The 256,343-nt window shown below is 35.2% G+C and overlaps 1 protein-coding gene across 1 annotated transcript; it reads left to right on the forward strand.

Moving 5' to 3' along the window:
* Positions 1–93,065: 93,065 nt before the first annotated feature.
* Positions 93,066–234,270, forward strand: LOC149786294 (pyrokinin-1 receptor-like). Its single transcript, XM_089978173.1, has 4 exons — positions 93,066–93,756; positions 221,696–222,238; positions 231,872–231,997; positions 233,362–234,270. The coding sequence occupies exons 1-4, from the start codon at positions 93,432–93,434 to the stop codon at positions 233,838–233,840; spliced, it is 1,473 nt and encodes a 490-aa protein (XP_089834299.1). The 5' UTR covers positions 93,066–93,431; the 3' UTR covers positions 233,841–234,270.
* The last annotated feature ends 22,073 nt before the right edge of the window (positions 234,271–256,343 follow it).

The raw sequence follows: 256,343 nt of genomic DNA on the forward strand, positions 1-256,343 counted from the left end.
GGTTATTCGTTCTGTTTCCTCACTCTGATTCAGGAGAGCTTCGATACGATGGATCTCTTGAGTGGTTAATGGTGGACAAGAATGTTCACGCAAGTCTTTATACCACTGATGCAACACGTCTCTGTTCGAGATGAGACTCCAAGCTTCGTCCAGATACTCGTCCAATTTTTCTTCTTGACTTAACATCAGGCATTTATCGTGTTGAATTTGACTGGGATGATCGTTTTGGCATCCATAGCAATTTTTCTTGATCAATTCCGTCATTTTGTCGACCAAGTGTTTGGCAAAACAGGAGACTAAATGGGCTTCTTGTTCTGGCCATCTCGACTTCATCATGACAACTTCTTCGTCTTTGTCTTGGGATTCTTCTCCTTCCACGGTCTCCTCACATTCCATCTCCAAAGTTTCTCCACTACGTAAAGAGGGACAACAGTCTTCCATGACTTCTAATAGTCTAGAATGACTTCTCTCAAACTGTTGATTTCTATGGTATTATCAAATTCTGCATACAGGATGACGTTCACTGTCTTGTCCAGTGGATCTGTAAACTGAAGTTCCACACGAATCTGGCCGGATTTTATAGGGTGGAAATGTCCCTCGTCGCTGCCTTGGTCTGGAGTGAAATCGAAAGCCCACAAAGCATAGCCTCCGTCATAATCGTCGTACGTAATGCCGTGACTGGTGTTGGTTCCTAACTGTCCCGTGGCTTCGTACAGGGACAAGTACGACCTCAAGTAATTCTTCTTGGCAAAGTTGGGTTCAAAAGGTCGGGTACACAAGGTCTTGCCATCACGACTGACTTCGATCTTGGACACATTGTAATGATGAAAGTTGAAAGGATTTTTTTCGAAGTGTCCGTTGAAGGCTTCATTCTCGACCATACCAAGGATCAAACGTTTGGGTAACTGTCCTTGGAACAGATGATCTTCGATCATGGATCGCTGTCCCCTAGGAATGGTGAAGGTTTTCACTTCCACGCGTCGTATGGGATACTTGGCGGTCGTTCTGCTCAACGTCTGACTGATGTCGTTTCCCACTTTGGGTAACACTTCCACGCGTCGTACGTATAGTTTGGCCTCCTCGATTTTGCTTTTGGGATTGCCACCAGTAGTAGCATCCTCGTTAGCCAACAAATGGAAAGCGGCACTGCTCCGATTCAGTCTCAGGCGAACATTCACTCCGTTTAGCAAATATTTCTCTTGCAACCACATGTCCAAATGCAAACTATCCATCAGTTCTAAACTCTGTCCATCTTTGATTCTGTTTCTTCGTTCTACAAATCCCTCATTGGTGGTTGTTTTTGTTTTGGGGTCAGGTTCAAGACCTGTTTGATCAAATTCGCCCGCTTCGTCAGGTTGCCACAGCACACAGGCATTGAGATGAGAATCCTTGGCATCTATTCCGTACGTCAAGAGATTTTCCAGGTAGGCATGGTAAGGGTATGTATCCATGCTGCTGCTAACCAGTTTGTTGTTCAAGTACAAGTCCACTGAGCTGAACAAGGAATGCATGAAATTGTTGACGGGAGCTACTTTCTCTTCGCCGCTTATAATATCTCCTCCCTTATCTAGAACTTTGACTTTCAAGTACAAGTAACTGCTATTCAGATCGATGTAATCTTCGGGCTGTCCTTTGATTTCAAACTCGATGGGAGCGGAATCAGTCAATGAGGAGACCGGGTGAAATTCCACCCACTGGAATTCTTGCATGGTCATCATGGTGGGGGGCATGGCAAACAGATCCAGTTCCGTCTTGGAACAGGCGCAAGACTCTCGGTGCATCATTTTTTTGTTGCTGTGTCTCAATAATCGAAAACGTCTAAGTCTCTAACGGTTCTTCTTTTCTTGGCCTTTCTCGCTTGAAGTCTGGTGAAAGGGTGTTTTCTTCGTCGTCTCTTTCTGCCTTGTCCTTGCTGAATGCCAGACTCGGTAGCGTGCAGGGCATTTATAGGTGTGTCTCGTCGGCCCAAAATGTCTTTGCCCGTTTGCAGCAAGACATTTTTGCCTGCCCTCATGAAGGCTTCTTTAGGGTTTTGTTTGTCGATGATGCCATTTTGGAGAAATTCTTTGCCTTGCGTCAGTGCCGCATCTTTCAAGGCGTGCAATCCGCGTGTCACCATCGGTTTCAACACCGGGGCCACCGAACGAAAGGCCGATTTTAACATATCTCCTAAACCGTGTCCTCGCTGTCGTGCAACCCCTCGGTACACTGGATACATGACTTGCTTACGAGTCGTGAGAGAACCGTTTTCGAAAATGGAGTTTCACCGTGACTTTTCCTTTGGTGAATGGAATATTTTGTCCCAGATCTCCTTTTATAGTAATGTTGACCGTGTCCAAATACGACTTGCTGACCGGCAAATAGTGTGGATGGACAAATTCGCGGTGGACGTGGTAAGTGTTTCCACCTTCCTCGTCAGCGTTTGCGGCAGAATCCACTTTGAAAGGAATGACACGCAGTAACGGCACGGAGGTGTGTCCCACCACGTTGTATTCCACCACATCGGAATACACAAACATCAAATTCAGTCCTTGGTTCAGTTCTACCGGGGTATTAAAATACTGGCCAAAAGACTCGTTGTCGTAAATGATTGATAATTCGGGGGGTTTTTTTTGTTGTTCTACTCTCTTCCTCATCTCCATGTTACCGCCCAACATGTCAAACAATTCATCACAAAAATAGAAACCCATGATTTTATCCTCAGGAAATTTTATCAGGAAGCGACGAGCTGTTTTGTGGTATTCCAGGGTGACAGTTTTGTTCTTGACATTCTTAAAAGCTTCCCCGAACACGCCATTAAACCTGGTGGCTATGGTGTTGACCAAATGTTGACCACTAAAATAATAACCTGGGGGAATGAACAAGTGATAGGTGGTGTAATGTCGATTTTTTGTGCCAGGGGTTTTATGCTTATATTTGCTATGGATATCCATCCACTGTTGCAATGGCTCGTCATAAACTTCCACATCAAATTTATTTTGATTGGCAACGACATTGAGGACTTGGGTCGGGTGAATCATTTCTACTAAAGCCACTTCCCAATGGGCTTCGTGATCTAAGGGGATGGCTTGAGGTAATTTGGCCGTGTAACAGCACAACGTGTTGTGGGGAAACACCTCCATGGAACTGTCACTGGGTAAGGTTAAGTAAAATTGGTTTTGGTGACTCATAATTCCAGAGTTCTGTGGCTGTCCGAGGGGTTATTAATGGACGTCAGAGGTGTGTCTCCGCCCAAAATGGGGTTCTGGTTGTGGTTGTTGTTGGAGTGGTGACTGACACTGGCACTGGACACAACGTTCCCGTTCGAGGAGAATTTCAGGGACGGATTGGGAAGCAGGTAACCGATGCAACTGCTCAATAAAATGGTCCACAATTGTTTGTCTCCTTGTTGCAAACTCAAATTGGCAATGGCTGCCCCGATGACACAATACACCACGAAAATTTGGCAGAAAAAGACGATTTGCGTTTTAGGCACACGTTCTCCACACCACACCCACAAGGGTTGTTTTTGTAAATCTTGCACAGAAGAACTAGGGGAAGAAGGACTGGTCGACGTAGCTGCGTCTGCTGTGTGAAAGGGCATGATGGTCACTTCTTCTTTTTATAGTCGATGACTTGCGAAGCGTCGATCCAAGAATCGAAACTGGGTGGATATCCTTTCCAACGTACTTTGACTTCTTTGACACGTCGTTTGCCCACTTTACGGGTTCTGCGTTCGAGAATGCTTTCGATGTCGTACACGTCGTCTTCTTTTTTGGTGACACGTTGTAACTCGGGCAAATAAAACGTTCCTTTGAGTACTTCTCCGTTCATGTCTTCCAATTTATAGACGGCAGGATGACGGCCATGCACTCGTCCAGTGACGCGAAACAATTCGGTCGTCCAGTTAGGTAAGTAACCTTTGTCGAAAGTGCGTTTGGTTTTGCCAATGTGCACCCAATCTCCTACGGCCAACTCTCCACTTTTCTTGGGGACAGCCCTCGTCGGGGACGTACCGAACAGACGCTCGAACACCAACACTTCGTTGTCGGGAGTCACGTCTTGCGGGGCACGTCCGATGCTTCGATGGTAAGATTGGTTGTACGCTTGCACCAGGTGCGGTAAGATGTCGATGTACTTCAGAGTGTGGTGATGCGTAAAATATTTCCACATGCGTTCTTTCAAAGTGCGTTGAAAACGTTCCACGATGCTGGCTTTGGTTTCGGGATTCTCGGTGGTAAAAAAATGAATGTCACGTTTCTTTAATTCTTTTTGGAAAGCTTGGTTCAGAAATTCGGTGCCTTTGTCCGTTTGCCATCGAAGAGGGTGACGACCGCTTTGTTTCAACACCCGTTGCAGGGCTCGCACTAACTCGCTGCTCGATTTGGAAGTCAAAGGCACGACCCAGGCAAATTTGGAAAAGACGTCGATGACACAAAACAAATATTTGTAACCACGATTGTAGCTGGCCAAATGAGAGACATCGGCTAAATCGGCTTGCCATTGATGATCGATGCCTTCCACTCGGGTGCGACTTCTGGCAAACTTGCGTCGAATGGGTTTGTGTAAAGTGTAGGTAGCTTGTTCTTGTAACCATCGTTGCACTTGAGGTAAACGGAGACTTTTCAGTCGCGTTTTGGCAGCACGATACAATTTTTGAACTCCTGCGTAACCTGCAGGATGAGAGGGATCGTAGTAAATGCTGGCTAAGACTTTTTCCATTTTTGTGTTGGTGTGTTAATAAGTCACCCACTCTTCGGTGATGCTACTTTGGGTGGGTCGAAAGGGTGGTTTGGAAACGGATTTACGTGTCCGATGGGCTACGGGAGTAGAAGTCGAAGGTAGTGGTGGAGGTGGCAATGGAATGGCTTTGGTTTTCTTTTCTTTTTTCGCTTCTGGTTTCCCTTCTTTCTTTTTCATTTCTGTCGAAGGAGGCGTGGACATCATCTTTTTAACCCAAGCTTTCATTTCTTCTCGTTGGGGTGTAGGGGACGGGGTCAATAAGGATGCTGCAATCTTACTCGAAATGGGAGCTGCTGACGGTGTTTGAAACACTTCGCGCGTCTCTTCTTCCTCAGGTCTTTGTGGGGTAGCATCTCTGGTGACGGTTGGGGATGACAGTAGTGGTGGTGGTGGTAATGATGATGATGGTGCTGGACTTTTCATCAAGGTCTTAAAATCTTTCAGAGTGGGTAGAGCTGTTTCGTCTAAAGCTTTCTGGTGAAAGAGTTGCAGTCGTTGCAAGAGTTGACCGTACTTTTGCGATTTTTCTGTTTCGGACAAATCTTGGCGATCCATCAAGGACTGCAATTCGTGTTGTAACTGGGACATCTCGCTCAAATTGGGATTGGGAGGTAAATGCGGGGTGCGTTGTTCTTGCCACCGATGGTATTCCATCCATCGTTTGTAAGGCACTAAAGCTAGTTTTCGTCCTTCCATGGGGTTGTCAGGGGTGAATTCTGAGATCTTGGGACTTCCGAGGGCCTTTTTATCTTGCTCCCACCAGTCCTCCCAACATGGTTCCCAAGACTCCTTTCAGTATGGGGCCTAACAATAGAGGTAAAATACCTCCACGTTGGACCAACATCTTCTTTTTCTGACGAATGGGAACTTTCTTTTGAACCATTTTCCGAAGAACGTGACGATGTTTGCCTAAGCATTGTTTCTGGTGTTTGGACAAAGGGATCGTGCCTTTCAAAACGTTCAAACAACATTCGCATACGGTATCGATGACCTCTTTGGAGGCCGTTTGAATGAGTTTTTTTCGTAGGGGTGGAGAAGCTTTGGACAGGACAGATAACATGTCCCCATGTTTGGCTAAACGTGGTGGCAGTCCTTTCCTTTTCTTTCCTTGGGGTTTTCTGGAGGGTGACATCTTTGAGTCTTTAGGAGCACCAAAAAAACACTGATATCCTACTTGGTCACAGGCCTTTTTTATACTGGAAGGCGTCGCCACTGATTGTCTTTACGTCGTATCAGTTTGAGGACAGGCATGACACGTCGTGCAGGGGTACGTAACGGACTAAATCGAGCCAGTTCTTGCTTGGACAAATCCAGTAAACTTTGTAACATGCCCGATCTTTCATGGACTTTGATTTTGGGAGAAGGTACTTTGTAAGCAGCAGCCACTGCCGCTAAATTGGAAGGTCCTGCCACTGGGGAAGTTCTTTTGGGGGTCATCAACGGAGAAGTTCTTGGTGTGATCAACGTCTCCAAGTACTCTTCAGTTCCTGGTGACATCAACGGAGAAGTGGACAAACGTGAGGCTGTCGGAGACGCTGTGGCAGGTCGTGCTTTGCGAGTGTAAGGCTGCGTCCTGGCCGCAGTGCCTCTCTTGCGACTAGTTTTCTTCTGTGGACTTTTCTTTTTCTGAGGACTTTTTTTCTGTTTCTTTTTCTGGGGGCTTCTTTTCTTTTTTCGGGGTGGTGTCTGGTAAGAGGAGGGTCCCGCCACTGGAGAAGTTCTTCTCTTTGGGGACCTGGTCTTTTTCTTCTTGGGGCTTCGTTGAACTTTTGTCTTAGGGATAACTTTGGGGGCATTAGGATCCCATCTTAAGAGTGAGCGAATGATGACCCCTCCTAGAGTACCGCTCCCTCCAGGTTTCAAAATGATTTGTTTTTTGGTTTGAGTGTCGATGCGGGGATCGGCCAGTTGGACCAAAGCGACTTTGTTTCGATCGAAAAAGCGTTTGGTTTGATGAGGAATCTGAATGATTCCTTGGAGTATTTGACGTGCCGTCACCGTGAACCATCGTAAGACTTCTTTGAGACTAGCTTCTAAGACACGAGCTCGTGTTTGTGGATCTTTTTCTCGACTGATGCCATACAAGGCACGAATCAATTTGACGGGAAGATGCGACTGAAGGGATGTCATGTTCACACTGTGTGAGACAGACGAAAAAGGGTCTGAGGTTTTTATAGATTTTTTTCATGGGGAGTGAAATGAAGTCGAGGACGGAGACGTGTACAGGACAGGCCCTCCGTCTTGGCACCAGTGGTGAAACATGTGGGTACGAAATCGCAAATCCTCGGGAGTGGTAGGTTTCAAATCGACGAGTAAATAGGCGTGTGGCGTTTGAGTGGCATCGTCGTACGCCTGAGTCAGCCAAGGCGTTCCTAACTGTTTGGCTAAGACTTGCACTTGCGATTTATCTCGAGGACTTTTAAACAAGACCACGTAATGCGCATTGAGACTGATGGTACGATGGGCTTTACTTTGTTGAAACAAATTTTGGGTGATGTAAACGACACTGGCATTACGGTGATGCCCTTTGCGCGTAAACCACAATTTAATTTCTTCTTCGTCTTCTCCTAACATGTCGTCGAAAATGACCAAATGGGTTAGACGGGAGTCAGAGACGATGCCGTCGTCTTCTTTAGGAATGCCTTCCACAAACACGATGGAATCGCCTTGACTTTCTCGCAAAAGGCTGTACGCCGATTGCCACTCTTTGTAACACCACACGATCCGTTGAGGGGGCCGATCGATCAAATGATGTTTATGCTCGATCAAACGTTTGACGAATTCGGTTTTGCCTGAACCGCTAGGTCCAGCAATGAGCATGTTAAAGGGATGGCGAAGATACAAAGCCTCCCAACTGGCACGATCTAAGTGTTCGTCGATGACTTTGACAGTAGAGGAAGAGGGAGCAGAGACAGCAGAGGTAGCCATGGTGTGAGAAATGTCACTTGTGACACGAAAAACAAACAAGACAAGAGTTTATATACTTTTTTCAGAACACGTTTATTGAATGTTTCAAATATGAACACGAAAGACAAAAATACATACAACCCAAATAGTGATGTACAGGAATATAAAACAAAGCAAAGCGATCAAAGTGGAATATAAACAAGTGTCTGTACAACATGTTTTGGTTAACCAAGATGTCCTAGGGACAGTGTGTAATGTTCTTACAGTCTCTACATGAGGTATTGTCACACAAGTGTCCTCCCGGAATGACCTTTCAGGAATGTCCATGACAGTCCTGTCCTGAAGCGAGTGGTTGTTCTCGGTGACGGGTTCTTCTGGCACCGTCACTAACACAGGTTGAAAAGTAACTTTTTTCCTTGAACAACTCTTGTGAATACTGGGCCACTTCTTGGGTCCAAACCTCAAAACCCCCCTTTTTCCAGTCACGAACATCTGTCCAATGAGGGTGTAAGTCACAAGCTACACACACATCGTCATACACGTCTTAGGTCGCTAAAAGTTGACGAATCTTTTTTTCCTGTTGAGGTCGAGAAGTATCCAGATGAAACCGCAAGGCTTTGAGCAAAAGGAGTTTTTCGTGACCATTTAAGGCCATGGAGGTGGTAAGTACTGATCGTAAAGAGTCCACAAAGAATCGGCAGGTAAACGAAATCCCAGAAAACAAGTCACTAAGACACACACCACTTGTCGTCCCAAATTGAATGGATAAAGTTCTTGTAATAAACGATGGTAATGATCCACGGTTTGAATATGGTCATTGAGTTCCTTCCACGGAATCTGTTGGATGACATACGACATAAGTCGTGGCATAGCTGCCTGTTTTTATAGTCTCTTTGTTTCGAAAAGAATACACGTACTTTCTAGCCAGTGATGTTCGTTTTCCAGTGGGGAATGCAAATCTTGCATACTGTAACCGAAACGTCAGAGTTCGATTAGAAGTTTCCTCTTCCGCTAAGTAGATTCCACGTAAAATATGTTGGTAATCCTTTACCTCGTCTTCCTCAATGGGTTGCTCTAGGTGAATCTCGAAGTAACCAAAATGATCAACACGTGAATCATTGGGGGCCTGGAAGTATTGAACAAGGTCTGACCACTGAAACAATTTCTGACGAATCAGTTCTCTTATACCCTTCAGGTACCAGTGGTTAAAGATCTGGTGACGTAACGGATGCAATTGTTCTTTACGTTTCACTTGTATTTTGACCAGCTCTCGGTAAATGCGTTCTCTCAACTCCACAGGCAAAGCACGAATGTTCTCTTGTAAAGTATCCATGAATAGGTCATACTAAATCCTCTTTGGTCTGACACAAGAAATGTACTCTTTGCACAAACATGGTTTCACTTCAGTGTCGAATTTAAATCGTTGAGTCACTAATCTACACATTACAATTCGTTCAGAAGTTTCCTCTTTCACTAAGTTGACATTGTGTTCAAGATGTTGGTAATTCGTTAACTCTTCCTCTGGAATTCGATGCAGTACGTTTACAATGATGTAACTACAATCGTCCATACCAAACCAATCCTTTTTAAAACTAGTGGATCGTTGATCAATGTCTGTTCGATGGAACACTTTCAATTGAATCAATCCTTGTATAGCTTTCAGGTACCAGTAGTTCAAACACCGGTGACGTAACGGATGCAATTGTTCTTTACGTTTCACTTGTATTTTGACCAGTTCTCGATAAATGCGTTCTCTCAACTCCACAGGCAAAGCACAAATGTTCTCTTGTAAAGTATCCATGAACAGATTAATATGGTAAGAAGTTACTTCAATGTCTCGGTCCCACTAAGGGTAAGTAATGACAATTCGGTGACCATCGAGCATGTTCTACGTAGGCCGAATCTTGCGGTTCCCAGTGGTGAAGTGACACACCGCAACTGAAGCACTTGACTTTATCTCCTTCGCCCAAGTAGAAAAATCCGGCTCTGGCTAATTCTTCGGGGGTCGGTCCTCCCAGATACTTTGGCCATTTTCCTTTGAACGATTGAAGACGATTTTCAAAGTCGCAGTATTCCGACAAACGCACAGGAAACGAATATTCGTCTTTCACAGGTTCGTTTCGATGAGGGTTGAGTGACATGGGTAGGAGTTTGCTCAGGGCTGGATGACATCCGTAGGGGGGTAGACGTGAAGGTGAACATTCCCCTTTAAAACGAAACCCAGTAAAATGTCCAAGAGGACGAGCAGCATCGCTCTCGCATCCCACAGGTTTGACACGCACAGCATCACTTTCCATGATAGGGGTAGGGGCACTAAAGTTCCCATGATGCTTTACGGCATCGCTCAGGTCACAAGGTACAGCATCGTACCCATCGCAAGGCTCACAATCGCATTCCACTTCCGAAGCCTCACACTTGAATTGTGCCCTTCTAAACAACTTGTTCTGTGTTTCTCTGAAAGTATTCATCTTGTTCGCTCGGTCTTGGTAGTCACAATGAACTATCGATCTTGCCTAGGGTTCCTTTTTTATATACAGACCAATACCGACGTGACCGTACGGTAAGGTGAAATGATTGGGAAGTCGAACTCGCTTCTGGTATACAATTTGATAGACTTTTTCCAAGGGTCGACTGACGATGTGGTGAGTGGGTAAACGTACAATCTTGTTCGGCTGGTAGGTGGTCACTTTAAAGTTTCCATCCTCTCCCGATTGCAAGGCTTCTTTCAATACCCCAAAGTTGACCACTCGACTGGTACGATAATTCAGAGTCAGTCCTTTCACTTTGCACGTCGTGTGCACTTCTCCTTGTTTGTCCCGGTATTCGTAGCCGTAATTTTTGGGACCGCCACTGACGAAACTTAGAATCTTGTCGTCGGGATGCTCGTCTGTCCAGGCTCCTAAACGGTCTCCTTCGATGTCAGGGTGATGTTGAATCGGGTGATGGATGTAAATGCAGCTGTCCGTGTCAAAGTACAGGACGCGTTCCCCTAAAAGTTCTAAAGCTTCGTACAATTTTAAGCGAGCATGGGCTGTCACGTAAGCCGCAATGATGACGTTTCCAAAAGGGTCGTCTTGTACAAAGTCCAGATCTTCTTCGTAATTGACCAAGATCAAATTCTCTCGAACGACGTCCACGTGTTTCATGTATTTGGTTTTGTCGTGAATCATCTGGAAGTAGCGGGAAGGTTCTGTCAAATATTCCGTCTTGGGTAAACACGGGCGTTGTGCCATTTTACCCCACAAGCAATTTAACATCACTTTGGCAAACGATCGCCTGCCTTCGTTTTTCTCGATGTGGTCTAAAGTGATGCCTTCTTGTTCGTAGTATTTCTCTTTGAATTGTATTTGGTCTTCGGGAGTGTGACACCAGGACGGATAGCCGCTGGCTTCTTGCTTTAGTTTCAAAAAGGCATCCACGTAGTCGGCAAAAATGCCTTTCTGACTGGGGTCACCCTTGCGGTATTGTTGTGTCTTGGGAAAGTGGCAAATTTCGTACACTTCTAACAGTTGGTATCCCATGTCCAAAGCTTTGAACAATTCCACGCTGACCCAGGTTCCCGTCAAGGCACGTTCTTCCTGGCTGTGCTGACAAGCTTGGTCTTGGTTGCACGTTTCGGCACAAGTACGGCACAAGGGAAACATCAGTTTGCCTTGACAATGGTGAGGTAAGACGGGATGGTATAGGTTCGTGGGAGGCAAAACTTTGCACTTGATCAAGCCTTCGTACTGTCGAATATTTTTCAGGTCGATGTGTTCCGTCAGCAATTGTGGGTGCCCTACGGGAAAACGACAATATTTGCACACGTAGGGATACAGCGAACACACGTCCAAGTATTTGATTTCTTCTCCTTTCTCTTCGTCGGCTTGGTACAGCAAACAGGTGGCATTGGTCCTTCCTCCGTACAAACTATCCCTCGGGTTCAGCGGGTCCACGAACTGGTAACTTTCCACGAGGCGTTTAAACTCGGGATCGGTTTTCATACGGTGATCGTACTCGTGTTCCCACATTTCCACCACTTGGTATCCTTGCTGTTCCAACTTTAGGCGCCGCTGACAAGTGTCCTGGTACAAGTCTTCCATGGTTCGTTGCAAAAACTGATTTTTAGTGCCACGGTCAGGGTAACAGACGGGACATCCGTGAAATAAGCAACCGTTAAACTCGTACACGATCTTGGGGTTTTCTAAGTCCCAGCCATCGACTGAATACGTTCCGATGGTCTTTTCGCCCCCTCCGTTGCGGGCATGCTGAATCCACTTGTCTTCCTTGTCGCACAAGTAATGTAACCAACGTAGGGCTTTGACCGAGTATTGACGTTTGACAAAGTGGGTCGTTTGAGGACTGATGACAGCCACGGTGTTTTCAGGCATGAATCGTTGTCGATACACTAAGGAACACGCTTTGGCAATGGTGCAAGCTTCTTTCAAAGGATCGACACCTCCGTGTTCCATGAACAGTTCTCGAAATTTTCCACAGCAACGCCGTAAAATGTCCACGTCGGAACGACAATACTTTAGCATTTCTTCCTGAAAGTCGAAAGGGTCCGAGGCGTGAGCCTGGTACCAAGCGTAGAAAGCTTCTCGTTGTTCGGTACGCATGTTGTCGGGGTCGTAATAGTGAGCCTCAGGTAAATGGGGTAGAACGGCATGTTGATTGGCTTCCGTATTGAAAAAGTGTGGAAAGTACCCTTTAGCCATTTCTGTCATTCCAAACGTTTTAGGCATTCGACTCAAAGGCATGGCCAAATAGCTCATCGAATCTTTAAACTGTACTTGTCCCACTTGCATGAAAATGATTTTGGCTCCGTTCAAAGTCACTTTAGGACGTTCGGTGCCTTGTTCCGTATAGTATCTGAGAAGAAACTGTCCATCGTATCCGGAGAAATTGTGAGCCATCACCGTGGCATGACGATGACAATCTCCGTAACGTTCGATGTCCTCTTGGCTCCACGTCTTGTCGACGGGGTCTAAGACCCATTGGGCAAAATCGGCTAACGTGTTCGGTCCCCGAAAGATTTTTTCACGCCCTCCGGGAATCTTGCTGCAGTGAGGGCAATGACTGAAGATAGGTTCTTGAATGCACTTCTCGCACGCTCGATGAGCCACGCAGAAATTAGGGATGTGAATGCCAGTCTCTTGCATGCATTCGAAATCGAAAAAGATGAAATTGCCTTTCTTCTTGTGACCGTCCTCTTTCTCTGGTGGGGGTTGGTATTTTTGCACGTAACATTGATGTTCCAAGTCCACGATGTGGTGACAAATGTGACATTTTTTCTTTCCTCGACATACGTGTGCCTTGGCATTGTTGGTAAGTATGCCTTGTCCACACGTAGAGCACAATCTCAGGAGTTGACAAGCACATTTCTTCTGTGAACCTTGTGTTTTCAAATGTTGTTGGTAACAGGTAGGGCTGACAAACGTGCGCAGACAAGTTGAACAAGGCACTGGTTCTTCGCTCAGACAGGGTGGAGAGGCCAAACATCCTGGGCATTTCGATCCACAATGCTTGTGTTGCTCTCGATTGTTATAACCATAATCACATTTCTCACAATAATAACCGTATCCTAGGAATCCAGTGATACTGGTAATGGTATCGAAATGGCCATCGTTATAATAGACATGAATGTATTTTCCGTCCTTAAATTCTTGGCCTCGAAACAACAGAGACCCGCGCATTTCTTGAGGGTGCACTTTCAAAGTGTAGCGTGGAGCTAGGACATCTTGCAATTTTTGCATTTCAGGAATGCCACAGGGTGTGTCTTTGGACAGTCCGGCTTGTTGTAACAGGAGTTCTGCTTCGTTTCGTTGTTTGGCTCGGTCGGATCGTTGAATAGTTTTCCAGGTTCTTTTCCATTCTACCGTGTCGTTCTTGTTGGCATAGGTTCGTCCCACCACGATGGCACGGGCTAAACACATCTGGTCATGAGAGTTGTTAATTCGGACGAGACTTGTTTTGGTGTTGCGAAGGTCGTCCACCAATAACATCTTTTTGCGTCCTGTCCCTTGAGGAGGAGAGACGTGGGTCATGTCCAGTGTGGCTTTTCCATCGGTGATGTCAAACTGGTCATTAGATTGTTGTACGTGTTGAATCTTGTCCATGACTTTGGAAGCGGTCAATTCTGCCGGGGTGCTAAACTCGATCCAAACAGGGGATTTCAAGCCGTCGTGTTGTATGGAAAGTCTCAAGCGATCGTCTTCTTTGGGTTGACATTGTTTGTTGAGTGCAGTGAGCAAAGAATCCCACACCTCGGTGATGAACACTTCTGCTTTCTCTAACGGCACTTCAGCCTTGAAATCTTTAAACTTCACTGTGTATTTGTAAGCCGTGGTTCTAAATTTTCTAGAGGAGCGCTTTTCCGTCTCTCGAATGGAATAGTACTTTTCAGGGTTGACTAAGGGTGGTGAACTTGGTTTAGAGGGTTCGGATTCTGGTTCACTCATGTCCTCTTCAAAATCACTGGCATGAATTTGTGCCAAGATTTCAGCCCTGGTACGAGGCGATAGATCACGTTTCTGCCTCTTACTTTCTTCTTTCTTCTCGAATGAATTGGATCGTTTCATCTTGAAAGCAAAAAGTCAAATGACTTAAGTTCAAACACCATAAACTACTTTATAGTCATAGCAGACCAGCGTATATAAAAGGGTGTGTGTCTTGTCCTTTCACTATTCATTTCACTCTCAAGCCGAGCACAACGATGGAAGAGACTAACCAGATGGAACGTTTCGTCAGAGCTTTGCGAGGGGTCATTAGAAAATTCTCTTCAGACCAGCCTACGGACTACTCTCCTTCCTTTAGAGATAAAAGTCAAGATACTTGCTATATCTGTCAGAAGAAAGGTCATTGGTCTTCAGAGTGTCCAGACCGTCAAAAAAGAAAAAAAACAGGGACTAAAAAAGACAAAAGTCAAGATACCTGTTATTATTGTAAAGAAAAAGGACATTGGTCTCCAGATTGCCCAAAAAAGAAACAAGAGGAGTCAGAAGAAAAGAGGAATTCTTCAGAAGAAGAGAGGGGTTCTTCAGAGGAAGAGAGGGATTCTTCTGAGGAAGAAAGCAGACAGGTGAAGAAAAAGAAACAGGAGAAGAAAAGAAGAAGGGAAGAAAGTGAGGAGGAAGAAGAGGAAAAGAGTGTGACAGTGAAGAAATTCAAAAAACAAAGAGACTAAACAAGGAGAAAAGAAGAAATCAATGAACTTTTTATTAAAGTGTTGTGTTGTGAATTGTGAATTGGATTGTAAAAAATGGAGAAAAGAATAAATGAATGATATAAGTTAAGAGTCTTTGAGTTTTGATTTTAAAATAAGAAGCTACACTCACGCACTCATACACAGACACGTACTATAAGGGTAAAATGGGTGGGGTTTTTTTTGAGTTATTGGCAAATTGAAATTGTATTTCTTTTCGAGAAATGTGGGTGGCCCTGAAAAGGGCCTTTTTTTCTTTATGGTGCAGGGGTGAGTTTAAGCAATCAATTTTAACTGCCTTAAGCCTTTGCCACGGCCAAGGCCTACTTCTGGACTGCGTAATGATGATAATGATTGGGTTGAAATCACTAAGGGTGGTACGGTAGGCTTAGTCACAGGGTTGACATGTTTGGCTCGGGAAGGTCGTATTCTCTTCGGTCGTGATAAAGAAGTCTGATACATTTGTTTCAGACTTCTTAACTCCGCTAAAATGTCCAACAGTACCGTGACCGTTTGATTTTCACCCTCTTGTTTCTTTGCTGCTACTTCTTCTTGCTGTTGTTTTTTTCTTACCTCTTCTTCTTGTTGCTGTTGCTGTAGGAGAAAAGCCTGTTCCGCTTCCTTTTGTCGTTGTATAAATTTCTCCAATTCTTCTTTCTGTCTCTGTCTAAAATTCTCCACTTGCGGTAATGAAGAAGGTAACGAAGGTTCCGGAACAAATTCTTGCGAGGAGAGAAAATCCACAAAATCCCAATTCACCTCTTCTGAAAGTAAGTCCGGGTTCCCTTGGGCGGTCTCCCCTGCTGGTGCACCCCATTGGATCGTTTTCTGAGTTTCCGTCATGTTGAATCACTATCGCATAGATTGACTGCACACAAGCGTTAGCGAATCTATATTGACTACGTGACGTCACAGACTGCTCTCTTCGGATTGGATGCGGGCTGACTGAATTCTGTAACGCGTGTTCGGATTGGTGAATGAACTCAATCCGTTTCAATCCTTTCTGTCCCTATAAATAAGCGCCGTTCACTACATTGATTCACCTATTCTCGGAGCCTCAACATGTGGACCGACGTTGAATCTTCAACCCTTGTGTCAACAATGATGTTCAGGACGGACATGCTCATGTATGTCCGATCCAAGTGGACCGTTGTCTACAGGACCAACAGCAGTCTGTGGATAAGAAGAGTCTATATAGAGAGACAAGGTTGCCTCAAGAGGACTCTGATGTATGGCCCTGCTGTAAGACGAAGTTTGAGGAAAAGAAGATGTCGCAAATGCCCTCTATGTTAAGGGCATATTAACATAAACCAAAGGCCCTTTTCAGGGCCAGCCATATTTCTCGAAAAGAGATAGTCTTTGAATTGCCTACCCCTTTTTAAAAAAATTTTTTATTTTTTTTTTAAAACAAAAATCCTATGTTCAATTTCCCTTGTCGCTCAACAGTCCCACGATTTTTCTCCATGTTAATTTCCCTTGTCGCCAGATTGTCCCACGATTTTTCTCCATGTTAATTTTCCATTGTCGCCAGATTGTCCCAAGGGGGTCTGTAATGATAATTTCCATTGTCGCTAGGGTATCCCACTTCACTACTCTCGTCCCTGACTAAAAAGAGAATATTCCGGCCCAACTCTTAACCAAATTCATCTTAAGTGTATAGGAATCCTCTACGTCAATGTTCATATCGACGATGAATAGCATCTATTTTCGCAGAGAGAAACTAATGTGTAGATTGAAACAACATTATATATACATGGCCAGGATTTAATAGAACGGTCTGTTTATAAAACCTTTCAGGTTCATGGATATCAACAGGAGCTATGTAAAACATTATGCACAATTTATGATCAACAATGTTCTAATTTTAGCATTTTGAGACTCTCATCAACCTATGGTTTAAAGGCAGGAGATTGTAAACAGTTCAGCGAAGCGTAAAACAATGATATTGACGATACTGCCCTATTTTCTCAAGTACTGACACACGTACTTACTTTTGTCTTCATATTGGCAGACATTATACAAGTTTAATGCAGGATATTAAGAGGTAAAATTTGAAATCTCTTGGAAATTACATAAAAACCAAAACCGTTTGTAAATACCATATATTACGCAGAGCCAGATTTATATATCAGCTTAACCTTTGACCTTTTTAATTATTCTTAACTTATCCATATTCACTCTTAACAGGCACCGTTCAACTTACGGTCATTCAAACCATTACTTCCAACTCAAAAATGGATTCAGCGAAATATTTAACAAAATACTAAGTATCATAAGTTTAGAAAATTGTATTAAATGCTGTATGTTAAGTTCTTTACCAATCCATACCCAAACTATTATGCGTAATATAATTTCCATACAAATCTATGACAAAATGGCCCTATCTCCTTTAAGTGTTCAATGTTTGAATTTTAGAATTAAAATATATTATTTGCTGGGATTTATGGCCTATTCTTAAGGTGGAAAATATAAAAAGTTTTCAAATGGTACTCTTCTATAAAGGACATTTTCTACTTCAAATTGATGGCAAAGTGCTGTTGGAAAAAAATACCAATTATATCAAGGAGTAATTTTTTATTACCTTTAACATATTATGTAAAATATCTTTGATCGCTAATTTTCTTTATGTATGCATCAATTCCATTTCTTCCGGTAGACCGTGGTGTAAGTAAACGATTATCGTTTTCATTACATTGGAAGAATTGTTTTGGTCTATCAGACTACCTGACCATTCTCGCTGGTTTGCGTCTATGCATTGGCATTTCAGCTTTCATGGAAATCCCGCCTCTATATCAAAGAGCACAAAGATGATCAAGTCGACATCAATTAGATTTCAGCATTGTCTTTACGCGTCAGAAAAAAAGGAGAAAAGCCATTGAATGAAATAAGCGTTTAGATGAATTATTGAGCGATCCTCAAGAATATATAAATTTCGAGACTAATACCCATCATATATGCTATCATGGTTTTTATTGATAGTAAGGGTGTATATGGTACAAAAGGTTTACAAATGCGATGTGACCTTGCATGAAAGATCATAAATATTGGATGGACTGTACATATTAAAAAGCGAAGCGTGTGATATCCTCACTATGTTTCTGGTTGCTACCATAGACAACATAACGATAACTTGGGGTAAAGTATTCTAAGGAATTATAAAAGAAGTAGATAAACTATATTACAAGAACAGACGTGTACAACAATATAATCGGAAGACAAAATTCTATATTGATATTCCTTTGGATATAATTTTCAAGAAGTTGAAGTTGAAGAAAAAATTTCTTAAAATAATTCTGTTCTTTACAATGAAATATTTATAATGGGAAGCTTTGATATTGATGCTAACACAAAATAGCTACATAATAGAACTGCACCACGCTACACAGATAAGCAATGCTCCAACACGAGTAACAGTCTATGCTTCTACCCTGATCGACCACATTTATACTACCAACCCTAAACACCTCTACAAGATAAAAGTACTCTATTTCTCTATTAGAGAGTACTTTCTCATATGTATAAAAATGTAAGAAGATGTGCTCAAAGAAAGCAATTTACACTCCTATATGAAATACCAATGCTTTATAAAAATGTTGAAAATCAAATTCCTTCTTCAATATCTCAGAATATTAGCTCATTAAATTTCTCTAATATAGACCCTGATTGTGGGTATATGGAATTAATATTTTCTTACTTTCCTAAATAACTATGGTCCTATGCACATCACAGGAATTAAACGATGTAAACAACCAGAATGTAATGTATTTGAAAATTATATTTTATGACGAAACAAAGTCAAATTACTCATTATCAAATAAGGCATCGTCCGAACTCTGATAACAGAGGATTCCAGAAATAATTGCGAGAACTAACTTCAATTAACCCAGCATGTACAATGATAATTAATGGCATTAGTTATATTGATTGGAACGATATTGCAAACCAACTGAGCCTCGTTTTTCCAAAACGCGTAGCTGGTCTAATTGTACATTGCCTAGCATAGGTAAACTTACTGCCTTCGTGAATGAAACGGTACCCGATCATGTTAGTTTCAATATCCCCCTAGTTGCAATAACTGATAGCATTGATATTATCAATGCAATAGACTTAAACTGATAGTATTGCATATTATCAATACACAAGACATTTACAAATCAACAGGCCTGAATGGAATTCCCCCCCCCCCAATTCGATCTCTAAGTTAATCAAAGAAGTAAGTACCTGACGTTTCACTTCCTTTAAATAATATAGTTATTTACATTAGCAAAGATATTCGAAATTCATATGGGAAATGAAAAGAATGACCCATCCAGCTATTAACCCATACATGTTATATCTGTACTTTCAGAAATAGTCCAAAACATGACAACAAGTATGTTTTCAGATATATTAATAAGTACCAACTCCTCCATACTTCACATTCAGGTTTTCAACAGAAATATTCATGTCCAACTGCATTAACGAAACTTTTAGACCAGTGGCTATAAGCGATCGAATCGTGAAAACTTACTGGTGCAATCTCTTTTGATTTAAAAATAAAAGCATTCGATATGGTTTACTATCCGCTGCTCATTAAACGTATTAACCTGCAAGCGTTCTTCAAGCTCATTCGTTTGGTTCACGTTGTATCTCACTAACATATCCCAATTTGTTTGCACGGGTCAATATACTTCCGAATCGTCATACCTAAGTGGTGTACCTCAAGGATCTATTTAGGGCGTATTCTTTTCTCCCTGTTTTGCAATGACTTAGACTTGTATACAGTGTATACAGTGCACTCTAACACAGATCCTTTCGCTGACGAGTCTACACTGCGTTAATCTGGTAAATTGCTTGGCTGCATTTAATAAAAGCTTCAAATCTACCTAAACCAAAATGTATTAGTTTATGTGCTTTAGTAGTCAAAAGAATAACTATCTTAAAATGCATTCTACTTTCCCAGTCGTTTGAACATTTGTTTTGCTGGACATATACTATCACGGATAGCTCACGGCTGTATTATGTGGGAAAATGCATTCAAAATTGACAACCTCGACAAAATTATCGCCGGAATTATTATGAAACTTTATATGAATACAACCGCAAATGAATTCTTTCCTCGTGAACAATGGTTTCTTATACAAAACCGTATTCTTTATTTTAATGGAAACATGACATGTGAGTCTTTAAACGATATTTTTTTCAGATTGTATCTCTAACCAAACTAAACTAAGATCATCAAATACTGAATGCAATCTCCAATCAACAACACAAAATAGTCGCCAGATACAAACCTTTCTAAAAATTATTTCACTGTATCAGCGTCTACCTTTTAGAATTTATTACCTTTGATGATAAGTAATTTAAATCCCTTACTTTGTTTAATAGGTCATTAAGACATTTTTCTTCACCAGCTTGAATGATTTATTAAAGCATCTCAAAAATTGTTTTATTGTGTCTGGAAATATCACGTTCATATTTTATTCGATATATGTATGTATGACAGTCTATAGTCTATAATTCATATCTCTATATGTTGACTACAATAGTTCCTCATATCAATTTATTTTCAATGATCATGTGTGCGAGATTCTTCAAGTGTTTTAATGTGACATTTTTAGAAACTTTTTTATCATATCACATGCTACAAAAATTGAGGAGCACATGGCAAATTAGTGTTTCATGACCAGGCGTGTTAATGATTATTATTAGTCTCAAACAAGTCTAAGGCTAGAAACACTTTGGTACGATATACATAGATAAAAAAAAACTGTCTTCACATTTTACTTCATGTCAGTGATATATTCAAAGAGTGAATACTATTTATCTATACATTACTGTTTTATGTAATCATGCCTGTGAAATATGAAATCAGAAGTAAGAGTGTTTTCATTATGATCCAAGTATTTACTATTTATAAATTAAAGCATATTTATTTGATCAGAAAATGTATAAAAGGAAGAAAGTCGACGTTACGATGTGATTTTAATTTGAAGTGTGATACACATAATTCGGCTAATTATTCTTCTGTGGGTATTATATAGAGATACGAAGAAAGCTGCAAGCCAGGGTCAGGATCAGTGTGATCGACAGAATTCGTGCCTTTTTGTGTTTTCACCAGGCTTTGTCAAATCGCGCGTAATAACATTGTCTGTCTTATTTGTACCCATGTACATCATGTACATGCGAAGGCAATAATCACCGCACCAACATTTACTATATTGACTTGCTACGATGTCCCAGTATTTCATATGTTTCCTTTACACATGAAAACAAACGTTGTAATTTTAAATCGTAAAAAACTTCAAGATATCAAATTGTTTCCTCTACTGGCATCCCATACTTTTTAAAGGTTGATAAATAGTTTAGGTGGCATTTTCATCTGACTTCAGAGTTTGCTCTGCAGCCAAACTATACATGGCATGAAAAGCATGTCATGACTTCCCATACTAGTTATGACAGTTTTCACTTCCAAAAGTAAATTCTTTATTTTCGTCAAAATATAAGGAAACCATAATATAATAATATTTAAACTAATAAGTTAATTCACAACATTTAATGGATAAGATTATTAAATCGTTTTAATAATCCTCGCGCTATGTCGAATGACGAAAACCTATCTTCAACTATTTGATAAATTTAAATTGCAAAATTGCAAACTTTATAAATGTTTTACTTGAATAGTCGTGAATAGCTGACTACAGCGATCCATGAAGGAATATATAAATAAGAGTTTGATATCATGCCACTGTTGATCTAGGATACAATTTCATAATCCTTGCTGAGATGTAATACATTTGTGGTAATTTCTAGTCAAAAGTATAAATTTAGTCATATAACTGATATTATTTAACTCACTGATCTTATAGTCATAAGGAATTACAGGCAAACTGCAATCTAAGTGCTCCAAATGTTATTTGTTATCTTGTTGCAATTGAGTTTCGATAGTGTAATCATTCCTTTATACATGGATTTAATTGTTATGATGGAAATTATAAGCATAGTATTTTCAAATCAGTGATTTCATGGCACATTATATTGAAAAGTAAAATCGATTGCATTTTTAGATGTGCAAATTGTAACAAAATAATCTAAGTAAATTATACACCGAAAAACGAAAAGAAATATACCTTTGCATTTTTTCTTTGTCTACTTAAAAGTTTGAATTTGAAGTGATTCGTAAGTTTTAAAAAGAACGAATCAAGTAATAAGAGGCAGAATGTAGCACCGTTTATATGTCAAAATCTATATCGCTTTCTTCCGATAAAAAATGACAAATAAAGAAAGCCAATAATATATAATGCTAAATATTACTGATATATAGACTAAGAATTATTATCTTTTAGTCTACCTAAACAATAATATAGACCAAACATTAATTACAGTATAACATATAACAATCTCGTCCAATAGCGCGTTACTTCTTAAGTAATGGAACATACATTACAGTGTTTCTTTGTCAAAATTATAAAAATGAAAAGTACTTTTATGGTAATTTCTGAATTCGTTATATCTATATCTGATGGTATTCAGTCCTTTGCCGATAGATACGACGTGAAGAATTTATACAGCGCTCTTTGTGATGTTTATGGCCCAGTAATATCAGGCACAGCCCCACTATTGAGCTCCGATGGCAGCACTCTCATAACCAAGAAGAAGAAGAAGATAATGGATTGCTGAGAAGAATATTTTGACGGTGTCCTCAACAGACCCTCTTCTATCAACGATGAAGCGATCAACCGTCTACCCCACGTGGAGACCAACGAGAGATTGGCTGACCCTCCAACAGTGCTGGAAACTCATAAGGCCATTGAGTTCCTGTCTAGTGGGAAAGATCCAGGAGCAGACTCCATCCCAGCTGCTATCTACAAGTCTGGTGGGCCTAAGATTGTGGAAAATCTAACAGAGAAGTTATGTGGCATACCCCAGGAATTCAAAGATGCACCCATCGTCCACATTTACAAATGCAAATCAATCACCAATCCTGCGATAACCATAGAGGGATCTCTCTACTCTGCATCGCATGCATGGTCCTGGCCAGGCTACTGATGAACAGACTTACGGAGCACGTTGATCATGGCCTACTGCCAGAAAGTCAGTATGGCTTCAGAAAGCAGAGAGGCACCATCAACATGATCTTTGCTGACAGGCAGATGCAAGAAAAGTGTCTTTAACAAAATGTACAGCTATATCTTGCCTTCGTGAACCTGACAAAGGCATTCGACATTGTCAGCCATGAAGACTTTCAGAAGATCACGGGTAAACAAATTTGGATGTCCAGAAGTCTTTATTGAAATAGTGAGGCATTTTCATGATGTCATGCTTGCCAGAGTCTAGGACCAGGGTAACCTTTTCCGAACCCTTTGCAGTTAGGAGTAGTGTGAAATAAGAATGCGTCTTAGCCCACACTCTCTTCAGCCTCATGTTCTCCACAATGTTGATGGATGCTTTCAAGGACAGTGATGTGGCAGTAGGTCTCCGATTCCGTCTGGGAGGGAAGTTGTTCAACTGAGGAGGCTTCAAGCCAAAACCAAAGTCCAAGTTGAGAACATTCGCGACCTTCTGTTTGCAGATGACTATGCCCTCAACTCCAGCACGGAGGCAGGCATGCAACTGAGCATGCAACTGAGCATGGACCTTTCTGCTCATCGTGCACCAACATCGGACTCACCATCTCTACCAGCAAGACCGAGGTTCTGTATCAGCCAGCTCCTGGAGAAATTACCTGGAACCATCCATTATTGTCAATGGCCAAAAGCTAATAAATGTAGACAGGTTTAAATATCTCGGCAACACCCTCTCACAACCAGTCCCCAAAGAACAATAAGGTCAACACCAAGATTGCCAAAGCCAGCGTAGCATTTGGCCGACTACGCTCAAATGTCTGGGATAGGACAGGCATCAAGCTTGCCACCAAACTCAAAGTCTAAGCAGCGGTTCTTCTCCCTACTCTATGCTGCTTGCGAGACCTGTACTGTGTATAGCCGCCATGTTAAGAAACTGAATCACTTGCATATGAGCTCCCTGAGACAACTGCTGAAAATCAGACGATATGACAATTTACAGAACACGGAGGTGCTCACTCAGGCTAGCATGACAAGCATCTATACTATGCTGTACAAGGCAAAACTCCAGTAGGCTGTCCATGTTTTCCGCATCCCAGTAGAACGCCTACCTAAGAAGGTCTTCTATGGAGAGCTACAGCAAGGCAAGAGATTTCACGGTGGTCAAAAAATAGGTACAATGCCACCATCAAGGCCTGGCTGAAAAATTTAGGCATTGATCATGACAGCTATGAGAGTGTCGCTGCTAATCTATCTACTTGACGCAGTCAAGTCAATGCCGGTGCTGCAGCCTTTAAGCAGAAGAAACTGGTGGACGCAGCTGTGAAACGTGATTTGCGTAAATGAAGGAACGGCAGTTAATTAACTCCCAGTTAGCAACCTGCACATCCATGTCCACACTGCAACAGACTCTTCTGGGCCCTGACCGGACTGACCAGCCATCTCCGAACCCACCCCCAGCGAATCGATGACATTGAATAGTCCTCATCGACACCGATGGACGAACATCATCATCACCCTTGCACATGCTATGTAAATGACCATATTATGTGGATTGCTGACTTATAAAGTATTAAAACATTATTGCAAATCAGACATATTAAATATGAAATCATATTATCATATCTGCGATAGCATTCATATTGATATCTAGCAAAAACTAAGACAAACACAATTTATTACCTGTCGAAATTGTTGACACTTGACACATGAGTGTCATGTGTATTTAATTTGAACTGTTTGTTAGTTAGTTTGTGTAATTTATCTTATTTCATTGTATGCTATTGTTGTGTAACATTGCATGCTCGACTTAAATCCGAATCAAATTAATGTAATTACTTGACCTCAATACAAACCTAAAATATTTTCGATGTGGATGGGTTTAATATCAGGAGCATTACTAATAGAAATAAACATATTTATTTCGGCCTAGGTCTAGGTTTTTGGAATTCCCCTACAATTTACAAGGTGTACCTGACATAGTCCAGATTATATATTATAATTTTAGAAACAAACTTTCTAATGATAATTAAGATTTTGGTTTGTAAACATTTTGGACCTTTAGAAGGTTATTTCCGGTAGGTAAAGTTTATTATTTTTAGAAAATGTTAATTGTGACCTGAGCTCAGGTGGAAGACTATATCAGCTTGTTACTGGAAAGATTGTTCATTTGTGCTTTTAGATCAAGCAGAATCAATTTTATATCATTGTTGTGTCCAGAACTTCATTTGGGCTGGAATATATTGATATTTATTTCTTCAAATTATTTAATTCTGTGAGTAATTTCTCTGGAAATACAGAGTGCTCATACAAAATTATGTTCTTTGACAGAAACGTTCCCTGGGAGTTATAGTGAATTCAAACATGGAATTACATTGCTGTGTTTCAATAAAAGAATGTTGATACGACAACACAATGTAGACTGAGAGAGGCACATTAACACCTCTTAAATATCACTTTTAATCTTATGATAAGTCTTATTAATGCCTAAATGACCAGCTAAAAGAGTTTCATGGGCCAGACTAAGAAGTTCCTGTCTTATGATTTTGGAACTACACTTTGATAGTTCATTTACCACTCGTCACCAGCAGGCACCTCAGGTGATCTCCATTGTTTCATAAGAATTCAATATTTAATGAAATAAAAAAAGGGACTTCTGTAGATACAGTTTCACATATGGTCATCTGAAACAAACAGGGGATCTCAGAATCTTTTTAATGTTCGAGGACAAGTGATTGTTGTGTTTCACTCTGATTAGAATAAAGAGAACTAGTAGTTAAAAGAGGACCACTGTGATCAATGCCCTTTGATTGATCCAAACAAGAAGTAACGGTGACCTCATCAAAAACCTGACCAGTGCATGTGTCAGCTAAAGGACAAATTTCATCATCAACACCAGTCACAAGAACGTTCTTTGCCATAACTGTAGTAACTGCACAAGCTGCGTATAAATCAGAGAATTCGTTTTCAATAGGATCGACCTTCTGATCCAAGCAAGGCTTGTCAGTTAGAAGTGCATTAATCACAACTTTATTTCCAGCTATGTCAATGCCTAGTAATAAATGAACGCCCTCAATTTGTAAAGAATTACACTGTTCCGATTGTCACGGTCCTGACACTAAGTATGATGACAAATGTACACAATGGAGAGGAACATTAACAAAGCCGCACTCTACTCCCTCTCTATAAGAACAAATTCGTTAGAAGGAGACTTCCCAGAAACAGGCAAAGTACCTGATAGTAAAAGACTCTGAGGAGTTCCTATGTCTCTTGAAATTTAATAGGGATAAGAATAGTTGAATCACCCATGAGTAATATAGAGCCCTTCAATATGAATGGTTCATAATTTTCCATAATAAAATCAGACGGGTTTATTATTCCCAACAAATGTATTGTTTTCAATACATGACCGTGATCTTGACCTCTTTGAAGTAAGAGCATTTTGATTAGGTCTTTCTTGATTATGTTGCTTATTTTTCAATTTGTTGAAATCAGAAATAACTTGTCATTTTTCCTTGATGTATGTACATGTAGGAATAGATAAGGACTTCTGAGTAATCTTATCAGAAATTCGATGTCTAAAGGTTGTGTCAGATTGAGACTTGGAAGGGTTTGTATTAGACTGAAATATGTTTTTGCACCAGACAACTACTGAGAGGAAGACTCACTTACAAAAGAAAGGTTATAAGCTAAGGAATAATCGTCATCGGTACGAGCAGCCTATTCTAAAGTTTCGACAATATGCTCATCAAGATAAGGTTTAACGTCACTGTGGACACAGTTCTTGAAGTCTTCAAGTAATACGAGTTATCCTAGATTTGTCTAATATTGATCAACTTCTTGGCTAAGCACCACTTATCAAATGACTACACTATCTCGTAGCCCTTTAAGATATATTCCTTAACCGGATCATAGTCAGCACTTTGCTGTACTGACAGGGAACCAAAAGTGTCTAAGGCCTTGCCGAAAGACGCATTCTGTAACAATGCTCTCTTGGCCATTTCGAATTCTCAGCAACTGTTGTAAAATGAGGAAAATATGTATCTACTTTTTCTCTAAAAATGGGTACTAACCTGGTATTCTTAGTAACATCAAAACTTGAATTTGTATGTAAAGTGGGGGATTGCTTTTCACTTACCGGCTCCAATTCGTTTAATTTAAATTGATATTCCATTTCTTCTTGTTCTCTCTATCTCTGCTTTTTTATTGTTTTTCTCTTTCCTCTTTACACTTGCATTTGTTTTCTTCTTTGTGTAACTGCAACTACATTTTGTCTTCTTTCTGTAACTGCATTTGTCTGTTTCTCCTCTTTCCCCAATATCAATTTTCCTCTCTCTCCTCTTTATCTAATTGCATCTGTTCCTCTTCTTTCTGTTTCTGAAGATCAAGCTTTCTAACCATAATTCCATCTTGTATTGTTATTTTAATTTTAATTCATTTACTTTTATGCAAGAGTCTGATACAAACTTACTAACTAAATTCAAAGCATTTTGATCCAAAACATTCTTTTCCACCAAATATTGGACCAACATACCTTTTTTATTTCTCGCTTCGTTAAAGAAGCTTTTACCTCAGAAAGATTATATTTTCTTGCAAAGTGAAGCAATTTATCTTTTCCAAGGAGTCTAACCGTTCCTGTGTAGGATTTGAAATAAAAATCTCTACTTTAAATGACATCGTAAAAGGCTTGTTGATTGCACTCAAGATTTCTAAAATGCGAAACAATACCTCGGATTTAGAAAAGTCCACAACAAAGTGAATCAAAATCTCAGAAACAAAGTTTCATCAAATATTCGTATCGCAATGACGAACCCTTAATTTTCTGTTACGAGTCTATGCTTTTCAAATAAGTAACAGAAAAAAGTGAAAGACAACAAATTTTGTAAAATTTAACAAATATATTTATTTCCTTATAATACAAAAGTGATATTGAGAAAAAACAACTTACGGTATGGCGAATTAAATCCCCCACCCCCCAAAAATGAAAAAGAATTACAGACAGAAGTCCTCGTAATTTAAAGTCCCGAATAAAATTCAGTAAACGTCCACAAAATATCCCAAAACGGAAGTTGATGACGTGTCTGCGGCAGCTTTTGAAGTGTTGTTGTGTCAAAAGTCTTTTGTTGGAGAAATAATAAATATAATTCCAGGTTTGAATTCAGTATAAATTCCAGTGTAAGTCTTTATCAAAGAATTTTATCAGAGTACTTTGTATTTCCGGAGAAAATCATCACTTGAAGAAAAAGAGATTTCAGTCCAAACCTCCTGGTCACGATATATAACACATCTTAAAAGTGCTAGATATTAAAATACGAATGACCAAACTCTTACAATCTCAGGATTATTCATTTCTCTACTTAACCTCAGATCACAAGCAGCAATTGCTAACACAAACCGTTACTTAATGGAAAATAACCCTGTAGAATGATCCCGATGCTTACAAAATCAAGACCATAGCCTGTAAAATTCACCTCGTAAAGTCCAAAACCCTGACACAAATAAACATATTTACTTCTTTTATTAATAAAGATCCTGATATGAAGCCCATAATTTTCACCATGCCTTCCCATATGTATGATGACACTTCTCACTGAAGCGCTATTGCAAAAGAAAGTCCTGTTTTTAAAAACACAAGTAAGAAAAGCGTAATATTATAATATTTAAATTAATGAATTCACTCAGGACATATGATTGTTAAAGATCTGCTATAATAGAAGTATGTATCAGAATGTTCGTGTTTCGCTACATAACGCAGAAATGAGCTTTATGCATATTTTAACTCACAGAGAAGAAAATGAAGATAATTTGTGCATGTATCGATGTTTTACGGAAAACACTCCGGAAATATATTTATACTTCTGGTGATAAAAGGACTTCGGGAAGTGACATAACGTCCGGAAGTCCCACAAGTTTAGTGTATGTGGTGATGATGGCTGAATCTAGTGATAATTCTAGAGAATTTACGGAAATTTTGCCTTGCCCATTTTCGTCGTGTGAGAAAGGTAAATTCCTAGAAGATGGCGAACGTGATGAATCTTAATAAGATTCTGCTTGCAGAGGTTGGACAGTACTAATATCAGCCCGAACGAGACGAGAACGTGGACGTGGACGAAGACCTTAAAGAGAACATAGGACATAATGAGGCTGAGCAGCGCATGGGCTATTCATTTCGGAAATTACTAATATAATGATTATTATTATTATTATTATTATTATTATTATTATTATTATTATTATTCTTTCGTTAAGGTTAAGTTTAATTCAGTTTCATAATGAAAAGAGAAGGTCACGAATTTAGGTGAAACTTGGATGTCTTCAGAGCAGATCTTCATGTCGGCTTGGTTCATCAGTGACTAGTGGTGTTAAAAGTTAAGCATCTAAGACTCAGACTGTGCGAGGTGTATAAATAAATACTTTATTAACTTTATGACTCGAGTTTGTTCTTTTAAACTGTGATGAAATGCAGACACCGAATGTAGTTTTGGGTGTGATTGTTTACTACCCTGCACAGAGTGTAAAATTGAAGAATTTTATTAAATAGAAAAAGTAATCATAGACCTGGTGTATCCATATGCTTAGCAAGCATATATTTTCTTTGTGGGTCTAGGTGTATAATACTAGTGGCAGAGGAAGTATACAGATTTAGGGGAAAACCAATCTTGAGAATAATACATTGATGATTTAATGTTCATTATTGTGATACAAAAAGTAGAACAAAAGTCTAACCATGCATCATATATACATATATTTCATACTTTAACGTGCAAGAACTTCTCATGCATTTTACCCAAAAGTTTGCTATCTAACATAATAATGAATGAGGGATTGTATTTACCATGTATATTCGTGTACCTTTGGAAATTTCAGCAGTAAAGAAAAGTCGATACGTGTAGATGATGTAAAGAGAAGGTCAAGATAGATTGTATCATTGATCATCAAAGATTTTAGACAATTTCCTTGGATAAATATGTCCCGGTAGCAGCATAATGTGCCTACAGACAGCAACATGGAAATTGCAATGCAATTCTGTCTGAGAACATGAAAATTTGTAGGCTAAATATTCTTACAGTAGCTATGATGCCACTATCAGGGTCAATTTTGGGATAACTGATTGCTTTATACACATGTGAAAATTATGTTTAAAATTCTTTTTCATGAAATCCCTCCTTTATTGACATAATGTACCACTTTACTTGAGCGTGGAATTTGTACCCAAGACTTTCATTTTGATAATAGATCCTGCTAAAATCATTTGTCAATTATCTTGGAAATTCAAATGGAAAAATCTTTAATCTTCTATAATTTCATTTGTGAACAGGTTCTGTACTATGACATTAAAAATATATTGATGTTTGTTCATGTTCACTTTTGATTCATTTTCCATCCTAACTCTGGTTTTTAGTTAAATCTAATTTTGTGCTAAAGATATCGACTCTGAAAAGAAATAAGTAAGAGAAAACCGGGGTACATGATAACACATAACTTTCTTCAAGTTTTAAAATATTTAGCGTGAAATCGGCTCAGAGCGTGCTGCCTTGTGGGACAAAACATCGATGTTCTGTAGTCATTTTTTTCATTATTAATAAGATATTTGACATAATACCTTTATAAATCATATTTAGAAGAATACACTTATCACATAAACGAAAGTTGTGCAAGTACACTAGTTGACATTTAAAAGTGTTAAATCATGTTAATTATCCTCGCTCTTTGACAACCAACAAACTTTAGTTAATGATTACGTTTAAATTGCTAAAGGGTATACTTCATGACTTTTTTTTTAATAGGCGTAAATTGCTGCAATCCATAGTAATAGATAAATAAAGGTTTCAGATTTGCCCACTGTTGATAAGGAATTTTTTTGTATCTAAGATATAATTCTATTATCCTTGCTGAGGTGTAATGCATTTGCGGTAATCACTGGGCAAAAGTATAAAGGTAGTTATATAACCGATAACCTTTAAATCATTAATCTTATAGTCTTTAAGAATTATAAGCAAACTAAAATCCAACTGCTCAAAATTGTATTTGTTGTCTTGTTACAAACTGAGTTTCTACAGTGTATTCATTCCCTTACATGTGGATTTAATTATTTAAATAAGAATTGTGCGCATGATGTTTTCAGATCAGCTTTTCATTCCAAGTAATATTTAATGTAAAATTCAATTCATTTATATGGGCAAACTAAAATAGAATAATCTAAGTAAATTATAAAATGAAAAGCGACACACATGCCATTGCATTATTTTTTCTTGTCTAATTAAAAGTTTGGAGATGAAGTTATTTTTGCTTATTAAAAAAACCGAGTCAAGTAATACGAGGCAGGATGTGGCCCAGTGTATATGACTAAATGTATACCCTTTTGTTTCCATCATATAATGTCAAACAGACAACGAATGTATTGAGTTTAAATAAAGAACGATGAAAATAAATACATACTGCTGAATAGCATTGACTAAACACGAATTCTCTTTTTTGTCCGACTGAACGTATACGAATTCTCTTATATTAGTCTAACAAAGTTATTATAGACAATACAATAATTACAATATAATGGTTGGAACGCATGCACAATAGAGACAGGAAATTCTTACGTGTTTAGGAACATGAAGCCCTCATAATTCCAATGTTATGTCATATGTGGAATTGTCTATAAACAACTACGTGTCCGATTAAGAAAGGTGTCTCGAGTTCTATTTTCATGACGGAAACGCTACCAATTTTCTCATCTAGCAACATATATATGCAGCCTTACATATGTTTATGACATGTTGGTACAATGTGAAAGTACTGTCCAGAGTGAAACCTAGGTTTCGTACTGATTGTGTGAATTTAATGTTGGCGTTGCTGATATTTATTGTTTGAGGAAAAGGATGTGAATGAAAAAGTCTTTGTGTTGTGATCAGAATGGCCTCGGTTTTATCATCATTCATCTGCAGCTTGTTACATATCATCCATGATTTCACATCAGAAATGTACACCTCTACATATTGGATGGTAGTATCAACTTCAGTTGGGTGGCTAGATTTGTACATTTGGGTGTCATCAGCGTACAATTGGTGAGACACTGCATGATGATCTATGACACTTGAGAGCGACTGAGTGTACAGAATGAAGAGAACAGGTCCAAAAACAGACCCCTGTGGAACACCACAACATAGATCAACTGGGCTGGAGTGTATTCCATTTGCAGATACAATTTGTGTCCGGTTGACCAAGTAGGACTTGAACCACAGTAAGGCTGTATCATGAATGCCAAATACATGCTGGAGACGGTAAAGTAATATATCATGGTCTATTGTGTCAAATGCTGCAGACAAATCAAGGAGGCTGAGGACTGTAATCTTTCCGCTATCCAACGCAGAGATAATGTCATTAACTACTTTTAGAAGAGTGGTTTCAGTACTGTGGTAAGGGCGATATGCAGATTATACATTGCTAAAAAGACTGTTTGAATTTAGATGAGATACAAGATGGGATAGAACAACTTTTTCTAAGATTTTTTATAAGAATGGGAAATTAGAAACTGGGCGGTAGTTCTTTAAATCGTTATGGTCTAGTGTTGGTTTCTTCAGCAGAGGCTTTACAATAATCAGTTTTGAAAAATGATGGGAATTCCCCGGATGAGAGAGAAGTATTAATAACATCAGTTAGTGAAGGCAATACTGGATCTAAGCACTCTTGCAGCAGTGATGTTGGAATTGGATTAAGTTCACATGACTTTGGTGCACTCTTCATCAGAATTGTACGTACAAAATCCATAGAGATAGGTTCAAATGCTGCTAATGGCTGCCGCTCAAATACTGTATCCCAACTGTATGGTGACGACGAGTCAATTGAAATTGTGGTGTCAAGCTTATCTCTAATGGATTGTACTTTGTCACGGAAGAAATTTGCAAACATGTCCGAAAGGACGACTGGAGAGAAGGTAGTTGGAAGTGGTGTTGATTTGTTCCTTGACATTAGCTTGTTAGTAATCTCGAAGAGCTCTTTGCAGCTGAAACTTTCCATCATCTTAGTAATGTAGTGGGTTGATTTCGCTGCATGGACTATATCTGTGACATTCTTCTTAGCGACTTCATAGATTTGCTTACGAATAGTGAGTCTGGTGGAAACACAGAGCCTCTCAGCTTTACGGCGATCTCTTTCAGCAGTGCGAAGCTGGTCCCTAACACTGCTATACCATGGAGAACACTTTTGAATTGATACTCTGCACTTGGAAGCTGGGGCATGGTTGTCAAGCAATGAATGCAGACAGTTATCGAGTTGTTATGCGGTAGGAGGTAAGCAAGTTGTTAGGTTAGCTTGGATGTCATGCATTAGTTTGGTTCTATTTATTATACGGAGGTTTCTCTTAGTAGCAGATAAAGGTACAGGGTTAGGGACTGATACGTCAAGATGGCATATAATGCAGAGGTGATCTGATGCAAGGTCATGGGATACCAGGGAGGACCGTAGAATGTTATCATCAGGTCTATGAAGAATCCAGTCTAAAATGTGACCATATTTATGGGTGGGTTGGTTGACTGACTGTTTGAGGTTGAAAACATTAATGGAATCTATGAGTTTTTATGTATTTGAGTTTCCAGGACAGTCAAAGTGAAAGTTGAAATCTCCAAGAATAATCAGGTTGACACCTATCGAATTTCCATAGTCGAGGAGATTCGGAAACTGTTCCAAAAAGAGAGAGTCAGTCAGCTTGTTTTTTCTACTAGGAGGAGGGGGGTATAGGCAGAAAAAATGGACTGACCTTTGCTCCAGTGTGAGTGTGGTTTGGACTAGTTCAAACAATGTGTGGTCGAAATTGAATGTTGTGGTGTAGTTAAGACGTTTTATCATGGGGTTCTTTGTGATGACAGCAATTCCACCTCCGCGAGAATTACGGGGGAACGACTTCATGGAGTAACCAGTGGGTGTTAGATCCGCACGCTTGGGTTCATCGCCTGATATTTTAGCCATGTTTCCGTCAGGAAAAATATGTCAACGTTTTGGTCGTTGATAAAATTAACTATTTGTGTGCGCTTTTCGGTGGTCCTACTGACCGGGCATTGAATAATGCAATGCGTAGAGGTATTTCTTGGATAGTTGACACAAAGGTTGACGAATTAATAGGGATTTGAATTAGGTTATCTAAATTAACGGTCGAATTTGTTTTAAGTTGTTGAGCCGAAATAAGGAAGATAACTGGGATTCTTCTTCCTGTTCTACGGCGGCCAGCTTTGAAACAACGTTTCTTTTTTCGCTTCTGTTTACATTTAGGTAATGATGAATGTAGTCCCAGTTCGTTTAGTCTAGAGCACAATGTAGCGTGGAGAGCCAGGGAGTGATCATTTAAAGCAATTAATGAGGGTCCATCGTAGCATACGCGGGTTGACTGGCGAGTATCACGTGATGGCGGTTTGTTCAAAAACAGTGGAGCAAGACAGCTGAGAAAAAGTCTAGTTGTTCTCGTTTCCAAAACAAGGAGATGAAGAAACACATACGAATTTAACAGCCAATACATAATGAACGCAATAACGAAGATGAAAACACGCAACAAACACAAATAGTCTTAGTGGTGGAGGGATGGAAAGGTATATATAACTTTTAATACCAAGGTTCCGTACCGAGAGTTTAGTTATTTGACAGCAGGCATTAATATTCAAGCTACAGAGAAAAAATAAGAATGTCAGCGGATTTTACTTCCAGCCAATGAATAACTCAGAGAGTGATTTATAAATGAGTTACTGTTTTGTGCAATCATGGCTGTAAAATACAAAATTAAAAGAAAGAGAGCGTATTCTTTATTACCAACTTATATTATTATTTACAACTTAAAAGTTCAGTTGTTTGATAATTAGATAAAACAAAAAAAAGTCGGCGTAACGATGTGATTATATTTTTAAGTGCCAGACACAAAATTGAGCTAATTATCCCGCTGTAAGCGTTAAAAAGAAATACGAATAAACTGCAAGCTAGGTTCAGGATCAGTCTGATAGACAGAATTCGTGCCTATGTGTATTTTCGCCAGGCTTTGTAAAATCGCGCATAATGACGTTGTCGTATTTGTACCCATGTACATGTGAAGGAAATAACCATATCATGCGTATTGCTGAAATATAAAATATGAAAACATCATTGTGTAGCAAGCATAATAACTATCAAAGATTCATATCATTGCTGATACAGCATTTACATTATATTGCTAAACAAGCACAAGCGAAGACAAGCACAATTGTAGACAATTGCTGAAAACAGGCACGATTTCTTTTTTAAATTCAACAATGAACAAATCAAACGTACAAATTTAGGAGATATAATTGCTTGTCTCTTGTATTGCAGCTATTGTCCTGGTATTTCGTCCTATCCATGTAGGGCGTTGGTACTTGATTTACGGAAGAAATAATAGAATCTACCAAGATGGGTGGGCGTTAATGAAACTAACTATTGTGCATGTCGATTGCGACATAATCTAAGTAAAATCAATTATAGTAAATGTTTCAGTCATTCACATGCATCTATTGTCTAAACTGCTTTTAATGTAGAGAGCAATGAAGAAGAAACAATATATCTTTTTTCAAATTTTGTTCACTGTATGAAAAATCTGCTGATAAGTTACGTTGATATTAAATATCTTGCCGTCAAATCTTTGATATAATAAAGAAGTTGCGATATAAATCCCCATGAATTATGGCGTTAAAAAGAAAATAAATTTGATCTTCACATGTGATTATTTATTTTTACGCAATTCTTAATTATCTTAATTTTTCGTTAGCGAATATTAAAACTTTATTCTGATGTATATTTTCCTAAGCAAAACAGTTGCAAATTGGCGTTTGGGGATAAAACTGTCTGGTATCAGTTCTAAATGATTTAAAACGGTTGTAATTTATTCCTTTTTTACCACATATAGACCAGTAAATTAAACTAATCACAGAAGAGACTCACGTCCTTTTAAATATTCCTCTCTAGAAGAATATAGTGACACTCCCTAACGGAAGAGCTAAGCATATTTTAATGTCCAATTATTATTAAATCATCACATTGCTTTCCTTATAAGTCGCAATTTGCTAACACTATATCCTGAAATGACACCTCTACCAAAACTAATGTATTATAATATGGTGTTTGGACAACTATAAAAAGTAGTTTCCTTGAACTTCAGCACAATTCAGTGATGTTGTACACATAAATACAAATTTGTATTGGAACATACAACACTTGCTCAAATAAGAACATGACGAACGGTTTCTTCCCTTCTTAAATTTCGTACCATTTACATTTGCCTAGCTAAAAATTGTCATGTTATCTATAATTCTTTCTCACGTTTTTAAATACTTATAAAATAAAAATATTCATCAAAAATGGTAATTGATGTAACTTTTAAGATGCTATACTATTTAATGTGAAACCATTTTTAGGCATGTTTTCTGTCTGTTATGTTCAAATGCCTCACTAAATAGAGTTAACCAATTGTACAGTAACATGCACTTTTATCTTTCGCTTGCATGCCTTTAAAAACAATTAGGACGATTTTGTGCTTTGTTGCCACTGAGGGAAATATATTTTCCCAGATCACTCGGGAAACCTTAACCTCACCTTGCATTTCCGCTATTAACTTTGCAGGTGGAGCCATACAGTTTTAATTGCTATAGCCCGTCGTATAATTTTTATCTCCCTGTCAAGACTAACGAAATTAAATCTATCAGGACTAACATAAACTTGAAAGGTGTCTAATAAAATTCGTATTTTTAATACAATGCATACAACCAATTGACCATTTGCACACAAACATTTATGTGCGACAGCTGCCTACTTTATTATCACTTCTATTATGACAATTGTCAATCTGGATTTGAAAAGAAAACTTTGCTAATGCTTGATGTGTCACCTTTCTATGAAGAAAAATGTGATTATCCATCCTTATTTAAAATAATTGAAAAACGTCTTTATCTGTTAAAACAGAAGTATCACACTATGCAACGAATAGAGCAGATGATACAAGAAGACAAATACAACCTTGACCATCTATGGCGAGAAAGGTCTTTGTTTGGCTCTTTATTCGATGCACTGGCGATAGAACGTTTAAGATTATTTTGGATTTACTTCACAATATTGTAGTCCCATTAAAATGTTCACTTTTGTTTTCTGTGGAAATACATTATATATGGATTTTTACTAATATGTTGGTTTTGAATTTTTGTTAAAGACCATAGGTTCGTAACAACTGATTATCACAAAAGAGCATAGCTAATGATTATCACAAGATGCATATAACTATGTCTTTACATGTAAGATAGATGAAAGTAACATTACTTGGATTAAACGGATTAAAGCATTAAAAAGAGCTTCAGAATATTCTGATGCACATCCAAGAGCAAGATACTCTGACGCACATCCAAGAACATGATTTAGATCTTAATTGTAACGTTGCCTCCTAGGATATTTTTGTTTATATCGTTGGAGGACGTATAATTTAAAATTTTAATATATATATATATATATATATATATATATATATATATATATATATATATATATATATATATATATATATATATATATGTATATATATATATATATATATATATATATATATATATAATATATATATATATATATATATATATAGCTCCGAGCCCCCAGCCAGCAATGCCGACGGTCTAGGTGGATAATATACAACAAAAAATGTCAGGAGTAACAATTTAATAAGAGATCTAAACAGATCTAAATATTCGAACAACACAAGTAAATTTCCATATTTAATTTGCCAATTTCATCATCTAATGTACAACGTAAGATTGTTTCCACCTATCCTTGCTACTTTACTGATCTGTATTATTTCTTTTTCTTGACTGGTACTCCAGTACCCCATCTGTTCCTCGACTATGTCTTTCACCCTTCCACTTCATCCACTTCCGTTCTGCGGTCTGCCTTCAGACTTCTGCCTCCGTTATTCTATCCAGTCCCGTGACCTCTCTAGCAACTTCTCCCTACTTCGCCACCTTTGGGTGGCACTCGGTCCAACTCGAACAACGCCGAACAGCACCGAAAGCTTCTCTGTAAATAATAAGAGAGGTATAGTCTTGTCTCCCTTTCGACCTAGACAATCTCACATCCACACAGAACCTTTCATGAGCATAAAAGAGATTAAAATCATTAGTTGATGCATACACTCACATCGAAATATTCCATACACGATTGTACAATGAAATAAGGGCAATAATACAACAACGGTATTAACGACTCATGATACTTAGATCAACAACTTTCGTGACATGAGTACATGTTTTTAATTCTCGATATAGTAACTACCAACATCACAACAATCCGACGCATTCCGTACCTTAAAAATCATAAGAGGTACATACGATGTTCAAATACAAATATGCAGATACTTCACATTATGTTGAGAAGGACAACATGCCTAACTCTGTATAGTTTACAATTATGCATTCAAATTCAAAATTAAAATTTAAAAAAAATACGTTCTAGCATAACTCATAAATATATGTAATAATTCAATGCGATGCACACAGCAGCAAATTACACAATTCATTCCCATCACAGGCCAACAATTTACGTAATTCAATCTTGTATACTACTATTTTCTCTACATAAGGCTACAATAGGCAAATAACTCAAATACATAGGTGAGATTAACTTTAGTAAATGTAGATTCTACACACCAACATAATTATAGTAATCAATATCTACATACTACATATAAACTTACAACTCTCAGTGTTCAACAAATTCGGGGGAAGAATTCGTACCTTTAAAATACTTTTCAAGTCTGAATTCCCGCTCTACCTTTTACGAATGTCGGGCATTCGGAGTACGCCTATTATAATTCACTCCCTAACTTACTAGACCTGTGCGTCGGTCAAAGTCCTGGTGAGTGCAGAAGTGATCGTAAAATGACGTGAATCAAGGGTCTGCTTCGGACAGGTGCCCCGCCCATATTTCCCTAACTCAGCCCTTATTTGATAATAGGGTCTCCTTGGACTGTACTCTGCCTAGTTTCTCACGCATAAGTAGAATTTGTTTCTCTCGCGGGTAGGCCACAGCTTGGGTGTGAAAAAACAACCATTTCTGGTTCTACCAGTACTAGGTCTCTTTGAAGATAGCCGCCGCTTTGTTACTTCAGTGTCGATTCGAACATAAATCTTGCGTAACAAAGGACAGTCACCAATTTAACGGGGACATTCTTCACCCCATGGTAAGATGTGTACTTCATGGAGATCTTCACAACGTGACGATAATCTTGAGGTATTTATAATCAAATTCTAAAACATTGCACGTTACTGACAGTCGGTTCTGAACGCCCACATCAACTATATGCTTTTCACTATGGACATTCTCTGTTTTTTTATGGTTTCAAATATTAAGCTGGATTTCACCGGCCTTGCTTTCCCTAGATGAAACCCAGCATACTAGGTTTAAACCTTACCTGCTGAGAACCAAGAGGTGTATGTAACAGCTGAGGATAGCCAAAGTATACTCGCTATAGTTTGCTTGTGCACAAAATCTCATATTTAAGATATATGAATTACATTTCTCTTGCTAACTATATAATTCATCATTGGAAAAATCTGTTTTTAGTATTAGTGATGATAAACCTTTTGTAAATAATACTATTAGACATCAGAGAAAAATCCGTCTCTTAATCGTCTTTAAAAAAATAACAACAGTCTTAACTAGAAAAACAGCTCACTACTGAAATTAATCATTTGAAACAAATTAATAAAACTAACCAGATAACAATCTTAGAAGAATTATTAAAGGAAATATGATACATAAAGAGCAAAATAGAAATAATGGCTATAAAATGATATTATCATTATATGTCTAACCTAATATCTTTATTATGATATGCATCAATAATTCATTTTATAAATTAATTATACTACATTAACGATTGCCATTGATGCATCATCGGGCTTTCATTGTACAGAGTAACAGAAATGTATGGAAATAGTTTCCTATGAATAAAAACTATCAGGAATCTATAAATGTGGTATTATATAAGAGAAAATTTTTGATTTAGCATGCCATTCTCACTTAAAAATAGGACGATGGAAATGTAATGAAATATTGATGGTAATTTAAATATAATCGTAAAGATCATTGTATATTTTATATGATAATATGATTCATACATTAATTTGTACATGAATATATTTAAATGTCTGCGCACAGATTATCTGCTATTGGGAGATACTATGCAATTGGATTTCATAAATAATGCCAGACATCTGTAATTAACTTTGATACAGTTAAATGATGGCTGCAATATTTGGACACAGTGTTTCCAGAAGTTCATTTCACTTGGACAGTGGTTGATCCTGTAGAAAATCAAACCGAGCAAATTTTCAAAGGTGAAAAATGATTGTAAAGATATTACTGGAAAAGTAAATGATTTTTCAATCCAAAGATAATGGAGAAACAATTTTAAATAAGCGAAATTATGATTTATTCTAAACAGCAACTGTATATAATACATACAATAAAAGTGATAATGATAAAATAGCAGTTTTGAAGTAGCCTAAAACGTATTATCCACCAATTAATATTTATTGTACCCTTTTGTGTATGGACATATTTAAAATCAACACCTAACTTTGATATACATGGAGGTATGGCATATTCGGAAATATTCGGAAAGGATTCATCCAACGATAACAAAAAAATGAAGTTTTGAAGAACAAAACATGCATGTTTATTTTAAAGCAGAAGAAAATAAACTATTACAAAATATATAGTAACAGTTTGAATTGCTTGGCATGCGATTAGGCTGAGTTACAAATGTAATCTTGGTTATACAATATTCAAGTACACAATATACACTCTGTGGTGTATAGAGTATTAATGGAGCTGTTGCATATGAATAAAAGCGATTTTGTGAAATTTGCGGAGATAGACTTAAAAAATCTTAGAGGAAGGGGGCAAGTGATGAGAGATGCAAATAATTCTCATCTAATTAAAATATCCTATGTAAAAATATCCTGGCAATCGTATGAAGATAGGATGCTCTGAAGATCTTCCTAATTATGTAAAGCTAAACTTCAAATATTTGAAGTAAACATAAGATATTGAAGATTATAAATTAGTATCTGAAATATGCAACAGTTTTATAGAAGAAAAAACTGTGACGGAACGGGGTGTGGATATACATCTCTTTAAAACAATTATTGTATTTTGCTATTAAATGATCAAAACAATGAACTATCAATTAATTTCTTAGAAAAATGTTCGTGTGTCGGCATGTTCAATATTATATTAATTATTTAGGTGTAAATATAGTTAACATATCAATATGGAAAGAATTGCTTCATTTTTAGTACTTTTAATTTTTATAGTTTTTTTTTTTTTTTTGAGGACTTTACTATTCATTGGCATCTTCAAATCTTTATCGTAATGAGGTAAACGCCAACATATGCATGCATAGAGTATCGATAAGTCTGATGATCGATATATTTATATCACTCTGTCTTTATAATAGAGATGGTTTTCTTAAATAATGGATACAGTAGACGAGAAAAATAAAATAAATTTCAGAATACCCTCAAAAATTATACATTAGTTATAGCTATTAAAAAGGAACTGAAAACATGTACCTTTACTTACCTTTGTATAAACTTGCATGATGCAACATACTTAGAGTAGAGGATAGCAATATAAAACTAAGTGGATTAACCTTAGTTTCACACCTAAGTTCTGTACAAAACGCACACCGTTAAATGCTTGAAAGTCCCGATACAAATACGCGACTTAAACGACACTTGAAAATGTACAAGGCCTATCCATATCGTCCTTCTCACTAGACAAGCTAAAGCAGCTGCAACCAGTGATGTGATTGTAAAACAATTGACACCAACAAGAAATAATATATCATGACTAACAAGCTGTTGACAAAAGTCAAACTAACCTCAACTCGGCTAATAATGCAAAAATAACTTCATCAGGGCCAGTAACTTTAGGAACTTCGCCAGAATCGTACTTAACAATTGAGTGAATATTATTTAACTTACCACGATAAGAACGCAACGGCACATATATGGTATACATCATACATTGTATTATATTTCATTTGTATGTTTTTGATTTATATAAGATTGAATGATAGATGGAAAGAAAATAACATGGGATATTTATTACGTTAAATTTAGTTTTGTGCAGGATTTATTGCGGATGATTTGCTGGAATAAACATGAGCACGACTGACATTGTTCTTACAATTTGGAAGAAATATAAACGATATCGGAATCGTCAGATGCGGAAATATCTCTTTCTAATGACAACGTGATATACTCCAGTCCTAATGATTATATTCATATAAGGGAGGATTTAGACCGATCTCAGTCGGCATGGAACGAACTGAAGCAAGTATGAAGCCATGTATGCTTAAATAACATTGGCAATTTCTTGAGAAAATATTTGTTTCCTATATGTAACTGTATTTCATTCAAACTGTATGTGATATAATCATTTCTAGATAATTAAATTCGATCCATCATATTCCGTCTTTCCGTAAAAGAGCTGCTGTGTTAGGATTGTATAATAGGATCCACTACTTTTAACTTACATTTCCAAATGTGGAACACACCGTTCTTTTGTTCGTTTTTGTAGTTCTTATCTCTAATCATGAAAACAATATTCACCACGCAAACATTGAAGTAAATATATTTGCTACGATGTCGCATTATTATATAAATGTTTATTTATTTTCTTGTTTACATCAAAGAAACACTGAAATTTGAAATCGAACAAAACTTCAAGATGTCCCTCTATGTTTACTCTCCTGGCGTCCCATATATTTGAAACGCTGATAAATAGATTAGGTACCATTTTCATCTGAATTCAGGCTTTGCTCTGCAGCCAAAATAAACATGACACATGAAACATACCATATCTTCCTATATGTGTGATGCCACTTCTCATTGAAGCGATATTCCAAAAGTAAATTCTGTTTTGAAAAAAATAAGAAAACCATAATAAAATAATATTTAAATTAATGAGTTCACTCAAGACATATGATAGATGAAATTGTTAAACCGTTTTAATAATCCTCGCGCTATGACCACGAACGATCTTTAGCTATTGATTAAATTCGAATAGTAAACATGCAGACTTTATTACTGTTTTATTTAGTTGTGAATTCCTACCTGCCACAATCCGTGAAGGAATGAATTAATAAAGGTTTCATATTTCCCACTGTTGATATAGGCAACGTCTTGCATCAAGGATATAATTGTGCAGGGACCAAGAACGGATCTCGACGGATGCTTCTGCAAAATTTGAGGGCCGGGTCATACTTAGTGGTTCTTTTATTATCCAGCGGAACGATTTAGTCCTATTGTGATTGTTTATAATTTAGCGCTGTCTCTGTTTGCGTGAAATGCTAAATGTATTCAGAATCACTATAGTGTGTACATCCTATATATGGATCAAATATTATCCGCATGTGTACGATGTCCATACGTTATTTAAACCCTGGTAAATAATTACTTATTCGTAGTTGTGTATATCCATAATTTGATCACGGGAGGTGGTAGATCAATCATTTATTTTTTTTTTTTTGTTGTAATTTTTATATATTGATCACTCATGGGAATAGATCGTTATAAATCAATAGCATTTGTTTTGTTTCAATTAATTAATTTTCGCCGAGTACTCGTTCAATTTAAACGTTCTTATTCCTTCAAGTTATTATCAATAGATTTTCCGTATATCGGTTGTTCAACTCAGTGCACAACATTTTATTAAAACAATTTTTGGAATTAATATTACAAATTATATTTTAAGTTATATTTCAACATGATTGTTTGTAATCACGTGTTAAGCTGCTTGTCCATCATTCTGTATTTATATTTTAATATGTTCTGAATTTCATCCAATATCCAAATTTTCGGTGTCTAATAAATACAAAAGATTTACTTTTTCAACTGACTAGTGCCAACTCAAAAGTAAACTTTATACGCTTCAATCAAATATAATTTCCCCATACGCTTCAATCAAATATAATTTCCCCAGTAATCAAAGAATGGCGCTAATGAAGCTATGACTGTGGAATCAAATTATTGATGGAACAGATATTCGTAGTTAATTTTTTTCTTTTCCCAACAAAAATTTAAAATCTGACAATGATGAATAAAAATCAATGACAACTTCATTATGCATAGAATGTTCTCTTTCTTACAAGAAACGGTATGCTTACCAAATAACAGTTGTCTCTATAACCTTTAATGCCGGTTTCTTAAACAATGGATCAAGAAACGTGTACAAGAGGGATACATTATATATTACAAAAAGCACCACCTCTCTTTAATGAGTACAAATGATCTGCAAAATAAATTTATAGCAAGAAATTATGACAGTTTTGCACAAAAATGGGTTGTTCTAACTAGACATTATATTGTACAAATGTTCTTTAGTAATTATATATATCAATGTTTACAGACTTGTATTCAGTTGATGTGTGGATGAATCTGACGTGAAGTTATAAAGATGGCATTAGGCAGATGGTCAATGACACTCATCTTTAGGCGGAGTATTTAGGTCTTCCATACTGATATTTAATAAATGATTGACTTTCTAACATTTTCTAAGGTTATTATGGTACGTAAACTATAACGCCATTGACTCGAACAGCATATGTCGCTTTTGTAATCAAGAGTACTTACTCTAATCAATATCATAAGGAGCAATGATTGGTGATTCAATATTGTTGTTTGTGGTGATTGTAGAGGTAAACATGATTATGTTATTATTTGTTGTTTATGAGCTTCAGTTGTTTTGGGGAGACAGTATAAGTCAATGTCACTATGGGGAAAAGTAAGTTATCATTACGTTTGGTGCATTATGAGGAGAGTGCAATACTAGGAAAAGGAAACTGAGCACAACTGTGATACTATAGAGGGAAAAAGAAATGCAATATTAAGATGGCACAATGCGCAGTAAGAGGATTCAGCATGACTAATTTATGGTAGAGATATGACAAGCAAACATTATGGGTCGCTCTGCAGAGTCTAATAAGAATTAAACATGACACAAAACAAAATGAAGAGCAATCTTCTGAAGCCAATTCTGCCAATATTGGTTTTTTTTTCTAGAATACTGAGGCGGTTGTTAGTGGTTGTTAATAAAGCTTATTAGCAGACAATCAAAACCTATTCAATTTACGTCGGCCTGAATGTCAAAAGATCACGAGACTTATTCCAATACTCTGTTCAGCCAGATTTGTTTTGCCACATACATTTTCCAGATAAGTTACTCCGTTTACGTTCTTTCTTTTTTTGTTCATTTTTTCCACTGCCTATATGAGATAGTTGCTGTTAAACATAATCCTCGAGCTGGAGTACAAACTAGATATTCTCATCAAAATGCTGCTTTCTTAAGAATGTGTACTAAGGCTAGCGAAAAACGTTATATTGCCCATTAATATATCGATATTAATTGTGACATGATGTGCCTGAGGTGTTTAACAATACCTCCATCGTGCATTTCTAACAACAATAACGTAATAGACAGTTATTGGGGTATCTAGTTCCTGTCAATAGCTTGCATGACCCTCGACAGTGTTCTGCTGAATCGCCCTGTGCATCACGTCAGGACTTCTGCCGTAGAGCCTGTGTCACTTCAGGGAAGGACGAGGAATCATTGATATATTTCTTGCAACTCGTTGAGTCCAGGTGAATTGCCGGAAACAGAACCCAGCAAGTATATGATTTTCATTGACCTGACAAAAGCCTTTGATACAGTCAGCTGTGTCGACGTATGGAAAGGCACACGAGAATTCGGTTTGCCCAAGATATTCATCTACTGGTTCGGTTGTTCTATAACGGCATGGACAAGTTCATCTATCTCGACAGTATACTCTCCTATGCAATTAACGTTAATGACAAAACCATTGCCCGAATTGTCAAAGCAAGTGTGATTTTGACAGACTATACGCCAATTTGTGCGAGTATAGAGACATCAGTCTTCAAACAAAAGTTAAAATCTACAAAACCATGGTATTGATGACCCCGGTGTATGCAAGCAAATCCTGTACAGTGTAAAGACGCCATGTCAAGAAGCCGAACCATTTTCACATAGGCTGCTAGAGCAAAATGATAAAACGTTCAGTCACCAATAATTACTAGCTCTTGATTTGTATGATTGCTATAGCTATATCATTACTGATATTACATAATACATTATTAAGAATATAATTTAGGGTTGGAGTACTTTACATTAAGAAACAAAATGGCGCTATTGTATTGCTTCTTCTTTCGTAGGTCAGTTCCAAGTAGATTGCCGTTTCATCATCAGTCTTTAAACCAATTGGCTGAGTCATCTACATGTTCCATTGAACACTTCCATTAGACATAGTCTTGCAAATATTTGCAAACTCAACGCTTTCTTCCGTGATTTTTGTTTGCCTTGTTTTACTGTTTTTAGTTGCATTTGACAAAGACTCAATAGACTGGTTGAAACTTGTTTTGTACTGTCTCTTGCTTGTTAAGTCGATTTCTATAGTTTCTTTCTTCATACCCATGAGGATGTTTTGTCGTAGCTTCTTCTTCTTCTGGTTCTGAAATCTCCAACACATATCGTTGTTTCTTTGATTTATACTTTTTTCTTTTCTTCTTCGTTCCTTGTACGTTCTGTTCATTATGAAGACAATTTTAATTACCTGTAAAAGATACAAATGTATTCATTTGCACAAATAAATCAGGTTTCACTCTTCATGGCATGACTGGTTACTGTCATTTAACACTGTAAACATATTGTGACCCAATGTACTTTCTTGACATATGCTCTATACCTCTTCACTTATGCCTCGTGGTTAATTTTTTTAGTCTCTGCATAGATCTTGGTGGACGGTTTGTAAGTTTTAATTACCATACGTTTGATCTTTATTGCTCTTCCACCGTCTACGATTGGAAGTTTGAGCTGAATGGAATAATATTATAACTATATACAGTCAGTGTGCCAGTGTGTATATATGAGAGACAAACGAAATAATAGTTTGTATCACCTTGTCAGCTTCGACACAATGGGCTACATTTATTGCCGGGCCCCGGGGCCCTGGGTGTCCGATTCGTCTAAGGAACTCGCCTTTAAAGTTCATTAACATATCTCATCTCTATCCGTGTGATTTCGCATGACTAAAGTGGGTTTGCGAGAAACCTAACCAGTAAATTGCCGTGGGTCGATGGTTCCTCCTGGGGGTATTCATGGGTTCATTCATATTCTACCAATTATACTGGCCCCATGTAAATCCTTTCATATGCTGAAAAATTACATGAAACCCCACAACACCAGATCAAAACAGTGCTTTCTCACAGTGCGTCTGGGAATGATGGACAGTTCCCATCAAACAGTTTGCATATAACAAGGGACACTAGTTATGTCACACATACAAACAGAGGGGTGAAATTCCGGAACAGATCAAACCAAATCGAGGGAAGGCTAGCAACTTTAGTCCACGAAGCAAATTCAAACGTACAAGTGTAGTCATAGAACCTTCAATAAGAGCTGAGCTAAACTTTCAGTACAAGCTTACATCGCGCACCATCAAAAGAGAACGAAAGGACGACTAATCAAGTTTTCTATATAATCATAAGATATGTTTTTAATTACGAAGAACTGAAGAAAAATAATTATTGCGCACCCAACGTAGAAACACCTAAAAAAAAACGGAGGAAGGCAAGAACATGAACTCTCCCTTGTGACTAGCGTAAGAACAATATTTGAAAGCTAGAACTAGTGCTCAAAGCAGTGAGTATGAACTGATTCAGTGAGAATTACAATGAACATTTATTTTTTTCAAAGACATTCACTTTTCACCTACGCAATATACTAAACTAATTCGCAATTATTATTACAAAATTCTTTTGAGCATCCTACATTTGATGTTGATTATGGCAACTCATGTGACATAGGGTAATGCAATTATACAAAACTATTTTAAAGAGACTTTATTTTGTGAATGGAAACATTTATTTATGCTTCCAAAGTACCCGAGAAACTTGTAAGCAATAACCGGTAAATGAAATAGTTGGATGGTGTTCATCACTGTAATAAACGTAGTTTGTATTAACTAATGCATAGGCATAACATACGCTAGATGCTATGCATTGGAACGACGACAATGTGATCTATTGAAATGAAGGCATCTATTGCATCGATGCGTCGTGTGCTCTTGAGTATTAAAAAATAATATGAAAGAATAGGCATTTAGGATATATGGTTTACGCGCAATGCCTTCATATCTCTAGCTCTTATCCTAAAGTCAGTCAAGTAGCGTCAGAGGCGGTATCGTAAGACGATTACTACAAACCAATTTGCTGACTCTGGTTATCCTAGAACTTGGTTCCACGGGCTTTACGTACAATTGATGCATTGAAACATAAAATATCGTGTTATGCAATGCAGATCGATTCGAAACTATGACAAATATACTTGCCGATTGACTACATTTATTTAGATATCATTTAGTTTTTGACACCCTAATATTCGAATCTATTTGAGTCTTTTATTGTTTTTCAGCATATAAATAAATTAGAATTCTAAAAAATGTGCAGATCAGGTTATTTATTTGAAAATCACTCTTGAGAGATATAATGTATTTGCAAATTTTTCGTTTGTCGGCAAAATGTATTGTTGTACATCCAAGTTATAAGTAAGGGAAGCAAGCAAGAATCTTATGTTATCATCAGACAGTTACAAAAAATGTATGCCTATTTAGTTAATAATATTGGATGTTATAAGACAAAACAAAAATTTATTTTCTCTTCTATTTAAGGATGTTTGTTCTAATTCGTTTCTAGAGGACAAAATATATCTTTACTACGTCGCAGGAATACGAAATAACAAACTTGTTCTATGCAAGTATTCATTTTCAAATTCTTTCTATAGTACGATCCGTCACCATACACATTCACTACACATGACATGCTTGTAATTAATGTATACATACACATTCACTACACATGACATGCTTGTAATTAATGTATACATACACATTCACTACACATGACATGCTTGTAATTAATGTATACATACACATTCACTACACATGACATGCTTGTAATTAATGTATACATACACATTCACTACACATGACATGCTTGTAATTAATGTATACATACACATTCACTACACATGACATGCTTGTAATTAATGTATACATACACATTCACTACACATGACATGCTTGTAATTAATGTATACATACACATTCACTACACATGACATGCTTGTAATTAATGTATACATACACAAGCAGTATGTCGACGTGTTATCAGTAGTAATATAAAATGTTTCCAATTTCATTTGGTTCATGTTTTGTTAAACATTCAATAACAGTTTGATTAATTGGTAACAACATCTCAGGTAATATTTGACCGATAGGTCATTCGCACTGCTTCTGTTGAATTTAATTATTTCCATGCATTCAATACAATTTAGCCTCAAGAGATATAAAAATAATGATAACTTTATCATAATAAATGCCCGAGGTTATCAGCGTCACTCAAATAATACCGTAGCACGCACTACTGACATATTTAAAATGATGTTACACAATTTCATAATTTTGATATACACCGAATATATTTTCCATTAATTACCCCAATAAACAGTCATGCGATATTTGACCTGCAGCTAAAAATGTCAAGAAAAAGCAAGGGTAGAAAAACAAATTTGAATCTTATTTGTATAAATTGTTAAACGCCTAAAACCAAGATTGAAGAAAATCAGTTCTTACTACAATATATTGAAAAGTCGTTACGTGATTTTGTACAGTATGCTGTATTTCAATATTTTTGCATCCGTTAAAATGTTTACACAAATACAAATTTTTCATTTTAAAGTCGCATTTAGTTTTCTGACTATAAATGAAAAGCATACGAACGATATATTCCTGATTTATTCGTATTGTTACATTCTCACTATTAAAGAGCAGTGCACTCCCATATAGAATGCAATGATGGTTAGTGACAAGCAAATGTTTAAGCAATGGACCTACCCAAAATTTTGTTCTGGCCACGCCCTTGTTTTGTTTACAGTAATAAAATCTGAGCATAGTTATGGCACAATGAATGTACATTTACAGGCTTAAAAAAGCAGACAATGACGTAAACAGTACATGTGATCATCATCTAGCAATAGTTACTGAGGTATCTCACTGCAAAGTTAATACGTATTTTCAATATCTTAGTCCGTTTCAAGAAACCAGTTTCCACATCATATGGTTCATGTTTTGGCTATACGTGATAAGATAAAGGGATTCTAAGCAAGAATGATTTTAAAAAGTCTCAATTGCTTTTCACTCAAACACATCGCGTGACGAGATAACGGGATTCTAAGTAAAAATGACTATTAAAAGTCAATTACTTTGACAAATACACAATGCGTAAATTGTGAATATACCCAAATATTTTGCATCGCTTTACTTGCTAGGTTCCAAAACAATTATTTTACAGACTGTATCGTTTGAATCTTGTGTAAACGACAAGTAGCTAATTATTTTCCAGTGGACTGTATAATAATGCGTACAATTAATATATGACAAGTATCTTTGTTTGAAAACCCATTGCATACTGAGCGGCGCCGCTTATCACAACTCTTCCTATTGAAATTCTAGAATGTCAGCGAGAGTGAAGCCCCCTTACCAATATGTACCACCTGACATAAGTTTCATCTCCAAACAATCAATAAAACTTCAGCATTAGAGTCAAAATGGCGCGAACACTATTTATAGTCATTAAGTGTAATGCATATCTAAATCATTTGTAACTCTTGGTACATGATTTTATTTAATATTTTTAATTTCTATTTATGGTTGTAAATGGTAAAGAATATCTTTCGTTACATTTTGACTACGTGACCAGAGTCTGTTTAGACCGTAATATTGCATATAATCCATAAATAGATGCTTACATTAAGTGCCACCGGCTTAAATGTTCAGAGAGGACAAAGCCTGCTACTGTGCGTAACAACAAATGGTGCCACCATTGACTCTTGACTCAGAGGGGACAGCTACATCTGGCTCCCTCTGGACAGTCCACTACGACCAAGCAGATATATTCATTATCCCCGCTGTGAAGCCAGATTACAAGGTCTGTGTGGATACGAACTATCGACACAAGTTCATTTGGAACTGATGTCAATCCAATGCATCCAAACCAATCTCCAAACGTCACGATATTGTTTTGCCACTATATTCAGGCAGGTCTGCTAATGGAGGGTGACTCTGCGCAACATTCCCTAACTTTAATGCATTTCACGTGCAAGTGATGATATTATTCCCTTATTCCATCTACCCACCAGATACATTCAAGTACTGCGGCGATGGGAGAGCAGCAAGGCAACAGGCGTGGATACAATGGTAGGAAGACAAAGGTGACATAACTCTCCATCGATGCCTGAAATGTGCTCAAATTAATGAATTAATGAACAGTATGTCTTCGGAGAGAACCGAAACAAATGTAACTGAAGGAGAACTGTCAAGATTTAAAATACACTTTGCAGCCTTCAGTGAAACCCTCCTAGACGTGGAACGATAACTCACTGAAGGAGACGCCGGTTACACGATCTTTTGGAATGGCCGAAGTAGCGAAGAAAGCAATAAAGTGATGTTGGGTTTTCCATCCGATCACAGTTAATCAACAAGCTCGCAAATCTCCCAAAGGCCGTGAATAACAGACTAATTTATGTGAGACATCCACTGCGTATAAAAAGACGTAACTAACAAACGCGCCCGTGCATCAAAAATGATTAACCCAGATGGCATCAAAGACAAATTTTAAGAATACCTATAGTCTTTAATCGAAGAACTACTGAAGTCAGATAAGCTTATCATCCTGGTTGTCTATAATGCTGGAGTTGACGTAGACAACCAGAAATGGTCAGGTGTCTAAATAAAAAATGATTTTGGTAAATGCAACACAAACGGACTCCTACCGAAGAAATGCGTTGTCAATAGTGTCGTCCGCCTGATTTAAACAAACTTTCGTAGATGTATTCGCGTTCAGAACACAGACATATCATTGACTACATCATCGTCCTGTGAAGAGAGCGGTTTGATGTCTGAGTCACAAAGACCATGAGAAGTGCAAAATACTAGACTGACCAGAGGTTAATTGTCTCCAAGCTCAATATGCAGATTAATTCTAGCAGACTCCCACGGGGCAAAAAAGTGCTCGAAAATTGTTTCCATGTTGAAACACTAGAATCTCTAACAAGCATTTGTCAGAGCACTGGTCGGAAAATATAAACAAACTATTTGAATTGGAGAATGTTGATGAAAACTGTGTATTCTTTGGAGAATATGTACTCAGCTGCATCTCAAACCCTCCAACTACACATATATACCATATACATGTATATACCAAGACTTATTTGATGGGAATGATGCTTCCCAACCGATACTGTTCACCTAGAAACATCAGCTAAAAATGTTAAGAAGGCAGCACTTCATTATCTAAAATGGCAGACTCCAAAAAAGCGTAAAACGGACAGGCCATTGCAAACTCAGACAATTGCAAAACTCATCACTGGGCAACAGGTCAGTTCAGATTCAGTACTATGCAGACATGAATAATTTATAATATGCTTTGAAGAAAATCTATGGGCCACAGTCACCAGGAGCGGCTCCAATACCGATTGCTGACGATTAAAAGGTACTACAAAGATAGACAAAAGGACATCAGCTACAACATCCGCAGTCTACATCGTGTATCGGCGAGGAAACGATGTATAGACTGCCCCAAGTGACACAAAATACATCACTTACTGATTCTCCATAGCCGATTCAAACATTGAGAGCAATTAATCTCCTGCAGCAGATTCTATACCAGAAAAAGTCTATAATCTGGAGGCTCGTAAACTGAATGAACTCTTCCAGTCGATCTGAAATCATGGTACTATACAACCGGAGTACAAGGATGCATCCATTGGCTATTTGTATCATCGAAAAGGCAATAGACAATTATAAGACAACCATCAGGGCATCTCCTTTCTATCAATGGCTGGCAGAATCCTAGCTTATGTTTAATCGCCCTGTGCATCACATGTAACACAGGCTTCTGCCAGAGAGTCGGTGTAGCTTCAGAAAAGAACGAGGCACTACAGACATAATCTTTACAGTTCGTCAAAACTAAAAGGTGTAACAAGAAAAGAACCCCAGTCTGTTCATAACATTCATCGATCTGACAAAAGGCTTTGACACATTCAGTAGTATGGGTCTTTTAAAAATCACGACAAAATTCGGTTGCTCAGACAAATTAATCATAATGATTCGGCAATTTCATGATGGTATGCGGACTTCGGTGAGTCATCTGAACCATTCTCTGTCACAGCCAAGCAAGTCTGTTTGCATACCCCATTCCTCTTCAGAATGATGTTTTCTGCCATACGTATTGATGCCTTCCGTGATTATGACATTCGAACTGACATCAGATACCACACCGATGGCAAGCTCTTAAATCTAAGGAGTCTACGTTTCAGGAAGTGATTGTTCGTGATATCCTCTTTGCTGATGACTGTTCCATGAATGCCAACAGAGCATGAACAATTTTTTATGCATGTGACAAGTTTTGTCTCACCGTCACAGTAAAGGTCAAATTCACCTTGCATTTGACACGTTTACCAATCTCGGCAGTGCACTGTTACGTACAGTTGATATCTACGTTGTAACCAAATTCAGAACAGACTACGCTCAAGTGTGTGGAAGCACAGATGCAACAGTCCACAAACAAAACTAAAGGTCGAAAAAGCTCAAAAGCCCTTGCAGTGCCAACCCTGCTATATACATGCAAAACCTTGAAAGTGTACAGACGCCATGCCAATCTTAGAGCAGTGTGGACCCGAGGACATTGTGAATGATAAATAAAGTCAATGCGGCATAACCTATGCAATATGAAACATATAGGTCAGGCCTGATCAGCCACCCGCGCACTAACAGAAACCAAAATAAATATTGATGGTATGCCCATCTTCGAATTCTAAAGACAAACACCAAAAGATATTAATTCAAAATGTTAAAAATATATGTAAAGCAATCGGTCGCTTTGTGGTGATATCACGTTCTAAACTTTATCAATCTACTCATCTACATGTTTCATCTTTTCTATAAAATGTAATGATGTTTGATGCTTTGTGATTTTATTATATATTGATAATTCTTTAATTACAGTGTTTACAAATATGCACACTGAGAGTGCAGTTTTCATATTCGAAATGTTTGAATATCGATTATTATTTTAAAAGGTTTCGATCACTTGATGCATTATTTTTATAAGAAAACTCTTTTTTGTCAGAAAATATTATTTCTTGACACAATTCTTCATCAGTCGCAAATGAAAAATGACATTTACTTGTGGTGATGAAGATGATCCAAACTATTAGCCGCTTATGGTTTTGGTAATCAATTTCCTTTCTTTGCACACCTATATATTCTCAGCTATCAGAGTCTCTAACGTGGAAAAGTGAGAAAGTTTGCCAATAGCTTGTAGTTGGTCGTTAGTTCTTCCCTGGTTCTTTCTCCACCAAAGATTCTAGCCACCATGTAAAGACTATTATGTGAAGAAAACTAGTGTTAATTCCGGATCACTATGAGACGCGAATTGTTGCTTCAGGATCAGGATTTTCTGATGCTGACAACAAGAATGTGATCTAGCAATCAATATAAAATGTTTATGATAATGATATTTTTGTCATACCTAACAATTGACAGATAAGTTAATAAAATCCCAAAACGAAGCTGAAAATGAATTGCTTAACATTTCAACATCTCTGATATGAACTTCGTCTTAGCTCATAAGCCGAATGCCATTCTTTTGAACAGTTATCTGCCCATGAATATCAGCTTTATGTATGAGGCTTGAGTAACAAAAGTTACTGATTTTCAATGCCATCGCTGTTTACAACACTAGTCGAGTATTCGGACCCATCGGGGCAGCCGATCCAAAAAAGTGACTTACAGCTATTGTGCAATTGTCAAATTTTCTGTCACAGAAAATGTCACGAGCTGAATAATTAGGAAACAGTATATTCGAGACTCGACTGATAGCATTTGAGCTGTTTCTGGCAGATCATTGTGCGAGGCTTCATTGGGGACATGGAATAGAAATTACAGCATTATTTCTACAGTTGTAAACAGAAAGATTGAAAAGATTGTTAAACCTTAATAATACAGATCAGTTAAACGTAATGCTACTCATTTCCAATTATATGTTAAGTGAGATTACAGCAACGTTATTCACGCTTTTCAGTTGCCACTATGAAATTTCGAGGAAAACAATTTAAACCTTGCTTAAGAGTATGGTAATACAGAATCAGAAAACGACAATATGGTTTTCCTAGTTTGGAGATTTGATAAGTCAGGCTTATTCTTGGGCAGCTATATCAACAAAGATGCAGAATAGTGTAGAAAAATCAATAAAAACATAAAACATGGATCTATAACCTATTCTAAATCCCTGTAACGTTTCTAAGATGACTGGTCACACAGCAATGGAAAAATGCTGTAGAAATGAAATTAGTTTGCAAAGAGTATAGGAGAAAAATCATTAGACTCCCTTGGTAAACTCCATTTCCCACTCATTTTGTATTAGAAACATTTGAATACGTCAGTAGATTTGCACTTGTATTAGGATCGGCAGATGACAACTCAGTGTTAGGTGTTTAGGCACTCATAAACCGTGACCAGAAAAAAGTGAAGACAACAAGCTTTGTAAAATTTAACAAATAATTTATTTCCCTATAAAAAACAAGGCAAAAATTAGGAAAAGAACGTACAATTTTTAAGAATCAAATCTAAAAATCATACAAGAACAAAAAATTAGAAGTCCTAGTTAATAAAATGTTCTAATGAATTTAAGTTAGTGTCCCGACGAAAATCCGAAATGGAAGGCGCCCTGAAGTCTCAATAGTTCTTTGATGAACCACAAACAATACAATTCGGGATAAAATAACTAAATGTCTTTGTCCAAGAATTATGTTAGAGCACTTAAATATTCCCAGTGAAAAGAATTAGTAATATTATCCAAAAGAATTCAACTCCTACCGGTCACAACAAAAACAACACAACGACGTCTAAATGTTTAAAAACCCAATGAAATTATTTCTCAAAACATCACTATTAAATCTGGCTAAAGCGCAAAACAGACGTCCGGATAAGGATCAACCCTACTGTAAAACCAGAATTTCGAATTAATTGCTTCATGTTCAAAGTCACGTACTCCAAGTACAGCCTCGATTCCACTCTATAAATCCCACACTAAGAAACAATAAAACAATTAATAAAAGAAGTTGTTTACTTCAACTCTTGCTGATTCTAAATCAAGGTCAGGAACTAGGCCAGCATTTGATACAAAGTTCTAATGTAAGGTTTTCAAACAAATAAACCGAATTTCTGAAAAATATCTCATCCAGTAAAGAAAATTATTACAATAGCATATTGTTGCTGTAGTTGTTGTTGTTGTTGTTGTTTTGGGGTTTAACGCCATTTTTCAGCACACGATAGGCTATACATGGGGGCCAGTATTAATGGTGGAGGAAGAACCCTGCTGAATCCGAGACTCGAACCCACGGAGACAGAGGTAAGATGGCAATGATCCGTAACGGAGAGCGCTTTTGACCACTCGGCCACTCGGGGCCACGAATAAAAAGTAAACAAACACACAAACAATTAAATTAAATCAAATATACATAGCATCAGTGGTTAGTGTACCGGATTTGAGTTAAGAATGCTATCTGTTCAAATCCTAGGCAAGAATCATTCATCTAAAAGACTCGAAATTATGCTATTTTTCATGATGAACCGTTAATTACATTAATAATTTAGTACTGGAGTATGTACAAGCGAAATAAACACAAAGGATTACACGGTAGACAGATTTACCGTCCATAGTAAAGAACACAAAAGTACCTGACTTAAGCCACATTTAGCTTATAAACCAAATTGATATTATGTCGTAATAGCGCCCCTTCACGCAGAATCAAGAATTGAAAGGAAGGTGGCGTGTTTTAAACTATCTTTCTAATAATGATTATATAAAAGACATATAATGAACAATTTTACCAAGCCTTTGCAACACGCACTTCATTGGTTGTGATGGCATAATGCAGCACATAAAACTAGAAGTTAAAATTTCATAATACCAGAAAATTAAGTTGTTGTTGTTGTTGTTGTAGGGCTTAACGCCATTTTTCAGCACTAGATAGGCTATACATGGCGGCCAGTATTAATGGTGGAGGAAGAACCCAGAAAACCCCGGAAAGAACCACCGACCCACGAGAAGCTACTGGCAAGCTTTCTCACATAACCACATTAGCCGAATCCGAGACTCGAACCGACGCAGACAGAGGTGAGATGGCAGTGATCCGTAACGGTCAGCGCTTTAGACCACTCGGCCACTCGGGGCCCCCAGAAAATTAAGTACTTAGTACATTGCATTAATACTCAGTTGACGTGTGCTTTGATTGGTGCTATTTGTAAACAAAAGTTTAGGTACAGTATTCTTATTTATCGTTCTTATGTTACGTGTTTGGGCTCGAATAAACAGTGAAACAAAAAAGAGTGAAACCAACAAGAGTTTAAAAATATAATAATATATTTCCCTGGAAAAATACTGTAAAAATAAAATAAAGAAATGAATATACGGTTTTAAAAATCAAATCCAAAAATACTCCAAGAATAACGCACGAATAAAATTTTATAAGTCCTAATAATGAAATGTTCTAATGATTGCACGTTCGGGTCCCGACGAAGAATCCAGGATGGAAGGTGATGACGTATGATGTAACTTGTACTGTGTTAAAGTCTACAGTTCCTTGTAGAAACACAATAATTAATCCTCCGGTTTTCAAAATCCAAATAAAAATTCTAAGAAACGTCATTGTATGAATACATTAATATTTCTAGAGAAACGAATTAATCTTTTAGAGTCCTAATAATCCGAAGAGAAATTGACATATAACTCAAAAACTCAAGCCAAAAAAAAAAGCAATGGTCTCTCTCTCTCTCTCTCTCTCTCTCTCTAAACATCACTATTAATACTAAGTATTTCGTAATTTTGGAAATGCCTAATTGCGAAATAGAGGATCACGTGATCATGTTTACATATGAAAATCACATGGCTCTTGTATGTCCTTAAAAAGAACCAATCATTTTACTCAGACAAAGAGTTGTTAAATGGACCCTCAATCAAGGTCAGGAACTAAGGAAACAATAGAAACAAGTGTTTCTATTATTAGGCATTTATGAAAAAAAATCAGGTAAAACTGAATTTTTTGGAAAATATCAAATTACTTGCAAACAAATTTACATTATATTGACAGGTAACGAAAATAAAAGATTCCAAAACCCAGAAACAATTAAATCAAATCAAACACAAATTTAATCAACGATAAATTGAATCAAATGTACGTAATAATCATCATCATCATCATCATCTTTATTTCCTTCCATGGAAGATTACATGATATAAGAATAAATCATCTGAATACAATCAATAAATATAAAAAAAAAAAAAAAAAAAAATATTCTATATTGGAATACAAATTCTTACACAATATCAATCAACAAAGTGTTCGTCAACTCATAAGTTGCAAGTTTCAGTACCTTATTTACAGAAGATAGCTGCACACTGCATGACAAAGTATGCTGCATACAGGACGAATAGCTTGGAGTTTTCTTTGTCGATTACTCCTGATGGTAACCTTTTACCTAAAAGATATTGTAGTTGCAGCTCATCTTCTGCATTAAATAACGTAATGTGCAGGCTCAGGGGAAATTTATCAGTAAGGAAATCCCAGAAAGAATTTCGAAAGTTCGACATATAAGGACAACTAACACAACAATGAAGTATCAAGTCTGTATAAACATTCCCACATCTAATACACATATCAAGCTGTGTTTGTGGAACAGCAGCCCATAGTTTAGCTACATATGTAAATACCTTAGTGTGTTGTCTAGTTTTAGCCCACTGCCACACTGAGGCAGGTCGTAAGTATTCGTGTATCGAAGAGAATCTATCAAAATCTGCTTGATTAGACATACGAACTCTCCAGAGGCTATTTTCAAGACCAACAATTTTTGACCTTACAATTTCTTTCCAATTATGTTTATCTGGAATTTCAGAATAATGTAAATAATCAGTTAGATACCCGAGCAAGTCAAACTTCTTTGAGGTATAATATAAATTTGAAATTAACCCGCAGCTTGACATGCATCCGCTCAGAATGAAGTGAAATAACGCAACGTTAAACACACGTTTAGTATGTACATTGTTAGGCATCAAACACAATCTGTGTAAAAACGTCAATTTTCTTCTATCAATTTCGGACTGCGCTGATGTCCATCCTAGCATTCCCAGGGCAATGTCTGATCTTGTATGTATTGGAAAACCTTGTAAATGTTTGGCAAAATACCTCAGAGTTTTATCCAATAAAGCGAGGTCACTTTTTGAAATGTTACACCATAATTCACTTCCATAAAACATTGAAGGGAAAATTACCTTTTTAATTACATTTGCAGCAACCAAAGGATTTAAACCATTCGGTTTAATGCCAATACCAAACAGACCGTGAAAAGATTTTTTCCCTTTCTTGCATGCATCGAGTATTGCGTCATGCGACGTCAGCTTTGAGTTAATCCGGTGACCCAGGTGTGTTGCCGAATCGGTGACCGGCAAACATGACGGGCCAAGATACCATTTCATATTGATAAAATTCTTGTATTGGGGTCCGAAAATGATAATGTATGACTTTGTAACACTAAGCTCGAATCGCCACTTATTACTGTAGTCGTATGCTATATCTAACAGCTTTTGTAGATTGCTAGGATATATAGCCAAAAGTGAAATATCATCAGCTAGGGTTGGATTTCCCACAGCTAAGGATCCAATCTTTGCTCCAAATCCACTATTTTCTAACTGTAGCAGCAAGTCATTTATAAATATTGTGTACATCAAGGTTGACAAAACACCCCCTTGTCTCACTCCTTGGCCAATTGAGAACCAATCTGAAAATTGCCCATTTACAAGAACTTTACTCTGTAAATTTGTATACATGTTAAAAAATATCAAAAGGGATTTACCCGTAATTCCCAACGTGAATAATTTAAAAAGCAGTCCTTCGTGCCACACGGTATCAAATGCCTTTTTTGTATCAAGAAAAGCAGCAAAAACCCGTGAACCCATGTTTACATTATATTGTACTGATTGCAACAGCACAAAACTCGCTGTTGTGCAGCCTAAACCTTTTTGGTAACCATGTTGTTGTGAACTGGGTATACTAGAATTAGTATCTTTGAGCCAAGTTACCAAACGTTCATGAATAATTTTCTCAAAGGTTTTGTAGATAACAGGCAGTAAAGTAACAGGCCTGTAACTTTCGAGGGAGTTCTTTGATTTTCTGTTACCTTTGTACAGTGGTATTACTAACCCTTTTTTGCAATCTACAGGTATGTAAGATTGATCAATCATCCGAGTAAATAAAATTGTCATACACTCGATGAGGTAGTCGCTGCCATAGATCAAATGTTCATTGCAAATTTGATCATGGCCCGATGCTTTTGATTTCTTTAGACCTTTAATGATTTCTCTTACTTCATTTAAACTGATACTGGTCTGTAAGGCCTCGATATGGCTTACTTCGTCCTGTAGACCCCGATTTAATTCTCTCTCTATAAATTCATAAAAGTTTCCGTCAAAACTATGGTTTAAATTCGGCGTGTGAATGTCCTCATAGTATCTAGCAAAGCCATTTGCGATGGAATCATCATCACGGACACAAACTCCATCAGTTGATAGTTCCTGACAAAAATTTGTATTGTTCCCTCTCTTAATGTTGATCATTTTCCAAAAGTGTCTTACATCGCATTCATGTGCTTTTTCAATTTCTTCATACACCTCCCCCATATATTTTTCCACAGCCAGTTTTTGAACGTTTCTAAAGTCTCTCTTCTTATCTTTATATTCTCTGTAAGAATTAAATTGACTACCCCTCGGTCTTCCCTCATTTATCCAAGTATACCTAGCATGTCTTTGAAGTTTATGTGCTTCTTTGAGTTCATTTGACCAATATGGTTTGGCATGATAATTGAATTTAGACTTTGGAAGCGCGATGTCGCTTGACTGCTGTATTGCATTAACAATGTGCTGGTAAAAGCTATCAACATTGTCCGAAATAGTATCTATATCTAAAGTTTTCAGGCGAATGTCCAGCTCAGATTGATAGTTTTTCAAGATATCAGCGTTTAATTTATTCCAGGCTATGTTGTTTCTCTTCATAGACTGTCTGAAGTCTCTCCCACAGGTCACTGTACGAAGGGAAGTAAGGATAGGGAGGTGGTCAGATATCGCGTGCTCTTCGTGATCTGAAACAATGTGCACACTTCGTAATCTACCTATGCATTGATCCGACAGTACAAAATGATCAATCATCGTTCTTGCTGGGGTGAACGTATAGCGGGAACCAGTGCATATTATTAAATGTCCAGCACTCACTAGATTATTATATCGCAAGAACTCATGAAATACTCTATCTTTGTAATCTCTGAAAGTGGCTGGTTCAGCTACTGCATTGAAATCACCAGTAAAATACACGTCCCCCAGCTGTGAGTACTGATCATAGAGATTTTGAATCAACTCGATTTGCGCTTTGTAACAATCTATGCCATATAATAGGGTCGGCATATATACACAAAAAATATATACATTTTGCATATCAGGAAATTTGAATTCTATGCCAACAACTCTGTCACTATTAACTTCATCTATAAAGTTAGCATATCTCATGAGAGAAGTTTTGCAGAAGATTGCAACTCCTCCTTTACCACATTTTATTAACATACAATTAGAGGAAATATCCTCTGCCTTAGCAGTGCATTTATAATCAGAACGAATAGTATCGCAAAATGGAAGTATGTGCTGTAATAGTTTATGTTCAGTTACGCAAGCTACGTCAACATTATATTTATCCAGCATTGCACTAAAGCTAAGAGCAGAGGACATAATTACTCTAACATTCCAGGTCAGTATATTAAGATTCATATTAACTTGCAATATAGGCATATTAATACTTATGCATCGTGAAAGCAGGACTAAAATGACAAAGATGACAAAACACATTAACTTACGACAGAACATAATGGCAAATTTATGAACAATTAACTGTCACCCTAGTCACAGAATATCGCATCCTGCACCTTCATTTGCCTCCTGATCGCGATTGCTAAACCTGTCTCGCCAAGATTGATTCCCATACCACCTTCTTACATAAACACCTTTTGGCCATGTTACATCATTTTCAACAGTGTCGCAGTCTGAATTATATACAGTCAGCTTGGCCGATAGACAATTACGTCTACTGTGGATAAACTTTATGGATAACGGATCTATATCGTATTCTTTCAAGAATTTACCGAGGCCTTCAGCAGTAGATTTGACGCCAATGCCACCCACATAAAAGCGCCTTGTTCTACGTCTAACTATACCTTCAAATACAACATTCTCATTTTTGTCATCAACATCCTCATGTCCAACAATACTCTCTGAACCTATTTCTAAACCTGATTTACCAAATGATCTAGGTCTTTCTACCTGACCCCCAATAACGGTAGGTATCTTGCTAGGAGGGGTTTTCAAGTCTATACCTTTCACATTACTGTTGCTAGTAATCGGGTGCCTAGCGTTCTCTATCCTGGTCGAAGTCGAAGTTAACAGCTTATTTTGATTCTGAATGGGTGTGCGTACAACATTTGTCACATCAGGATGAACACTGGCTTTATAAATCTGTGGGATATTTCCATCGAAGGGGGCGATATGTCTTCTAACGAAAGTCTGTGAAATTATATCCGAACTTTTTGAAACCAGAGTTTGCAGAGCACTGACCCCACTCTTTTCCATAGTTGTTTGGGCCGTTACACCGGTTCGTGACTCCACTGCCGTTGTACCTGGTGTAGAGTCGTCAGCCTCAACCAACACGGGAGACAAACAGTTGGACACTGCAGTTCTGTTCTGAGATTCACTTGATAGGCGGCAGTGTGTATCGCAACCAGTTTTGTTAGAGTCGATCAAGACGGAAGATGAACAGTTAGACACATGAATCTTGTTCTGAGCAGCAACTGATGGAGAGCTATCACCACATCCATTGGGACTACATGATAGGTTACTTACAGCTGGACTATTCGTGCGAACGACATCCGCATAAGACATGGGTTTACTCAAAGATTTCATCAGCTTAACTCTAAGTTGCTCGGTGATGGTGTGGAGAGTTTCATTTTCTTTCATCAACACGCTTTGAGTAGTTTTCAGTGACGTAATCTCATTACGGAGCAGTTCTATTGTTTGAGATTGTGCCTGTACCTTATTGTTTACATCAGCACGGAATGCATTAAGGTCATTCATATTCACCAATGTGATTTGGGTTGCCTTCAGAGATATAATCTCTTCTCTGAGCGAAACGACAGTTTGTTGTAGATGACCGCAATCACTCTTGATTTCCGCTAGCGAGAGTCTTGCTGAATTAATCACTTGTTCTGCTTGCCCTGAGCTATGTTCATCGTCATGTTCACAATGTTCAGCTTGTACATTAGGGTTTGATTTCTTCTTGCTAAAAATAGAATCGATCTCGCAAGGATCCCCTTTTATAAATATAGCTAAAGAATAACAATCCCTTGCATATTTTATTAAACTACTTACACCATTTCTGTTTTTTCTAACAACCAAATATCCAGATGGACAGCCAGGAAAACCTCGTGCTCTACTAAATAAAACTGACCTGTACCAGGTTACAATATCTTCACTGTCATGTGAAACCTCTAGCAATTTCTCAATATACATGTCTCTGGGTAGATTATCTAGTTCCTGATCAAGTCTTCTAATATAGTCCTGATTGGGAACCTGAGATATGACATCTTGATATGTTGGGCTGTTACAACGGTGACTCGAATCTTGGGCATCTCTGTCAAAACATGTATTATCAACATTCTGTGTACTCGTGTACTGAGGTTGCGAGCATAGATCTGCCTTGTTTGCATTGTCAGGCTCATCACTCACCAAATCTGCGTCATAAAAAGCATTTTAACCACAATTCCCATGTACAGTACAATCACCTTCATTTTCTGTTTCCAGTTCAGTATATTTCTTCCTGGAGCGAGTCTCATAAACAGAATTATCCATGATTTGCACATAAGCACTGCAACGTCCATCTGAACAGTCCGCCATCTTCAATTAGTCTGTGTGTTTTCTCAGCGCAATGTTTTGAAAGCAGGAATAACGTCTGTTTTAAACAGTAAACAAGTCAAGCAAAATCAATCCTCTTCTTGGTATTATTTCTTTGCTCTTGTTTTCCTGTTCCTTTATTCTATTTTAATCGGTGATGGTGGTGGCCGCACTCAGTAGAACTTTTAAAATTATACACGAAGCCGGTTTTACACAGTAAACAAATCAAGCAAATTGAGAGATAGTTTTCAAGCTTCCTTGTAGAAACACAATAATTAATCCTCCGGTTTTCAAAATCCAAATAAAAATTCTAAGAAACGTCATTGTATGAATACATTAATATTTCTAGAGAAACGAATTAATCTTTTAGAGTCCTAATAATCCGAAGAGAAATTGACATATAACTCAAAAACTCAAGCCAAAAAAAAAAAGCAATGGTCTCTCTCTCTCTCTCTCTCTCTCTCTCTCTCTCTCTAAACATCACTATTAATACTAAGTATTTCGTAATTTTGGAAATGCCTAATTGCGAAATAGAGGATCACGTGATCATGTTTACATATGAAAATCACATGGCTCTTGTATGTCCTTAAAAAGAACCAATCATTTTACTCAGACAAAGAGTTGTTAAATGGACCCTCAATCAAGGTCAGGAACTAAGGAAACAATAGAAACAAGTGTTTCTATTATTAGGCATTTATGAAAAAAAATCAGGTAAAACTGAATTTTTTGGAAAATATCAAATTACTTGCAAACAAATTTACATTATATTGACAGGTAACGAAAATAAAAGATTCCAAAACCCAGAAACAATTAAATCAAATCAAACACAAATTTAATCAACGATAAATTGAATCAAATGTACGTAATAATCATGAATTCGTTATACTTTAGATAACTGTTTGTAATTATAAACATTGTACAGCATAATGTTACCCTTTTCTATGATCATTCATTTAGAACAGTGGTTCCCTAAGGGGCGGTATCGCTTCCTGATGGACAGTGGGAAAACCGACTAGGGGAGCTAATGCTGAATAATGCGTTTTACGGGATAAGGTGGGTGGGGAGCTCAGGATAACCAAGTGGGCAGGGGCTCATAAAAGTTTGAGAACCACTGATGTAGTGTGTAGTCAATTATCAGCCTTCGTCGCTTTATGAATTCCTGATCAATAGAAAGTTCCATACTTTGATATTAGTTAACTTTTCACTTCATACTAGCTTGCTTGAGAAAATATGGGAAATCAGGATATTAGAGTTACCTAAAATATATATGTCAATATAGGAATTGGGATATGACAATCACCTTAATTAACCATTTCAACATCACATTCCTATATGGATTGCTCTTGCATGATTATTAAAACCAATTAAAGATTTGAGTCGATCTGAGTCGACAGTGGAACATATTTAATCGCTTTAACATATTTTTGCAGCCGCACCGTGATACTCTTCAATAATGTTCATTAAGCAATATCCCAATTGATAGTTGTTGTTAATATCGCGAACATCAGATCCTTCGGTTTTTGACAAATCTAGACAAATAAATAAGCGGACCGGAACGGTATATTAAGGCAAGTAAGCATGCTATTCAAGAAAATATAAATATAATGAATATGATCCGATAGTTCCAAGAAGAATTAACTATTCATAGAGAGGATTTGTTTCATGTTATTGCAGCTTGACATTAGACCTTTGCAGACAGTGGCTTCAATGATGAATTTATTCAAATTAGATATATTCTATTACTTTTCTTTCCATTTATTTCATCTTGTTATTATAGAAGACAGCACGTCGTAGCAATGAGAGTTTATTGATTCCTTTATAATTTGTAATCATAATTTTGACGATTGGATCGTGTCAGAATTGAATGAGTTAGCCAACTAATTACTTGTAGTTACAATTTTCGTCATCTGTTTGATAGATAATCGAAGAAATATTGTAAAACAGTTTCCAATTTTTCAGCACTACATTTCGCAATTCTTTTTCTTCAGTTTTCTTTACTACTAATTCCACAATTATATGCTTTTAACAATTTGCCCTCGCCAGCTCAAATCATGCCCAGAACTTCGTTATACTCTTTGTAGATAACATTGACCAATGAGCAACTAATATATCAGCAAATATTCGATGAGTTTTAATTTGAAGTGGTTTAAATAACTATTGATTACGATTATTCATTGCATCAGGCACAAATCCAGTTAGCTATAGTTGCCATACTAAAGATACATCTTTCCCTGCAACGAACTTTACGAAATTTTAAATCTTAAGTCAAGTATATGATTATGACCCATGTATTCTACGGAATTTCTTTTCTTCTTGGAACCGTTATTTCATTGTCTCTCTCTCTCTCTCTCTCTCTCTCTCTCTCTCTCTCTCTCTATATATATATATATATATATATATATATATATATATATATATATATATATATATATATATATATATATATATATATATATATATACTGCAAAGTCTTAGCACGTCTGATGCTCGCAAGTCAAGAGTTTATTTTGATACTGTATTACTATTATCATCATATCAATCCCCCATCCCCCTCTCTGAATTCCAAAGAAAAAGACATTATGTTTTTCAATCAAACTAAATCTTTAGGAAATTACATACAGGACGTATCTTGTAATTTAAATGTGACATCATTCATTAAAGGTAATTTTGAACTATTGCCAAAGCTAATCTTACAACAATATATTTATAAACGAAGTGACAGACAGAAGTCAAAGCAGCAAGTTTTGTAAAACTTAACACATAATTTTGATCAGCAAAGTTTACATCAAAATGAGAGAGGAACTTGCAGTCTTATGAACTGAATAGAAACTAATCATGACATAGGTCCAAGTGCATCTGCAATTAAATTTTCTTTTCCCTTGATGTGCTGAATGCTGATGGTCCACTTTTAAATAAGGCCATATATTTATCGTACGCCTCCCAAAATATGTCAGACCAATAAAACTTAGTCTTCGTAATTAATAATGTTGTCAGGGGCTCAGCAATTATGGAAATATTTGAACAATAGTGCCCATAAAATCCAGCCACACCCAAATATGGCATCAGTTGCGTTTTACTGGTAGGCTCAGGGAATTCAGAGATAGCTTTACCGTTAGGTTCTACATGTTTAACTTGAAAATGTAGCACAATATGTCCTGAAAATGTCACCCAAGCGCGGGAAAACTCACTTTAAATTGTATTAATTGTTATCTTTGCCTCCAGTTATTTATACCTGATGGAACTATGTTCTTTAATCGCTGAAATGTAGAAGAAAAATATTTCGTACCAAAGGACATTACTTTGTATTAGCAGAGTCCATCTGAAGTTGCAAAGAAAAAGAGTTATTTTGCTCTATTCGTAAGTGAAATAAACCGGTATCTTTTTAACAGGTCCAACTTGGTGACATTTTGGAATTTCCAGTTTCTGTAGTCAATGCACATACGGAAAGAGGTATCTGGTTTAGGGACAAGAAAACATGGCGATCTCCAATTACTTTTACTTGTATCAATAAAGTCATTCTCCCACAACTATTTAAATTCCTTTTTCGAACATTCCTGCTTGAGAATCTTCATCCTGTAAGAGTGATGTTTTGAATAGGCTTGGAATCTACAATTTCAACATCACTTTCGATTTGTTTGTTCGAGTTTGAACATGTGGGGAAAAGTGTTCATATTCAAATATTAGCTGCTTTAACTTACTCTTTTCTTTTGGCTGTATATGTGTACATTCATTGCCCAGATTCTTTAATACTTCAGTATTTTGAAGACTAGTTGAACCAAATGTACTACAATCCGGTTTCAATCGTCAATGTGTGGGACATTAACAATTAAATGTATTGAATGATTTCCTGAGCTATCTCGATCAACATACTCCTTTAACAGATTGATATGGCAGAGTTGTTTCATTTTTTCCTCCAAAGAGTTTCAATGATATGATTTAAGTCACTTGGGTTCTTTTTAACTGTATTTGGGCCATAAAACCTAACATGAAAGGACTTTGAGGTATGAGCAAGAAACCCAAAACTTGATTACCAGGTTGAAAAGATTGTTTTATTTATAGATTTGTGATACCTTATTTTTTTGTAATTAGGTAGACTAAAGATTACTTCTTACCATTTCACAAGCTTGTCATAGTTTGTATTTACAATTATGGTCATAATTAAGTAAATTAATCTCTGATTCTTCTAGTAAAAGTTTTCGGTCAACACCTTTAATGGTCCACGAAAATAGTATCCGAATACAAGCTCAAAGGGACTGAATTCACGGGACTTTCGAACTGACTCGCTAACAGCAAACACTAATAAGTCTCAGTCTTATCTGGTATCAAAGCGGTATGACCTTATCATATTTTTTAAAGTCTGATAAAATCTTTCCAACGCCCCCTGGCTTTCAGCGTGATACGCAGATGACTTGAACTGTTGAATATCTAATTCATACATAACTTGCAATATCTGTGACACAAAATTAGAGCCTTGATCAGATTGGACGCACTTTGCAAGGCGAAAAAAGTGTAAAGAATGTTATTAAAGCTTTTACTATATTTCTAGTCGACATATTCCCTAAAGGAATTGTCTCTGGGAACTTTGTCGACGCACACGTTATGGTCAACAAGTATTGGTTGCCTTACTTGGTTTTAGGTAAGGAACCTACGCAGTCTACCATCATCGTTTCCAATGTATGAACATATCTTCCACCTATGAGAAGCAAAAGCATTTTGTAACTGCGCAGTCTATATTAAGTTGCATATTTGTAACTTAAAGCAATCAGAAATAATGTGCCCTATTTTCTTGCGATAGATGCACATAGGAAAAGCTAAGAATTTCTAATCAGTCTTACCCGACGTTGGATTCTTATTAGTTGTACCAGATTGAAACTTTAAGTACTCACTTGAGACTTATTTGATTTCGTAATATCCATCTGCTGAGCGGAAAACTTATTGACAAATGAAACTCTGTGAGCCAAGGAATATTCGTTAGCTGTACAAGACAAGCAACGTTTCCTAATGTATCTTTCTTGTGTTCATGAAGGTAAATTTTGGCCGCAGTTCTTGACCTTTTCAACCGACTAATGAGTTGTCGAAGTTTGCCATAATCTCTTTATTAATCTTTTTAAATGCTCACCACCTGTCAAATAGTTGTTCTTTTCCCCCAGCAAAGTCGACGTGTGTTTGGATATTTTCATTTTATGCAATTCCGAAACCCCTGTTGATATTCTTCAGGTACCAACTCATAACTCTTCAAGACACATTCCTTGACCAAATCAGAATAACCACTTTTTTCAACTGCCAGAGACGTATAAACTTCAAGAGTTTACCAGTTACAATTCTTTAAATTTCGAGTGCATTTTCAATTCTCTTTCTTCTTTTGTCTTGGAAATTTCAGTTGCATCTCTTTTCATTTCGAAGTGTCTCTCTTTCTTTACTTTGTACTGGTCTCTCTCTTATTTTCCTGCATTTGCATTTTCATTTCTATTTCTTTCTTTTTTCTTATTTGAATATGTCTTTCTCCTTACTTTTCTTCCATTTGTGTCTCTCGATTTCATTTTCTTGCAATTGCTTTTGTAATTTCATCTCCATCTGTTTTTCTTCTTTTGGGAATTTTTTTCTCTCTCTCTCTCTTTCCTCTTTTTCCAGTTCAGGTTTCCTTAACGTCATTTCATTCTCGAATTTTAATTTCAATTCCATAACTTGCAAGTTAGAGCCAGACGGAGACTCTCTAATCAAATCAAAATCACTTGTATCCAAAATATTCTTTTCTACCAAATATTGGATGACAATAGTTTGTTTTGTTATTTTAACATAGATGTATTTGCCTCCGAAAGATTATATTTTCTGGCACGTTGGAGCAATTCATCTTTTTTCAAAAACTCTGACCGTTCTTGAGTAGGATTTAAACTTAAGTTTTCAACTTCAGATGAAATTGTGAATCTTGTTGGATTCACTATATAAAGTCGAAAGAGCATTGATAGAAAAATGTCTGAGAAAAAAAAATTAAATTTCAAAACAATTTCAATTTCTTTGAAATCTTTAACATCGTATCGCGGACGAAACCTAATTTCTGCTAAAACTCTTATGGTCATAAACCAAGTAATATGAAGAAGCAAAACCAACAAGTTTTGTAAAACTTAACGAAAAATTTATATTTCAACGTTATAAATGAAAACGTGTTAGGAACTTACATTATTAGGAAGTGAATCCAAAATAAACCTAACGAAGTTCTATGAAATACAAAAGAACGAAAAGTTCCATATAAATTTAAAAATCGAAATGTACAGTTCCGCGAGGATTCGTGACGTTGTCAAGAGAGCGCGTTCTAAAACTGAATAATTTACAATAGTTCCAAAATAATAGCATAGTCCGAATAATGAGAAATTTCTTTATCCACTGAAGGATCCAATCAAATGTTTTTTCCTCTCGAATAATATCTACGTACAACATAAAATATGTGGTAGACTTACAACAGGAACACAAAAGATGAGAATGACTCCAAAATGAGAATGAACCGCAGACATGTAGCATGATGTCCCACCCAGTCACATTATCCTGACACCAGGCCAACCAGTTCTCAAACTAACCTCTTAATGCTGAGCGCCAAGCCAGGTAGCTGTTAGTACCATTTTTGTAAGACTTTGGTATGACACGGCAGGGGATCGAACCCACGACCTCCCGCATCCCAGGAGGACGCTCTAACCACTAGGCCGCCGAAGAGGTAATTGTCGGATTGTTCATTATCTCCTTATATACACCTTCTATCTCAACTATACTTCATAACATAGCCCATGTGAGATCTTGCTACTCAATTTTGCTCGAAATTTCCTATTCATGTGATCTAGCCCAACGAATGGGAAGTTGCTGAATTATTCTAGCATCAGTCAATGAGAAATATATTCAAGTTCATCACTAAGTCTTATTATTAAGATTATTAATAGTAACTGTCAACATATGTGTGTGTGTGATTTGGATTTGTATCAGTGTTTCAGCCATATCGCTATGATGTCTACAGTGTGACAGTTTATAGTGATGTCTAGCACTGGGGCAGACATGTAGCATGATGTCCCACCCAGTTACATTATCCTGACACCAGGCCAACCAGTTCTCAAACTAACCTCTTAATGCTGAGCGCCAAGCCATGTAGCTGTTAATACCATTTTTGTAAATCTTTGGTATGACACGGCGGGGGATCGAACCCACGACCTCCCGCATCCGAGGAGGACGCTCTAACCACTAGGCCGCCGAAGCGGTAATTGTCAACATTTACAGTTATAAATAAAAAATTTAAAAATTAAATATAAAAACATGTACCGTGAGTTGCAAAAAATATAGTTGTACATAACACTACCAACAGGGTGGATGATTGGTCGAAGAAGTATATACAAAGGAACCGTAATGTTCTTGCTGAATCAAAACCATGTGTTTTAAAGGTGGTATTGATCTAGCAGAGGCATAAACAGAGATACCTTCTTCACGTGTTTGTGATCAAGACCTAATAATATCATAATTCTAACAAGAAATCGAAAAGGCAAATTAATCCCGTAATCCCTTGAAAGCTAAAAAGCTTTTGAGGACACGGATTGGTCTAAACTAAAGGAACAAAGAAGTCCATAGATAACTAATCAATATGCGGAATTAATATGGGATATATTTCGACAAGATTTTTGAAATTACAAGGAATCAAAAGGATATACTTTGATCATGTATCAGTGCAGAAGAGCTGAATATAGGCAGAACCTTTACCGATCGATAAGCCTAAAAACAATAACTTCAACAGAGTCATGTCGGAAGTTAACGTAAAGCATATCATGGTTACGGGATACTTTCTTATAAATTTGAAACTATTGTCCCTTTTTCACTTCAATTAATTGCGTATATATAATTACCATGTTTCTCGATAAAATTCGACTGCATTTCTAAAACATTTTAAAAGTACCATTAGGTGCTAAATTTGCCGTCGTTGAAGAACAAAACAAAACTACACACACGAACACAAACACGACAAACAGCAAATTTCAGCAATTTTTTCTTTTCTCTCTAAGGCAGTTTTAAAATTTGTCTGAACAAAGCTCTACCTTTAAAAGAGATTTAAAAACGACTATATTTCTAACGATATTTAAAAACGACTATATTTTCTCTAAAAATACATACTGTCTAAAAATATTATGAGAAATCATATCTAGCTGAGAAAGGAGGAATCACGTTATCCTCTATCTTTCGACTAGCTAACGTTTCGACAAACTAATATTTCGACTCACAAATATTTCAACTAACTAATCTTTCGACTCGCTGATCTTTCGATATACTAATCTTTTGACTCAAAATCACCTATCGTTTTTAAATATAATGACTCGGGAATCATATCATGTACGTTTGTTATACATTTTTCCAAGGACTTTTCGTACCGCTTAAACATATATTATTGCCATAAATGTTAACATATGGGTCCGGCTGCGAGTTTACAATACTTAGTATAAGCGCTTCTCTACGACCGATAAGACATTTGCATGGAAAGTGGCACTAAATTCGTATAAGTTTAAGTAAACTTACATGATTCAGGGAAAATACGTCTGAGAGAGAACGAGATGAATACATTAATAGCCTTGGCAGAAATTGGATTGAAGTACATGCATCAAAATGAATACAAGTTTCCCTTTGCCATACTTGTTTTCTATAAACGTTTACACACATTAAAGCTTTATTATTATTGAGTGGTGTTATAACATAGATTTATAATACACATCTCAATCACAAGGTTCACCATTTAATAAAGCAGGAAATGGGATATGTTATGCACAAGACAGACGTTAAATAGAGTTCTTTTGTTTATTTCAAATTATTTGAAATATTAAAGCAAGCCCTAAGATAGAGTTGTCTTATCTTTCCTGTATGGATTTAATCAAAGTTTAGCATGTAGTCAAGGCGATTTTCACAAGGTGCAATACATTTTCTGTTCAGCTCTTGTTGTCAAGTTTGCTGTAATAAAGAAAAGACAGGAGTGGAAAGTATATTGTAACCTTAATCAATCAATCAATCCTCTCTGCGCCGTCTGGTGCTTGAGGCGACAGCAAGGAAGCACCATTTTGGTCTGTCGGCTGCTGTTATGGGGGCGGTCTGCAGGGTGAGGCCTCTGGTCTTGACTTCTCGCTCCACGGTTCGGCGCCAGGTGTCTTTGGGTCTGCCACTGTTCCTTTTCCCCTGTGGAGTCCATCTCAGTGCCACCCTTGGTAGTGAGTCAGGGGGCATTCTATAGACGTGGCCGAGCCATCTCCATCGACGAATTGTAATGGTCTCAGCGATGGTGCTTGCGCCCTCTCTGTGCCCGAGTTCCTCGTTCGAGATTATGTTTGGCCAGAAGATCCTCATGATCCGTCGCTGGCACTTTGTCTGGAAGACTTCGAGCTTGCGTTCTATGATAGCAGTGGTCTTCCAACACTCTGACCCGTACAAAAGGACGCTCAGCACGTTGCTCTTGAAGATACGGATCTTCGTGTGGGCGCTGAGGTCTGTTGTTCTCCAGATAGGCTTCAGCACTGCGAAGGCCTGGTTGGCCTTGCTGATTCTTGTGGTGACTTCCTTTGTGCAATCTCCATCCGTGGCGACCTTGCTGCCCAGGTACGTGATTTCGTCAAATTCTTGCAGAGGCTGGTCGTTGATGGTGATTGGGTCGCCCACTCTAGTGTTCTTCCTCAAGACTTGTGTCTTCCCTCTGTTGACTCGAAAACCTATGGTGCTTGCTGTCTGTACCAACTGCTGTGTCTTCTGTTGGATATCCTGGTGTCTGCTTGCCAGAAACCCGATGTCGTCGGCATAATCCAGGTCATCCAGCATTGAGGTCAGCGTCCATTGTATTCCTTGCCTCCTGCCCTCTCTGGTGCGGCGCATGATCCAGTCAATGGCCAGTGAGAAGAGGATCGGCGAGAAAATGCATCCTTGCTTCACTCCGGTTTCCACCTTGAATGGTTCAGTGAGTAGGTTGTTGTGGATGACTCTGCACTCAAAGTTCTCGTACAGGGACCTGATGACGTTGACAAGTTTCTGTGGGATGCCGTAGTGTCGTAGGATCTTCCACAGAGAGGCTCGGTGCAGGCTGTCGAAGGCCTTCTCAAAGTCCACAAAGACCACATAAAGGGATCCATTCCACTCATGGGACTACTCAAGGATCTGTCTCAGAGCGAAGATGTCGTCGATGCAGGATTTGCCCTTCCTTAAGCCTGCCTGTTCCTGGCGTAGGATGCCGTCCACAGCTGTTGTGATGCGTTGGAGAATGATGCGACTGAAAATCTCACTGGAGATGGATAGTAAGGTGATTCCTCCCAGCTGTTGCAGTTCCCCAGATCTCCTTTCTTGGGAAGTTTGACGATTATTCCTGTTTTTTAGTCATTCGGTGCTTCTTCACTATCCCAGATCTATTGGAGACTCTAGCAAAGAAACTGCGGTGCCTTTGTGTCTTCTGCCTTCAGCATCTCGGGACATACTCCATCATTGCCAGGTGCCTTCCCATTCTTCAGCTTGTGGATGGCCTGCTTGACCTCCTCAACAGTGATGCCGTCTCAGTTGATGTCAAGGTCCTCCTCTGCTTCAGGAATGACAGCAAGTACTGGTGGGTCTGGGCGATTCACTATGGACTCAAAGTGTTGCTTCCATCTCTTCAGCTTCTCCTCCTCCACTGTGACATGAGTTTTGTCTTCATCTCTCACTGGAAGGTAGTGGTGCTGGTCGTAGTCGCCTTCAGCTTCTTGGTGTTCTGGTCCACCGTCTTCATGTCTTTCTGCTCTGCTGCTGCTTCCGCCTCCTTTGCCAGTCTCTCTGAGTATTCTCTCCTGTCTCTCCTTGCTGATTTCTTCCCCTCCTTGTCTTTTCCTCTATACTCCTTCGAAATTCTCTCGTTCAGTCTTGGTGACTTGGAGTTCAAAAGTCTCTTCTTAATCTGTCTTCTCTCGTCTATGCGAGTCCACGTCTCTCCTGATATCCACTCTGTCTTCTTACTATTCCTATAACCTAAAACTACTTCTCCTGCTTCCTTCACTGCTCTGTTGAAATTGTCGATGGTCAGCACTGTCTCATCTTCTTGAGCACTAAACCTATTCCTTAGGGCCATCCTAAACTCTTCCTTCACCTTTGGATCTTTCAGCTTGGCCACATCGAAGTGCTGATTCCTGGAGGCCCCTATCCTAACTTTCCTAAGCTTCAAAGTCACCTTGGCCAGGTAACCTATTGCTTCTTAAATCTGCTAGACAGAACGACGCTCTTTCACCATTTACCCGTCTCTTATTTAATATCCTACATTAAGACGTATTTATCTGTGTAGTGAAGCAAGTGTACTAAGCTTTCCAAAGAAAAGAATATCGTAATTTCGATAGTGTAATATAAATGTTATCCAGGTCTTATATATGACATATATAATCGCTGTTAGTGATATCACTGTCTTATATATGACAGCTATAATCGCAGCGTGTGATATCTAGGTATTATATCTGACAATTATAACCAATGTTTGTGATATTCCGACCTGATATCTGACAGCAATAATCCCTGTCTTTAATATTCAGAATCGTTATCGTGCTACATTTCTCAGTAATATCAAATACTGGCCTCTTTATGCTGTATTAATTGCAATGTGCATGATTGACATGGTAGTTCAATAATGCTACTGACTCCAGTGGCTACCGTCACCCTGAGAACATACAAGGCCTTTTCAACGATTACCATCACTTATGGTCTAGCATACATTCCTTACACTGATGTTAGTAATATTAATCGTGATAAAGTGGCTACCGTCACCCTGAGAACATACAAGGCCCTTTCAACGTTTACCATCACTTGTGGTCTAGCATACATTCCTTACACTGATGTTAGTACTATTAATTTTGATAAGATAGTTTAGTGTTCCATGTGTCTGCTTAAAAAGGATTTACCACCTTCAAATAACATCCACATCAACATTAAGAAACTAGTTTCCTCGCAATATATAAAAGCTCTAAGTACATAATATTCAACTGAACGTCATATACATAAGTCCTAAGATTTCTTAATATTAGACTGAAAGTCATGTACACAAGTTCCAAGTATATAACATTAGACTGAAAGTGACGAACTGAAGTCCCACGTATAGAACATTGGACTGAAAGTCATGTACACAAGTCCTAAGGACATACAGTTAGACTGGCAATCATGTATACAAGTCCCAAGTATATAACATTAGACTTAAAGCCATGCACACAAGTCTCACGTATATAACATTAGACTGAAAATTATGTACACAAGTCCCAAGTGTATAACATTAGACTGAAAATCATATACAAACAATATGGCAAATAACTTCATATTTCATCAAATTTGATCAAAAATCACATTTCATTGGACATATGAATTTTAGTTATAGGATTTTGTCTTGGTTACATTTAGAGTTTCATATATATATATATATATATATATATATATATATATATATATATATATATATATATATATATATATATATCCGTAATAAGCAGCAATCCTCGTCTTAGATATTTATACAGAATTTTCTTCATCTTCCATTTAAGTTCATTGCAAGATTGTTAAACTATGATTCTGAGTTATAATAAATCAGACTTCCGTTTGCATTTTGTAATCCCAGTTATTCACATTGTATAGGCATTGAAGTCTTTTGCAACGACATTCTTTCACTATTATTAAGTAGAAATAAAATCAGCATCGTATTGAATTTCATGAAAGCTTTAATTCTTACATTTACATAAGCGAATAGTACTGTAAATTGTTAGTAACTTATACATTTGAAAATAAAGACATTTTTAAAAGAAAAACTAAACTTAAAGCTACGTTCATTTCGCTAATATTTCAAATAAATACATAAACATAGGAATTTTCATCTGTTAATATAGAAAATTTCCCATGCGAATTTCCCTACTGACTTAATGGCAAAAACGTTTCCAGAAACTGCATTTTTATTGCAAAAGAAAAAGGTATACATCCTCACATACACGTTGGTTGATCCACATGAATCAAAGAGTGCATGATAATTTGACGAAATAAACTTTCTTGCGGTCGATGTTATTTCACAGCTGATTGCAAGATCCTTTCAGAAATAAAAACGACATTGCCATGCCAAGCGTTCTGTTTGTCTGATAAAGCTTAGTGTCCTAAGGTGCCTTAAGGAGCACTGAAGGCATAACGGAACCGAATAGCAAAGAATTTTTTTTTTAATTTCTAATTCAAGACATACGAATCAAATCCAAAATAATCATAAAACGTTGTATTACCAGTCCGAAAGAATAAAGTGTTCCAAATGAATTCCAGGTCTCGAATGTGCACATGTACCGGTACCCTTGAATATGCCAAAGTGGCAACAGTGTTGTTATATAGCAATGGTTTTGTTCAAAGATCCTATGAATGAATTAACAATAATCCCAAACGTCACATTAATCCTGAGTCAACGACCGCATTATACTTCACATAATTTAAATATATATTTCCTCTCAAATTAAATCTAATCGCAACATTACATATACCTGCAGACTGATTTTAAAAGAAGTAAATAGGAAATAGGAATGAATTAAATGTTTGCTTCTCCCAGCTTACATACACTCCAGAGCCCTAAGTCGCAACATTTTCTTACTCGATCTGTGTCGCAATACCTCCCATTGCATATTTCACAATTCAGCCCCAACTGAAACCACCTGAATTAGTCATCCTATTGGAAACTGCCTCAAACATGTTAAGGTTCATTAATAAGACTGGAATTAAAACGTGTCACTGACCTAATTATAGCTCAATGCAGTCTGCAGACATGGACCAACGCTAACGACAGGATGGAAATACATACACGATCAAATTTCACACGATTATTGTATGGGATCTTAAATTTGCTTAAGAAAGTAGTCACGATTTGTTAATGAAGCTGATATATAATAGTTACATTATAGAAGCAGCCAGAAAAACAAAGTTAAACAAGTAAATTACAACAACAACATCAAGAAAAAACAAAAACAAAATTGGGATTAAATGTTTACTTAATACTATTTAAACTATGCATACACATCGATTAGACTCATTTAAAAATATTTTGAAGATTAAAAACAATGATAATAATTATGATATTTGAACTATAGCTGGTTGATTTTATTATAAAGAATTTTACACAAAATAGTTTTATAAACCATTTTATCGTTGCAAAATTTAGTTAAGTTCCACTATTATCTTTCTAAAGGACATTTCCCCCTCGGAATCCACTATTTACCAAGATTTATTTAATAAATGAATAGACTCTTGGAAACGCAAGTGTAACCTTATTAATAAAATAAAATCAATCAATGCTTATTTCCTTCATAAGAAGAGTTCATTTACAAATATAAAGAACATAACAGAAAGCGAGAAAGTTATTAATTAAAATGGATGATTTCGGAAACCATTCCAGAAAGTCTATGATACATATTAAACTAATAAAGGTACGAAAGGAAGAAATGGAACATACGTAGTTAGCAAATGCATGCAAACTTACAACACAGACACATTATACACAAATCTGATGGCTTATTGTTTGCTATAAGTGCGTTATGGTGCATCCCAATTTGCCCCACTAACACATATAAAGTCACTTTTGCTCGGCCCTGGCCTTTGCTTCCAATGTTTGGCAGGACTACCCTATCCTGATAAAGTATTGGTATTTTCATGCTTTGTAGAAGCGTGGAATTATAGGAAAAGAAATCGAAATAAACATTGTCGTTTGTTCACCATAATCTAAATACAAATTAATTTCGATAATATTTAAGTAGATGCATGAACAAAGTGTGCGTCGCAAAATAATAAAAGGGACGCAATTAGCAATATTGAATATGAAATGTATAAACTGACGATTAAAAATACAGGCAACCAGGCTAATGTAATAATCTACAATTTAAAGCTGCACACCTATATATATATATATATATATATATATATATATATATATATATATATATATATATATATATATATATATATATATATATATATATATATATATATATATATATATATATAACCTGTATGATAGTATTATGTGTATTAAATATTAATTCTGGCTGCTACTATCAAGCATTCTTCTTCAGTATCCAGGGCTAGCACTATCAGTTCTGTCTGGTGTATATTTATAATTCTCATTAGTTAATCCTAAATGCGTTGATTTCTTTTATAGGAATCCGAAATGACCGTGTAGATAGATGATAAGTAATTACTAGGTCGTCATGTGAGTAGGTCTACTACACACGTGTGCACATAGTAATAATAATAATAATAATAATAATGAGGACTTTGTATAGCGCATAATCTTTAGAGGCTCTAAGCGCTTTACAACATTAGACAACACCTATAAAATAAAAAACATATAATAATATTATTACAAAAACAAACACCATGAAATTAGAAAAACATTAAAAAATACAAAACATGCTGAGAATATTTCAGATAGGTCTTTAAGTTTGTTCTTGCAGTCGAAATAAGTGAGTTTTGAGAGCCCTCTTGAATGTGATCACTGTGTCTTTGTGTCTATGTTCAGTGGGTAATTCATTCCACGTTGCTGGGCCCTGGTATGCAAAAGAACGCTGTCCATATGACTTTGTTTTTTATATAACACCAACTCAGTGGCATCATTTTGGTGGTGTGTTCTTAGTGGTGATGGCATATGGACTGGTGTGTGCAGGCTATGCAATGGGTTGCGTTTACTCGCAGACGAATCTCCGTAGAGAACGGTGAGTATGAATTACAAATTCACTAACCTGTATGATAGTATGATTTGTATTAAATATTAATTTTGCCTACTATTTCCAGGCATTCTCCTATATAATCCAGAGAGAGTACTTTCCATTCTGTCTGGTGTATGTATATGTATATATATATATATATATATATATATATATATATATATATATATATATATATATATATATATATATATATATATATATATATATATATATATATAAACATTGATTGAAAAGCACCGGTCCTAAATCTAGCAAGTTTTATTTTGGGGAAACCAGATTGTACGAGGATGTTAAATCAAGAACCTTCACTCCTTCAAACCACGATGTATAATGCTAGAGATTGAATTAAACTGTGATCTTATTAGACACACTTTGGTAAGAGTTTATGTAAAAGCCGAAAATAAACAGGACAGGCGATTGGGGGACATATTACTTCTAAGTGATGCCGCAGAAATCAAATTGATTAAAGGCTTCATTAATGCAAAGCTGCATTGCAAATTTAATTTCATTCCGACAACCTTGGATAAGTTATGTTGGTAAACTAAGTACCGAGAACTGGCAATCATGACCATAAACAGGCTCTCAATTTGGAGGCGAAATGGTAGAAATCAATCCTCTTACAAAGCATTCTCGCTACAAAGACAGATGCTACATTTTGTTACAGTCCAAGAATCCTTTGTAAAATAATAATGATAAAATGAAATGTTTGGAGGAAAAACAATCATGGGACATCGCTCATCTAAACGAAAGCTGTAAATTAAATACAAAGCTGCATGCCAAATTTGATTGGTAAAGTCGTAATGCAGAAATGAATGTCAAAGATGTGTGAAATCAAGTGCCATACCGCCTGTAGATACTGTCCTGAAAATCTGCAAAATCATACTCATTCATGACCCTTGTCTAATCAATATAGGATTCAGGTTGAATTTATTCAGAGTAATTTTTTAAAACATCCTAGCTTTAATGATGCAGCAGAAAACAAACGGGGAAGGGCAGTCGGGGAAAAGCAGTCGGGGGCCACATACAAATATACTCATACTGTGACTTATGCAGTGGAACGATGACAACCGATCTTGTTCGAGATTTCATAGATATAAAATAAAGGTTTAAATTGCATAAAATGATTGTATGGTCTTATTGGTACAAAACTTCATGGTAAACGTGATTGTTAACAGTAGTCCTCGATAAAGATCAGCTGCGAAATTGAACACTTTTGGGATAGGATATCAGGGATCATATATTCTCTAAATGACCATATTGGCAACGGATAATCTAACACTCTTCCCATCTCGTTAATACACATCCGCATATCAAATTTATTTCAAATGTAAATTGTTGACAGACGGACAATGCGATTAGTATAGTGCTCCGCTACTTCGTTGAGCCTGGCCATCATAATGTAGTCATGCGTATAAGCACAAACTTCATTTTGGTGACTGAACGCCAAATAACGACAAATTGAACTGTAAAAATGTCAACAAAAAGTTAAACCTTTATATACAGTCCAACATAATATTGCTATCCAACACACCACATATACTATCCAGCACCCGCTTTATTGTCAGAATCCAAAATACACACATCTGCAATCCAGCGACTGCTTTTTGATTACTACACATGTACACACCTTACTATCCCGAAACCGCTCATATGATTAAAATGCAAACACACATCCTTGAATCCAGCAACTGCTTTTTGATTAATATCCACACACACACACACACCAATGAAAAGGATAGGAGATTTATTTTAAACACTTGCATCCACACAAACATACAAACATTATATCACACTCAAGAGAAATAAGCATTTATAGACAAACTAACTGAAGTTTGAAACTGTTTTGACATACAAAGACATACACAAATATACACAAAACATATGAAACAATTACTGATATTTCATCAATATCTCTCTTATACAGTGATCAAGATGACCCTAAAATGACATCGTTTCAGCTGCCACTATAATTTGTGGCCGCTGCATCTCCGGGTCTGACTTCACACACTGCACATCTTTTCAGTCACGTTGTCTTAGGATAGACCACAGTCCAAAACTAGGGTAATTGGCGTACTCAGCCAACAAAAGCTCTATGTTTTCACATTCCTTTCCTCCCCATTCTCCTCCAGCATCCGATCTGTATGGCATAACCTTTTAAACTTTACTTCGACTGTCACCTATTTTTATTCAGCCTGTTGAATTCTCTACTTCTCCTTTATTCAGTCTCTCCTTTACCCTCTTCTCCTGCCCCACTCTGCTTTAATTTTCTCCACTTTTCCTTCTGTTACTTCTTTGACGAACTCCTTGGCTATTCTCCAGGAGTTCGACCTTCTATGGGTAGATGTCCAGTTATTGTTCCCGTTCCAGGATGAGGTCCACTTTCACCAGCACCGTGGTTAACTATCTCCTCTTTCTAACTTTACAGTGGTCTTTTACATACTTATCGAAGATGAATGGCACCAGTACTCACTTAGTTCGATTAAAGTCGTGTTCAACCGCTAGGGCATGTGAGACTGTTTAATGCCTGAACGACAGGCTTATAACTTTCATCGTGGGAGAAGGAATCAGTGCCACTACCCCGACGCATTTCTTAACTCAAGGAGTGCTGATGATTTAGCTGGTATGTCGTGGGTCTAATTGTCACATACAACCTTTAATTTATGATTTTTTGAGTGGGAATAGACCAACACGCACTCATGGTTAAGTCCGTATCAACTGCAGTGAGTACATGAGTGGGAATAGACCAAAAACACACTCACGTATGAGACTATGGTCCGTTTGTTTATGAGTTTGTCAGACGTTGATTATTTACGCGTGCACTGCGCGCTGATAATTGTGGTGTCTGTCTGAGGCAAGAGCTGAAGGAGGTCAGTTCGGTGAAAGGTCACAGGATGGTGCCGAAAGATTCCGGGGTTCATGGCCTAAAGCTTGTTGTCTTGAATAAAATAACCTCTGTGCTATTTTTGCGACGGTTAGAGACGACGAGGTGTTTTCCTAGATGACAGCTATGTTATGTTCTTAATCTAAGTTTACCACCATGTATGGCGGACTCTGGCGGTTTTGGACTTAAACCACCTTAAACGTGCCTAAATTTGGGTTCTTAATCTAATTTAAACCTTGAAGTTGGATATTTTAGTTGCCGCTTTGTGCTGCTCTGCCTGATGGTCTCTGGTGTTTAGACCAACTTATATAAGTTAATTTTGGGGCTTATTTCTCAAGAATATTGTTTGTGTCACCTTGCGCAGCGTGGCCTGATGGTCCTGGGTGTTTTGACCATTTTATGTGTTTTTATTTTGGGTCCTTTTTCTGCTGGAATTTTAACCATGCGTCAAGGCTCTTAGTGCATAACGATGCAGTGGTGCGATATGAACATATCCATGCAGAAGTATTTTAACTCATTTGTCAATTTATTGGAATATTTTATTGCATTTTGATAGTTTATCTTTTTCATGTTTTTTCGCTTTCTTAGCCGCTAAGAACCATAATTAAAAAAATAAGAAAATCCAGCGCATAGTCAATAATAACGACATACTTGCTTAACATATAAAAACGTTCCAGAAAGTACCTGGTCTTTGGATCAATTTCATTGCTTCATTATTCACAGTCCGTCGATATTTTCAATACAATTTGATGTCTGATGCGTTATTGCTATCTGATATTCAGTGGATAATTGGATGGGATACTCGAGATTGTTTTTAGAGTCATACATTATCAATATAATGAAGATTTACTATTATGGCAGTACTGCGTATGACGCAGGCTTATGAGACTGATGTTATTGTTGTGATTGTTCTTAAATATGCTAATTGATGCTGATCTTGAAAGTGATTTTTTCAATAAGGAATGAGAAACAGCATATTACCCAAGAGCTTGTAGACAGAAAACATCCGCCACTGGATTCAAATATGTTCTAGACCGCCCATTTTACCCACTCGACCATCGCCAATATATCCTAACGAGACAACCATTGTGTTTCTTTGTTCATTTTGTCTTCACTTAAATAGAAGCTCTATGCGTTATTTGGTTTCAACACAGAATATTGAACTTATGTAACAGTGAATGCCTATAAGTACCCTTTTCCAAGAAAATTAGGCAGAAATTTACACAATATTCTAATGATTGTCAAAATATTAAATACAATTTTGCATAGAATTATAAAATTTACATGCATATAATTATATACTTCATAAATAAAAAAAAGGTTTTACATACCTATAATGCTTATAGAAATTTATAAAAAATGAATTTAATTGTAAAGCCCAACACACAATTTATATTTTGTAAGTAACGAACCTGCAGACTATCCTGATTGTTATTAAAGTAAAGGTCACAATATTGACCGTTTGGCAATATTACATGTCATATACACAGTTCTATCTCTATATCTTTTAAATAGAACGGCATATATGCAAACTGTACATTTTATAGAAACTAGTTCATCTATTGTACGTAAGGATGATTCACCCGTGTATTCTTCATTTATTCCATATATTGCTCTACTTCTTGCATTGAATTTGTATAAGTGGTTTTCATAGCATAAAAATGATGTATAAACTTTGATTTTACCTAAATTTTGGAAACTCACAAGTCCCTACGACCATGCCTTCATCTTTAAAATATATTATTATATGTCTTTGCGTCTTAGTCTTAAGGCCCTTTTGTCTTCTTGTATATATGATGTAGGTATAAAATAAATACAAGTACATACTGAATAATTAGATTAATCGGCTGAACTTTTAATGCCCCCCCCCCACTTTCTGAAAATTGCAATATGTTCTCGTTTGATATATTGCTTAGACGCTGAGTCTAGATTCAGTCTGCTTACAGAGGAAATCTCTACGAATTTTCCTTGCCGATGTAATAAGTATGGGAAGAAACGTTATCGATTTTTTTTAAGAATGTAGCAGATGAAAAAGGAAATTTAAGCCAACGAAGGAAGTTTTCTGACAGTTGAACAAGTGTTTCTTCCATTTTTATGACACTTATAAGAGCCATGAAGTATATATAATTATCCATAAAGTAGAATTGTTTCATTTGTTGCAGACATTCACTGGATTTTATCATGAAAATAACTAAATTTGAATTACTGTATCATTATTAATATTATTATCGCTGTTGTGGCAATGTTTGATCTTTTAGAGGAGTATGTTTTGGGTCAGGATAGATCGGTCAAAGACTCATTCGATTAGACCGTCAAAATACCTTAGATTAGTAAAGACCCATTCGACTAAACCCGTATTGCAAATTTATCCCGTTAAAGACCGAGGACACTGAAGGCACAGACATACACTAGTTTTTTTGCTGGTTAGCTTTCATGTTTCTCCATGCTCTATGAATTATAATTTGCATATTTTTATGTCAACGATACAACTTCTGCCATTAAGAGGAGACAGAGCAATCAAACCCTGATTTAATTAGTTATAGTCAGATCTGAGAACTTAATCTCCACTAGTCCATTCTACTTATCCGCTTCCATTTTATCTCATATTTTTCACGAATATATTAAGCAAATCAAAATATCAAATATATTCATAAAGTTATGTCCTTAAATGATAACTGGTTTGCAGACACGAGTTTCAGTTTCACCTAGACACTCACTGGCAATACAAATCTTCACTATATGAGCATTTACAAATGTGTGGGCTTTTTTTGTCTAATACAATTCGATTGTATTTGTTCTATGTCTCTTTTAGCACTAAAACATGGAACATGAGTAAATTTATTTGTACTTGTTCTCTTTGTATTCAATGGAGCATATTATGCAGAAGAGGTTCAATTTGCTTCTATTACCTCATTGAAAAAAGATGTGTGAAGTGTCAGTGTGTCGAATGTGCTTAACTTCTTTTACCTCATTGAAAAAAGAAGTGTGAAGTGTCATTATGTCGAATGTGCTTAACTTCTATTACCTCAATGAAAAAAGAAGTGTGAAGTGTCATTGTGTCGAATGTGCTTAACTTCTATTACCTCACTGAAAAAAGATGTGTGAAGTGTCAGTGTGTCGAATGTGCTTAACTTCTATTACCTCATTGAAAAAAGATGTGTGAAGTGTCAGTGTGTCGAATATGCTTAACTTCTATTACCTCATTGAAAAAGATGTGTGAAGTGTCAGTGTGTCGATTATGCTTAACTTCTATTATCTCACTGAAAAAAGATGTGTGAAGTGTCAGTGTGTCGAATGTGCTTAACTTCTATTACCTCATTGAAAAAAGATGTGTGAAGTGTCAGTGTGTCGAATATGCTTAACTTCTATTACCTCATTGAAAAAAATGTGTGAAGTGTCAGTGTGTCGATTATGCTTAACTTCTATTATCTCACTGAGAAAAGATGTGTGCAGTGTCAGTGTGTCGAATGTGCTTAACTTCTATTACCTCATTGAAAAAAGAAGTGTGAAGTGTCATTGTGTCGATTATGCTTAACTTCTATTATCTCACTGAGAAAAGATGTGTGCAGTGTCAGTGTGCCGAATGTGCTTAACTTCTATTACCTCATTGAAAAAAATGTGTGAAGTGTCAGTGTGTCGATTATGCTTAACTTCTATTATCTCATTGAATAAAGATGTGTGAAGTGTCAGTGTGTCGAACGTGCTTAACTTCTATTACCTCATTGAAAAAGAAGTGTGAAGTGTCAGTGTGTCGATTATGCTTAACTTCTATTATCTCATTGAAAAAAGATGTGTGAAGTGTCAGTGTGTCGAACGTGCTTAACTTCTATTACCTCATTGAAAAAAATTTGTGAAGTGTCAGTGTGTCGATTATGCTTAACTTCTATTATCTGATTGAAAAAAAGATGTGTGCAGCGTCAGTGTGTCGAATGTGCTTAACTTCTATTATCTCACTCAGAAAAGATGTGTGCAGTGTCAGTGTGTCGAATGTGCTTAACTTCTATTACCTCATTGAAAAAAGAAGTGTGAAGTGTCATTGTGTCGATTATGCTTAACTTCTATTATCTCACTGAGAAAAGATGTGTGCAGTGTCAGTGTGTCGAATTTGCTTAACTTCTATTACTTCATTGAAAAAATGTGTGAAGTGTCAGTGTGTCAATTATGCTTAACTTCTATTATCTCATTGAAAAAAGATGTGTGAAGTGTCAGTGTGTCGATTATGCTTAACTTCTATTATCTCATTGAAAAAAGATGTGTGAAGTGTCAGTGTGTCGAATGTGCTTAACTTCTATTACCTCATTGAAAAAAGATGTGTGAAGTGTCAGTGTGTCAAATTTGCTTAACTTCTATTACCTCGTTGAAAAAATGTATGAAGTGTCAGTGTGTCGATTATGCTTAACTTCTATTACCTCGTTGAAAACAGATGAGAAGTGTCAGGTGTGTCGAATTGGCCTAACTTATATTACCTCACTGAAATAGGAAGCTAATAGTGAATGGCAGGTGTGTTGAAAGAATATTATTATTACTGTTACTATTATTATCATTATTATTATTATTATTATTATTATTAACCATGACGACTTCGTACAGAACCTAACCTTTAAAAGTTATAAGCACTTGACAATATTAGTTAACAAACAAAAACATATGCATGGGCACGATAACATAAATAACCACAGTGTAATTATAAACACCGTGGAATTACGAAAAATGCTAAGAATAACTGAAGAGAGAACATTGTCTTAGGTCTTTTGTCACAGTCTAAATATGTGAGTTTTTTTGGAGCAGTGAGAACGAGGTCACAATATCTCTGTGTCAACAGTCAATTGTTCCAGATAGCTAGGCCCAAGTATGCGAATAAAACGTCCGTATGACTTCATTTTAACAGTTAGAATAATGCTAATACAAGTATCAGAAGAGAGAAATAATTATGTAGATGGGGTGTACGCATGGACCAGGTCAGATATGTATTTTGGACTGGAGGCAGTCAATCAAATGTAGCATAGAGAATATATTTTGTGTCTGATTCTGGAACGAATGTGTATCTAGTGGACTGTATAGAGAAGGAAGGATGGGAGCACTAAGTCTTTGGTAGTCCTGGGACGATCGGAATCAGATAGGAAAAGAATTTAAATAGTCAAATCTAGAAAGTACTAAGGACAAACACGTGTTTAATGGCATCAACAGAAAGAACATTGCGAATGAATATGATGCCTTTCTGACTGAGATATGCAGTATTGCAGATGTTCATGGCATGTAGGTGTAATGAGCGAATGCTGCTGAGATTGACACCGAGGTTATGTACTGATTGTGTGAAGTTAATTTTGGTGTTGTTGATCAGAAATGCTTCAGTTTTATCGTCATTTATCTAGATCTCGCTACATGTGATCCATGACTTTACATCGGAAATGTACTTCTCCACGCCTTGGATTTTAACATTGCTAAATTTGCATATTTAGGTGTCATCAGTGTACATCTGGTGAGACACAGGATGATGATCTATGACACTTGAGAAGGGCTGAGTGTACAGAATGAAAAGAACGGATTTAAAAACAGAACACTGTGGAAAACCAAACCTTGCATAAACTGGACTGTAGTGATTTCCATGTACAGACACAGTATGTGATCTCCACTAAGATGGACTGAAACCATAGTAAGGCTGTATCGCAAATGCCAAATACAAAATGTAGACATTGAAATAATATATCATGACCTTTTATGTAAAATGCTACAAGTAGGTAAAGGACGGTGAGGACTGTAATCATTCCACTATCCAAAGCAAAGATAATGTCCTAACTTATTTCATAAGTGCGTTCTCGGTATTATGGCAAGGATATGCAGATTGTAAATCGCTAATAAGACCATTTAAACTAAAATGAGGTACACGTTTTTATGCAATCTCTTTTTTATATATGTTCGGCACTTGCACATTTTAACATTTTAACAAATTCGTTTTGTGTCTGTATTAACCAAAAGTTCTAATTCAACCTTAATTTATGTTTTTGTAACTAGTAAAAATCATTTGAACTTTTATCACTTTAACAAACGATAAACTAATGAACATAATTAAAATACAATACTATAAGCAGTTTGTTATAAAAGATTCATTTTATTTTGGTTAGCTCATCAGGAATATTGCTATATAATTTAAAGGGATGAAATTATACATATTAAACACGAATAACTTTGACTAGTTTCGAATGTATTTCATGCCGAACGTTCCTACTGGTAACACCTATCCTCAAAATACCCATTACTGATTTGCATTTTTTTGTGTGAGGTATGCGATTTATACTGGAATTCCAATTTAGTCTTTTTTATTCAGCAAAAGTTTGCATTAAAATACACAATAATCAGGAGCAAAAGAGTTTGTAACAAACGTATAACATAAAACAATCAAAAGCTAGTCAGTTTGGGTCATTTTTAAAAACATATTCTTAACCGGAAATGAAACAAGAGTCAACTGTTACGCTTATTTATTCACTATGTACAACTTGCAAAATACCAATCGCTATAATCGATACAATTAGGAAACAGGGAATAAAGCTACAGTGAAAGAATTCTTAAAATAATACAATTGGTCAACTATAAAGGAATTAAATTATCTTCTGCCAGATTATAACTGTGCTATGTACATACTTTCGAAGACGGAAGTTGGGCTTGGATTTATAATGGAAAGGAAGCAGATTATAATCCAATTTATGGAACTTTCGATTAATTAACTGGACTACGTTGTTTCCATTTGCATGTGGCAACACGAGGTTTTGGGCCCTAAAAACAAAACCAATTTATTCAGGATGCAGATACCACTGACTGATAGATGACATCAATAAGGTACTTGTAATTGATTCGGGCAGTGATCACTTTTTCAATCGAAAATGAAAGAAAATAATTCAATTTCTGTGTTTATTCCATTTACCTGTAAAGATAGGTAGTCAAACTCATCTCTACAGCTGATGACCAGTACAGGTATTGCAGATTAATTTCTCTCATTCAAACCCTTCAAAAGCAAGTTTTGTCTTCCGAGTCAAGACATTTAAGCATCATGAATGTTTTGTTGAAAACGTACCCTTTGTAACGAGCTCTCCCATTGGTAAGCTTACCTCCCATGCTATGGTAGTAACTCTGTCATCTGCAAGATGGCACTCCTTTAAAACTTTTTCAGCTAGCTTCAGATCACAATTAAGTTTCCTATATAGTCCCTACATGTCTTTGTCAGTTCTGTACTTTGTACTATATCTAAAAATATAAAGATGAACTATAAGTGAAGTTCCTATCATAGGGTAAAGAACATTTTTTTTGAGAGGCTGGACTCTAAACAAAGTAACGTGCATTGGATGACAGATTTCACTTCCGGACAAGCAACTATGTCTCATTACTCCCTATGCACTGTTGCCAAAATACACATACTAGAATACTATTGTTCTAAAGAATGAACAATTTCCTTTAAATCAGTGCAAAGAATGGCTAAAGTCTAACTCACGTATCACCATCAAAATGAAAGGAACAATGCTCTATAAAAAGAGACAGGGACTAGATTAGTGGTACTGAACCGGAAGTAATAATTGTGACCTGATTACAGCTAGTTCCATATGCTAGAGTTAATGTAGAATATAGTTACTGGATGACTTGGATACCTAAGATGGACAATGGTCTTCCTAAACGACAAGTGGAAGGCCCATTGGTTTCTAGGAGATTAAAGGAAACCGAGGTTTACGTTCTAAATACTGTCTTGCAATATAGTTATACGGGAGTTCTTCTAAGTGTAATACCATTATAAACAAACAATATTTGTTCTGTTTGTAAAATACGTCCAATCACTAAATCTCAATTGATTTCCAAGGAATGTATTCATGTTAAAACTGAAAAAAGTTAGGCTAAATAAAGTAATGTACAATTTTAATTATTGGAGCGATATTATTAAACTGTCCATAACAGAATGTTCATTACAAGACACGATTAATAAACCAAAACTGGCTTGTCTCCAACAACAAAACAATGCCAGAAACTCGATATAATTGACAAAATCTATCTTTGATCAATGATTTACTATTTAACAAAACCACAATTATTAACAAAATAGTTGAACAATTCTGTGGCAAGACGCTAGAAACAATAATACAACATTAAAGCCCTCGAATTACCTGGTCTAATTGAAGTAAAACAGTTCAGTAATTATATTGTGCAAGTAAAATTTTATCGTCAGATATACAGTATCATTTAATATTTATAATTAGTTTCTTCAATCAATAACTCCTTTCACAATGTATCATAAAACATCAACAATTTCTAGCAAGTTGACAATTTCATCCCAATGTGGGAACCAAACTGCCTGATAGAAATGGACAAATGCAAATCTGAAAGATTAAAGAAAGAGCCACAAAATTTACCATCTATGCACGATTAATCACCACCACCCTTAAAATAAAACGCTTTCTTGAAAATCAACAAGTCCTATTTACGTTATATAAATGTAATATACGTGTCAATGTACTGCTGTCGACCTATGCCTATAAAGCTAAAACAAATTCATGGTTCGTTTTAAATAGCACAAACAAATGCGAACCATATTATTTTTGTTCTGATGAATACTGAAGTTCTTTCGTAAATAAATGCATTGTTTAATGACATATATTCAAACATATATGGAATCTGGAATCGATATCCTCTTTCAAGTACAAAAAAATTACCACCACAAACGTTCCGTATATTTACTATTACGCCATATCAATTTAACCGGCGTTATCACTATCTCAGCCATTTCCTGTACATCTTGGTATATGAGATTTTATATCATACATAATCGCTGCTTTCTTTCTGTAATTCGAACTTGCTACTGAAAAGATTACAGCTGCACAGCTATCAACAAGCATGTACGGAACAAAACGGCTAACACACTCTGTCTTAAATTGAATACGCAAAAATCTATGGAAGAAAAATGGAACTTTACGCCAATTTCGACAAATAAACGAAATTAATATATATATATATATATATATATATATATATATATATATATATATATATATATATATATATATATATATATATATATATATATATATATATATATCTGTATATATGTATATATATATATGTATATATATATATATATATATATATATATATATATATATATATATATATATATATATATATATATATATATATATATATATATATATATATATATATATATATATATATACAAAGAGAATTATAAATATACACCAGATAGAATGGAAAGTGCTATCACTGGATTATATAGAATAATGCTTGATAATAGTAGGCAGAATTAATATTTAATACAAATAATACTATCATACAGGTTAGAGAAATTTAATTCGTACTCACCCATCGCCTTGCCTGCACACACCAGTCCATATGTCATCACGACTAAGCACACATCACAGAAAGTATGAAACTGAGTCGGTGTTATATGCACTCGATTGTAGCAGACACACTCGCATGACCACCCAATAGTTAATTCTCATCTATCTATACAGACATTCCGGATTCCTATGAAAGAAATCAAGGTATATATGATTCATTATAGAGAATTATAAATAGACACGAGACAGAACTGAAAGTCCTATCCGTGGATTCTATAGGTGAATGCTTGATAATAGTAGGCAGAATTACTACTTAATACAAATGATACTAGTATACAGGTTAGTGACATTTTAATTCGTACTCAACGGAGATAGATGTGACCTTTCCATACAGCTCAAGTGTTTAACCCTGATAGATCTAGAGCAGATGTATTTACCATGTGACAAATTACAATGATTGCTTCTTTCCAGAGTGCCTCCAGTAAAATAGTATAAACTTACGAAACAGATTCTGAGTTTTGATTTGCTTTCCAAAAAGTTTATTCTGATATACCTGCACCACACAACTCATATATTTAAACAAATCAAAATTAAGCAACAATAATTCATAACGTTTGATAAAATACCGCGCCGTACATCTATTAAAAAGGAGTTTGTCATGTAGCAAAAATATGCCACTTTGGTTATTACGTTCTCCTAATAGATTCCTTCCACGTTGTGGCTTTAGGACTTGGTATATAATTGGAATACTTTGTGAAAATGGACGAATATACAGAACGTGATGGGATAATGATAGTGTCGCATGCATTCCGCCGTGTAGATGGTCCTGTCTCGAGAAGTAACAAGAATACGTGAACAACAAATACAAGCATCCTGCAGAATAGCTGCTAAACAATCAATCAAAGCGGCTACGGGCAATAGATTGGCTACTGACTCGGCTGATGCGCTTCAGTACTGACTCTTTTTTTAATAAGAAAGCACGCACACATATGTATGGCTGTTGATTATAAACGTACCAAACACCTTCGTGCGTTTCAGAGAATAAGAGGTGAAAGTAAATTAAGTAAAAACGTTTCTATAAATATTTAATCTATTTAATCTTTTACATATGAATTTATGTTAGCTGAAACGGGAAAAATATGCCAACGATTCTCTTCTAATCGTATTTTAAGTGTTGCTTTTTGGATTGAAAATAAATTGTCTTGTACCTCACAGAGATAGTTTATTATTTGATGGAACTGGAATGAATTCAGAGTGGAATCATTTACCGGGAAAAATAATCAACACTTGAGACTTTAATGGCTAAAAAATGTTTTCTGGTGTAAATAGATACAGCTATAGAAGGAACAATAAGCAGAAATAGTAAATGGAAGGATACACACTTATAAGCGTCTAATTTACAAGTATATTCACCATCATCACAAAAATGACTTCTTTCATGTATTTTAAAGCGGAGAATCATTCATCTATGGAATATACAGCGAATGAAAATGTATCGGAATCTAGCAACGCAACGAATGAAACGTCTGTGGAAAACGTTGAAGAATACTTACGTAAAATAATGGGACCAAAAAGCAAGGATGTATTTCTTATGGTACTGCTATCTGTAGTTTACGGATTGATATTCCTGTCTGGAATTGTGGGTAATATTTGCACGTGTATTGTGATAGTCAGGAATCATTATATGCAGACGACAACCAATTGCTACCTCTTCAGTCTGTCGATTTCAGACGTTCTGATCCTCGTTATAGGTAAGTGCACTCTACTTCAAAATTAATGGAAATGACACCCAGACTTCACAATGTTTTGTCTAGTAATTTTTCTATGCAGGTCACTCTCCGTGAGATTTGGATTTTTATCATCAGTCTTGTAGAATTACGTAACTTCCTATGTATGTATGTATGTATGTATGTATGTATGTATGTATGTATGTCTTGTAGAATTACGTAACTTCCTATGTATGTATGTATGTATGTATGTATGTATGACTTTAATCTAAAAGTAAGCACGTACAAGAAGTTTGCCTATCTTGAAACACCTAGTTTAGCTTAAGAATATTTTTCAAAACAAATTCATATATGTATACGCACATAATTATCCCTTTCATACCTAATTTGCAAAAAATTTCAATTTTCCGGATGTACATATGCGATTTATGTTTGTATCTGGTGATTCATAAGCAAGCAACATTTCCAGATTATTTGTAATTCTTACGATATGATAATGGCAGCAATTGTAAACAGAGAGTTATTATAATGACTTGCAAGACTAAGTTATAAAGAACATTATCATATATAGAAGTGAAAAGGAAAAGCCTACATGTGTTTTTATGCGCATGATAGTTACATGAACTGATTGTGCTATCGTAGATAACTAAAGGAATGGCTGGTAACACAAGGTAACATTTTTGCCCATAATGTTATCACGTCATTCAGTTTGTGAGATAGTTTACATAATATAAGACGGATTGATGCGTGCTACAAAGTAGCAGTCTTACTACAAAAACAGCAATGTTTAATAGGTTTATTCTGTGTATACAAGAAAAAGCCTTAAATTAAGCTGCGTACAACTTAAGTAGATTACCAAGGGTATATAGCATACAAATTTTAAATTGTACGTCATTTATACAACATCTCTGAAACGATGGTTTATGTAATATGTACACAAAAGACTGATACTGCATTTGTTTTTTAATTATAACTTTTAATCAGAGTTGAAAATTAGCAGTGCGAAAAGGTATATCTATACTTTTAGAGCGTTTTCATTACAAATTGCATGGGCCTTGTCTAAAATGCGACGATGACTCAACTACGCAATTTATTCAAAACGTTCTTCTAATGTAAACAATTTGAAAATTGTCATGAAGTCTGTTTTTAACTTTTCATAGTATATTATGGACTGTCTATTCTTATAAGAGGGAATGATTCAAAAAGTATTATAGTTTTTTTCTTTGTGCACTCTATCGTCGACGGTGTCGCAACGTATGCAGATGGTACTTTGTTCAACTTCCTTACTTCAGAATGTAGGAAGGTCCATAGAAGAAAAACGGAAAATTATTTTTAACAAGTTTGTTTTTATTCGAAATGACGTAGTCAGCGTGAATGTGATATATTTATATAAACGTTTGTACCATCTTCTTCATGTGCAAAAATGTCATTCATTCGTATCTTAACTGCACGTAGTTGTATCCGGTAATTAGCCGTTTGTAATAATTACATTTAGTTGTACCCGGAAAATGACCTCCATTCGTATTAGCTGTACCTGGGAAATTACCTCCATTCGTATCTTAATTTATATTTAGTTGTACCTGAGAAATGAAGTTAATTCATATCTTAATTATATTTAGTTTTACCTGGGAAATGGAAATCATCCATATCTTAATTATATTTAGTTGTACCTGGGAAATGGCCTCCATCCATATCTTGATTATATTTAGTTGTACCTGGGAAATGGCCTTCATCCATATCTTAATTATATTTAATTATACCTGGAAAATGTCCATCATTTCTCTCTTAGTTACATGTAGTTGTCCTTGGGACTTACTTGGGAAGTTGAAGTGAAGTCCGAAATAAGGATGTTTTTGATCTAACAGTATAATGCTAAGAACCTTTATGGTATTTTGTTACCAAGCTTAATAATATGCATAATTTGTAGCCTTAGTCTTTATGGAAATTGTAGGTTTGTCTGATTTATCTTACTGAAAGACTGCACCTGTGTTCTGTTTTACACTGTACAATCTCTGTACTAACCAGTTCCGTTCAAGCAGCAAACAGATGCCTAGCCTCTCTACTGAAGTTACATAACAAAATCAAAGACATAACAATTTTTGTTAAGCTTAATGAAAATTGTATAGATTTCCAATCTCCTACTGGTTTCAAATACACGAAACCGCAGAAACGAGCATGCATTGCGCTGTTACTCAGTGAACTGGTACTTAGAACAATGATGCTAACATTAAAAGTAGACTTGAAATTACACTTTTTAAATTTCAATGTGCCAAAAAAATACAATAGTGTCTAGTTGCTAGCTGGACGCGTGTATCCATCTTTTTAGATAAATGTGATAACTACACTGCTCCAATGGACAAAGCGTGATGTCTGCATTACGCAACATACATTCAGCTTTGACTGAAGTTTATAACCGGTAAATTTGAAGAGAACTTTATCTTTTTGTGCACATACGCTTTCCCTGAATTGGGACCTGTTGCAAAAGTGATTTAGGTATGTATGACCGTATCAAAAGATCATAACGGTTATAATTAGCAAACAATGAAATGTGATTGAAGGCATGCTTTTCGTTAGCTGGATGTCGATCAGTGAAGAATTGGAATGTATTGTGTAACGTGCTAAGACCCATTTTTTCCGGGATTATTTTATCCTAGAAATAAATATTCAACGCAATAATTACTCTGCGTGATAGAATACAATAAATCATTACAATATACGATGTTTTTGTTTGAGTATGAACTAGTCCGAAGGATAATCAGTTTGGTAAGTCCGCAACAGTAGATATTTTCAGTTTATCTCGTTCTAACACAAGGTAGCCGAGGGGACGCAACGGACACGGGTCGGAATAAAATAAATAACGTTTTTTGACATATCAGTCTACTGCAGTCGACAGCTTCTTATCTAGTTACCTATAGGCAATGGGACGGCTATGAACAGAAGCCTAGTTGAAATGAACTAAAATAAAGTGTATGTATGTATGTATGTATGTATGTCTCTCTCTCTCTCTCTCTCTCTCCATACTGTCACTATGGACACAGGTTTTTAAATCTTCAAGTAATATAACTTTTTCAAAACGAGTAAAATATTTGTCTACTTCTCTTTGAAAGGGGGCACTAACCTAATGTTCTTTGCAAGATCAAAACTTAAATTTGAATTTGAAATATGAATATGTTATTCACTTGCCAGTTCCATTTCTTTCATTTTACGATAATATTCTCTCTCTCTCTTCTTTCTCTCTCTCTCCGATTGTAAATGCATTTGTTCTTCCTGTAATTCCATTTGTCTTTCTTACTCTCTTTCTTTCGCTTGTAAATGCATTTGTTGTTCTTTCTCTCTTTCCTCTCTCTCTTCTTTCTCATCTTGTAACTGCGTTTGTTTTTCTTGTAATTGCATTTGTCTTTCTTTCTCTTTTTATTCTGCTTGTAAATGCATTTGTTTTTCTCTTTCTTCTTTCTGAAGCTCCAACTTCCTCAACTCCAATTCGATTTTGTATTTTAATTATAATTCCTTCATTTTTTTGTCAGAGTCTGATACAGGCTTACTGACTGAAACCAAAACACTTTGATCTAAAACATTCTTTTCTACCAAATACTGCAACAAAATTTGTTTCATGTCTTGTTTCGTTAAGGAAGCCATTACCTCAGAAAGATCGTATTCATCTTTTTTGAAAGGATCTAATTTTTCCTGTATAAGATCTGAAAAATAAGATTTCCACTTTTGATGCCATTTTAGAAAAAGCCTGTCGATCTTACTAAAGATTTCAAAAACTAGGAGAATTCAATTTTCAAACAAAACATAAAGTTTTCTGAAATATTTTAGCCAAAATTCAAATATCCAAGGACGAGCGCCAAATGTATATGATATGTGTTTAGGCTCGAATAAACATTAACACAGAAAGAGTGCAAACAACAAGCTTTTCAAAATTTAACAAATAATTTATATCCCTGGAAAAATTCTGTAAAAATGAAACAACTGAAAAAAGGAGAAGAACATACGGTTTCAAGAATTAAATCCAAAAATAATCCAAGAATAATCCAAAAATAATCCAAGAATAATCCACGAATTAAATTGCAAAAGTCCTAGTAATAAATATTCTAATAATTTTAAGTTCGAATCCTGAACGAAAATCTAAAGCGGGTAACGATGACGTATGCTGTAGTCAGTACTGTGCTTATCTACAGTTTTTTGTAGAAATATAAATAATGACTCACCGGTGTTAGAAATCCAAATTAAATTTGTAAGCAATGTCTTTCCAAAATTAATCCTTATGAAATCCAACTGATCTGAAGAAAATTATAACTCAAAATCTGGCTACAACAAAATAACTTGACATCAGTGTAAAAAGCCCCAAACTGAGAAATCTCCCTCTACGCATCTCTATTAAAACTAATAAATGCGCAGTAATGGAAAAACCGGAAATGTGAAACGCAGGGCCACGTGAATGTGTTTACATATTTAAAAAATCAAGTATACAGAATATGACCTTGATTAGACCAATGATTTTACTACGAGAATAAAAATTAAAAAATATTGTTTACATCTTAAAGACAAAGTCGCATCATATCCTTGGAAACAACCAATCATTGTAAAATAAAATAGAACTTGTTTACGAAGGTTGCAACAAATTCTGAAAAAGGTCAGGATTTAGATCAACACCTAGTGTTTACAAAAAGAATGATTCAGGTCAACCGATTTTCTGGAAAAAATATCAGATCTCCGCTGTCCTACGTGAAGATCTGAGGACGACCGCTTATGAATCATAATCTGGTGACCTTTGAATTTGCAAATGGAAATACAGCTTTCAAAAATCTGAAAGTGAGTCAGATCGCTTGGTACACATTTATTCTCTTCATTCGCACCGCTCAATCTCCAAACATGAAGGTATATGAATTCATCGGATTGATTGATAAAACTAGTGGTTATGGTAATAACATAGGTTGCCAGAACATGACCCCTAAGCGGTCTCTGTAATATCTTCCTGTATAATAGTGGAAATCTGATTTTAATCAGATTGCATTAAGCACTAAATACTAATTTTATGTGTCACATAAATACTTCTGGAAACAGCTCTGCATGCTGTAGCAAGAAAGACAAGATGAGAACAGAGCTTACGAGCAGCATTACGCCGTTAGCATACTGTATTGAAGGCAAAGTGAGAACAGCGTTGGAAGTAATATCCCCATATAGTACATAACCCAAGTCCAAATGTGAACGGTGCTGTCTAATCAGTAGGATTACCTGCCTAACATAAAAAGGGTCAAACGGGAACATGTGAGTGGTGCTTGCATAATATCCCTACCACAGGTCCAGATGTGAACAGTGTTGGTACGTAGCGTTACCACATAATACATAACACATTTCTACTGGGAACAGTCGGTAAGTAATATTCATACAGAGAACACAATTCTCAATAGAACAGCATTGGTAAGTAGTGTTACTATACTGTAAATAAGACAAGTCTAACTGGGAATAAAGCCTATAAGTAGTGTGACTATCACGTGTATATAGCACAAGTCCATTTAGGAACAGCGCCATTAAGTGGTGTCACCATAATGTGCATAACAAAACTCCTTAGGTGATTGGTCCCTCGCTATCAAGTCCTGTTTTGACAGAATTATACCACTCGCTCTATTTATGTTATTCCATATAACGTCTTTCACATAAGCATATATCTCTATTTGAGTGAGATACAGGGGTAAGCGCTTCCATCCTTGTTTAGAACGGTCAATATGAGATCAGTTTGTATATGTACCTTCAACTCAACTACAATGAAGAAAAGCTGATCAAAAACTACCTCGAAATCATAAGTGATCTTGATAAATTAGGAAGAGGTTATAAAGTTTTCTCGACTCCATCCACGATGAGTGTGGCAATGTCAGTCAGCTTTGCTGCTTGCATGACAGACAATAGCAATTAAAAATTCGGCTTGGTATTGGAATGTTTAGGAGACTGCGTTTGTTAATTTTACACGGATAGTCCCATATACAAAATGTATGGCTACAAGTTCCGTGAAGGTCAACGTCATTCCAAACGGAAACCCCAAAGGACTGACAATCAGCTATATGTTCTAGTCAAGCTTTGGTGATTTTGAAAAAAGCCTTAAAATCGGTTCAAAGTCAAGACCCTCGTTTTACAACGTACGACTCTCATGGCTGTACGTTAGTCAGATCCCTAGATTTTCTGTTATTCCTCGAAAAAAATAAATCAGATTATGTGCGAGAAAAAAGTGACTTCTGAATCATAACATAGTACCATGCGGGCGTTGCTTTTCAACACGAGAGAGTGTGTGTGTGTGTGTGTGTGTGTGTGTGTTCAAGTTCCAGGCAAATATGGTCATTCTGAGCAGAGTCTTTTAACCAAAAACATTAATTCGACACAAAACCAAACCGATGTACCCACCTACTGAAAGAAGACGAATGTGATCCTGTGCTTTGCCACTGATTTGCCATAATATGATCGTCATCCTCGCACTCACAATCCATTCTTTGCATTCATTAAAGATGAATAATCGTCTCCATTCACTTGGCTGACTATTTTGTCTCCGACAGTTGAAGCCACACGTTTAAAGGGAGATTACTCCAATATCTGACAGGCTCCACTGCCTAACGTTTGCTTGAATATTGTTTATCAACTTGAGTTAAGGAGACCATGTGCATCATAGTTTCCCTTAGAGGATTCAGAATATGTGTCCATCTGGGTATTTTAAAAGAGGATATACAGAAACTATCTCTGAAACTGAAAGAACGCGTTTACTTCTTCTACAGATTCAAGTGACACACTCACCCACACACACACACAAAACACATTTTTGAAAATATTGCTAATTCGAAAGTATAAGCAGACTGATTCTAGGGAAAATACGCGATGAATGAAGTAGGCTTACCCCAATTTCTGCGTGAAGTGTTCCGCCGGAAGTCAATAAAACGATTCAAGACTTAGAATTTTACCAATGGAAATAAATGTTCCGACAAGATAATAGAACTGAGGACGACGCCATGTGTAGATGAGCGTCAGTGAGACAATTTATTGGTTTAGTTTACAGGCAGAGTCTTTTGGGCACATTTCCGAACATTTCATGAAAGACATGAAAACCAAAACTTTGTACACAAGAACCTTATTCCTTGAAAAGTTCCTTGATTCGTGATGAATCCCAAATCGACCAACGTGAAAAGTCATTTGTAGCGCTATCTTTCATACTTGCCAAGAAGTGTATGTAGCTAGCGATGTACACCAAAAGCTTTACCTCTTAAAGGATGTATGTGACTGGAAATGTCTTGTTTGTTTCACACGTTCACTGACTGTTCAAAAACAAAAAACAAAAAACTTCTTGAAATGTTGACATTTTAGTGACATAAAGAAATATTAAATTATTTTTTGTTTGTCCTCTGTATATAAAATGTTTTGTGTCCACTATGATCATCACCTAGTTTCCAAACTACTCTAGAGCTATGACTGCATCATCCGTTCTCGAAGTCATTAACCAAAGATCAGATCGTCTAATGAACAATTTTGATATCCAATTCCCCTCGTTCCCGAACCATACCAAACTTTAAAACCTACTGACGTTTTCATCGTCAGCATTCTACTTGTCCCCAAAAGTACTATCTAAATGGCGCCCGTACTGTTAATTCCCCTTGTCGCCAAAGTATCGCACATTACTACTGATGATGGGTGCCTATATATATGTGCGTGTGTGTGTATATGTATATATGTGTGTGTGTGTGTGTGTGTGTGCGTTCGTGCTTTTTTATGTGTACTTCGAAGGCAACTGTCTTCTGAAATAAGAATCCATTTATTTTTTCAAACTAGTTGTTAAATTTATCAGTATCTGTCTCTGCAAAATGACCTAATAATACCAAGCAATACCAATTACCGTAAGGAAGTTGCGGTCATATTTTACTAAAGACATCAGTTGATCTACAAGACGATATCAGCAACAGCACTATATATATATATATATATATATATATATATATATATATATATATATATATATATATATATATATATATATACGTCCTTATTTCGGTTCCTTCTGACAGCAAGTACTGGAACCTATAATTATTGCTCTGATTTAAACTTTTTAGGGGAAAGAACGAGATATAAATCTAACAGCAAATATCATCCTCGCTCTGAAATAACGATAATGTATTGATAAAACACAAGTAGTATTTACTTTTTTTTTCTATTTTGTACAAGAAAAAAAAGCATTAGAAGAGAATTCTTCATAGTTAAACGTCACAGGCCATACTCTAACTATTTGCTTTTTACATCAGATTTACATTACATGATTAAAAGTAAATATACTCGCACGAAAAAAATTTAAAAAAACAATTACCAAGTGTAAAGAAGAAATGCTAATTTAATTACTTGTATTAGAAATATACAGCTCTATTAGTTCCCCTTAGCTACGAGTATCCACCTACAGAGGACGCCAACGGACATGACGTACAGTTATCCCAACAAAACGAAGTACATGCTTCTTGTTGTCGAAAAATAAAACACTATAAACTATGGATAGGGAACATTTAGATGAAACTTTTGAAAACTAATTTGCTGTTCATCCTTATGTCGATATTGCATGCACGACGCACTAGATTGTGTCACTTTCAAAACTGCTCCATTGTTTCAATTTATTTTCGAAATTCCCGTTAATACAGGCAAAAAATAACCAATGCTGACTTCCATATGTCGGCCGACTTCATAAACAATTCGGCACACTTAAAAGATTCTAAACTCAGTTTCCGGTATTGGCTTGCTTTGTAATAAAATAACCTTTGTATTCCAAATCATGTCGGTAAGTTTAATGGGTTTATTGCTCTTTGCCAGTTGATGTTTTTTCATCACCCGGGCTTCTATTTGTTTGCCATGCATAATCATAATTGATACAAACGTTAATTTATGTTTGAAAGGTAAATAGTATACACAGCATCAACTTTCTTTAATAACACTTTTGTAATCCATGCTAGCGAAAAGATTATCATTTGCACTCACAGTGAATGTATTTTCAAAAAATTATTTTTATTTGCGAGATAACGTCGTATGGGTAACCTTGATACAATACAATCTTGGTCATTTTGCACCTTATAACGTATCATGCGTGAATGGCAGATGCCTTCAAGATGTTTATCTATTTTATTATATCGTGCAGTGGAGGGGGGGGGCCACAAATTCAACAGAAAAATATTTAGTTTCTTAAGTCTTATGACATATACCTTGATGAATAAAGGTTCACCATAGATATACATATATATATATATATATATATATATAGAGAGAGAGAGAGAGAGAGAGAGAGAGAGAGAGAGAGAGAGACTTGCCGCCTTTAATATATATATATATATATATATATATATATATATATATATATATATATATATATATATATATATATATATATATATATATATATATATATATATAATATATTATATATATATATATATATATATATATATATATATATATATATATATATATATATATATATATATATATATATATATATATATATATATATATATATATATATATATATATATATAAATGACTGATTCTACACACTTGAACATCTATAAATGATAAACGTCCCAGAATAATACCTCATATTTCTTTATTTAAATCCTTTCGAGTTCATATTGGTTACAATGAGGCTAAATAAAGAGTTTGGTCAAAGTCTACACTCTGCACATTCAAAAATGTATTATGATTATTTAAACATTAATATTTTACATCTGCAGTAACATTACTGTACTGTAATCCTTTAGTTGATATATTTTACTTACGCTCAATTTATCCCTCTTCTCATATGCACCATAGAGCTTTCTAAGGGATTTAGGAGGATTTATGACTTTCCCATCCTTCAGCCTAATCGATCCCACAGCTTCAATCCACTTTTATATGGTAAACAGGGTCTTTCAGAAAATGAAAGAACCCTTTTGTCCCATCATCACTCTTTTGGTTACATCCATATACAGCACAGTGCACCATGTTTGCTGTACAAAAGCACGATCGTAAGATATATCACATAGACATTTACGTGGGGAAATTAAACTCTTGAATGGCTAGGTTGAATAGAATAAATATACGTCATATCCGTTGTTGGCACGCGGAAACTACCAATTGTTTACCGAGATTGCCCAATGATTTCTTTCATTTAAAAAAGCGGATTTTAGTCTAATTAAACATGTTTATGGTGTGCATACATAACAAATGCTTTTTTAATGAGTATAATAATATCAAATCACACGTTGTACAATGTAGGTGACCAGTGACCTTTAAAGAAGGCCTTTCTTAAACAAGATGGCGATTTAGGAATTATTATATAGAAGAACATTCGTAAGACAAAAAATTTAAGCTATTAGATTACATCATATCCATTTTCACATTGATCTGTCTCATCTCATTTTGTCGATGCTTTATTCGTTTTAATTTCAGCAATATCTTTTGCTTTCAGAGATTTGTTTCAGCTCACAAATTAAAAAGCGTGCCAAATTATATCTTTTACTATTTGAAAAACCTTGAATTCGGACAATATTAGCTGTATTAAGATTGCTTCCGACTCATTAACTTACGTTAGAACTTAATGCCATCAGCACAATTACCTGTACCCACTAATGTCTTACAGGTATGATGAGTACTAGATAGCGAGAGTACACCCAACGTAAGTGACTATACTAACAAAGATTACAATGCGGAATAAGACGTAGAGTACAGATAGGATTCACAATAAGATGTGTTGTAACCGTTATCCATAACTGTTTCAGAGTCAGCCGTGCTTCACATTTGCAGCATTCCATTATCATGACAATTTTTTAACCGTTTAGGAATTAAACTACGAGTATCAGTCTCGGAGTATCAGTCGCGGAGTATCAGTCTCGGAGTATCAGTCTCAGAGTATCAGTCTCGGAGTGGAGGAAACTTTATCTCATGTACACAGTGATCAACGAACTAGTTAGCGACCGTAATATCAGCGTGGAATTTTTCATTAACTAATATATATATATATATATATATATATATATATATATATATATATATATATATATATATATATATATATATATATATATATATATATATATATATATATATATATATATATATATTCATGTACGCAGTTTTTACAATTTTTCCAACAGTGTTAAATTATCTTGTGAAGAACTGGTGCGAAACTAATTAATACGATAGCGTTTATCAGTACCCCACTTTAGTTACACTCATCTAAAGAGAATGCCGCGATGCCCATGACTTAGATTGTTCAAAAGGTTTGCGCTTACGGAAGTCAACAAGTGGATGTATTTTGTGTTGCTTCATTTAGTGGACTAAATATTTGTTTTTTTTTCCTCGATTATTAACATTGATGTATTCCGAACATGAATTACTTGTCTGATCTAAGGATATTAGGCAATCAGTCTAGTGTCTGTAGTAAGTACTCGATGACTATATATACATATACATATTAGCCTGAATGATGCCCATTTTGATAAATAATGAAGAAGTTCTTCATCGGTTTTCTTTCTTCAACAGAACTTAATTGCTTAATTATTATTAGCAACATTAAAGGGTGTGGCGTCAGACAATGCTTCACATAAGTAAAGTTGAAATAGAAAGTGTTGTATGTATGTATGTATGTGTGTATGTATGTATGTATGTTTGTATGTATGTATGTATACGATATGATATATATGTATGTCTGTCTGTCTGTCTGTCTGTCTGTCTGTATGTATGTATGTATGTATGTATGTATGTATGTATGTATGCATTTTTCCACCTTCTCTTATATGTCTTGAAATTTAGTCTGCTCCATATAGGGAATGTTGTGCTAACGTGCCATAAATCATATACGTACATATTACTCAACTTGTCTCGCTGTCTTAATTATATTTCAGTTTGCTTTCAATACTTTCCTTCATATACATACATATTCTTAATATTTCTTCGAACGTGAACTAGCTATGAAATAAAATTCTAAACAATGTGACTAATGCCTTCCGGAATTTGAATAATAGCATCGGATCAGTCCGAATGAGACATCATGGTGTATATTTTGGACAAGGCACTTTGATTCAATTTCCCTGGCACTAAATATTCGACCTTGTGTTCCTTTGTCGTAAAACATTAAACGAAATCATGCTTTCCAGTCTGTATACGGGTCGATCTCTTTGCAAAGCTAGCTTAAGCAAACAAATAACTCAGACTTGCAGCCTTATTTTAACTCATTCATCTACAAGAACACAGATAACGAAATAGCAATAAACTTTTAAGACGCCACTGTGCTGATTCCATTTGGAAGGAAAAAATAATAGCATTGTACTTTCTGCACGTGTAATGTGAAGCGAGAGATAAAATCAGCTAATAACGATGGTCCTAATTAATACAAATGTTCATCATCGCCAAAGCGCCTGAAGTAAGAGTGTCATTTTCACGATTTAATATACGTGCTTATTTCTAGATTCTACATAAATTTATTCTAATATATGTGCTTATATTTAGATCCGACAATACTGTATTTTATTCTTTATGATTAAGCTGTGTTGGGTGCGTTAATTCACAGCAATATAAGTAGGTTATTTAGTGCCGAGGCAATTGGAGTAAAGTACCTTGCCCAAGGAAAACCTATGGTAACTTACCAGGGTTGATCAAATGGGAGGATTTGAACCCGGATCGTCAGGTCGTACATTCTAACCAATAATGTATTGATGTTCCTTTTAACTTTATGATGGAACTGTATGAATTGTTTACATGAAAAGAAGAAGAAAAAAACCATCGTTTGAATTTTCTTTTGTATCGGGGTGGGTATGTCAAAATAATCATTCACAAGATGTCTTACTATAATTCTTTTTCTTAAGTAATGTATAAATTTAGGGAGTAATAACACAAGCTTTAAAAGCTCATTACATTAACTCTTGCTTATATGTCTTCAAACAATCTTCACCTTATTAGCATAACAGAATTCTTGCATACACTGTAAACCATGGCTCTTTTAGCTGGAAATTACATCACGAATAACATCTTATCACTATCTAGCGATCAACAAATGGAACACGTATTGAATTTATTGAATAACAGTTGTGTATTAAAGTACTGAACCAAAGGTAGGGATGTATGTCTTCTGGGACTGGTGTCTATGAGTTCATATTCCTTTCCAGAAATAAAGGTAACGTTTGCACGTGCATTGTATAGCCACTTACATGCATCTGATCTGATACTCTGCTGTCTCTCTGTTTCCTATATCCTAATCCTGCGTTTAAGTATGGTAATCTTCATCCACAATGTAGTTATTCACGCAGAGCCTTAAACATATAATCTTTATGTTCTATTAATTCTTTATTACAATTTACCATTGCCCTATATATGTTTGTATAGATAAATCTTTCTGTGAAATATGCCTTTTTGAACTTATTCTTTAAATCGATAAGGACAGATGGTGGACTATTTTGGACTGGGAATTATAAAATCTCGAGAGGCCATTAAGATTATTGAAGAAGGTTCATGTTTTGTGCTGCGCTGCTGAAACATCACAATGGAAACAAAATGTTTTGGTTTTTTAATATGGAAAAATCGACTGAAACATCCTATCTTTTAATATATAATTCACAAATACAGTCATCATTTTAATTACAATACTGTAGTACATATCTATTTTAAGAAGGTATTTGACATTGCATGTGCATTTTGTCTCCTCTTTTGATAAGTTCGATCGTGTGACTGTTCTATGTTTTAAGTCTGCCTGCCATTCGATTAAGCTCTGGTACATTGACCTGGGGTTTAAACCAGTCAGTAGAATGTTCATTAGCGTCCTGTCAACGCGACAAAATTAAATGCTGTTGTGATATCTTGCGTGCCCAGCTGGAATAATTACACTCGATCATGTCAAGCAACAGCTATGCTTGCAAACTTGTTACCCTACATTGCCCATTAATATAGGTTAACACCATTGCGGGAAACCGTTTTCAGAGCTGACGGCTTTCGTATATACCTATGTGTGTATGATAATGTTTTTAGAGTGAAACAACGGCGGGAAATGTCTATACCTTTCATCACGTGACTGTTATCTCTCGCAACTCGACTGCTATCGTTCTCCACATTACTACATTTCGCCATATGATCTTCTACTGCGACCATAGTTCAACAAGTTGGCAAAAATGCTCTGATTTTCAAAGTCACTTGAGTATTCTTTCACAATGATTAAGATATAGATCAGTTGCAGCACATTTGCATCCTAAAACGTTCATCTGTTATAACCAGCTTCTCTGAAACAGGACGTTTCGGGCTCTCATGACCTCACCACTGGACTTCTGCAAATTATGTGGTCGTCTTTCGAGTGGACAAAAAATCATTTTGGTAAATGTTATTTTTCAAAAGAAAATCACCTTCGTGTTACTTTTTATTCAAGGAAAATCAACTCTAGTTCAAAGTTCAATCGATGACTAGGTCATTTGTTTTTATTTGCTTATCTGGTATAATCTTAGGGATATGAGTGGCCTTTATTTTTGACCTGTTGACTTTCATACTATTGCGCGAGTTTTCTGTAATACAGAGTTTGTATGTTCTGTACTGACACCGCCTTGATGGTCTTTAGCCACAGTTATTTTGAACATGGATTCGTGCTTAAACATAATTTCTAGCTTTGCTCTCAATTCTTCAGTTGTAAACATATCTTTTACTTTCAGGCATAAGAGGAGAAACTTTTTAGTGTGTATTTTGATGCTTTTAAGTTGCATGAATACCGACAATATGTCATTATCGCTTCTACCTTAATTTTGTTATAAATATGAAAAAAGTTAATCATTCGTTATGCATTCGTATCGGAAAGGTATAATTCAATCTCGGAATGATATTTTTTGTATTCTCCATATAAAGGATTATATTATTCTCAATTCATGTCTTTGTGGAATCGTGTTTCCGTTGTAGAACAATAACATGGAACGACGTGTCTTTCTTTTATCACATGTCTGCTTAGTTTCATCGCATCCCTTTCTACTGACAGAACAACGGACATAAAGTGGCAAAAAACTTCTACATTTCAATCTATTTTATTTCACGATTATCAAGATAAACATTAATTGCAACCAGGGCCGGCGCTACCATATAGGCAAACTAGGCAGCCGCCTAGGGCGCTGATTTCAAGGGCGCATTTTTTTTAAAAAAAAATATTGTTTATAAATTTTGAAATTTATATTTTCCGGGGGGGGGGAGGGGCGCCAGAATCTAATCTTGCCTAGGGCGCCAGATAGTCTGGCCGGGTCTGGCGCCGGCCCTGATTGCAACACATTTACGTTCTAAAAGGAATTACAGTTCAAACGGACGTCCCGCCAAAAGGACGTATGCTTATCAATCTAGTCACATGTACAGTTCACGTTAATTCAAGTCTAAGTCTAAGAATAGTTTTAAATTAAAAAGTCCATATTCTTGTTATTAATCATGAAAATAAAAGTTATGATCAAAGGTGAATTGAGAATTCCATTATTGTTTATTGCCTGTCTCCGTTAATTTTAGAGATCATAGTGGATTTTATTATTGAACCTGCTCACACTTGAATCATTGCGCAAACTGTCTTCAGTTCACGATTCGAACAATATGTAATTCGATTATCTCGACTGTCTCCATCTCTGTTCTTTAAAAACTAGGATTGTGTAAACGTGATGGAAAGTTTATAGTTATTTTTTTCAGCGACAACCTCACTATTTACCTCACTATTTACCTCAATATTTACCTCACTATTTACACTCTATGCAACCTAGATAATATTGTTTAAGTTGCAGTATTATCACAAAACGCCATTTTGATTTTAAACCTAATATTCCATTATGAATACAAGAAACAAAAATCCTTTATTACGCGTTAATGTTGGGTAGGAAATTTCAATCCTCAGGACCAAAAGTCTCCTATCCTTTTACGGTGCATTGATATTATTCTCACATTCCTGCAGATAACCGCTGCCGTGGCCTAGTGAATAGAGCGTCCGCCTCGGATGCGGGAGGTCGTGGGTTCGATCCCTTGCCAAGTCATACCAAACACTTATAAAAAATGGTGCTAACAGCTGCCTCGCCTGGCTTTCTGCATTAAGAGGTTAGTGTTAGGACTGGTCGGCCTGGTGTCAGGATAATGTGACTGGGTGGGACATCATGCTACATGTCTGCGGCATGATGCCCCAGTGCAAGACATCACTATGAACTGCCACAGTTTATATATGACTGAAAAATCTTTAAAGCTACGTTACAGATGTATAATCGTACTTTTCGGTGTAGCTCAACGATGGATATTATTGTCTTTCTTCACATGAATTTCTATTGTAGGATTACTGGCAAAAACGCTCCGATTTTCGCTTGAGCATTCTATAACAGTAAGTAAGATAAATGTTGATTGCAACACATTTATGCCCTAAAACTAATAGTAGCGTAACGTTTTGTCCTACACAAAAGACACTGTGCATTGATCATTCTAGCTCTATTTACATCATCTATAGTTTGGTTTTGAATGGTAAGATACAGTCTTGTATATTTATTATATGCATAGCTTTATATTTTATTTGAAAGGAAACTCACTGTAAGATCAAAGATAAATCGAAGACTGTACCATTATTGTTATGTTTGTTGCATGAATCATAGAGATGAGTGGACTTTGTTCTGTTTACATTTATATTATTTCGCAAACTATTTTCATTACACAAATCAGGACACTGTGCATTAGCATTGCCTGGTCTGTCTCAGACACTGTTCTTTGAACTCTGATATTTGTTTAAACGTTATCGAAAGGTTACACGGGATATTTCAATGTTAATCATACTATTTACGAACTGTCTCAAAGTGACAAAACTTGTAAAGTATTCGCAATCCCACATTTGGACTTGGACTCACACATTTCGTTCACAATTGTGAGAAAGGTATTCCTTTAATATGCCCCAGTGTTGAACAGGAAAACCTCATCCTCGGGGTAAGAACTGTACCAAAATTCTGAGTCTCGATTGAAATTTCTTCGTCTAGATCGATGTATATGAAGGATTATATTAAACCTACCACACATGACGTCACAACAGCGTATAGATTAGCTCATCCCCATTCGAACGTGTTGCCATGACGTCATCATCGACATGGATTCTTTGTCCATTTCAGTGCTTTCGGGGCTAGATTGTTCAAATGAACCACTTTCGAGGAAAAATAGTCCACCATGTATGTTGAATTTGGATAAGTCTAACTATTGGTGCGCATGGAACTTGGGAAGGCCTTATTCCTGCTGACGCAACATGACGCCTCGATGGAATGTCACATATCGCAGATCAATACACTACGATCGATTACATTATTCTAATAAACATTCTACTAAGATGTCAAATATCCAAGTCATTCTGTCATCACCCCGCTTCATGTATTACTGACTGTTTGTTTAACATGCTACAATATGGCCAACTGGAATGTAATGAAGCCATGAAGACAATATATTCTCCTCCTCATTGGCCGCCAATTTTTATACTATCGTTTAGATGTAGTTTGTTAAGAAAATAAATCAAGCAAAGCCTAGCAGAAGCGAGTGCAGATTGAGTGATGTGTTTATACTGGTGAACAAATGCTTTTAAAACCATGAAACCATGAATCCAACATGATCTGGTTAGAACCATTTGCACCGTTTCCAGCATACGTCTTAACTCTTCTGCATATATAGCCACGCACAATTAAGCTTTGTATATCTTCTCGATTTATAATCACACTCCGCATACTTTTTCCCTATATGAACCCCAGAGCATCTATTCAAAACATACTGCCACAACAATTTAAGTTAGCGCTGGCTTTCACATAAACATTATGTAAAAACGTAGTATTTTTGTAATTCAAACTATTGGTGTGAGGAAATTCTAAACTGAAATTAAACACGTTTCAGATGAATTATGAGTCATCCGAATTGTGACCTGAATTTTCCATGATCAAACTTAACGTTCAAATGGAGACGTAATGTAGCCAAATCGTCCCAAATTTCAATAAATATTTCAAAAATTCTACCTGAATGTTAAGTATGTTTAAAAAAGAATATTTTATGCTGCTTGGTTTGAGACTAAAGTTCTTGTCTTACTGGTTTTATCAGGAATTGTATATTGAAATATATACATAATTTCCCGTATTCTCCTGATAATACTTTTTACTGTGGTGTAGTAAAGCACAAAAATAAAACAAACTTTATTTTGATGAAAACTTGAAGGTTTCTTTCATGCTTAAAAATTCTTCAATCTGTGTTTCAATAATAAGTGGTTTCACCAATTTGTATGAATAAAATCACTTGTTATATTTTTACCCATGTGTATACCGTTCACAAAAATTCTAATAGTTTTCAAAATATCGGAAGCAAACTCTCAGTTTTATGAAATGAAAGAAAAATTAGGCCAAGTCGTTTCTTGTAGAATTGCTGATCAGACGTTATTGTACTAAGAATCTGTATAAAAGAACCATTTACACTGAATATGTCTGGAAAATACGCCAATAAGGTTTTGAGTAGGAATTCCACTGATTTTCTCTCTCTCTCTCTCTCTCTCTCTCTCTCTGGTGATTACGACTGTGGTGATTGCGACTGTCATCGCCAGTAATGTAAGTCGTAGAAAGACCTGTTCTTTCGTAAGCGAAGTCTGATTGACTCATGGTACTAATTCAGCTCCAATGGTAAACCTGAGCAAACACCAATTTCTGAATGTTCATGGTCAAAGCAATATGTATCATTATTATAAGCTCATTAGTTTATCCGTTAACTTTACATTATCAGAATCGTGTCGTATTTTAAGATACTGAACGCCTTTATTCTGCACGACAGGTGCGACAGGTGTGTCTAAAATAGTATAGTGTATTAGGAACTACTTTATAAACAAACCGTGTATACTCATGTAGAGAACGCTTTTGGCCTTAGTTTGTTAAATTTATTTGTGCATGAACTAAAGACGCTGTTTCGTCTATTTGAATGTAGAGATAATAAAATGAACGATTTGGACGAGTTTACTGAGTCAAATTATTAAACTTTCAAACAAGCAAACTAATGAACGTCATATTCGCAAAGTCCACAACAAACGTGAGAGACACAGTATTGAAAATACCATTCTGATCATTTATACAGTTATTTATGATAAATGTCCGTAACTTTACGTAAATGGAATGGTTCAGACTATGACCAGTGTTCTCTAAGGTATATATAATAGCAAAGAGAAACACTGAGGTCAAAAGCTATCGCATATCTGTCAGAGAAATACCATTTTACAAGACAGTCAAAACACTAAATTGGAGAACAAAAATGCAACTGAATGTTTTTGGTAGGAAGCTAAGAGCCAATAAGCCAAGACAACTAAAAGTACTATTTCAGCTGGCTAAATGGACTGTCACACAACAGCTTCTTTGCTATTTTTCTAGTTTAACTATTTTGATACAATGTTATGCTATCGATAGACATACACTGTATGATGCAGGTCATAGATGGTGTCCCTCCAACAGCTAACAGTGACAGGGCATACACATGAAATGCAATATAAAGTCAATTACTTTGCTTCTGCTTAGTGTATTTCTTTACTATTAAGCCTTAAGTAGGAAAACGATATGAGTATATAATATAAAGATTACAGCATTTGAATGGATAAATATGAACTCGTTGTTTGGACTAATTCTGAACTCCGAAATTTTGTGCAGTATTACTCAGAAGAACTCGTTCATATTTTCCGACACAAATGCAGAAAACAGAAGAGTATAGAATATCCTAGATGAGAGATTCTTTGAAAACAAAACCATATGAGCCGCGGCATTTTGTGAATCTACATGTGTTTGCAACAAGTGTTTTTAATTCCGCAGCAAAGAGTAGGGTGCTAATTTCTGTAATGAGTTTTCCAAACTAGAGTCTGTAAAGGGGCTTAAATCTCATTAATAAAACAGTCTTTTTATTTTTAGTTACAGATAATATAAATTGTCAAAAGAATTTTTTCTCCACTAAACATTTTTTTTCATTGTTCTGGCCAGCTGAACCTATATATATGCGAATCTATTTTTAACACTCGTTTAATTCAGAAACATTGACATATAAGTAGGTGGTCACGTGCTGGCATTTTGACACACGAAATTGCATTTTACATGCAATATTCATATTATCTACAATTGTATTGCTTGACGACGTGGAAATGTTTTGATTAGTACACGTGGCCGTTCTTTGTTGTGCAATTGATGGAACTGTTTTATTTTGCTCGGAACTTTAATGTATTGTATGAAGGTATAAAATACATTTAAACATGCGATTTGTATTAGGTTAAATTAGTATTTGTCCGGGGGGGGGGGGGTCTTTTTTCTAATTTTTCATTTTCTGCTGAAATTCTTATAATAAGCAAATTTTCAAAGAAACCGTAAATAGGAAAACGGAAACGAAGATTTTCAAATAGGTCACTATGTAGATGATACGAGTTACCATTAAAGCTCGCTTTGAATGTGGGTGTTACAATAAAAGCTCGCTTCGTGAGCGGGATCTTGCTCTCGCCATAAATTATTTACAGTGCATTTATGTATTACTAATTGCGGTCTATACAGAAAGACGCAATGGTAACTCTTAAAAATGCAAACAACAAACATTTCAAAATTTGCACAGAAGTTCTATCAAAAGTGTTAAGAGACATGTATAATACCCAACATTGTACATAGGGCTCAACTGTATTCGTAGGGCCCAACTGTATTCATAGGGCGATGTCTCAGGCAAGTGAATTATGACAATACGTAAAGTAAGAATGAGAAACATTTAAGAACCATTACGTTCGTCCTGTGTATGGTCCTTTACATGAATGGAATGATGAGCTAATTTCTAAATTTTCGCATGACATATAATGAAATGATTTGATTTATGTCGATAAATGGCCTGGAAAATAAATAAGGTACTAAAGTGAGTCGAAAAGTAGCAACGTTAATGCAAAATCAATTATGTGTGGTCTGTTTGTTCCATATTTAGCATTAGAAAGTAGTAAATCATCGTTAGAGCAAAGAAGATTGCTGACGGTATTACAGATCATTATATGTTCTCACAGTATATTAAATACTAGAATTTGTATCGGTAAAATACCATGGACGTATATGTGTGTATTCAGTCTTATGGTTAATTAGCAGTGGAGAAACAAATTATAGAAATGCCTTCAAAATGAGACATGTTGGTCTTATGTGTAATGAGAAGAATAATGAACTCTTGATCCTCATTATCTAAGGCTACCTCTTCTTCACAAAGACAATATTTGTCATCATCAAAAAAAAAACACGACTAACTTCAATCGTTGAAGTAATTTGTAAGATTCTCTATTTTAATGGGATTTAACACAAGTCCTATTCACTCTAAAACTACTTTGATAAATGTTAAGTCGGAAAACTGAATCCTTCCAGGGCATATATGCTAATGATAATAACTATGCAAAAGCAATGAATTTTTAACGGCCCCTTTCATTGAAAATATATCACAAGTTGAGGAAAGCAGTTTAGACTCACATAATTAATGTTGGTACTTAATGCTCTGAACTGTACGTCGCATTTCTAACAGAAAAGGTTCGCATGCAAGCGCTCATGGTGCCAATTTCAAGAGCGATCTTCGTATGTCACGTGCATGATGTACACAATAGCTCGGAGTTTTTGGATCAACAGTAGAGGTATAACCACATTTGTCAACTTTAATGCTGCAACCAAAGACTGCACTTGCAATCATTCAACGGGGCTGTGCGAGAAAGAGAGATGGGCATTTATTTCGGTTGTGTGGGAGCAAATGTCCCGGGTGCCAGGAGAAGGGAGCACCGTCCAGAGTCTTTTGTTTACTTTTCTTTTTCCATTTTGCAGGTGAATCATTATTAGTATGTTAACTTCGCTTTAGTATAACTGGGGCAATTCTCTGCAAAACGCACATTTAGAAGGGCGGAGGTTAGTGACTGACATAAAATTTGTTCTTTGTAGTAAAGTAGGTGCGCGACAAAAGAGCACAGCCCTCGAACGCCTCTAACATTCGCGTCGCCACGGCGGTCATTATTAACCGGATGTAAACAAGGCAAAGTGATTATGTTTATACGCAATGCTATCTCAGCTGCAAGGGCCTTGATTCGGTGAAAGATGACGCTGGTAGTAAATCCAAGTAAACTTCTTCAATTAAATCCCGTTGGAGCTAACGTATCCATAAATCTTCTTGTTTTGGAACACGGATACAATTATCCACTTTTATCAACATGTTTTTCGCATTGATCGACAATCATGCGGTAAATCTATCACATTTAGGTCGAAGTACATCAATAACGACATGTCAGCGAATACGAGTAGAAAATTATGGTTTGGTCCATTGTGTTATACTGACAATAACCTTATGTTTGTCTGGGTCCATTCTTTTCTTCCTAAGAGTAATTTATTTTCTTTTTGTTACATATTTTTCCTTCGTGGTTTTGAACAATCACGAAATCCCAAACATTGCATAAATCAGGAATAAACGCTGATCCCCGATACTTCACTTATCACTAACTTCACATAAGCGGATTCGACACAGATATGTATTTCATCTGTTGATTCGTGTTATTTCAACTGAGAAAAAAATAAGTGTTATTTGAATTTGAGTTAGTTTAGCTCCTATCAGTCAGGAGTGCCTACTGTCAAGGGACTTGGTGTACTATTTTACACTGACAATAGCCGTTTATTTGTTTTGTTTTACTTTCCATAGAACCGGTTTACGGTATAATTAAATGACTTTTGACAGAGAAAAGGAAGTGGAAAAAATAAACTCCGACTCAGACCAATTTCAATGAAATTCTGGAGCAGGCAAACTTATTACACCGGAGAAAAAGTAACTTACACGTGCATGTTTCCTCTCTGGAAAACTTTAAAAAAGAAAATTGCAAAAGACGAGAATGAGTAACCAGTGTTAACATATTCAAATATATTTGACAAAAATAAACGGGGAAAAACCTTGCAGACAATGATTGTTTGAATATAAGTTAGTATCTCATGTAAAATTAATGATCTATTACTTAAATTATTTTAACTGTGGAATTTTATAATAGATTTTAAAATACAACCTTTCCTTTGAAAAGATTTATTTAAAATAAAACGAAACACTAAATCCTCTTTAGAATATTTCTTGAAACAAACATTCCTATATAAATCATCCAGCGGACCACAGCTCGGTGTTTCAATGAAATTATATTTCTTTCTATTATCTCCAATGTCTATTTCTAGCCATTGAAATGTTTATTTCCAACAGACATACCCATATGTTTCTGCTGTATGGACGATGTTTGGTGTTCCAAACAAGTCTTCCACATTTAAGACGCACAGAGTATTTGTATCGCATCGTGACGCGAATCGTCAAAAATAAATGATTTTGGTTGCTTTCGTGTTGTACGGCACAACAACACAATTAACTTATCTAGTGCCAGGGAAATTCGAGTAAAGATTGTTGCCTGCGGGAAAGCCATGGTAGATCGATCAAAGCTGATCCAATACTAAGATTTAAACGTGCACCTTTTCGGTATCAAGTCGGTAACCACTGATCCATCGTGACTCCTGCCGCCATTAGCCGCCTGTTACAACACGCGGGAGGGACCAATTCAACATCCCCTAGCACACAGTGGTTCAAAATGACATGTCCATAAAATGTCTAGCTGCTTTCTGGTTGAGCTTGGAATAAATATAGACGACTGTATCTTCTCCTCATACAAAAAAATTATATGCAGACAACTGTTAACATAATAATAATAATAATAATAATAATAATAATAATATCACTAGTCTTCAATAATTTGTTAGCAATATTGGTAAAATCTAAACCATTGGCGGTTTGGTAAATTCGTATAAAAATATATAACTTTTCCAAGTAGTCATTGCAAGTTGAGTCTGTTATCTTGTCAGATTTATTCCTGCCACATTATAATAAGGAATGTGTTTTATTTATCGCGGGATGATGTTAAGTTTAGTTCTGTTAATCTTCGTTCTCTGTGAGAATGCACAGAACATACAATGATATACTGGGAATCAAAATGTCGAAAGTATTGTTCTCTTAAGAAAACTTTCATTCTAGCTGATATTTGAGGAATATATGTCTAAATGGAAACAGACATTCGAATCGCTCGAGATAGATTAAGGAGAATCAACAAAAGAGATGAAATTGTGGGTTATTTTGAATGATAGATGCAAACAGAAAACGATCTTCTGAGCGAAAGGACTTCAAAAGAATGTCATAATGGATAGGCTATAAATTTGATTTCATTCCACAAACATCTTAAGATGGCAAATTGAATAAATGCTACGTGTCTTTGGATCTATACGCGATGAATACACAATTCTAACTGAATAGAGACATTTGAATCAGTTAAAGATCCCTGAAGATCTACTGAGAAAATTGTATTAATGTCTTATTTGCATTCAACAACACTTTAGTATCGGATTAGCAAGGCATCGACTAGCCTTTTGGCATCATGTCTATATAATGAGATAAAATATAATCACAACGACGCTGGCTTATTACTTTTACTTAATTCAACCAATGAAAAATGTTGTTATATCTGCAAGTTGGTGTTATTAACAATGATTAGGAATTTCTTTTAGCAATTGATTTTCAGAAGCATCAAAGGGTACAATTATAGATTTTTAGGCCGTGTTTGTAAAATACAAGCATTGCAGAATTTAAATTTGCGGGAATGAAAACAATTTTTTCTGCTCAGCATGACAGTTTCATTCAAATGCTTCTTACAAAAAAAATAATTGGAAAGTGATAGATAAAAAAAAAATTATCATATAGACTCTCTCCGAAATTTACATTCTAAAAGTCGTTATACTGCCCTCCGTGTGAATACATTACTTTTAGTCCAGTATAGATACAATTACAATATTGGCTTTACAACAAAGATGGAATGACCTTACAGAGTAGACAGGTTAAGGGTCATGAATATTTTCAAGTTCATACAGTAACCAATGGTACCTAAAGCTGATCTGGAACTCAGAAGAAATATCACATATTTGTGGTATAAAGTACACTCGAAACGTTCTTAGTAATCCTGGCCCACAATCTGACTTTCCATTACCATGAAATTTCTAATTTGGTACTAACGGACAATACAGTTTTCTCAGCATTAAATAAATATAACCTGTATAAACGTATAATTTACGAGGATTCTGGAGGAATTCGTTCATTTAAGATTGATATTTTAAAAAATCTGACGTTTCTGATCTAAGGTTTCTAATGTGAAACAATGATTTTATTGCATATCTAAACACTATAAGAAAAGGCTCTGGTTAATAATATGTCAATAATACGTTACGTCTCTTCTTTTTCTTTTTCTTCTTCTTCTTCTTCTTCTTCTTCATCATCATCATCATATTGTTGTTATTATTATTATTATTATTATTATTATTATTATTATAAGATACCAAAATATTTATCTTCCATAAATTGTTATCCCATTTGCTTGTACCATCATTAAATATATTTATGAAAAATGATAAATACAAATTTTACTAAGCCATTGCTTTCATATATTTTTATATGAGATTATTTTGGCGAAATATGAAACTAAGCAATATAAACTGATGCTTATGTTCGTATTCAGCCATAAAAAGGCAATAGATGGTATAACTGAAGATTCTCAGATTGATCAGCGAGAACTGTACCTCTGTCACCCGTTTCATAATGGAAAACTGCACTGCTGTCACCCGGTTCATAATGAAAAACTGCATAGCTGCCACCTGGTTCATAATGAAAAACAGCACTGCTGTTACCTGGTTCATAATGGAAAACTGTATTGCTGTCATCTGGTTCATAATGGAAAACTGCATTGCTGTGACCCGGTTCATGATAGAAAATTGCATTGCTGTCACCCGGTTCATAATGGAAAACTGCACTGCTGTCACCTGGTTCATAATGGATAACTGCACTGAAACCACCCGGTTCATGAAAAAAGCACTGCTGTCACAAGGTTCATAATGGAAAACTGCACTGCCGTCACCTGGTTCATAATGGAAAACTGCATTGCTGTCACCCGCTTCATAACGGAAAATTGCACTGCTGTCACCCAGTTCATAATGGAAAATTGCATATCCTGACCTTAGATAAGGAATGAAGCATTATATGCTTCATACTGTGCAAAATATGTGGAATGCAAATTAGAGAAACATGCTTCAGAGCATCAGTCCGATAATTTTGAGACGACATCCCTCACAGAGAACAACTCGCAGAGACGAGGTGGAACTGTACCCATCGCATCCCTCACAGCGAACAACTCGTAGAGACGAGGTGATACTGTACCCATCGCGTATCGGACAAAAGTACCTGACTCCAGAAGAGTGAATTTTGACCCGAGGGCATGCCATGCCAGTGTTAAGCTTTCATACGAGTGTGTCTAATTCCACCCTGTACGGTGAAAGTATGTTAATGTGAACTCATTGAAGACACTGAATGTTGACGTACCACCTGAGAAAACCATGGAAATTTGCAGAACTATGGAACATATAACAAACTGTGGCAATACCTTTTTCAAAATTTTACATGTTTACTCTATCTTTCATTTCGTATACCTATTGCACAATTTGTAACATCTTAACATTACAAATTTTTTACATGATGTACTTGTTATTACATTTATTTGGAAGTGTTTATATTGCTAAAGTTGTGTGCAATATTTTACTTGTATGCTGTTAGAACTTCCTCTTTAATTGGCACCATCTCATAATCACTGTGCCGTTCAAAATACATACATACATACATACATACATACATACATACATACATACATACATACATACATACATACTTCGCTTCCTAATGGGAATAAATGAAAAACAGTTTGAAGGAGTAAATTGTTCTTGAGATTCAGTTTGGAATCATTCCGCCATGCAATCACTCAGCCACATAATCATTCCGCCAAGCAATCACTCATCCATATAATCATTCCGCCATGCAATCACTCATCCATATAATCATTCAGCCATAGATTGGTAATCACTCAGCCATACAGTCATTCAGTCATATCTTCATTCAGGGTAAGAGAAGCAGACATTATAAAAAAAGTACGGTGCTCAGCCATGTACTAAGTTTGACCTCGCGAAGGATGACCTGGTCAAATGGCAGACTAAAGAAGAAATGAAGAAGAAAGACAATAGTTTTAAAGTGGAATGTGTGAATTGCGATTAAAAATAAGCAGAGATAAAATTGATTAGTTACGTTTATTACGCGTGATTCATGTATCTGTAAATTCTGTATTTAACATAAAGTTCTATTCAATGCATTCATACTAATTAACCATTTTATTTATTGCGCTCAATATATTTTTTTATGCTAACAAGATTCATGTTACCGTGACAGTTCCGGAATGAGTCAAAACCATTCGAGGAACCGTGAACCAGATAGATCGCCTCAGGTCATATTTGAAATAAAATATATTTTTGTTTTGCAAGGCGATTTTTAATGCAGTGCGGTCATTGTTGGAAGTGTGCAATGTCACTGTTATTATACACGCTATTATGCACTTTTATTCTTGCAAAGTCGTAATATATTTTTAATGATTATGTGTGTGTATGTGTGTGTAGATCAGATTATTTGAGCTTGATCAACCCCGTATTTTTCAAAGAGACATATTATAGTGCCGAATTCGGCATAAATGCATTGTGAACCTCTTAATTCACCATTAGCGTTTGTTGTTTTTAAAACATTGTTTGAAGCTGTTAATATATAACATAGCACGGATGAAACGAATTATAATGCAAACATTTGTTTCTCAAGAATCAAAGATGATTTAAGGTGTTTGAATGGGATGTAACTTTAGACTGACAAGAGAAAGTTTTTGGAAAAGCAGACGAGATAGAACTATAGGGATGACATAATAGCTGGACGTTGTGAGTGTCTGGTAAAACACTAAAGAGTTGATACTGTGTGTTACATAATCTAGGCCGTGGTAGTGCAGATACCGCTGTCACACAGGTCACTGGCAAAATACTTCTATCCTATAAAAATAACTGACTTTTCATTGATAGCGCACTCATGAAGTATGACCTTAAATAATTGTACGAAATAATAAGACGAATTCTATTCCTGGTTGAGTTTTAACACTCACCAAAGTGACACAGACAGTCTTATTTCGTAAATAAGGAAATCTTCATCTTGTAATGTGGTAAGCATTTACAATGATTAGTTCAGGTTTGTATTTATTTTTATGATAAAATATTTTGTATTTCGCAATTTTTGTTCATGATTAAATAAATAATGATTTCTCTCTCTCTCTCTCTCTCTCTCTCTCTCTCTCTCTTGCTCTTTTCATGTTTAAAAAATAACAGACAATATTTTATGTGTCGGTACCTCAATGAAAGGGTCTTATATGAATAATTTAATGACACCAGTCTCTGAAGCAGTTAGTTTTATTATCTTGTCATCGGTGTCACGTTGACAAGAACATTTATCTCGAGACCTGACCAATTAAATGCGGTTTCAAACAACTGAGTAGCAAACAGTCCTTTCGACACAACATGGGCTTTTCGAAAACGAGTTTTTGTAACCTATGGCATTTGGCATTTAATACATCGGTAAAAAAATGTTACATTCTTCGCATCAAAATGCTAGAGGAAAACAATGTAATTGATAGAATGTAATTTTAACACTTGACACGGAAATTACAATGTGTGAATTCGGTTACAAGTAAATGGCATGGTATTTATTCAGATGTAACTGTTTGTATGCCGGTCTTCTTATATGCGGCGGGAACATTAAGAAAAGGAACCTTTTCAACGAACACTACAAGTTATGTTTAAAATGAAATGCAGTAGTTCTCTTCTTAAACAGTCTCCTATTTGTTTTTAACTAACTTGTTTCTTGCTCATAAGGTGGAAACAAATCATTCATGTAATCTGAGAATGGTAGTTTGTTAGGAGCAATCAGTAGTACAAAGAACGTGTACCATGTTCTGCAGGCGCTTTACGCTATCGCTGAACAGAACCTTTATTTGTTTTGCAGTTTGGCTCGACTTATAAGTGACTAAACAAGGTATATAAGATATGGTCACATGATCAAAATGGGGTTTTGACCCATGCCATCTAACAATAGACGAAACTATGGAAGATTCAGAATGGTTAGACGAAGAAGAATGAGTTTAAAGAGGAGGGTATTAAAAGATCTTCAGCAGTGTTTATGGACACACTCATGTGCTCCGTTCATTAACACCGTGTACTGGAAATTGTTTGACTTTTAAGCAGAATGTGCATGTTATTGGACAGAAAGTTGACATATATCGTGGTAGCACAAAGCAAAGATTGATTGCGCAGCATATCATCAAACAGGCAGTAAATTTTGCGCGGGAACGAAAAATTCCCTTAAATGCCTGTAATAGCATGTGTTTTACAGCATTAGAGTAATGAAAATAAGTATGTTGATATTAGAGAAACATTACAAGAAGTTACAGCATTGTAACCATTATCATTCAGGCCATGATGTCAAGTTTAAATCAGTTCAGCCTCAGATAAAAAATAAAAATTTTAATCTGTATTACCATGACAACAGAACAAAGTAACACCATTCGAATATTAAACATTATCACAAAATCTATCAAAAATATTTTTTCATGCAAAGGTTATATCTTTACAAAAGTTGTGAATTACAAAATGCCTCGTTCCGTCTCGAAACTAAAAGTTGAATAATGCACAAAGGAAAATGCTCATCCAGAGCTTGGAACATGGACTACTTGTTTATAACAACAAATCTTGTATCGCTTCAGTGCGCAAACCTGGGCTGTTCTTTACTGGTTTTAACATATGCACTTTAAACAGCACACGCGTTTGTGACAAAAGACTGCTTACAAAACAAACATTTTATCAGGGAGAGCAACAATGCGTGAAAGCAAACAACAAAAATTAAAACAATTGTTGCATAAAATACAACCATAATAACCGCTTTAGGTCACAATTACCTGTTGTCAGGTCAAGCCAAAGATTTGTTGTTTTTTTTTTTTGAAAATGTAAACCCTTCAGCAATGGCCACCTCATGAAATATTTTCTTTATCTAAACAGATATATGGCCGTAGTGTTTCTTCCGGTAATTGGTAATATGGAGATCCGTCTCGGAATAACTTGTATTAAATGTTGTCTTATATTGTTGTCGACGCACGACCTCTTGTTTGTCAAGCATGGTACACAAAAAGAAAGGCAAATGTGGATCTTTATATATAATAAAATTTCTTTCATACAAATTATTCTGAATTATGGGTGACTGAACTGGCCATATTCATTTATAAACAATTGGCTACGGTGGAACAAAATTTGCACAGTCTAGTACTAATATTACCAAAAACAACTGAAAACAGTTTACCATGTGGTAAATCATAACTTCATAATTAGCGAGAAGACTATTTAGTTATAATTTGTCCACAGTATATTCCATGTTCAGCCTCATTTCGCATCTAATAATTTGTACCTGCGGACTAATTATGTGTGTGTGTGTGTGTGCGTGCGTGTGTGTGTGCCTGTATGTGTGTGCGTGTGTGTGTCATAAGGCAAGAAAAGCTGACATGCTGGTGTCAAAAAGAAGGAAACAAACGGAAATTTACAATGCACTGAATGATTGTCTTATCACGTGTTTATTCTAGGACATAAGAAAACTGAGAATGACTACACTGGGGCATAAGAAGAAATCTGAGAATAGATCAAACTGCATTTGCTTTAAGCAGATTTAAATTTCTAAAACGATGTGCTTATTAATGACAAAAGTAATATACGATGTGCTTAATAATCACAAAAGTAATATACGATGTACTTAATAATGACAAAAGTAATACACGATGTGTTTATCACTGACAAAAGTAATACACGATGTGCTTAATAATGACAAAAGTAATATACGATGTGCTTAATAATGACAAAAGTAATATACGATGTGCTTATTAATGACAAAAGTAATATATGCTGTGCTTATCACTGACAAAAGTAATATTCGATGTGCTGCTTAATAATGACAAAAGTAATATACGATGTGCTTATCAATAACAAAAGTAATATACGATGTGCTTATTAATGACAAAAGTAATATACGATGTGCTCATTAACGACAAAAGTATTATACGATGCACTTTCAGTTCAATTTGATTTCTCTATCAGGAGCAACATAATGAGTAATAATAATGTGTAAAATTTCCTTGTATGTAAGTTGAATATTACGTATAAAATGTTATCCTAAGGCGTAAATGGTGTGCCCAGTCAAGCTATGTAGTGCATATGGATTCTAATGTGGCCACCATAGAATTGTGCCAAAATACTGTTCTCTGAGTGGATTTGACAGGACATAATAAAGATTCTACTAAGACGTCAAATCGCAACGTCATTCTGTCATCACCGTCCTTCGTTTTTTACAGACTACACCCTCACGTGCTTTATATTGACCGACTAAAAAATTGTAAAACTACGAAATTGTAATGTGTTATATCTTCACATAGGATTTTATTATGTTGTTCAGAATTTCGCAATAATTAACACCTATATACACTGTGTTTACAGAATATATATACTGAGTATAGTAAAAGAAGCCATTGCACTCTTTATAAACTAAAATAACAATAATCATTTTAATGTTTGTACAGTGCTTCTGACAAAGTTGTCAATGGTCATATATAATGTCCTATTGCTTTTGTCAAAGATGTCAAAGTTCGTTTAGAATGCCCTGTGGCTTCTGTCAAAGGGTCATGGTTCATATATAAAGCTCTATGACTTCTGTTAAAAGGGTCAAGGGTCATATATAATGCCCTATGACTCATGTCAAAGTGGTCAATGGTCATATATAATGTCCTACTGCTGGGATACAGCAACGAGTCAGATAAGCAGCTGACAGAAGGAATAAACGTTTAATTGGAAGTATATTAAGAAAACGTTGGTTTGACTAGTTCTGAGAAAGGGCTTAAGAAAAACGGAAACATGGGGTAATTTCGAAATTTGCATCTGCTATTGGATAAAATAATTCGATTTAGGTCAGTAATTGGCTTAGAAAAGAAACAGCTGCACTAAATAAAACTCGTGCATATGATTAATAATGCCAAATCAATGCTTTGTGGTCTGTTTATTATAAATGTAGCCATAAGAAGCCTTAAATACGAATTACAGTAAAGAAGATTACTGGATGTATTACTCATTATTGCATGTTAACATGGTTCGTATGATGTCATATAGGTAACGGCAGAAGTCTTAAATACGAATTACAGTAAAGAAGATTACTGGATGTATTTATTACACATTATTGCATGTTAACATGGTTCGTATGATGTCATATAGGTAACGGCAGAAGTCTTAAATACGAATTACAGTAAAGAAGATTACTGGATGTATTTATTACACATTATTGCATGTTAACATGGTTCGTATGATGTCATATAGGTAACGGCAGAAGTCTTAAATACGAATTACAGTAAAGAAGATTACTGGATGTATTTATTACACATTATTGCATGTTAACATGGTTCGTATGATGTCATATAGGTAACGGCAGAAGTCTTAAATACGAATTACAGTAAAGAAGATTACTGGATGTATTTATTACACATTATTGCATGTTAACATGGTTCGTATGATGTCATATAGGTAACGGCAGAAGTCTTAAATACGAATTACAGTAAAGAAGATTACTGGATGTATTTATTACACATTATTGCATGTTAACATGGTTCGTATGATGTCATATAGGTAACGGCAGAAGTCTTAAATACGAATTACAGTAAAGAAGATTACTGGATGTATTTATTACACATTATTGCATGTTAACATGGTTCGTATGATGTCATATAGGTAACGGCAGAAGTCTTAAATACGAATTACAGTAAAGAAGATTACTGGATGTATTTATTACACATTATTGCATGTTAACACGGTTCGTATGATGTCATATAGGTAACGGCAGAAGTCTTAAATACGAATTACAGTAAAGAAGATTATTTATTACACATTATTGCATGTTAACACGGTTCGTATGATGTCATATAGGTAACGGCAGAAGTCTTAAATACGAATTACAGTAAAGAAGATTACCGGATGTATTTATTACACATTATTGCATGTTAACACGGTTCGTATGATGTCATATAGGTAACGGCAGAAGTCTTAAATACGAATTACAGTAAAGAAGATTACTGGATGTATTTATTACACATTATTGCATGTTAACATGGTTCGTATGATGTCATATAGGTAACGACAGAAGTCTTAAATACGAATTACAGTAAAGAAGATTATTTATTACACATTATTGCATGTTAACACGGTTCGTATGATGTCATATAGGTAACGGCAGAAGTCTTAAATACGAATTACAGTAAAGAAGATTACCGGATGTATTTATTACACATTATTGCATGTTAACACGGTTCGTATGATGTCATATAGGTAACGGCAGAAGTCTTAAATACGAATTACAGTAAAGAAGATTACTGGATGTATTTATTACACATTATTGCATGTTAACATGGTTCGTATGATGTCATATAGGTAACGACAGAAGTCTTAAATACGAATTACAGTAAAGAAGATTACTGGATGTATTAAATATTATTGCATGTTAACACGGTTCGTATGATGTCATATAGGTAACGGCAGAAGTCTTAAATACGTATTACAATAAAGAAGATTACTGGATGTATTTATTACACATTATTGCATGTTAACATGGTTCGTATGATGTCATATAGGTAACGGCAAAATTTACATTGGTAACATGCTATTGATACTTATGTGTGCAATTGGTCGCAGTCAGCGGGCCTCCTGGCTAATAAGCAGCGATGAAATAATTAATAGTTTTAAACTCACTTCATTTTACTCTAAAATACAAATTAGCATTATCTAAAACGTGGTGAGATAATGCATTTATTTTTCATCACTATTATCAACTAGCAACTACTACTCCTACATCATCATCATCATCATCATCACCAACATCATCATCACCATCATCATCATCATCATCATCATCATCATCATCATCATCATCATCACGATAGCATACTTAACAAAAATGGCGAATGCCAACTCATACTTGTAAGTTACTGTACTGAGAGCAGTAATAAAGATATGTCGTGGTCGATATAATAAAACATTATGTTAATAATTAAGTGTACAAAAGTACATAAGACATGTAATTTTCGCTTCCCTTTTAAATAAAATATAACAGCATCTCTAGCTAAAGGGGGTGGGTAGGCAGTGAAATAATTATACTCTGTCAGATCAGGGTATTTCAACCTAAATCAGTAATATAAAGACACGTCATTTGATGGTGTGATGCCGATATACAAGAGACTATCTGTCACTTTTCCAACCGAGACAGTTCCGATGCAAACGCTGAGTCAGTTTCATGTCATGGGTGCCAGACACAATTACTCTGAGTATGTGGATCAACAATCTAGCAGTGACGACATCTGTGAACTTTAATGACCCCAGAAACTAATCATGCGATCAATATTTGCCTGAGGTAAACAACGACTGTTGACTATAACGGTGAGCAGTGTTATAGAGACTGCAAGGGCTTGACTGGGTGGAGCCGAAGATTTTGGTTGCCATTGGAAGTGGAATTCTTAAATAAAATCCCCTGAGTGATAACATGTATAAAATCTCATTATGTCGAACAGTTGATGAAATTCCATGATTGATAACATGTCTAAAGTTTCATCATGTTGAACACTGATGAAATCTCTTGAGTGATAACATGTCTAAAATCTCGTCGTGTTGAACATGGATGAAATCTGTCGTTAATTACGAAGTAAATCTTCTAGAGAATATCGTAGTGACTAGAACTACGTTAAGATATGACTGCTAATACAATCAGGAAATCAGCATAGTTTGCTTATGTGTATGTGTGTGTATATATATATATGTGTGTGTGTGTGTGTGTGTGTACACGCACAAGGGTATTTGGAAAGTTCTAAATATTTTGTTAAGTCCTTTTGGTTTCTTTGAACCGGTCAGTACATTTAATACTCATGGATATACAAATTAACGTTCTATATAATGTTCTCCAGCTGCGAATGCAGCACACCGGACGCCTGCATGGATATCAGTGACGTAACATAGGTAAATACCGGTGACAAAAAATATCTGAGAAAGAGAACAATTCTGCTCTTGAGGCTGGAGCCTGCTGTAAAATCCGGGCGCTCTTAGTGTATTTCCCGACTGATTTGTTGGCTGGTTTGCTAAAGTTTACGGATGTAATACTCTGCCACATCGAACAAATTTGAGGTGGTTTCTAAGTTTCAGAGATGGTCGTCAATCGATGAAAGATGATCCACTTTCTGGAAGACCGATGTCTGCGATGGGTCAGTAGGAAGTGGCTGTTGTGAAGGTGGCAAGAAATAAAGATGCTCAATTTACAAATTAGTATTTTTCTGCTATTGTGGGCATTAATTCGTCAGCTGATTACAATATGATGAAGAATCATTTGAAGCTCAGAAAGGTTGATGCAGGATGGGTGCCACATTTGTTGACTCCTTGTAAAAACAAAGACTCGGATTGAAATTGTCCAACAGCTACACGCCAAATATAACAAGAGTGACCAGAAACGTTTAAATGAAACTATCACAGGTGATGAAACATGAAATTGCTCTTTTTTGCTTTTTTGAAACCGACTGAAAAGAAAAAGATAAAGTTTGGATCGGTGAAAACCAGTAAAGACCACAAATCGCTCGACAAAGTTTGACTGTCAAGAGAGTTTTATGCACACTGCTTTTCCGTGCAAAAAGCCTAGTGTTCCTGTATCTTTGCATGACTCTGCTAATGTCACTGGACATTTGTATGCCTCCAAAGTGTTTCCCACAGTTGAGGAACACTACCGATGCACCCGTCTGTGAACCGGTACCCGGGGTATAATCTACTCCATAACAAAGCACACGACGGCGCATCTAATTGCAATCGTAACAGACTTATTAAAAAAGCACAGAAGCCAGATGTTGCCTCATCGTCAAGACAACTTTGATTTAGCTCCAAGCGATTTTGGCTCAATCCCATTATCAGACATTTTCTGAGGGGCAGACGATTTGAAAGCCGTCATGCATTTGGAAGTGCAGTTATTCCAGTGTATGAAAAAAATATCAAAAGGTGAATACAAACTGGCATTTAATGATTGGATAATCTGACTGAGAAAGTGTGTAGAGTTCCACTGGAATTACTTTGAATTGATGCACTGACGTACTGTCCACTAATGAAGAATTTTGCTATACAGCCGACTAATATTTTGGACTTTATACACACAGATGAACATTATATATATATATATATATATATATATATATATATATATATATATATATATATATATATATATATATATATATATAGATAGATATATTCAAGAAAGATGTATCAAAATCTTGTACTAATGATGAATCTTTTCAAATATTTCAGATAGATTCATCCTCATGTATTTAAAGAAGTTTCTATAGTTGTAAATCAAAGTTACTGTACTTTGCCTCGTGTTTAACTATGTAGTAGATGTTGCCTTCAGAAGAGAAAAGTATATAGTAGTATACAGTAGCATCGATCAAGCAGTAAAACGATCCACTGTGTTGACTTCCATATTTGATTTATATGCCACGTTGAGAATGTACGTATACAATCCTTGATAGTCCCGACGGTGAAGAATTGATTTTCATGGTCGATAGAAAATGGTAAATGAGCTTCAACCAAGAACAGAATCCATGGGATTCATGAGTTGGCCAATAATCTGACTATTGCCCTAAAGGGAAAGTAGATTAATGCTACATTTTTCCTCTTTGGGATAATGTCTACTAGAGACTTTCATAAGACTAGAGTGCTGGAAAAATGTAAAGACACATGGGAAACAGAGAATTGAAAGATCCCCGTAAAGAATTATTGGTTAAATATCGTTGAAGACAGTACGTTTTCATAATATCAAGGTCATTATATGATTTAAAATATTGCTCGAAGTATGTGAAAAAGAAAAATCAGTTTGTAGCGCAGATAATTCTGTCTTATTTAATCAAATTTAAACTGTAATAATTATTAATTTATTTTAGAAAGCATCCTATCTACCTGACAGCTTTAACCACACAATAATCCATATTCACAAAATTCTTTAAAAATGTTATTTCTAAACTGCTTACAAAGTTTATATTATATAAAAGCTCTATGAAAACCTCTACTCAGCCATGCATGTATTAATCAATGTATATACTTTTTTCTCGTTTCCTTTTTATTTTGTTTCTCCACACATGTATTAGTTAATTTATATACCTTTTTCTCTTGTTTCCTTTTCCTTTTGTTTCTCCATACATGCATTAGTCAATTTATATACCTTTTTCTCTTGTTTCCTTTTGTTTTTGTTTCTCCACTCATGTATTAATCAATTTATATACCTTTTTCTCTTGTTTACTTTTGTGTTGATTCTCCATACACGTATTAGTCAATGTATATACCTTTTTCTCTTGTTTCCTTTTGTTTTTGTTTCTCCATAAATGTATTAGTCTATTTATATACTTTTTTTCTCTTATTTCCTTTTGTTTTTGTTTCTGCATGCATGTATTAGTCAATTTATTTACCTTTTTCTCTTGTTTCCTTTTGTTTTTGTTTCTCCATAAATGTATTAGTCTATTTATATACTTTTTTTCTCTTATTTCCTTTTGTTTTTGTTTCTCCATGCATGTATTAGTCAATTTATTTACCTTTTTCTCTTCTTTGCTTTTGTTTTTGTGTCTCCATCCACTTAGTTGTTTGCAAGAAAGGAAATTTACATTTACAGTTGTATGTGCTGTTTCAATATTATACTTTCAAATAAAACTCGGGTAAAGATCTAAACATATTTACTTTTAAGTTAAGAGGTGAGTACACTGAGAGTACGCATAACTAAATGACATGTCTTGTTGTATTCAAGTTATTTTCGAATACATTAAAGAGTCTGTTTTGCTTTTGTGAAAATATTTTTGAAAGAAAGGTTTTAGCTATATTAACACTGTTCTAATGCTAATAAATTGTTCCTGTCTAGGAAAGTAAGACTCTATCATTGTTTAAATTAGTTATAAAATAATGGAGTCTATTCAAAAACTACTCTCCGTTCTCGTCATGAAGAAATGCAACAATCAGCCAATATGCTGGACTTCAACTTTCGACTCTATGCATTCTTATCACTAGGGATCGATTAAGCAGGATAACCAAGATATGAAAGTGTGTGCTAGGGACAATGATAATCTTAGGAAGAATCCTGTCTTCTTAGCGGATGACCTTCAAAAAATACTACATGCAGCAAAGGTACGGAAATTTTCAAGTGCAATCTAAAAGTCACGGTTTCATTCCATGAATATGTTGAGATGTCAGTGTGAACGTTATTGTGAGTCTCTCTTAATAAAAGTCATTACACTTTTCTCTGTGATCAGAAGTTCTTTATTACGTTAAAATATATAACGAAAATCCCTAAAGATTTACAATAAAAGATGTATCAATGGGCCTGTGGTTTTTAATGCGGTCAAAGCTACGTTTTTCTCTGTTAGAGCAGTAAGGCAACTGGTCGGTTCCATGTATTGTGTATTTGTGTCTTTATCAGAGCTGGTATACTATTTATACACAACGACACTAACTTTGTTCCTTTCACGTGATCCACGCAAAAAAATATATAATTTTTTTCGCAAGTTGGTCTTTAGACTCCACGACAAGTGTTTTACTTAAACCACCAGGAATGATATTCATAAACGTGTACAGCTAGAAGCAAAAGGATTTGAATATGATCTCGTAAAACATTGATAATGCAGGATGGAAACTGCGAAAGAAAACAAACTAAAACAGATTATTTAATGTGGGACATATCATGTTTAGTTTATAGGAATCTACCGCGTGCTTTGCTATAGACTGAAACTAATTATGAAACTTTCAAAAACTAAGTTATCGTATTACTTCTTTCCTCGATTTTTATTCTGAAAGTAATTATACCGCACATCTTTGTAATTATAGTCCATTTAGTCCAAGATGGCTCTAATTATAAAATTGGGATCGCCTCTTCAAGTAGCTATTTGTGTGATGAGGCATCTTGCCAAGTTTATCTAGTAAGAAATAATAACATAAAACTGAACTCTTGTGCAGACGAAGATAAAATGCCCTATGTAAGAAGTATACACGTCAGCCAGTTTGCCTCAGGAGATTTAAGATTTTATCTTTAGCAGATACATAGTAAATATTTCGAAAATCATTAACTATCTAAAGTTATCTTTCACAAGGATTCAAATGAATTGTTAGTTGAAGAATGACGTTGATACTGCTATTTGCTATTATTATTATTATTATTAGTATTATTATTCGTCTGAACTATAATTTAGGGAACGTTAAATGGACAAATCATATAACTAAATTTATGTTTGAACTGTCCAAAGATGTCATGAGGCAATGTTCTTGACTGAAATATGAAATCATGGTTCTTAATCAAAGAGCCATGCACGGATAATCACGAGAACATGTTGTTACAAGTTTCTCCAGATTTTTCCTCTCATTTGCCTACGTGGGTACCAAATAGAACAGTGGTACGTTATACTCACAACTGCATGTCATATTACTACTGCAATTTTGCCTTATGACCGAAATGAGACGTTAATAAACAAGGTCTGAAAAGTTCAAGTCGGTATAGCTATATCACTCGCCACTCGTGACAATACAAAATATTTCCATTTCAAAAGAGAATAATTCCGTATAATCTATTCAGAAAATATAGATTTTCTTTCTATTATATATTTTCCAAAAATCAATTTGCTTGAATTTTCTCCATTCTTTACCATTGCGAGTAACAGCCATATTATTACATCGATAAAAAGAAAGTTCCCAAATTTTACTATGATTTTGGGACAGCAATGTTTCACAAATTTGCTTCCATGTATCATTCTCTAAATTGTGCATTTTGTCAAAAAATGACTTTATAATATATTTTTATTTTTGTTAACACTTTTCTTGCGCGGATTGATACTATTGGGGTGAGAATTAAGAACGAAACATCTTTAAACAATAGATTTTAACGATTATGAGTTTACTAATAAGGATTTTCTTTCTTTATTTGTTGATTTCTAAAATCTAACGTGAATGTTTGTGTTGCTTTGGCATGGGTGCAGTCTGTTTCTTTAGCAGGTGATGTATCCAATTTTCGATTGTCATTTAATTTTAGTTTGCAATCAACTCTAATCAACGCCTGATTTAGCCATAATTTTCAAACTCGATTGTGATGTGATTTAAGATTTAAGATTTCTTTTTAAACAAGAAACCTTATTATTATAGTTACACTTTTTTAAAAGTGTGTACCGTTTGTTGTACTGTATTATAGGTATACAGTACTATATGTGTGACGACCCATATCAACAAGTCACTATCGTTCCCATGATTAAAATAAACATTTTGATGTTTGGAGTTCGTTTCTAGACATGTTATTACGCCATTGCACTGACTGCATAAATGTACAATTGAAGTTCTACAGCTGACACATTTTAAAGTGTATATAAATTGTTGTGTAGGGACTTAGCAGAACCGAGATAGAGAAGAAGATGAAAAAAATGAGCTAAGCTTAAATGTGGAAATACAGGTCTGAATAACACGAATAAGGACAAATATATTTCCAAGATGGGAAAAGGTAGTTCGCTACGGCGGTACGGTATCATTTGTCTAATATTTTAATATTTTTAAATATCTCGCTATGAAATATACAATACGGTGCATATTTCTGCATCCATTTATCAAATGGAACTTACATATGTGCTCTTTCAAGGTAAAATGTATTAATCTGATCGATTACTTTCAAATGTGTGCTAACCAGGACTCAAACACATTCGCTTAAAATTAGTATGCATATACAATCTTCTATACACACAATATTTTCTCCTAACATTGTTTGTTTTTCTATGGTAAAAATGGTTTTAGCTTTAAGATTGGGTCGTTTATATTAAAACTTAGCTGCATGACCTGAGAGATAATGTTTCCAATGCAGGTGGATCTACAAGTAATATTACTTCTGTTCTTGTTCTGTGAGACCATAATTACGAGATGACTGATCTCCATTCACAACCTAGCAATTATCTAATGTGTGAAAAATAGAACCACCAGCGATTGAATGTATTCCAGAAATGATTAATTTTCCATAAGAAATTGATTTTTTATAATGTCGAATCGCGATATTGATTTCTGTTTTCTTGATGGCCATAGTAAATTTCCGCTTTCCGCTAAAAAGATCAAAATTTGCAATAGACTCTGAACGATTTCCAATGCATGGAACCAGTACATGAATGCACACGAGTCTGTGCGTCAACCACTAGAAACACTTTTAGACTCTTAACTTTTATTACTAAATCAGCCAGACGCTAACTTTACAGCGTATGAGGTTTTCTGTAGGAACATGTGTTGAAAGTATTTATGTGCTAATTCCCCTTTGATGAATCTACACCAGTGAAACAATACATACAATTAAAAGACCGCCCATGTACATACCATCATGTACTTAGAGGGAGAATGTTACCTAAAAATCTTACTTACATTTCCAGAGTTCATAAAAACATGTTACATCTCTGACAAAGTAATTTAATTTTATAAAATAAACATTATTCATGAGAGAGAAACGAGTAATTCATTTTTTTGTTAGGACTGAGGTTAAATGTTCATATTAGTGCAACATAGTTTCTGTTGGGAAACTTTCCTCGGAAATTAAGATTGATTTGCACATATTAAAAAAGTAAAATAACCGAAAGGCATGTATTCATATCCATAAGTTCTCAAGAATGATCTCATACTATGCTTTTTCTGCAGTCTCTTTAAGTATGGTAACCAATATAGATTTCGTTAGGTTTCTTCAAGAGTTAGTTTGTTGAAACGTGGAAAGTTTGCACTTCACTATACGATCATAAATGTGTCTACTATTCAGATGCCTAAGGGCGTCAAATTATTTGGTTTTGTTTGGATTGGTTCGGTGTTTTACTGTATGAAGGTTTGTTTTGTGCCGATGTAATTCTAGTGAAGTATCACATTCACTAACATCCCACTGTACACCCAGGAAGATATGATGATAGGATAGACACCTGCACTTCTCAGGTCGCCTGTCCGATAAGGTGACCATTCAGCCACCGCAGATCTAATAAAGCGAACATACATTACGATAGATTACGCTATATGATTTCCATAGAAGAATCGTCACATTGTTGACAACATAGTTAACGCTAACGTCACCAGAAATATAATATATGTGGCCTGCTTCCACGAACGCAGGTAAGACAAAATACCAACATGGAATTTGAATATTATATTACAAGGACGACTTTCAACCAAGCGAAAACTCATATATATTTAACTACTGTCATGGTCTGTGTGGCCAGTCGTTACTTCAATATAGTGCATATCGTTGGTTCTCTTTGACATGGGCGATGAACAATCACAAGTTGGGACGTCGTGGAACTCAACCATAAGACTTTATTGAAGCAGGTTCATTGTGAAAGTACTTTCTCCTGATTTACGTTTCAGCAATTAATCAAACTGTCATTTGCTCTTGAGAAACATGTTATTAATTTATAAATGGGGAAAAGTCAGTAACTATTTTTTAAATGTTGAGCTGGTATTCAATTTACTTTGTGCATAACAAACTAAGACTTATAAAATTCTTATTACAAATTAAAAGAACAAAGCTGTGGCGTCCTGTATTATACCTTGCATAAGTTTTTTTTTCTTCATACAACCAGCAAATAATCCTTGGTATCACAACCAACTATACCATAATACACCCAAAACCAATAGCTGATTTCATCGTCCAGACAAGTCTGCAAAATGTCGATGTTGGTATTCCTGGTTTTATTCATTTTCTCTTCTTCAATTGCGATAGAAAGCGACAGTAATATCTGCATTATTTTCTCGCGACACTGCTTTTCTTGTGACAAATACACGCGTCTCTGGCTCCCCGTAAGGGGGCACTCTACATATATTATGAACGTCTGAGAGTGGCACGTGTAAGATGTAATTGTTTACCTCTATGTCAATATACCACTATGTATCTTTCATGTACTGTGGCTGAATTATTTTATATTTAATTGTGGTAACTGTACATAATCTAAGCACACGTCTAACTAAAAGAAACTGCTCTCTTGTGTTTAAGATCAGCCCGAATTAATGCAATATATATATATATATATATATATATATATATATATATATATATATATATATATATATATATATATATAAAAGGAGGTATTAGTTTTTTTATACAATTTACCTCTGAAGTCCAGGACGTCTAAATGACCAATCGGTGATAGCAGTTTTTTTTTTTTTGTTGAGAGTGCATATCAGAAGTAAGGCCAAGCTATACATAGAGGATCTCAAATGTGTAATGACTTAATACTGAATTTATGAAACGAGTTAAACAATGTTCAGCTTTTGTGAGTCTTGGCGAGCAATAGCTGGTCATTATTTAACGAGTTTCATGCATTTAATATTAAATCATTACTCATTTGAGATTCTTTTTTATTCACATATGTGTAGTCTTATTTCAATAGAAATTATTTAGATAGAAAGAAGAACGAATAATTTCGTTCATTCTAACAGACGCTGTACCTTTAATTTGTTGTGCTTAAAAAATAGTCACAAAGTTGAAATAATAAAAGTATCTTATACACTTTTGATAACAATAAATTAAAGAATAAGCGTCCACCCAAATAAACAGAATATTTTTACCAAAGTCAAAAAATTTTAAACACAAAATGTCCAATGCGTGTGATGTCACATTGTTTGATACGGTGCACAGTACCGGTTTGAGTTGGCCTACACAACATAGTGACAGTCTTTACGTTGAAATTCCACACCTAAACATTACAATGTTGCTATATTTTTGTGAAAAGAAGATTACTGATGCAGAAATATACATATTTACCGTAATGTAGTTGTGACCGGATATTTGCAGTATTTTATTTGGAACATTAGATTGTACAGAAGATGTAAACAAATCTCTGAGTTGGACTGGCATCCCATATTTACCGCGTAAATATTCTGTGGTTGGTTAAAGTTCTGTCAGTTGGGAAGACCGTATATTTCTACATTCTTCTTTTAACAAGCGTGATTTTATTTTCTTCAGTAAGTTCACATTTAAACCAAGCTTGTATATGGGGTTGATTCCCTTTTACAGATATACCGCCCATCCATCCCACCCCACCCTCGTTATCATCTAAGCAATACCAGTAGTATTACTTGTTGTTATTGTTCTTGTCTTGACGGTTTTGCCATTTTTATGTTATGATACGCTATACATGACATAACAAACCCGTGTGGTGGTAAATTTTCAATACTGAAACAGATGAGACCATTTATTTTCAATTCCCTTTCGCGAGTCGATTCCAAAAAATGGCGGCCAAAAACGTTCAATGAAAACAAAAAATTCCAGAAGACGGGATTAAAAAGTTTTCCCACAATCGCAGCCGATCAGTAAAGAGAATACTGCACAATAATTTCATGGGCTTATTTGGAGCAATCAAAAACACATAAAGGGATATGTTCACATGTGTAATATCAAAATTATTAAAATGCACACACTATAGGCAAAGTGTACTGACTATGTGATAAAGTATACACTCTATAATATGTATTACACACGGTAATCATTCACCAAAATAAAGGGAATTAAAAGTTCTTTGAACAAAATAAGATGTACCAGGCCTTTTTTTTGGAACACACTAAGATATACAATGCCATTTTTAAATAACCAGTATAGGTAGTGAGGAAACCGGAGGAAATTGTTTTCTTTAAAATTCTAACCCTATGCAAAATGCGAGAGAGGGTCACGTAAGCTCCTCCATTATAGGTCGACAAAAGTCGCTTCATTACTGAAAAATATAACTTCATGTTATGTGTGACTGCCTACTTCAGGTTAGCTTGCCTCAGCGAACATTTTGTTTCTTCTAATATGTTCAAGAAAATTGTTTTCTTTTTGCTAACGTATTTTCATATCCCATCTATTGACATTTCCTTAATTTCTGTACCATTTCCTGATTATTATTTTCTGGTTGCGTGCGTCTTTAATGGAATATAAGCTTACGCTATACAGCAATATTTAATCAAACGTTTCTTGTGCAGTGCATCTGTAAGAATATATCAGTTAGATCCTTTAAATAGCTTAGTCTTAACTCGTTTTCTTTCCCCATAATTTAAACTGTAAGATAGCATCAATAAATATGCAAGCTGGTAGAGTTATACGAGATTGTGATACACGTGGCTGTGAATATGTTTTCTTTTCTCTGGGGGAAAATAATTTCACGTGCTGCAGCAATACGACGCTTCTTATCTAAAGAAAATATTTCCCTCAATATGTTTGTATTATTTTATGCGCTCTTTTCTGGCTAACATCATGGAAACAGGAAATAATTTTTTCTTAAACGCCGTTAAATTTAAGGATAGTAATTAGTGCTCAAAAAATGAAATAATCTCTTATGTGCATCTTTGTTTAACAGACAGTTTTAAACTCTGCGTACATTCAGTAAAGCGACTGAATCGTTATGAGAAAAGCAATGAACATAAAACCAGATGTGTAATGAATACAATTATCTGCGACTGGATAAAAAGTGACTGATGCACCATTTAAATTGAATTAGAAAGAAATAACCTAATATAATGAGAAGTTGACTAACTCACTAGAAAAACAATGTGCATATGTATTAGGTAAGGATTCGTCTAAAAAACGATTATGACAAAATAAATGAACAGATAAATTTTAAGTTTAGAACGGTCTCCTTGCTTTTACGGGCTGGAAACATTTGTCTAAACTCAGCTGTGTTGTTTGCTTTTAACACAAAGCCTCAACGTCAAGCATATTACCGAAAACTAATTATTACGTCAGGTGCTAACAATCATGAGGGACACAGCTCATTAAATAAATCCACACTGTACAATATTAGAGATGTTAAATATTCAGCCGCAAATTGTATTCTACTGGTTTACAATCTATAATTCTTCCATGCCTTAATAACATTTAACTCTTGACGGAAATCGGTGACCCAATTATCATTTCACGCGCTTTCGAATATTGAAACAGTTGAAATTCATATTTGACACAATCTTTTGTGTAACTACAGCTGCCGCCAAGGCGACGAGTTCTCAGTTTTATTGTAAAGACAGGATCCAGATTCGTCTTTGTTTCCTCTTGAAAAACGTTGCAAATAAAATGCGACCTACTCAGGGAAAAATGATCATGTGTGGTCTGTTAGAAAGTGGATAACATTCTTTACCACGATATAAAATCTGAGTAGAGACTAAAAAGCCAGATAAATTCCTACCAGACGCTTACCTACAACCGCTCGGAATGACGATAAAAGAGGATTATTTTCTTTCTCTTCTTCATCTTTTTGAAAATAATGATATTTCATTATCGATAAGGCGTGGGAAAAATCACAATTCATCCTCGGAATTAGATCTACTACTCACGCGATAGTGACGAAGGTGCTAAACACATCGGCTTTGCTGCAATGTCTTGATAAAAAGAGTGATGAATACATAATTGCAGGAGCTGTGCAGTGATAGGTTTATATCATTCATACAGATAATGTTTATGTTTAGATGGTGTCGAATATTCTAACTTCTTTACACGTTTTTACAAATAATAGAGCTATCGGTGAGGGGTACCTTGCACTACAGTTTCCTCGGCAGGGCCTTAAAAGAACGAACTCTGGTTTAGAATCCAATGTTGTGAGCAATCAGTACACAAATCAGCCCTAAATGATCAATTAGAATGCTGTAAAAAATAAATATGTTCAACATATAATCAATATTGAAATGCATGACACATTTGGCTGAAATGAAATATTCCCCAATAAAGTGATGCAGCAGAAATCAAACTGGGATGGACAATTAGGCGCCACAAATCCTCCAACTGATAATACGAAATGCTGGACATTACACTTGGTTAAGTTCTGATCAGTATAATGCAGAAGGCAAAATTTGGATGAAATCCAGCAGTCTTTAGTAACGTAATGATGCAGCAAGCCCAGTCAGGATGGAGTGGTATTCCTCAGTATAGTTTTAACCAAAGGACATAGTGTAAATCAAACTCATGCAAAGGGCAATCAGTGTCAAGCAACGTGGCAAATCTGATTTTAATCATCAAATATTGACAAAGCTGTACTATAGAAACCACAAGTCTGAAGCAACCAGGAAACAAACTTAACTGATGTAAACAAATCCTTTTGGCGCGTTGAATGATAATACTGAATTGGGGTAAGCTAGGCCAGTGTCATTCAGTCGAATCAGTGAACAATAATGCAAACAAATTTGTTGGTGTTTGGAGCTGAAATAAAGTGAGAATTGTCTAACTTGATAAGTTCAAGTGTTTTTGAAAAAATGAAAACGAAATTCCCACGCAAAATATTATCGTGATTGTCTGAAAAAAACTAGTTGAAACTGAGACACTACCTTTTACTTGGTGGCCTGTGTAGAAACATATACAATATTCTCCTCCTGAAAATTACCATGTTTGGAATTGGTCCTCAAATTCATAAATGATGCAAAATATTGAAAGTCTATCCTATACGTGTAACACTAATCTCAGCAGAGAGATACACTAAATATAAAACATATTCAATCCCGACTTCATAGAGGCAAACTGCACAGTCAGTTTAAAACGTCCTAGCTTTCTTATTAAACTGAATTAGCCATTTGTTAAAGATATTTAACATAATGCATATCAAACAATAATCAATATATCAAAATATGTATTAACATAGCACTAAATATAATTAAAACCATATACATATAGCTGGATCATTTTGGGGAATATTGCTGTCGACCTACTATCCTACAATGTTTACATCAGTAATATAACTATGTAGTGTGGCTATAGTGTGAAACCTTTGCTGGTGCATGGTAGTAAGTACGGGAGAAATGGTTCTTTTTCAGTTTAGCCGTTTCCTACTTTCCAATCCAAGCCATACGAAAAGTAAACCGGATCTTAATTGCTATTTAGTGTACAGTTTAATGATATGCAAAGATTTAAATCGATGTAACCTCCTAAGCTTATTTACCACATATTTACCAAGAATTAAGTCAATTGTTTTAATGTATCTTGTTATAAAGTTCTTATAGTGTTGAATTGAGTCATTATAATATATGTCCCAAGTATTCGTCCTAGCTAGTTTTAATTATTATTTTATAATGATTTTCCTAAGCTATAGTTTAGATTTTTCTTTTACATTTTAAGGATTATACTGTCGCATATCACAATACTTACTTTAACGTGTTTCATGTTTTACAATTTGTTTGCTAAATTTATATGTGTGAAAATACATGTTTACCGGTGATTCGTATTCAGCGTTTCCTTTCTTAGTATCGTTTGGCATATATTCGCCTATTCGGCAGATACCGTACATAAAACAAAGAAATCACCAAATCCAAATAATGTGCAGTTAGTCTCATTGGCAAGTACACTTCCTGTGAAAACGGGCGTTTTGACACAGAAAACAAAAATCGGAAAGGATTTTGATATCTCTAGAAACTCCACAATGAGGTAAATACCTTTCTGAAACATGGATGTCACTACAGTTTTGTCCTGAGATTCTGATTTGTTATAAACATGAATATCATGCGGCAGGGGACAGTTTCGTAATTTTGCCCCTGGCAAAATTCTTAACTTATGGTTATAGAGTAATGTTTGAGCTATTATTTTATGACAATTAAAGATATGGATATATTTGTGAAATTGGTCTTTCCGTCTTGTGTTGTTCATGAAACTGATGTGAGGCATGTACACTTCATGTAGTCACTGCATAGTATATAGTCAGTGAAATACCAATAGTCGGCTTGGAAACACAGTTAGCCACTTATAGCAGTAGACATGTTGATTCAAGACAAGTAGAATATCTCTAAAACTGCCTGGATGACAAATATTTTGAATTGCATTAAGCTATTAAGTACACAATGCTTTTTCAAAATTATCACCCGGGAAAAGGGCTAGTCATTGCACTGTGAGCATCACGTGTTCTCAAAACTGGCCTTCGGAGATGAAAAATGCATGTATAAATTTGGGGGTGAGTGCATCAACTTTATAGAATGAGAATTTCTTCTCACTTGACAGATCAAGTGAATGATATTCTTATGTTTTGCTTTATTATACCTATCCAAAAATATGGACCTTCTTGACCTCACTCACGTATTTTTATTTTATGAATTTGTATATTAGGCAGGTGTATGCAACATTACATTTTGTTCATAAAAACTGTCCGTTACACCCTCTGCTTGGCTGATGACTTAGAAAACCAAATATTGCCCACATTTTCAACGCATTATTTTCCTGCTACTTTGTCCTTCACAACATATTCAAAAATACATATATTTAACAGTTACAGAAAAGTTTCATGTTCGAAAAGCAAGCAGGCGACAGTCGTAGGACTTAAATAAAACATTCAGATTATACCGGATATCTCTAATCATTCAATCATCGGTATACATAACTAGACAGTGCCTGGCATCTGGAAAGGACGTGTTTTAATATTTGCTACGCTGATTGAGATTAAATGTAATATGAAATAGTTATTCTGTATTTCGCCGCAGGAAGTAATACAGCAATCACAGTTATATTAGGCACGATGCCCGAGAGTTAGATATAATTATTGTAAACTGAACATCAAATGTTCAGGTTGAGCGAGGAGAATGTCATTCAGTTACTATTTAAATGCCATTTATGTAAATTCCAAAGCTGTAGGCATCGAATGTCACTAATGTCTATCAGGCCGTACTTTATTTATTCGGCTGGAAAATACTAGAATTTTTAATTGTGTTCCATTAAAGCAAACGATTTGAAAGGAACATCGAGAGACAACATAACGTATGGTGAATGACTTGTTTATAAGTCTATATTCATGCTCCTGCAAAACTTTCTCAGTTAATGACTCCTTGAAACAATACAGCATGATGACGTGTCTTGATAGCTTACTACTACTACTACTACTACTACTACTACTATAAATGTGGCCCCGAGTGGCCGAGTAGTCTAAAGCGCTCTCCGTTACGGATCACTGCCATCTTACCTCTGTCTGCGTGGGTTCGAGTCTCGGATTCGGCCAATGTGGGTATGTGAGAAAGCTTGCCAGTAGCTTCTCGAGGATTCTTTCCGGGGATTTCACGGGTTCTTCCTTCACCATTAATACTGGCCGCCATGTATAGCCTATCGTATGCTGACAAATGGCGTTAAACCCTACAGCAACAACAACTACTACTAGTACTACTACTACTACTACTAATAATAATGATCATAATAATAAGAAGAAAAAGAATAAGGATGATGATGATGACGACGATGACGACAATGATGCAGATGACGATGATAAAACTACTTGGACCTAATAGCTGCATTTTTCAACAATGCTAATTTAGACTTAATAATCTCTGTATGTGTCTGTTGTTTAGTTTATACTGAATATAATACGTCAATTATGATGTATTTTAAAACGACTTGAACATATCTTACTGAATACCCAGGTAGTAATATCATTCAGTCATCGACATGGTAAGCATTATTTTTCATTCAGTCATCAACATGGTAAGCAGTATTTATCATTCAGTCATCAACATGGTAAAGCATTATTTATCATTCAGTCATCAACATTTGTGTCCAGATATATAGTAAAACATATTTTCTATCAAAACTAATAAACAATCGACGTTACTCATATTCTCCAATCATTTACAACCATCAAAATACCACCACTATGACGTATTTTAGCAATCATTAAAATAGCACCAATGTCACGTCTTAAAGCATTCATCAAATATCACCACTATCATGTCTGGTAGTAATTATCAAAATACCACAACTTTCACGTCCTGTAGCATACATCAAATATCATCGCTATCATGTCTGGTAGTAATTATCAAAATACCACAACTTCCACATCCTGTAGCAATCATCAAATATCACCACTGTTATGTCTGGTAGTAATTATCAAAATACCACAACTTCCACATCCTGTAGCAATCATCAAACATCACCACTATCATGTCTGATAGTAACTATAAAAATTCCACAACTGTCAAGTTCTGCATCAAACATCATATATCGTCACTATCACGTCCTGTAGCAATCACCAAATATCACCACCATCACGTCTTGTAGTAATCATCAAATACCACCACTGTCACGTCCTGTAGAAAACATCAAAATAGCACCACTGTCACGTCCTGTAGCAATCATCAAATATCACCACTGTCACGTTCTGTAGCAATCATCAAATATCAACAATATCACTTCTTGTAGAAATAATCAAGATAGCACCACTACAACGTTTCCAGTAATCACCCAATACCACCACTATCACGTCCTGTAGATATCATCAAAATACTATCACTATCAAGTCTTGTAGCAAATTCCACTACTGTAACGCTATGTAGCAATCATCAAAATAGCACCCCTAACACGTTTTATAGCAATACCACTATTACGTCCAGCAGCAATAATAGAAAACCAACACTATCAAGTTTTTTAGCAATCATCAAAAGTCACCACTATCATGCCTTGTAGCAATCATCAAATATCACCATTATCATGTCTGATAGCAATCATCAAAATAGCCCCACTGTCACGTTTTGTAGCAATCACCAAAATGATACCACTGTCAAGTGTTCTAACAATCATCAAATATCACCACTATCACGTCTTGTAGCAATCGTCAAAATATTACCACTGTAACGTCGTGTAACAATCATTAAAACACCACCACTGTCACTTCCTGCAGCCTTCATCAAATACCACCACTGTCACGTCCTGTAGTTATCATCATTTGTCACCAACATAACTTCTTGTAGAAATCATCAATATACCACCACTATAAGGTCCTGTAGATATCATCAACATACTACCACTATCACGTCTTTTAGAGAATATCACTACTGTCACGTCTTGTAGCAATCATCAAAATAGCACCACTATCACGTCTTATAGCAATACCACTATTATGTCCTGTAACAATCATAGAATACCACCTCTATCACATTTAGTAGCAATCGTCAAATATCACCACTATAGCGTCTTAAAGCAATCATTAAAATATTACCATTTCACATCTTGCAGCAATCATCAAAATAGTACCACTGTCGCGTCATGTAGCAATCATCAAATGTCACCAATATCACCTCCTGTGAAAATCATTAAAATACAACCATTGTCACGTCCTATCAAATACCACCTCTGTCACGTCCTGTAGCAATCTTCAAATATCACTTATATCACGTCTTGTAGAAATCATGAAAAGACCGCCACTGTCTCGTCTTGTATCACTCATCAAAATACCACCATTGTCACGTCTTGTAAAAATCATCAAATGTCACCAATATCACGTCTTGTAGCAATCATCAAAATGCCAACACTGTCATGTCTAGTAGTAATCATCAAAATAAGTCCACTTTTAATCTTGTAGCAATCATCCAAATAGCATCACTGTCACGTCTTTTAGAAATCATAAAAAATAGCCAATATCACGTTTTGTAGAAATCGTCAAAATACCTCTACTGTCACGTTCTGTAGCAATCATCAAATATCATCAATATCACGTCTTGTAGTAATCATCAAAATGTCACTAATGTCACGTCTTGTAGACATTATGAAAATACCACCAATGTCACGTCCTGTAGCAATCATCAAAATAGCACCACTATCACGTTTTGTAGTAATTATCAAATATCACCACTATCACGTCTTATAGCAATACTAATATTACGTCTTGTAGCAATCACAGAATACCACTGCTATCACGTTTTGTAGCAATCATCAAAATGGAGTCACTATCACGACTTGTAGCACTCGTCAAAACACCAACACTATCAGGTTTGGTAGTAATCACCAAAATGCCATAAATATCACGTGTTGTGGCAAAATGTGTTTGTATCTGATAGACAAATCAGTTTATAAAAATGATTTGGCGGAATTGTGTTGAAAAACGTACACAAACCTATTGGTATGATTATCTATACTTTTTGTAACTCCTGGTACATAATTTTATTTGATTTTTGTAATTTTTATTCATGGCTGTAAATTGTGCAAAATGTCCTTAGTTACATTTTTCCTCGTGACCTGAATCTGTTAGGACCATAGCAGTTACATAGGATCTATAAATCGATGCTAACGTATGTTTTGACGATTATATAATAATCTTAATAATAAGATTTAATGACACTTTTGGCTCAATTTCTAAATGGCTGATGAGGATTCGATGTTTCTGGAAGTATTCAGTAACTTCCCATTGGTTGGGCTTGGTCACATGAAAGGCAAGTTCACCGCAAATTAGTAGTAAGATCCGTCACATGTGGTCTATTGCGAAACGGACGGTGTATATAAAGAGAGAACTGAACAAGCATTTCATTATTTGAAGTCATTTTCACTTCAATGTTCCTGTGGTAAGTCTGCATACGTGTTTTATGTTATATTTAGATATTATTCGTAAGGAAAAACATTTGTTTGGACGGATCAATGGAAATAGAAAGTGCTCATTATTTTGGACTATAATACCATTCTGGAACTGTAACCAATTATTCGAAGGAATTCTGGACAACGCCAACTTGACAACGTCACGGTTCTTGGAGGACCAGTACATTTCCGGTTTTGAAATTCACAAGGAACTTTTCAATTATTAGGTCTTTCATAGACCTTTATAAGGGTTAGTTTGGATTCACTTCATAATACTGTAAGTTCTTCTGACATTTTTCATTTATAACATTGATAATTAAACTGTTAAGTTTGTTTTATAAAAACTTGATGGTTTTGCTTTATTCTGTTACGTGTTTATGACTATAGAGTCCTAACACCTATAAACGACATAGCGATAGAACAGAATTGTTATAGTACAAAAAATGCACAGCTACCTATAAACGGCATAGGGATAATACATACGTGTTATATTGAAAAATCCACACATACCTAAAAAAGGCCATAGCAACGGTAAATAATTTGGGTAAGATCTTGAAACTTTCAGACATGGAGTGCTATACCCAAAACGTGTTATTATTTATTAACTATTTTTTCATATATATATATATATATATATCTGTGTGTGTGTGTGTATGTGTGTGTATGCATGTATCTATGCATGTATGCATGTATGTATGTATGTATGTATGTATGTCTGCATGTATGTATCTATGTATGTATGTATGTATGTATGCACGTATGTATGCATGTATGTATGTGTGTGTGTGTGGATGTGTTTGTTTGTGTGTGTGTGTGTGGATGTCTGTGTGTGTATGTGTGTGGATGTCTGTCTGTCTCTCTGTGTGTGTGTGTGTGTGTGTGTGTGTGTGTGAGTGTGCGTTTGGGCGTGAAGCCATCATTTTGAAACGCCTAATTTTCATGCACAACCTATTAATTACACAGGGTTTTAAAATTGAAACTCATTTTCGATTGTCATTATTCAAGAACTTGTTAAACCTAGTACGAATTGATTTCCTTTATAATTATGCAATGCACTGTTGGTCTTTATTCGTGACACCATGGTAAACTTCCACGTCTTGCTAAATAATATGGTAATTCGAAATTAATTTAAATGATTTTCAGGTCGCCATGCTAATGAATAATACACACAAGTTGTTCATAAAAGAATTCCAGACCCCTATAAATCTCTACTTTTATTATTCAGCCAGCCATGCGTCAATTTTACAGGTTCTCAGCGGGAGCAATATGTGAATAAAGATTTTTCCGTATAGATTTCCGGTAGAGGTATCTTTGTCAATTAAAACAAGTTATGCGTAAGATGAATATGATATTCTGAGATGAACTATTTCCTGTTTAAAATAATAATGTTTCGAAGAAAGGGAGTCTACCCTAGAAATGGCCGTGCTGTGTTTTCCATTACTGATACAATTATTTTAAATTCTGGAACAAAGCAAATTTAATATTTTAGAAAATGTTTACTCATGCAAACAAAACAAATAATTTATTTTTCTTTTGACCTTTGTCAAATTGAAAGATTAATGTAAGTCTATGTTCTGTTCCAAAAAGTTTGTCAAGCAGTAGAAGTTATGGCATATATTCTTCCTTTGTCACTTTGTCATCTGTTTACATTGGGGGGGGGATGTGCTGGGGTATTTTTTATATTTCAGAATATACAATGATCGTAGGCACTATAGGTGTTGAAAATGATTACTAAAGTTAGTTTAGATTTTTCATAGAAGCACACATGCAAGAATCTATATAAACAAATATACTGTTTTATGTTACTGATGCGAACCAAATATAAAACATAATATTCCATTATCATTTTGTGTATGATGTGATACACTAGTAATATAACTTAGAATACATGCTCAAATTATAACATATATATATATATATATATATATATATATATATATATATATATATATATATATATATATATATATATGCAGAATAGGAAATGCAATACGACCCCTACTGGAATAGACCCAGTTATACATTTGAAGATACCAGATCAATACGTTAACCAATACCTTGAGCGTCTCTTACGCTATAACCTTACGTCTTCCAACGACGATAAGCGAGAAGTTATCAGTATTGATTCATTGGTTTAATACTTGTTGGCAACAGGCATGCTATATGACCTAAGTCACCTGACGTATAAAACTTAGTTTTCGGCCGTGATGGACGTTCATACGTCTCTGTGTAATGGTAGTAGATTGACCCCTGGCATGCGTTGTCAGGTCACGTAGGCAATGCAGACTAGGACATGGGAACTCTAACATCAGAGAAACGGCCGCGATGGCGCCCATCTAACTTGCGACATTAGTTTGCAGTTATACGGAGTAGAAATCAGATATTTTAATAAAATTCTTGTGACAGATTTGGTGACTATTATTACTAGTCACTGATAAAAATAATTTAAAAACTTGGAAATTCGTATATGCTGTACGAATAAAGAAGCAAATATACTATGCTTCTCATTTTATTAAAATATTATAATAATATGAATATAATATTTATATGTTACTGCATTTGTATGGAAAAATATGAACGAGTTTTTCGGATGTAAATACTGCACGACCTTGGTAGTGAATTATATCCATCCGACAAAACGAGTTCATATTTTCCCATACAAATGCAGTAACCATTTTATTATATGCTCATTTTCTTATTCTACAATGCTTAATTATATTAACAAAATAAATTACAAGAAACAAAGTAAATGACTGTATGCCGTATTTCAAACTAAATACACAGGCGCAGATTACTGCACACATAACTCAGTCCAGATAAATTTGAAATTAGTCGAGCGCTCGACACAACTTTCGAAAGAAAATGGCGTGTTTAGTTAAAATTGGAATTTGGAGTCATATTGTGAATGAATGCGCATTGCAACAACTTTTCCAGTTGATCTGGGATGAATAGATTTTGGTATTTCTTTCGATTCTACGAAATTTTGTGATTATGGACTGGATTTATATGCGACAGTTCCACTTGAAATACATCGGATTGAAGAAGCGTGGGAGAAGCGTGTTAACATCTGCAAATGTATTTCTATTTATGTCACTGAATGTTTGAAATCATAATGTGGGGAAAATATGAAGTCTTTCAATTGCAATTATCAAAAAGACGCTTTGCAATTTAATGCTTATTTAATTTTGAGTGCAGTAAGGAGAATGTAATTGCAATTATATACGAAATTACAGTACAATTCCGAAATGTGTAATCAAGATTGAGAACCTATGACATGGCTCATGTAATTCGGATTTGCAGAACTAAGAAAGTACATTTTGAGGAAATTCAGGATGTAAAACTGCTAAGTATATTTCTTTGCCATTCTTATTACCAGCTAAAGAAGACAGTTTATCCCTGTCACTTGTATTTTATTTGTAAGGACCCTTTTCTGGAGTCAACTGTAAAGCTAACCTAAATCAGAAACACTGTATCAAAAATGTTAGCGCGGAATGTGCCAAAGCAGCTGGAATGTGGCAGTCCACGAAACATCTGCTTTACTTCACTCAGGAACAAACTGAATCAACCAAAACGTAAAACGCCTACTACGCGAGTGTACATTATTTATTTACAAATCTCAAAAGTGCTGGCGTCTGCGTCTATTGTTTGTTTACAATATTATGTAGTTCCACTATACACGTGAATGCAATATGAAGGTGTGCAATATTGAACGATTCTGACAATGTAAAGTTAACGGAGAATAAAATGAGCATATAATAATTTAAAATATTTTTTATGAAAAGGTCATCAAAAAAATAGGAGGAACTGCCCCATCCCTGTGGATGCATATGTTTCGAAGAAGTTTAATATAAATAGACCCTGATAAAACAGAGAAGTTAAGCGTTAATTGGGTAAATCGAACTAGTGAGTTCTAGACCAGTTGTTTAAAATATGTAAGACAGGTGATGCCATTTTCGTGGGTGCAGCCTGGCAATCTCTCTCTCTCTCTCTCTCTCTCACACACACACACACACACACACACACACACACAGCCATTCGCACATAGTTTAAGGTTATTTTAACACAAAGACACAAGCCAATAGTTATGTGTATTTGATTTGCACTTTTTGTTTGCTAGTTTTTTTTTCTTATAGATTTTTTAAAATTTCATTATATAATATTGTAATGTAAAGTTGTATGTTGGACTCAATCTTGTCCAAAATTAAGTTTATTATCTGCATGACCTGGATTATTTTTTATTTTTATTATGTAAACAACCAATACGTTGCTAAAGTATTTTATTGGTGCATGGATTTAAGATCAGGATTGTTCTTAATAGTTGTAAATATGTTTATTTGGTCCAAGTCTAGATTATTGGAATTCCCCTACAATTTATTTGGTGTACCTGAAATTGGCAGGTTATATATTATAATTTTACTCACAAATATTCTAACAATAACTAACATTTTATTTTGTAAACATTAAGAACTTTCTAGAAGGATATTTTTCGTTAGGATATGGGTTTTTTAATACCAGTTGTTAATTGTGACCTTTTGTCAAGTGGAAGACTATATAATCTTGCTACTGGAATGAGTATTCATTCGTGTTGTAAGATCTAACGGAATCAATTTGCATTATTGTTGTGACCAATAGTTAATTCGGCTGGAAATTTATTTTTTCGAAATATTTAATTCAATCATTATTTTTCTCTGGAAATACAGAAGTGCTCTGATAACATTCTTGGAAATAGAGACTTGGATTTTGTAGTGAATTCAAAGCTGCAATTACATTACTGTATTTCAACAAAAGACTGTTGATACAACTATTAGGACAGAATTTTTGAGCAAAAGTATTAAGACTGAAATTTTCTCTAAGATGTATTGAAAGTAACTTGTCATTAAATTATATTGAAAGTAATTTTCCACTAAAATATATTGAGAATACTTTTATCTATTTGTGTAATACAAAAGTATGCTATTTTATAGAGATCGCGCTTTACGAGCAGGTGCAGAAATCCATAAAAATAGATTTCTCTTGTATATAAAGGTTAGACGTTTAGATTTTGTGGGAAACACCAAAAACTACTTAAAAATAGAGAAGCAGGCTTACGCAAAATCAGTTCGTTCCTCGAGTCAGAAAAGCTCTGTCTTTTCCTTACAGGTAATAATCGTCTGTGATCGCAAACTTCTTTAAGGAATGGGCACTTTTTAATATTTGAAATTTTAACGGTAACATTCATACTTTTACAAGATTTTTGTGTGTTCTTTATATTTTATACTATAGTATAATGGAATGTTTAATTGTATTTGTGGCATGTATTACTGTAAAGATGAATTCGCTACCAACTTCATGTTTAGATTTAATTTGGAAATAAAAGATTCTTTAAGTAATAATGAGTAATGTTCAGTATCCTGTTCCAAATTAGTATTCTATTTTAAATTTAGTAAAATACATTTCTTCCAAATGATTGTTGCATTTCTTCAAAATGATTGTTGCATTAATCGCAACTATTTAATTTTATACTCATTGGCAATCATGAAGTTAATCGAGATATAACTATCTGTATTCCATTCTAAAAGGCAGAAATTGTACAGATGTATGAAGTTGGTAAGCTCGAAGGAAAAGTGTAATCTTATATGTATTTCGTATATTTTAAATATTTAGGCTCTATAGATGTATCTCAATAATGTAGTTTTATATATTATTTAAATGAAACGTTTGTTCCTCGAGTCAGAATAGTTCTGTATTTTCCTTACAGCAATTCCGTACCTCATTCCCCAAGATCTAATCACATCTATCCGGTTATGGGTGACACCCTTGTTAAGAGAGTGTGAACTCCTTCTTTTTCTTCTTAATCCCTTCTCATAGCAAGAAATGAGAAGAGGGTTATGATACAACCTATATAATAACACAAAAGACAATACAGGCCACACCAGGCACATCAACACCTTCAGCATGGAATTAATTTGGATTTCTACTAAGGTTTATTCAGAACTTTAAATTGTAAGAACATGTTCTGTAATTCTATTATTATTTTGGGATTTAATTCGTAGTACCGTAAGTTCTTTTTTATTTTTACTTTGTTTTCTTGGGAAATAAATTAATTTTTGAGATTTGCAAAGCTTATTGCTTTTTGCTCTTTTCTGTTACTTTTTGCTTTTCACTTTTTTCTATTATCTTTATTAAAAGCATAGACTCGTAACACAATGGATACTGTCGATGAAAGAAAGATACATTGCTCTAAATTGTACTGCGCCCGCTTCATTTGACATTTTGATCAAATGTCAAATGAAGACTCGCGCTTGCCGTTGTTTCGAAAGAAAATTTAGAAAATCAATTTGTCAACATTTTATTTGTTTCTTTCTTTTGTTACGTGAAGCTTCTTCGTTTATTCTACTTCACCCACCCTCCGTCCCCACACCCACTTTAGCGTGATAAAGATATTTACTAGCAGCTTTCCTCAACCTGAAGTTATTTATTATTTTAAGTGTTTGTATCCGTTTCTGCGTTCAAGAGCGATCCATGAACAATGACGATTCTCTCTCTCCTTCTCGAAAGCGTCATGATTCTGATTTGATGATGCTGACAACATTTAGCAATGAAGCTCGAAATACTCTGATAAAGCTATTTTTGCAATGCGAGCTTAAACCTTTGCCTGACACCTATGATGGCATACAATCATATCACAATATGATGACTTATTACTTTTACCATGAATACCACAATAAACTATCGTTTTCTGTGGAAAGAACATACGCTTGTAATAAAAGAACAAATATTTCTAATAACAGAAAATACGCTTGTATTGAAAAAACATAAATTATATGTATTCTACAATAGTTACATTGCATGACTTAATACATACACTTATTACACCAATTTATAAATAGATTCACTTAAAAAACCAAGCAGTTATATCTTAAATACACTGGTTGCAAGTTGTATAAAAGTTTGATGCGTAAAATCATATTTCTATGTTGAATAAAACAAACGAGAATGTTTAACCTACACTAGTAATAAAAGTTAAATGGTTAAAATTGGTTTGGAAGTGCGGTACTGAAAATTGTACACATGCAACTCAAGTATTGTCCACAATTTGCACCACGACAATATAAATCAATAATTTGTTAAATTGTTCAAGCTTAATGTTGAGTTACTGTTTATTCGAGCCTAAACACGTAACATAAAATGCCAGAGATTGTATGAAAACGACAATGGATTGATGGAAACATTTAATTTCCCAGCTGGTGGAAGTCAAGGTGGCATTTTATCACCTATTGTACTAACATTATTTCTAAGGGAGTTAAAAGACATACGTTTCTGACAGGCATAACGGTGTAACATTAGAATTTGTTCTGTTATTTTACACTGGTTTATGCTGATGACTTGGTTGCCGTTGCTAAAACTGTTCAACTCCAAAATGTTCAAAATAGAAAACCGGAGCATCTAGAAGCTTAAACAATATGAGAGGATATTAGATATGGTAGTTTGATGATTGCCTACTAGATACGTATCTTATTCTAAATATCATAACTGTGTATTCCTTTGTTAAACTCGTGGTGTGTGTATACGAAGATTCTAAAAATAATGCGACTACCATGATTTACATGAGGCGAACACTGTGACTGACTGTTGTATAAAGAAAGTTTAAAATCTACTGTTTAGATTCAGAATGTGACAAGTTTGGGTTAATCAAGGCATGGGCGATGAGAAGGTATTTTGTCATTTTATTTCAATAACGTTGTAAAGATATTTGTCTACAGGAGTTAAATGGAAAGATAAATTCAATGGAAATACTCTGATTCTTTAATAAGGTTATAAACAGTTTGAGTTGTCAATAGCTTATCAATTGTTTGAACTCTCCGTACAATGCTCGCTTAATCAGAAATGGCACCTTTCCTATAATGATAAAGAATGGTAGGTTTAAAATATCCCCTATCTTTAAAGGTTATGCCTCTTTTCTACAGATATATAAGATTATGTTTACTTTCGTGTTAAATGTCCCATGTATAATGATTAGAGAAGGACTTATTTACCTTTCTGATTTAATTATAATGTGATGGATCTCTAGAACAATCAAGGGAGGTGAGGAATGATCACGCAAGTCTTTATATCACTGGTGCAGTACTTCTTCTAACGAGATGATACTCCAAGCTTCGTCCAGATACTCGTCCAAGTTTTCTTCTTAACTCAGCTTCAGACATTTATCGTGTTGAATTTGACTGGGATGATCGTTTTGACATCCATAGCAATGTTTTCCGTACTTTGTTTCTGCCAGGCGTTTGGCAAAACAAGAGACCTAATGTTGTTCTTGTTCTGGCCTACTGGACATAACCAACATCTCATCTTTGTCTTTTTCTTGTGGGTCTGTTTCCACGGTATCCTCCCATCCCATTTTCAAAGATTCTCCACTATTCAAAGAGGGATTACAGTCTTCCATTGTTTCTAATAGTTAGAATGACTTCTCTAAAACTGTTGATTTCCATGGTATTATCGAATTCCGCATACAGGATGCCGTTTATCGTCTCAGAGGTTTAGCAAACTGAAGTTGCACAAAAATCTGACTGGAATTTATAGGGTGGAAATGTTCCTCGTCACTGCCTTGATCAGGAGTTAAATCAAAGCCCACAAATAGTAGTCTCCAGCATAATCCTTGTACGAAATGCCGTGACTGGTGTTGGTCCCTAACTTTCCCGTGGCTTCGTACAGGGACAAATACGACCTTAAATAATTCTTTTTGTCACTAAAGTCAGGTTCGAGGTTTCTAGTACACAGTGTCTTGCCATCGTGACTGACTCCAATTTCGGTCACGTCAAAGTGCTTAAACTCGAAAGGATTTTCATCGTTGACGTCGTTGAAGGCGGAATTTTTGACGATACCAAGGATTGAACGTTTGGGTAACTGTCTTTGGAGCAGATAATCTTCGGTCATGGATCGCTGACCAGTGGCAATGGTGAAAGTTTTCACTTCGTCTTATCGGATACTTGGCGGTCGTTATGCTCAAAGTCTGACTGATATCGTTTCTCACCATAAGTAGCAATTCCAGGCGACGTACATAGAGTCATTCATCTTGGATGATGATTTTGTAATTGGAATCATAAGCATCAGCCATCAAGAGGAAAGCGGCACTGCTGAGATTCAGTCTCAGGCAGACATTCACTCCGTTCAACAAATAATTCTCTTGTAACCACATGCCCAAATGAAAACTATCCATCAATTTTAAACTAGGGCTCCCAGCAATTTTCTCTTCACGGTCATTAAACCCCACATTGTTGTAATCTAGGACAATAAACTTCTCTGGCGGGTAAGGTTTCCATACTATGCAGGCATCCAGATGAGTGTTCTTGGCCTCTGTTCCGTACGTCAAGAAATTTTCCAGGTACGCTCGATAAGGGTAAGTATCAATGCTACTGCTGATCAGTTTGTTATTCAAGTATACATACACTGAGCTGAACAAAGAATGCATGAAATTGTTGACGGAATCTAGTACCTCATCGCAGTCTATCCGAATTGTCCGGGTCTAAAACTTTCACTTTCAAGTACGAGTAACTGTTATTCAGATCAACGTAATATTCCGGCTGTCCCTTGATTTCAGACTCGATGGGATCTTATGCCGAGTAGTTGACAGAGGAGACGGGGTGAAATTCAACACATTGGGATTGTTGCATCGTCATCATGATGGGTGGCATGGCAAACAGATCCAGTTCCGACTTGGAATACGCGCAATACTCTCGGTGCATCATTTTCTTTCTTTCTTTTTCTCTCTGTTTTTCTCAGAATTAAAAACGTACAAGTCTCGGACGGTTCTTCTTGCCTTTGTCTTTCTAGCTCTAAGGATGTGAAGTCCTCTGGAGGGCTGTCTTCGCTGTCTCTCTCTCACTCTCTGTCTGTCTCTCTCTTTCTCTCTGTCTGTCTGTCTCTCTCTCTCTCTCTCTCTCTCTCTCTCTCTCTCTCTCTCTCTCTCTCTCTCTCTCTCTCTGCCTTGTCCTTGCTGTGGCGCTTGGGAAGCAGGACTGCCTGACTCGGTAGCGTCCAGGGCATTTATAGGAGTTTCTCGTCGGCCCAATATGTCTTTGCCCGTTCGAAGCAAGACGTTTTTGCCTGCTCTCAAGAAAGCTTCTTTGGGGTTTTCTTTGTAGATAATGACATTTTGTAGAAATTCTCTACCGTGCGTCAATGCGGAATATTTAAAAGCGTGCAGTCCTGATGTCACCATCGGTTTCAAAACCGGCGTCACCGAATGAAAATTTCATCGTATCTCCTAAACCATGTCCTCGCTGTCGAGCGACTCGTCGATACAATGGATACATGACTTACAACTCGTTAGAGAATCGTTTTCGAAAATGGAGTTTTACCGTCACTTTCATTATGGTGAATGCAATATTTTGTCCTAGATCTCCTTTTATAGCAATGTTGACAGTGTCAAAATACGACTTACTGACTGGCAAATAGTGAGGATGTACAAATTCTCGTTGAACGTGATTGGTGTTTCCACCTTCCTGGTCATTGGTCATGGTATAATCCACTTTGAAAGGACTGACACGCACTAACGGTACGTAGGTGTGTCCCACCACGTTGTACTCCACCACGTCGAAGTACACAAAGCTGAAATTGAGTCCTTCGTACAGTTTTCTAGGGAAACGAATAAACTTGTAAAAATCCATGTTGCTGTTGTTCTTCGGCTTAAAAGTCGGAGCTATTTTTGTGCGTCTACCTACAATTTCAAATAATTCACGATTGAAACTGCTGCACAACGTTGAGGTATCCGAAAATTTCATCAGTAGGTGACGAGCCACTATATTGGTACTCGAGGGTGCCAATTTTGTTTGGGATCAGAACAGTCTAACGCGTCTTCGAACCTGGAAGCAATTGTGTCCACCAAATGTTGACAGCTAAAATAATAGCCTGCCGAAATTTTTAACGTCTTGATAGTAAATGATGGATTATTTGCTGCATTTGCGATACCTAAAATTCCGATTTCATTAATGACTTGTTGAGAATGTTCGTTCATGGTTTCGGGCTAAAAATGTTTTGCTTTTCAGTGATGTTTTGGATTTGTGTAGGGTGAATCATTTCGACCAAAGCCACTTCCCAATGGGCTTCGTGATCCAATTGAATGGCCTGAAGTGATTTGGCCGTGAAACAGCACAAAGTGAGAAACACCTCCATTGAACTGTCACTGGGTTGCGTCAAGTAAAATTGGTTGTTGTTGTTTATAATTCTAGAGTTCTGCTGCCCGAGGAGTCAAACGAAATCAGAGGAATGCCTAAAACGGGAATATTGTGGTTGGAGTGGTGACTGTTGGAAGGGTGACTGACGTTGGACGCAAGACTCTCGTTATTTTAGTTCGATGAGTATTTCGTGAAAAGATTGTTAAGAAGGTAACCGATGCATCTGCTCATTAAAATGGTCCGCAAATGTTTGTATCATTGTTGCAAACTCTAATTGGCAATGGCAGCACCGATGACACAATAAACCACCAAGATTAGGCAGATTTGCGTTTTAGGCACACGTTCTCTGCATCACACCCACAAGGGTTACTTTTGTGGATCTTTCAGAGAAGAACATGGTGAAGGTGGGGTCACTGCGGTGGCAGCGGTTGAGTCTGTGTTGAAGGGCATGATGGTCACTTCTTTTTATAGTCGATGACTGGCGAAGCGCCGATCAAAGAATCAAAACTGGGAGGGTATCCTTTCCAACGTACTTTGACGTCTTTGACCCAGCGTTTTCCCACTTTACGGGTTCTGCGTTCGAAAATGCTTTCGATTTCGTACACTTCGTCTTCATTTTTGGTCACGCGTTGTAACTCAGGCAAGTAAAACGTTCCTTTTATCACTACCCCGTTCGTGTCTTCCAATTTATAGACGGCAGAATGACGGCCACGCACTGCCCAGTGACACAAAACAATTCGGTGGTCCAGTTGGGTAAGTAACCTTTGTCGAAAGTGTATTTGGTTTTGCCAATGCGCTTTCAATCTCCTGCTGTCAGCGCTCTACTTTTCATGGGGAAAGTCACCGTCGGAGACGTATCAAACAGGCGATCCAAAACAGTCGCATTGTTAGCGGGAGTCACTTCTTTGGGGGTGGGGGTCACGTCCGATGCTTCGATGATAAGATTGGTAGTACGCTTGAACTAATTGCGATAAGACGTCGGTGTACTTGAGAGTGTGCTCATACGTAAAATATTTCCACATCCATTTTTTCAAGGTGCGTTGAAAACGTTCCACGATGCTGGCTGTGGTTTCGGAATTTTTGGTGGTGAAAAAATGAATGTCACGTTTCTTCATTTTTGGGGGGATAGCTTGGTTCAGAATATTGGTACCTTTGTCGGTTTGCCATCGAAGAGGGTGACGACCACTTTGTTTCTGCACTAGTTTGAGGGCTCGCACTAACTCACTGCTCAATTTTGAAGTCAATGGCACGAACCAGACAAATTTAGAAAACACATCGATGACACAAAACAAATATTTGTAGCCACGATTGCTGGTTGCCAAATGTGAGACATCGGTTAATTCGGCTTGCCATTGATGAGCGATGCCCTCCACTCACATGCGACGTCTGGAAACTTTTTGTCCAATGGGTTCGTGTAAAGTATACGTGACTTTTTTTTGTAATAGACGTTTCACTTTTCAGTCGAGTTTTAGCAGCACTATACAATTTTGCTATTTTGACCCAGATGTCATAGAAAATAGGATTAATTTATTGTTTAGTTTTGTTTCAATACGCATGGAGGTATGTTAGAGATATTTCTTAAACATTTTTTCTGGAAGCAAGCCAATATTTATAAGCTCGTTGACCTTGCACTTATCTTCAATACTGCAGTTTGTTCATAGTTCTCTATATGGCATTTAGAATTAAACATTGAGTTGAATGGCTCATTATCATATAAGATTTTCTATTCTTTCTTACTTTGTTTCACTTCTACTTGCACTGCAATCTTTACGTTGTTTTTTTTTATTTATTTATTTTTTTAATTTTTTTTTATCTTTTTTAATGGGCCTAGTTTACTACAAGTAAACAATAAAGTACACAAATTCTACATCGTTTTCTGTTAATTTCCCTAGTTTACTTCAAGTAAAGATTGAGTTATACAATCACTTCATTGGTTTTTGTTAATAGACCTAGTTTACTACAAGTAAAGAATGAATTATACAAAGACTGCACTGTTTGTTTTAGTTAATGGGCCTAGTTTACTACAAGTTAAGAATGAATTATACAAAAACTGCACTGTTTGTTTTAGTTAATGGGCCTGGTTTACTACAAGTAAAGAATGAATTATACAAACACTGTACTGTTTGTTTTAGTTAATGGGCCTAGTTTATTACAATTTAAGAATGAATTATACAAATACTACATTGTTTTTTGTTAATGGGCCTAGTTTAGTAAAAGTAAAGAATGAATTATACAAACACTATATTGTTTTTTGTTAAGGCGCATAGTTTACTGCAATTAAAGAATAAATTATGCAAACACTACAGGATAAATCCGTTTCTGTGCAACTATCAATATTTGTGTTATAGATAATATTTGTCCCCACATAACCTGTTTGATGTTTACTTAACATCTAGACAATTTTGTACCATGTAGAACAGTCACACCTATGTAGACACATAAGGGACTGGCAATGTAATTTTTGAGGTGGTGGGGCAGTGATTTTCTTTAGAGATGAGACATATTGTTTTAAATACCTCACTAATAGTTCATGTAATTCTTAGTATGCCTAATCTTTTCTTAGTTTATAAAACGTTAAATATAAGCCTAAATGTATCCGTACCTACTGAGGTTGCATATCTTGATACGATTTAATTCTCGCTACATTTGTGGCCCATGTACTCAAAGTTTGTCATTTTGCAAGCATTATCTCCCTTTCCGTTGCCCATAATACCAGTATGACTAGGCAGCCAGACAGTACATACTACTTGTTTCCAGATTTTATTAGCAAATCATGTTTCAGCATCGCAGACAAGACTTGAGAGATGATCCGTATACAGTCAAGCTATAGTCAAATGTGCGTCAGACTAACGTCCTGAACGAGAGAAGTATGACCTTCCTGTCTCGAATATGTGACTGCCAGAACTCTTACTAAATCCAATTGTCCTTTATATATATTTAATATTCGGAAGGAAAAATTAAATATAGCAAATATATTCTCCTCCACAAGGAATAAACTAACCTTCAAAACTGAGTTTAGAGTCACCACGAATTTTATGTAATCGTCATTAGGGCATAAAGTTTCAGATTTCGAAATTGTGACCCCATTTCTGAACTTTATTTAAGCATACATTGTATTGGTGTTGAATAGCATGCTTACCCATTTATCTATAACATATCAAAAAGTATCAAAGCATAACTAGTTAAGGAATTAAAAAATTTGACTATATTGTTAATGTTGGCGTTGTAAATGCAGATTGGTAATACACTGATCTGAGGTACACTTACATTCTGAGGACAGCTTTCATAAACGGTGGAACGTGCCTTAATTAAGAAATAACTATCTTTCTAAAATTTTGGTGCATAGGAGACCCCTAAGACCTACGTTGAATAGATCATTGTTTTTGTTATACCGTACTTCAATCTTGCATTATAAGCTCCTCAAAGTACGAAAACGATGGCTATTGACATGGTTATTTTTAGGAAAGCGTCTCAGAGTTTAGGTTTGACTGGACGGTCAGTTGTGCTTCTTTGGCCTCTTGATCATCATTGTAAATCTGAGTTTACTGGGTTCAAGATAAAGAGGAGCACGTTCATCATTCGCTTCATGGTTTTGAAAATACATCTTGTTTGTGATAAGGGTCGATTGTTCGAAAGGTCTTCATTGTCATTTCCAGGCCAGGTTACCGGTATTTCTTTTGATTTTTGCCATGACGACGGGATGTCGCCAGTTTCCCAAATTGTATTAAATAAGTTTAGGGGTGGATTGAGAGCTGCATCAGCAGGTATTCAAGAAGCTACTTTTGAATATCATCTTGTCCAGATGACAGAATCAGGCAGACGTTCAAGAAGTTGCTAATGAATATCATATGGTCCGAATGACCATTTCAGGCAGGTATTCGAGAAGTTGCTGTTGAATCAGATCCGGATGAATGTATTTTGCAGGTATTAAAGAACTTGCTAGTGAATATCATTCGGTAAGGATGACTATGTTAGTCAGGTATTCAAGACGTTGTTGGTGAATATGATCGGATCCTTGTGGTGTTTGATTGACTCTGTCAGATGAGTAAGTTTTCAAATGGTGAAAGGTATTTTTGTAATCTTGAGCATAGTAGATTTGAAATTTAAACTTACCATTCCTTGTCCTGGTACCCTGTTTGCACCCATTTAAAGAGGGAATATTACCTGAATTCGTTAACAAACAAAGATAACCTATATGCTGAATCGGAACACACTTATTTGCTTTCGAACTATCTAGACAATGGTTGTTTTGCGTCAACTAGAGCTATTGTATTTATATGGCAGCAGCTACAAGTTATATTGCTAAAGGAGTACAAAAAAGAGATTTTTTTAAAGGTTTCATTGTCTTTAAATACTTTTTGCATGAGCTGATGTATAGCAAGGTTCCATAAAATCATTTTGAGGGAATTCCCAAGCTGATATATAGCAAGGTTCCATAAAATTATTCTGAGGGAATTCCCAAGCTATGTGAGCTGTGCTTGCTTGATTGCTGCTGTCTCGTTTTCCAAATGTTAAAGGGTATACATAGATGATCAAACTATGGAAGATCTTGAATTATTCCATAAACTGCAGGAAAAAAGATAATTACGTGGATGTTCTTTTGCGCCAAGAAATGAATTAGCTTCCTCTTTGTTGCACTTCTTATTTAAATTGATTGACATGTGACTATTTAAAGTAATCAAAGTGTTTAAGCGTTCCATTTGGATTTCCCAGTTTAATAATATATAATTTTACGGACATGATGGAAATCACAAATTGCAATAGGATTAATATTTCATATCATGACATTAATGGGCAAAAATAACATCAAGATTGATATTAAAATCACAAGTGCTAAAGTCGTAAAATATTTACATCCTTGACAGTGAAGCCAAATTTCAATTATTTTAATGCGCTCATTGCACACACTGCTCAACGTGCAAAATATCAAGTTTAGTCTAATTGTTCGATAAGAGAGAGGAGTGAGCAGTTGACTTGGCTAACTAAAACCTTGCTAGAAATGGATATCTAGGAAGGAATAAAGTGCTTTTAATCGCTGAAAACAATGAAAGCATCAGTTTGTGAATTTTTTTAATTTGAACCATTGCTCGCGCCTATTCTAAAGAGTCATTCGTCAAATTTACAGCACAGATCAAAAGTATGTTAAGTATATCATTGCCGAGAGTCTGAAGACGTCCAAAGACGTTCATGAAATCGGGACAAAATAACCGATAAGTAGAAAATATAAAAAATATTTTGTTTGTTAAAACATCGATAAAACTGTTGTGAATTTCAATAATAGTATTTACAGTGTGACTTGTAATTCCAATTTGAATCTGAGACTATGCAACAAAATATTCCATCTCAACGTGATAAATAGTTAGGTTCTTAAATTTCGGACATTAAATCTTACAAACCATTACCCTATGATAGTTTTATATAAATAAACCGACAGTACAGTCTAAATGATTTTGGTAAATATCATAACCCTTCTAAAACATTTTATTTTCTTCATATTGCCAGACATACATGACAGAGATAAAACAATTAGCTCGTAAGAAAATATATTCGTTACTATTTTACACAGCAATAGTGAGTATGAAACCATATGCAACGGCTTTATCGGTTTTTTTCTGAAGTAATTATAGACAGTTCGATTAATCCATGAAATCTCAGAAGTAACTGCACCCACATTTTCTTAATAAAATATGATGCCTATTTTCATCGTATAGGCACGCATAACCGAGGGTTGTCCTATTGACTGTAGTTACAGGTTTGAAGAAATGCCCATACATTAATCTATTTGCTATAATATTTGCAAGTAAAATTTATTTGGAGTGGCTGTATGTATGTATGTATGTATGTATGCATGTATGTATGTATGTATGTATGTATGTATGTATGTATGTATGTATATATGTGTGTGCGTGCGTGCGTGCGTACGTGTATGTATGTATGTATGAATGTATCGCAATTATTTTCATGTTTTTTTCTAACTTTGATAAAAGAATGGACGAACACAAAATCATGTAAAGCTTAAAGTACGTACTGCTTAAAAATGTTAGTTATTTGACTTTGTAAAGACTGTCTAATGGGAAGTTGTTGACTGCATGGGGAAATGTTTCCCCATGGTGAACACAGGCTTGTTAAGTTACCAGGCGATTCCACGCTGAAAGAACCTAGCACGAGAGACGTTTGTATCGGTATCAGTTTCTCGTGATCCCAATTACAGTAAAGAATAGCTTTAAATTTCCATCCAATCTGTACAAGACATTTGAGCCTAAGTCTCTGTGGAATGCTTTAGCCTCAGTAACAACAAGCTGCCACATTCAGATGCCCATCAAGTGTATTCATATCGATTGTGACTGTCTTCGAAGAAGGATTTAAGCGAAGTGTGGGGTTTATTTTATTTGCCTAAAGTAATGTCATGTTGTGTTGAGGAACTGTTATTTGCATGCAAGAAATGACGAAGAAAATGCCTGCATCGATCAGAAAGTTCAGCTTTTAAAACCAACACCAATCCTTAAGATGGATGTGACAGTGTAGTATGACCCCGTGTTTCTGTAAGCCAGCACAGCTTAGTTACATATTAACCTGGGATAGCACAAGGAAGTTAAAATGACGTTGACTGGCTGTCAACTTTTAGGTTGTAGCTTTCTGATACATTAGATCAGTACATTGCCACAAAGTCCGTAATAATTCAATAAGGACAGGTTTCACAATTCATCATACCCATAATTGTATATGCAATCTCTTCTTCATTTAATGTAAAAACAATGCATTCAACAATTTACATATAGAATCTTTGTCACAAATACTAATAAAATGTAGACAATCGAGTAAAAAATAAATTATAAAATCATCAAGATAGATTTACTTGATATTTCTAAATGCTACACTATCTTAGAAAGATGGGTTAAACATATGCTATAAGTATATACAGAAATGAAACAAAAAAAAGTACGTCCTCAACGAATTACAAATAATACGTAACACATCTGAAGTCGGAATCATGAAACTTTGACACAAAAACTTTATGTTTGACACAAGCAAAATAATCCCGATTGTAGCCATGTGTAACCGTTTCACACTATTATTTGAGCAGAGATCGCATTCAGTGATGAGATATTATGTCGTATGTATAATCAAACATTTGTAAAATAAAGACATCTTGACAGTGACATTTTCTTTTCCTTGGTATTTTAAATATTTATGGTTAACGTACCCGTTTAATTCTTTTTTTGTTGTTGCTATGTACAAAGCAGAAAGTATACGCTGTAATTCTAACTGATAGCAGTGTACGTATTATCTTACGATAATTTCATAAAGGTAAAAATATTTAAACAAATGCCTCAAAAACCAGTGTGTTTTTCTAGTTTGTAAAACTTCAATAAAGGTTTTAATAAAAATCCAAAATAGTTCCTATCTAATTTGAAAGACTCCCTATACTTATCCAGGAGAGCGAATGTTTATATGTCTTCGAAACAATAATGGTCATTTATTTAAACCATAGCGGTCCATAGCGGTCATTTATTTAAACCATAGCGGTCCCTAATGTAACTGTTGGGTAACCTCGCCTTTACAGCTACGTGTCTAACGGATATAGCATGAATGTGACCGTTTTTGCCATGAAAACTAAAGTAATTAAATTGTTTGTTCTATTGGAATTTTATTAAATATGTGTACCTATTTGTAATTAAATAAGTGTACCTATTCGCAATTAAATATGTACATTTTTGTCATTAAATATGTGTACCTATTTGTCATTAAATATGTGTACCTATTTGTCATTAAATATGTGTACCTATTTGTCATTAAATATGTGTATCTATTTGTCATTAAATCTGTGTACATATTTGTCATTAAATATGTGTGCCTATTTGTAAACAGGAGAAAGTGATATAGGTACTCCTATCAATTGATTTAATAATAATGTATAGGTTTTGCTGTTTTCGTTTTAAGTCATATGATCAAAATACACGGTGTAATGACCGATTGGGTAAATAAGCATTAATAATGGCTTTTTACAAGGTGTTTGCGCATGTTTACCTGCATATGTGTGTGTGTGTGTGTGTGTGTGTGTGTGTGTGTGTGTGTGTGTACAACATGATTTGAAACCCACATACATAATAATACACACGAAACATTTGATTAATCAGAACCAGGCTTCCTTCATGAAAGCACAAAAAATTGCCGTAGAATACATGGTTTCCAAACCTTTCTATAAAAGCAGACTTATTTTTTCAATTATACCTCACCGTCTAATATATCGATCATCAAATGTCCCGGATATGCAGTTCATTTCATGACGTTATTACACAGAATCAATTGAGATAATACGTTCAAATATTTCACACTAGGGAATAGTCAGCAATGAGTCTTGGTCGAAAGTTCTCTTAAGGTCTCTTAATCTTTTCATACTTGTAGAGAAGAAACGATTTATTTGCTACTGGTAGTTTCCTTCACTGCTGACATTTGCAGAAGAACATGCCGCTGTGGAAATAAAGATTTTATGTGTGATCCAAAACAATATGTTCTTAACCGCCACCAATGAGAACAATGTTTACATCTTGTAGTCAGAATTATTAAGTCTGATTTGGTTGTTCTGCGTTTTTGCACAGTTTCGATAATATTCTGTGTCTAAGGTAGTTGTGCGTGGGCTTTCGATTAGTACATTTTAGTGTTTATCCTTCGGTGAAATGAGTACTCATTTTCTCCTGCCGATATTCCTTTGCTTGAAATTTATATGTTTCAATGCTGCAATTGTTATAGTTATTTAAATAAAGTGTATAGAAATGTCATGGTTGAATGTTTCATCAGAAAAGTTCATTCAACGCACACGATATTGTGAAATCCTTGCATGACACTAGGTTTCACGCGTTATTCCAACTTCTTGGGCATTTCTTCGTTTGCAACTGTAAACAATTTTTCACAAAGTATTTAACATCTTTTGCCTTTTAGAAGCTGAGGTGTATTTTCATTTTAATAGTTTTCATATTTTGTGTATATTATCATTTCGTTCTTTTTGTTATATCAACTAAAACTTAGACAAACATCTAATCTAAATGCACACTGATTCATCCGTTTGAATTTATTGAGCAGCAAGGCCCTTTATTAACCCCGGCCTTGAGACAAAATCGTCGAACATAGTATTTTTAAAAATCCGTCCCCTGTCCCTGTGTACATCGGTTCGTTTTTCACACACTACCTTTTCTGGTATATAACTGGAAAGCTAAATTAAACAGCTAAATTATTATGTGTGTTTGGGATTAAAATCAGTATTATTATTAATAGAAGTAAATATGTTTATTTGGGTCTAGGTCTATGTTTTGGAATTTCCTTACTTTTTTTACATAATCCAGGTTATGGATTTTATTTAGGTAAACATTAGGATCATTTTAGAAGATTATTTTCCTTTAGGTAATATTATTTAATAGGTTGCCTCGTTCGCCCTGCCATAGGGCCGGGCCTGCCCTAAGGTCAAGTAGAGAACTGTATAATCTTGTAACTGAGAGGATTTTTTCAGTTGTGCTTTAAGATCTTGCACTTTTAAGTTGAATTATATGTTGTGTCCAGTATTTCATTGTTAGGCTGGAAATTTTATTTCTTCAAATTATTGAATTCAAGTGTTTATTTTGCCTGGAAATAAAACAGTGCTCTGATAAAATCGTTGGATAGAGACGTTCACTGAAATTTATAGTGAAGTAAAACCTGGAATTATCTTATTGTGATTCAAAAAGGCCGTTGATACATATACACTCTAGAAGCTACAACAGACACATTATCGTCTTCAGTTTTGGATTTATTCTACAGGATTTGTTTCAGGACTTTAAATTATTAAGACTTTGATTATTTGGGGATTTAATTCGCAATACCGTAATTTCTTTTTTCTCATTTTCACTTTGCATTCTATGGAAATACATTATTTGTTGAATTTTACAAAGCTTGTTGTCTTGCATTCTTTTCTATTACTTATTTTAAGAGCGTTGACACGTAACACAAGTAACGATAAAGCTGTCGCGAGGATCAATGTCAAAGCTTGTCGTTATGAATTTGTTACGCACCACGGTAAACATGAAACAAAACTTCTCTGAATTCGCTTGTTTCTTCCTTAAATGGAATTTCTTTAGTTTAATATCTATATGGATCGCTGATACGTTTCGTATTCAAATGATCATGGAAGAAATAAAGATAGAGAACTGAAGGCAACTACTTAGGTTTACTGACAACCAGCACCGTGTTTACTACAATAAAATGCTGAACTCAAACGCTATTAGCTGTGGTGCATTTTAAATAGCTGGTAAAAATAAAATAAATAACTGAGGGTAAACTAACTTTAACAAACCTCTCTGTTATATTATTTTAAGCCTGAAACTTACACTTTTAACAATTGCCTAGTATTAATCGCTAGGAAATACATTTTCTTTCAAGGTTCCTCACTTATGACGTCATAAAGGAACAAAGTGACAAAACCATTTTGACGATTAATGGAAACAATTGCACACATCTGTATCATAGTGAAATGGTAAAGTTTACTGCTACGCTATCTTGGATTTGCATTTATAAGAAAATGATTTTAAATATCATTTTAAGAATGCACTTTAGTTATATTTTGTCTTTCTATAAACATATCAACTAGTTAGGCCCCTGCTTCATAAACGAAAGGCGGGGACTGTCCGTCGATATGTTCGTAACGTCGCATGATTCCTATGACTCCATTCAGGATACAGATTGAAACCTTGGAATATAATTGGGGGTAATGTGTAGATGTTCAAACAGTTTAATCAGTTGGATCAATACCTATGAGCAGAGGGCTTTATTTGTCGTGCATCACCTCTTAAGCGGTTAAAGATAGAGACTTGAAATCAGGTGATAATATTGGCGATGTCTGTAGATGAGTGCAATAATTTAGAAATTTCGGTAAAAGGGATATTGGGGTAGATGGGCATTGGGAATGAATTGCATTGCATTACGTTTTCAACTCTGATTGTCGCGTAACTTCACCTATGTGATTCAATACAAACATTGAAAACTTAGAAATATGATGGAATGGTCTGCACGAATCCACAGTATGCACAGTGGTTACAGAATTTCCCTAGGGTCATACATTTTGTTCCCATGGGTCAATATATATATATATATATATATATATATATATATATATATATATATATATATATATATATATATATATATATATATATATATATATATATATATATATATATATATATATATATATATATATATATATATATTGATTATGCAAGATAAATTCGGATATGACAGTATGACAGATACCCTGCCCGCCGGCTCTATCCTTACCCACCCATCAACCACCGGAAACTTGCCCTGAGAAATTTCCTTATATAGAGTGAACTTTTATCTTGAGAAACAATATTATCATACAGGGTAGACAATGTTTTAATTCGTCCCTACTGAGATTCGAATCAGGGTCCCCACCAATCCCCTTGCCTGCACGCACCAACATCCATACAGCCTAGACCATTTTCCCATTTACCCAAAATGATGGAACATTGCCCCTGATATGAGCATACTTTGTGTAGCAGATACACTCTCATGCGGACCCAATAATACATATCTCATCAAATACACAAACACTCAGGATACATATGACAGAAATCAAGGCATATAAAAATTAATATAGATTGGTACAAATATGCTCCAGAATGAAAAGTGATGTCCACGGATCGTACAGGAAGATGCGTGATACATCATTATTGACCTATTTTAAGGTACGAAGTCAGATAGTTTTTTGGCTGTAATATTTTTTATATTCGATTTTGCTGCATTGGAATTATGGTGTGCAAATTGTATGTTTTAAACAGTTGACAATAAGACTAACCACGTTAGAACGCTACCATCACATGCTATTTTGTAAAAACTAAATTTGGCTTGTTGTTAAAAAAAAAAGCCACAAAAAAAAAATTTGTTTGGAAGAAAAAAGATCTTTGGAAAAATGATTTTTCATTTAATCAAGTGATGCATTCTAATTGAAACTTGCTTTCACTACGTCTGATGAAATATCATCAATCGTCGCGATTTCAGGAAATTGTAGAAAAATAAATTAGAGCTAAACTCGTACGTGCCTAGCAGAGTGTAAAGCTCAAAGGAATATGACGAATTGTTTCAATTATTCAAACTACCTCATGGTTAATTTTCTCAGCCGGGCACATCCAATTTTCTCATCCGGGCACTTCCAATTTTCTCAGAAGATTAAAGAATGAGTTCCGAGTTTGTTTACTATAACATCTATTTTAGTCGGACCAAAATCGAGATCAAAGTCGATAAATTTAAACTGCAATGCACATCAAAGTGTAATAATCGCTGTATGACGTATCAAAACTACAGGTATAACACAATCCCCATAAGTATCGGTGGTCAAAGTCCACTACTCTCAAGATTAAAGGAAATGATAGTAACAGTGCTAGATCAGGTCAAATGTTGGGGGAGTTCAAAATTTCTGAAAGCCCGGACTTTCCTCGAAAGGGCACCAAAGCAAGCGTCTATGTGTCTGTTTACGCAGATTGTGCTTAATAAGCAATAAACGTGAACAATAATAAAACGATGGTCCATTTTCAAGTGACAACTGACACTCTGTGTGTGTGTGTGTGTGTGTGTTTACTTTTTTAAGTCGGACACACCGGACACCACTCCACAAAATAAGGTATTTTTTATTCAGAAAGAACCGAATAAATAGATAGATAGAAAGATAGACAGCTGGATATATAGATAGACAGACAGACAGACAGACAAGCAGATAGATAGATAGATAGATAGATAGATAGATAGACAGATGGATATATAGATAGACATATAGACAGACGGACAAGCAGATATATAGATAGAAAGAAACCTCGAGCGTCGTAAGCAATAAGTGTCGCTAAATGTATTCTATTGTATTACTAAACTGCAGTGCAATTCGTAGAACAATGGAGGTTCTTTGATGACGAGTATGGATCTCGAACGAATAAAGTATGACAAAAAGTACAAATACATTCCTTTATTAATAGGAATTATCCTTAATGTCAGTTTTTTGTTGTGAAAATAAAATGAGATTTGAAAATAATTTTCAAACTGCACTAAGGACAATCCCTTCTCTAATGCTTCGGTAATTGATAGAGATAAATATTACATTTATATGCGAATTCAACGTGCACACTAGCCTTTTCGTCTCAGTCATCATGATAATGATGATGCCAGGACGTCATAAAAGATATCCTTTTAAAGCCCAGATTGAATTATAGCCACTCCTTTCATACGTTCGTTATGTTCATGGGATTTCCTCTTCTATCATCCATTTTGTATGCTCATGGGATTTCCTCTTCTATCATCCATTTTGTATGCTCATGGGATTTCCTCTTCTATCATCCATTTTGTATGCTCATGGGATTTCCGATCCTGTCATCCATTTTGTATGCTCATGGGATTTCTGCTCCTATCAACCATTTTGTATGCTCATGGGATTTCCGCACCTATCATCCATTTTGTATGCTCATGGGATTTCCGCTCCTGTCATCCATTTTGTATGCTGATGGGATTTCCGCTCCTATCATCCATTTTGTATGCTCATGTCATTTAATCTGGTCACCTGGATAATGTATATTCAAAGCCTTTTTCTAAGTTAGTACGTGGTCCTTTTGGATAAAACAGCTGTCGATGACCGATTGGAACTGTTTCAAAATAGAATCACCTAGTTCCGATCTCAGTTTAAATCACCCTTTATATCGCTGTTCTGTGTTATAAATTTATCCAATTAGTCTCAATGTTCCATGTTATAAATTTATCCGATTAGTCTCACTGTTTCGCGTTATAAATCTATCAGATTAGTCTACCAACTTATCAGAGCTCTGCTTTATAAATAGCCAAAATAATGGCTGTTATATTTGTCTTGTTTATATGAAAAAAGCTTTATTTATTTTGATTCAAGAAGTAGTTGCGTTTCGTCCCAAGTTTGGATCCTATAAAACTAATTTTAAGTCTATTTACGTGTACCTACATAATGTATTAAACAAAGTCAAGTTGTATGCTGCGCCACAGATAACTCTTGTACAATAAAATTTTCAAGCCTGCTGATAGGTAAACTAAATCAACGAATCACTCTGTGTTTAGGAAATAATAGATTTAGAATTGCGCCATCTTTTTAAAATATATCTGAAAACAGTGTCCAAAAGTATATGATTATTCTTCTATCAAGAATGTGAGATACACACAAATAGTAATAAAAGTATCTCTTGACAACTAAATGTTGAAAACTATAGGGCTGTTTAATTCAGTACACCACGCAAAATATTTTTGAGATATGTTTATTCGTTAATGTTTCTAACAATATAGAGTCATCAGGGATAATTGATCAATATCATTTTTTCTCTAAAGTAAATTTACAAAATAATGTGTGCGATGATAAGGCGTTCTTACTTCGGCCGACTAGAGAAATATTTCAGAGATCCGTGCCAAAATTTAACTGAGACGCTGTGGTTATTGAAAATGAGTTACACATCTTGCTCTCAAAGCAGCCAATTTTCGGCAACATAGTCAATATATCAATCCGTGACATTTCAATTGGCTAAACATTGACCTAAATTTTCAGGACAAAAGCTGATTGACAATGGACATTCTAGGATCTGATTATGAATTCGTTCATCTCCTTCAGTCGTGATAGATTGGCAGCTATTAATTAGTATGACCTCTTTTGACATTTTTAAAGTTCCAATTGGTTTCGGCACCATCCACGATCGGTCACTAGTTATTAAATTATGTTTCACCGATAAAAGATCCTTGCATTTAACGGTTAAATGTGCGCGACGAATTGATATAGACTCGCAAAGTTAACAAAAGAAACCATAATTGCATGTAATGAAACATCTATAAAGTACATTCATCCGCGTAACAGTCGTATCAGTAGCTGAGTGAATCAGTGCAACAGTCGTATCAGGAGTTGAGTGAATCAGTGTAACAGGCGTATCAGAAGCTTTAAAAAGATGAAGTTATGTAATGTATTTAACTAAAATTTAATATTTTGAAAACAATAGTGATGGTTGGCAGCAATCAATGAAATTATTTTTGTGAGTAGATTATAACTGTAATCTTTACTTTTCCTCAATCATAATGTCTAGCTAAAGTAGTTTTAAAAGACTGGGGGCTTGAAGTTCAAAGCCATTGGCTGTAAGTTTGAAATATATATTAATATCAAGTTGCAAGTTTCAGATTGAATGAATTCAGCTTTCTTAAATTTTACATTGGAAGAAAAAAGGACACAAAGAGAATAACACCCCTACCCCACCCCTTCAAATCCGTTTGTCTTTTCATGAGAATATAACCTGTATATCATTTTCACAAACAGAACGACTTTTATAACGAAAAACTTCCTCTATATTTGTACCTCTGTCTTCGAGCTAATCAAACCTACCAATTAACTGCCAGGATCCTGATATGATTTTTTTATGCTGAACCTAACACTGTTTCTTTGAAATATTATGGATATTTCGCTTTCAATTGTAATCTCTGCATGCTCTGAGATATGCATGTGATAGACAATCTGTGAAATATTGCTCAAATTGCGCTATTTTATTCCTAATGGGGGTGATTTATCCCTATCGGGGGTGGGTAGAAGAAATATCGCACTCTGGTGAATTTTGCTCTTTATCACAGAATATGTGTTGTTCACAATCGAGATCGGCATAAAAGTCCTTGTATCATCAAAAAACCACTTCTTATATTTCATTAATTTAATTATGCATTCTTCTTAAATGGTAATGAGTTCTTTTAATAGATATTCTATTAAAAATGAACAGATGGATCAAACTAGGAAATATACTTTTTGCAAACAAATATATATTTAACCCAAAATGTTTACTTTCCTAAAATACTTGGTTCCTCCAATGAATTTTCGGCTTAACTTGTAGTATGCATTCCATGTCTCTTTTTCCAACTGAAAAATAGTAAAGGTTTTTTTCAGTGTCATAATTACCATTCCCTCGGACCCTATGACGTCTTAGGGGATGGTGGTGGGGGCGAAATTCAAAAAATGGTGACAAAATCCCAAGTGTATTATATGGATGCAGGAAAGGGGGATTTGTAAGTTTTTGCAAAGGGCTGGTTCAGATATTTGAAGATACGCCTCTGCTTTATTTCATTTGACTTTGTAAATCTGGTTCAGATCTTAGAGCAGGCAGTGTTAATGCATAAAGGAATTATGGGTAACCACTGTGCCAGCAATTGAGGACAACTCTCCATTCTATCTGACATGTTTAACGCTTCGTGATCCGCTCACAGAGTTTTCAAAACACTTCTGTTCGATTAGGCGGGATCTAAATACTGATTTAATCCTGGCTTTTCTCGAACGATGGATGTAGGCAGAGCGGCCCTTGTGAGTTGATTAGCATGATCACACTGGCTATTGAACAAATAATTTTCTTTACGATGGAAAAGTACGAGAAAATCTTTTTCCACCATCTGCAGACCCGAATTCATTCGATTAAAACCTTGCACTATAAAATATGAATGCATGAATGTCTATAATCAATGAATAATGTATCCGGTTTAGTATAGAAATCATATAGGTTATAAATGGGGAATGAAGGACTAGGTTTGAATAACGATGTATCTGCTTTCATCCTTACCATATTATTTTTGTATGAAAACAATCGAAGACGTGAAACGCATCCAGTTAAGGTTAGCTGTAACGAGCCTGCAATTAGAGGTGAAAAGCCTGCAGTTAACGTGATTTTGGCAGAGTTGATAGAGCGAAGCTTTTAAAAAATTACGAACTAAGATGAGATTGATTTTACTTGATCCAAGCTCTACAGTTATATTCTATTATTTATATACAATATTCTGTACTAAAATTCCATTTTATCAACGTTTAGATCTTTAAAACTGTGTACCGGTGAGTTTTTTTTTTTGTTTGGTAATGGTGCGGGTCACATTGTGGATTAAAATAGAAATGTAGTAGTAAAAAGAAATCGAATTCGAGCTGACAAACCAAGAGTTTTAGGATCAAATGTCTAATTCATAAACTGTCTGATTTCGTGCAGATAATATTTTATTCCCGTAATATTTTCGTGTTTTAAGAACAAGAACTAATTTTTTAATGCATCACATAGTGTGTATTTTACCTGATAGGGCACTTAAACCGGGACAATATGCGTACAAACAGATCGTGAAAGAAAATATATGGATCTTTAGTAAGAAACAAACAATGTACACATTTTTGAATATTCAACTTTGCTCACGATTTTAAAAGCACAGATGAAAAGAATACAACGGTAAGGGTATGGTTTGCATCATGGTTTCTACTTTGGAAGGAGAATACAATTGTTTCCAGACCAAAGCATAAAAGTCTCTGTCGAGAACCATCTCAAGCATATTAAATTAGTTCTTTAATATAAATAGTTTATTTGAGACAAGAGTCGTTTCGGACAACCAGGACTAATAAACCTGTTTTACAATTTTACTGGCTGTGTGATGAGTCCGTCAACATTTGCTATTTCAACCGATTCTGAAGTTTATACAAATGATTATGATCGATCATCAAATATGAATTTTGATACCAAAACTCGAAAGGAACTTTAAACTAAGTCTTGTCTAACAACTGCGCAAAGGATTTTGTCCAAATTTGACATTAAGAATTGTGCCATAAAGGCCGTTTAATTTTATACTAATGCTGTCGTTCCCACATCGACAATGGCCTCTTTTACTATAAATAGAGAAAGCTTTGAACGACTTCTCAATACTAGCTCAATAGAATTAGACGACATTAGACTAATGGGATTCCGGCATAAAGGCCTTTCATGACTGTACAAATAACATTACACATTGCCACTGTTCAAAAATCTTTAAACCATTTCTTAAAAACCACTCAAGAGCATTCAATCAAGTGACTTCTTCCCAAACTCGCTAAACAGAATTAGCCCAAATTAACCAGACAGCATTCGGGCGTTAAGGCCTTTCAACGTGTACAAATAATTCGTATCCACCATCAAGTAGTGCCACTGTTGCAGACAAAAATGTTTAAGCCGCTTCTTAAACACCACTAAACTGAATTCAATCAAATTTGTCATGAATTGTTTTAGCATAAAATTCGTTTGTATTTCTACAACTGCAGTTAAATATTAGTGTAAATTGAAACAAGATTTAAACGACTACTTCATATCAATGGCTAAAGATAATGTATAGAATTTTGACAGAAAGCACTCTGCCATGAAATAAGAAAGAATGTATAGAACTAATATTCATAAGGACCTACATATGACTGTCTAGATATAAGAAAAACTGTTGACGAATTCTTCTCGAAAAACTGCTAAAAAGAATTCTAACAAATTGCCAGAAAGCATCTTGGTGTATTCACAACAAGACTGATTTCCCATAAATATGGATGAAAACAGATTTATATAAAGCGTCTTACCAATCCAGATTTTTGGGGGAAACTGCCCATACGTCCAACTCTTAGGCGGATAGGCCCAAGAAAGCAATATCAGACCCACATTGCCTCTTATTTCATGATTTACAGGCTTGAACGTGGTTAAAGCAACGAAACATTATAGATCAAAAGCAGCTAGTTTCATTGGATGATCAAAAACGGAAGAATGAAAGTTAACGACAATAGGGAGAGATTTATGATCGCTTAGGATCAGAATTTAAGCACGTATACACAATATTTCAACGGAAACCATTGTTAGAGGGCGTTAACCTAATATATACGTCAAAAATACTGCCAGACGAACATAATCAAGTGGCTGACTTTTCTATCGATGAGACAAGTAATATATGGTATTTGTACCATAAATAAACACATGGAGCATTTTGAAATAATTTTTAACAAAATCAAACAAGAATTATACTTATTCTCTTTTTCACTAAGATCATTTATTGAAATATCTGAACATCAGTTTAGTGAAAGAATTATTTAATAATTGGCCTTCTGTATTTATGGATCAAAGCAGCAAATTAACGTATAACAGATTTATCAAGCCTGCAATGGACAATCATCTATCCGTTATGTCGTTTAATAGTTATGTGATTCGAACTATTTAATTATATCGCATTCAGGTCTTGGAAAGTTCGCCTTTCGTCTGAAAAAAAATCTAGCATCCATAGCTAATAAAGAGATGCAGCTACTAAAAAATATATAAAAAAGGTAGCGTGATAAACTAGTGGATTCGATCATGTATATGTCATATTTGGTTTCAAGTACACACACGTTTTTATAATAATTTATATGACAATAAACGGATACTAGAAGTAATATATATATATATATATATATATATATATATATATATATATATATATATATATATATATATATATATATTAGATGATGTTTAGTTCAACTCAGTTTTGTCTACAATAAATGGTTAACAAAATCTGTAGAACTAAGATTTCAAAACAGGCAGTCTTGAGTAGCTTACATAACACGTCATCGAAATGTCTAAATTACAGGTTATTTAGACCATGTTTGATGTTTTTTGGTTTTTAACATTTTGTATCTACAAATAAAAATAAGATATATCAAGCGTTTTGTAAACAGCGCAAACTAAATGTAAACAAAATAAATTAAAGCAACTGAAAGATTAGTAAAAACGGTTGAAAATAATTGATGTACTAAACATGTTGTTCATACGTTATCGACGAATTTGTTACTGCGGATACTGTCCGAACCGGTGCTGTTCCACTGTGATAACTGTACAAGGTATTGCTGTTCCATTGTGGAAACTGTTCTGTTGCTGTTCCAGTGTGGAATCTGTTCTAATTGTCGATGTTCTATTGTGGAAAGTGTCCTAACTGTCGATGTTCCATTGTGGAAACTGTCCTTATTGTCGATGTTCCATTGTAGAAAATGTCCTAATTGTTGTTGTTCTAGTGGTGAAACTATCCTAATTATTGATGTTCCATTGTGGTTTTTACTTTCATAACCATAGCAATTGCAATTACAATTTACTGAGCCTGAATTAGCAATTACCAAGATTATAATGGTTTTATGTCTTTTTTCCTCAAAATATTAATACTTTCTGTTCAACTTTGTCTTCATTACAATAAATTTTGGAATGATTTTGTTTCCTTGCATATTGATAAATATGCCAACGAGCGTCAGACTTACTCACTAGCAGGTCACAAAGTCAGAAAAGTATTGATCCTTGTTTCTATATATACAACCGCCTTTAATCAAAGTTTTTATGTGCTTATGTCACACAAAAATCGAGACAAATGTGGGAGTTCCTTTCATCTTATGTATGTTTATTTTGTTTTACTTGTATCCCCTGGTAATTTTCTAATTTGTTGACCACCCGCCTTATTTGCATGCCCAAACATAGTTTATAATTCTCCCAATTAACATATGGGTACTGAGATACATCATTTCTATATAATGCAAGGAGTCATATATTGGAAATATATATTGCTGATGCAAAAAGAGAATGGTATAAACATGATTGAACAAATTCTCGATTACAATATTGCAAAACTTTCTTCAGATTTATTTCCTGTCACTCTACCACCACCACCACCACCCCCTCTCTCTGTCTCTCTCTCTCTCTCTCTCTCTCTCTCTCTCTCTCTCTCTCTCTGTGCTGATAATAAAACTGTATTAGCCTATGACAAACACTGCAAATAAAGAGTTAATTAGCTCATAACGGAATGTATCAAAAGATTCTAATATCCTTATACCACGATCGTTTCTGTTCTTCCAAACTATTATTCAGTATTGTCATGGGAACGAAAGTAACATTTTAGTTTATAACAGTAAAATAAAACTACCAGTAGCTATAAGACGTTCTAAAATGTTTCATCCTTTTGTCGGTTTCAAACAAAAGGATGAATTCTCTGGATAAATTGATAGATAAGTAAATACACGTATCCATGGCAATTAATTCTTGCACAGTTGGCATTACATTGATGCATCAATGGTTTTTCATGAAACAGATATTGTTTCTTTGAATAAAGTTTGTAATAAAAAGTTTGTATTCGCATCATTTTTTTAAATATTTTGATCCTCTACTTTTAATAAAGGAATCCTTCTCATCTGTCATTCTTTATATTTCACTTACATAGGGACAGATTCCCCATAGGAGATGAGTTTGCGATGTAAGCGGACTAGAGACATTCCAGTGCATCTAATATTTATAATAGGATTGTCAATGTATGAACATATACGATATATTGGCATAGTATTCTGTGTTTGAAACCATATACGAATTATCACATATTGGCATGATTTTTACAGAACACGTCGGTATATGTTTTCATCTATTTTGTATTATATATTCTATACTGTATATGATAGCATTGGACAAGACTATTTTTTAAAACTCTTTGAATTTTCTTCTTTATTTTACAATACGTTATGGAAAAAATTGCCGTTTTCTATCAAGGAACCAGTCAAAACTTTGATTCTTTGGAGATCTCAATATTGAATGTGCAGAATATTTGTTTAAAAAACACTTTGATGTGCACCTAGGTGTGAAAGTGTACGCACATCAATAGGGAAGCCCTCCAAATGTTTGCTATTGTTTTTCAGATTTCATAACTCAGTGAATTGTAGAAACTGAAGAATTACATACCAGCCTTTTTAACTGTTCAATTATGGAGAAAATTTCCAAAAATGTAAACATTGTATGTTTCTTGTAGAATATTATATCTATATTACTCCAACCGAAATTGCTAATAAACAATGATAATTAATGGCGAGTTAGACTGTTCAAAATTGCTAACTGGATTACCTCCCTTAACAAAGACTGGTTTTCCATTCATGTTTATCTTTATACCAGAACTTGCCGATGAAACCATTTAAGTGCATTGACTTCACGGGCATTTCACGTTAAAATGATGGGTTTCGTACCGTATATGGAATAGCAAATTGTAATTTTAAAATGATCAAAGACGCAGAACTAGGATCTACAGATTATACTGTGTCATACCAAGAGATATTATAAAGAGATTTCTTAGTAGACTCTACTGTCCGTGCCTTTTTGTTTTATCCTAAGCATATTATAAAGATCCAATAATTACTGAATCTTCTGGATGTTGATAGAATGATTTGGGAATAAAATCTAGGCTATGATTTTGGAAAATGAGAGAGAAAGAGAAATAGAGAGCAGGCAAAGAAAGAAGAATATTGTAAATTAAGTCGGTCACTTCACAGGTAACATATATATGGACTGCCATCTCGATCCTTTTTGTTGTACAGAGTTATGATGGAAAAATGAGAGGAGAAAATATCTTGTAGAAAACGAATAGCATCTTAGGACATATGGGTTTATTATAAAGGCGGTCTCCTAGTTACCATTTCAGTGAACAGCAGCTTATTTTTGGGAGAGATATTTTCAATTACTTGGATTGATAATAGGGATCTTACAAATGCATTCTCTAAGTGTGGCATAGATAATATAAAACTGTGCCAATACACAGTGATCTCGCTTCTGCCTTGGAATGCACAGTATTTCGTTATTTGTTTTCTTTTGATCCGTCCATGACCGTTTTAGCTGTAGGTGTTGTTTCGGGTTCTTACATTTTTGCACGCTCATTGTTTATTTCATACCCAATATGGGGTCTTACGTTATGCAAGATTAGAAAATTAGATTAAACATAATCATCAATATATCTGGCCTTTAAGGTAAGTATATACCTGAGTGTGTTAGATCTGATGGTTACGTTGTTTGCTTGGTACATTTAAGTCGATGTTTGTTTGGTACATGTAAGTAGATGTTTATATGGTACATGTAAGTAGATGTTTATTTAGTACATGTAAATAGATGTTGGTTTGGTACATGCACAAAGATGTTGTTCATTTGGTACGTGTAAGTAGATGTGTATTTGGTACATGAAAGTAGATACATATGATAGATTTCAGGCCACCAACCCAGTATTATCCAGTTTTAACCGGTTTGCATATGATTTGTTTTAAAATTCAAAGACTAGTATGGTACGTGTACCATAATGTTTCCTATTTTAAAAAACCCCTTGACCTCCAATTTTCAAACTTTTTTCACAAACACAAGATAACTGTTTCCATTGGTTTACTTGTCACAAACGCCTTGGATCATCGTTTGAAATTAAAAGGAAACAGCCCACCAATTTGTGCAATTTTTCTCTCTTTTTTTTTTTTTTTTGACGTTTTCAAATGTGTGACGGTAAACTGGATATAACTGACTAGATAAATGTATGGATACATTTCATGCATTACTGTTATGATATGAAAATGACGCGGAAATTACCTCACTGAACAATAATGTTAACTTCTGGAAATATTGCAAATTATGCAAAGTTAACAATTTTGAGATTGACACAAACAAACATTTAAAGTCCACTCATTATGATATTTTTCATTTTTCATTATATCTAACAACGTTATAGCTTTTTCAAGGTATCGTAATATAGATTCTTCTAAAACAATTTTAGACGTTTATTGATATACCCTTAATCATTTTAATCAGTAAAAATGAGAAGAATTTGAAAGTGATGGTAAATTCACTAATTCTATGAACCTTTTTTGGGGGGATTGTTTGGGGATTGGGGGATTGGGGTATACAATTATTGATATTTAGTAGGCAACGTTTGAGTAATGGAAACTACTGAGAACTCTCGACTATTACTATCGCCTTTATCACAAGACAGTTATTAATTATTGCAAGTATTTATACCATTTATAAAGGATTTTTTGTTTAAAATTAATCATCAATTACTTGAATTACGAATTAAGATGTGGCTTTCGTCAGACTCTAGGTCTTGTCATGTTATATATAACCTAGCAATTTCCCATTTCTTTAATCTTTAAGAAAAACAACTAATAAATAAAAATAAATTCATCGCAAGAACGTATTCATCTTTTCCCTTTGATTACGGCTCAGACCTTTTATCTCTTTAAGGGTAAACCGGTTTAAAGTGAATATTAACAGGGTAGGCTGTTTAGAACGGACCATATATATACTTACATAAGTATGTCGTATCAACGCGTCTGATCGACCGAGTAAACCATGCTACTACCTCACACAATTTCGTTGACGTCTGAAATTGATTTCGTTTAATATTGAGCAAAGATATTTGTCGATATTTATCATAGATGCCACAGTGAATTTTCCTTCTTGTCGAAATTGTACGCCCTCGAATCGCAAGTTATACATATTCTAGTAAACCCATACTAAATACAACATTTTAGCTGGTTTAACAGATCATAGTGTTCAACTGTTTTCATTTATGTGTATGTAGCGCATCTAGCGATCCGTTGGATTTGATGTGATGTGATTTGGATATTTAACGTAGCTTTAAATATTTTCCAGTCATATCGCTACGATGTCTGCAATGAGGCAGTTTATAGTGATATCTAGCACTGGGACATAATGCCGCAGACAATTTGCACCATGTCCCACCCAGTCACATTGTCATGACACCAGGCCGACCAATCTTAACACTAACCTCTTAATGCTGAGCACCAAGCGAGACACCTGTTAGTACTATTTTTGCAAGTGTTTGGTATGACTCGGCCGGGGATCGAACTCACGACCTCCCGCATCCGGCGATGAGTTCGACCAGAATGCTCTGTCTAAAGAAAAGCTAGGGTACAAATATATTTTTTCCATTTCAATACAATTCGTTAGCAAACTGTTAGTCAATCAACATATACACAACTTTTAAATACATAAAAGATACAAAATACAAGGCACTGATTCCTATGTAAGTGTAAGTTCTATTCTTCAGATAAATTTTAACTTTAACAGATGAAAGAATATTTTCTTTCAGTAATAGTGAAATACTGATATCCGCGCATTCATCGCACTAACCTGTCATTCATTCCCCGTATTGGAAATGAACTTGTCACGTTTGTGATAATAAGCTTAGCTATTGAAAGTACTAATGACCACGCTGTCATTCCTCTCTGTCCAGCTAGACCTCACCACGTCCAACTACTAGATGAGTCGTGAGAATTCAAACAACCTAATTAGTGCAGCTTGGACTTCAACTTTTTATTCAAGTCTGATGGCCGTATTCAAGTAATGTCTCTTAGAGTATCGTGACTGAAAACAATGTTTTATTTTATGGATGCATTAATACTATTATGGAAAAAATTGTGATTGTACAATGATGCATATTTCATAGTAGTGAGATATCAATGTTTGGAGATACAAGTATTTTAACTGTCTGGCAGCTCGGTCGTTTCCATTTTGTATCTTTCTTTTTTATTTCAAGAAAGTCAAGTTTGCTTATTTTCTCAGTTTTATAGATAGTTTTTGTTTAAATCAATTGAGACTCCGCTTTTTTCTGTGTGAATGTTATGTCTGAGGTATGTTGAAAAACAATTTTAGATATAGGGCAACACTCCATCCTCGTCTGAGCATGAAGTGTATGTAATCAATTCTCAACAGCAAGTGAACTGTGCGAACGGTAGATGTGAATCATTTCTACAACGTCAATGCTTACTGTCTTGTTTTGTGGTCTCATAAGGCATGATGGCTAACTCTGGTAAAAAGAAAATCTTTGAAAACGTGGTACAGAATGGCTTCGATGGATAGGCAACATGTTCTTTATTCTCAAACTAACTACCGTTGCATTTAAGGAGGTAGATTGGTGTCAAAAAGTATTGCGAATTACAGAAAGAACCGACCCCGTGTCTTTACAAATGTTAGGGTTATATAGACGAGAAATCCCACACCCCATTATCAACTTTAAAGGTTCTGAATCGAGGTGTAGCTTAATTTTATTTCTTCCCAAAGTAGGCATTTTCTCTGCACATTAGAGATGTATTATGTCATTTGTCTGAGGTAAATTGATACACGAATATCACATTAAACTCAATTTTGGGTCAGTATTTAACTTGAGTTTAATTTTCTTGACGTGCTGTATCTATCGTGAAAGCCAATATATTTTTATTAGTTTTCCTTATAGTTCTATATCAATAATGTAATTGTAAATCAGTAGATTCCAGCAAAGCTAAAAAATACTCGAAAAATAATAGTAAGTGGAATTTAATTTGTTCTTGCATGTAGACTGTATCGACACGCTGTTATCTGAATTTTTATGCTAGCACTTTGAATGTATCGCGACGGTGTTATTTTACTTTTAGTGAAAGCAATTATGCTGTATCGACACCGTGTAATTTATCTCTTGCATTATTAGCACGTAGTTGTATCGCCATCCTGAAATTCTGAATATTTTATTTCAGCACGTATTCTTTATTGCCACGCAGTAATTTTAAATTCTTGTTTTAGCAAGTATTCTGCAAGACGAAGTTGTATTTAAATTATTGTTTTAACAGATAGGTTGTATCACGACGCTGTATTTTATATTGGTGTTTCAGCAGGTATGCTGTATCACGACGCTGTATTTTATATTGGTGTTTTAGCAGGTATGCTGTATCACGACACTGTATTTTAAATTCTTGTTTTATCAAGTAGGTTGGATCGCTTGGCTGTATTCTGATTTTTACATCTTTTCATTACATCTGTTTACTAAGCTTCATTTCTACTCTAACTCCGCACATTGACTCACTGCTTTGGGCAAGGATTGCTACTTAGGATTAATAATGTCGTCCGCTGAAGACAATTATCCAATCTGTTGGACACACTCTTGTTTGAATATACATGTGCAATCTATTTGAGTCAGAATAGAAACAAAGCACAATTCCGTTTACCGTTTCATCTCACTAACTAGCATGAATGATGCGAATAAGAGTTGATATTCAACAATTATAGTTGAAAGATGCCCTAGGAAAAGAAGAAAAACCATAACAGTAAACTCATGGGTTATGTCATATATTCCTTATTATAATATTTAATAGAAAGATATACATATATATTCTAGCTGCCATGATTTATATACATTTGATAAAATGTATCTGATGGATTTTATCAGGGACACCTGTATTACACGTTTTAAGTTTTCTAATTAAAGAAGAAAACATTAGACCTGATAAGCTCATTGTCCGACCAATGTAGCTGACGTGGAAATCATATAATACAAAATGTATAATTACAGTTATTCAACTCATTCCTTATGCAACTATTCAACGGTCACTAAAGCTATCACAAAAGATAATAGTACAGTCAAATGAGAGAGAACAAAGTGTCATGCCATGCATACCAGAATAATGGATTCTGTGTAATCGGTCCATGCAGTGGTTATATATGTCAGGAATGTTCGTTTAGAAGAATCTAAGTAGAACAGAGCTGAGGAGGTTTCAACTTATGTCACAGCTTATGAGACAATAAACTTCCAGTAAGGAAATCACATGACTAAAAACGCTAGAAAATATCGCATGATCCCTAAAAAAATCGCAAAGTTATCGCAAAATCCCTAAAAAAAGAGAAAAACCATTGTAAAAAAGGTGGGACAACATCATAGTCTATAAAAGAAGCAAAAACCATGAAACACAAAAATACGGCAAACGTATTACCACATGACCAGCCTGCCTCTCATGCGCTGCCTTAGCACAGAGCATTATCATATGAACAGTCGTCTACTCATAAGTCTTTAAGCATTTTAAACATTACAGATAACACAAATAACGTAATATTAATTGAAAACCGCAATCCAACCCGCCTTCAAATAATTTAAATAAAATTTTTGTCTTGTGCTGAATGCTAGACGTAAGCAAAATATGACCTTTGTGAGGTAATCAGCATTAAGGCAAATTGAACTAAACATTGCCACTAAAAAGCACACACCTCGTATGAATACGTGTAAGAATCCAGTAGACTTGACGAGAATCAGAAGGTGTGTTAATGATCCCTCGAGTATCCTTATGATCTAGTATCCGTATCAATTTCCTATCCTCGCTGTGAAGAGACATTTCTAATAGTCAAGCAAGTCTGAATAAATTTCATATACTGGATTTGCCAGATATGGTCCATTACTGTCACAGCTGCTCTCTGACTGGTCTAAATGTATTTATTAGAGGCCAATAACACAAAAAGCCTACAATTATAAGACTTAAGCTGATTTGGAAGGATCAAATATATTTACAGTTTGATAAAACTAAAATTACATGCATTCTTTCAATTTAAACAAACACTGAAGATCTTTGATTAATTAATAAAATCATACTTAGTATTATTGCTGAGATTTATATAAATTCTGCTTTCTACGTATTGTCCAGTAGAGACAGAAATTAAATCTTTTTATCTCATTCCTTGGTGTGAGACGGTTTAGATGCATTTGTTCGAGTCAAGGAAAAGTAAAACTAACACGAACACCTGCGTTTTGATATGAAGTTTTTAAATGACTGGTTGCTTGCCGAGATTCGAAACCAATCTCATCTAGTCGCGATCCTGACACTAACCAACCAGCCACATAAGTTCAAAAAGAATTTGAAAGTATAGTTCTTTAAAGTTCAGCTGACTAATTGTTTCATAGTACTACTTGTGAGAGACGCGGAGGAGAAAGGTGTGTGCACATCCTAATCAATATATCTTTCCAACTTTTAGAAAGTGTACGAATTTACAACAATAGGCAGGAAACCACTCAACCAGATAAAGTTATAAAGAAATGGTAAATATCGAACCACAAAACCGAATAACTGCGTACAAAACCGAATAACTGAACAAACCCGAATAACTGTACAAAACCGAATAACTGAACAAAACAGAATAACTGTGTACAAAACTGCATGACTGTGTAGGTTTCTGCAGTTGAATTATTGTAAACATTAGTTTGACGAATATGCAGTTGTTAAGACAGGATGATTACTCTGTTCCTGATAAAGTTTATTCTAAATGTAAAAAGTCTGAAAAAATCTAATGACAGTATACAAGTATTTAAAATCTTGCAACGGAATACCTTCTTGGTAGAAGAAGAAATAATTCAAAATAAGCAAGCTTCTTTTCTTTATTTACAGAATTTCTCAGAAATATGCCACGTTCTCATTAAGAAATGGAACTGAATGGAACGAATCGATGTGCACAGAAATCAAAATGCTGAGCAAGCCTAAATTACCACTCTTCTAAACGCAAAACTGTTCAGCACTTTTATTTAGAAATGCGATGTATACACATAAAATGAAAACTATTTATCAAACAGAGAGTAAGGTGCTTATCTCTGGATCCCCACTGTTTTATATGGAATAACTTTATATGGAATGACAACAAGATAATCTGTTTTGTATGGATAGACCATTATATGAAGAAAGAAATTATATACAATGATAGCAACATACTCAACTCGATTAATCATATATATATATATATATATATATATATATATATATATATATATATATATATATATATATATATATATATATATATATATATATATATGCCGTGTTAAAGAATTGTTTAATTACGTTGCTTTAATTAACATTGAGATCTATATTTTAGTCGTCGAAGTCATGTAGCCAAGGATATGTTTCGATGTCAAATCAACAGGGTACTGCTTTTGTGGGTAAAAAGAAAAATTTTATAGCAATCTGTACTCGAATTAATGTCCTAATGGGCTTTTATAGAAATGTATTGTTGTTGTTTGATAAACAGCATTTTATGTGTGCACACTGAAAACTAGATTGATTCAAATTTCTATAAACAACTCAAATCCATCGACACAAGTGTATGTTTAATTTCGATAAATGACTAAGTGTTGCAGACAGTTATCCACACAGAATATCATGATTCATTTATTGAACTGTTACCCTTGGTCTGCTAGATCGTATTATATTTTCATCTCGACACATAGGAAACAAGTCAAACTAAGAAGAAAAACAATTTCTTTAGTATTTTTTATTAGGCATATACTTTTATAACGGTCATAAAGCTTTTGGTAAACAGAATGATGTACTGGCCCTAATATTTCATTGCTTTAAACCCTACACCTTTTCAGTTTATAGTTAAATGTATTGTAGCAATTTATGTTGATAACAAATTGAATACCACATGGATTTCTCCACAAATATTCGGCCTTGTGACTTTTATTTCAGAACATGAAACATCCAAATGCAGTACAGCATTTATCAATCTTCTGCCTTTTCCATCGCATGCTGGAAAAAACCTCAGACATAAATAATGGCCATTATGAACAGACCTAAAGTCAGTGGTTGTTATTACGTACTGATAGCTTCATAAGGTCACAATGATTAAATGGCATGTCATCACTAGCAACAATGCGATAAAATATGTTACAGACAATTGAAACCGAATGATTTCTTCACTTTTTTCTTACGAAGTTGCAGGAATAGCCTCACAAAATAAATGTTCTGGCATTTCTTTGATTGTTTAAACGTCGTCGAGTGTTAGTTCCAAGGTCTATCATGTTACGTGACTCTTATCTTCACACATCTAGACGAATGTTAACAAAACGTAGCAATTTGGAAGATAAGACTACAATAGTCTCATAGTCTCTTTGAGATAATTATCGATTAGCATCAGAAGAGGATGGTCCGAATGTTACAGTGTTATTACAAGGACATTCACACAGTCTCTCTGAATCAATAGGTAGGCTAATGTAAATTGGTCCTCTCGTAGTGAATGGTGGCGAAATTATTTTGTGATAGCAGCGTAGAGATTTCCTTCATTTTCCCGTGACGTTTCCGTTTAAACTTTTACAAATAAATATCTCTAAGTGAAAGCGGTCAGTTGCCATAAAAGTTTTTCTATTAAATATGACGATAAGGATTCACGTCATTAGTCATATGACTATCAAGTTATCCGCAGCGTAAGCCGACAAGTCTTTGCCATGTTTCATGACCTACGCTAATTTAGCCTTTAGCCTTCATAGGAATTCACGTGGACCATATACTCAAAGAAATACCTTCTGTCTGGTACACCGTGTCAATTCTGTGGTTCATACAGAATATTATACCAAAAGGGTTTTTTTATTAAAATTTTGTCACTGATCGACGTCATAGCTTTTTACCCTCTTCCCGGCTTTGTCCTCATATCACGCATACATGCCCACGTGTGAACGTTACCCTAAGGTAACCCTGACAAGATGAAAGTCGGGGAGTGGGGCGGGTAGATAACTTTAACTAAGTTTGGTAATCAACAAAACATTCATTATCATTCTACTACGTACACGGACCACAAGGTCCACAAAGTCTACGGTTCAAGACCACATGTTTTGCATCAATACTCGTATGGGCACAATCTTTGGACATGTGAAAGGAAAGGTATCAGAGGCACAATCTTTGACAATGGGTGTAGTATTTAGTGCTGACTAATCAATAGTTACAGTGCTGGCAGGCCGATCAATATCTGCATGCAGACTCTGTGTTTCTTAGTCTAGTGAGACTCGATATTGTATAACGATGTGTTCACTTCTGTTTTTCGCGTACCATTCATTTTTCAAAGGAAAAATAAGACTTAATCAGGAAATAACTGAGGAGACGTCGAAGTTTGAGTTGGCTATATGTACAAAATGAAAGCTAACATTATGATGTAAGGTTGACGTCAATTACATGTATTCGGCACGCATAACTCTTTTGAGACGTACCGGTTTATCTAAACTGATTCGACGAGTTTTATTATGATAAGATGAAACCGCGGTATGGCAACATTTTGAAGATACTGTACATAAACTCTGATTCGTTATTAATGCGTATACGAATCAATGATGCGTACCCAAACAAGGCTGATGCATCGCTGGTAAGTGTGTCTGACACAAACGAGTATCCCAAAGATTATCTACCGTTTAGCAACAAACATTAAAGTTGTTAGTAAGTTCAAAGATAAGCGCTCGGACAAGCCAATCAAGGAGGATGCTTGGGACTGCGCTATAAAATATACCTGATCGTGGATGGATCCAGATGGCAAGAGATGTCTCGCTTGTGATTGTGCAACAGGAATTCACACCGATACATATGTGAAATATTTTCGTGTGCTAGGCAAATTCGCTCACACGCCATATCTTATTCAGTCAAAGAAGCTGTGCGATAAGAAAAATTAGAAATGATTTGGGAACCATTCCTTAGCAAACCATCACCCAAACAGCGATTTTCTACACCCATACCGAAACAACAGCCTGCTACACAACTCCGATTTCGCACACAGAAAGAAGAAACCGAATAAGAAATAAAAAGGGGGATATAACAACAAAAATCGAAATGAGAAAATATTGGTTGACTGGATGACCTGCATTACCTTGCAGAACGATTTTGAACACAGGTTGCTTTAATGAGGCTACACTGACTATTCGGCGGTTGCTCACAAATGACATCATGGACATCATGGACCCTTGGATGTCAGCTTTGCCATCTCAAACGAGTCTCCAACGTATGCTGTTGATATTGCACAGTCGTCGCTGAGAACAGTGTTTGGTTGGCCTGAAGATATTAGTACGATTCCAGGGGACCACTGAATTATGCGTGCAAGATCCTGCAGAGACAGTTAAAATATCTCTCCCACCATTGTCAGGGTCCCCACTCAGGGTAGTTTGACCTGTGATTCTATTGGTGTTAGTTATGATGCATCAGCCTCGACAACTCGAGTGTTGCACGGTTATTGTCCATTTTGGTTTGGCACCAACTAAGGCGCCGTGTGATCTAATATCGATTACTCCCACACCGGTCAGTAAAATCATCAACGAAACCGCTGACCAAAATTTGTCTGATTCAATGTTTGCCAGTCTGGCAATGGGGAACGGATTATGGTTGTTCCGCGAAAGGTATTAGACGAACCATAATATATAAACAATTGCTCAATATAAAGAAGTACTTGATTCCGCCTTTGACATGGACGCGCTTGTGTTTTGATATCAAAGCACGCAATTTTTTCCATATTGTTTGTACGAGGTTCGGGAACATAGAAAGGATAGTACAATTTCAGGCTTTTAGCACATCTTGGTATTTTGTTCATGAGAAGGATTCATATAATTCTAAAGAAAGATTTTATAAGTCAACAATGCCGCATGCTGTAATAACGACAAAGCTGAATGTTTTATCAAAGAGATAATGGCTTTTGTTCAACAGCTTACAATATTTCATCTACAGAAGAGAAATCGAAGCAATTCTTGATAACGTCGACGTTGCCACTTCAATACTGGACTCACCTAAGACACAAGCGACCTGCCTGTTCATGTGCAGTATGCGAGAAGACAACCTCAAAAATCAAGCAGGCAACGCTGCCTTAGATGCAGGAAACATTCGCATCAACATCAATCCGTATTTTAACGGCGGATTTACTCCGGGTGGAGAGTAGCTTTATGTGTGCGGGGGTTTCCCTGTGCCATTCCACTCGTGCACATATTCGATTTTTATATAATCTTTTATATGGTGATTTTCGTGGCTAAACACACTTCCAAGTTCAACACAAAGTGCAACGCCTGTAATGCTTAGCATGATAGGTAGTATCGCCGTTCTCAATGCGGATAAAGATGAGTTAGCCAAATTTACACTTTGGATGCTCTCAGTAAGTACATCAATAGACACAGATTTACGTTTAATATCATTAACGCGTCTTTCGGAACATCTAGAATTTTATTTTTTGCGATGACCACAGATTCACGCCAAAATCAACGCTTATGTACTCAGCAAGGTATTAACGAACCGTGTCATGTGTTTATAACATGTAGACGACAAACGATCTGAACATCAAACTGAACAGTCCAATAATATTCTTCACACTTAGAGTGATTGGGGTCCCGCTGAGGTTAAAGGCTCACCAAGAACCCACCGAAAACAATTTGCTCGACATCGGCAAACATCAATTCGCTCTTGTATATCTTATATTGGTAATATAACTATATCAAGACCAAAATGTAGACAGTCTTGCATATTTCCCAGAAGGACTTTCGTACTTTGAACCCAATATATTATTTCAACCTCACATATATGACTTGATTAAACAGTCCGTGGAGGTCATGCACTTTAGTGTATCCAGTGACGCAGATTATAAATATATTGTTGAAAGTACAACCCGTTGACATTTGTTATGCATATTTAATTTGCATTGTGTGCTAGTTACATTTATTTTGTATTTTGTTTTATGCTGTAGATAGTTGTATTTTGGACTTGAATTTGTCCAAAATCACACTTTCAGCAACACGAAAAGAATGACAAATCCCCTCTATTTTACTTGAGTATGAGTACTTGCTTCCATATGTTCCTGCACGAACAAAAAAATTTACCATGACGTTGAAATTGCAGACATTCAACTGTGAAACATTATCCGTACAAAATGAACCCTATAAAACAGGAATCTTGGAAAAATATATTTGCTGGTGAGTTATTTCATCGAACAAAGTAAAAGTCACTGAAGTTCACAATGTATATTTGTACCGAAAGCAGGTAATAGTTTCTACATGTGCACAGACTATTTCCATTGCCAAGATACAATGACTGCATTGATAAAATTGGACGTGCAAAATATGTCACTAAATTTTATCTTTATTTAAAGGATTCTGACGGAAAGGGCAAAGGAAAAATTTCGGCATTCGTGCCTCTAAAATGGACTTTTCCAATATAAATTGATGCCGTTTGGGATGAAACGTTCACCGTGTACATTACAAGTTTTAATGAATATCATTACATCTTTTCTATATAAATTCTGATGCTTAATGATGGCTTCATATACAGTGGAAAGATCACTAGAGACAAATAAAACAAACTCTTTGACAGACTCAGTGATGCAAACTTGACAATTTATCCTAAAGTTAGTTTTGCTGTCTTGTGTTACATTTCTAGGATATATCGAGGGGCATGGCCAAGTTAATCCTAAAGATACTGAAGTCAAGGCTATCTCTGAATCCACTGTACCTATCAATAAAAACAACTAATACGAATTTTGGGTATGACTGGATATTATCGGAAATTTTGGTGACACTTTTTCCATAACTGTTGAACCCCTAACAAATTTATTGACTAAGAAAGCTGTTTAATTGGTCTGAAAAATGTCAGTTGGCTTTTGATAAAAAATAAAGGCCAAACTTAAGAGTGCACCAGTTTTTTCAGCTCCAAATTTCAGTCAATCATTTAAACTGTGTGCTGATGCAAGTGATGTTGGGGCTGGTGCATTATTGATTCAAGAAAACAAAAACGGTGAGATCATCCAGTATGCTATTTTTCTAAGAAAATAAACAAGTACCAGAGAATGTATTCTACTATCGAGAAGGAATGTTTGGCTTTGATAGTGTATATTAGTTCCGCTCCTTTTCCGATTATTGTATTTAGTGATCACAACTTCCTTATTTTCATTGTTGAAATAAAAAACAAAAATCAAAGATTATTAAGCTAGAGTTTGATATTGCAGGAATACAATGTTGACATCAGGCACGTCAAGGGAAACGACAATTTAATAGCAGATGCACTTTCATGATTTTAGAAATATTAAATTGTTTCATGTATACAATATGTCATTTATAAGATTTCATCTTATGTAAATTTTGCCACATGTACACTTGGCAAATAGTTAAAAGAAATCTTGATTGTATACATTTTCTTTTTCTTTATGAGGGGAGGTGCTGTATATATTTCATTTGCATTGTTTGTTAGTTCAGGTTTTACCTAACCTGAATCATTCATTTTTTAATTTGTAAATAACTAACAGTTAATATTTTCTCTATCATTCTGGATTTAATATTAGGATCATTGTTAATAGAAATAAACATATTTATCTTAGCCTTGGTAAATGATTGTGTTTCCCATGTTCTTAATTATAATTTTAGTAACAGATTTTCTAATTATAACTAAGATGTTATCTTATAAACATTTGAAACCTTCTAGAAAAAAAACGCTTCGTTAGGTAATAGTTTTTCTTAGAAAATTTTAATTGTTACTGGAAAATTTATTTGTTCGTGATGTATGTTCAGATCAGAACCAATTGTATTGTTGTTGTGGACAGTATTTTGTTTGGGCCTTGATTTATTTATTCACAATATTTAATTCAATAATTCTTCTCTGGAAATATAAAGTGCCCAAAAATGACATTCTTGGAGACATGCAATTAAAGCGAACTTTCAAATAAGGATATATTCTTGGATTGTGTTATTGTGATTCAACAAAATACTAAGGCACGTCATACGACACAGACCAACACAGGCACATAAATGCTTCTAGCGTTGGACGTATTTGCGAATACTTATAAGGTTTTTCAAAACTTGATTATTAGGATTTGTGTTCGAAATTCTAGGAATTTGGGGGATTATTTTCGCAATACCGTAAGTTATTTTTTACATGTTTAACTATGTATTTTAGGGAAATAAGTTATTTGTTGAATCTTACAAAAGCTTGTTGCTTATCGTTCGCTTATATTACTTATTGTAAGGCCATAGAGTCGTAATACATTAAATTAACCAAGCCAGATATGGCAGAAATGCAATGGACTGGTATGGTATTTCCATTCCTCGTGCCCATTCCAACGCTGTTGGCATCTGCGACTCCAGCGAATGAAAGAGCGGATTCGTTAAAGGGCCGTTGGAGCTGCATCCAGGATTGCTCAAGAAAGGCGACTGGAGGCAGCATTATAAGGTAAAGGTCTTCGATTATCCGTACGCGGGTAGTCCAAGGTTCCCGAACAGAAGTAGCCTTTGGTTGTGGCCTTGCCGTTCACGTGTCAATTAACTATTTTTGATTTACTTGCTATGGCAAAGTTACGTTAAGCATTTCCAGGGATGTTTCTTATGCGAGATGAACTTTCGTCGATGCTTCCACGCACGTCGAAAACTGGCATGATAATAATGGATTTAACAACAGGAGCTGGATTTTATTGGGTGGCATTTGTGGTAAGGTCTCGACAGATTTCGTATTTTGACCCTTACCTGGTTGCACCAATACGTGAAGCTGTTGATTATTTAACCTGGGCTGGATCGCGACAACCACTGCTTTATTCAACACAACCGTTGAAAACTCGGCTGGACAGGCCATTTTGTGGACATCTCGTTGTTAAATGTTACGTATATTCTGTCGTTCAACTACACCATGCGTGGTTGTTGATTTGACCTTGTCACTAAGAAATTTCGCTTAATGGTATACGAAATACCTATCAACATTTTCGGAAGTTCAATTGACCGAAGACGCGTCGATGTGGAACTGAGCAGGTTTGTTGCCAAAGTGGATTTGACCAAGTTACCTTTTGGATTGTTGTTCACTATGACCCGGGACAGCTTGTGATTTTGAAAATCGAACTGGAAATTAGCGAACATCAAATACGGACATTCAGGATGTTGATACAATGTTGCGATGCACTGCCGCAAAGAACCTGGCCGGATCAGTAAAATCGGGAAATTCAAAGACTCTGGTATATCGGTCGCGTTTAGCAATAATGATGTAGCCGATGTTCTCAGCATATCTCCCAAAGGGCACTTATCTTTGGCGTTTGTGTTTAAAATTTGTTATTACAAATTGCACTACGTGATCAAAATTTCCGTTACCGGAGTGATCTCTTGAGTATATTCCATTTTTTCTTTTATGTATTGTGCAATGACTTTATAGTAAGAAGTGCAGCTTGTTTGTTTCTTTTTCCTCTAAAGCACAAACTTAGATAATTGATATTTATGTTTGATTGCTTTATTTGAATTTCGCTTATTGTCACACTTCGCTATTTAGACCTCCAAGATATGTTTAACCCCAAGTCTTTTCATCTTTTAAATAGTCAAGCGTCTGAGTCATATAGGGCCAAACAGCGTAAGGTATATCTATAATTTTTGTAACACTTAGTACATGATTGTATTTATATCATGTGTAGTTTTTATTCATGACTCTAAATTGTAATGACCATCTAAAGTCAATATATTAGATTGTTAATTTTTCGCACACGGTTATAAAACTCTATTTTAAGATATTAAGACATAAGATTGCGTAGGATCTATAAATAGTTGTTGACGTAGGTGTTTACGGCCATTAATAATAATATTATTCATAAGACCTGTTTAAGAATTTGGGCTGGTTTTCAATTGGACAGATCAGTCAGGTGGGTTCTTAGAAGGATTAACTTATTTCCCGTTGGATTGATTCAGTCACATGAATAAGTATTGTGAAATATTAAATTCAGTAGTAAGATCTGTCACGTGCGTTATATTACAACTATTAGTCATCATACATCATACACTCTTGAAAGTGTGAATACGAAGAAAACTGAGCAATCAGATTCATTCCTAATTTGAATTCATTCCCATTCCGGATTCTTGTTTTATGTGTTAAAATTAGTCTGCAGATATGTTTGATGTTTTATTTAGACAATTTGAGAGGATATATTTGTTAGGAGTCGTATTGGAATTATAAAGTGTTCATAGGATTATAACATTATTATGGGACTATTGTGAATTATTCAAAGGAGTTTTGGACAATGTCATTCTAATACATACTTTACGGATTCTGAAATTAATTCGAAACATTCATTTGGTCTTGAATATGACATTTTAGGATTATTTTGGATTCACTTCATAATACTGTTCATTTTTCCCTTTACATTTTCATTTCATAACTCTGATAATTAAAGTATGTGTTAAGTGATACAAAACTTGTCGGTTTTGCTTCTTTCTATTACTTGGTTTATGACCATAGAGTCGTAACAATAGGTTGTCAATCCACTTGATTAATTTGCTGTATTTTTTTTAAAAAAAAGGGTAAAACCAATCTATGTATGCCCAACCTGGGATTGTTTTTACTAAAGAACACAAATAAACTTCTCTTACGGTAGTCTCAGTACCTTACGGGCAATTAAAGATACCATTATGAAACGACGATCCAGAACAATTCCATATACATTTATCGTTCTGATTGGCTGAGTGTTGCCGTCATTGCGGCGGGTAAATAATTTGAAAGTGAATTGTGTGTCATGACTGATGCCACGGTAGGGAGGTTCATTGTCTTCGATAACGCCACAACAAAAGGATGCAGATTCGTTTTGGAGTCACTTGTGTTTCATTGCATAATTCCTAGAACATGAAAAAACAATGTTGGATAAAAGTGCACTGTTTACGTGAAAAAGAAGTTGGTGACATATGTTGTACCCAAGGTTACTCTTTCTCTCTCTCTCTCTCTCTCTCTCTCTCTCTCTCTCTCTCTCTCTCTCAACAGCAGCAACCAACGATCACTTGCTGTCCATGTTAAATAAATATTGTTATGGATCATATTTATTTATTTTTGTTCATTGCAATTTAAGTATGTGGTTGTTTTAAGATTTTCTATATTTAATTTGGATAGTGTGTGTTTTTCTTTTGATGAGCTTGAGTAGAATAAGTTATTGTCGTTAGTTTCCTCTTTTAGCTGATACAAACGTGTTCTGTGCACTCGTGTCAAGTAAAAATAGCTACATGCATTGGTACATGTCCATAAGATTTATGACGTAGCCAGCGTCCGATGTTTCCGTCATCATTTATATTTAGCTTTAGTCAGAGATTGTTCATCGATTGCATGAACGTGTCTATCGTATAAGGAAGCGATGAATTGTTTTACTAAATACCGTCACTACCGCTGTATATTAACCGGTAGAAACAACGTTTTACTAATTGGACTGTTTATAAACTATAAAATAAAGGAGGATATTGTATGTGAGAAACAACATTAACATGGCTGGGTTGTTTATAAATTAATTAACAAAATATTTTAAGAACCAATAAACTGACGCTCAAGATAATGGCTTGGATGGTTTATAAAGCTTCGTGGCCTCTTTACATTATTTCCTGAGTTTTTCATTGACTGGTTTAATGAAAAGCTTGGAAATATAAATTCGAAATTATACAAATGCCATCTAAGGTATATGAATCAACAAAAATGGGTCTTAACATCATAAAAGGTCAATGACGTCACAGCATTTGAATAAATCATCATAAATAAAGTATCACTGTGTTATGCAATGAGAATAATAATCTCCTGGGATTTCTATAATCATGTCGTACATAGTTTATCAGGATTTTTTGTTAAGATTTGAAAAACATGCTTATAAAGACACATAGCCAGAAAGACAGCAAAGTACATAGAGAAAGCCCTCAACATAGATAGATATATATATATATAATAGATAGATAGATAGATAGATAGATAGATAGATAAATAGATAGATAGATGGATGGATGGATGGATAGACCGACCGACCGACGGACGGACGGACGGACAGATAGATAGATAGATAGACAGATAGATTGAGCACCGTATTTTGTGTACTATTTGGACAAATGTTTTTATTAAACAGAAGCGACTTTCCAGTTGTAATGTGAAGCACAAGCTGTCAAATGCATCTCTAGTCTATGGCTAATATATTCTCTATTTTCTAAACTCCTTTATTTCCTTAAAAAATCATTCCATTAGGTTTACTTCAATATTTATTTTAGATTCCGATAAATACAGAAACGTAGTTGTTTTCAATACACATGGGCATTCTACAATCCAGTGCAAATCGTTTCGGTTCTAGAATTATCAGTTATGAATAATGAAGAGTTGTGTTGTGCGATTACCTGTCGGCAAGGATTCTTTTTACGTATTTGATGGCTTTAGATCCCACTGAAGAATAAATATTAATTTGTAACTCTTCTAATTTTGTTCTCAATTTTTAGAAACGATTATTTTCGTTTATGTTTGAAAGATGAAAACCTGGATTACAAGAATAAGAATATTGTAAACCTGTCTTTTTCTCCTGCTTGTGCCATGTTTAACTTGTTGAAATGTGTGTCCTGTTGAGGCTTCTGACTGACAAAAAAAAAATTACGTAACTGACTCTAAAATTTACTTTTGCTGCCAGAAATAGACATTTTTCCCTTTTATACAACTTATACATTGATTATTGATTCGAGATATCTCGGTCAATTTCAGCTTGCTGCCCTCAGACCACATATTCGATTTGCAAGTTAAACGGTTACATGTATCATTTTATGTGAGTATTAAATAAAACATATTATCACGTTTCACAAATTCGAGCATTCAACTGCGAGACACTGTTGTCAATTTTCCAGTGATTTCCTTCTTATAAAAATAGACGCTAAACGATAACAAGTATGCACGATCAAAGGATAAAGAGTTCTGAGTGCCGTGCATCGAGGTGGCATAGATATTAACTTGTATAAAAAAATTCAGTAGGCTTTTGTATTCGGTAAATATATCCATGACGTTAGCAGAACCATCGTTAAGGAAGTTTCATCCCGGTTTCCTATTGTCAAATCACTAACTCAACGAAGATGCATTGCAAACAACTAAAATAACATATATGCGTTATACTGCTCTTGAATTTACAGTAAAAAAGCATTAAAAACCTTCCAAGATTAAGACACGTGTAACGTGATTACGAAAGTAAGCTATTTTTTTTTTATAAGCGTTGGTTTCATATAGTCCAGGCTGTCTATACGCCATTTTGTCAGAAATAGCAGTAGAGACCTCGGATTTGAAAATAAACATGTAGGCACACTTTTCTTACTTGTCCAGGAAAGGATGCATTTTCTCTACCTTGAAGGTCACCGTACGAAATTTTGGTGGAAACTGATCATTGAGTATTACCTCAAATCTTAACAAAGGTAAATTACTAATAGTCGCTTTTATGCTTTTGATTTTGCGACTCGAATGACATAGTTCCTTTACCGATTGCAAAGAATGTGAAGCAAGGAAAATAGTTTTTACGTGAATTTAGCTCTAACACAGTAATAACTTGTGGCAACTAAATGCAAGAGCAAAGCACAGCTGATATAGGACAATATATTTCACGGTCGCTGGGACAACTCTTCCTTTTAATCCGGCACTAATGTATGATCAAGACTTTTCGATAGCATCTTCAAAACGAATTTTATTGGATTACTTTAATCTGGTAAACTAGTTTTAAGTCAGAAGTGCCATATAAAGTCTGTCTGCATTGAAAATGTGTTTTTTTTATGAAAGTCGATTTTACCAATTCGCTCAACTGAATCATTAAGCATTGATCACTGTACATTACAGGAGCTCGCGATTTTTGCCGTGGTTGGATAGAAAACAAAAACTATCTTGAAGAATGTGTAGAAACGAACTACTGCTCTAATACCAAAATATGCGGGTCATCACATGAAGGAGGATGTGTCCAAGAAATTAAATTAAGCACTATAGAAGTCAACGGGGGCTGAAGAATGAGATGTCCGTTTAAGTATATATTGTTTTGTTTATAAATAAATATACATATTTACTTTGAAAGTGTTAACTAAGTCAAGCCATGAAGAAGTCTGCACACGTAGTCCAATCTTAGGCCTACGCAAATTATTTTGAAGTCACGAGTCTTGTTGAATTCTTACGCATTGATCAATAAGAGCGTTCAGTAACTATAGACTAGCTGTTAATTGATTGACACTGTGTTGTGCCATCTCACTCTGGAAGCAAGAAAACAGTCTTGGGTGCATTATATTGTATCGGATTAGATAAAAGATATATATCAAGACCGATCAAGTTTATCATTTGGTGCCGGTGATGACCACGCTTTCTAATTTGGGATCCTCTTTTGTCTAAGATTTATTATTTAGCGAGCGGATTGAATGTACTGAAGATACTTGCCTCGCTTGATCTATGTGGTTTTTTGTGTATTTGTTATTATTTACTTCTGTAGGAATTCGGCACTACATCATCTGAGAGAGAGGGAGAGACGTCACTGTTGGATATATTCTTTACTAGTGAAAATTGTATATCATGTGGATTAATGAATGGGATAGAAAGAAACACCTTGTTAAGAACCGGAACACGAATTATTTTTAGAAATTCTATCACCCGTTACTACTTTGATAATAAGGAACTTTTACTTGTATCATTAATTTCTTCATGCAAATATGTCTGAGCATCAGTCGGTGAATGTGATTAACTTTTACGAAAATTTGACAGGACTAAGCATAGCAAGAAACGCAACGTTTGATGAGAACATTGATACCTACCTAATTCAAGAAATGGGACCAAAGCACAGAGAGATGGTCCTTATGGCTTTTCTGACTATTGTATATGGATTGATATTTGTCTCCGGAATTGTGGGAAATATTTGCACGTGCACCGTAATCGCGCGAAATCATTACATGCAGACGACAACAAACTGCTACATCTTCAATTTATCCATTTCTGACGTCTTCATCCTTATTTTGGGTAAGGAATTTTAAATTTTAAGCGTCACGTAGTATTCTTCATCTGAAACGTCTTACTGTCCATTTAACTCCCAAACGACAACTCGTTTTTAGGTATAATAATGCTTTTATTCTTAAATTTTTCTTTGTGTCGTTTCTTTCTTATTTTGTAAGACCTTTCTTACACAGGCAGTGCATTTTTTATGTTTAATTGAATAATGGATGCGTCTATTTCCTACATTAAGATTAAATATGGTGGTAGCTGTGAATAGTTTCCGTACTGTGTTTGAAGAATTTCACATCCCATACTGCTGGTTTTTAGTGGCAGAGAAATTCTATTAAATGAGATCTCATTTTTAAATCTTAAAACTTTGTCCATTTAGGGTGTCTTAAACCCTTTTTCATATGGCCAATATTTTGTATAGTTTCATCAAACTTAAAAACGCAACAGGACAGTCCTCCATTTCGCTTAGCGAGAATCATACTTTAATCTCCGTTATGTGTCTCACCAATTGTACGCTGATGACACTCAAATACACAAATCTAGCCACCCAACTGAAGTTGATGCTACCATCCAAAGTGTAGAGAGGTGCATTTCTGATGTGAAATCATGGATGACATGTAACAAGCTGCAGAAGAATGATGATAAAACTGAGGCCATTCGATCACAACACAAAGACTTTCTCATTCACATCCTTTACCTCAAACAATAAATATCAGCAACACCAACATTAAATTCACACAGTCAGTACGAAACCTAGGTGTTACTCTGGACAGTACTCTCACATTGCACCAACATGTCATGAACATATGCAAGGCTGCATATCTTGAACTGCGACGCATCAGCTCCATTCGCAAATATCTTTTAGTTGATGCCACTAAAACACTTGTGTGTTGATTAGTACTTTCAAGATTGAACTATTGTAACTCAATTATGTCTGGTTCATCTCAATATCTACTCCATAAACTTCAAAAAGTTCATAACACAGCTGATCGGATGATACTTAGAGTACGACGATTAGAGCACACCTCCCCGCTGCTCTGTACCCTACACTGGCTATCCATTCGATCCAGAATCAAATACAAAATTTGTTCTCTGTGCTACGTTTCACTGACGAACTCCAGTCCAACATGCCTATCAGACCTCACCCATGTGTACACACCAGCAAGATACCTACGCTCCTCTTCTGACAATCGTATACTCATTATTCCCACTATCAAAACAAAATCATATCGGCAACGTTCTTTTGCATACCACGGCCCAGCAACGTGGAATGAATTACCCACTGAACTTAGACACAAAGGCACAGTGATCCTATTCAAGAGTGCTCTTAAAACTCACTTATTTTGACTGCAAGAACAAACTAAAATACCTAATAATGTTTCCTACCTTAAATATTCTCAGCATGTTTTCTTTTTTCTAATTTCATGGTGTTTGTTTGTTTTAATCATATCATTATATAAGTTTTTTATGTTATAGGTGTTGTCTAATGTTGTAAAGCGCTTAGAGCGTCTAAAGATTAGGCGCTATACAAAGTCCTCATTATTATTATTATTATTATTATTATTATTATATCTTAGTTTGGCTACAATTAGTTGAGGCAATGTTGGCGTGGTTTTTAATTTCATGACACCGAATCCCCTGCTCAATAAATAGCTACGTACCAGAAATCCAAAACAATTTTAATACACTGAATGATAATAAGTTTCAAAATACAAACAAAATGACTTATAGAAAAATAAACACAGTAATGAGAATCGTCTTCTTCTGTATTGGTATACGACTATACGCTGTAAGTGGCCCAATCACCCAGCAAATAACGCCCGAAAGGTCATGACCTTTTTCGAACCAACTAACAGGCTAAAATGTATTCATATCGTGGACTACGAGTTACTAAAGAATGATGTTGGCAATATATTTCAAACCGTTAAAGACGTTGCAATTAGAAGGACTGGCCGTTTTAGTTTTTTCAACTGTGTACGAAGTCGGACATGTCATTAACAAAAGTTATAAAATATTCTTGCTAGCTGTTCAAATAAAAGCATCCCTATATCTGCAATTGTCAAAATATAAATCGCCAAGATTGAAAACCACTCCTTTTGGACAAATTTGCGTAGAGGAAAATAACCCACTGTGTGGTGTGATACAAATATAAACCTTTTCTCAAGGAGAATATGAAGTCCTATGACAAATTAATCATCAAATTGGCCGATGCTTGAAGCTCTGGCATACTGCACCACATGACCTAGGGCCTAACGTTTTGCAACGCTCAGTTAATAGTGTAGACACGTTCGTCTAAAAGAAGATCTGAAATTGTTTTATTACATTGTTTGAAGGATAAAGATAGAGGTTGATAATTGTATAAATCCAATTGTAATAGCATGCTGCTATGAGCCTAACATTATGATGTCACTTACAAGTCGATGACGTCATTACATGCGATATGAATAAAGACCATGCTACATATAGAGAATCTCAAATGGGTAATGATTATTACTGAATTTATTCAACGAGTTTCATACATTTAATATTAAATCATTACCTATTTGAAACTCCTTTTATCGCATGGTTTTTATTTTATTGGAAATTATTTAGATAGAAAGAAGGACGAATACTTTCTTTCATTCTGACAGACGTTGCACCTTCTTGTCAAAGAAAAAATGTCCTTCCTAATCAACAGAACACAGCCAAAATCATTTTTCAACACAGACTGTTCAATGCCCGTGATGTCGCATTGTTTGATGCAGTAGCCCGTTAGAGTACAGTAGACGATCCATGTTAACGCAACCTAACATGTCGCTTTCACGACTCAACATTATATTGTTGCAATATTCATGTGAAAGAAAGTTTACTGAATGCATATATTCCCATATTTATTGTAATGTACTTGTGACCGGATATTTGCAGTACTTGACTTGGAACAGCAGACTAGAGAATATGTAAACAATTTTCATTTTGAGTGGAAATTGCATCACATATTTACCGCGTAAATATGCAGTGTTGGATAAACTTCTGTCAGTTTGGAGACCGGTTTATGTTCACGTTCTTCTGTGAACATTAGTGAGTTTATTTATTTCTGTACGTTAACATTTAAGCCACCCTTGTATATAGGGTGGATTCCATGCTACAGGTTTACCGCCCCCACCCTCCAACTCCAACCTACACTCCCTCTATGAACGGAGCAATTCTCTTAGTTTTACTTCTCCTTGTCTTTGACTTTTACGCCATTTTTCGTACGATGATATTGTAATACATGACATAACACCCCCCTGTGGGGGTACATTTATTGTAGTACATGACATAACACACCCCTGTGGGGGTAAATTTATTGTAATACATGACATAACACACCCCTGTGGGGGTAAATTTATTGTAGTACATGACATAACACACCCCTGTGGGGTAAATTTATTGTAATACATGACATAACACTCCCATGTGGGGGTAAATTTATTGTAATACATGACATAACACTCCCCTGTGGGGGTAAATTTATTGTAATACATGACATAACACCCTCCTGTGGGGGTAAATTTATTGTAATGCATGACATAAGACCCCCCTGTGGGGGTAAATTTATTGTAATACATGACATAACACCCCCCTGTGGGGGTAAATTGTCCGTATTCAGACAGCCGAGATAATTGTTCCTCAATTTCTTTTCGCGAGTCGAATTGAAAAATGGCCGCCAAAATGTTCCTTGAAAGCAAAATATTTCAGAAGGCGGGATCAAAAATGTTTTCCAGCAATGGCAGTCAATCAGCTAAGAGAATGCTGCTTGTTGTTGTTGTTGTTATAGGGTTTAACGCCATTTTTCAGCACAAGATAGGCTATACATGGCGGCCAGTTTTAATGGTGGAGGAAGAACTCGGGAAAACCCCGGAAAGAACCACCGACCCACGAGAAGCTACCGGCAAGCTTTCTCACATATCCACATTGGCCGAGCCCGAGACTCGAACCCACGCAGACAGAGGTGAGATGGCAGTGATCCGTGACGGAGAGCGCTTTAGACCACTCGGCGATTCGAGGCCCCAGAGAATACTGCACAATAATTCATGGGCTTATCTGGAGCAATCAGAATCACATAAAGTGATATGTTCATATGTTAAAATATAAAAAATATGAAACTGTACACACTATAGGCAAAGTGTACCGAATATGTGATGATAAGAATATTATATATAAAAAATAACGTTGTGCCATTAATGAAAAATTATGATGCATTATAACGAGTATTAATCAACATGTGTCTACTAATTTATCCCATGACTAATAGTGATTACAAATGCCTCTCACACTATAATGCCTGGCATGTCCAATTAAAAATCTGATATATGTATTGTAACACGCACTCTGTGTCATCGCAGAACATACTGAAAAATTAGACCGCAGTGGAACAAATTATACTTTTTACGATACGTCTTGTATAAAATGATGGATCTACTTTGGACATTTTAATTGACCTTTAAAATATTTGGACCTGTAAACAACGTGACCTATACTGCCTCTATATATCAACATCGTCAAACATGCCACGAGGAAGATGTAAATTCAGTGCTCATTTTAGTATGATTTTTATTTCTTTATTATTGTTTGGCTTTCCGCCTAATATGAGAGGCCATCGCACGTATGTTAAAAAACCGGGGAATGTGCTATTGGTATTTACGCCTCAACTTATAGCTTTCTTACATTTTAGTGATTTTCGTTGGTTATGGCAACTGGTGTTTGAGGGGGAGAGTGTTACTCAAACCGAGTAATAACCAATTTCTATGAGCAGACGTCATAATGTACAATATACACGAGACTTTATAAAAGCATGAATTAGTTTCTTAAAATAGACCCTACCTATTTCTTAAGATGGGTAATTTTCGTTATATGTGTTTAGGAATTGGAGACAGGAATAATTCTTTCTATTAGGTATTTGCCGAGATGATTTTTGAGGCGAATGACACTAGAGTAGCGATATTCCGGCTTCGAAAGTCTTACCGATGAGTCATACAAGCATAACTATGCAAATATACAATTAAAGTTTTATGATGCATTGTCATTACCTGATTAGAGAAACATTATTTGTAGTATTTGCGCTTTTAAGAACCCTTCAGTTGGCAACGACTGTTGTCGTGAGGTCTTTGGGAGCAGAGGAAACAATGGAATTAAAACAACACAAGACTCCCTGCTGTAATAGTGTGCAATTTAATTAAATATGTATCTTTCCCTTGCGATATAGCAGAAGAGTTAATAGGCGGATAAAGAAAGTAGGCAGAGTTAATGTCCCTAACGTAGTGGGGACTACAGTAAAAGTGCAGAAAGGGTAGTAAATGGACATGTACCCTTGCCCTTGAAAAAGAAATTTAAACGCGTTACATGTGACGTATTCAGATGCAAACAAGAGTGTACTATGGGTTCATCCCTGAACCTCAAAGAGCTTTTAAGATATAAAGCAATAAAAAAAAACACAATCATTAAATATATGCATCTGCTTGTGACATTAAGGGCAGGACTACACATGCAGAATTTAACACATCTTAAAGCAACAGTATACATGTATACCAAATTTCATTCATTCGTTTTAAACAGCTGATAGTTTATTGAGCGGATTATACAATGCTACTAAAACCTAATTTTGATCTTAAAGATAGCCTCCAGGACATGTTACATAACAAATATAGATTGCATCATCCCTTAATCTCAAACGACTCTATTTTTATAGAATGTAAAGGAAAATATGAATAAGAGTTCAAAACTTGATCCATGACCTTGACCTAGACGATAGAACCCCCTAGTGTGGTATGCAAACACCTGGTAATGACTAATAACATAGCGATGAAAAGAATGAAGCATCCACTACACCTTCAACTGATTATATCTAACCACACCAACTTTCACAGACCGGAATGGAGAGTGTGACGAAAAATAAAAACTATTAGCCTGACAGTTTGACCTTGAAGATATGACCCCATTGTGGTTTGCAGAACACTTTCAAACGATAATGTATATGTATATACGTTTTATCTCGTAATCCCAAAGATTTCTAATGTTATAGAGTTGAATGGAAAGTGTCATGAATAACGTGTGTGTGTGTGTGTGTGTGTGTGTGTGTGTGTGTGTGTGCGTGTGTGATTTGAATTTTTAACGTAACTTTTTTAAACAGTTTCAGTCATATCACTACGATGTCTGTAGTGTGACAGTTTATAGTGATGTCTAGCACTGCGGCATCATACTGCAAACATGTAGCATCATGTCCCACCCAGTCACATTATCCTGACTCCAGGTCGACCAGTCCTAACACTAGCATCTTAAAGTTGAGATCCTAGCGAGGCAGCTGTACAATTTATATAAGTCTTTGGTATGATTCGGATGGGGTTTCGAACCCGCGACCTCCAGTATCCGAGTCGGACGCTCTAACCACTTAGGTCACCGGAGCGGTGATGAAAAAACTGAAAAAATTGAGCCGTAAGCTTGACTTAAAAGTATGACCATCTGTGATTTACGCGACATCCATTTTGACAATAATGTTAGAGTATATACCAAGTTGTAAGCGTTAAACTTGCGAGGTTTCATGTTGAAACAGCTGAAACAAAAGTGTGACGGAAGAACGGACTAAGTACGGATCGGTGGGCATAAATGTAGATTCTAAGTGTCACGTTTTTGTGGGTTTTTTTAACATGCTTCTTATACATATTCACTCGAAAATGACAGAGTTTCATTTTAATTTTGAGTCTGGTGTAGCCCTAATTGACATAGTGTCATTTTAATTTATAGTCTGGTTTAGCCCAAATTGACAGAGTTTCATTTTAATGTTATTTCTGGTATAAGCCCAATTTTCAACAGTGACAAAGGACATTAAAAATTACCACAACGGGTTTATGTTCTGACCTATGGAAATTTACAATGTCACTGTCAATAATCAGTTCCAAATTGTATGAATGAAACGTTGTACAAATTACCTAATCTGGATTCAAATGTTAATAGCTCATGAATCATACCTCTTTTACGTTCCAAAGTCATTGCGACTTTCAGTTGCTCTTTTACCACTTGTGTGTGTTATGAAAATAATCACCGTATGATTGTTATCCATATACCTGTGTTTTTCTCGCGTTTCGATCATATGACTGAATTATTTTCATTAATTATTTTTTATCTATACGTTGTTTCTAATATATCATAGTAAGCTAAGTCATGCGTAGTATATTGGTACATATACTGTAATGGAAATTTGTTAATATTCCTGGCGCCCGAGGTCTTGAGGCCCAAAACAGCTGATAAAAATCAAATTGCAGGAAAATCATTGGCTGAGCCGTTATGGTTGCCCCGGGCCCCATTTACCCTTACTACAACGCTGATATATATTTTCAACGGCGTGGTCGACATATCAATACAAATATTTGACAATTAGGTACATTCTAGCCTTATTAGCTTCTAAATTGATTTGAATGATTGAATAGTTTTGAACAGCCTTATTTGGATATTCTAATTAAGTGATATGAAAGCATTTACATTTTTAACAGAAGATATGTCATTTGAATTAAAGTGGAAACAAAGAATCTTTTTTTTTTTTGCTAATCAATTGGCACGTAAATATGATTAAATTGGAATTGGTCTTCGTATTTATCAGACAGTTAATACCCAGCCCGTATAACATAGACTTGAGGAATAATCAACAGAGATGAGACACAGCCGCTAACCGATAATAGGATGTTGCATCAATTATTCATTCGCATTATGCTTTTATAGAGTATATCACTATTCTTTGAAACAACAATTAGACTTCAGTCCACTGAATTGTTGTTTCATGAGTCACTATATTTAAGTGAATTATTCTTCCATGAGTCGCTATAATTCAATTATTGTTCATCATTATTATGGGTTACAATATGAAAATGCGAATGAGACCATATATATATATATATATATATATATATATATATATATATATATATATATATATATATATATATATATATAGGCCACATAGATGACTATAAAGAATTTTCGCTCGCAGACATGTCTGATATCGCCTCCAGATTCTCCTGTTTTCCCCCTACAGTGATTCCACTCTCTTTCACTGTCAGAGCCCTAGAAGTTTCGAATCTAAACCTTTTTTTAGCATAATGGACTATAATTATTTATTCAGGAACGTGCAAATGGAATTTTCCAAAGAATCTGGACGGCAAAGCGGATAATCTAAGGTATATCTTCCAAGTTGCTCCATTTCATAACATACTGAGCTCAATGGCATCCCATACAGTTTTTACAGTTTTTGACGTATTTGCTTGCGGTTTTGCCTAATTTTTCAACTCCTTGTGCACAGTGTAAATCTTGTACGACATTCTATTTACTTTTCTCATCTTTTGAAATAAAAGCCATTCAAGCCTATAACTGTGTCGTTACTTCTAGTCTAGAGTTAAGGTTATACTTAAGGTTGGGTGTACTGATAAAATATTTAGAGACTTGAGTTTCTTTTGATATCGCGCTATATTAGATTTGAAATATCTTTCTGCAACGCAGTTAATTTACTGTGTGATTTTATTGTATTCCCCACGCATAGCAGTTGATATAGTATGATTTCACGAAATAAAAATATGGTAGAATATTTTCTGGCCGGTCCTTGATATGGTACAATTTTATGATTGTCTATTATATCTGTCAATTCGACTTTTTAAAAAAAAATCTAAAAGATGACGAAAAATGTTCTGACTTCATATTTTAAAAATGGAGGTCGAAAACATTTTGGAAAATCAACTTATTTTATCACATTCACACTTTTAGCAGAAAATTAATAAGATAATGACATTATATATATGTATGCCTTAAAATATCAAGAGAAAAAAAGTGCGAAGCAATGAAAACTTGCTTGATTTATTATTTCCTTTGAGGATTGAAAGTTTACGACAAAAACTATTTTAAGCAACTCTAATTAGCACAGTAAAGCTGTAGTCGTCTGTGATTTTATGTAGGATACATACGTTTCAATTGAAAATAGTCTTTGAAAAAATAAATGTAAATGTTGTTTGTGATTAAGTTTCAACATGTAGATGGAGATAATCACATTGGATATATTGGAACAAGAATGTTGGATAAGGAGACTGGGTAACACATCTTCGAGAGTACATACAAGGTGTGTTTAAGGTGGTGCCTGGGTAACGACAATCTCCGAAAGTTCATACAAGGTTTATGGCAAATGGAGTCTGCGTAACAACAGATCATCGAATCATCGCGAGTTCCTACAAAGTGTGTTGGATGTGGCGACTGGGTAATGACGTGTCGCCTAACGTATTTACTAAATGTAGAATGTGGAGACTGGGTGACAACATAACACCGATAGCTCATACAATTTGTGTTAGTGGAGAGAGAGAGAGAGAGAGAGAGAGAGAGAACGAAATTTATCTGTTGGAATGGTCCTGCACAGTGGGCTTTTTTCTAAATATAATTTATCAGGCTTAAGAAAAACAATAAAAACTAACAAATAAAAAACGCACAATATTGCTATCGAAGCTTCACTGTAGGTGATTTTTCAACATAAATTTTAGCTGTCAACCATTCACACAGAAATGTTCTCCTTTATGTCTATGCACTTTTGGCCAGCATACGCTGTACTCAATGCTAATCTCTTTCAAATGATCGTTACTACCATATGTTGTAACTGTCTTTGCAGTTGTATGTCTTTAGAAGTGTCTCTCCATCCCAATGTGTAAATTTATTTCAGTTTCCCGTACTAACGTCTTTTTACAATTTAAATAATGCAACAATGAATCCTATTTGATATATCACATGATATATGTTGTTTAGTCTTAAAATTTATATTTGTTTCCGTGTTTTTAAATATGACTGAATTTATTAAAAAATCGCAAAATTTATTATAAAACCACAGATCTTGCAACCATGAAGTTCACACTTAAAATAACAAGGACATTTTATACCCGGTAGATTGGATCTCACTAAAATGTCTTTTAGGTTCTTGTTTCGTTTGTTAACTGCAGACAAAGTGCATGTTCTAAATGCTTCAGGAAATTTTGTTACAAATCGCCAACTATTTGTATAGCATATTTGATGCAGAAGCTTGGCGCCTGTTGAAATGAATAATGACCGGAATTATTTATTGTGTTTTGTTGCGAATATCAGATTTCATTTTCCTTTGTTCCCTGATTTTGTATCCTCTTTTTCGTAGTCCTACAAAAAGCAATTGACCAGCGTCATGAAAGTTGTATTCATTGTTACAAATCCGATCGAATATTACTATCTGGGATTTAACAATGCTCCTGAACATATGTCGTGGATGAAATGTATTTTGTGTTGTAATAATGAGTGTCAGATTCTTTGAAAAATACACGTACATCTAGATTGTATCCTTGGAGAAGATGTCTCTATTGTATGTTGTTACATCTAAAAAGTCAACAGTTTAATTGATAATTTTAGTTTTAATTTTAATTGATGAACGGTGGCCATTCATCCAGTTAAGAAACTCTTTTAGCTCTTTCGAATAGGTTCAAAGGAAGAAAATGTCATTACAAATCTAATGGAACTTGAAGTCTTAAGCTGAGGGGTGAATTCAGTAAGTGCCTACGTTCTTCTAAGGAACCTTTCGAATAGCAATTTGCAAGCTGGAAGAAGAGTTTTCTTTGGCAAACGCATGTTTTGCTTCAAAGCAGCCTTAAGTTTTCTAAGTTCGGCAGGTATAATCTGAACACTCCCGTTTTCCGGTCATTTATTTGCAGTATTCTTTTATTCTTTGACGCTTATTTCGTCTCAGATTTCTTGGCCAAATTGTGTGAGGTTCTTTAATATTATCGTATGCAGTGCGTGCTCAGCCATTTAACAGCGTCATCATCAGCAAAGTGCAGAGTCTGCAATCCACCAGGGAACTTTGTCAGTGAACAGGTGTTCACAATGTGTGACATGGTCTGTAGAACTCAACGGCAGCAATGGCCTGGCCCCATCGGACAATGTTGACTGCATAACGACCCTGTCCTGTCCGAAAGCGGTTCACCGTGATCCACAGATGACGTGGAAGGTTGAAGCCAGGACGGCAGACAGATGACTCAACTACGAGAGAGTAGTTTACATCTGTTGAAGACCACTCGACACTCCATGCCGAAATAGCTGTCACATCTTCCAGCAACGAACCTAACCAGACTGGGCGTCAAGTCGAGCTGACCGCTGGATGTGTGGTAATGTCAATGTACAGAAGAAGTTTCACAATGACATAGACCTTAGCCAGCACCTTTGTGGTTGCTTCCCGGCGACGCGGATGTGGAGAAGGAGTGTTGCTGAGTACCGGCAGCTACGATAATGGAGAAGAAAGTAGTGTTTCAAATATCATTCGCATTGTTGTCTTGAGCTGGACATCAATTAACTTGGTGTGGTATGATCGAGCCCAGACAGGAGCACAGTACTCGGCTGTCGAATAACAGGGTCAGTGCTGATATCTTGAGTATCTGAGCACTGGCGCCCCAGGTTGAGCTATCCAGTTTGTGGAGTAGGTTGTTTTCAGGGCTCAATTTTGATGCAGTTTCCTTCAGGTGGTTGTAGAATGTAAATGATTTGTCCAGAGTCACACCAATGTATGCTGGTGTCAGGTAGTGTTTTATTTGCTGCCAATTAAGGGGGATGCAAAGTTCAGGGTTCGCATTTGGATTTTTTAAAGTGGAAGACGCTGCAGACGGTCTTTGTTGTGCTTGGCTGTAGACGCCATTTTTTGAAGAAGTCCGTCATATCCACCAAGTCCTTGTTCAGTATCTCTTCAAGCTTAGTAAATGAGCGACTTTGGGTCCAGAAAGCAATGTCATCTGCATACATGAACTTGCGCGACCTTATTACAGGTAAGTGATTGATATAGACATTGAACAAACTTTGCGAAAGAACAGACCCTTGTGGGTGTCACAAGATGAAGCCGGGTTGGGACTAGATTAGTGACACCCAAAGCAACTGCATTAATAAGATGTTTATTTATAAATGCAAATTAAATATTAACAAATCTGACACCATTATAAACAAAACGATAAGGAAAATTATAAAGTTCCTAACATGGAACTATCAACAACAAGTAATTCAACGAGAAAACTCAAACATGAATTTAACGAATGGAATTTTAAACAAATGTGAATTTTGTCCTATCACCGATCACCAAATAAAAGCATATGATCTACACCCCAATATAAACAAGGTCGTATTAAACACCAAGGGATATAGGGATATATACGAATTTCTGAATCTATCGCTCATAACGATATTGGAATGGGAATGCACGAAATTATGAATCTATCGCTCATAACGATATTGCAATGGGAATGCACGAAATTATGAATCTATCGCTCATATAACGATGTTGAAATGGGAATGCATGTACTTTTGAATCTATCGCTTATATAACGATACTGAAAAGGGAATGCATGTAATTTTGCTCAGATAGCAGATAGCAATAGTGGAAATAACAATGACATGGAACAAGTAATATATATATATATAACTATCGTGGCGCACATTTGACGTCCAAGATGTATCTCCGGTTCCACTCGCTCTAGTCAATGATCACTCGAGAGCCCTCACGTTCAACACAGACCCGATGGTCGCGAAGCCATGGTCCCTCGCATTGAGAACACAAGTACACTCTTGCGAACCAACGTCACCAGACACAGCGTACACGTCACAAGAAAGTACACAGAGTTCTGCGACTCCACATCACCAAACCATAAATAAGGCAGCTCTACAGCTGAAGATTTGCTCCCGCAAAGAGGTAAGCTTTCTGACAAGACTCGTCGTAATTTAATTTGTTTATAGAGAAGTTGCTCTATATGTATACTAGCTGTGACAGATATGCGCATCTAGGTACTTAGGTGTTCACTGCAGGCAATTTGCGCATGCAGCATGCGTTGAGTCGCGCTCAGTATTTCGAAATAACTAGAGCCGAAAGAAATAACCCACCCCCCTCGGGTGACGCTGTACGCGGAAACGAAACCCGAGTACATTTTTGATCACATATACATGCTGATATAAATCATACACAGTTTCGTGACAGTGGAAATCCGTTAGTCTGACTCCTCCACGAGCTACAGCTCTCTCCGATGTGTATCCTGAAGCTCCTGACGCGAAGGAACGGTTCGATAGTCTATACTATCCAGAGCAGCAATACTCTGGAAATGTTCAACAACAGCCGTGCATGCCAGACCCTGTCATATGCCGCTGTTAGATCAAGGAAACCAACTTCAGTTTTAAGGTGCCTCTGAAAACCATTTTCAACAAACATAATCAGGGTAAGGACTTGATCACAAGTGCTACGACAATGCAAGAAGCCTGCCAGCGCAACAGGTATGATATTCTCCAAGTCTGGAACAATTCTTTGGAGAAGCATGCGCTCCAGAACCTTAAAACAGACTAAAAGCAAGGAGATCGACCGATAACGCCCGGATTGTCTGTATCTTTCATCAGGCTTTGGGATCGCAATAATCTTTGCCAGGCGCTACAAATGCGGCATGCACTTTTCCCTAACAACCCGGGTGCAAACAATGGCGAACCATTCCATTGCCTTTAGGCCAAGATGCTTCAGAAACTCAGGCAGGATGTTTTCATATCGTGCTGCCTTGCCTGATTTGATGCTGCATAGCACCATTTGAAGTTCTGTTGCTGTAAATGCCTTAGGAGTATTTCGTTCTACTTCATCTGGCATCTTACGGCAGTATTGTCGCCACTCATCTCGACAATACTGCCTTCGATGCTGTTTCTACAGAGGTGTTTTTTTGCCATTTATAATAAGTGGCTAGCGACAGCATTTGGCTTGACAACAGGGTGAGCGTTGCCAAGTCTTCGAATCAAAATCCAGCATTTACGGCTGGAGAGCGTAAAGTTGAGTGATTATGTAGCCCTCCCCCCCCCCAAGACTGAGTCTGGCAGTGTCCAGGGATTCGACCAGGTGATCTGATATGTCTGGGTCTCCGGATGCTTCATACACCTTGAGAAGACACTGACATTCTTCATCCAAACAGGGTGTATAGATTGGACGACTACCACGAGGGACAGAATGAGTGGCTGCCTTGAATATGGATCTTTGGAATCGGTGGTAGGATTCCTAAACCGGGATGCAGCAAAATGGTAAAGTGATTAAAAATAATCAGGTTGTTTGATATAGGTAGAAAGCAATAAGTTGTTGTTTGAAGTTTGTTCGGTTCTATATGTCCTTAAATAAAAAATTTCTTTCGTTCCCAGCTAACACTTTTTATTCAATTCAGGAACACATATCATATTTTGTGTCCCTCATATTGGCACAATTCTATGTGGGTATCTTTTTGTGCGTTTCCATTTTTCTTTTCTTTTTTAACGTTTGTAGTTATCATATAATGGAGCTTTATAGTCAAGAGTGTGAAGATACAAATAATAATTTAAAGCCAATGTATTACTTGCAATCGTGTATTTTATAGAGCCTTGAAAAGCTCTTCATATCCAACTATTTTAAGGGATTACCGATAGACATCGAAGTTATATCTATAAGATGATTCATAATTGATATTGTTGTGTTTCTAATGGTAGCATATTTTGTAAAATCTAAAGAAAATGTCTTGATGTTGCACATGCACCGCATGAATACCAATTCCATTTAGATGCAATGTTGTCCGAACGAGATACAGAACAAAACCAGTTCTTTTGTTCTCGAGTATACGCGTTATCATTGTTCCTTGAACAAGAAATGAGATAGAAAAGTCAGCAAGAATAGAACAATTATTCCACAGAGTAAACCTGTATAATTTTCTTGTACTCCGAAATATGATACCGAATTTACAGAATTAAACTCGACTCTGTCCAATTACCATCACTACTGCTCGTGTACATTCTAATTTTTTATATTGATAAATGCACGGACAGCATATTTGACGGAATCAATCTCTTATCCAGATTACAATTTGGATGTATGATAAATCTTGATTTTAAAATTAAAAACCAAAAATAATATGTGTACTATTTTATGTCCAGATCATGTTTACGCCAGCTAGGAAGGAAAAATTGGAATTATTTCTTCAAGCGGTTGGTTATGATTGAATGATTCCATTCGTATTAAAGACATGTGCCTTTATCTGTCATCATTGTGAATAGGCAGTTATTGAAAGAACGTGCTTATTGACCGGTATCTCATTTCAAGAATAAATATCTTGAAGGCAATCAAATACATTGTGTAGGTGTTGATATTTGTTCCTTACGTGATAACATGTTTGGAAATGCTCTTTTGAGAAATTTTATATGACAAGTTATCACGAATCTAATTTGTTCATATGTGAAAGAATAAGTCGCTTCGATGTCACCTGAACCCCGTAATAAGATACGATACGACAAAATCAATTAGCACTTTAATGTTTGCATGTTTTTGTAAATCTTTATTAATTTAGAAAAAAGAAATTAACAGTCTGATATATCATAGACGAGAGATCGTTACTTGGGTTTTCTTTTTTCTTTTCTTTCCTTCGCCTTGTCTAATTCTGTATATTTGTGTTAGTTTGCCGTAAAATATCCAACCAGACCAAACCCAAATATAATTGTGTATGTTTGTGTTTTGTGCCGTAAAGCACCAAACCAGACCAAACCAAAATCTAATTGTGTATACTCGTATTTATGTGCCGTAAAGCATCCATCCAGACCGAACCAAAATATAATTTTGTAGAATTGTATTCTGTGTCGTAAAGCATCCAACCAGCTCAAACCAAACTCTAGTTATGTATACTTGTGTTTCTGTGCCGTAAAGTACCAGAACAGACCAAAGAAAAATCTAATTATGTAACATGTTTATTAATTGATTCATGGCATTTAAAAGTCAGACATACTATTGCTTGAGTTCTGATAGGACATCGTTAAAATGGGTTGGTGGTTACTTTAATGTAGTCACCCTAGTCAGGTCTGTATATGCTATATTCATTTAAAAAGATGAAATTGAATTTGGTTCAATATTTGCATAAAGGTTCATAAACAAGCACCTTGTAATTATACATACCTGATATTATTTGCTAGCATTTATTAAGAACGGCCGATTTATCCAAACGTTTGTGTTTTAGAGATAGAAAGAACACGTATGTTTAGAGGCTTTCTAGATGAGTTTATCGTAAAAAAAGCGGGTATATTAGTTTCATCATCACTCCGTTCTTACACAGATGTCATATTATTTACGAACGTAAAAAAACAACTATTATCCTTCGTGAAACAACGATCATTTAGAATGTGGCTTCTCTATAAGGTGAAGATAAGCTGCACGGTTTATTGGCAACTACAGGGTCCTACACGGGTTCCAATGCAATGTTAAAGGTTAAAAATACATTAAATGTTCTTTCTTGTTTGTTGATTATGCTTTTAATTGTAAATATTTGGCACGGTTCTAAAATGGCTTGAGATATACCAGGCTTATTGTTCACGGCCGACACTGGGGCGTGAGTGAAAGTGGTCAGTGGGGTCAAAAACTAAGACTTGTATTCGTGTGTTTGGGGATTTTTAACGTAACTTTAACAATCTCAGTCGTATTGCATCATGTCCCACCGAGTCATATTATCCTGACACCAGGCCGACCAGTCCTAACACTAACCGCTTAATACTGAGCCATAGCGAGGCAGCTGATAAGTATTCGGAATGACTCGGCCGGTGTTAGAACATGCAACTTCCCATTTCAGAGGCGGACGCTCTAACCACTAAGGCCACCATGTCCTTATTGGAGTCAAATCCTAGATCGTTGAGAATATTTATATTAAAATCTATTCTAATCCTGATACTGGCTCTTCGGTTCCAGAAGTTCTAAAGATTAAAGATTTTGTTTAAATGAGCTATCACTGAGCCACGTTGTCTTGAACATTAAACTGAACGCATTGAGAACTCCATAACTTCAACGCCTTTTTCTGTTCATAATAAGTCAGATTTAGGTATATAGATTGTTGTTTAAATTCAACTTTGTAGATTGTGTTAAAACAGAGAGACACGGAAAATATGTAATGAACATTGAGTTCTGACCCTAGGTAACTGTCCAGGGGTAGGGTGGGGAGAAGTGGGTGAGGATTGCTGGTGGGATGAATAGATGTAGGGACATACAACATTTACAACATGCGAGTATTTTGAACTTTACTTTTTTCAACTTAATAGCTATTATTTTTCTTTATGCAAAAAATAAATTTCAGCGGAAAATCATTTTGTTATTGTACATAACGAGTCAGAAAAACACTTGAAATTGTATTTTCTTTTATGCACCATACAACTTGTCTATTTAATCATGTGAAAGGAAATTTAGAAATATTCCTACAAGTCAACTTTGATAAAATCTTCCAACAGTTCGCTATAACACTACAACACCGAGCTGCAAATGCTGTTGCAAGTCTCGCGTTACTTTTCCTAATTTAAATTGAAAGAATGATATAAATGTATGTCAACCACCGGCTGCAAATAAAGATCAGCTGTTTTTATAGGAAACGTAAGTGACGAATGTAAATTATTCGAATGAATTCTTAATGAAATACTTTAAATGCATGATTTATGATTGTTGCTGTTTCATTTTATTGCTGGAGATTGGAACGTATGCACAGTCAAGTCAATATTGTTACACTAGTTTCTCATTTGTTCTCTCCTATGAACAAAATATCATTTGAACTCCTAACAAAAAGTCAGATTAGACATGAAATAAGATCTTTCAGAAATGTCAAGAGGTTCTGTGTTTTCTGAGAATGATTCATTCACGGCAGTAAACTGTGGATTTTAACAATTGTATCCGCTTGCAAAACTGAGCCAGTTCGTTAGTGCTGCCCTGAGACCTAGATTGCTATAATGTTGAACGTATTAAATTTATTTTAAAATAGTGAACATAATTATAATGCCTGTTTCATTTTGCGAATCCTTTGTCCTCATTGAACCAAACGAAGGTGACAACACAAGCTTGAGCTTACGAATAATGTTGATAGCAGCTCTGATATGTTCTTCTATTCATCGAAAGTATTTCTTGAATGACAAAAAATATCGTTGTCGATATTACATTATGAAAATAAAATGTGTAGTTGATAGAGTAGGTAGCGGTTCCATTCTTGCAGGTTCGTCAGTTATTTAGCTTCCTTTCAAGTCATATAAACTGACACTTTTATAAATAGGCATGATCGTAACGTATTAAAACTGATAAATTTAACAGTAAATTGTATATAAGACCTTGATGTTAGGTTTGACAATGGACACGTTCATATTAAGCATTTTGTATGTCAATGTGGCCTTTATCTTTTGTGTTATAGCTAGTATCTCTCCTTGCACGCTCACTATGAAATGATACTTAAGGATTCTTTACAGTATTTTTCTCAATAGAAATATGTTGTTTTTGACATAGCTCCGTACAAGATCTAGAAGAGAAAATTATGGACCAACGTCATAAAACTACTGGCAGTTCCAAGTCTTACTCGATCATATTCAAACAAATCAAAACGGCTATAGTCATGAAATTTTAGTAATATTTACACGTCAAGAGTAACATTTATTACTGGAAATGTTACGCAAAATTATATGACCGATGGGCCTGGTTATTCTGATAATATTTCGTGAAAGGTAATTTGGTGGTCAATACTTTCGTCACCAACAATTTTCGCAGTAGCTTTGGAGACAAATCTAGCAATCATAATGACTACACTACACCATTTTGGTTTGTTTGGACAGACGTTAAGCGTTCTGACTTGTGCGATTATACATAGTATGGAAATATCACTTCGAAAGAACTTCGTGTGACCGAACTGAACGCGTCCAGTCGAACATCTTCTCCAAAACGGCTCGTATATTTTGAGATTGCGACGGTTTTGATTTGTTGAGTAATTGCCAGAATTAAGTGTTTCCGTCAATTATTGACAACAGGAGGGTATGTAATTGGATACATAAAATAAATACGATTTTCTGCAGAAATCAAACAGAAGTTATCGACTAGTTTTCTCTGGGCCATGATTAAGCTCGACTAAGACATTGATTTTATCCTTTAGTATAGCGGCAGCGTTTATATATGTTTAACGGTAATGCAGTTGATTTTGTAACGCGCGAGCTATCTCACTACAAAACCCGTGCGAAGATGGTTTGAGGCCGTTCTTTCCCTTATTTCCAAGAACTCTCTAGAAACCAGTACTTGTCAACCGAAGGGTTCTTAAACGCAAAAGCAGCGCAAATAAATTTTCCTCTAAACAACGACTAAACATTCAGGAGAGTGTAATTTCACACATTAATGATTGTGAAAATTTACATTTGTATGATTTACGAGCACACTTTTCTGACTCATAGATCGGTATTTCTTACCACATTACACAAACATGACCCAAACAGTTACTACATAGAATTTTTCCTATCTCAAATTACCAAAAGCCTATACGTGAAATTATCCTGAGAATTCCTTATATCAAGAAATTAGGGAGAGACCATGAATATGTCTTCCTAGAGACAATGTTGGTGTCTTACTAGTGTTAACTAAGTAGCAGAAAAAGGCGAAAACCAACAAGTTTTGTAAATTTCAACAAGTAATTTGTTCTCTAAAACACAAAGGGAAAATTTGAAAAGAACTTAAAGTATTTTGAATTAAATCCCAAATAGTCCTAAAAGTTCTAACACAAGACAAAATGTATGAAGTTCCATCAGAATTCCAGTGGTATTCCAAATAAGTTGCGACACTGAATGTTGTGATGTGCATAATGTCTTGAATATGCTAATATGCGAGTGGCCTGGATGGTGGAGATGTGTTAACAGTTGTTTGATGTATCACAATAATATAATCCAAAATGTTCTTTTCTTAATTCACTAAAATTTCAAAATTAATGTTCCAGTCCATGGATATTATTGATGAGTACTTTGTATTTCCAATGAATACTAACTTAAATAAATCCATTTAAATCAAAAACTAAACATTACATTATGAATCATTCTGCTTCAGATATTCAGACAGGAATGAATAGAATTAGTAATTTTTTATGTAAACAAGATTGTATATCCCTCTACTTCAGCTAGGTCACAACTACCATTTTCTGGAAATCCTCAGGCAACTTAAAGGAATTTTCCATTTCAGAAGTTTCTAAAGTTCCAAATTAAGACCGTATCTTTAAATCAAATTCAAGTAAGCATGTTTACATCAATAATGATCTGAATCCACAATCACAGAGAAAAGCGTATATATGTATTATGTTGATTATAAAATAAATGTTACTGGTCATGTACACCATGAACTTGAGTTTGGACAAGGTAAGATACAGATATAATAACATACAATCATTAAAGAAAGCCATCAAATAATATAAATTAAATATACATTACACTAGAGACAAGAAAGGTTTCTTACTAGGTGTTTTATTAGAGACAATTTAGTTTGGGGTTTTAAATCAATTCAACACTTGCCTATATTTGGATTGCTCGTCATGACTCTCGTCCGATCTTAACTTATTACTAAAACAACTGATTGTCTACAAGTTATTTAGATTAATGATAAAATATTTCACTTCCTCGTCAATACTTGGATTTTGCTAATTATTTGCTAAATGTGAATAGAGGCTTTATGTAATAGAAAGATCGATTCTTTCTCCGTTTTCAAATTTTTTCTTTTTCCTTTCAGGACTTCCACCCGAAGCCTATTCCATATGGGAAGCCTATCCATGGAGATTTGGTCAAAGTTTCTGCATTTTAAGAGCACTGCTGATGGAAGCAACATCCTATGCATCTGTGATGACTATCACCGCATTTACCGTGGAACGTTACATAGCCATTCGACACCCATTAAAGGCACACAAAATAGCCAAGTTTTCACGATGTATTCGGACAATAATTGCCATTTGGATAATTGCATTTCTTTGTGCTTTACCCTACGCCATCAACACAGAACTGTTCTTTTATCTGCATGATAAACATGGACTTCCTATTGCTGAGTCCTTAACATGTAACATTCCAAACAAGCTCGAAGACAGGATGGGCTTCGTTTTTCAGTTATCAACTTATGTTTTCTTTGTTTTGCCGATGACGGTTATACTAGTTTTATACATCCTAATCGGATTAGCCTTGCGCAAAGCCGAAGAAGAAAGAATAGCTTCGGATGAGTCAAATCATGGGCATGACAACAGTTCATCACACGCTCAGAGGAAAGTGGTGCTTAAGTTGCTAGGTATGGAATATAGGAAAATATTGGATACTTTCTCCTTCATTAGTTCTTAATATAAATTCCACGGCATTATAACTTGGAGATTGGGTCAAGATTAAATGTACAGTCTCTTTGCTTAGTCTGCATGAACACGTTTAGAATGCGGTAAGATAGTCGTCAACTCGTATCATCTTAAAACGAATTGTATTCTCGCGCTAAAACAGTAACCATGCAGGTTCTGATCATAGTTAGCATTTAAGACCACGATGAATGGGAATGTTCTTTCCTTAATAAAGAAATATTTGGTTTTTCGGAAATTAAAGTTTAAACTAAAAATACACATGCAAATTCATCCTGTCGTTACGATTTTGGAATGTGCAGAAGGTGTGTGTGTGTGTGTGTGTGTGTGTGTGTGTGTGTTTGTGTGTGTGGTACGTCCGTGCGCGCGCGCGCGCGTGTGTGTGTGTGTGTGATTTGGATTTTTAACGTAGCTTAAACATTTTTTCAGTCATATCGCTACGATATCCGCAGTGTGGCAGTAAATAGTGATGTCTAGGACTGGGGCATCATGCCGCAGACATGTAGCATCATGTCCCACCCAGTCACATCATTCTGACACTAGGCCGTCAAGTCCTAACACCAAATGTATGAAGCTTTCAGGTATCGACCTTATGTCTATTTTCATGCCCACTTGAGAAATGCCAATGATTGATTCCCAATACATTTAAACTTTTTGACCTGTGCTAGGTACATTATTCCAAAGTGGAACATGATTTTCAGGAAATATTGGTTTCATTCAGTTTTCATTTGTATACACTATATCAACAATTTCTATATGGCGTCGATATAGAGCAAATAACATGTATCGGCCTGAGAAGCAACATATTTTGAGTATGCATGAAGAGTGGACTTAGTGATAATTGAGAATGAGGAAAAACAATCGACTCAGCCTTTGTGAAGGGGACAAACACCTATATCGCAGTAAAGTGACAAGATGTAGACACATCCATGCATACACACTAAAAAATGTGCTTAGTTTTTTCTTCTTCGTCTTTATTCGCGTTGCACAAACAAAGCATATCATGTTAAACGTTTCTTTTCGTGACTTATCTTAAAACCTTTTGCTTTCCAATTAATTTGATTTGTGCTAAAATACGGAAAAATAATCAGAATAGTTATTGGTGATGACAATCGCTGAAAGAAAATTAAGATATCTTATAACTTATAATCGGCACATTTAGCACTTTCTGTCTGGAAGGTCGGGTGATAATTGAATGAATCTGCTCAAATAAGTGTTAGGTGTCGTAATAGACTAAAGGAGATCCGGTGAGGCAATAGCAGTTTGGTGCAATCAGACAATATCAGTCTGGTCCAATCAGACAATATCAGTTTGGTCCAATCAGACAATAGCAGTTTTATCCAGTCAGGCAATATCAGTTTGGTCCAATCAGGCAATAGAAGTTTGGTCCAATCAGACAACAGCAGTATGGCCCTATGTTGTTTGTCGAGAATTTGAAGTTCGCATGTTAAATCAAATTATTTGTGTATAAGGCTTTATTTTCTTTGTCAAGGTGTTATATTTATCTGTGTACAGCGGCTTTTCAAATAGTTTCTGTTTTGCTTTGAACTTCCATTTCATATGATTTTTTAAAATTTTGTTTGTTGAATTACGCAGAGGCGGTTGAAAGTTTCAGTGTGCTTATTAAAATTGTTTTTTGTATATACCGGAACGATACATGTGTGTTTAAAGTTACATTGCACGATGAAAATATCATTTAAACAATCACAAATAATATCGATTATTAGGATGCGTAATTTGTGTATTCAACAATTTTTTATGCATTTGCAGTTTGAAATTTATCGTTCACAGGTCGAGAATTACTTTGAATTTGCTCGCTGGAGATTGCAATCATTAAAGGACCATTTTATGTTCTACTGATGTACTAATTACAATTCAATATCTAGAAAATTAAAGAAACTAATAGATAGAGCGAAATACGATGTGGAAAATTTGTCATCACAATTCACTTGTGGTGAAATGCAGCAGAGCGATCTCGTCTTCTATGTATTATATTATCTAAACCATATTTTGAAAATAAATACGTCAAATCCCTATTTTTACTCAAAATTATCTAGAATAAATAATGGAAAGCAAACTGGAGAGTATTGAACTAATACATGGGAGACTCCGTCCGAATTAATGTAAAACTTTATCTCTTAGTAAAATATTTCACATTGTTCTGTTTGATAATTATCGTGTTCCTATGTATCCATCATACATCTACAGAGCACGGTTTAATGAAGATATCCACATTTTATTTTGTAGTTCAAATTTATATGCCCTATGAAGTGGGGAAACTTCTCTCTCTCTCTCTCTCTCTCTCTCTCTCTCTCTCTCTCTCTCTCTCATAAAGATAAGCGTAAATCGCTTTTTTAATACTTGGAAACATTCGTGATGATTTGATCATTCGACTGCCAACTCAAAACGCTCTACCCGGTTTGACAGAAAAATTGGTAGTTATTTATTTGTTTTAGTGTTTCTTCATTACTACATTTTAGAAAGGAAAATAATAGACCTTCGTCAATCTGCATTTTAAATTCCAATGTGTGACCTTGTACAGCAAAGTATCTTTCAGGGTTGGCAAAAATGACCATTCAGTCAATACAGTCCTATGTTAATTGCTGCGCTGCTTATTCTAAGAAGTCATACATGAATAGCAAACCCCGCTCTTGTCAAGGGAGATAACACAGTCCGTAATTTCGTACACTCTCCTCGTTAATTAGAGCTGTAAATGTCTGGAATTTGATTAAGTATATTTTCATGGGGGAAACAGCATTTATATCTAAACATGATGGTCTACAAAAAACCAATAAAAGATGCCTTTTGAAGATCTACTCCGTATTTAAATATTGTTCCAATCCGTTAAATCTTTCAAAAGTGTTCAAGTGCACTCAGATTCGTGACTGGGTACTAGGTCTAACATGCGCGGCAGGTGTAACGGCATATGATGACTACCGTTAACTGTCAAAGAAAGACATTAAAAAAAGCAGAAATTATGTTTCATTGGCACAGAGTAAAAAGTACAACATTATTTTCGTTTGATACAAAAGAAGACGAATCTTAATATCTTAATTTGTTTTAATAAAATGTCGCATTATATATATATATATATATATATATATCCTGCTTATGCTTTGCTCACGGCGATTTGTCATCAAGATAAGGTTTAGTGTGTCCAATGGCTGTGTTAAGTAGTGCATAGAAACCGTGCCAAGACCACATAATATTGTTGGAAAATATTAAAACTTCAAGTTTGCCAATGTTGTATAATTCTGTATTCTTAAACACATGTTGCTTTATTTCATGAAGCACTCACAAATTACTGGAATGATATAAATTTTCTATGGAAGAATTTGTCAAGATAGACACAATAGACAAGCATGCTTTCTCAAACAATATGGTTTACGTATCACTGTTCATTTCATAACGCAAAGCACATTCCTGACACTATGATCTCTCTGTTACCGAGTCCTTTATTCTAGTAACGCATCACTGCGCATACGTATCGAGGGCAGGTAATATCTGCGTAACTTTTGTGACGGTCGTACTTTTTAAAACAATTTTACGTAAAAATGCAAAGTAAATTTATAATAACAATGATAATTGCCTTTTCATGCATAGAAGATTTTTAAAAGGTTTGAAAAGAAACCTCCCTATTTTATCTTTAGTTTAAACGATGACAAATTCAACTGTCAACACTCTAGAACAAAAAATATTTGATGGCATTACAAAGAAAGTTTTAGATCCTCATTTTAAGAGAAAGAACAAGCTGTTTGTTTGAATGTGTTTATGACTGATAAAGTCAATAATTGTCTAATCACATTCTTTGCATGCATAAGATGGTAGTTTATTCCGTGATTGCTATCGTCAGACAAAGGATCACACAAGGTCTGCAAGTGGTTTAATGCATCTTTGGGCAAATTTTATTCAAGACTGAGACTTGGACATTAGTTTCAGTATCCATGACACCAAAACTCTAACAAACGAGCGATATCAATATTTTCAACTTCTTTATAAGATATTTGCCAAATACCCTTTCACCCTCTTGTAAATAGCCATGGAAGGTTCGTGCCAAATTATCCACTAATTCATAGAACTATAATTTATGTTTAAAGCTTATTCCTTTCTTTGTTTAGTAAATAAATGTTCTCTTAGCACATCCTTTGTTGTGGGTCTGACATCTGTTGAGTGGTAATTGAAGATGGTCAAATCCTCCAAGTTGTCTTGTTTTCTCACGGAACAACTTACTCAGCACTTGTTTGCAACATTTGGATAACTTGATGTGCAATCAAAATAAATTCAGGTTTTTGTCTTCAAAAATATGTCAAATAATTCAGGGTGGTCTACGTTAAAATTCGGAAACATTAATATATCTAACTTCTCACAATGTTACAATTTTAAATACTTGTACACGAAAGGCGTCTATTTTAACTTAATAATAATAATAATAATAATAATAGTAATAATAATAATAATAATAAAATTAATAATAATACTAAAAATAATACTAATAATAATAATAATAATAATAATAATAAAATTAATAATAATACTAAAAATAATAATAATAATAATAATAATAATAATAATAATAATATAGGTTATGTCATCGTCCAATAGTCCGATGATCAAAATTAAGCTTGCATGGTCCTCAAATCTTCGTTCTAGAAAATCTAGGGTGCTTAAGTCTTCAGCAGCATAATTTTGTAATATTTATAAATCATGATATATACGTTTTATGTATTCATGCAGCGCAATACCTATAAGTCATGATATATACATCCTTATGTATTTATTCATGCAGCGTAATATTAATAAATCATGATATTATAATAATACGATGTTTTCATTCATGCAGCATAATATTTAGATGTCATTATATGTACATACGATGTATTCTTGAAGCGTAATATTTATAATTCATGATATGTACGGACGATTTATTATATGCTCATTTTTTTCCCCGTTAACTTTACATTGTCAGAATCGTTCAGTATTACCCGATACTGAACTCACGTGATAATACACATATAGCATTCACGTGCATAAAGGAACTACTTTCTATTGTAAACAAACAATGGACGCAGACGCCAGCACTTTTGATTTGTACACAAATCATGTACACTCGTGTAAGAGGCTCTTTACGTTGTGGTTCTTTAAATTTGTTTCTGAATGAACTAAAATAAATGGTTCGTGGACTGCCACATACCAGCTGCTTTGGCACATTCCGCGTTGATACAATGTTACGGATTTAGGCTAGCTACAATATATAACAGACGCAAAGATAAGGTCCTTACAAATAACACACAAGTGACAAGTCATATACTCTCTTCTTTAACTGGTGATAAGAATGGCAAAATAAAATATACTTACAGTTTTACATCCTGAATTTCCTCAAAATGTATTTTCTTAATTCTGCAAATCCGAATTACATGAGCCATGTTATAGGTTTTCAATCTGGATTACACATTTCGAAACTGTGCTGTAATTTCGATGATAAGTGCAACTGCACCTCCTTACTGCACTCAAAATGAAATAAGCATTAAATTCCATAGCGTCTTTTTGATAATTGCAGTTGAAAGACTTCATATTTTTCCCACATAATTTTTTCAAACATTCAATGACAGAAACAGAAACACATTTGCAGATGTCAACACGCTTCTCCCTAGCTTATTAAATCTCGTGTATTTCATGTGGAATCGTCACATACAAATCCAGTCCATAATCACGAAATTTCCTAGAATCGAGAAGAATACCAAAATCTATTCATTCCAGATCAAACGGAAAAGTTGTTGCAATGCACATTCATTCACAATATGACTCCAAATTTCAATTTTGACTAGACACGCCATTTTCTTTCGAAAGTTATGTCGAGCGCGCGACTAAGTTCACATTTACCTGGGCGGAGTTATGTGCGCAGTAATAATGTTGATTTGTGTAATGATGAATATGCGCTTGTGTATTTAGTTTGGAATGCGGCATACATTCATTTACGTTGTTTCTTGTAGTGTATTGTGTTTATATAATTAAACTTTAGGTAGAATAAAAAAATGAGCATATAATAAAAAGGTTACTGCATTTGCATGGGAAAATATGAACTCGTTTTGTCGGAAGGATATACTGCACTCCCAAGGTCGTGCAGTATTCCATCCCAAAACTCTTTCATATTTTCCCATACAAGTGCAGTAACCTATAAGTATTCATACAGCGTAATATATATATAAATCATGATATATCCGTACGATGTATTCATTCATGGAGCGTAATATTTATTAATCATGTTATATACGTACGATGTATTTATTCATGCAGCGTAATATTTATAAATCATGATACATACGTAATATATACGTATGATGTATTCATGCAGCATAATACTTATAAGTCATGATATATGCATCCTATGTATTTATTCGTGCAGCGTAATATTTATAAATCATGATAAATACGTATGATGTATTCATTCATGCAGCGTAATATTTATGAATCATATTATATACGTACGATGTTTTCATTCATGCAGCGTAATATTATGAATCATTTGTTATACGTAAGATGTACTGATTTATGCAGCGTAGCGTAATATTTGTGAATCAGGTTATATACGTACGATGTATTCATTCATACAGCGTAATATTTATAAATAGTGATATTGGCTGGCAGCTCTTCAAATACAAATTAGTCAGACTACTGTCAGCACATATTTCATTGTATTACAGATTGTCATCCGAAACAATCACCGGACTACTTTCATATTTATAAATAATGCCGCCCTGTCACGAGAGCGCTCTCCAGACAGCAAATTCATTGTAATTCTTGACCTGTGACTGGCAGGGTTCACACTGTAAATGCATACAATATTACTGAATAAACAAATGATACTCCTTAATATTCGATATCGTGATCTCGCTATTATTTGTAATTGTTCACGTGCATGTCACTTTTAAGTAACATTTACCACATATGTATCATTGCAATATATGAACATAACAATTCTGTATAGCACAGTGAACCTTTAGCCACCGTTGTGTAGTTCAACAAATGAAAGCTAGAAACTCGGCATAGGAAATGGAATTTTCAAGCACGGCTGTGTAATTTATAGAAAACGGAACTTTCAGAGCAAAAGAAAATGGAACTTTCAACACAAACACTTTGATTCGGCACATGAAATTTAAAATTCTCAACACTAAACATCAAAATTCAAGCGTCTGCTTTCCCTACTGGACCAACTTTTGTCCGCTGCGCCGATTCATAAATAATCACGATTTAATGCATCTCATTGCTATGTGAGTTGACATGTCGTTAAGTTGTTGCGTCAAATATAGGAAGTGTGCCAAAATTTAATTGAAAAAGTCTGATTTTACATGACTTTCTTCTTTATCTTGATTAAGTTGTTTCATGATGCATTTTTGCTTGAATTGTTCTTGTCAGGGTAATGAGGTGGTTCTTCGTTTTCAAATAGGACAAGTAGCAGACGACTGGATTTATGTAATTATACTATTTTCCAGTTATTAAAGACAAATGGACTTTGCTACATCTATTTAGTGTTAGACACATGAACAGAATTAGATGTAATACTTGAGCAGTAGACACATAAATACAATTAGATGTAATACTTGGACAGTTGTAAAGGTCTAATGGTGTTCAGAACAGGTTAGAGAAATGTATTATTCTGCTCTGATAGACGTGTGCAATCGATTGATTGATGTTGAACTTATGAACAAATTTCGATGATGAAATATACACATTTTGGACATTTTAAAAAGGCATGAATTAATAAAATTCATTATTTATCGCTTGCCAAATTTACAATATTGTAAGTCTGTCATTAGTGATTGCCCGATATCTAACCTATCACATAAATTAATATGTGATTTACAATCCATTTATAAATACCAAATGCAAAATCATACTGCTTGAGCAATATTGCATTTTTCTTGTAACCAAAGTCGGAAAGCCAATAAAAAGTCACCAAAAGCCTCATCAGCGGAGATACAAAATTTATATAATATAAAATCTTGCTTAATTTTCTCGTATATCTGCATCAAACTGTATATGTTGACTCCAGAAGTAATTTCCAAATGAAATATAATCTTGATATACATAAGTTTTCTAAGGGACATAAGCCAATTATAAAATTGAATATTCAAGCGTTTTCATTTTCCAGTTGAAGCAGATAATTTTTCTAGCCTTAAAAAAGATATCTATCCTTGTATATCAATTTCACGAATAATTTGTTATCTTTGGACGATTCCCGAAATAGAATGAGTTGCGTCACCAATCAGTCTCTTCTGTTAGCTTCCTTTAAATTGGAAATCGGCAAATGTACAAGAATACGTCACCACGCCGGCTCTTCTGTTAACTTCCCTTACAAATCGGTAGTCTGTGATGTACAAGGATAGGTCTTCACTGTAACATGTTGTGTTGTCACTTTAATTTGGGACTTGCATTTAGGTAGGAAATAAATCACTTTTAATATGTGTACGAGGAATGCAAACGCTGGAATAATATGGTAATGAATTAGTTTATCTTTACAATTAATTTTAGTGTTGTTTGATCTGTATTTGTCTAACCAAGATGCGAGTTCACATGCACTTCGCTGTGTCCGTTCATGTCCAAATACCAAGTGAAAAGATGGGGCTTACTTTAAATTGAAAAGCTTTCTTACCCAATACATTTTAGGAAGGCATTTTATTTATAATATTCTCTATTCGGGAAGGGCAAAATGCAGCCCACGTTTTCTTTGCCTCGAACACACACACACACACACACACACACACACACGCTGTTTTTTTTATATCTTTGACAGAGTAACTGATAATCCTGTATAAATGAAACTAATAAATAAACAAATACTCTCAGTTTTATATAAAGTGAGGTAGGAATTAGTACATGCAGAAAGTATAAAAACACTTGACAATATCCTTTCAATAACAGTTGCTCTAATTAATGATAATATATACAAGAGCCTACAAAAACCTGCATTCACTTTTTTGTAAGTATACTGTCGTTGCGCTATGTTGTCGTTAATGCCAGAGAAAAGGCTCGATTATCTCTAAGTTGTTGGTGAGGGGGAAATAATTTGGAAATTATATATTACCGTTTAATCGCCTGCTTCCTGATACATCAGTATGTCCATCAGAATATAATCTGTCCGGATTCTAAAACTTGCTCATTAAAAATGGAATCTGGTCAGATGTACAATTTTAAAATAACGTTTTCTACAATTATTTGTTTCTCCATATGTAGATAATAGCGTTTAGTTTTATAAATAATTTTTTAATGCACCTCGCAATGATTAGACTAAATGTAAAGTATATACATTTGCAGAATTATGACCTTTGGCCTTCAAGTAGTCAGATTCAATTAAAATTCGTTTACATGACCGTAAATGGACATCGTTCGTTTCAATTATTAAAATTACAATTGATTCCAGATTCCAAGCTCTTCGATGAGTCTGTCTTTAAGTAATGTTATGTTTTGAAGAAGGCGCGTATGGTGCTCGCTTTTGTCTGTATGAATTGTATATGTTGACCAATTATCAATAATTATTTACATATATATAGGTAACATTCAGTATATTTATGTCATTACAGTGGCAGTTGTGGTGGCGTTCTTTATTTGCTGGGCCCCTTATCATGCTCAAAGACTGCTGACTGTTTACAACAAAAAGTGGACACCAGCACTGTTTGACTTTCAAAGCAGTCTCTTCTACATATCAGGTAACGTTTATCACAGTTGACTTTCGTTATCGCAACCGTCTTCATCGCCATCTCAATCACCAACATTAACAACATCACAATTAAAGTCGACTACAGCAAACACATCAGCAGGAAATACTGTCATCCTTAGGATTACAATAAAAACTGACATAATCAGCGTCATCATCATCATCATCATCATCATCATCATCAAACTATTGAGGAAACAAACACAAAGCCGACAAATATCAAAGTGGTTCAAAGTGCAATCGAATCAGCCATGGGTACAGTTTAGCATAGCAATCGCCGCATTCTTGTCGTTGCTTAGATTATTATTGCCAATTTAGTTCCATGATGATTACTTATACAGCTCGTTTGCCACATTTTATTCTCATTGTGATGATGAAAATGCAACTGTTTAAGTGTCATTCTTAAATGTTTAAAAATGAAGCTTTTAAAAGTGATTTTGCGTTATTTTCTTAAAACCGTGTATATATTTTGTATTTTGTTTGTTTTCGTTTCGCTCAACAGATATTAAAAACTTCTGCGAGAGTAACAGGTATAAGTTGAAATTATTTGCATTTGCAACATGCACAATGGAGAGAATGTTGGCATATGTTTATGCTACTTTCATATACTGTGGATGAATTTTCTTAAGATATTGTGTGGAAACTGCACACGAATTAGGCACATAGCTAACCAAAACAAGTTGCTCCCGTGTCATCGATAAATCAGCCTGAACTAGTCCAAAGTATACTTACTTTTGCAGTTATTAAAATGGGGAAAACGAATTTTGCCAGAGTAAGCAATACCATCTTCTGAACGTGCAATGAATGAATAATAAAGTATATCAAAAGTAAAAACAAATCTTATCGGCACCTCATTTTTACAACTTACTTTTGTAGTCTAGGATGTGAAAATTATCACAGTCTTTAGTAAGACCTAGCTGTATTTTCTATAACCCAAATCACAACTATTAATCGTACACCAAAATAAAGGAAGTTAAAAGTTCTTTTAGCAATATCTAAATTATAACATGTATTTTTAACGGACCGAATAAACAGTAAGGAAAACCTGAGAAATACTTTTTCTTTAAAAATTAAACCCTATGCAAAGCGCGAACAGTAGAGTACTAGTATTATATCTTTACCTCTCTTTGTATATATTATACACGGGATACTACTATACAGAAGAGAAATATTCTTCAATAATTTATTTTTGATGGCATCGATATTATCACATGAATATCATATGCCATCCCCTTTCTCTAACTTAATGTATTCTTATAATCTCTCGGTTATTCAAAACACTCCTTTTCTTGGTCGGGATGTTTTCTCTTTCCTTCCATTTAGGACCAAAACATTATACTTGTATTCTTTCTTCAGGTGTTCTTTACTTTGTCGGTTCCACAGTGAACCCGATTCTTTACAACGTGATGTCCAAAAGATATCAACAAGCGTTCAAAGAGACCATACTTCGATGCAAGGGATCACGGCGGAGCAACAGCAAACATGGATCTTACATGCTCAGCCAAAAAGGAGATTCAGCATTTGAGGGGCAAAACAGCTCATGCCGGAAAAATCATTCACCAGAAAAAAACGTCCCTCGCGGTATTGTGCTAAAAAATGGTGCAACAAGGCAGGTTAAAAAAGTTTACTTTTCTCGCAATGTTTCCGGCGCACAGAAACGAACTTATAAATTAGGAAGCAATGCGAAAATAGCTCATCCTAAGCTATGCAGAATAGTTCACAAAAATACTAAACATATTCCGGGTGTGCGTTCCGACGTCATCAAAAGTGATGCTACTGGTTCTGAGCTAATGACAGATGGAAAAGGCTGCAACAAATCTGTTGATTTTGTGTGAAATGCAGATATCAAACGAGTATGTATGTATGTATGTATGTATGTATGTATGTATGTATGTATGTATGCATGTATGTATGTATGTATGTATGTATGTATGTATGTATGTATGTATGTATGTATGTATGTATATATGTATGTATGTATGCATGTATGTATATATATGTGTGTGTATGTATGTATGTATGTATGTATGTATGTATGTATGTATGTATTAGCTCAACTTTAACACGGCTTTTAATAAAGACATTTTTGTTCTAGCTCGGATTATCTTATATGTATTTTCTTTCGTTTTCATATTTAACGTTTTGTTACAATGAGAAACACTGAAAGCTAAGTTTGTGTATTGTATTAGGCCAAAAGATAAAAATAAGATATAGTGTACTAAATAGCTATCACATTTATATCGTTACAAATTGTAAAGACAATATTTATTGATCCCTTTTTGTACATTTATATTTTTAACATCAGGTGCAATTCGTCAGTTATCGAAGAATTAGCATACTCCTGGCAATGCTTTCTAAATCGGGGGGGGGGGGGGGGGCGGGGGTCAATGACCCGCTGACTGCTTACCTTATGCCTTATCGATTGCCTGAGGGGCAAGCTTTTTAAAGTGAATAAAGAAGTAAAGAGGAACATAAGTTTAAAGTTAAAATGGACCAAGCACGAACTGATACTGCATCCTTGTAAATGTTTAGTTGATTTTAGTCTCTTTTGTTTGTCGCTCGCCTAAAGTTGATGTCACATTCCTGACCTAGTTTACAGCAATACTTCCATGTTACCCTCGTATCCTGTGAAATCAGCTTTTAAGAATAAAACGTCGAAAATGCCTGCACCAGCTAGAGGAGATGCTAAAGCCGGGAATCCTTCAATGGTCACGATGAGGTTAGAGCTTGGATCAACTTAAGTAAGAAATAAATCATCGCTTTTCTTATATGGTCATCACATACCTACATTTAATAAACTATTTCAGCCTGCCGCTAAATAAAAATTGTCACGGAAACGTGGAACACAGAACACGTTATGACTCAGATGGACATATTACATTTCAAACAAACGATGATATTTATTTTCTAAATTAAATAAATAAAATAAGAAATTCATCCAAAGGTTTAAATTTTAAGTGGAAACAGAAAAGAAAACAAAGTATAAATATGATTTATAAACATATTCAAGTCTACGGCTAGTGATTGGTAGTTGTTGCAATTAGTACGAGGGAGAGAGAGAGAGAGAGAGAGTCGGTCAAACTGACTTTTGATTCAATTTATCAGTCAGCAATTTAATTTGCAAGTACACAGTGAACTTCTATTCATTCTAAATAGCATTGTTTAATCATGTTCTATGAGTTTAATGAAATACAAACAACTCGACAATTAACATATATCTTTGTTATGAGGCATTATTGAGGTTTTTTATTATTTATTTATTATTTTTGAGATGAGCAATGTATCACAATACAACAATTATAACGCCCACTGTATTTTCAAATTTACCCGCCACCATGACATGATTATTGGGACAATCACAAAGATAACCTTAGGCGAAATCTTCTGGACCATTGTGTCTTAATTGTATCTACAACATTCATTCATGTATTGCGTCATTTTTTTCTTCGTATCAATCCTTGTTTGGTTTTCCTTTTCTACACAACATTCCATGCATTTTAACAAACTTAATTTCGTTCCCTGCTGAGTGAGAACGTACGCGCGCGCCTCAATAGCAATCATGTAGCGTGTATTACTGCGTGTGTTCAGATTTCGTTCATATAGTGAACTACAAACAAAATATTCAGTAAAACGGTGAAATAATTGTTCGTTTCACTTGCGTTATTCCTATAGCATAAGCTGATTAATATGATTGGTTCTAAGTACATGATACAAAGGTTATTGACCTAGTATTAAAAGATATTGGGCTATTGTTCATGTGACTTACAATACCTTCGCAAGCCCGGGAATTTTGCGCCATGTAACCTCAGGTCCAATATGTCTCTGTACTCAGTTAAAACACACACACACACACACACACACACACACATATATATATATATATATATATATATATATATATATATATATATATATATATATATATATATATATATATATATATATATATAGTATCATTGTATTTCGTTGCTTATTTATTTTGTCTTGTTCCTTGTACAGTATTAATAAAAACCACGAAAGGCAGTACATTTTTCATTATATGATTCCTTTCTTTGTAAATTAGGGCAATATTTCTGATTCATCTATCTCTATTGATGAGAGTAAACATTATAAAATAAGACGTTCTGTGTATGTATATATATATATATATATATATATATATATATATATATATATATATATATATATATATATATATATATATATATATATATATATATATATATATATATGTGTGTGTGTGTGTATGTGTGTTTGTGTGTGTGTGTGTGTGTGCCAAAAACGTGTTTTACTCGAAAAGCTACAGCGTTGAAAGAATTATTTTATGTTTACAGCAAAGCAGCACAAGTAGGTTATTTAGTAATGATGCAGTTGGAATGCATGCCTTGCCCAAGGACACAACATGGTAACTAACCCAAGCTGACCTTAGGACATTTCAAACCGTACCCTTTTGGTCGCGAGTCTGGGACGCTAACTAATGAGCCACTGCGGTTCCTCGATGTTGAAAGAAACTATCCTGCGGCGAACTATTGTATCAAACCTAGGATGCGTTTTAAGGAGTGTATTCGACAGCATCTTTTATCTACTTACTTTGGCGTTTTTTTTAACAAGAATGAAATGCTCCTTATAACGGACTCTAATATCGAGATTATTTAATTAAACAGCATCACCCATCTTCATTCGTACGTCATCGATTCAACACAAATCGTAAGGTATCGACATAACCGGCAACTAGAGGCGGCTAGCTAGGCATTACACAATCCTGTTTAAAGTAAAAACACAAAATTTAATCCGAATTCAATTAGGGCAAGTCATACAGTCTCATTTGTATAGATGAATTACATACAAAGTACCAGAATTAAATAATTCTTTTATTAAATGTTCTTGAAATAAATAAGAACTTTTTTTTACTTTTCCTTAATATTAGTAGGAAGTTGAAGGTGAGCGATTATGTTTTGAGCATAAACGTTTCATGCACGAGTGTCCTTCTCGATTTGGATTTTTTAAATAAAAAATGCTTTACTTCTCAAATTAGGATTTGAACATGTTTAAATTAGAAACATCCCAAACAATCATTTGAAAATACAAATGCAAAAAGTCTAGGCATTAACTCTGCAATCTGACTGATAATTGATATATCAATTTATTTTTCTTCTACGTAGTATTGTTTGAAACTTCATCGGAAATATTAGACACACACTGAGCCAACTAATGTACATAGACACTGTACATGACTGTATTTTGTTTACTTGAACAATACGCTGTACACCGGTAGTCTGTCTCATATACGTTAGTTTATGGATAATGTACATTATAAGCCGGACTATCTGTGTGTGTGAGCGATGCTTAAAATAAACAGTGTACAATTTTCCATTGAAACATCACTAGGAGGTTTTAGCAGCCATGATATTATAGGTAAACAGATAGTTCGTGCAATTGACTGATATTATATAATCTGATCGGTCAAAAAATGGAGTTTCCGAACGACTTCCTGTATGACAGTGCTTCTTACATTACGGTGACTTGAGCCCTAAAGGTAAACGACAAAATGTTCGTAGGCAGATGCGTTGATTCAAGAATTGATTTAATTTGTTCTGAGAGGAAGATGCTCCCCATTTATTTTCTATTCGGATTAACAACGAATATGAAAGACCACAGATAATCTCATATGTCATTCAATTTTGAGAAACGGCAAAGGAAGCTAGAAGCCAGTGCTCTAGTTGAAGGTTGCTGTTCATGTTTGGATGCACACAGAAGTGGCAACAACTATGTGTTTTACATGCAATATATGGAGATAGTTATGTTAAAATTACCTCAGGAATGATTAAATGTTCCCAATATAAGATAATAGTTGGTTTTACTTGTACGTAACTGCATTTCCATTAACATCCCCTTTAAAGTTTGATTAAATATTTCCAATTTAAGATAATAGTTGGTTTTACTTGTACGTAACTGCATTTCCATTAACATCCCCTTTAAAGTTTGATTAAATATTCACTGAAACTGGAGTTCGTTCTTTATTTAACTTGTCAATTCTCTGGAAATGCTAAATGTTGTTGTGTGTGATTTTTAGATTTTTAATGTAGCTTTATGACTTTTACAGTTATATCGCTTCAATGTCTGCATTGTGGCAGTTTATAGTGATGTCTAGCACTGGGGCACAATGCCGCAGACATTTTGCACCATGTCCCACCAAGCCACATTTTACTAACACCAGGCCGACCAATCCTAACACTAAACTCTTAATGCTAAGTGCCAAGCAAGGCATCTGATAGTACCATTTTTATAAGTCTAACATTCAGGCGTTATATACATTTCATTTCGAAGAAAATGTTGTAAGTTTTACCTGAAGTGTTCATTGATTTGGTTTACAGCGTGTTTAGTTGCAACAAGTTTTAAATCCATTGGTCATAATATCATTTCACAAACGGGACCAAGTTTTTCGTCATTTCATTTGCTTTGGATGCAGAGAAATCTGTACACAGTGAAATAGTTTTACTTTTTCATTTGATATTTTTATTTTATTACTTTCAATATGATCTTTTTTATTCAGTTTTGAATAAGGTATTATTAGCAAGATGCAATTCAGCAAGGTCTAACAAGGGATGTCTGATTTCATATATAAATCATTATTTGATTACTATGGTGTATTATTACGTGCTCTTGCAAACAGGACTAATTGTACCAAACTTTTAACATCATGTGAAGAAATGTCCGATGCTAAGTGGAAGCGCAGTAGGAATGATGCCCGTTGTAAATTAAGAAATGGCAGCACAGGAGGAAAACAGGATGTCTGACGGTGTTTCATTACAAAGGCGAAGAAGGCTAACGTGTACCTCAGAAAGGCTTGTCATTGCGTGGGATCACACTAAAATGCCATTGATTTTACCAGCTGAAATATATTCCAGTGTACGCGCGCGCGCGCGTGTGTGTGTGTGTGTGTGTGTGTGATCAATTAAGTCCAAAGATTAATATATGGGCTTTACAGTAATGATACATTATTAATATTATGTAAGAAAAACGAAACGAAGTTATGCAAAATGCTTATCAAGAAAGAACAGTATGGTGCATTCTTAATTAGATCACAGTAACACAGAAACAATGGATAAGAGCAAAGAATGGTCTTTGAATTTAAAACAACAACAAGATTCCGTCACATGCACTTGCGTTGGATAAAGAATCTGCCCATACAATGTCTGGCACGAGGGGTGAGATTTTACCGTCCCTAACAAGGGTATATGTTGTTTTTTGTCTTCTCTAATTCTTTTGCAAAATGCTTTCGTTATTTTCAGAATGGCAGGTAAGCCACAGTATGATGCCAAGGAAATGACCATTTTTTTGTTCATAGGCAAGATAATCTCAGTTTGAGTCGTCGGGCGCACCCCACTAGCATATATTTGATGCATCGTTGTAGGATATGAAAATTTTAGAGGTTTTGCCTCGTGTCTGACGCAAAGATCTGTTTCGGAGAAATATTTAATTTTCATATCCAAGAATTAGGAATATTAAAGGATAATTTTTTACATTTCTGTACGAAAAATATGGGTCTAAATAAAAATGGCGTATTGCACATAATCAGCACGGTTAATTCTGAACACTGATGCAATGTAGTTGAACAAATATCTGCGTCCAAAAACAGTGATGAGGCCGTAGATTTAATGGATACGCAACGACCGAATGTGTGCACATAATGTTACAAACGGGAACAGTTCAAAAATAAAGTCCACACTTATCTCTAAGATTTAACGACAATGACAAATATAATGATATAGGGATCTGATTTAAACTTTGATACAGAATTGATTTTCTTTTATATAAAAAAATAATGAAACATTAATTTCAATGGGAAATTACAACGACAACATCATTCTTGACTTGAATCCAGATAGCAGAACTTGTATCTGTAAATGAGTGCAAATTTCCTGTAAGCTGGACATTAACTTCAACATCGGCTTGTTTTTTTATTATATGTAAATGTGGAATAATTTATGTATATTTTATGAAAGAATGTTGCAATAATGATGAAAATCGGTGAATTCTGCAACTTTCTGTAAACTCAAATTCCATTAAAAGGTCATGTGATGAATGATAGCAGTAAAGTAATGAAAGATGGAAATATTCCCTGTCATTGCTCTATATTGACAACAAAGTCATATACATGCAGGATTGTGAGAAAATATCTTCGTCACGTAACATGGGTAAAATGTGTCACACGGGCATAAATGAGATATTACTATCCTCAAGCAAATATTGCCACACATACATAATTATGAGAGAATAATATCTTCAGGTAACACGGGTAAACAGTATCACACAGGCATAATAATAAGAGAATTATATCTTCAGGTAACACGGGTAAACATTATCACACATGTATAATAATGAAATAATAATATCTTCATGTAACACGGGTAAACAGTATTACACCGGCATAATAATGAGAGAATAATATCTTCAGGTAACACGGGTAAACAGTATTACACATGTATAATAATGAGATAATAATATCTTCAGGTAACACGGGTAAACAGTATTACACAGGCATAAAAATGAGAGAATAATATTTTCAGGTAACACTGGTAAACAGTATTACACAGGCATAATAATGAGAGAATAATATCTTACGGTAACACGGGTAAAAAGTATCACACAGGTATAATAATGAGAGAATAATATCTTCAGGTAACACGGATAAGGAGTATCACACAGGTATAATAATGAGAGAATAATATCTTCAGGCAACACGGATAAAGAGTATCACACAGGTATAATAATGAGAGAATAATATCTTCAGGCAACACGGATAAAGAGTATCACATTTGTATAGTAATGAGAAAATAATATCTTCAGGTAACACGGATAAGCTGTGTCACTCTGGCATATGTATTGGATACTGCCTTCATATAATTTTGTCCCTCTTCATTCCTGCGAAAAGTAGATTAATCAGAGAAAGTGCGACACACCATCTTCATTTCATATCTTTTAATTAGAAGCACATTTAAGAGTCCAATTCCGTCGTCCAGCTCTGACATTAACATTCGGCAGTCGTTCATTAAGAATAACACATTAACATTCTTTTCAGTACTACAAAGGGATAAAAAGTTGAACCCAATGGCATTCCGAGTTTTTCGTAGTATCTTTAGATGTGCTTTGTTTCGAAAAAAAATTATTCGGCGATAAGCATTCAGCATTCTTAATTATGTCCCTAATACAAATGCATCACTCATATTCTTCTATCGTTTGAGCAGCTGTAAGACATCGCTCAATGTAACAAGAACAGGTAATTCTTTTTGATTTATTATTATTTTATTATTATTATTATTATTATTATTATTATTATTATTATTATTATTATTGGTATGTGGCACAATCTAAAACGTAAGGATTGCTGGAAATTGAATCTAATAGGCCAGAAAATGTATAAATTATAAAATTGAATAATTAAGTGTTGTTAACATAAACTCATTCAAGATTTATCTATGTTTATAATTATCAACTACAACGTTACCAGCTTCATATGTTGAAAAGAAAATAATCCATGACTTTGTTTTCTAGAAATATAAAAGCAATATACTGCCCCTGTACATGACTCACATCACGAAAATTGATATTGAAATTTATGACAATTTATTAATTTTGCAAAGCAGTATAATTTAAATTCCACAATAAAATAGTTTCCTGAATTAAATCTACAGAATCCACCCTTAAAAACTGCATCTGTCCTTGATTTGGCCTTTTAATTCGTTTGAGATAAGAAATATGTGCATTGAAAACAGAGAGACTGATAAATGCCTCAGGGTCTTTTTGCTGGTCACTATTAAGCAAACTCGTAAACCATTCTGGTGAAATTTATATCGCAAATACAGCAGGTGTACCCAAACTAGGCGTTAGTGATATTACTGATTGTTGTTTAAATATGACACGTCCTACCGTCATATGTTTACGTCTCACACGGAAAAGAACGATTCATTGTGTGATGGATTAATTGATGCTTTCGCAGACTAAAGAATTATAGCGTTTTGAATCTCAAATGTAAAATAACAAATACAGTAGTACTGCCAGAGCAAAGGATATGGTCAGTACGATTAGTGGCCTTTGATATCTCACGAACTGCCATAGAAAGAGTGGGAATATGGATAATACATGGAATAAACTTTCATTTCTTATCCAAATTTTCAGACAATTTTATTTTTTTTTCATATTGAATTACACATTTACCTAAAACATGTATTTGCTGAGAAAAGCAGTGCAGATTATGACATGAATAACCAGGTGACGAATAGTATGAAATGTTGAGAATAACAGAATGGTACAGATAAACAGGAAAGAAAAGACTCTTTATTCATGCTAATTGCCCAAACGGACTGTGTGCATACATGTTTTCAATTAAGTGAACTGAATGACGTATAGTAAAATAAAAGAAACAAATTAGCATCGTCTACAGTGAACAAAATATAGAGAACATAGCAGGAAGCTAATAAGGAGATGCATTCAGATGTAGATCAACGCAAATGAAATAAGCAACCTAACTCACAATATCTCCGGAGGGCGAAAGATATATCTACATTTTTTAGGCATACTATACAGACAAAGCAAACGTGACGTAATTCATATTCGTGTTTAAGCAATAGTCAGTCAGAATAACTATAAATATCTGAATATACAACTCTATTTCTGATAATCAAAGCTTTATAAATATGTGTGTCAGAATTATTAGGAATTATATTATTCTGGATATTCATACTTTCTATAAATTCAAACATGTTTTATGTAATATCTGGGTCTTATATTCAGTACAAAATTGTATTTATCTTGAAAAGGTTACAAAAAGAACAAATAGAACAAAGTTTATCAAAATAGTTTATACAATCTCGCCTGTCTACCTGCTTCAGCTTCGAGAGTGTGATATCATGTTATAAAGTTAGCAACTGCATTTCTATTTTTCAAGGAATTGATGTTGTCGATGTAAAGATTAGATCCATCCAGCTTTGGATAAAATTCTTTGATAGCCTTACTCTAAACAACTTCATTAACTCCTATTCTTGACAATAATTCTTTATTTAAATATCCCCATTTTACATTACTGTGCAGAGCTTCTGAATCGTTTAACATAATCTGTTTTCGAATATAAATATATGGCGACAATAATTTAAGATCAGTTTGTTTTATAGGTTGTACATTTATAAGTAAATAAGTAAAACTGTCGCTTGCTTAACTTTAAGAGCTGTAAATTTATAAGAAAAAAAAATAAAAATATCGCTTCTTTAGCTTGTCCTGCCAATTTTATCTACTTCAGTAAAGGAAACAATAAATGTAATAATAATAATAATAATAATAATAATAAACTATCTTTAACGAGGATAACACATTTGGTCATGGCTGACCCATCTGCCATCTAGTCCTCAGTTTTTCTAATCGGCTATGTGAAAAAATATGTAAAAAAAATATTTTAAAAAATATTTAAAACAAAATAAGGCAGAGTAAAAAGAAAATAATACACAAAATAAAAATAGAAGACCATGTACAAAACCAGGTATCGTCGCACACTCATTGGTACATATTTGACATGAATGACTATATGTGATTATACTGGGAAACATACAAATATGAACAATATTCAATACATAGGTACATACATTTCAGCATAAGTCTTACTATATATATATATATATATATATATATATATATATATATATATATATATATATATCGAATAAGATCTGGATATATCAATTATGGTTATGATTATAAAGTTTTCTATTCAGAGCTTTTAATATGTCATTCCAGCAGGTCTAGAAAGAATTTCTTTAATTATATTTTAAAAGAAGCAAGGGAAGTTGAATTACCTCATTGGTAAGGAATTCCATACAGTAGGTGCTGATACAGTAAATGATCTTTTGTAATGATTGGTTTTCGACCAAGGAATCTGGAGATCGTTGTTAGTCGTCGATAGGAGATTACGCTCAGTATTCGATGATCTTTGTTCAGTTATGTTAGAGATATAATCTGGAGAAAGACCGTTTAAAGACTTGTATGTCATGATTCCTTTAAAATAAAGAATACGTTTTTGTATAGGTAGCCATTGCAGACGTGAAAACAAAACATCTGAGGGAGACATGACAGGAAGTTTCAGTATTATTCGGGTTGCCCTTTTCTGGAGTCTATCAATTCCGGACAGATTATAATTTGATGTGTTTCCCCATATGGTACAGCCGTAATCTATCAGTGGTAGTATATAACACGAAAAATAAATTTCAAGTGATTGTGGAGGTAGAAATTTCAAAAGCAATTTTAACAGAGTTATTCTTTTGACTACCATTACACATAGGTGATCGATATGCGCATTCCAGCTGAGGTGTTGATCAATGTAGACACCAAGAAGTGTTTGATTTTTGACAATATATACGTCTAAGCCATTTTAAGTTAGAAGTAAATCCATGTTAGTAGATAGATGCTGCCTTGTTCCAATTGTCATACATTTCGTTTTAGAGATGTTAGTATGCATTTTGTTTTGATGACACCAAACTGATATATTGTTGAGGTCGATTTGAAGTTTATTTTTAATGGAGTCTAGAGATTTACCAGATAAATGCAATGTAGAATCGTCAGCAAAAAGATCTGTGTTAGCGTGTGCTGGATACAAGGCTATGTCATTGATAAATAGTAGAAAAAGAAGAGGCCCTAATATAGATCCTTGAGGAACACCACTTACGATATGACTTGGTTCGGATATATATTTACCCGTGCAAACAACCTGGTTTCTGTTTGTGAGATACGACGTGAACCAGGTAACTGAATTTGGAGAAAACATGTAGGCTGAAAGTTTTTTAATGAGCACCGAATGGTCAACCAAATCGAATGCTTTTTTTTTAAAATCAATGAAGATTGCGCCATTAAGTTCGCCTGATTCTACTGCTAGTAGCCATTGGTCTATAAGCTTTGTCATTGCAGTCTGACATGAATGATTCTTTCGAAAACCTGATTGTGATCTAGGGAGGAGTTGGTACTTGTCAAGATATCTGAAAATATGCTTGCTGACATGTTTTTCAACGATTTTTGAAAGTACGGATAAAACAGATATGCGTCGATAGTTGGATGGGTCATTCTTTTAATTTCTCTTATAAATTGCGAATACTTTTGCTAACTTCAATGACTCCGGGAATTTACAGGAAGTGATACTACAGTCAATTATTTCTTTCAACGACTCTGAGATTGATAAAGCCGACTTTTTCAGAGTTTTGGGGTAAATTTCATCTAGCCAGCTGATTTGTTTGTGTCAAGTTTATTTAGAATATCAAAAGTGTCATTTATTGTTATTAAGGGAATGTTGAAACTAACATGATCGGGTACCATTTATTTCATGAATTAAGTAAGTTTGTCTAAATTAGGCTCTGTATTATTAGACCTATCAAGCGTTTGGGAGATATTAGTAAAAAAAATGGTTTAGCTGGTTTGCAATATCGAGCTCATCAGTATAATTAGTGCCATCAGCTATAATTTCACATGGAGCTAGAGGCGCAGGTTTCGTTGAAGTTAGATTTCGTAAGTAATTCCAGATGGATCTGATATCAGAGTTTGATGTGATTGCTTCTTTGAAAAAAGAGCGTTTGTGTTTTACAATGATTGATTTGACTTTGTTCCGCCACAAACGATAGTTTGTAAAGTCTTCATAATTATGGTAGTAGTTTCGTTTGCGTTGTGCCTCTGCGATTTCATTAGTGTACCATTCTGGTTGTTTCGATCGTTTAATTCTTTTGATGCGTATGGGGGCATGTTTATTTAGGATAGTAAGAAAACAGTGATTCCTGATAGACAGCTCATAATCTGGGTCTATGTTAGGGAAATATATTGTGTTAATGTTTTGTGATAGTTCGGTGAGAAATTCATTTTCATCAAAAATTTTTAAACATCAGTATTGCATGTAGGAGTGTTAAGTTGTTTTTCTTTGCACTCTGTTGCTTACGAGTTGCACATATAGGATGGTGATCACTAATAGGGAAACATGGTACGTTTATCTCGTAGAGATTGGTTGGATGGGTAGTATAGATGTGGTCGATCAGAGTAGAAGTACAGGCTGTTACTCTTGTTGGAGCATATATTACCTGTGTAAGGTCGAGTAGTTGTATCACATGTAGCCATTTAGTGTTAGTATCAGACAGGAGGTCAATATTAAAGTCTCCCATGATAATTACTTCATTGTTGGAAGATAAAGCAGCCTCTAACTCATGTTCAAATTGGTCAGTCCATGAGGAGAGGGAGTTTGGGGGTCGGTATGCTGAGCAGATATAGATTAATTTACTATTGAGGAAACTTAACTCAATCCATATTAATTCAATAGTAGAATTTTCAAAATCTGTTCTTCTCTTGTATATTCAGTTATTTGAAACGTACATGACTATCCCTCCTCCTATGCCTTGTGGTCGATCTCGTCTTTCCAAAGAAAAGTTGCTAATAGAGATAACACTGTCAGGGACATTACAATCTAGAAACGTTTCGCATAGTCCAATTACTGCAAGGTTGTGTTCATTTTGTATAGTTAGTCTTAGTTCATCGATCTTTGGTAAGATGTGTCTTACATTGATAATGATAAGTTGCAAACCTTTCTTTTTCAGACCAAAGGAAGTACAGTTTACATTTTTCTCAGTCGTTATAGGAATGAAGACAGATTTATTAGTTATTCCCGAATCCGAAGGAGAGACCTCATAACCTTGGCATGTACAATTAGAATTTGTACTTTGGACAGAGAGACAGTCGGAACAAATATCTCCAAAAACATAATACTTATTATTGATTGAGGTATATGTATAACAATCATTGTATCTAGATGGACATACCTAATGGTTATAATTATAGTTAGGTAATCCACGTCTGTCATGTGCGTACTGTTGTATGATCGAAGTGTCACTTTTCCAAGGCCTTGTATAACGTTCAAGTCTGCCTCGATAACCATGCCATGTACTCTGTGTATTATGTTGATGTTTCTGTTCCCACCCATTACGGGCTTGCATTGCAAGTATGTGGCTTTTCTGTTGCCTATGTTGGTAATGCGCAGTTGGGTAGTGCGTACTCACGTTGGTAGGTGGTGTTTTGAGTACAGGAGTAACACTATGTATATTTTTCAATAGGTTTGCTGTGCCCGCATCTTTCAGGTGGATCAGGTCAGAGTGAAAGAAAGTAGATGGTAGCTGACCCGACTCCAGCAAAAAGCTGTCATGGTTTGATACGTATGGCAGGTTGAAGGATCTGCTAATATTTATGAGCATGTCATCATATTGCGTCATATCCACGTCACGTCTTGGAATAAGGCCAGACATAACGACATTGTCTACCTGGGCTAGCAACTGGTTGATGAGGGACATGTATTTGACTTCAAACTGGTTTATTTCCAGATCTCTATCGGCGTCATAGCAAGTTCAAGTTAGGTAAACGTATTTACAATTTCAAGTTTTACATTACAGTATGTCAACTCCATAACTCTAGGTAAAATACCTCCTTTTGTAACAATCATAACCTTTGTTTTTGAGGTGTTAATCTAACGTTTCAACTTAGCACAGTAATCTTTACAATAATATAGCCCAGTCCAAGGCCTTCGGGCAAACCGGAAAACATGCTTAAAAGGTGTAAGATGTCAGCATATATATATATATATATATATATATATATATATATATATATATATATATATATATATATATATATATATATATATATATATATATACCCTTAATGCCATGGCAAATTGTACCTTACATCATTTACAAACACTGAAAAAGAAATGGTTCTAAAATTCACCTTGCCGGACATCAATAATGCAAGAGAATTGGTTATTGACATATTATCAGAGTTAATTCTTTCTTTACATTGCTCTATATCGATTTGATTATTTCTAGAATACCTGTCTTAAAGGGCCCCCGAGTGGCCGAGTGGTCTAAAGCGCTCTTCGTTACGGATCACTGCCATCTCACCTCTGTCTGCGGCGGTTCGAGTCTAAAATTCAGCCAATGTGGGCATGTGAGAAAGCTTGCCAGTAGCTTCTCGTGGGTCGGTGGTTCTTTCCGGGGTTTTCCGGGTTCTTCCTCCACCATTAATACTGGCCGCCATGTATAGCCTATCGTGCTGAAAAATGGCGTTAAACCCCACAACAACAACAACCTGTCTTAAAACAAAACTTAAGCAATGTATGTCATACGTTATTCTTTATTGTATAACAAAACGCCGTAGTGAAATCAATAAATTCACTAAAAAATCTTTCACTTTTCTTTTTAATATGACACATAAACCCATGTACAAATAAAATAAATGTTTGCCAGCTGTACTCACTTTGTTTTCAAAATCCTGATTGTGCTTTAAAAGACAGCATAGCTTTCTGCCTAGTCATTAATTATATTATTAAGTTTACGTGTCAATAATTTGCCTAAGCAACTCATGACTGTTATACCTCTATAATTATTAACATCAGCTTTATTTCCTTTTTAATGCAACGATATAACTAGACCTTTAGACCACATTTATGGAAAGTGACTATGTTTAAATAGAGCATTAAATATTGTAATTAACAGTATATATTTACTATGGTTGAGAAACTCATTAATAATCATATCTGAACCAGAACTGCGGTCAAATTTTATTTGTTTGAAAGCTTTTCCTACTTCTTCCAGACAATATCTTTATTTATTTCATTTATTTTATTTAACATGACATAAAGTTCTGCTTTTGCATATATTTCATTGAAAGGTAAATCATTGTCATCGGGTATAAAAAGGGAATATTAAAATTGTTTACAGCTTTAAAGAATCTTCAAAAGTTTCCATTGTAATGTATGAGAGGTTTGGATTCGCATATCTTTTGATATTTTCCACTACAACTTTGCTTCACTTAATTTCGCTTTTTCCAAATTCTAATCTTTTCAGTTCATAATATTTCCCTATATTTTCGTCGAAGTTTATTTTTATACCCTAATCATGCACTTGTCAACTCTTGCCATCTTACTTTTGGTATTTTAGCAACTCGATAATCATTCAACTAACTCAAAAAAATTAACAGTACATCACTGAATCGAGGATAATATGTTTGCATTATACTACTACGGCTCGCTGTCTTGGCATTTCTTTAAATCTTTTAAAGATCGCCAGCTAAAAAGTGAGAAACATCATGTTGTGCCTACAAACAACTTCAACAGCGAAATCGTTAACGTTCACGAGCATTCATTCGTTAAAAACTTTGATCTGTTGGATTACGGAAGCGTTAATTAATTTCGATTTATGCTCATTATGAAATCTGGTCGCGATATATATATATATATATATATATATATATATATATATATATATATATATATATATATATATATACAATTTATTAAGAAATAGAGATAAACAGTTTTAGTAATATTTGTATTATGTATAATACACGCTTATTAGAAGTAAAGGAAATAAATTAAAAACAAAAAAAAAAATATATATGTATCTTTAAGATCCAGTTTTATATATATATTTATGTATTAAGATATCATTAATCTTTGCTGCTTATGCACATCTCCATGTAAATTATTCGTTAAAGTATTAGATAATTACGTTAAAAATGTAGCTATGACGTCATCTTGTTTATATCATTGTTTATTTCATTGATCACTTAGAAACAACATATTTAATGACGTAAGCAATGATATTGAATTCAGTTTGAATTCAGTCTGATGAAGCATTAAAGCGAAACCGGTCACACATTCTACGTGTTGGTGTTGTTTATTTTATAATATATATATATATATATATATATATATATATATATATATATATATATATATATACTTCGCCGCCCTTTAATTCAAGAGTTTAATATTGTATTTTCTAAGTTTATCGTGGTATAAACTGTGAGCTAGCGAATCACACAGTAAATAACGTCTGAAGTGCGTTACGTAGGCTGTGTGCGTCGGCAACTAACAGTTTATACCACTATAAATCCAGATCAAAAGCAACATCAAACTCTTATAATTACTAATCCTTATAGAGCTATTAATTCTTCAATTTTTAATTTGCTTTATCAAAGATATTTCATATCAGGTTTAGAGCTTTTTCAAGCGTATGAATTCTTATTAAGGACTTCTGATACGTAGCTATTTATGACACAGTAGATTATCCATGAATAACGTAATAGCTAGGTAAACATCAACCAAGTAATGCCACCATTGGTAGGCGATCTAAGGTTTTGAACATTTCACAGCATGGTCGTAATATAATAGCTACATTGACACATGTGTTCTGGGTATAAGTTCACTATTCAAGCAAAAGAAGTGACGCTTTGTTCGATATACAAATGAAACTTGGATTTGATGATTTCATGGACGAGTTCAATGCGACTTGGCTGATTAATTATTATCCAGATCCGTGAGAAACCAATCTTTATTTAAAAGATTCTTTAAATCTTTTTAATATTCATTACCATGTTAGGCTACCTACGGCAGCTACTTACAAATGAAATTGAGACACTCGGTAAGAGGTTATATTGACGGGTCCAAAAATCAAATAAAATAAGAAATTGACCATGACATTTCCAATGAGGGTTGGGTGGATCTATCTCACGCCCACACCAACCTTGTAACTATCAAAGTCGGCGTCTGACATTATTGGACTATGGGTCCAATTGTTGTAATACTAGTCGTTCACACACCCTCCTGCATATATCCATATACCGATGTAATGAGGCACAGAGAAAGTGCAGATTTCGAGTTTCCAGCTCTGAAATAACGGTGTTAATGTGAAATATCGCTCTTATATAGATTCAGATCCTTCTGGTTTCTGGCCATCCATCCAGGTTAGGTTGTCATCATCATGCTTTCAATTGGCAAGTGACTACAAAATTAATTTAGATCATTCACAGTGTTTGGTAATTCAACTTGTGGAACTTCATACAATTTAATTGGCACGTCAGATATTGTTGGGTCAGTGTGTGGTCAGTATATCATGTTTGAACTCAGCGGAAATTTTCAGAATGTTGTATTTTGGACACATCATTCGCTTGATTAATACAGATGGCACAACAAACCACGATCTAGCGTACATGCAACATGTTTTTTTCTCTATATTTAGACGGAATCTATTCAAAGAAAGAACTTTTTATTTTCAAAAAAGTACGAAGATTTGTTGTTTGACTTTGTCAAAATCAATGTACTCAATTTTCTAAATAAATTATGGAACGCCAAAAGTTATTTCGTTTTAAACACATTCGGTACCTATGCCCTCTGTTTTGGTGTTAAAAATTTACTATGTACGTGACTCTATTTATAGAAGTTGGTATTAAGGTAGTTCGACGTGTAGTTTAGGCAGAAATAAACGCAGCTCGGTCTGATCGCATGGTTATTTTCTGACCAATGGAAATCTTCGATACACTTACCATGTAATGCATATGCATCTATTATTCGCAAACCTGTTTGCTTGTAAAAATCAAGTAATTGAATCGCATCAGAGTCTGGATATACAATATCTCGAGAAACACGTGGTTTATTAACCGTCAACAATATACTCGTCCTGTAATGCATACAGATATCGACTACTGGTATCAACAACAAATTCTGGACGTGTTGATATTCAGGCATTACAATCACCACATATGATAAATATACAATCTAGATTCGAATCACTTTCCATTCTTACCAGAGGTTGTAAAGCACCGCAAATATATGCATGTCCACCATAGATTGCATAATAGGTTCATCCGGTACAAGATATCAAACGCATATACATAAATCATATTTTTCCCATATATTGAACCATCAAATTTAACTAATTATAAATTGTTTTCATACTCACAAATATAGTGTCGCTAACACATATATTTAGTATTTGTTTTCTTTATTTTGCTATGCAGAGCAAGTGATGTAAAATTTATTGCTCTTTTAGTATAAAACCAGTGATTATTTCATAGAGAAAAGCATAAATGTATCTTTCCTCCGATCACCTATTTCTCGGCACTTCCTTTTTCGGACGCCAACGTAGGTATGTGAGAAAGCTTCAAGAGGTGCTTCCTGTACCAGATAGACCGCTCCGGTGGCCTACTGGTTAGAGCATCCGCCTCGGTTGCGGGAAGTGGCGGGTTCGAACCCCGGCCGAGTCATACCAAAGACATAAATATGGTACTAACAGCTGCCTCGATAGACGTTCAGCATTAAGAGGTGAGTGTTAGGACTAGTCGGCTTAGTGTCAGGATAATGTGACTGGATGTGACATCATGCTACATGTCTAGGGCATTATGCCCCGGTGCTAGACGTCATTATAAAGTGGCATACAGCAGACATCGTAGTGACATGATTTAAATCTTTTCAAAGCTACGTTAAAAATCCAAATCACACACACACACACACACACATGCACATCTTCCACCAGATATACTTGCCACCATGTATGGGCAAACACATGTCGAAAATGGCGCTAAACCGGACAAAACTAGACCAAACCAATATTTTTTTAGACATAATTTTCTTACGAACATCTCGACTCACGGCAATTATTAATGCCATTTTGATTCAACCTTTGGACAGCGGCTTGTTCCTTAACATTATTTTTCGGGATTGATTGGCGTCCATGTATGTTTGCTGGTGCATTCGAACGATACATATAAATGAATTACTGGCAGAGATAATCTATTATTAGATCGAGTTGTTGCTATATTGTTCGCGTTAGTACTGGGATAAATATCCTCTTGTTTCTCGATAGACGTGTTGGCGACATGTTGATGTATTGATTGTTCTAAGGTAGTATTGATACCTTGCTCGTTGTAATCTACAAATTACATTTAAGTGTGCTGTTGCTAATGTTGTTTTTGTAGTGATGTACTAGCGGTTTTCGTCAACAATCGCGCGCATTGTACTTAATGAATTTGCTCAGATCAACAGGTGACCGATTGTATGAAACGTTAAGAAAAACAACACCGAACATGGTATCGATAACAGGTGACCGATTGTACAAAATGGTTTTATTTTGGAATGCCGTAAATCCCAGTATGCCGAATGACTCTTAATGAGACGCAAATGTCTAATACCTAATGAGTCTTCATTAGACGTAAATGTCCAAAACCTAATGAGTCTTCATTAGACGTATGTGTTTAATACCTAATGAGTCTTCATTAGACTATGTGTTTAATACCTAATTAGTCTTCATTAGACTATGAGTTTAATACCTAATGAGTCTTCATTAGACTATGTGTTTAATACCTAATGAGTCTTCATTAGACTATGTGTTTAGTACCTAATGAGTCTTCATTAGACTATGTGTTTAATACCTAATGAGTCTTCATTAGACTATGTGTTTAATACAGAAGAGCGTTAAAAAAATTAAGGATACAAACAATTTTCTTCAGGTAGACGAGGGGTTTATTGCACTCAAAAATGTTTGAATGGATTAAGAAAAATCTAAATCATTTTGATACATGTGCAACACTTGTATTAAAGATAACAAAAAGTATCCCTCAAATTAGGTTTCCGTTTCGGAGACTGAAAACACAGTCATTGGTAAGCACTGATCGAACACAGGATTAATCATTTGATACCTAAGGCAAATATTATTTGAATCGTACATCTGATATACGGGCACATTGACCATTTCATGTAAGAATCACTTATATTAAACATTTATCAAAAATCCAATTTTCAGACATTTTCTTTGGCAACATGATTATTAATAGAACCATATCATAAATGAAACTTCTTACTTTATTCGTGTGTATGGCGTAACTACTGATCCCGCGGCCACTGTAATACCGCGGGTGGGGTTGGATGGGTGCTAGTGGTATACAGTGGGACCCCAAAATTTTAAGTTAAGCCACTGTTTGTCAAATATGGGTCCTTACTCCCAATTTAAGTTTATTTGTCGATGGTAATATACGCATGGTAAACTTCCAATCCTAGTCAACACTTCCTCCCTTTCACAGTTGTCCCTAATTAAGATTTATAATGTCTACTACTTTTTGTCAGAACCTCTTCAACAATATTTTGATTTTTTACTACCAATTATAATATTCAACTCAACAATGAAAGATTTATTGCTTGAAACTTTGTATGTCTTCTCTTGCAATGGTAAATTTTTTAAAATTTAAAACGTAGTCATAGACTTAAAACATTTCACAGGAAGAAACATAAAAACATAAATTTAAAGCCATGTTATATATATATATATATATATATATATATATATATATATATATATATATATATATATATATATATATATATATATATATATTCTTATTTTGTTATCTTTTTTAATCCATTTTAGTGAATAATTGGTACAAAATACGAGTAAGCTGGTTCTACTACACCCATATCCCATATATGTTATTTATATCTGTAGTATTGATTTTGTACAGAAGGAAAAAAAAGGTCAGAAGTCAGAGATAACAATGAAAGATGAGTATTCGGTCAGTTTGACTAGTTGTTCAGACAAGACATTAAATCCCTGTGCCGCGTAATCTGGTAAAACGAAACGTCATACGAAAGACAACCAATCTAATATACCCTAAAGTTTGCGTAATTTCGCACCTGAAAATGTAGACACGTGTTTTGCCTTCTTTTTCTACCTGTGTGTAGCATTCCATTTGCTGTCTTTTTATTACTTAATAAAGCAAAACAGTCTATTCGCAGTAGCCTCTTTCATAGTTTTGTTCCTCGGCACCTTAACAACGATTATAGTGATACGATTCTGTGGTCTTAACCTAAGTTACAGAAAAGTAGTTGTACTTGTAGGGTTTAACGCCATTTTTCAGCACACGATAAGCTATACATGGCGGCCAGTATCAATGGTGGAGGAAGAACCCGGGAAAACCCCGGAAATACCACCGACCCACGAGAAGCTACTGGCACGCTTTCTCAGGTACCGACATTAGACGAACCTGAGACTCAAACCCACGCAGGAAGAGGTGAGATGGCAATGATCCGTAACAGTGAGCGCTTTAGATCACTCGGCCATTAGTGGCCCCAGTAACAGAAAAAAGCAAATAAAAACTTTAGTAAATTTCAACAAATAATGCAATTATCTAATTATAACATAAAAAGTCCAGAGGAATTTAGAGCATTGTGAATTATATCTCAAATAATCCTCACAAGTTCAAAATTATTAAGTGTTTAGAATGAATTCCAATGGCGTCCAGATTGAATTCCAATCTCGAATGAGCTAATGTGTAAATGGTCGGAATTGAACTGATATGTCAGCAGTCTTGATGTATCACAATGATATTATCCAGAATGATCTTGAATGTATTTTAAAAAATCCCTAAATAATATTTTAGTGCGAAATATCAATGAGTATTTTGTAATTCCAGTAAATAGTTTAAATAAATAAACCCACTCAAATGATATCTAAACACAGCTTAGAATGATATCTTGATAGGAATAAATAATTGTTTACTTTTTCGTCTTTACACACAGACTGTCTCCTGACGTATGACACAACAATATACCATGAACCCAGTTAGTCTCCAAATTAATTTTCTATCAAATTCGTAAACAATGTCTGATATGTTTACTTAAATTTTAGCAACCTGACAAATATCACGTCAAGCATGTTTTTTTTCCAAGGGTTATTGTTATTATTATTATTTTTCCAAGGGAAAAAACGACAATTTCCTGAATCAAATCCAAGTAAACATATTGCTTACAAATTATCTTTATCATAAAGTATAATCTACAAAGTCATGGGAAAAAAAATGTCTATGTAATATGTTTGTTTACAAATGGTTATGACAATCTAAAATCATGGAGAAAAATCAAACATGTAAAATAAATATAGATATATCACTAGAATGATTTTAGATTGATGTCACAGGGTGTTTCACTTCGTTCGTTTCATGTTTATGTTTAAATGAGCATTGGCCACCCATATATTAACTTTGCCTGAATCTGAAAATGCCTTTTCTTACATAATACAACGTGTTAATACTATAAATCAGAATAGATTTGTCGACTCGCATAATTATAAAGAGTTTGCCAATATATTCTTCTTCTTCTTCATCTTCGTCTTCTTCTTCTTCCTTCTTCTTCTTCTTCTTCTTCTTCTTCTTCTTCTTCTTCTTCTTCTTCTTATTATTATTATTATTATTATTATTATTATGTTTATTATTATTATTATTATTATTATTATTATTATTATTATTATGTTTATTATTATTATTATTATTATTATTATTATTATTATTATGTTTATTATTATTATTATTATTATTATTATTATTATTATTATTATTATTATTATGTTTATTATTATTATTATTATTATTATGTTTATTATTATTATTATTATTATGTTTATTATGTTTATTATTATTATTATTATTATTATTATTATTATTATTAT

Source organism: Sinohyriopsis cumingii, chromosome 12, assembly GCF_028554795.1.
Source record: "Sinohyriopsis cumingii isolate HCF-2022 chromosome 12, ASM2855479v2, whole genome shotgun sequence".
NCBI classification, from domain to species: domain Eukaryota; kingdom Metazoa; phylum Mollusca; class Bivalvia; order Unionida; family Unionidae; genus Sinohyriopsis; species Sinohyriopsis cumingii.

Coding starts and splice junctions, on each gene's coding strand:
- LOC149786294 (XM_089978173.1), top strand. CDS start 93,432: ATGACTTCTTTCATGTATTTTAAAGCGGAGAATCATTCATCTATGGAA. Junction 93,757..221,695: donor CGTTCTGATCCTCGTTATAG/GTAAGTGCACTC, acceptor TTTTCCTTTCAG/GACTTCCACCCGAAGCCTAT. Junction 222,239..231,871: donor AGTGGTGCTTAAGTTGCTAG/GTATGGAATATA, acceptor ATGTCATTACAG/TGGCAGTTGTGGTGGCGTTC.